Raw genomic sequence first — 288,358 nt, 5'->3', positions numbered from 1 at the left:
GCCCTCAACAGGTCCCGTGCAAAGGGGCACTCCCAGAAAACATGAAAAGCAGTTTCCTCCTGGATGATACAAAAGGGGCAGTGCCTGTGTAGCGCCTGTGTACTTTCAGTCCAGGTGCTATGTTAGATTTAGAGGGGGATGAGAGAGTTATGTTACTCTCATCCAACTAATCCATGTAAATTGGGCCTCTACTCTAGCTGGGCTGAACTGCCGGTTAATTTTGTGTTCCAGAGATGCCTTTCCATCTCTGGGCGACAGGTGGCAGCGGTGCCAGCAGCCAATCAGAGGAGGTTCTCCCTCACAGGGCATGCTGGGGGAGGGTGCGGCACCCACCTTTAGGGTGTGCACACATCACGGGCCCCGGCGATATGGCCTACCAGGCCGGGGCACACGTGCTACGCAGTGTCCTTGGTTCCAGGACCACGATGGCCCAGAGCAACTGAAGTTGTGGCGGGGCCCTAGTCATCCACTGGGTCCCCAAAATTCTGAAGAAGATCCCAAGCGAGTTGGGCTGTTCGATGGGGAGTCAGTCTGAGGTGCTTATCTGTCTGCCCAGCGAAATCATGACTCAGTGGACCCAGTGGACTCCTACTGGTCTCAAGGTGGTGACTGCAAGTTTGCAGGGGTAGCCATTCTTTTAGAGTTGGTTGTCTCACAGTTTAAAGTGGTTGTAAAGGTTTGTTTTTTATTTTCTAAATAAGTTCCTTTGGAGCCGGTTCACACTGCAGCGGCACGACTTCGGGGGCGACTCTGCAAGTCGTCCTGAAGACGACTTCAGAGGCGATTAGCAAAATTACTTCTGTATAGAAGTCAATGCAAATCCCCCCGAGCCGCCCTCGAAGTCGTACAAGAACCTTTTTCTAAGTCGAAGCGACTTACGTCGCTCCTATTAGAACGGTTCTATTGCATAGAATGGGACGCGACGGTCCTCTTCCAGTCAGCTGACCAGCTTAGGAGTCACATGACACAACAATGACGAGAGGGCGGTCATGTGATGCACGCTCTCTGAGGGGAGGGGCTGGGATGCGCGACGCCAGGAGGCCAGGAAGGGAGGACGGAGCGACCCGAGCAGCAGCGGCGTGTCGGCGGTAACACCGCAGCACGAGGGGCTGAGACGCCACAACACTGCTGGATCAAGCCGCCGGATAGTCTGTCATCCGTCCCCGCCCGCGCTCCGCAGAGCCATCGCGGCAACCCCCGCTTCCCCCCCCTGCCGCCGCCGTTAGGAGCCATCAGGAGCCAGCAAGGGAAAACTGTAAGTAGAGAAGGGCTCCGGCAACAGCGTGGAACAGCGCTCACTTCCTGATTCCTCCTGTCTCACTCGCCCGCACCCACGGCATATGAAGAGGACCAGGTAAACAAATGTTAAGACCTTGTGTGTTGCTTAAACTGTCCCAAGCAGAGGCTGGTATGAGCTGGAAGGAGCTGATACATGGATGGGTGTGAGTCAGCAAGCACCCATTTAAAAGTGTGTCAGTATTTTAGCCTATGGTTGTGGTTATGAACTGCCTGCGCTGTGCAATATGAGACTCAGAGAATAATAACAACAGGGGGACATAGTTTTTTGGTCCTCACGGATGAGCCAATACGCTTAACTGCGGGTATTTAAAAAATATCTCCTCGTCCCTCTCAAGTACTCCTGGCCCAAAAAAAAAAAGAAAGAATGGGACGCGACTCGTCAGGCGGCTCTTAAGCTAGTGCATTGTTGGTTCACTAACCTTTTTCGTTCGATTTCCCTTCTAAATGTTTTTATTCTTTGCATCATTGAAAATCCTGCCTGTTTGTGACTTTAATGTAACTATTTGGATATAGAGTAAGAAAACGTCATTGACTGAGCAAGTGACTGTGTCCATGAATCATCACGGCAAAATCATTTGATAATAATGCCCACAGGGCTCAATGAATATAAGATCAGTTCCATAGAGATGGTACAGATAGAAAACTTCATGTTTAACCCCTTCCTTACCGGGCCAAAGTAATATGACGCCGGCAGGAACCCTCCCTCCCTCTGGGTGGACGTCAATAGACGTCCTTTTCTCCCTGCCATCTAGGGGGCGCGCGTGTGTCCGAGGCACCGCTCGTGACCCGCTGCACGTGCCCGGTGGCCGCGATGTCCGCCGGGCACCCTCCTGTCAGAGGTGAGGAGACCGATGTATGTTCCCAGTACAGAGGAACACACATCGGTCTCCTCCCCTTGTGAGTCCACTCAACCCCTTCAGCGCCCCCTAGTGTAACCCCTTCCCTTCCAGTCACATTTACACAGTAATCAGTGCAGATTTATAGCACTAATCGCTGTATAAATGTGAATGGTCCCAAAAACGTGTCAAAAGTGTCCGATATGTCCGCCGCAATGTCACGGTCACAATAAAAATCGATGATCGCCGCTGTTACTAGTAAAAAAAAAAAAAAATGCCACAAATCTGATTTCTTGTTTTTTTTCTCCCTTCTCTTTTATTTATGCTCCCCTCGCCAGAACATCCGGGCTATTTTGTGACAAAGCGCTTTGGCACCACCGACCGGTGGTATATGCGCGCTTCCCAAACAAATAGTAATAAATAAATAAAATAAATCTATCCCCTATTTTGTAGACGCTATAACTTTTGCGCAAACCAATTAATATACGCTTATTGCGTTTTTTTTTTACCAAAAATATGTAGAAGAATACGTTTTGGTCTAAACTGAGGAAACACATTTTTTTTTTTTTTTTATATTTATTAAATCAAAAAGTAAAAAATATATATATATTTTTTAAATTGTTGCTCTTCTTTTGTTTATATTGCAAAAAAGAAAAAACGCAGAGATGACCAATTACCACCAAACGAAAGCTCTATTAGTGGGGGGGGGGGGGGGGGGGGAAGAAACATAAAGATTTAATTTGGGTACAGTGTTGCAGGACCGCGCAATTGTTCTGGGCAGGAAGGGGGTGAAAATACCCTGGCCCAGATTCAGGTAGATCCGAGCAATATTTGCGTGGGCAAAGAGCAAATATTTTTCTCTGCGCCCACGCAAATATTGCGTTTTGCCCGCGATTCACGGAGCAGTTGCTCCGTAAATTGCGCGGGCGATATGCTAAACAGCCGGGCGTAAGGCTGCCTAATGTAAATGATCCCGCCGGGGGCGGGAATCATTTAAATTAGGCGCGCTCCCGCGCCGAGCGAACAGCGCATGCTCCGTCGGGAAACTTTCCCGACGTGCATTGCGGCAAATGACGTCGCCAGGACGTCATTTGCTTCTAAGTGAACGTGAATGGCGTCCAGCGCCATTCACGGTTCACTTACGTAAACAACGTGAAATTTAAATTTCACGAGCGGGAAGCGCAGCTATACTTTAGCATTGGTTGCCCCTGCTATTAGCAGGAGCAGCCTTATGCTAATGTCGCCGTACGGAAACTCCGTACCTTGCGTGCGCAGGGCCCGCGCAACTTTTGTGAATCGGTGGTAGTATGCAATTTGCATACTATACGCCGATCACAATGGCCGCGCCCCCTAGCGGCCAACGCAAGAATGCAGCCTGGGATGTGAAGGCATAAGGAGGCTTATGTCTGTCACATCCTAGGCTGCAGTCGGTGTAACGAGGTTCCTGAATCAGGAGCACTCGTTACACCGGAGCAAGTAAGCCCTTGCGCCGCGCAACCTATGGTTGCGCGGGCGCAAGTGCTTCTTGAATCTGGCCCCCTGTATGGAAGTGATTAATAACATTAGAAGTAACTGTTAAATGTATTTAACAGTTACATGAAATCGGAACTAAACTATTTTAATCAAAAAATAACTATTTTTTAGCATCAGTTATATATGTAAAGGTATATTATATGTAATTGTTTTAAACTTTTTTTTTTTTACATTCTTTCAGTTGCTTCCTGGTTTCTGTTCTAGTCCAAAATGATGTCATACATCCCACGGGTTTTCATAGGAATTTTTTTCTTTCATCTGGAGGAGGGGAGGGGTGATTCCTCAGCTAAGCACACCCTCCTGCCTGCATGTCTGAGCTAAGGGCAGACGGATTCCAGGAAGTAAATGTTACATGCATCATCTGCCCTTACTCAAGAAGGTCGGTCACAGATAGAAATTCTATCTTCACATCCTTTAACTTCAGAAAATGCATCTCCCAAGCCTATTTACCATGGTTATACATAGGTTTTTTCTTGGCCACATCCAAAGGTGAGAACTATTCACTCTGCATGCTCTAAGTATGCTCAACTGATACTTTTAAGCAGAGGCGTCCCTAGGGGGGGGGCCAGAGGGGGCCCTGACCCCCCCAACATCATGCTGTGCCCCACCATGTGCCCCCCCGAGAGGGAGAGCGTCTCCAGTCAGCTCTGCGGGGGATTCCTCCCCCTCCCTCTGCTCGCCGACACTGCATAATGCGAGCGCTCACACAACCAGATATTCTAGCCTAGACCGTGTTTAAGTGTGTGCACTGCAGACTGCAGTACACTGTAATCACTGAACTACATTATCTCCATCCCTTCTCTCCCCCCCATCTGTCTCCCTCCCCCTCTCCTGTTCTTTCAAAACATTCACAATTTACTTTCACTTTTAGTTAGGCAGATAATATACGGTGCAAATTTCTTTCCTGCATCCACAGATTGCAGGAAAAAAACTTGCATGATTCCCCCATCAACAGACAGTGGTGACAGGGGAATATCCCTCCTGCCCAGCAATTATATTATCCCGACAAACAGTGATTATCACCAGTGGCTATACAGCAACCACTAGTGATAATTATAAGAGAATCTGCTCATTAATTGTTCAAATCTCAGCCAGTTTCTGCTGAACCAGCTGAGATTTAAACTGTCTATGGCTGGTTATAGCTCTTAGGCAGCCCATACATTGATTAGCACTGTGGAGTGTCGGCTTCCTGGCGTGATCGGGCATGTGGGATTTCAAACACACCCGAGCCCGTGTCTATTGGTTGTAGACAGTTGAGCTCCCTGCAGGTTGCTTAGCAGCAGTGGACCCTTCTCTGACATGCTGATCGGGATGCAATCCAGGTGATGCTCTTAGTCAAATCCTAGTCATAAATATCAGAGATTTTATTGATCAAAGCCCACACTTTACAGGCATAGAGCCCACATGGCTGCTGATCATACGGTTGATTATATTTATGTGGTTGTACTCTTGATGCTAATAAATACTGTGTTTATTAGATCTGACTGGGAGCATCACCTGGATCACATGCCGATCAGCATGTCAACAGAGAAGATTATACAGAATTACTGCTGCTAGGTGACCAGCTGGGGGCTCAGCTCTCTATAACCAATAGTGCCAGCCTTCCCCTGCATGCACCCATAATGTCACCAGTACTATTTCCTAATAGACTGCCACCGCTGCCAAGGAGACAGATGCCAGACCAGCGCTGTAAATAGCAGGGACATGACAGCTGGGGATCCCCACTGTGGCAGAACACCAGGGACCGTGGCAAGGCAACAATAATAGTTCTCCCACTGCTTTGGACCCTTATATTTTCTTGGTGTGCTGGTGACATATATCTCTTGTTTTCTGCCACCCTGGGGGGCCCCAGTATAGTAGGAAGGGAGCTCACTGCAGAACATGTGAAAGGGCCCATAGTGGGATCGTAGTAAAGGGCCCCAGGATATATATATATATATAATTGCATTTTATAGTTGGCCCCCTTACTTTTGTCCCTGTCCCCCCATGTGCCCCCCCTAAATATGAAAGCTGGAGACGCCACTGCTTTTAAGCTATATTTACACATGCGCTGCTATAAAACACATCCAATAAATAAAAATAAAAAAATAGAATTTATTCATAAATTTAGGCCAATATGTATTCTGCTACATATTTTTGGTAAAAAAAAAAATATCCCTCTTCGCTGGGAGTTCAGCCACTTTCATTGGTATGTCTTCTCATCCCTCCATTTGGTTTAATTTCACACACACACACTCCTTTGTGTAATCCCCTTGTGGGAACACATAGATATTTTGTCACACTATCATTATTATTAATATTTTTATTTCTTAATTCCATGTTTTGACATATATTTTCCAGGAACACTATGCACTCCCTGTGTACACATAGTATTTTGGATCATGCTGTGACCACCGTGTTGTGCTCTGGGCGCTGTTCTCCATCCCTGGAGGGTTCCCCCTTCTCAACCCTGGGGAAGACATCATGCCCATCACCCCCACTTTCCTTGTGGACACCAGACTTGAACTTGAGGCTGTGCAGTAAGTTACTCAATCTGTCCCCACAGAGGATATAGTCTCATTGTCCTCCCTTATTCTAAGGGCATTATCATTAACCCCTATCCATTTTCCTTTTCAGTTTAGTACTTCATAACACTCCTGATGAATGGCTGTAATGCCAAGAAATGCGTTAAGTGACACTAGATGCCAACAATTACTTGCTTTCATTATATATGTTCTTCAATCAATTTATTTTATCATGTACATATACCATGTCTATTTTCCATTTGTATTGCATGCTTTGAGCAGCATATTTAGTGTAAGTCATGTGACTACCTATCTATTGGATACAAAATATCTGATATGAATTCTAGATTGTAATAAATAAATCATGTACTGTAACTTCATTTCTATGTTATTCTTACCCAACATAGCGGTGCCTTATTTAAAGTCCCACAAACTTCTCCTTCCTACCAACCTAATTAGGGATGGAGGCCGCCATGTGTTTTATAGTGTGTGTGTCAGGTCACATCCATTCACTGTATACCCAATAAGCGTACATTGATTGATTTGTACAAAAGTTATTGTGCCTACAAACTATGGTATATATACTTGAATTTTTCTTTATACTAGTAAGGGTGGCCATTAGCAGTTTATAGGGGGACTGCGTTATTGCGGAGAAAAATCTGACACTAACTGACACTTTTGAGACTTTGTGGGAACCAGTGATGTTAATACAGTGATCAGTGATAAAAAATATGCACTGTCACTGTGCTAATGCCACTGGCTGGGAAGGGGTTAAAAATCTAGGGTGATCAAAGGGTTAAATGTTTGCCTAACCAGTGTTTTTGTGTGTAATATGTGGTGCTTTTGCTAAGGGATGCTTTGCAGGAAATAAAAAACAGCACATTCCTGCTGACCAGACAGAGCTCTGTCCTGTCTTCCTCCTCGCCAATCAGTGTGTGCCGGTGGTCATTCATTGGCTGGCACCCACTGATCAGCCTCTGCTGTGACTAATCACAGCACAAGTGGCTTGTCGTCTGTCCTTCCTGGAAGAGCAGAATCGTGATTCTGTGCAGCCCACCCACACTGTAGCAAGAAAGCTACAGTGCTTGATCGGCAAGTGGTATCGGATGGGCTATAAAAAACCCACAGCTCAACAGCATCTTTTTACTGCTCCCTTTTCACGACTGTAAACAAGCTTTGTCTTTTTTCCTCTGTCTATAGTACAAAAGTAGGTAAGAATTTTCAATTAAGTTTTCTAAAATTCCTCAATCTACATAAGTGACCTAAAGTGGATTGTTTTTTTCTGCTTTTATCTGCAGAAGCCCTTTAATATTATTTATTACCCATAAAGCGCCGTCGATTTACACAGTTCTTTTACATTTTACATTTACATCAGGAGCTTACAATCTAAAGCCCCGTACACACAGGCAGAAATTGTTTCCGGGCATGTGTGGACCAGCATGTGTGGTCTTGATCTTCCAATTTTTTGGGGGATAAATACTGGCAAATCGTACCATTTAGTATCATATGAGAAACATTTTCGTTCTTCTCCCTTCGGATATTGTTGGATGAACTGTCATAATCGGCTCTCGAAAGCTGTGTACTAACGATCAGAATATTGTACGATTGCTCAGAAATAGATTTTTGTCATTCAATTTTCTAATTGTGTGTACTAGGCATAACTCACATTCATAAATATATATACTAGTGTCAAATTAGACAGGAGCCAATTAACCTACCAGCATGTCTTTGGAATGTGGGAGGAAACTGGAGTACCCGGAGAGAACTCACACAGACACAGTGAGAACATGCAAACTCCAGGCAGGTAGTTGGGATTCAGAACGACAACCCTAGTGAGTGCTGCTGGGTTTCCATGTATCAGGGCCGCTGATAGGCCAGTACAACTGGCCCAGTTGTACCGGGCCCGGCTGGCAGGGGGGCCCGGGCAGCCTCGACAGAACCAATTAATGTTATAAAAAAAAAAAAAACCTCCACAGCCCTGACCGCTAGACTAGTCACCCCGTCCAACCAGAAACCCCCCCCCCCCCCACTTTGCTTTCTACGTTTTTTTTTTTGGCTCAGTACCTGCCTGCTTGTTCCGTTCGTAGGCGCAAGCAGGTAGGGACTATTTCCTCTATTTCGGGCGCGGAATAGTATATCTTCTCTCCCCCGCGGCCTCTCTTCTGCTCTGCTCAATCTGCAGAATCAAGTCCCGGCCAGCTTGTCCTTCCCTGGCGCCGCGGAGTGATTCTTCTCCCTCCGCGGCGCCAGGGAAGAGAGTGAGAGAAGGTAAAAATCAGCGGCAGTTTCAGAAAGAAAAAAAAAACATTTTTTGTGACACTCCAGGCAGCGAATCCAGGAATCCAGGCAGGCAGACAGCACAGCAGCCAGCACTACTACTACAGTCAAAGAGGAAGTGACTCTGTCCTGGGGCCAGGAATCAGAATAACAGGTATGAATGTACTTGTTTGGGGGGGGGGGGGGATGGGTCAAGATTTTCTGTCTGCAGGCTCACTCTAATTATTATATCAGGCCTGGCTACCCCACTGTAGCTGAAAGTACAAGATCACATAGCAGAAACCCTTAAGAACAAGACAGTCTGATCACTGAGTAGTGGTAGCATTTAAAGTGGAGGTTCACCCAAAAAATACATTTTTAACATTACATTCAGCCGAGTTGTCCTAATGACAATCGGCTGTTTTTTTTTTTTTTTCTCGTACATACCGTATTTCACCGCCGCTTCCGGGTATGTCTTGTGCGGGACTGGGCGTTCCTATCTGATTGACCGGCTTCGGACCGTCGCATACTGCGCGTCACGAGTTGCCGAAAGAAGCCGAACGTCGGTGCACAGGCGCCGTATAGTGCCGCACCGACGTTCAGCTTCTTTCGGCAACTCATGATGCGCTGTATGCGATGGTCGGAAGCCTGTCAATCAGATAGGAACGCCCAGTCCAGCAGAAGACATACCCGGAAGCGGCGGTGAAATACGGTATGTACGGAAAAAAAAAAAACAGCCGATTGTCATTAGGACAACTCGGCTGAATGTAATGTTAAAAAAATTTTTTTGGGTGAACCCCTGCTTTAAGGAAAATGTTTCACTGCAAATACATACCTCCCAACCGTCCCGGATTCCGCGGGACCCTCCCGCAATTCCAAGTGTGTCCCGGGGGCCCGCGGACTAGACTAGAGTCCCGTAAAACAGGGCCCCAGGCGCGACCTTTAGGGGGGGCGACATTCTGTGCCTCCTCCTAATTTTCATTTCCTGTGTCCCCGATCTCACCCGCCATGTTTGGTGTCCGGTGCCCTGTGATTGAGCGTATGGGGGTCATGTGCGGCGTGGGGCTGGCCTGTCTGCGATCGTCTAGAAGTCCCGCCTCCGCACATGACCGCTATACGCCCAATCACAGTGTGACGGGAAATACGGACCATGGTGGCGGGAGACAATCACAGTGAGCCGCCGGAGCTGCGGTCTTTCCCTCCGCCTGTCTCTCTGCTCTGTGTCCCCCGGCGGCAGTGTGTCCCTCGACGGCAGAGGGGCAGGGCGACTCGGTTCTAAGAGATGGGAGCATGGATGATGGAGGTGCAGTCTTACACCATGGAGCGGGCTGCAGGTGGATGGCGCAGGCGGGGAGTCGGGATAGAGGTAAGGAGGACGGATTTGAACCGAGCTGTGGGGAGGGGGGGGTGTGAGTAGTGCAGGAAGTAGGACGCTTACTGTAGGAGTCAGGGGGGTCAGCGTCTGTGTCAGGTGGGGGTTTGGATAATAAAACTTATAACTGGCTGGAGAAAAATAAATATCACTTGTAGACAAATCTGCACTTTGTTTCAAGGCGGGGTCTGGGGAGGGGCCAAGGGTGGGGCCATGGGTGTGGCTGAAGGAGGGATCAGGGGTGGAGCTGAAGGGGCCCCGTCAGGTATGCTGTACAGGGCCCCATGATTTCTATCAGCGGCCCTGCCGTGTATAATATATATTTTTTTATTTAACTGAGATTTCTACTTTTGTGGACTTTAGAAGCTGTTTTTCTGAAGCTCAGCTCCACCAAAATATTTTTTTTACAGAATGAGGAAGGTGTCCCCTTTCAAACGATTTTTCCTCCCTTCCTCCTCTGATAACTGGTGGCAAAGTGATGGAAGACAGGCCTTGTTTACATGAGGTGTACATAACCATACACCCATGGAGGACCATGTTTACCCACATGGGGATGCACAGGTGTTCTTTATAGGTAGTTCCATTGCCACTGCTATCCCAGTCGCTGCTCCCAATGTGGCATCGGTGTGGGCGCACATGCATGTCCTGGATAAATCCTGCATAAACACAGCTCTCTGTGGGTATATGGTTATGTACACCATGTGTGAATGTCGAGCTGCTAGAACCTTTGTGAATTTTTTATTTTTTAAATGCTGCCTGTTTGTTCTGGTCCCTGTTTCCCTTGTTTGTTACCCTGTGTCACCAAAAACTGAGAAATAATCCCCCTCAATGTAAAAATACAAGTCTGGGCTGGAGTTGGGATTTAAATAAGACGCCATTTTCACCTTTTGATGGTTATTAATGGACTGAGTAGCACACTTTATTTCATGTAGCCCTGCCCATAAAAAAAAAAAAAAAAACGCACTTACAGTAAATAAATACTATTTTCTTGAGGGAAAAGGATAACACTAGTGACTGGGTTGCTGGGTGGGAAAATGAGCAGAAACTGACAACATTTCCTTTCTACAAATGTTTAAACCTAAAGATAGGAGCTGGGCTGCTTTGACAGATTGCACAATAGGCTGCTTGTTTTAACAGGTCAGCGCTTCACAAGTTTTGCTCTGACCTCATTTCATGCTTACAGGAAATGTTAGTCATGTGACTCAGGCCTGTTTAATCCAGTTCACCAGGAAAGCTTGTGGAGTGTATGTACACATTGTATGTACAGCACATACAGTACCTTGTGGGTTAGAACTTTATCTCACAGGCGGCTGTTCTGACGCTGTTAAAAGCACGTTTTGTTATTTCGAAATGCCAAGACTCCAGGCACAGTGATTACTTGCACTTGTACATTACGATTAGCAGTGCTTACATGCGTTTACATGTGGCTGCGATTAACTGCGGTGGAACATTCTTGCCACTTCCGATATGCTTCCTCTTGTTTTTCTTTCCTCGTTGCCGCTGCTATCCGCAGGAGACATAGTACACTGCGATTACCTGCGGTTATGTACAGATAGCTGCGCTAAATTCGTCCTGGACGCAGTAAAATGATTTTTTTCTAACCACACAAAACCCCATGTAACGAAGCGGTCGCTAAATGCAGTGTGTGAATGGGGTCATAGGAAAGCATTATGTAAGTTTAGGTGCGGTAGATAACTTAATCTACTGTATCTGCAGCTAAAAGCTGAATTATATCCGCCCGTGTGAAAGGGGCCTTATACTGCCAAACAGGCAAGGTTTGTCTACATTTTCATTATAGGAATTGTCTATTAACATCAGGAGAAAAATACAACAAACACTTTTTATATACTATATTGTCACGAGTCACACACATTGCATAAAAAATGCAGTTATTGTAGAATGGAATATCCCTGCTTTTTTTAAAAGTGGAACTAAAGTTTCACTATGATGCACTGTGAGGAGGCAATGTTTCTTCTGCGATAAAAATATCTACATGTATGCTCACAGCAATCCCCGGATTGCAAATTGAGTTGCGCATTCGCAGATCAGCCTATAGTGGCCAGGCCAGTCCTGTGTGTCGGATGACTAGCTCCTGCACACACGCAGGAGTGACGTCATTGCGCCCTGGTCAATGAAGGCCGAAACCAGATACACAAGAGAATATGCGTTGGGAAGGTGAGTATCCTCCCTTTAGTTCCACTTTAAGAGATTCTTATGTAGCCTGATGAAGATTCAACCACAAGAAGACTAAAGCTGGCCATACACGGAACTAAAAGGGGCATACTTACCTTCCTAGTGGGCTGAATAAAAAAATACGTAATACATTTCCCCAACCACACAGTTACATGTAGATGCGGGAATCCTTCCCACTGTGTCATTGTATTCTGACAGTGGTACTCCCCCGCCATTCAGCAGCACTGATCAAATGGAAATGTTCCAGTAGTTCTTCAACAGATCGCCTTCTCAACAGGAACAGCCAAAGATGGATCATAAGTTGGGCAGTTCCTGCTGAACCACCCGAATTTCAATCCATGTTTGGCTAGCTTAAAAAACTAAATATTTCTACCAACAGACATGAGTTTGACAGGTCGTAGGCTCTAGATTAGGCTTCTCAATATAATATAGAACAATATAATATTTCTGATAGCCTACCCAAAGTAGGGAATAGATAACCACACTTGGTCTGGCCCTGGTACATGGAACCCTCCGTCCCATCCCTGAGGGACGCAATGGCCCGGGATACAGTCCGTTCAAGCGTTGGGGAGTTGGGTAGGATGCCCCATCGGGCAGGGTCCAAGAGCTCTCTCACTCCACAGTAAGCACCCATAGGAGTGGAGTGATTATCTCGGGGACCCGAGCACGGGGACAGACTAGCCGAGACTACTTCATTGACACCAATATCCACAGTGAAATCCTCGGGTAGCACATCAATTTAGGCAGTAGACACGAGGGCCTAGAACTCTTCATCTATCTCTGGTCTATGAAATTAGATATACCTAGAAGAGCCAACTTTACTCTCCACAATACATACCTACTAAGAGTTCTCTGAGTTAAGGAACCATCATGCATAGCGATGTAGTGTTTATTTTTTTTCACTTATCATCTTGGTTTGAGTCCCTCCTCGTCTTACTGTAATTGATAAGTTACACAATGGTCCGATTTTTCCGAATTATTGAGTTATATTCCGAGATATATATATTTATATATATATATATATATATATATATATATATATATACCTTCATAATTTAAGCTTCCTGTATGTGATTTCTTCTTTTCAAGTTTATTACTCTTGCCAGACTATGTTGGCCTGCAAGGGGACACTTTATATGGATTGTTATTGTCATGTATTACTACAAAACTTCAATAAAAATATTGAACAAGAGAATATCCTGTAAAAAAAAAAGAAAAAACGATTTATTAAAAATAAATATAAAAGACAATAAAAATGCACTCACTAGTTAAAATTGGACCAAGGCTTGTCACAAACCCATATAGACCTCCATAGGATCACCGTGAGGCTGCTGAGCTCTGCAGGCATGTGGCTAGTTGAAGCAGAGTTCTTTATGGAACTATAGCTGTCAGGCTTCAGGCTGGAACAGCAGCTTTCAAAAGTAGCAAGATGGCTGAAGCTCCAAACAGCACCTCTCTTGGCTGGGTGATGATGACAGGAAGTGGAGGGGATATGGCTACATGTTTGGGGCCGACAGAAGAGCACCTTTATGAAACCATAGGAGGAGATTTGTCGTTAATTTTTAGATAAAGACTTGTCTTTTGGCCAATCTCCTTCCTATGGTTTGATAAAGGAGTAGTGGGCTCTCCAGAGTCGGAATCAGTGCCTTGTGAGTGGTGACAGCTGGCAGCTGGCACAGAGTCAGGGTTTGTGCCTGGCAGAGTCGACAGGTACAGAGCAGAGTCCCGGTGAGGGAACTTGAAGAACACTGACATTGTATTACTGTATAGTGTATAGACTGATCTGTCCTCAGACTCCTCACATGTGTGATGTCATGATCGTATCGAACACATGGCCTGGATGTAAGGGTCCCCCTCCCCCTAAAATGATCAGCTCTCACCACATCCAAATAATATGTGTGGTTTCCTTGGGATGTAGAAATGGACAAAGACAAAGAGCTGGATGTCCTGGTTTAGGTGAAAGGAAAAAAACACCTTAGGGAAGAAAAGAGGCTTTGGGTTTCAAGACAACTTTGCCTTTCTGTAGAATAAAAAAAAGGTTCTTTATAAGACAAGACCGCTAAAGCTGGCCACAGGCAGTTAATTTTTTTTCTTTCAATCAGCCAGCAGACTAAACAAAAAAGACCTACACAAGTGAGGTGGATGGAGGAATCCTCCATACCAGAATGTTGTATTTTGACAGCGGCATCCATCAAACTGGGAGGGCCACACAAACTGATCGAAGTTCAGCCGTTCCCTCCAGAACTTGCCAAATTTCAATCCATCTATGGCCAGCTTCAGGTGACTGGTGATGGCAATTAGGAAAGTTTTCTGCACTGGTAAAAGCAGATAATGCAATGCTCAAAATCAGTGTAATTCTTTTTCAGGCTTGGGTTCCGATACTCTCTCTCACACCGGTACAGACATAAAAACAAAGAATAGAGCCGAAAACTCCAAACATCCTTGTTGCTTCTTTATTGGTGCATAAAAAAGTGGAAAAAAAACATACAGGGGCTGACGCGTTCTGGCTTACAAGCCTTGGTCACAGCACAATTTTCAAGTTAAAAAAACAGAACAAACAGTATATACTGTTTGCCAAACCACACCTTCCAATTAATTATCTAATTAAAACAGCAATTAAGAGACATCCAAAACAGAAGGTTGACTTCTGCACCATCGCCTATTTGGCCCTGTGAATGGGGCCATAGGCCTATATTCGATATTAGATCAATGTAGTAGACACACTATGCATGCATGCATTTGGCTGTTTTTTTGACAGTGATATTAAAATGTAAATATGTACTGGAAATGCCTTGTAAAGTGCTTAGTAAAACTGCCAAACACTTGTGCACACTGCGGGACCACAGCTCATGCAGTTTAATGAACCTTACAAACAATACATGGGGACTTCTATGGGTGCACCTAGGTAGCCCAGTGCAGGTGAATTTTGCATGAACTTTAAATGGCCATCTACATTTACCCTAAGGGTGGCCATGCACACACTGTTTCCTGGTATACTTACATTGACTATGTGCTTCTAGTAAAGCAACAAGTTTACTTTAATACAGATGTAGCGCCTGGTTACTTTAGGTACCGGTGCTATCTAAATTTAGAGGTAGATCAGAGTGTAGTTAAACTCTGATCCAAATTGTTATGTGAAAAACAGGGTCTCTGTCTCAGCTTTGCTGTGCTGTAGGCTATTCTGTTGCGCTGGGGTGTTCTTCCAACCCCGGTGCTGCAGGTGGCAGCAGTGGAGTCATGGTTTGGGTGCTCTTTCCCAGCAGCCAATCAGGAGGGTTTGACCTTGCTGTGCATGCTGGTGAGGGGTATTTATGAGGCAGACGCCATTGGTTCTGGGTCTTATTCTTTAAGTGTGGCACCCACCTTCACGGTGCCTCAGCGTTATGGCCTACCTGGCCGGGGCGTGCGTGCCACGCGGTATTCCTGGTTCTGGGACCATGTTGGCCCGTAGCATCTGAACAGCGACTGGGCTCCCACCTTTGAGGATCCCAAGCTGTATTGCTGTTCGGTGGGGAGTCTGTCTGAGGAGCGCCATTGAGAGGCTGGCGATCCAAAAGGGCCTGGACAAACCATCGGGGCTCAAGGTAGCCGGACACTGAAGGATTGATCTCCTGTCAGTCAGTACCTGAGCGACAAGTTGAAGGAGATCCAGGCATAATTCATCTAAGAAGGATTGCCTCTGTAACTACAAATCAGAGAGGGCCTGTGGAAGAGGTGTCTCCCTGAAGTTCACCAAGGAGGGTCTGTGGCAGAGACTTTTCCTCAAGTTCACCAAGGATGGTCTGTGGCAGGGACTTTTTCCTACAAATGTTCGAGTGATACTCCAGCTGCCAGGTCAGTGAGAGAGGCCTGTCCGGGTACGCTAAACCCACTCACGCAGGAGTAGCGCAGAGAAGTGTTACGCCTGGGAGCAGGACTGTTCCCTATCATCACGCCTGAATCTGCTGTTCTCCTTTCTTCTTCAACTTTACTTTCCTCACCACAAGTTTATTGTTTTTACCCGGCTGGGTAATAAAGAGCCCAGTAAAGAGCACCTGTTGCGGACATTCCTTTACTTCTACCAAATGCAATACGCATCATTCACCCCTAGGAATTCAGGGGAGCCATAAGGTAATCGTGCCACCCGAAACAACCAGCTGCTCCTCCAGGGGTAGTGCTACACAGATTTCGCCAGAGTCATATACTCAGCTTTTCTCCCACATTACACTTTTAAGCTAGAAACAAATAGTCATGGCATTTGTGGATTTTATTCCCAGTGTATTTCTAGACAATGATGTAGCAGTCACGCTGCATTCCTCTCCTATAAAGATGTACTGTATATCACTCGAGGCAACAAGCAAAGTGAAAAGCAACTTGTGCCAGGATGCAAAGCTGGTGGCCTGTCCTTTGTCTAGCAGATTCAGCCATATGGAGCACCTAGTGAAAAAGACCCCAGAAGAACACTGAATATTTATGTTTGAGTGAATGCTGATCAATCTCTTTTTTTTTATGTAGTTTAGCGGGGTCACACTGTCAGAGTCTAATGACAGGCCATCCCCGCCAGAACTTTGCTCACGCTTGTAAATATGTAAGATACCTTTAAGAAAGTTATGCATTGTGGGACTTCAAGTAGCAGGAGATATGGACTCCATTGACTCTTAGGAGAAAAAAACTACGCTTCCCACAATGCCTTGCATCATTTTAACATGTGACACCTCTGCATAGACTTATGGGGGAGGTTACTTAAGGAAAGGGAGTGGCTGTTTCCGCTCTCGGGACCAGCATCTTCACCTCTGCGGAGTTGCCGAGTACAGCGCAGCCGTGCTGCTAGGCCTGAAGCCTGGGCCTAAATCCACCGGGAGACCAGCCATCCAGAAGGAAGCAAGACTCCAGTATCCAGCCTGTGTTCCCGGAGATCGAATAGGCGATCCAGCTGACAACTAAAACAGTGGAGAATCCTCATCCGGGATCCTTGTGCTGTAGAGCAGTGATTTATCAACGCGCCTTCTGAGGAGAACTCAGGCGGATCGGTCTGTCGGGTGAGAGAGCACATGCTCAGCTTCAAACTCTTCCTTTAGACAGTTAACCTAGTGCCACCCTACAGGCCGGAGACCCTTGTTTGGCCTCCAGCTAATACTCAGAGGCCCCTTAACTTTATAGTCATTATACAGAAGTGACTGACGCTGACGAGCGATCAGTTCACCAACATTGCTGTTCAGGATACTTTGTTTAACTACCTTCGTTCTTTTCATTGTTTACCGTTTACGGATTACAAAACAAACGTGCACCAACCAGCCGCAACGTGGTCTTTAGGTGTCCTGCAGGATCACTCGCTAGAAGGAGTTCGCGAGCATAGACTGCTTGTTTAGTTTAGATGAATGGTACCATTCCTACTTTAGATCTTTCCATTACTGTTATTACTGATTTCCGCAAGGGCCCTTGCGAAATCATATTGTGCTAATGTGTAAAAGTTGCTCATTCATGATTTAAGCTTAAGTTTGTCTTTTTGAGTTCATATAAAGTAAACTCATTCTTTTGATTTAATATACTACTGTGTGGAGTGTATTTTCTCGTCTGGAGGGACCATCCGTAAAGCAGGTAATATTATTATTACATTGTCATCGAATATTGTATACCTGCTATTGTGACCCCAGCCCAGCAGAGGTCACAATATTCCCACCAGACTTCTGATGTGTCAAGGGAGGGTTCGAGCCAGTTAAGTAGGGGTGAGCCAAGCAAAAGAGATAGTAGATCCCAAAACAACCAGTGGCTCCTGAGGGGGTAGCGCTACAGTAGCAACATGTAACTGCATGTGTACTTCAGACAAGTCAGAAAATACACTGTATTGGATTTCGGAAGATCTCCAGTAGATTCAGAAATGGATAATTCTCTCTGTGGCTGTTTTAAACTTCCCAATCTTCCCTTCTATGGTCAGCCTAACTGAATATAGATTTTGCTAAAATAATAAAATTCATGGTAAGAATTTGAATTAAGTGTCATTTCATAAATGTTTAAAGACCAGTTTTGCTCTATTAACAAACAATAGGATGGGATTATCCACCATTGTTTTCCAGTGAATCCTGTTCCAGTGGCCTGGAGAACTTGACTTTTTTCATTTATTTCAGATTTAAATGCCCTTCATAGTCATGATAAGAACCAAGCAATGTGTTGCAGACAATCAAGGTCTCAATTTAGGCCTCATTTGTGTAAGAGAAAAATCTGCCTGGTTCAGCTTTAACTATGAAGTGCTGAGAAGGGGGTCACCTGCCAGCACAAATATTGTATCTTCAGTATCTTCAGTATGTGCAAATGGCAATTATAGATTTACTGTAGTTAAAGCGGAGGTCCAGCCTAAAGAAAAAAAAAATTGCAAAAAAGGCTACAAAAAAATTGAAAAAATAAATAAAATAAAAAATGTTTTTATACTTACCAGAAGTGGCTGTTACTAGGCAGATCTCCTAATCTGCCACTTCCTTGTCCGCAGTCCGTCTTCTTTCTTCTCCTCCACGCGCTGCCTCCTGGGAAATGGGGAGCAGTGTCTTCTGGGACCTTGTGTGTGTCCCAGGAGACACCTGCCCATTCACATAGCGCGGCGCGGCTCGCGCATGCGCAGTAGGGAATCGGGCAGTGAAGCCGCAACGCTTCACTTCCTAATTCCCTCACCGAGGATGGCGGCGGGGCAGCCGAGACCCGAGCGATTGCTCGGCTTCAGCTGCCGACATCGCGGGGCACCCTGGGACAGGTGAGTGTCATTAAAAGTCAGGAGCTACAGTGTTTGTAGCTGTACTTTTAATTTGTATTTATTTTTTAAGCCGGACCTCCGCTTTAACATAATCTTGCATGCAGTTGTTAAATAGAATCCTCACTAAAGCCAGACATACATCGAATCTCGGCCAGTTCCGCAGGGACTGGCCAAGATTTGAACCATCTATGGGCAGGCTGATTGTACCCAAGTCGATCCACCAATCAACTTGGGTACAACAAGCATTTTGTATTTTCACACATGATTATTGCCAGCAGCTAGAGCAGCTGGCAATAATCACTGTGTTCTCCTGACAGGGATGGCTCCCCACCCTTCCCCCACCAGGAGTACACAGTAGCTCCACGGGAGGGATTCTCCCATTAACACTGGCTGTGTTGATTTTGGGAAATGAGCGACTTTCTTTTCTGCAACCCGAGAAAGAAAATCGCATAATTTATGGCTTGCCTAATAAAGTGGCTAAACAGTCCATGATTCTCCACAGACATTCAAGAAACCACCCTGGCTTCTTGGACAAATGTCAAAACTGAATGTAGCGCCCCCTTACTTTTAGTATGGGCACTACGCTAAAGTTAGTGGAGAATGGGAGGATTAGTTTACTCCCATTCATAATTTATTGAAATTTGGGCTGTTGTCAATTCAGAACTGTCCTGTCGGTCAGTCTGCGCTCCAGGGGTGCGTTACCACCCCTGGGCGACAGTTGGTGCTAGAGGGGTTCTGACGGACCCATCTTCCACAGCAGCCAATCAGAGGAGTTTTTTCCTCATTGGGCATGCTGGGGGGGGTATATCTGTGGCGACCGCCATGTTCCGTTCTGTTCTGTGCGGGGCCCGAGTTCCAGGTGCGGTATTCACCTTCAGGGTACGCGCATCCATGGGCCCCGCCACTGTGGTCCACCTGACCGAGGTTGCGCACCATGCAGAGCTTCACCCTGGCCTTGAGAGGGGCCCCAGCGACTTGCTGGGTCCCAGACCTTCATTGAGTGGATCCTAAGCTGAGAGCTGCACGGTGGGGAATGGCTCGGGAAGAACCTAGAGATAGAGGTTGTCCAGGAGGCCTAGACGAACCATCGGGGATCCGGTCATCACATTGCATGACAGGTACACTAAAGCTGTCAATTGGTGACCCTTATTTAAACTAACTGGGAGGATTAGCTCCATTCAATCCTTCATATTCAAAATTGTTGAATCTGTGGCAGAGATCTTGAGTCGGACCTGTGGCAGAGGTCTGTTCCTCCCAGTGATTTGCAAGTGTCGCTCAGGCTGCCAGGCCTGTGATAACCGCCTGTCCGGGGGCACTTTACCCACTCTAGTTGGAGTGGCGATGAGCCGAGCTAAATTATTGCCAAGAGCAGGCTTGCTCTCCTTCATATCCAAGGCCTGATACTACAGTTCTCTCTATGCTCATCAACCTTTCTCTATTGTGTGCCATGTTGATGTTGGCCGTGTTGGGCCTTGGAATAAAGCATTGAAAACGTATTTGATGTCTGGACACTCGCTCTTTACCTACACTCACAGGTGTCACCCCTAGACCAAGAAAGAAGAAAAAAAAGGGTAACTTAATACGCTGATCCCAAATCAAACCAGCGGCTCCTTCGGGGGTAGCGCTACATGAAGAATTGGCTGTCCAGGCTTGAGTCGACCAAGAAGGTGATGGCACTCGATTCTCAGAGAGAAGATCTCGTCACCTGCTTTGCTTTAGAAGGTTCGGACCTCACCTGATCCACATAAAAGATACGATGTGCTAACTGAGATACTTAATTTACATGAGAAATTACTGTTTATACTGCATACAAATTGATTCTATCATACTATATGCGATAATTCATTGCTCTGCATAATTCCTTAGCTTTACACTTATGTAAACTTTTGCACAATTCATTCCTTGTTCAAGCATATGCCTTCCAGAAAACAGAGGTCATGTTCAGACTCATATTTGTGTTTATGCCTATCAAAGCATGCAACTGGTTTACTATGGAAAACATAAAGAGCATTGCAAAACAGTGTTTAAGTGAAGGAGAAGGCAGAGCAATGAATCTTGATGGCAGCACAATGTGGCGTGCCTGCAGGCTTTGCTGCATAGATCAGTGTCATCACCGTCTTATACTATAATTCCAGTTTGGTGTATTGTTTGCTCACTGTAAATAGTAATTAGATACACTTCTTCCCAATGTGGATCAAATTAACTTTGTAAACAGCTAATAGTAAACTAATGATAGCTACTGTAAAAAAATAGCTGACATTTAGGTTACATTCAAATGTCTGACCCTGCAATTTCCAGCAGCAGGAATCTGTGTGCGAATAATTGCATTTTGTGTGCGTCCGCCCACCATCACTGTACTTAGTTGCTGGCTGTGCAAACATTTATGCGATTTGCACAAACCTGTTATTCCAGACATAGGAATTTGCAGGTTCCTGTGCTAATCGTCCGTCTGAATGTAGCATTGGGGTAGCAATAAAGCGATATTAAACGCAAAAGCAAAAATGTATTACAGTATAAATTTGAGTATAAGCCGACCCGAATATAAGCCGAGGCACCTAATTTTACCACAAAAAAATGGGAAAACGTATTGCCGGATTATGTTTGCATAGATGGGGTGGAGTAAGGGGGTGGTGGGAGGTTGTAGTCCCTGATGGCCAACCAGAATAGACCATTGAACACTATAAATTAAGATGGTACCCTGGTCAATATGTTTCTTGGTTACCGGCGTGATGTTTCGAGATATTACTGAGAACTGTTTAGATAGTATATACCAAAGGAAGAAATATATGACAAGATGCACCTGTGCCATCTGGGCTGTTCTTGTGGAGTTCTGACGATTGCTGTGGGAGCTGAGATTTCACTTGCCACCGCCAGTTTAGATTCACTGGTTCCAATATATCCTAAAGAACATTCGTTTAATCCATCCCTGGGCACCACTGATCAGTGGCGTCACTAGGGTTGGTGTCACCCGGTGCGGTAAAACATGGTGTCACCCCCCTCTGTCTAGGCTGCCCAGCACCAAGCAGGCAGCGCACGGACACGGGGCGCACCCCAAACCAGCCCCTGTAAATGATAGTATAGGGCAGTATAGTGGCAGGTTAGGGTAGTATAGAGTGGTATAGTGGCAGGTTGGTGTAGTGGGGTGGCATTGGGCAGGTTGGGGTGGTATAGGGCAAGTTATGGTGGCATAGGGAAGATATTGGGGTGGTACAGGGCAAGTTAGGGTGGCACAGGGCAAGTTGGGGTGGCATGGGAAAGTTTGGGGTGGTACAGGGCAGGCTGTGGTGGCACAGGGCAGGCTGGGTGGTACAGGGCAGGCTGGGGTGGTACAGGGCAGGCTGGGGGGGTACAGGGCAGGCTGGGGTGGTATAGGGCTGTTTGGGGTGGTACAGGGCAGGCTGGGGTGGCACAGAGCAGGCTGGGGTGGTACAGGGCAGTCTGGGATTGCACAAGGCAGGCTGGGCATGTCAGCTAAAAAAAAATAACAAAAAAAAACGGGATGGTGTCACCCCTCTAGCGGGTGTCACCTGGTGCGGACCGCACCCCCCTAGCAACGCCTCTGCCACTGATACTGGATTCTTAACTTGACACAGATTTGAAACTTCTGGAAACTTGCAAAAGAGAGGGCCAAGATAAGGCTGACAACCCAGATAAAAGATTATGGTACCACAGTAATCATTTGAAAGCAGTTAATGCATTTCATGATTTTCAAGGGACCCCTTCAACAAGGCTTGGTGATTTTGGGCTGGAAAGATGGTCTGGGCAAAAACATTTGGGAATCCTTGAGTTAGAGTTTTGAAAATAGCAAAATTCTGCTTTAATTGCTTTTGTAGGAGCAGCCATAACACCTGGGAACCTCCAAAATGCATTGGCTGCTTTTAAAGGATATCAATGCGATAAATAAACATCATATATAGACTGTCAGCAAGAGCTCACACCCCAGATGATGTCCAAAAGGAAGAAACGCGTTGGGTTACGCTCATGGAGTCATTGCAATTCTTTCTGATCCCAACTTGGATTTTTTTGCTTGAATCAAGTGGATGTTTGTTATGCCGCGTACACACGATCGGAATTTCCGATGAAAAAAGTCTGATGTACTTTTTTCATCGGAAATTCCGATCGTGTGTGGGCCCCATCGGACTTTTTTCCATCAGTGTTTAGAAATAGAACATGTTTTATTTTTTTCCGGTGGAAAAAAACCGATAGGAAATTACTATCGTCTGTGTGCAACTCCGACGGTGAAAAAAACCCACGCATGCTCAAAATCAAGTCGACGCATGCTCGAAACCATTGAAATTAATTTTTCTCGGCTCGTCGTAGTGTTTTACGTCACCGCGTTTTGGACGGTCGGAATTTGGTCTGACAGTGTGTATGCAAGACAGCTTGAACGGAATTCCGACAAAAAATTCCACCGCTTTACTCCTGCTTTATAGATTAAATATTGTATGCAGTTTTACACTATGTGTGGCCGTTTATTCTCTATACATATGTTTGGGAGCGGCCTTCCCTATTGACATCTGCCGATTTTGGGAGTCTGTTTGCCTCAAGTGAAACTCCTCCATCCATGTCATGGCCGGGTGACCTCCAACCATCCATCTGATCCTGCTGGATATTTTTGAGGTATACCTCACGAACACTCCTTTGACTTAATACTTATTGGTATATGAACTAACAGCTCAGGTCGGAGCTGCAGTACTAACAATCCAATGTTAGTACAGCGATCTCCCCTGCTGTGCTATTGTGTTCTGACAGGGGGGCAGCCCCCCACCAGTGCACACCGGTCAGCATTCTCAGTCATTGGCTGAGAACACTGACCGAGAGCCGATCGGCAGACCTTTTTCAGTCATAAGACTTCAACAGAAACTGTCTGAATGTCATACACACGGGCTAGCTGTCAGACATACAGGCCGAATGCAGTGGCGGTGCGTCTATAAGGGGCGCACGGGCACCGCCCCCTCTCTATGACAAATAGATTCATGCATTGCATGAATCTATCTATGGTCACAGCTGACACCCCCTATTCAGGTGCCCGGCCTCCTTCAGGATTTTTTTGAATCACCTGATGAGAGCCATAGGCTCTAATAGGCATCAAAAAAGGTGAACGGCGAGCGCTATTGCTGGACGCTCACAGTTCACTCAGCTGTGTGTTAGGAAAGCGAATGAATATTCGCTTTTCTAACACTGAACCGCCTCTCTGCCAATCAGGTGCTCGGGTCTGTTACCTGTCACATGATTGGCTGAACCGACAGGCGCTGTGATTGGAAGCCTATGAGGGAGGGGGGGCGAGAGAAGACATTGAGGAAGACATGGAGGACACTGGACACCTCTCGCCGCCTGCCGCCGTCACCCGCTGCCCACCCGAGACAGGATACATCCTGGGCAGATGGCGGGTGGGGGGCACAGTGTCAGTGATTAATGGGCACAATGGCAGCATTTGAGGCACAGTGGCAGCATTTGGATCACAGTGGCAGCGATTAATGGGCACAGTGGCAGCATTTGGGGCACAGTGGCAGCGATTAATTGTCACAGTGGCAGCATTTAATTGGCACAGTGGCTGCGATTGATGGGCAAAGTGGCTGCGTTTGATGGCACAGTAGCTGCGTTTGATGGCGCAGTGGCTGCGTTTGATGGACAAAGAGACTGAGTTTGATGGGCACAGTGGCTGCGTTTGATTGCACAGTGGTTGCGTTTGATTGGCACAGTGATGCTGCAATTGATGGTTTTTTTTCTGAATTTTTCCGTTTTTTTGCGCCCCCCAAAAATTTGGAGCACCAGCCGCCACTGGCCGAATGTTGCTCGGTTTCTATTGAACCAGACTCAATTCAAGCGTTTCCACTGAAATCCACTTTATTAATAGGTTCTATTACTGATAATTTTAATATACTGTATATGTCTTCTTCAAAGCTGGGCTGTTCGTGCTAAGTGGATTGTAATTTTATCTACTTCTGTACAGTCACACCACAGCCCATCCTGTAAGGTCATGCAAGGGAATAACCTCTGCAGTGTTTACAAGCATACCATATATCTATTGTGTGACAAGACAAGGCATATCCATCCAGATCATTCCAAAACACACAGGTACCGCATGTGCATCATAAGTCAAAGAGCATGAAACTGGTTTGTGAATGTACATAAAACATTTGTAAATATGCAGATCAGGTATAGAAAACTGGAAATCATTATCGGGGTGTTCATTTTTTTGCTTGCATTTTTACGATTTGCTGATTCATAATTGCTTAGAACTCAGAACTTTACGTTTCCCTTTTTTTCAGAAATGGTTAGTTGGGACAATTTTTCTCTTTTGTTCTGTAAAATAAAAATGCACAGAGATGCTTGATAATAACAAGAGCAAAGAAGGCCGTGGCAAAAGTGAAGACTTTGCCTTTGGTGCCTAATCTGACTAAAACCTTTATTTAAATGCTGGCCCGACCAGCGCACCATGTTATATGTCGACAGCGTGGCACGAACAAGCAGAAGGAGGTATATATACGTCCCCTTTAAGAAGCAGAATTGTGGATGCGCGCGCACGCCCACGGCGAGCTCCGTGAGCCCGACCGCGGGTCCCACGGACTCGATTTTCGTGGGCATACCCGCGATCGTCTCACGGAGAGGAAGAATGGGGAGATGTTAGTGTAAACACAACATCTCCCCGTTCTGACTAGTGACACTGTCACTGATCGTGTTTCCTGTCATCGGGAACAGCGATCAGTGACATGTCACGGCAAGCCACGCCCCCTAACAGTTAGAAGCACTCCCCAGGTCACACTTAACCCATTCAGCGCCCCCTACAGGTTAACTCCTTCACTGCCAGTGTAATTTCTACAGTAATCAGTGCATTTTTATAGCACTGATCGCTGTAAAAATTACAATGGTCCCAAAATGGTGTCAAAAGTGTCCGATGTGTCCGCCTTAAAGTGGAGGTTCACCCGGAAATAACATTTTTTACCCTTAGATTCCTGCTCATTTTGTCTAGGGGAATCGGCTAGTTGTTTTAAAATCGAAGCTGTACTTACCGTTGTAGAGAGCGATCTTCTCCGCCGCTTCCGGGTATGGGCTGCGGGACTGGGCGTTCCTATTTTGATTGACAGTCTTCGGACAGGCTTCCGACGGTCGCATCCATCGCGTCACGATTTTCCGAAAGTAGCCGAACGTTGGTGCGCAGGCGCCGTATAGAGCTGCACCGACGTTCGGCTTCTTTCGGCTACTCGTGACACGATGGATGCGACCGTCGGAAGCCTGTCGGAAGACTGTCAATCAAGAAGGAACGCCCAGTCCCGCAGCCCATACCCGGAAGCGGCGGAGAAGATCGCTCTCTACAACGGTAAGTACTGCTCGGATTTTAAAACAACTAGCCGATTCCCCTAGACAAAATGAGCATCAATCTACGGGGTTAAAAAATTTTATGGGTGAACTCCCGCTTTAATGTCGCAGTCACGCTGATTGTGGCCATTACTAGTAAAAAAAATAATAATAAAAATGCCATAAATCTATCCCCTATTTTGTAGACGATATAACTTTTACGCAAACCAATCAATATACGCTTATTGCAATTTCTTTACCAAAAATATGTAGAAAAATATGTATCAGCCTAAACTAAGGAGAAAAAAAAAATATTTATCGATTTTTCGGGGGGATATTTATTATAGCAAAAAGTAAAAAATATTGAATTTTTTTCAAAATTGTCGCTCTATTTTTGTTTATAGTGCAAAAAATAAAAACCGCAGAGGTGATCAAATGCCACCAAAAGAAAGCTCTATTTGTGGGAAAAAGGACGTCAATTTTGTTTGGGAGCCACGTTGCACAACCGCACAATTGTCAGTTAAAGCAAAGCAGTGCCGAATCGCAAAAAGTGGCCTGGTCTTTAACCAGCCGAATGGTCCGGGGCTGTTATTAAACCTTTTGCTGACAATGTAAGGCATACATGCAGCATCAAGAAAAGTGGGTTTTAACAAATGTGTCAATGGTGGCATGAGGTTTGTATGTTGAGAGTGCGCTCACAGCCCACTAATCAAGCTGTCACCAACAGCTCTCGGTCAAGGTTCTAAACCATACAGAAGATACAGAATGCAGAAGCTGCAGCGTTAAGGGAGTAATAAAAGTTACTGTTCAAGCCAAACTCCAGCCTTATTATCAGTCTTGCATGGGTGTATCTGCTTCTCTCTCTGTAGGCTTCTCACAGCGTGCACTAGAAACTGTAGCAAGTCAGACAGATCAGGGGTAGACAGCCTTAAAGGTGGAGATCTACCTGAATAACATGGGAGAAGTCACCGGGACAGTGTTGCCTCCTCATACCTGATTTAAACCTGTAATTGCCATACTACCGTGTTGCAATCGCGTGTAGTAGCGCCTGTGTACTTTCAGTCCAGGTGCTATTTTAAATTTAGAGGGGGATGAGAGAGTTACTTGGCTCTCATCCGGTTAATTTGTGTAAATTGGGCCTCTGTTCTAGCTGGGCTGCGTTGTGATTTCATTCTGTGTTCCAGAGGTGCTTTTCCACCTCGGGGTGACAGATGGCGCCAGAGGGGTCCAGGCAGAGGTGCCTCTCTCCAGCAGCCAATGAGAGGGTTTTTTCCCTCGCGGGGCATGCTGGGGAAGGGTATTTCTTGAGCAGACGCGATTGGGCTGGGGTTCTTGTTCCGGGTGCAGCACCCACCTTCAGGGTGTGCGCACATCACGGCCCCTGGTGATATGGCCTTCCAGGCCGGGGAGCGTGTGCAAAACGGTGTTCTTGGTTCCGGGACCCTACTGGCCCAGAGCAACTGAAGCTATGGCGGGGCCCCAGTGATCTACTGGGTCCCCCAAACTTTGAGAGAAGATCCCAAGCGAGTTGTGCTGTTCGGTGGGGAGTCAGTCTGAGGAGAGCCCAGAGGCAGGCAATCCAACAGGGCCTCGACAATCCACCGGGGATCAAGGTGACCGCACATTGAGAGTTTGTCTGTTGGCAACCTGTCAGTCGGTGACCATTTGAGAGCTACCTGAGGGAGATTCAGGCACTAAATTTACTAAGGAGGATTTACCTCACGATCTACATTTTGCATAAGGGGCCTGTGGCAGAGGTCCCGTACTGACCTTTATTCCTACTAAGTCTGTGGCAAAGACTTATTTTCTCCTTGAGTTTCCGAATGATGCTCCGGGTGCTGGGTTGGTTTGAGAGGCCTGTCCGGGTATACTATGCCCACTCCTGCTGGAGAGGCGACGTAAAGAAAAGTGCCGCTAGAAGCAGGACTGCTTCCGTATTGTTCAAGCCTGAATCTGCTACTCTCCTCCTTTTCACCCATCTTCTTCCTATCCTACCTCAAGTTTACTGTTTTGCCGTGTTGGGTGAAATAAAGCACAAGAAAAGACACCTGCTGCTTGGACATTCCATCATTGCTCTCATCATCATCATTATCATACCCCTAGACGCTGACAGAGGTAACACGCCATCCCTATTCTAACCAGCGGCTCCTGCGGGGGTGAGCGCTACAAGTGTATTGCACAGCAATCATGGGATTAAATCAGGTGGTGAAGAGGCAACATATCACCTCCTCACCCCCTGTCAAACACGGATCGCTTTTCAGAGGAACGTGAATGAACCCTTAGTTCGGTAGCAACACCCTTAAGGCTCGTTCTCACGTAAAGTTGGGGGGGCTAAAACCCTGCGGTTGAGTCATGGTTTTACCACCCACAATCCCTACCTGCCAAAGGTGTACACATGCAGAAGCAGGAATTAAGCCGCCTGTTGCTCTTGGTGGGTGCTACCGCCAGTCAATCTGAACTGATTCACGTAAATGGGGCCACTCTGCAAATGCCCCCCAACTGAATGCTTCTGCGGGGTCCAAGGGGTTAAAGCAGGTGGTGAGAAAGCAACACAACATTGCCTGCTTTAACTCCTTGCTTGCTGTACTGCACAATGATGCAGATCAGCCTCATTTTTGAATTGGTCATGCTTGGCAGTAGGGTTGCCAATTCATCCCTTTAAAACAGAACACATATTAATTACACAGGTTCTGAGGCTAATTTAATGCAGATAAGGCACCAAGCGAGTTTAATTACCTCCTTAATCAGCCACAGAACCTGTGTAATTAATATGTGTTCTGTTTTAAAGGGATGAGTTGGCAACCTTACTTGGCAGGTGCTACACCAACCAAGCATGACAAGACGTATAACTCTTGCTGCTGCTGCTGCAGTTGGGGCGGTCACGTCGTAACTATGGGGTTTTACCACCCCCTAAAATTCAAATGTAAATGAACCTGAGCCCCCTATAACCCTGCTTTCACACTGATGTGCTGCAGTTTACCTGCACCGGGGGTGCAGCGCAGTGCTTATGCGACTTTTCTGGGTTAGCTGCTGTTTGCCATAAACTTATATTATATCCAGCAGGTGTGGTGCACTTTCTGAAAGCACACACAAACTCCTGCATTCAGGAGTGTAGTTGGTATCACTCCACATTAGGACAGGAGCCAGTACCACAGAAGAAGCTCTTGCTTCCTACTACAGATCCAACTTTACAAGTCGTCCTTCTGCATTGCACTCTGTTTGATACTCTGCAGTGGTGGATCAACAAGGCCAGATTGCGATCTACAGGTTGCTGACCCCAGAGACCCTGCCTTTTTTCCTGGCTGGAGGATATCCATGATCATCTAGGTCTTTCCTCTAAAGCCTTATGCCGCGTACACACGACCGATTTTCATGACGTAAAAAATTACTTTTTTTTTATGTCATTAAAAACGATCGTGTGTGGGCTCCAGAGCATTTTTCACGTTGTCGTTTTTCACGTCGTGAAAAATAGTCGTGTGTAGGCTTTAACGACGTGGAAAAAAACGCGCATGCTCAGAAGCAAGTTATGAGATGGGAGCGCCCGTTCTGGTAAAACTAGCCTTCATAATGGAGATAGTACATTTGTCACGCTGTAACAGACAGAAAAGCACGAAGACTGAAAAGCACGAATCGTCTCTCACCAAACTTTTACTAACACAAAATCAGCAAAAGCAGCCCCAAGGGTGGCGCCATCCGAATGGAACTTCCCCTTTATAGTGCCGTTGTACGTGTTGTACGTCACCGCACTTTGCTCGAGCATTTTTTTTTCACAATCGTGTGTAGGCAAGGCAGGCTTATCGGGTTGGAAAAAAATTCGTTTTTTCTAGACCATTAAAAATGGTCGTGTGTACGTGGCATTACTGTCCTTGACCCTCCCCCTTTATTGGTTTTCAGTTGTTTCAATCATGGAGACTCGCATGTGGGTTGCAAATGCAGCCTGCCCCAAAATGCCCACTCCTCTAGACCAGTGTTTCTCAACTCCAGTCCTCAAGGCGCCCCAACAGGTCATGTTTTCAGGCTTTCCATTATTTTGCGCAGGAGTCACTTTGGGCAGAGGGCTTGTGGAACCCAGCTTACTTTGGAGACCTTTGGAAACTCCTTGTCCAGCTCCCCCGGCCCTCCTATGCGTAAGTCATCTGTTGTCTATTAGGGGCACAGGGTGACCGAGAACCCCAGTCGGGTCTGCCTAGCCCTAACCCAACTCATCATACAACCACACTGGACTCAGCATTTCCTTTTACCCCTGTTATCTTGGATTATATATGTGTGTTTTGTGTTGAAAGAATGAAGGGGCTCTTTCACTTGGGACTGTTGTATACTTTTACTAGATCATTTGAGGTGTGGCTGTATCCCATTGTTCTATTGTTTGTTTTTGCCTTGAGAGCAACCTATTCTGGTCCCAAAGGAGCTGCTGGTTTAGATTTGGGCTTGCCGTTACCTTACTGTTCACCATTCTTGTCCTAGGGGTCCTTCTTAAAGAGTTACAAATGTCCACACCCAGGGGCGGACTGACCATTGAGTCACTCGGGCACTGCCCGAGGGCCCCAAGTCACTAGGGGGCCCCATCAGGGTTGCCAGGCTCATTAAAACCAGGGACAGTATGTAAAAATCTATGTTTTTTTTACATCTGTCCCTGATATGTCTGAAACCAACATGCTTCTGATGTGAAAATCCCGAGATTTTAGCTGCCCCCCCCCCCTCTGCACTGCCTCCTGGCGTGGTGGCCATCTGTAAGCCCAGGGGCCCCATAGTCTTCTATTGCCCGGGGGGCCCCATGAGTTGTCAGTCCGCCCCTGTCCACACCAACACTTGGTTTCCTTTTCTTCAAGCGTTTTAATAAACAAGTTCCTTTAGAGGGACAGAGGGTTAGGGAAGATTCAGGTACCTTGCTTTGCGGATTGCGGGTATGATCTTGGATCTAGAGGACAAAATGTTCCACACTGGATTCAGCGACAATGGGATAGGCCTCTCTCACTGACCTAGCAGCCGGTGCGAAGCTCGTTACAAAAGTCTCTGCCACAGACTTGATGAATACCATGAGATAATGTAACTACACACACACTTTGCAAAGTTCCAAATAAATTTCCCAGCTCACGCTGCCAGGATCTTTCAGCCAAACCGGCCGCACTGTGAGGTAAATTGGCCATGATGCGTCCTCTAATTGAATCCTCAATTGTTCGGCTCCTTCCTGCAGAGAAGACAGCACAGGACTATCACTGGACCAGTAGGCCCCAAAACTTTTCGGCCTACTCACAGTAACGAAGCCTCGGGCCAGCAGGCGCCAAGACCAAAAGGTTGCTAATACATCCCTGAGGCCAGGAGGGCCATCAGGTCCAGATCGGAAGAACCCAGACAGAACTGTATCTGCACCTTAAGTACCCCCCCCCCCCAGAATGCATAGTGGCGGGGACCACGCCTCTGGACAAGAAGCACCCAATACACCCAGCCTATTGCAGTACCAACCTTGACCCCCGGTGACAGCGACACCCACAGTCAGGTGGAAGATGCGCAACACAGCCGAGCTGGAACAGAGACCCATAATTTGGCATGAAATTCTGAGCTAAACTACAGCTCAGATAACTAAATTTAAAAATAGCGCCTACTCAACAGGAGCAGGGCACTACACTGGGATGTATGTGTAAGGGGGGAACCAATGCGCAAAACCAGCCTGACTGTGAATAATAAAAATTAAGCTAAAATTTATAAAAGCAGCAGCCCCTACTAAAATAGTGCTCACGCACCAAAAGACAATGTAAATAGGGGGTAAATAGAGGCGCTTGCCAATTAAAATAAATACTAAATACCAAATAACGCACAGCAACGTAAGAATAGTATTGATTGAATCCAATGTATATGTTTCACTCCTGGTTCCAATACCTTCAAAGCATCTAATTGGAGATGAATGAGGTGGAGATAGTGAAAATTAATAATACGAAAATACGGACTAAAAATAATAATTGATAGTCAGCACAATAGTAATAATTCAACGGTATCATAAACAGTGATGACGTGAGCAATAAATAACGTGAAAGAAATCCAAAAGAACACACAGTGTGAAATCTGGGTGATAAATAATGTAAATAGTAACATCAATGATTGTGAATAAAAAATGTTCAGATAAAAATATAATATGAGGAAAGAAATATTTTAAAAAAATGTAGTGATATATATTAGAGTGTTCAAAATCAAACTCTACTTGTGATGAAAAACGGTTCCAAAAAGGAAAAGTGCAAAAAAACTTATAATAAAGTGCCAATCCAATCCAAACTCTTCCAGAAGAGTATTGATGGTGTTTTATAATAAATTAAATAAGTGCTGCAGTCCACCGCACGAAATTCCAGTGTAGTTTAGTGCAGATTATGAAGATAATTCCAGCCTCTCACCTCAAAACAGGTTAAACCAGCCTGTTAGATGCAATAAAGGATTCCAGCAGTGTACACTCTAAGGGTCCCTCCAAAACGTCCACCAAGGGTAAAGCTCCAGACCACTCACATGAAAGTAAATGCAAGCTCCATAGTGTAATAAGTTCAACACAATTTTAATGATGGTAAAAAACAAATATTACACTCACATTTAACAGGGAGCAAAACAGCATGCAGCGAGTGTTTGTGTAACAAGGTAGCAGATCTCCGCTCTCGGCCGCGAGCGGGGATGACGTCACCGACGGCACTTTCCTTCACCTGACGCGTTGCGTAGCAGATCAACGCTACTTAGTCATAGGTATGGAGATGCCGTGGGTGATGGTGACTTAAATAAGAGTGCGGGTGCGCGCTGATCGGCACTTCCGGGTGGATAGTAAACCACAAATACTAAAACAGATAAAAACTTTGGATATAACATCGAATATGCATATAAAAAATGGAGGGTATATCATATATATTATTATGTAGTATCGAAATGACTCCCTCTAGTGGATCGAAATATATTGGACATAGTATTTAAAAACAATAAAGCAAAGTTACTAATGGCTCCCTCCAGTGGGGAAAACAGGAACAAGAATTTTAGTATAAATGATACGAGCAAGACTCAATCAATACTAGACAGGCGGATAATAGCTCCCTCTAATGGACGTTTAACAAAGATAAATACAATAGCAGAAACAATATGTTAAAGCTCCCTCCAGTGGATGATAGAAGAACTGGAATCACATGTAAATTCATATTGAGCCAATTGTTACTCAGTGCTTATCAGATATCTAGTGAAGGCTCCCTCAAGTGAATAATGGGACAACTGAGAGAGGGTCATAATAATGGTCATGTTGAACTGCATCTGACTCTCCTTTACAAGTAAATAAATGTCTGAATGAATAAAAACAAGAAGGATAATAAAATTCAGATAAATATTAATAATCTAAAAAATGTCTATTAAAAATTGGAGATAAAACAGTTCAAATCGAATTCTATATTATGGCCATTGGGGGACAAAGTGCATAGTTCGTGGATCCAGCGAGATTCAGCCTGACTGATTTTCTGCACTCTGTTGTCTCCCCTCCAATGTGGTTTGTATTTTTCAATGCCCCATACTTTCAGGGATGAAGGATCTTTATTGTGAAAGCGCTCATAGTGGCGAGATAAGCTATGCTTAGGAAATCCATTAAGGATATTTTGTGTATGTTCACACAATCTCTTCCACAGAGGCCTTTTTGTTCTACCCACATATTGGATTTGGCACGGGCATTCCAGGAGATACACGACACCTTCCGTTCTACACGAGATGAAGTCTTTGATTTTATATTCTTTCCCTGTGCAACTTGATTTAAAGGTTTCCTTTTTCTTCTTACTTTCTTTGGTGTGTTTACAAGTGAAGCAGGTTTTACATGGATAATAGCCTTTTTCATTAAAAAAGGAAAAACTCTTTTTTTCCGGAGGATCCAGGACATTCTTTGCAATAAGATCTCTCAGAGTTGGAGCCCTCCTATAAGTAAAGAGGGGTTTCTCCGGGAGTACACTTGACAAATGGCGGTCACCCTTCACAACATGCCAGTACTTTCTACAGATGGTTTCTATTTGTTTATGTTGGACACTATAGTCCATTATTAATGGTACCCCCCCAGCAAAGGTGTTGTTTTTGGAACAGTCCTGTATAAGAGAATTTCGGTCCAACGCCATGACATCCAGTATTTTCTTATCGATAAAATCTTGTTGATAACCTTTCTCTACAAATCTTTTCCCAATAAAATCAGCCTGTTTTAAAAATGTCTCATCTTTGGTGCAGTTTCTCCTTAGCCTTAGGAGTTGCCCTTTCGGTATATTTTCCAACCAGGGTGAGTGGTGGCAACTGTCCAAAGGTAAATAGCTATTTCTATCTACAGTTTTAAAATAGGTCTGCGTTATCAGTTTTGTTCCTTCTTTGATGATTTCAAGGTCTAGGAAATTTATTTTCTCGTTGCTGATTTCCCAAGAAAGAACAATGTTCTTCTCGTTTGTGTTAAGATAAAAACCAAAATCAGTAAGCTTTTCCCTGTCACCAGACCAAATAATTAAAATGTCATCGATAAAACGTTTATATAAAAGCAATTCCTTTGGTCTTCTGTTATATAGGACCTCCTCTTCCCACTCAGCCATGTATAAATTTGCAACACTCGGTGCATATTTAGCGCCCATGGCAATACCACGCACCTGTTTAAAATAATCATTCTGATACCAAAAGTAATTGTGATCCAAACTGTATTCAAGACACTGTGTAATAAACTTCTTTTGTGTATCCTTTAGATCACTTAGGCCATTTAAACCCCAGGTGGTTGCTTGTACCGCTTCTTTATGATCAATGATCGTGTACAAGGATGCAACATCGGCTGTGGCCAAGTATACTGAGTCACCATCCAGTACAAGGGTATCTAACAATTGTATCAGGTGTTTTGTGTCACGTAAATAAGATTCAGTCTTCCTTACTAAGGGCTGGAGGAACCAGTCGATGTATTCTCCAATTCTAGATCCAACCGAGTTTATTCCGTTGACTATAGGTCTTCCTGGAGGATTTTCCCTAGATTTGTGGATTTTTGGGAGGGTGTATATAACCGGAATCCTACATCCCACTGGTTGTAAATATTTCCCTTCTTTCTTGGTTAAAAGATCTTTCTTCATTCCTCCTTTAACCAGACTCGCCAAATCATCTTTATATCGAATTATGGGATTTCCAGGAAGTTTAAGGTAGGTCGTGCCATCACTTAACTGTCGTTCAATCTCTTTTTGATATGCTATCTTAGACTGAATGACGATGGCCCCCCCCTTATCTGCTTGTCTTACCACAACATCTTTTCTATCCTCTAGTTTTCTGATTCCATTCTTTATATCACCCGGGTCATATATCTTCTTGATCTTTAGATCTTGCAGGTCTTTAAGAACCAGTCTTCTGAAGGCTTCAATATGGCCTTCATTACTCACTGGTGGGTTAAAAACAGATTTATTTCTTAAATTGCTGTGTAGCACATCATTTTCAGTAGCAATATTTCTCGCAAATCCTTCGCCCGGTTTGTTCAACATGTATTTCTTTATGTGTAAGCTTCTTGCAAATCTATTGATGTCAACGTAAGCGTCAAACTTATTGAAATTTTTCTTTGGGGCAAATTTTAATCCTTTGTCCAAAACCTTTAATTCCTGCTGGGTAAGTTCTACTCCACTAATGTTGATCACACCATCTCCTATTAATCTCTTTTTGTTCTGTTTCTTGCTTCCCGCCCTACATCCTCTCCTCGATTTTCGTTTCTTCCAGACCGATTGTCTGTATTCCTTCGTGGTGATCTTGTTTTTCTCCTGTCCTTGTCCCAATTCCTTTGTGGGTCCTGATTCCTGGGGCCATAGTCCTTCATCTCCCCTGATCGATATTCTGGACTTGTATGCCTCATTCTCTGTACCCCATATTCCAGATGACGCCTCGGGGATTCTTGGCGTCTCTGTTCTAAAAAACGTCTCGGTGAGGCATTTCTAATATCTCTTCCATATGGGACATACTGGTTGGATGTTCTAATAGAGTCCTGTTGTCTCGGGGTTCTACCTCCCCTACCATCATCATCTCTCAAATGGTGGTACTGATTATGTACAGGGATATTGTACATATAATCATAATCTCTTCTTCCTTCCGATTGGTAATAGTAATCATCCCGTCTTTGATTATCGTAAGAATTGTTTCCAGTTTGATGGATCTGGTTTCTCCAAGGAGGAGTTCGTGACCTCCCTCTATTTCCATTATAAGGGTATGGAGGACCAGGTGCATTATACTAAGAAAGAAGGGAAATATTTACAACCAGTGGGATGTAGGATTCCGGTTATATACACCCTCCCAAAAATCCACAAATCTAGGGAAAATCCTCCAGGAAGACCTATAGTCAACGGAATAAACTCGGTTGGATCTAGAATTGGAGAATACATCGACTGGTTCCTCCAGCCCTTAGTAAGGAAGACTGAATCTTATTTACGTGACACAAAACACCTGATACAATTGTTAGATACCCTTGTACTGGATGGTGACTCAGTATACTTGGCCACAGCCGATGTTGCATCCTTGTACACGATCATTGATCATAAAGAAGCGGTACAAGCAACCACCTGGGGTTTAAATGGCCTAAGTGATCTAAAGGATACACAAAAGAAGTTTATTACACAGTGTCTTGAATACAGTTTGGATCACAATTACTTTTGGTATCAGAATGATTATTTTAAACAGGTGCGTGGTATTGCCATGGGCGCTAAATATGCACCGAGTGTTGCAAATTTATACATGGCTGAGTGGGAAGAGGAGGTCCTATATAACAGAAGACCAAAGGAATTGCTTTTATATAAACGTTTTATCGATGACATTTTAATTATTTGGTCTGGTGACAGGGAAAAGCTTACTGATTTTGGTTTTTATCTTAACACAAACGAGAAGAACATTGTTCTTTCTTGGGAAATCAGCAACGAGAAAATAAATTTCCTAGACCTTGAAATCATCAAAGAAGGAACAAAACTGATAACGCAGACCTAGGTAGACCAAGAAATATTGCAGCCACAACTGGCAGAAGAATTGTTCAGTATTCAAAGAAAAACCCACAGGTAACCGCAGGAGAAACACTGCTCTCCAAAAAGACGGCGTGGTTGTCTTTAAGGAGCACAATTCAACGATACTTGAACAAAAAAGAGCTGCATGGTTGAGATGCCAGAAGCAGTGGCGTTGCTAGGGGTGTTCAGGGGGGACAGACCGCACCAGGTGACACCCACCAGAGGGGTGACACCAGGGCTGGTGCTACCATAAGTATGCACTGCGCATCCGTGTGGGGTCAGAGGAGAAGGGAGCCATGGCACTTTTTATCTCCTATCGGAGATGCAGGTGGCCAGTGCCCCATCTCTGCTCTGTCTCGCAGTAATTACCAAGGGCAGATAGCGGGACTACCTGACTTGTCACTAGGAGAGCCATCTTGCTCGGGAGTCGGGTTGCAAGTGCTCAGTGTTCAATCGGTCCTGTCTGTTCTCCCAGCTCCTCCCTCACTTCACCAGCTGTCCAATGTCACACTCCGCCTCCCATTTGTGTCCGCCCAACACCACCCACACTCCAACCCCCTGCATGCAATGCCTGCATTGAGCTGTGATCGGGTTTTGTGAGCAGCTGGGCGGGAGATATGAAACAGTGGCTGCTATAGCTGCATAAGCCACCTAAATGGGAACCAGCCTGAGAGGAGGGAGGCATAATTGGTAAGTGAAACTTTTGCACATAGAACAAAACCCCTGTCTCCCCCCTCCACATTTTCACTGCCCCTCCACCCTTCTGCCTCCATCTCTATATTCTCTCCCCCATTCTCACTTCCTCCTCTACCCCCCCTCTCTCTCCTCTTTTGCTCCACCCTCTCACTCATCCCTTTTCTCTCTCTCTTTATGCCCCCTCTCTCTCTCTTTCTCCCCCCTCTCTCTCTCTTTCTCCTCCCTCTCTCTTGCTCTCCCCTCTCTCTTTCTTCCACTCTTTTTTTCTCCCGACCTCTCTCCCTCCTCTTTCTCCCCACCCATCTCTCTTTCTCCCCCCCATTTCTCTCTCACCCCACTTTCTCTATCTTTGTCTCCCTCTCCCAACTCTTTTCCCCCCCTTTCTCTCTCTCTCTCCCGTATCTCTCTTCTTGTAATATACAGACCAGTGTATATAATGTACAGACTGGTATATAATGTACCGTATGGTGTAAATATAATGTACAGACTGTGCCCTGGCACCATACTGTACATTATATACAGACCAGTGTATATATAACATACAGAGTGGTGTCGGGTGGTGACACCATGTTTTGCCACACCAGGTGACACCAACCCTAGTGACACCACTGGCCAGAAGGAAGCCTTTACTGTGCCAATGCCACAAAAAAGCCAATTAGGCATGTCAAGGTGTTGTTGGGCATATTGTAACCAGGCTTTTTTGTGGAACTTGTGCAGTAAAGGCTTCTTTCTGGCAACTTGACCATGCAGCTCTTTTTTGTTCAAGTATCATTGTATTGTGCTCCTTAAAAACAACCACACCATCTTTTTCCAGAGCAGCTTGTATTTTTTCTGAGGTTACCTGGGGGTTTTTCTTTGTATCCCGAACAGTTCCTGTGGCAGTTGTGGCTGAAATCTTTCTTGAGCTACCTGACCTGGCTTGGTATCAAGAGATTCCCACATGTTCCACTTTTTGTCAGTGATTGAACAGTACTGACTGGCATATTCAAGGCTTTGGATATCTTTTTATATCCTTTTCCATCTTTGTAAAGTTTTATTGCCTTGTTATGCAGGTCTTTTGACTGTTCTTTTCTACCTCCTCGTGGATCAGTGTCTAGCCTGCTTAGTGCATCCATGTGAGAGCTAACAAACTCATTGACTATTTATACACAGACACAAATTGTGATTTAAAAAGCCACAAATGGGAAATTAATCTTTAATTGCCATGTGTACCTGTGTGTGCCACCTTCTGTGTCTGTACCAAGGCCAAACATTCCAGGGTATGTAAACTTTTGATCAGGGCCATTTGGGTAATTTCTGTTATCATTAGGATTTAAAAGGATCCAAAAAACTATCCTTAAATAAAAGACAGTTGTTTGGCATGATCAGTCATATATTGAATATTAATGCCACAATTTCAAAACTTATGCCAGGGTATGCAAACTTTTAAACATAAACTGTATACACATAAATCACTGTGATGTATCTACTTTTTGTCAAATAAAGAATGCTATTCTAGATTGTATTTACCCTTTCAATATTAAAATTGTAAGATCCTGAAAAAGTGTGCTTAAATGTCCAATGATGATTTTAGAACCCAATAAACAATTAAATCAAATCCGTCTCTAGTGTTTTTTTGTTTCATATGTTGCTTCCTATTCATCCACAATCCATCACTTGAAGAAACGTGTGTTTCCTAATAAACAGATCATAGGTCACAATCTGTCACCATGTACAGTGAATCCCACCACCTTTCATTTCATGCATTCCCCTCCAATTATAGACCTGTAAATGATTCAGGTCTAAATGCACTTTCCCTTTAAGGAATCAATCCAAGGTCTCCACTCCAGTGATGCAGATAAAATATCCCTTGTGGTGACATATGAGGCATTAAAATGACAAGGTGTGTTGCCCTTTAAGAGATCGAGTGTCCCCCCTAATTGTTTGCAAGCAAACTCACATAACACAAGGGCCCCTCATAGTGTAGTACATAATGGTATATGTTTATTTTAAATAAAATTGCATTTATAATTAGAGAGGTACAGACAGCGGGGCCATAGCTCCCGCGTCACCTCCGGTTTTGGAACAACCACGGCACCCAGGTCCTCCCTACAGGTGATATCATGGTCATGCGATTTCCTCAGGGGATCCTCAGACTTTTTTCTGCAGATAGTGTTGATGAGGATAAAAAATTGTGATGTCCAAGCAAGCATCAGTGATTTCCAAAGATCCCCTGGCAGAAGGAAGGCAATGATTAACCTGGATGATTCCATGCAGAACTTTTGGGAACTGACTAGCAACTCCTTGTGAGAGAAGCAGTAGAATAGCAGCATGGAGATGTGCCTTTTTTGCAGGAAAGATGGCAAGTTCAAGAGTATGATGCGGGATGGGGGATGAGCCCTGGAAATGACACTCTCGACCCAAATGTCTGAGATTTTTTAGGATCAAATGGCCAAGAAGGCCGATAGCTATCCCTCCAAGGCACCTCTTTACGGAGAAGGTTTCTTTGACCCAAACTTGGCTGGTTTGGAAGTCTGCGCCTTTCCGAAGTGTTCTCCAGGTTTGGGCTTGAAACTTGAACACAGAGGGGACGAAAGGAACTTTTACCAGTCTCAGTGGGCAAAAGACCTACCTGCAGGAGAGCAAGCCTTTAATTTTCTGGGGCATTAGAGTACTTTTACCTCCAGTGATTTCCTTGACATACTTGTCCAAGGAGGTACCAAATGGGTGCTCTCTCTAAGGCAGTGTTTCTCAATTCCAGTCCTCAGGCCCCCCCAACAGGTCAGGTTTTCAGGATTTCCATTATTTTGCACAGGTGATTTGATCAGTTTCACTGCCTTAGTAATCACCACAGCCTTTTCATCTGAGGGAAATCCTGAAAACCTGACCTGTTGGGGGGCCTGAGGACTGGAATTAAGAAACACTGCTCTAAGGGCATCCGCTCAAGTCACTTTCTGTGTTAACATTTGAGTCAGAGGATCCTTTGCATGTAAATAGAATGGCGTCTCAGTCTGGAAATCTGATAACTTGTATCTGCCAAGTCATGTACACAGTAATATAAGGCCACAGGCAAAATCTCCAGGTGGTAGTGAACAATAGGCTCAGTAAAAATTAAGCCAGGGTCTTAAGCCATACGATTAGTCCAACCAGCTAAGTCTGGCAGATGGCCATGGATGCATGGTGGAACTCGCCAGAGAGAAGGTGGTCAAAGTGGTAGTAAACTCTCCTTTTTTATTACCTGCAGGGATGCCTATAATAAAGCTTAGCAGTCAGCGCATGCACTGTGAAGGAATGGCATACCTGTGATGTTCCTTCAGAGCTCCATGCCATAGCCATGACATCATTGAGGCCTGACCATTCAAGTGGCCACAGCCAGCGAACCCGGAAGGAAGACTGGGTGAAAATGGAAGCCCTGTCTGCAGTGACAGCGCACTGCTGGAGGGCTTTGTTTTAAGGCAAGTACTAGCACATTATGGCTTTACCTTGCAGGGAAAGTTTTTTCTTATATCCTGAATGTTTACAACCGCTTTAAAGAGGGCTTCCACCTCTTGAAGATGGGATCATCTTTCACAGGAAACCCTAAAGGTCTTGTGAAGGTGGGGAATTACTGTATTACCAGCACTGTTTATTAAGGAAACCCTCCTCAATAGGGTATTGCTGAGCAAAAGACTTGAGTGACAAAAGATTTTTAGGGTTAGGCCAGTCACCAGACAAGAGTAAGTGAGCAGGTCTGGGCATTTTTAACGAACCAACAATGGAGACCTTAGGTGAGCAGACTTAGGCTGGGTTCACACTACTACACTACTTTTATCCTACTTTGCTCTGCTACATCGGTCCTACATTTATCCTACATTGGTCCTACATCCATCCTACTTTCATGAACAGGATACTACTTTGGTCCGACTTCAATGATATTCAATGGGTTGAAGTAGGATCAATGTAGGACCAAAAGTAGTACAGGGAGCATTTTCAAAGTCGGACCGACTTGTGTAGGACCAGTTAAGACAGCTCTCATAGGGAAACATTGATTTTCACACGTCATGCTACATGAGGCTCCCAATGTAGGACCGTTTGTCGGACAAGTGTGAACCCAGCCTCAGGCTGCTCTAATGTCAATCAAAGTAACCCAATTGAAAAAACCTAATACATGCTAATAAATAACACAGATTGTATACAGTGCCTTGAAAAAGTATTCACACCCCTTGAAATTTTCCACATTTTGTCATGTTACAACCAAAAATATATATGCATTTTATTGGGATTTTTTGTGATAACCCAACACTAAGTGGCACATAATTGTGAAGTGGAAGGAAAATTATAAATGGGTTTCAAAACAATAGACAAGCTTCTTCCAAAGAGGGACGGTCAGAAAAAGTATGAAAACCTCAGATTTAGCTTTTGTGGCATTTTGTAAATTTTTTACTTTAATACAGGAATCCTAAAGCAAATATTTAAAACAAAGAGATACCAGATGGATATAATCTGCTTTGCTGTGGGAGTTTTTCCCATCGCAACACAACAATGAACTGACACCACACATTACTAGGGTTTCTCATTGGTACAATGATTGCCATATACTTTTAAAAATAATATCTTAGCTTCAGTTTGTCACATGTTGACGCATTTAATTTCCTTTACATCAGGAACCTACCTGTAAAAGTGCCACCTTTACAGTTCATTGTAGTCAAAGACTAACTATATGCCAAAAAGCTTATTTTTTTGCCATGATCCCCTTCAACCTGCTCATGAACTCTTGTGAATGATCTCATTTAACATTTTGCAAACATAACAGTTCCCAAAAACTACTTCGTTAATATAGGGAGGAACCGGACACCACCTGCACACTTAGAAGTTCATGTTCCAAACATCTGGTACTTGTTTATTTATTACTGCCAGAACTGACGTATAAAAACATTTTGCTTAAATAAGATATCTGAAAACCACCCTTTCCTGTGAATTTCTTCATCATTTTAAGTACAATATATAAATTTAGTTAATGGCAGTCTGGCAAACGTGCTTTTTAATAACCTGCAAAACATGGATATCCCGGCATTGGGCTGGTTATGAGGGCCTAGTTGCAAAGCTGGAGTTTGAATATGCTTATATTTTGCTTTCCCCAGTCCCCCCCCCCCCATCAATAAAAATGTAAAAAAAAAACATATTTACGTTTTCATTATGTGCCTCATTTTAGACCCAGAGACTTCATCACTACGTACGTCTTGGTGATTCTCTATGCAATGCAGGAATATAGAGACTGGTGGAATTGGCTACTGGGGTGCTTTCTGAAAATATCACAGCCCCATGTCTGAGTACTCCTCACAAGACCCTTCAGACCTGATGAAATCAAAGTGCTGGCTATTGTGAGTAACTAAGTAAATATCAAAATGCCTTGATGGATGAAGTCATCTGGAGGAGCAGGTGATCCTAGGCAGACTGCAATTGCATACAGACCGCCTTAAGTAATGCTCACATGCAGAGGTGTAGCTGAAAGCTATTGGGTCCCAGTGCAAAAGTTGACCTGGGCTTCCCCACTACTATCCGCCTCTTCCACCGTGCAGTTTCCCTCTCAAACTGCACATGCCCACCCCCCAGTCTGTACAAGCCCCCTGCCTCAGTGCCCCCCCCCCCCAGCTGCACACGTTTCCCCCCAGTCTGCACAAGGCACGACCCCCCCTCAGTCTGCACATGTTCCCCCTGATTCTGCTCAAGTCTCTCCCCAGGCTGTACAAGTATCCCTCAGTCTGCACAAATCCCCCTTTTCAGTCTGTACAAGTCCCCCCTCAGTCTGTACAAGCCCTCAGCTGCACCCATTTCCCCCAGACTGCACAAGAACCAACCCCCCCTCAGTCTGCACAAGTCCCCCCCAGTCTGCTCAAGTCTCTCCCCAGGCTGTACAAGTACCCCTCAGTCTGTACAAGTCCAACAAATCCCCCCAGTCTGCAGAAGTCCCCCTCTCAGTCTGTACAAGTCCCCCCCCAGTCTGTACAAGTTCCCAACAAGTTTGCACAAGTTTACCCCAGTCTGCACAAGTCCCCCCAGTCTGTACATCCCCCCTCCCAGTCTCTACAAGTCCCCCTCCTAGTCTGCATAAGTTTACCCCAGTCTGCACAAGTCCCCCCTAGTCTGTACAAATCCCCCCCCCTCCCAGTCTGTACAAGCACCTCTTCTAGTCTGTACAATTTCCCCTCCTCCCTAAATTCACAGCACCTCAGAATCACATCTCTCTCTCTCTCTCACAGGGATGGCAGATTTTGTTTTCTTCTCAGGGCTACAGTGGATGATATCAGCACCCCACCCCCTTACAGAGATGCAGTTTCCCATCCCCAGACTGCTGCCCAAAGCACCAGCAAGACTGAGAAGCAAGTCACACACGATTGTCTGTGACAGAAGCCAGCGATGGGGCAGTGATAGGTGCAACAGCGTTTCAGGCTTTTCTCATCCATGGGTACACTACACACTTTTCCTCCATGGATTATACGCCACTGGAGCCCCCTGGGACATGGGTGGGGTCGCCACTGCGACTATTATGACCCCTATTGCTATGAGATGGTCCAGTGGCTGCAGATCAACAAAAAATGTCCAACATAAGTCAATTGTTAGCTTGACTTCTGTCATGCAGAAACATCCATACATGGTGCTGAACCGGATGAATTTCGTTCCATCTTTGGCCAGCTTAAGAATTAATCTGGAGAAACATTCTCTAGAAGGAAAGTGCAGAGTGAGCAAAATAATGAGCTCATCTGTTTGCTGCGGCTTTTTCACTGTCAACCTACCTGCATTTCTTAACTCCAATAGAGAACATTTAGCTCACCAACCTGGTTGAACAAATCTAAATTTGGCGGGGGAGTTGGTGGATGCATGTGAAATCTTAAAACATTAGTAGCTTTACCAACTGGTGCTAAAAAAGTGTAGATCAAGAACAAAGGACTAGTGTGCATTTAGATTACATAGAAACTTGATGCAAATGTAGCCAGCATAAAGCAGCTAAATCCATTGCAGAATCTGCACATCTAGCACACTGGATTTCATTTCTGTCCTGAGTTAGCACTGAGGTCAGTGAATTAGCACTATCAGGACACAAAACAGGCTGGGCCAAAACTTTTGCAATTTAAATTGGCCATCTTGCTATGAAACATTGGACCTGTTTTTCTTTTATCCTTTATCTTAGCATAAGGAAAATATTTTTTATTGTAATCATTAACCTTTATGACTGTACCATAACCTGCCCAGGTATAGCTAAAGAGGCATTTGTACACATTTGTATAACTTGTCAAGAATAGGAGGAAAGGCTCATAGGTCACTGTGAGCTTTCATTTTGGCTAGCACAGGACTTATTGTACAGTAAATGAGCTGCATAATAATCAAGGGAAATAAGAAAATTCTAGCATGCGTCATAAGTAATTAAATCTGATATTTTGTGCAACGTTGCATTTACACTATTGGAGTTTGAAGAGTTTCACTTTTTTTTTCTAAAAACTACATTTTAAAGTTTTTTTCTTAGAAAACCAACCAAAAGTGATGCTGGTTCTGCTATACACTGCAGTTTGAAGGAAGATGGAACGCTAAATGGCCAGGTCAAAGTCAAGCATAAAATTGCTACTGAGATAATTACCTTTAAGCCCAAGCTGTCGCCAACTATGGGTGGGCTGATGTTTCCTGGTGGCAGATGTGGTATGGGGAAGGATCTGTGTGAGGCACCCCTGCAGCTTGTACAACAGCCTGAAATTTGTGAAGTTGCAGGCAGACCTTCCTGGCCAGAGAAGCACCTTATGAAGATAAAAGTGCATATGTACCTTCCCTCCATCAAGACAATTCAGGTTTCACAGATGACTGGCCATTTCACAAGTTGCAAAAGAGCTATTCTTCAGATTAGAAGCCAGTGAAAGGCCCAAGCTAAATCCAGGGGTGGTGGCTCAGACCATAACAATGAAAGGGGCAGTTAAATAAAAGGACAAGACCAGCTTCTTCCAATGTGAGCTTGTACCCTCCATCTTTTACATATTAGGCACAATTCATACAAATTACTCACTCTTTTTGGGTGTTCTCTATGCCAACAGGCAATTTTTTTTTACAAACTACTAGAATATTTATGGAATAAGGATTTGGCTGAAGCTCGAGGACAACATTTACCTTGTGGCAGATTTAATGCAAGGATTTTATACAGTAATTCTCCCCTCTCAGTGACCATGAAGCTGACCGTTTTAAGGCCCTTTTTACAATGGGCATGGGAGGTATGCTGGCAGTATAGCGGCGCAATTTTTAGCGCTGCTATACCGTATGTTTTTACCGCGATATTCGCTTGCTAGCGGTGCGGTTTTAATTCCCGCTTGCAGCCGAAAAAGGGTTAATACCGACGGCAATGCGCCTCAGCAGAGGTATTACCGCGATTTCCCATTGCTTTTAATGGGAAGAAGAGGTGGTGGAGGAGCGGTAAACATACCTCTCCTTCACCACTTCAAAGATGCGGCTAGCAGGGCTTTTGGAGCGGTCCTGCTAGCTGAAGGCTTTCACACTGAAGACTGCAGGGCAGTCACACGTGTCAGTGTGAAAGGGGCCTTAGTGTAGTAATATGTGGTTAAACTTGAGTAATATACAGTATGTGGAATATGCAAAGTTCAGGCTGAATCTCTGTATTTAATCACTAGGTACAATTACACCTTGAAGAAGTTGTCAAATTCAGGATTAATATACTCAAGGGGCTAGGGCCTACACTTTGGGGGTGCAACAACCAAGATTCATTGGTGTCTTTGTTTCCTGTTTATGAATTAAAGAGACTTGCTAAGAGAAACATGGAGGCTGTTGTTTATAATCTATCTTTTTGGAACTGCTAGTTACTTGTCTGATTTACTGAATTTTTTTTTTTTTGCAATTTGAAATAATGACCTGGGACAAGGGTGCAAGTTGGGAATTTTAGGAGCTGTGAGTGGATGATTTTTCCAGGTCAGTGACCGGGAAAGTACTAAAGCCAGAGACAGCTCGATATATTTATTATTATACAGGATTTATATAGCGCCAACAGTTTGCGCAGCACTTATATTCATTAGATGGAGGTCAGCAACAATGTTCTCCGAATATTTTTCATGACAGGTCTACATTACTAAATTGTAAAATACAAGCTTCTGTATATGTATGCAATTAAAGCCCAAGCAAATGCAAATAAAATATTTTATTGGCTGATCAATTTGGTACATAAATAACAGAATCTGACTTTGGATCATGAGCAATTGCCGAGTTCATGTGCCTTAGTTCACAAAGACACTCCTTCTGATGCATCAGTGCAAGTTGTGGATTTCCTGAGATGAACTGGAAGCTGTTCCACAATGTAAATCGCACAATGGAGGAACCTGTACACAGAGAAATATGTTATTCACTCAAACCGTTAAGCATGAGATTCACATCAAAGTGACTGACATGTTTGATGCACACTCTCATTCTGTATACTCAGAACACAGAATTTGATTTGTGTATGCATTTTAAATCCAGCCTTGAATCCAGATTCACAAGGGACAGAAAGGAAGTCCTGGTCTGCATCACAATTTATGCAGTATTTTTATTGACTTGTAAAGGTTTAAACACATTATTATGAAATACAAATGAATGCATAGTTCGGTATATATACCGTGAATGCATAGTTTGGTATATAGACCATAGTTTGTAGACGTTATAAGTGTCACACAAACCAATTAATATACACTTACTGGGATGTTTTTTTACCAAAGTCATATAGCAAAAATAAATTTTGTCCTAAATTTTAAAAATGTGGTTTTAAAACAAAAGAAACTCAGTCTTTTTTTATTTATGGAGCAAAAAATAAAAAACCCAGTGGTGATAAATATCACCAAAAGAAAGCTCTATTTGTGTGGAAAAATTATGTATATGTCATTTGTGTACATTTGTGGAAAGTAGCACAGTGCTGAATAGCAAAAAATGGCCTGGTCATGACGGGAGTAAAACCTTCCTAAAAGGTCAAGTGGTTAAAATTATATCCAGATCTACATGAATGGAATCCAAATAATATTAAACAGGTTTCTTTTGTTCTAGAACACGTACATTACATATAGAGTATATGTACGATTTTCCTGAATAAAAACCATATTCACAGTTAGAATTTTGTCCGTTGGAGAAAAAATGTCCATCCTGCGCCTTCTCATTTTCTCATGTCTACTTATGTTGACTACAGTCAAAAGCGATCATTGCTTTGACCCTATTAACCATTAGCAAATTCCGAAAACACAACATTTCTAAAGAAATTCTAGTACTACTGTATATGATTAGTAATGAGGGGTAATGGCGCTACCTCTCATAAATTGCTCATCAAATATCAGTGGAAGAGGTGTCTAAACACCAATATAACTCCTCATAAATACCCAACAAAACAGTGAAGCCTCCTGATGGGGCTGAAAATAGAAACAAATGTGATCCTCAGTGTAGTCTGTATATATACCAGTATAAAGACCAGCAAAGTATGTGTGTGTACCACAATAAATAAATAAACCTTGCACAAAGTGAACTCCTTAGGGAGTCTTTAGGGGGGCTGCAACTTTTGTTTGGCTTACCTAAGCGTGGATTTATTACTTTTTCTTACTACTGTATATGGCCAGCTTCAATTTCCAAAAGCCATGATGTTTCAGTCTCTGAAGCTACTGTAAGAGATTTTAATGTGAAAGCTGGCTGGTCGAAACCAGACAACCATAACGATTTGTCTGTGTCTGTCCAACATCATTAGGAATACCAGTGGAAGGCATGCTGGGTTTCTGGCAGGGGCACAGGGATGCTCTAAAATGATTTATTTAAAGACACAGGGATGTCCTACGCAGATTTATTTCAGTAAAGGGTTGTTTTAGTGAAATTTCACTGGGGTCATATTATGTGGTTTTTAGATGTGAATAGTGGATATCAAAGCTCCTTTATAATGACTTGTTGGGGGAAAATGACTATCAGTAGTGATTTATCACTGCAGAAGTGAAGACTACAGATGCACCATTTTTGCAATAGCTGCTGTACAGATGTGTGTGCGAGTAGAACAGGTGGAGACTGTATTTGGCCCAACAGAGCCATCTACACATCCGTAGCAGTGTTCTAACTAGCCGACATAACTTCCTCTCTCTGCATACATCTGCTTGAGGCGATTGTAGCCATATTAGTGCACTTGTTACAAAAAAAAATTGAGTGCCGTTTGTGATACCTTTTTTTTTCATCTACACCAACATCCACATTTTCAGGACACGTTTTTGGGGTGTACCACCTTCTTCAAGGACAAATCATTAGATAACTTGTCATTAAAAAAGTATCACAGACAGTACTCAATTGTTTTTGCAAACATCTGGAGGATTCAATACTAATGTAATACAGCAAAAAAAAGAATACATAGTTTCAGTTTAAATGCAGAAAAAGTCAATTTGTGATATATATTCGTTTAACTACTTACCCTTGTCAGATGAACAAAGAAATGTAAAACACAAAATGGGTACATGTATGAACTGCAAGAACACGCATAAATGTCTGTCTGTAAGCAGGACCACCAGTTGCCTCACAAGCATGTCATCGCAGGACAGTTTTTTTGTGGCCACAAAGCTACCACATTTGCATCCACTGTACCGAAAGTGAAGGCGGCAAGTTCTGGAACTTGTGACAATGAAGGGCAAAAAGATGTGCTTATGAAATGCGTTTTTATGTATGAAAGCTTCCCTTTACTACACACGCAGCAGGGAAGTTCTATTTCCTTTTAACTAAAGGCAACATCTTATACTTTTAATAGCTGCAAACATACAGCGTGTATGCATTATACGCTTGTAAGGAGCACTACACTGTAGTATCAAAGTGCACCTGTGCCTAGGGGATGAACGTTAAAGCATATAGATACAGTGCATCCGGAAAGTATTCACAGCGCTTCACTTTTTCCATATTTTGTTATGTTACATCCTTATTCCAAAATGGATTCAATTATTTTCCCCAAAATTCTAAAAAGCATACTCCATAATGACGACGTGAAAGAAGTTTGTTTGAAATCTTTGCAATTTTATTAAAAATAAAAAAACAAATAAATCACATGTACATAAGTATTCACAGTCTTTGGCATGACACTCAAAATTGAGCTCAGGTGCATCCCGTTTCCACAGATCATCCTTAAGGCCGGGTTCACACTAGTCTGACAAACGCTCCGACATTGGGAGCTCATGTCGCATGACGTGTGAAAATCAATGTTTCCCTATGGGAGCCGTCTAACTGGTCCGACACATGTCGGAGCGACTTTGCAAATGCTCCCTGTACTACTTTTGTCCGACTTTGATCCTACTTCACTCCATTGAATATCATTGAAGTCGGATCAAAGTCGGATTGCAGTCTTGCACGCTCCGACTTTGGCTTTCGACTTGTACTCTGCTGATCTTGACGGGAACTCCAAGCCAAATTTTAACATAAAAAACGGCATGAGTTCCCCCCTCCAAGAGCATACCAGGCCCATGGGTCTGGTGCGGATTTATAGGGGAATCCCCTACGCCCAAAAAAATGGCGTAGGGTTCCCCCCAAAATCCATACCAGACCCGTATCCGAGCAGCAGCCCGGCCGGACAGGAAAGGGGGTGGGGAAGAGCGAGCGCCCCCCACCCCCCTCCTTAACCGTGCCAGGCCGCATGCTCTCAACATGGGGAGTTAGGTGCTCTGGGGCAGGGGGGCGCCCTGCGGCCCCCCCACCCCAAAGCACCCTGCCCCCAGGTTGACGAGGACAGGGCCTCTTCCTGACAACCCTAGTCGTTGGTTGTCGGGGTCTGCGGGCGGGGGGCTTATCGGAATCTGGAAGCCCCCTTTAACAAGGGGGCCCCCAAAAACCGGTCCCCCACCCTAGGTGAATGAGTATGGGGTACATCGTACCCCTACCCATTCACCTGGAGGAAAAGTGTCAAAAAAATTAACACACTACACAGCTTTTTAAAATCATTTATTAGTTAGCTCCGGGGGTCTTCTTCCGTCTTCTCTTCTTCTGCTCTCCACGCTCCCCGGTTCTTCTCCCGCTCTCCAGTGCCTTCTGCCGGGCTGCGCCACCGCTATCTTCTTTGTAGCTCTTTTACTAGCGGCAGCGGCCAGCCCGGGCTCCTCCGTCGCCTTCTTCTCTTCTTGGATGTTGACTCGACGCTCCCTCCCGCTGTAATGCTGGGTGCGCAGCGATTTATATAGGCCTCTTATGACGTCACAGTCCCAGCATGCTCCGTTTTTTGTTGTTAAAATTTGGCGTGCAGTTCCCCCTCAAGATTCATATCAAACACAGTGCCTGGTATTGGCAGGGACCCAAGTCGGATCTCCGTTCATTGAAAGTCGGACATATGTCGGACTTCAAGTCGCAGGGCAAAGTCGGATCCAAATTAGGAAGAGTGTCGTGTCCCACCAGTGTGAACCCGGCCTGAGATGTTTCAACAACTTACCTGTGGTAAATTCAGTTGATTGGGCATGATTTGGAAAGGCACACACCTGTCTATATAAGACCCTACAGTTAACAGTGCATATCAGAGCACAAACCAAGCCACAAAGTCCAAGAAATTGTCTGTAGACTTCTGAGACAGGATTGTATTGAGGAACAGATCTGGGGAAGGGTACAGAAAAATTTCTGAAGCATTGAAGGTTCCAATAAACACAGTAGCCGCCATCATCCGTAAATGGAAGAAGTTTGGAACCACTAGGACACTTCCTAGAGCGGGTTGCCCAGCCAAACTGAGCGATCGGGGAGAAGGGCCTTAGGGAGGAGACCAAGAACCTGAGTCTCCAGTGTTCTCTGTGGAGAGAGGAAAACCTTCCAGAACAACCATCTTTGCAGCACTCCACCAATCAGTCCTGTATGGTAGACTGGCCAAACGGAATCCACTCCTCAGTAAAAGGCACATGACGGTCCCCCTGGAGTTTGTCAAAAGGCACCTGAAGGACCATGAGAAACAAAATTTGCTGGTCTGATGAAATGAAGATTGAACTCTTTGACCGTCATGTCTGGAGGAAACCAGGCACCACTCATCGCCTGGCCAATACCATCCCTACACTGAAGCATGGTGGTGACAGCATCATGCTGTGGGGATGTTTTTCAGCAGCAGGAACTAGAAGACTAGTCAGGATTGAGGGAAAGATGAATGCAGCAATGTACAGATACATCCTTGATGAAAACCTGCTCCAGAGCGATTTGGACCGCAGACAGGGGCGAAGGTTCATCTTCCAACAGGACAACGACCCTAAGGACACAGGAAAGATAACAAGAGTGGTTATGGGACAATCTCTGTGAATGTCCTTGAGTGGCCCAGCCAGAGCCCAGACTTGAACCAGATTGTACATCTCTAGAGAGATCTGAAAATGGCTGTGCGCCGACTTTCCCCATCCAACCTGATGGAGCTTGAGAGGTCCTGCAAAGAATGGGAGAAACGGACGAAAAATAGGTGTGCCAAGCTTGTAACATCATACTCAAAAAGATTTGAGGCTGTAATTGGTGCCAAAAGTGCTTCAACAAAGTATTGAGCAAATGCTATGAATACTTATGTACATGTGGATATATTTATTTGTTTTATTTTTAAGAAATTTACAAAGATTTCAAAACAATCTTCTTTCACGTCATTATGGAGTATGGTTTGTAGAATTTTGAGGAAAATAATGAATTTTATCCATTTTGGAATAAGGCTGTAACATAACAAAATGTGGAAAAAGTGAAGCTCCGTGAATACTTTCCGGATGCACTGTAAAACAAGCCATCACTGACCTCTCTAGCTGCATGTACTTTGAGGTAATCCATCCTGAAGACTCAGACTCTAAAGTCAGTTTGCACTTGACAGCTAACAGCGTTTTTACACATTAGAAGGTTGGCAGGCCATCAGAGAAAATAAGGGGAATGGAGTTGTAATTTCAAGTGCCTCTGTTGTGAATTTAGGGAGGGGGTTTGCACCACAATAGCTAAAGCTTCAGAACTCAATAAAGGTTTGTTTTAAAGCTCCTTAATGCTTAAGAATATGGTATTGCTTTAATATTCTCAACCTAGGCACAGCTGCACTTTAATCTAAATAAAATACATTTATGACTCATTATATATATATCTATATATATCTATAAATATATCTATATATATAAAACTCAACGTGTGTGTGTGTGTGTATGTATGTATGTTCCAGCATCACGTCCAAACGGCTAAAGATATTAACATGAAACTTGGCACACATGTTACTTATATGTCAGAAACAAACATAGGATAGGTGGTTTAACCCTTACCCACCCCCATTTGCCATGGTCGGGGTTTTCCTTTAAAGTCCCATTCAACTCTATGGGAAATACATGTTACTTCATAACTTCCAAACGGCTGTAGATATTTCGATAATACTTGGTCACATGTTACTTATATGTCCACTTAAACTATAGGATAGTTAATTTATCCCTTAACTACCCCCATTTGTGAGGGTCGGGGTTTTTGTTTAAAGTCCCATGCAAATCAATGGGAAATGTATGTTCCCACATAACTTCTGTACGTCTGGAGATATTTCAATAATACCTGGTACACATATTACTTATATGCCAAATAAAAATATATGACAGTTAAATTAACCCTTACCTACACCCTTATATAAAAGATGGGTATATTTATATTACTATGATTTTCCTCCCCAAAAGGTTAAGATAGGAAGACCGGGCAACGCCGGGTATTCAGCTAGTATATATATATATCTCCAGATTTTAGTTTTTGTTTCAGGCATAAAACCTGATTGGCTGCAGTAGGCAATCAGGGATCAATTCAATCCATGCAGCTCTAATTTAACCTGTGTGGCCTTCACTTTAGCATGTGACTGTATAACAAATGGATAGATATACAGTCCATCAGACTCACCTTTATTTAGAGCTTTCAGATGAACTCCGTGTAGTCTCATCAGCTGGCGACAGGTTACTATTCACAGATGGGGCAGACTTTAAATGAAATAAACATCTTATTAAATTATCTGCAAGCAGAGGTGGCTCTAGGCTTTGTGAGGCCTTAGGCAAAACGTAGGCATGAGGCCGTACTTACACCCATAATGGGAAAAATAAATTAAAGCAATAAAAATTAACTGTATGAGGAGGTTACAGCACAGGGGGAAGGGTAAGTGGGCACAGCACAGGGGGCTGGAGGCTACAGTACAAAAGGAGCAGGAGGGCACAGCACAGGGGGATAGTAAGTGGGCACAGTACTGGGGGCAGGAGGGTGCAGTAAAGGAGGGAGCAGGAGGGCACACAACAAGCGGAAAGTGGGCACAGTACAGGGGGCAGGGGGGTACAGTACAGAGGGAGCAGGAGGGCACAGCATAAGGATACAGTACAGGGGGGGGGTGAGCAGGAGGGCACAGGGGGGGGGGTAAGTGTGCATAGTACAGGGGGCAGGAGGGTACAAAACAGGGGGAGCAGGAGGGCATAAGAAAGGATACAAAGTAAGGTTCATTGGCATGTACCATAGGATGAGTACATGGATTGAAAACTGCCTACACGGGCCAGTTCAGATAGTGGTGATAAATGGGAAATACTCGGAATGATCAGGGGTGGGAAGTAGGGTTCTGAGGCTGATTTAATACACATAAGACACCAAGTGAGTTTAATTACCACCTTTATCAGCCACAGGACCTGTGTAATTAATGTGTCCTGGATTAAAGGGATGATGTGGCCAACATAAAAAAACAAAAAGAGTATAGTATACATGCAGAGCGGACATGGACATCCTGTCCACCTGCTCTGCTCATTGTGGCCTGCGACCAGTTACCAAGTCGCTTAAGTAGTCCTCGCTCTTCAAAAGGTTGGGCACCCAGGAAATAAAATAAATAAAATGGCATTGCAACTTTTTATCTCGCACAGTGTTTGCACAACAACTTTTCCCAAAAATGTTTCCATGAATTAAAAAATAACAGCACAGTAAAGTTAGCCCAATTGTATTGTATAATGTGAAAGATGATGTTACGCCAAGTAAATAGATACCCATAATGTCACACTTTAAAATTTTGCACACTCATGGAATTGCGCCAAACTTCGGTACTTAAAAATCTCCATAGGTGGCTCTCAATTTTTTTTTACCGGTCACCAGTTTAGAGTTATAAAGGAGGTCTAGTGCTAGAACTGTTGCACATGCTCCAACACACGCGGCGATACCGCACGTGTGGTTTGAACAGCGTTTAGATATGTAGGCAGGATTTACGTGTGCGTTAGCTTATGAGCGGGAGCTACCGGGGACAGGCATTTAAAAAAAAAAAAACATGCCTTGTAATAGGAATGGTTTGTGACAGGTCCTCTTTATGGAGAGATGCGGGGTCAATAAGACGAATGGGCTTTGTTTACAACCGTGGCCTGGGTGTGACGTCATATTGTCACGACCTGAAATCTCTATGGTCGTCATCTGGCAGCGGACGATTCTTTCTCCGGGTCCCCAATGGTACAGGAGAGCCTGGAGAAGCATCGAATGGTGGGGGAGGGTGTCCCCTCCCATCGCCTGTAAGAACGATCAAGTGGTGGAACTGCCGCTATGATCGTTCTTATGGTGCACAGAATTTCCGGCTGAAAACAAGGATGTAGCTGCAGGCATCATTCAGATATTCCCACTGAAAGTCAAAGACGTCATATGACGTCCTTGGGCTGGAAGTGGTTAAAAAGGGGATTAACTCCAGGGATAAAACAAAAATACTCCCACTCTACAAGACTCTGGTCCGACTGCAATTGTACTCTGTCCAGTTCTGGGCACCAGTCTTCAGGAAGGATGTATTGGAAATGGAGCGAATACAAAGAAGGAAAAAAGCTAATAAAGGGTCTGGAGGATATTAGTTATGAGGAAAGGTTACGAGCACTGAACTTATTCTCTCTGGAGAAAATACACTTGAGAGGAGATTTGATTTAAATTTACAAATACCATACTGGTGACCCCACACTAGGGATAAAACTTTTTTTGTGAAAAGGAGTTTAATAAGAGACGTGGTAACTCATTAAAATTAGAAGAAAATAGGTTTAACCTTAAACTACGTAGAGGGTTCTTTACTGTAAGAGTGGCAAACATAAGAAATTCCCTTCCACAGGTGGTGGTTTCAGCGGAGGGGGCATAGATAGTTTAAAAAAACTATTAGATAAGCACCTGAACGACTGCAACATACAATGATATACAATGTACTGTAATACTGATATATAGTCACACACATAGGATTGACTTGTGTCTTGTTTCAACCTAACCTACTATGCCCCTTACATCAAAGTACTCACTGGGAGGCAGGAGGGACTGCACGGATGGATAGATCAGGCTGCAGAGCTTTCTGGGTTTCATACTTCCTGCCCACACATCCCCTTCTCGTAGGCAGAACACTGTCTGGGAGTGAGGGCAGGGCAGACACAGGAGGAGAGGGCGGGGGGAGGAGGAGTACAAGCAGCTCTCTCTCCTCTCCTGTCTGGCTGTGCGGGCAGCAGGAGGAGGGGGGGGGGGAAGTGTCAGCACTGGCTCTGCTGTGCAGCTCTCCCTGGCTGTGATCTGGAGCTGTCTGTGAGCTCCGATCAGTAGTGCATTTAAGTTTTGTGCTGCCCTAGGCCTGACTAAACTTGTGCACCTCCTAATTTAGATATGACCCACCCCTTCCTGTCAAGGCCACACCCCTTGCTGTTTAAGACCCGCCCTGAAAATTTGGAGTGGGGACACTAGTTCTGAGGGCCTGGGAGGGAGGCAATGGAGTCCCTTAATTTGCATAGATTTGCTCTCACTTCCTGTTTGGCTATGGGGCAGAAAGTGAAGGGAAATCTCTGCAATGGGACAGGGATGGTAAAAAATAAACTGACAGGGGCTATAACACTCCGTTACTCTATCCAAAATGAAAAGAGAAAAGTGTTGCCTATAGTTCTACTTTAAGCACACATTTCTGATAATTTTATGGACTATAAAGATATAACCATGCCAATGGTACAGCAGAAAACATATAGCACAGTCAGTGAGGAAGGTTTGTGGTCCAGGATGAAAGGACAGTCAAAATTAGAAGCACCCCCCCCCCCCACAGTTGCGTAATGTCGGCTGCCCACATACCGGAAGCAGTGCGGGCGCTTTTTGGGGGTGCTAGACTAATTTGCCTCTCTGTCCAGTCCGCCCCAGTGTAGCGCAAGCCGGCGGGGACTCTTTCCGTCCTGCCCCCCTGCAAAGTGCTGCCCGAGGCCTGGGCCTTGTTATCCTAGGCCAGGATTCAGTTTTGGCTCCGATCACCTGGTAAACTGGTCCCACTCGCAACCCGCTGTCTCTTCGTGTAGCAGTGAGTGGACTCGGGACTGTGCTGATGGCAGGTATCCCGGCTCTTTAATTAGGCAAACTAGGCGGCCGTGAGGCCCCTGTGAGTGCGAGCCCTTAAGCGACCGCCTAATTAGAGAGCCGCCTCTGTCTGTGCGATATCCTAAACCACAGTATGAAATATGTTGTTTATGCAGAATTACCTCTTTTACAGTAACGGGCGTGTCAGTATATGACGTAAGCAAATGGCTTTGGAATTCCCCATAGTTATGTCTTAAAGGTCTGTTCAGCCTTGCATGGGAACGGACAATATTCTTTGGTGTTTTTTCTGGTATTCTGCCTTTGTTATGTACTCATAGCAATTATAGTAATTTTGCTAAACATGTTTTGACAGTGAGAGCATAGATAAATTCTAAGCATTACCCTTATCTCTTGTTCTTTTTTTCTCACGCTGCTATCCACAGTTGACACAAAAGACTGCGATTACCTGCGGTTAAGTGCATATAGCTGCGCTAAATCGCACCTGGACGCATTAAATTCTATTTTTTCTATTCGCACCAAACCACATGTAACGAAATCGCAGCTAAACGCTGTGTGTGAATGGGGCCGTAGGAAAGCATTGTGTGCTTTTAGCTGCGATAGAAAACTCGAAAATACGCAGCTAAAAGCATCATTCTATCCGTCTGTGTGAAAGGGGCCTAAATCCTTTACAACCACTTTTAACTACAGGTATGCCTAGATTAAGGCTTACCTGTAGGTGCTTGAAATATCTCCTAAACCTCCACGGTTTAGGAGATATTTACAAAAATTACGGGTGGCGATGACAACGGCGCAAGGAGGCCGTGCCGTGACTGGCGGCTCCCGTGCGTATTCGTGGGAGTGACATCGGGCGCTGTGCTTGGCCGGAGCTGCGATACCCGGAAGTAGCCCCCGGGAGAGATGTCGGACGCCCGAGCGGTGTAAGAGGGCGGCTGCGGGGGGGGGCTTTAATCTGAGGGGAGTATTACATAATGAGCTAGTATGCTATGCATACTAGCACATTATGCCTTTGTCTTGCAGGTGGTGTTTTGTTTTTTTAAAGTGGGTTTACTTCCTCTTTAACATAAATCCTTATAACACAACTCACACATTTTGATAGTTATATATTTGTATAGCAGTCCTACCTTTTCTTCTTTTTTTGCAGACTTCTTCTTTCCACCATCTTTCCACAAAGACTCCAGGGTTACAACGCTTTGGAGGCTCCAGTCATATAGCGCTGTACCGGTATCCTTAAAGAAAGTCAAGCAAACAAGAAAACATATTATAATTGCAATATGCAGTTTAAAAACTGTTGAAGCAAAGATGTATTGACAGGGGGCGGGTGTGGGTCACATTGAGGAACACAATCAACAAACATGACATAAAGTCACATATTCAATTAAAAAACATGCTACCAACAAAAGCTGAACTGCGAGATACATTATATGTCAGATGTTGTATATGTCTAAAGATTTGTAATTGTAATGCTACTTTAATAATATATACACACAGCATTTCTGCCTTAGAGTTAAGGAATACAATGGAGTTACATCCTCACCTTCAAAATGCTGACAGGACAATGAAGATGCAGTGACAAACTGTTAAATTAGAATTCCATTTTTTTTTTGGACTTTAAATAGTTTGTTTTAGCCAAGCTGGCCCATACAAACTACTTGCATTACTAACTGATGTGGCCAATGTGTGCGGTGTACTCAGGGCCGCCATCAGGGGGTACAGGCAGTACACCTATAAAGGGGCTGTGAAGGATGCTTCAGTGTAATTCTCCCTGCTTGTTTAAAACTATTGATATGTTAATGACCCTTCCTCAGCCAGCTCCCTATTTCAAAGAGTTAATTGACTCTCTTGTGTGTATTGTTCTAAATGTTAATTGATAAAGGAATGTGTCTGATCAGGTTAAACATAGCGGAGCCGAACCGGCTAGATACTGATTAGTTCAAAGAGATACCCTTATTTCACAGGATCTGTATTGAAGATCCCCCACTGTGTGAGGGGGGTGGAGATTGTCATTGTAACAGTTGTAACCACATATAAGCTCTGTGTTATACCCATTAAACGCTGTCTTGTTCTAGCAGTAAGCCTGGACTCATGTGTGGCTATTTGGGGCGATTCCATGGACTCCTACTTGTGGAGTATTGGGTGATTTTCGTTATGGGAAGAAGGGACTGTTTGATGGGGATATCATATCAATACCGTCACAGGGGCCCAGGTGGCTTCCCCCTTTTTTTAAATGGATTTTTTTTTTTCGTCAGCACCCAACCCCCCCCCCCCACCTCTAAGGGGCCCAGTAGTCCCCAGGGCCCCAAATAGCATTCCCCTTTTTTTTCTCCGTCAGCACCCAAAGCCCCACTGACCACTAAGGGGCCCGGTGGTCCCCAGGGCCCCGGATGGTATCCCCCTTTTTTTTTTTTCGTCAGTTTGAGCCTCTGTTGGGATTTTACTGCTCATTTCCTGCCCGTGAGCATTTCATTGCTAGAACAGGAAGTAAGTTAGACAGCAACTAAAACCACTGTCCAAAAAAACAACAAAACAAAAAAAAAAGTGTTGTCTTCAATAACACACCAAGGGCTTATTCATACATGCAGCAGTGCTCGCTGCTCCTCTAAAAAGCGATTTGCAGTGGATTTGTTTTCAGGGGCATTCGACAGGTGGTAAGGAGGTGGATATGTTGTCTCCTCACTGCCTAATTTACCCTACCTAATTAAACTTTTGCCGTGGCATGGATATAATCCTGAGCAACTGCATTGCTGTGTTTATATGTTATGTGGTCTCGAAGGGGGGGGGGGGGCAGTAAAACCACAGCTAAAAGTGCCGATTTAGGAACATAAAACAAAGACAATCTCAAGAAAACAAATGTATATAGTGTGCAGGGATAAGTGTGTTAACACCAAATTGGCAACAGACACAAAACAACAAAAAAAAAAAACAGAGCTTATAAAATAAAAGCAGCAATAGTCAATAGTGTACTTGCACTGCTGATTGTACAGCCATAACCAGATGAAATCAAGATCATTGTGACCAACTACTACTAGTTATATACCCTGACCTACATAACAAAATGTCCTTCACAGACATTTGGAGAAGCCATTCTTCTACATCACAGAACAAGGCCAGATGAATGTGACTACGTACTACCAGACCTAGATAAATGGGGGCCTTCATGGACATTTATAGCGGTATTTAAATCATAGATTAGACCAGTGTTTTTCAACTTTTATTAAGTTATGGCACACTTTAAAAAAAAGTATGGACAATCTCGAGGCACTCCATTTTAAAATGTAAAAAACAAAACAAATAGTTTTACATATATTGCAGCAACATCCACACACGTAAGAGGCTCAGTAATAGAAGCGATTTATTCTTTCAAAGCAAATATACTTTTACACACTGACATGGACTAGTATTCCAGCATTGCGGTTTCTCATTTTCTCGCCCCTATGCAGCCAACGTGACCCCAGAGCTGACAAAGAAGAGTGGGGGGGGGGGGTCAAACAAGTCTGCTGTGAAGGTGCCCAATGTCCTCTTTATGAACAAATCAGCGTTTTTTAGAATGCTGGCGGCTGGCCTGAATAGTTTTTTAATCAGATCGTCACCGCATCTGAGCACCAAAAACACTATTTAAAGCGGAGTTCCACCCAAAAGTGGAACATCCGCTTAAACCACTCCTCGTCCCCTTAACATGCCACATTTGGCATGTAATTTTTTTGGGGGGGGGTGGGGGGGGGAAGTGGGGGCTTCAGGAGGAGTGGGACATCCTGTCTCACTTCCTTCTTCCGCCCAGGCGATGCGTCATATCGCCTACGACGGCCCCTCCCTGTAGGTGATCGCCTGGGAGACGTGACAGGTCCCAGGCGATCGCCTGTCCAATCAGGCAGCGCAGCGCCACTCGCACATGCACAGTGAGTGCCAGGCCGTGAAGCCGAAAGCTGTCACGGCCCGGTACCCAGTTAGGATGGAGACGCCGGCGGAGGGGGGGGGGTTGAGGAGCGGAGCTCCGGGCGTCGCTGGACAGTGGAGCAGGTAAGTGTCTGTTCATTAAAAGCCAGCAGCTATGCTTTTTGTAGCTGTTGACTTTTAATAAACATAAAAAGTCTGGAAACTCCTCCCATCCATGTCTCCATGCTTTATTTTGATGGGAAATCACTTTGAAAAAACACCCCACTAGCATTTCTGGACATGGCCACCTTGAGTAAGGGCAAATGTTTCACATGGCATTCACTTCCTAGAATCTGTTTCTGAAGACAACTGGGATGTATGACATGATTTGCCTAGGCAAGATACCAGGAAGTAACTGAATAAATGTAAACAAAAGTTTAAAACACGTAAATATGATAGACTTCCCTATATGTTTACTAATGCTGGCAGCATAAGGATTACAAATAATCAATGTTGATTGGGAAAGTGAAGTTCCACTTTAGACCCCTTTCACACTGAGGAGTTTTTCAGGCGGTACAGCGCTAAAAATAGCACTGCTATACCACCCGAAAAACTCCTGCCCAACCTTCTCAATATGAAAGCCAGAGGGCTGAGGCGATCCGCTGGCAGGAGAGAAAAAAATCTCCTGCAAGCAGCATCTTTGGAGCGGCATGTGTACCGCTCCTTCCCATTTAAAACAATGGGAAACCGCGGTAATACCGCCCGCAATGCGCCTCTGCAGAGGCGCATTGCGGGCGGTATTAACCCTTTATCTACCGATAGCGGGGGTTAATACCGCACCGCTAGCGGCCGAATCCCGCGAAAATTCCGACGGTATAGAGCAGCTATTTTTAGCGGCGCTATACCGCCTCGTCGCCTCCCGCCCCAGTGTGAAAGGGGCCTTAAGGTTGTAAAGTTGCACAATGAAAACCTCTGGCTTTGTGTAACATAAGTGCAGGCTTGGTCGACCTTCTGGCTTGTATGCAACTTTTTAAGCAATTTGGGGTCATTTTGAGGCATTTTGCCAAGGCACCCCTGAAGAACCACAAAGAGGCTGGATTACACAGTTGTCCTGTCTGGAAGAAGTATACAATAATGCATATGAAACTGAAGTGATTTTCCACGGCTTCTTTTTTTTAGAGAGTTTTACGGCAGAAATGAAATAGGCTGCTGTCGCATTAATGTGAATGCAAGGACTCCACTGTCTTTCTTACTAAAAAAGTGGTAGTAAAGCACCTTATATAACAATAAAAAACAATCAATCATTCTACTTTATAACAAGGTTTAACTTTCCAGAAGTACTTCTTATCTTATGTGAGGAATATACAGAAATACCAGAGAAAGCTGATCTTCTAAACCCCCATAATCTGAGGACTTTCAGCTTGGATTTATTGTCACAACAAACCTCATGCGCCCTACCAATCCCAATCCCAAGTGCTGTTATCTCTAAGTACACCTACTCTGCTGGGTGCTCCAGGCTCTGTCATTATACAGAAAGATTGGCACTACAAGACATGCTGTACTATCCATGTATATAGCAATCAATCACTGTTCCCGAGTCTCAAAGAAAATCAAAGTATTATAAAACTCAAAAACAAAAATGCAATATATTGCAGTTTACCAATCCTTAATTCGTTTTGCACTCCTGTGAACCGTTTTCAGTGGAGAGTGGTCTGAAGTCCGCTCTCTGCTGATGTCACAGCCATCATTCGGGGCAGCGTGTCATCACGACTTTCCAAGTCGGGATCCGCCAGTTGCCCTGATTGATGGCAGTCTCAGCGTATGAGCGAGCCGCTGAGACAGCCTCTCCCCGCCCCTCCACTGCTCAGCAATCCAATGAGCCTGGGAAAAGCAGAGAGGAAAAAAGTTGACTGACAGTCAGCCTCTTTCCTCTCGGGGATCTGTGAGAACCGAGCCAGCGGCGATGTTCGGTGCCTCGGTTCTCAGTGTACATACGCCGGGGGACAGGTGGAGCATCGACCTGATGCTCCATCCACCGAGGTAAGTATGAATCAAAAAAACAAAACAAAACCCATACTTCTCTTTTAATGAGCGCGGTTTACAGCAATGTTTTTTTTCTTTTGGGATAAAGGTTTTACATAAATCAATAAAAGCTTACCAGTGTAAGTACCCCATCAGTGTTAAATGATTTTTCTCAACCGTCTAACTGCTACGTTTGCTGGACAGGCTGATCTGTTTAACCACTTCTTTACCGGGCCTATTCTGGCACTCCTCTCCTACGTGCAAAAAATCATAATCTTTTTGCTAGAAAATTACTCAAAACCCCCAAACACTATATATGTTTTTTTTAGCAGACACCCTAGGGCAGTGATGGCGAACCTTTTTAAGCCCGAGTGCCCAAACTGCAACGCAAAATCAACGTATTCATTCCAAAGTGCCAACATATACAGAACTTGATGAGCGTGGGATATGATGTCTGGGGGTGAACATGTGACACATCAGAAATCATTGTGTATTCACTATGTAGTCAGTGTTTTGTACAAGATCTAAAACTAGAACACATTTGACAAAAGTTACATTTTTTGGAAGCTGTCCTAGCATTGTGCAATCAAATTCCAGTATCACTATAATAACTATACATTAATATTCAATACACGCAAGTTGCATGACAGGTGTACTTTAAATTACTAGTTGTTCAGTAGAAGCACTGGCTGAATGATAAACAAATCCTGTTACAGGGGGTGACATGCAACCAGCAACTCTCCAATGCAGCAGAACTTCCCAGTCCCCCCATTCCCTGCTGGCACACATTATGCTCTTTGGTTAAGGCATGTTGAGATCTGTAGTTCTACTCCAGCTGAAGACATACTGGTTGCCCTGCATTGCTGTAGCAGAAGACTACTTAGAAAATCTCTCATTCCTGACCATCTTCATAGACCTCAATGTCCAGGAAACATCCTTCTGAAAGTGAACATTCAAAGACAACTGTAGCAATGCTTTACCAATGGTTCACTCACAATGCCTGTGCAGTTCAATGCACGTCAAATGCAAACTTCCAGCAGCATCTCTACACCTCTAATGCCAGTGATTCTGGACTGTCTGTCATGTGACTCTGGTATCATGAAATACAGGGGGGTGTCAGGGACAAAAACTATATGTATTTACATCTCACACTGTACTGCAGTGATCTCTGCAAAATCTAGCAGGCATTCCCAGCCAGATAAACCTGAATAGCCAACACAAAGCATGAGACATCTGCTGTAACACAGACAGCATATAAACAACATTATTCTGACCATACAATTCCATATTTTGTGGCAATGTTGGGAACAAGAAGAAAAAAAAAGTCCCCAAGGAATAGATTCTATTTGAAGAGGCACAGTAACAGTGTACACAGCTAAACACATTTATTCCCCACACAGCATGTACACTTACTTTAACGATTGCCACAGCACTCCAATGCATCAGCCGACTCAGTCAGTTCCCGGGCATAAGAACGGCCTGTGATTGGGCAGCTTCAGTAGGCACCACCACGGCCCCCCCATTGGCTCAATTCCCACCACATGTTCCGCCTGCCATCCAACCCGGAGCAACCCTTCATCTCGTCCACGCCCCATCCTAGACACAGCCCCCCATTGGCTCAATCCCCACCACATGTTCCGTCTGCCATCCAACCCGGAGCAACCCTTCATCTCGTCCACGCCCATCCTAGACACATCATCCCTGGCTCCAGAGACTTATGGGAGATGTAGTTCTATGTGAAGGGGAGCTGTGGACACGATATACCGAGTCAGTACAGGATTTTCTCACGTGCCCACAGAGAGGGCTCGGCGTGACGGCTGTGGCACGCGTGCCACAGGTTCGCCATCACTGCCCTAGGGAATAAAATGGTGGTCATTGCATCTTTTTATCTCGCACAGTATTTGCGCAATAATTTTTCAAACATGAATTAACCTCTTGACAACCGAGGACGTCCTTGTGCAGTGATATCTGAATGATGCCTGCAGCTACAGAGCGAATCGGTCGGCGCTGGCTGGGAAGCATAGAGATGACTGGTGACCAGATGGTCACCAGTCATCTCTATGACCGTCGGAGGCCCGGAAGTAAACAAAGCCGCAATCGCTGCTGTCGGCCTGAGATCGGTGAATTTTTTTTCACGATCTCATGCTTGTAAGCCTGGAGGAGATATGTGGGTCTTATTGACCCCACATCTCTTCATTAAGAGGACCTGTCACACCTATCCCTGTTACAAGGGATGTTTACATTCCTTGTAATAGGAATAAAAGTGATCAAAAAAAAAAAAAAAATGTTAAAAAAAGGGTAAAAATAAAAAAAATTAAGTAAAATAAAAATACAATTAAAACATTTTTTAAACGCCCCTGTCCCCGGTAGCTCGCGTGCAGAGGCGAACACGCATGCAAGTCCCACCCACATATGTAAACGCCTTTCATGTGAGGTATGGTCGCGTGCGTTAGAGCATGTGCAACAATTCTAGCACTAGACGACCTCTGTAACTCAAAAATAGTAACCTGTAAAAAATGTTAAAGCGTCGCCTATGGAAATTTTTAAGTACCTAAGTTTGGCGCCATTCCATGAGTATGCGCAATTTTAAAGCGTGACATGTTAGGTATCTATTTACTCTGCGTAACATCATCTTTCACATTATACAAAAAAATGTGCCTAACTTTACTGTTTTGTTATTTTTTAATTCATGAAACTGTTTTTTTCCCCCAAAAAAAGGCGTTTGAAAAATTATTGCGCAAATACCGTGCGAGAAAAAAAAGTTGCAATGACTGCCATTTTATTCCCTATAGGGTGTCTGCTAAAAAAAATATATATAATGTTTGGGGGTTCGGATAAATTTTCTAGCAAACAAATTGTGATTTTTACATGAAGGAGAGAAGTGCCAAAATAGGCCCGGTTGTAAAGTGGTTAAAAAATATTAAAACATTAAAGTTAGCCCAATTTTTTTGCATAATGTGAAAGATGAAGTTACGCCGAGTAAATAGATACCCAACATGTCACCCTTCAAAATTGCACACGCTCGTGCAATGGCGCCAAACTTCGGTACTTAAAAATCATTATGGGCGACGCTTCAATTTTTTTTACTGGTTACATGTTCTGAGTTACAGAGGAGGGCTACAATTATTGCACTTGCTCTAACGTTCGCGGCGATACTTCACATGTGTGAACACCGTTTTCATATGTGGGCAGGACTTGCATATGTGTTCGCTTCTGCATGCGAGCACACAGGGACAGGGGCACTTTTAAAAAATAAATGTATTGTTAATTTTACTTTAAACTTTATACTTTGACACTTTAAAAAAATATATATATATAATTTGATCACTTTTATTCCTATTACAAGGAATGTAAACATCCCTTGTAACAGGAATAAGCATGACAGGTCCTCTTTACAGTGATATATGGGGTCAAAAAGACCCCACATCTCACCACTAGGCTGGGAAGCCTGAAATAATAATAATAAAAAAAAAAAAAAACATTCCTGGCGACGTTTTTTTAAATGCAGAGACCGGGTGTGACGACATAACATCGCGCCCGGCCTCCGAAAGATCATAGAGACTCCGGCGACCATCTGGTTCGCCAAAAATCTCTATGGTAGGCAGCCGGGGTCGGTTGATCTGTTCTCCGACTCACCGATCGCACAGGTGAGTCAGTAGAAGCACCGGAGGGCGGCGGGAGGGGGGGATATGTCCCCTCTCGCCACCTGTAAGAACGATCACGTAGCGGAACAGCCGCTATGATCGTTCTTACGGTGCACAGAATCGCCGGCTCTAAAAGATGATATCTGAATGATGCCTGTAGCTTCAGGCATCATTCAGATATCCCGGCTCAAAGTCAAGGACGTCCATCTGGTACGAAGTGGTTAAGGAAGTTGAAAAATACCAGACCTACTGGCAGGATTACCAGGTGAAGTAGAAAAAAAAAAAAAAAAAGGAAATGCAGTCTCCATATCCAAGAATTGTCAAGCTGCAGTGGCGTCACTAGGGTTGGTGTCACCCGGTGTGGTAAAACATGGTGTCACCCCCCCTCTGTCTAGGCTGCCCAGCACCAAGCAGGCAGCGCACGGGCATGGCGCGCACCCCAAACCAGCCCCTGTAAATGATAGTATAGGGCAGTATAGTGGCAGGTTAGGGTAGTATAGAGTGGTATAGTGGCAGGTTGGTGTAGTGGGGTGGTATAGGACAGGTTAAGGTGGTATAGGGCATGTTGGGGTGATATAGGGTAGTTTGGGGTGGTATAGGGCAAGTTAGGGTTGCATAGGGCAGGTTGGGGTGGTATAGGGCAAGTTAGGGTGGTACAGGGCAGGTTGGGGTGGTATAGTGCAAGTTAGGGTGGCATAGGGCAAGTTGGGATGGCATGGGAAAGGTTGGGATGGCATGGGAAAGGTTGGGGTGGCATTGGGCAGGTTGGGGTGGTATAGGGCAAGTTATGGTGGCATAGGGCAGATTGGGGTGGCACAGGGCAAGTTGTGGTGGCATGGGAAAGTTTGGGGTGGTACAGGGCAGGCTGGGGTGGTTCAGGGCAGGCTGTGTGGTACAGGGCAGGCTGGGGTGGTACAGGGCAGGCTGGGGTGGTACAGGGCAGGCTGGGGTGGTATAGGGCTGTTTGGGGTGGTACAGGGCAGGCTGGGGTGGTACAGGGCAGGCTGGGGTGGTACAGGGCAGGCTGGGATTGCACAGGGCAGGCTGGGCATGTCAGCTAAAAAAAAAACAAAAAAAACAAAAAAAAAAAAACAGGATGGTGTCTAGCGGGTGTCACCCGGTGCGGACCGCACCCCCCTCGCAACGCCTCTGGCAAGCTGCAATATATTACATTTTTGTTTTTGGGTTATAATACAAATTATTAGTAATGATGGTGACTAGGGTACTGCCGGTTACACAAAGATATCTGGATTGTACAGCTTTGGCAACACCAGACGTGTATATGTACATTGCAGGAAAAAAAAAATTCATGGTGCTTCCTCTATCAGCAGACCACATAACAGCTGGTGTATTGTCTTGCAGCAATCGTCAAGCCCTGGTTTACTCAGGTCACAAATAGTTGAACTTTGCACAAAATTTGTTTTCTTAGTAAATATGACGCGCTGACACAGAGGATCCAAAAGGTTGGCAATTATGCTGTGCTAATTGCCGCAAACATTTTCAAACGCGTCTATATTGTGTGGGCTGAATTCTACCTCAAATTAAAGCTGACCACACATGATCAGATTTGACATGCATCTCATCTGTTAGAAGAGCAGCTGTGTTGTGTAAGGGCCCATCTGACTGAACATTATCTAAATAGGTTGCTAAAGTAAGCCTTCTGTAATACAATAATGTAGGTAAACCAATAGTAGGTTGAACGTTTAGCTTGTAATATGTGTGGCCAGTTTAAGGCAGGACAGAAACAAAACGGTTAACTATTGTAATATATTAATGCGTATGGTTTTAGCTACCAAACAATGGGGTTGATTTACTAAAGGCAAATATACTGTGCACTGCAAGAGCACCTGCTTCAGAGCTTAAAGCGAGGGTTCACCCTAAAAAAAAATTCTAACATTACATTGAGCTCACATTTCCGACATTGACAGTATGCTGATCTTTTTTTTTTGCCGTACATACCGTTGTATCGTTATCCCCCCCCCCCCCGGCTTCCGGGTAGTGAATCCCGCGGGAGTGGGCATTCCTATGCACAGGCTAAGTGATTGACGTATGACAAAAGCTTCCCCTCCGGCGCATACGGCCGCGTCACGAGTTGCCAAAAGAAGCCGAACGTCGGTGCGCAGGCATAGAGCCGACTCGCAGTCCGGCTTCTTTCGGCAACTCGTGACGCGGCCGTATGCGCCGGAGGGAAGCTTTTGTCATACGTCAATCACTTAGCCTGTGCATAGGAATGCCCGCGGGATTCACTACCCAGGAGCCGGGGGGGGGGGGGGGTAACGATACAACGGTATGTACGGGAAAAATAAAAAAGATCAGCATACTGTCAATGTCGGAAATGTGAGCTCAATGTAATGTTAGAATTTTTTTTTTAGGGTGAACCCTTGCTTTAACCAGTTGGTAACCGCCCTATAGCCAAAATACGGCTACAGAGCGGTTCCTGTACTCTAGGAGGGCGTCAATGTACGTCCTCCCAGAGACTGCGTTGTGCGCGCCCGAGCGGGCGCGCACACGCCAATGGACGCGGCTCCTTACCACGTGATCGCGCGGTCCAATGACGGCGCGATCACATTTGTAAACAAACCCTGCGGCTGGGTCACATGCAGGTCATCTCTCTCCTCTCCTCACACCGTTGTAGCGTGAGAGGAGAGAGATTTTTTCAACCATAGTAAGTGCCAGCAGTGCCCAGCAATCCCCAGCAGTGCCCCATCTTTACCCCAGCAGTGCCATCTGTCCCCCAGGAAGTGCCATCTGTCCCCCAGGCAGTGCCATCTGTGCCCCAGGCAGTGCCATCTGTGCCCCAGGCAGTGCCATCTGTGCCCCACTAGTGCCATCTGTGCCCCACTAGTGCCATCTGTGCCCCACAAGTGCACCACCAGTGCCACCTGTCCTACACCAGTGAACACCAGTGCCACAAAAGTACCACAACACTGCCACATCAGTGCCACAACACTGCCACTTGTGCCCATAAGTGCCACCTGTGCCCATAAGTGCCACCTGTGCCCATAAGTGCCCACAAGTGCCGCCTGTGCCCACGAGTGCCGCCTGTGCCACACCAGTGCCGCCTGTGCTGCCTGTGCCACACCAGTGCCGCCTGTGCCACACCAGTGCCGCCTGTGCCACACCAGTGCCGCCTGTACCAAACCAGTGCCGCACCAGTGTCATCTGAGCCACACCAGTGTCATCTGAGCCACATCAGTGCCGCCTGTGCCCATCAGTGCCACCTGTGCCCATCAGTGCCGCCTGTGCCCATCAGTGCCACCTGTGCCACACCAGTGCCGCCTGAACCAAACCAGTGCCGCCTGTACCAAACCAGTGCCGCACCAGTGTCATCTGAGCCACACCAGTGTCATCTTTGCCACATCAGTGCCACCTGTTCCCATCAGTGCCACCTGTGCCCATCAGTGCCGCCTGTGCCCATGAGTGCCACCTGTGCCACACCAGTGCCGCCTGTACCAAACCAGTGCCGCCTGTACCAAACCAGTGCCGCCTGTACCAAACCAGTGCCGCACCAGTGTCATCTGAGCCACACCAGTGTCATCTGAGCCACATCAGTGCCGCCTGTGCCCATCAGTGCCGCCTGTGCCCATCAGTGCCACCTGTGCCCATCAGTGCTCATCTGCACCCCACCAGTGCTCATCTGCACCCCACCAGTGCTCATCTGCGCCCCACCAGTGCTCATCTGCACCCCACCAGTGCTCATCTGCACCCCACCAGTGCTCATCTGCACCCCACCAGTGCCATCTGTGCCCCACCAGTGCCATCTGTGCCCCACCAGTGCCATCTGTGCCCCACCAGTGCCACACCAGTTCCACCTGCACCACTGCAGTGACGCCTGTGCCCACCAGTGCCGCCTGCTAATCAGTGACCCCAGAGCCACAGCAGTGCAACCAGAGCCACACCAGTGCCACATTTGCCCATCAGTTACACCTGCGCTACTGCAGTGCCACTAGTGCCCACCAGTGTTCTGCAGTCCAGCCTCACTAGCCACCAGTATGGCAAAAAATTTTTTTACCACCGAGCAGGCCTTCCAGAAACTATGGGCGTCTGATGACAGCTGCGAGGAGTCTCTGTCCGATTCCGATTCGGCCTATGAGCCCGTAACAGGAAGCGGGTCTGATACTGATTCAGAGGAGGAACCTGTGCCTGTTAAAAGAAGGCGTTCTGGCGTGGAGCAGCCTACTACTAGTGCAGTGCCGTCCACCTCGCAAGCAGTGCCGTCCACCTCGCGAGCAGTGCCGTCCACCTCGCAAGCAGTGCCGTCCACCTCGCAAGCAGTGCCGTCCACCCCGCAAGCAGTGCCGTCCACCCCGCAAGCAGTGCCGTCCACCCCGCAAGCAGTGCCGTCCACCCCGCAAGCAGTGCCGTCCACCCCGCAAGCAGTGCCGTCCACCCCGCAAGCAGTGCCGTCCACCCCGCAAGCAGTGCCGTCCACCCCGCAAGCAGTGCCGTCCACCCCGCAAGCAGTGCCGTCCACCCCGCAAGCAGTGCCGTCCACCCCGCAAGCAGTGCAACAAAGGTCAGGCACCAGTAGGGTGTCCTCTCTGCCCCAAAGGGATAGGGGCCATGCCAGCCTTCCCTATGGCCTTCAAAACCCCCTGTGGCTGCCTTCGAATTCTGGAGCATCAAGTATCCCCCCTTTCACCGCCCAACCAGGTGTACAGGTGAACACCGATAATTTTGACACGATTGATTTTTTTCATTTAGTTTTTACAGACGAATTATTGTCATCTATTGTGGCCCAGTGCAATCTCTACGCTCAGCAATTTATTCTAAGCAACCCCGATTCCAGCTATGCCCGCCCCTTTCATTGGAGAGACCTGACCGTAGAGGAGTTTAAAATATTCTTAGGCCTGACCTTCAATATGGGTCTCTCAAAAAAAAACAAAGGGTACTCCTATTGATCTACCAAAGCCATCCACCACATGCCCGTCTTCTCATCCCGTATGCCCAGATCCCGATACTTCATGATTCTACGGTTCCTCCACTATAATGACAACACCCAGTGCCCTCCCCGAAATGACCCTGCTTTTGACAAATTATTTAAAATTCGGCCACTTCTAAAAAAAAAATCTGAAAAATTCCCCCAGTTATATACCCCTCAACAAAATATATCAATAGATGAGTCCCTTGTAAAATTCCACGGCAGGCTGGGCATCAAACAATTCATCCCAAGCAAAAGGGCCCGATATGGGGTGAAGATGTACAAACTGTGTGACCGAGACACGGGGTACATCTACTCCTTCATTGTTTACGAAGGGAAGGACTCCCAACTACATCCCCGCGAATGCCCCGAATACATCGGAACAAGTGGAAAAGTCGTCTGGGAGCTCATCTATCCACTACTTGGAAAAGGATACCACCTTTACGTGGACAATTTTTATACCAGCTTGCCCCTGTTTAGAAATCTTTACCGGAGAGACACCCCAGCATGTGGCACAGTGAGAATAAACAGAAAGGGCTTCCCCCAAAAATTGTTGAATCAGAAGCTGAGACGAGGAGAGACGACGTCTTTACGGAACCAGGAGCTATTGGCTGTCAAGTGGAGGGACAGACGAGATGTCCACATGCTCACCACCATCCACAATGACACCTACGTGGAAGTCCCCAAAAGAAGCGGCCCAGTGCAGAAACCATCTTGTGTCTACGACTACAATTTATTTATGGGTGGCGTAGACTTCAATGACCAGATGATTGAACCCTATCTTCCCTCCCGAAAATCCCGTCACTGGTATAAAAAAGTGTCCATTTACTTTTTCAGTTTGGCCTTCTATAACTCTTATGTTATCTACAAAAAAGCAACACAGAATCCCGTTCCATATCTACTCTACCAAGAAGACGTTATCACCGCCCTTTTGTTCCCTGAAATGCCACCAGACATTCTTCGCACTGATTGCGTGAGCAGACTTCACGAACGGCACTTTCCTGACAAAATCCCCCCCCGTCGAACAGGTGCAGCCCGTCAGAAGAAATGCCGGGTGTGCGCCAGAGGAGGAGTCAGAAGAGACACAACAGTTTATTGTCCCGATTGTCCCTCCCAACCAGGCCTCTGTTTAGGTGCATGTTTCCGCCGTTACCACACTATTGAAAATTATTAGGTAAACAAAATTCAAATTCCCTGTCATTTTCCTCCACACCCCTTATGCCACTGCACTCTACATACCTCTGCCTTCTCCGGAACCGACCCTGGACTGTTATACGACCACGATTTTGCCTAATGCTAAAAATACCTCTGCTTTCTCTGGAACTGACCCTGGCTTGTTATACGACCACTCTTTTGCCTAACCCTAAACTGTACCTACATTTGCCTGCTCTGGAATTGACCCTGGACTGTTTGACCACGTTTTTTGCCTGCTCCTTGGATTGATCTTTTACCCTGCTATGCTAGTGGGAACACAGGGGTCTCACACATGTGAGGGGCTCCAGAATTGTTTTTCTGGATGAAAAAACTAATTTTTTAGTTTTCTCATTCCCAGATTAGGGTCTGGTTGCCCGGAGGCTTCAAAGAGATTTGGGTGGGAGAAGCCTCTACCCCTGTCCCCATTCTTTCCTGGCCTTACTACCAGGACCAATGTTTTGGCACTGCTGGCTATGTACCGACTATGAACAATATTGCTGCCTGGACAATTCCATTCATTGTCGCTGACCACGTCCCTGCCTGCTGCCTGGATCAGGGCTCTCCTCCTGTGGACAATTGCACTACTAAAAACACAGGTAATCCTTTTTTTTTGTACCCATTACTCAGCAGAATGTATTTTAGGGTGTAATTCTTGGTATGTACATGCTGTGTTAGAAATATGAAGGGCCTTCAAAAATGTGATAGATTGTAAGGAAATTGGATGTGTAATTTGTGTCCCTACAACACCTGATGGTGCTTCTTGGATGTTGGGTCTCTATGTGGCCAGGCTGTGTAAAAGTCTCACACATGTGGTATCGCCATACTCAGGAGGAGCAGCAGAATATATTTTGGGGTGTAATTTTTGCTATGTACATGCTATGTGTTGGAAATATCCTATAAATGGACAACTTTGTGTAAAAAAAATGCGTTTTCATTTTTTTTCCACATTTTCCAAAAACATCTGCAAAAAAATGAACTGTTCAAAAGACTCATTATGCCTCATAGATTATACGTTGGGGTGTTAGCTTTCCAAAATGGGGTCACTTTGTGGGCGTTTCCATTGTCCTGGTGCTCCAGGGCCTTCAAAAGTGTAATAGGTGGTTGAGAGATTAGATGTGTAATTTATGCTCCTAGAATGCTTGAAGTTGCTACTTCGGTGTTGGGCCTCTGTATGTGGCCACGCTGTGTAAAAGTCTCACACATGTGGTATCGCCATACTCAGGAGGAGCAGCAGAATATATTTTGGGGTGTAATTTTTGCTATGTACATGCTATGTGTTGGAAATATCCTATAAATGGACAACTTTGTGTAAAAAAAATGCGTTTTCATTTTTTTTCCACATTTTCCAAAAACATCTGCAAAAAAATGAACTGCTCAAAAGACTCATTATGCCTCATAGATTATACGTTGGGGTGTTAGCTTTCCAAAATGGGGTCACTTTGTGGGCGTTTCCATTGTCCTGGTGCTCCAGGGCCTTCAAAAGTGTAATAGGTGGTTGAGAGATTAGATGTGCAATTTATGCTCCTAGAATGCTTGAAGTTGCTACTTCGGTGTTGGGCCTCTGTATGTGGCCACGCTGTGTAAAAGTCTCACACATGTGGTATCGCCATACTCAGGAGGAGCAGCAGAATATACATGCCATGTGAGAGAAATAACCTGTTATAATGACAATATTGGTATGAAAAAAAAAAAAAAAAAATCTTAATTTTGCAAAGAATTGTGGGAAAAAATGGCAACTTCAAAAAACTAACTATGACTCTTACTAACTACCTTGGAATGTCTACTTTCCAAAAAGGGGTCATTTGGGGGGTATTTGTACTTTATTGGCTTGTTAGGGTCTCAAGAAATGAGAGAAGCTGTCAGTACTTCAGGTGTGATCAAATTGTTCAATTTTCAGAAATTGGTACCAAAGCTTGTAGACCCTATAACTTTCACCCAGACTAAATAATATCCAAATTTTTTTTTTTTTTTTACCAAAAATATGTAGCAGTATGCATTTTAGGCCAAATGTATGAGGAAAATTACTTTTTTACAAAATGATATGATAGAAATGAAGAAAAATTCATTTTTTTACAAAATTTTCGTTCTTTTTTCATTAATAGCGGGAAAAAAAAAAACGCAGAGGTGATCAAATACCACCAAAAGAAAGCTCTATTTGTGGGAAAAAAAGGACAAAAATTTCATTTGGTTACAGTGTTGTATGACTGAGTTATTGTCATTCAAAACGTGAGAGCACCAAAAGCTGAAAATTGGTCTGGTTATTAAGGGTGTTTAAGTGCCCAGTTGTCAAGTGGTTAATAAATGCGATAAAGCTTCACTTTGCTAAGAATACCCAATCGCGTGCAAGGAAAATAAACAAAAACAGCATTTTTTCTTAAACATGATTGGACGATAGAAATCAGCAGAGCTTCCCCTCAGATCTAGAGCAACTTGCAGTGCACACTATTTGCCTTTAGTATATAATCCTTAACCCCTTGCTGACCGCTGCACGGTGATATACGTCGGCAGAATGGCACGGCTGGGCATATCAACTTACCTGTACATTGCCTTTAAGATGCAGCATTGTGGGCACGCGTGTGCCGTGAGCTCCATGAGTGTGATGGCGGGTCCCGCGTACTCGATGTCCGCCGGGAGTCCCACGGTCGTCTCACGGAGAGGAAGAACGGGGAAATGCTGATGTAAGCGAGCATTTCGCCCTTCTGCCTAGTGACAGGACACTGATCACCACTCCCTGTGATCGGGAGTGGAGATCAGTCTTGTGTCACACGTAGCATCGCCCCCACACAGTTAGAACACATCAATTTTTTTTTTATATATTTTTGGGGGATATTTATTATAGAAAAAAGTAAAAAATATATATATTTTTTTCCAAAATGGTTTCTTTTTTTTATTTATAGCGCCAAAAATTTAAACCGCAGTGGTGATCAAATCCCACCAAAACAAAGCTTTATTTGTGGGGAAAAAAGGAAGTAAATTTTGTTTGGGAGCCATGCCGTGCGACCGCACAATTGTCAGTTAAAGTGACGCAGTGCCGAATCGCTAAAAGTGCTCTGGTCTTTGGGCAGTCAAATGGTCCGGGGCTGAAGTGGTTAATATGTCATTCTGTTCAGTCAGTCTGAGTCCCACACCTCCTCCACACTATCACTCTCTGACTCCAGCCTGCTCATGCAAAAATTAATCAATATCATCAGGTCTGTCTAGTAAACAGAGAGACAACCCAAGAAGCTGCCACGCTGAACCAGTTTGTGTGATGTGGCAGATAAAGCAAGAATAGCTTTACAGAATAAAATATATAACAATTTTCAAGTAAAGTTCACATTCTGTTTATGCATTTCAGTTGTGTATTTTGTGACTTCAGGCTTAACACTGCTGATCAGACCAATTTCCACTAGGAAATTATGTGGGGCCAACTGAGTACACATACAGGTCATTCTCATAAAATTAGCATATTGTGATAAAGTTCATTATTTTCTGTAATGTACTGATAAACATTAGACTTTCATATATTTTAGATTCATTACACACAACTGAAGTAGTTCAAGCTTTTTTATTGTTTTAATATTGATGATTTTGGCATACAGCTCATGAAAACCCAAAATTCCTATCTCAAAAAATTAGCATATCATGAAAAGGTTCTCTAAACGAGCTCTTAACCTAATCATCTGAATCAACTAATTAACTCTAAACACCTGCAAAAAATTCCTGAGGCTTTTAAAAACTCCCAGCCTGGTTCATTACTCCAAACCGCAATCATGGGTAAGACTGCCGACCTGACTGCTGTCCAGAAGGCCATCATTGACACCCTCAAGCAAGAGGGTAAGACACAGAAAGAAATTTCTGAACGAATAGGCTGTTCCCAGAGTGCTGTATCAAGGCACCTCAGTGGGAAGTCTGTGGGAAGGAAAAAGTGTGGCAGAAAACGCTGCACGAGAAGAGGTGACCGGACCCTGAGGAAGATTGTGGAGAAGGACCAATTCCAGACCTTGGGGGACCTGCGGAAGCAGTGGACTGAGTCTGGAGTAGAAACATGCAGAGCCACCGTGTACAGGCGTGTGCAGGAAATGGGCTACAGGTGCCGCATTCCCCAGGTCAAGCCACTTTTGAACCAGAAGGCAGAAGCGCCTGAGCTGGGCTACAGAGAAGCAACACTGGACTGTTGCTCAGTGGTCCAAAGTACTTTTTTTGGATGAAAGCAAATTTTGCATGTCATTCGGTAATCAAGGTGCCAGAGTCTGGAGGAAGACTGGGGAGCGGGAAATGCCAAAATGCCTGAGGTCCAGTGTCAAGTACCCACAGTCAGTGATGGTCTGGGGTGCCATGTCAGCTGCTGGTCTTGGTCCACTGTGTTTTATCAAGGGCAGGGTGAATGCAGCTAGCTATCAGGAGATTTTGGAGCACTTCATGCTTCCATCTGCTGAAAAGCTTTATGGAGATGAAGATTTCCTTTTTCAGCACGACCTGGCACCTGCTCACAGTGCCAAAACCACTGGTAAATGGTTTACTGACCATGGTATTACTGTGCTCAATTGGCCTGCCAACTCTCCTGACCTGAACCCCATAGAGAATCTGTGGGATATTGGGAAGAGAAAGTTGAGAGACGCAAGACCCAACACTCTGGATGAGCTTAAGGCCGCTACCGAAGCATCCTGGGCCTCCATAACACCTCAGCCGTGCCACAGGCTGATTGCCTCCATGCCACGCCACATTGAAGCAGTCATTTCTGCAAGAGGATTCCTGACCAAGTATTGAGTGCATAACTGAACATAATTATTTGAAGGTTGACTTTTTTTTTATTAAAAACACTTTTCTTTTATTGGTCGGATGAAATATGCTAATTTTTTGAGATAGGAATTTTGGGTTTTCATGAGCTGTATGCCAAAATCATCAATATTAAAACAATAAAAAGGCTTGGACTACTTCAGTTGTGTGTAATGAATCTAAAATATATGAAAGTCTAATGTTTATCAGTACATTACAGAAAATAATGAACTTTATCACAATATGCTAATTTTTTGAGAATGACCTGTATATGCCGCGTACAGACGATCGGACATTCTGACAACAAAACCGTGGATTTTTTTCCGTCGGATGTTGGCTCAAACTTGTCTTGCATACACACGACCACACAAATGTTGTCGGCAATTGCGAACGTAAAGGAAAAAAACGGTGATGTATAAACGTACGACAAGCCGAGAAAAATTAAGTTCAATAGCCAGTGCGGCTCTTCTGCTTGATTCCGAGCATGCGTGGAATATTGTGCGTCGGAATTGTGTACGCACGGTCGGAATTTCCGACAAGTTTTGTTGTCGGAAAATTTGAGAACTAGCTCTCAAATTTTTGTTCTATATATTAATTTATTATTATTTCTACTTTATATACCCGGTAAGTAGGTCCACCCATACACATGTGTACCCCCTGCTTGCCGCACAGGACCTTGTCTGGTGGCGCCTGCCTCCCTTGCTTGCAGGGTTTTTAGGTAAGCGGCTGAGCCCTTGTTCCCCAATTTACTTATTGTAGTTTTTAAATGTTTTATCATTGACTGTTTGTTACCTTAATTTTAGACATGCTTCTGATGAAGCGGCTTATAGCCACGAAACTAGTCAAGATGATTGTCGTGACCCTCAACCCACTGTCCTTCTCCCCCTTTGGGGATTACTATATTGGTGTTGTGAATGGTCGTTATTATTTTAATTCTGTCCCCCTTGTTGTGTCTTATTGCTGATGTATTTAATAAAAATGTTTCTTTATATTTGTTATTGTACAGTTTATAATAATTTTACCAGTACCGTGATAGTCCAACTATGGCCCAACCCCCCCCCCCCCCTTTTGGTTCCTTGGTTTGGGGACCTTTGATCCAATTTTTCGATGTTCAAAATCAAATGGATGATGGTACGATTTATTAAAGTGGTCATGTATTTTTTACCTTCAGGAGGCTACATTTCAAATCTCAAATTTTTGTTGTCGGAAATTCCAACAGCAAATGTCCGATGGAGCCTACACACCGTCGGAATTTCCAACAACAAGCTCCCATCAAACATTTGTTGTCGGAAATTCCGAGAGTGTGTACGCGGCATAATAGTAGCAGAGGCCCTCTGATGAATAGCATGTCCCATAGATGGACACTCTATGATGATGGCTTACAGACTAAATAATTTAAGGAGCAAAATTTAACACATCTTTTATTTGCAGTTAGAAATCCCCTTGCCGCTCAAATCTACCGCTTGCCTCCCCAGTTCACAGGTAAATTAGGTGCAAAGCCTCAGAGAGCGTCCCCGCTCAGGAGTCCAAGAAGAGGCCACACACGGATAATGTCACTTCATGAAAGTGTATTCCAAAAACTGGTTTGCTGAAGGTCCCAGCCCATGGCCACTCCCCTCTAACATGTTTTACCTTTGTAGGGCTTAATCATGCAGGCAGGGGTTGCCACAGAGGGGAGATACTTATACAGCAATTAATAAAACAGATTCAACTATTAAATAGACTCAATAATAAGTAAATGGAATCTAGAAAGGAGAACGAGATACATATATTTGTACATAGCATGGTTTTCCCAACTATTTTTAGACTGGCTCCTGCAATAAAGTCCCGTACACACGATCGGACCTTTGTCTGACCAAAATCACATCGGAATTCCGACTGAATTCCATCGGAGTAAAAGAGAACATGTTCTCCATCTAAACTCTGATGGAATTCCTCTGAATTTCCGATGGGGCATATACACAGTCGGAATTTCCGATGGAAAATGTCCGTCTGACTTTTTCCATCGGAAATTCCAATCGTGTGTACGGGGCATTACTTGGCTTTTGTTGAGCCGGCAGGACTCACACCATGTATGGCCAGTTTTAGCCAGAATTAATTTTTGGATCATCTAAATAAACTTCTAGCTCGAGACATCCCCTTTAAAAAAAGTCTGAGCACTCTTTAATTCTAGTACAAACTAGCAATAGTAAACTGACTTTCTATGAAGAGGAGCATGGTCAAAATACAATTAGTATGTTGTCTGTGAGCAGATATAGATACAGAGAGTTCTTCATACTCAGATAAAATCTATTTGATGCTGCTAAAAAGGAAGATGAAATCATTTCAAGTGTACTTTTACAGAATCATGTGGGAAGGCTGACTCTGTGACAATGCAATTATATTTGGGAAAGGAAAACGCAGGTAAGGTTCAGTGTGTGAAAACATATTCTCCTTAATAGTAGTTCAGTATAGCCCATATGTTGACACTCTACGGCGATGGCTTACAGAATACCAAGTTATCTAAGAAGCACAAACTAACAGAAATTTTAGTTTGTTATAATAATTACAAAGTAGTACTGGAAAAATTCAAGATGGCATTCCAAAACATAATATTGTTAGATATCTGCTGTGAAAAGGTGAATTTGCACAGGTTCACTGATTAGACACAAAGGGGGATTCAGAAATCAGGAGAAGAGTGTTCAATGCTGCATCATTCTAATGCCCTTGGATGTATGCAACATATACAGTATCTCACAAAAGTGAGTACACCCCTCACATTTTTGTAAATATTTTATTCTATCTTTTCATGTGACAACACTGAAAAAAATTACACTTTGCTACAATGTAAAGTAGTGCGCATACAGCTTGTATAACAGTGTAAATGTGCTGTAACCTTATAATAACTCAACACACAGCCATTAATGTCTACTGCGACATTGCGACAAACAGATCAAAGACTTTTGACACTTTTTTGGAACCATTGGCATTTATACAGCGATCAGTGCTATAAAAATGCACTGATTACTGTGTAAATGTCACTGTTAGGTAATGGGTTAACACTAGGGGGCGACCAAGGGGTTAATTGTGTGTTCCCTCAGTGTGTTCTAACTGTGGGGGGAAAGGAATGAGTAGGAGAAGAGACATATAGTTTTTACTACTTAGTAGGAACAAACGCTATGGCTCCTCTTCCCTGACAGCACAGAGATTTGTGTGTTTACACACACAAATCCCCATGCTGGCGCTCGTGCACGCAATCGAGCGCGGCTGGCGGCAATCATGCCCGCTGGCCACGCGCATCAGGTCCCCGGCGTGCAGAAGGGCTGGTAAATACTAAGAGTCAGCCCAGCAGGGGCAGTGTGGCGTTCGGGTGGAAGCTGGAGATGGAGTGTTAGACTGTCGTGGCCTTTGAGGGAGTTCCCAGTCTGGGAAAGGGGGGTGACCTACAGGACCCTCTTGAAGACACAAAGAGGTGTCCTGGCCAGCATGCACGGAAGCAAGGAGAGGACAGTGGGAGAACACTGCCAGGAAAGTCTCCAGGAGGAGAAGAAACTGCCAAGAGGGCTTGTGAGTGACACACAGTCAAGAGGACTGGAAGGCACGCCTGAGAGGACTGGGATGAAGCAGTCAGGGATGAAGAGCCAGTCAGAAGGACTGTGGTGGCACAGGCAGGAGAAAGGGGCAGCTGCAGCCGGTAGGGCTGGCAGTGCCTGAACTGGTGGTACATCATAGAGGCCCACGGTCCCTGCCTACAAATGGCATTCATCCAGATTCAGCTGAGACAGTGCTGAATCGGAAAAAGAGATTTTTAATACAGCTTACCTGTAAAATCTTTTTCTTGGAGTACATCACGGGACACAGAGCGGCATTCATTACTATATGGGTTATATGGAGTACCTTCAGGTGATGGACACTGGCAATCTCAAACAGGAAATGCCCCTCCCTATATAACCCCCTCCCATAGGAGGAGTACCTCAGTTTTGTAGCAAGCAGTATGCCTCCCAAAATGGTCCTCAAAAGAGGGGTGGGAGCTCTGTGTCCCGTGATGTACTCCAAGAAAAAGATTTTACAGGTAAGCTGTATTAAAAATCTCTTTTTCTTTATCGTTACATCACGGGACACAGAGCGGCATTCATTACTATATGGGATGTCCCAAAGCAATGCTTACAATGAGGGGAGGGAGAACATCTCCAAGACAAAAGGATTTAATTTAGAGAAATACTCAAATCATAATAAATCCAACTTAGTTGAGAAAAATAATCTTAAATTTTAAATTTAACTCAAAAAGAGGAGCCCCCGGAATCCGAGGGTCTCAAACTGCAGCCTGCAGCACTGCCTGCCCAAAGGCTGTATCAGAATTCCTTCTTACGTCCAACTGGTAGAATTTTGTAAACGTGTGGACAGAAGACCAGGTTGCCGCCTTGCAAACTTGAGCCATAGAGATCTGGTGGTGTGCTGCCCAGGAGGCGCCCATGGCCCTAGTAGAATGAGCCTTTAATGATACTGGAGGAGGCAACCCTTTCAAGCCGTAGGCCTGAGTGATTAATTGCTTAATCCACCTAGAAATGGTGGAATTTGGAGCTGCCTGCCCCTTCTTGGGCCCATCTGGTAATATGAACAGCACATCTGTTTTCCGGATCTTCTTTGTAGCTTTAAGATAGGCCTTCATGGCCCTGACGATATCCAAGGTATGCAGCAACCCTTCCTTTCTGGAAGTAGGTTTAGGGAAGAAGGATGGTAATACCAAATCCTGGTTCAAATGAAAACTGGATATAACCTTCGGTAGGAAGGAAGGATGAGGGCGGAGAACGACCCTGTCCTTATGAAAAATAAGATATGGTTCCTTACAGGATAAGGCCGCCAGTTCCGATACTCTTCTTGCGCAAACTATGGCGACCAAAAATACTAACTTCCTTGTCAGTAAAACCAAAGGAATTTCAGCCAACGGCTCAAACGGTTGTTTCTGTAAACTTGACAGAACAAGGTTTAAATCCCACGGGCAAAGCGGGGATTTAACTGGAGGTTTAATACGTAAGACCCCTTGAAGGAAGGTCTTAACCAGCGAGTGGGTGGCCAGCGGCCGCTGAAACCACACTGACAGAGCAGAAATCTGTCCTTTGATTGTGCTTAATGCCAATCCTTTATCCACTCCTAGCTGGAGAAAACTTAAAACTCTATCAATGGTGAATTTGCGAGGAAGCCATAGCTTGGACTCACACCAGCCTACATAGGCCTTCCAGACCCTGTGATAAATCACCCTAGAGACCGGTTTCCTGGCTCTGATTAGGGTAGAGATTACTTTCTGAGACAGACCTCTACCCCTGAGAATCAGGGATTCAGCTTCCAGGCCGTCAAATTTAGATGCCGTAAGGCAGGGTGGAGGATCGGACCTTGCGATAGCAGGTCTGGCCGTAGAGGAAGAGTCCAAGGGTCTCCCACTACCATCTTTAGGATTAGTGAGTACCATGCCCTTCTGGGCCATGCTGGAGCTACCAGGATGACTGGTATGTGCTCCACCCTGATCCTGCGCAGCAGGCGGGGTAGTAACTGAAGCGGGGGAAACGCATAAAGAAGTTTGAACTGATGCCAAGGGCAAACCAGTGCATCGGTTCCGCAGGCCATCGGATCCCTTGAGCGGGACATGAACCTGTCTAGCTTCTTGTTGAGTCTCGATGCCATGACATCCACGTCCGGCACTCCCCATTTTTGGCAGAGTGCTTGAAAGATTTGTGGATGCAGAGACCATTCCCCCGGCCATAGAGTCTGGCGGCTTAAGAAGTCCGCCTGAAAGTTGTCCACTCCGGGAATGAATATTGCCGATATGCAGGGCACATGAGCCTCTGCCCATAGGAGAATCAAGCTCACCTCTCTCTGAGCGGCTTGACTCCTGGTTCCCCCTTGGTGATTTATGTATGCCACGGCCGTGGCATTGTCTGATTGAATTCTCACCGGGAACCCCTGCAATTTTGACGTCCAAGCCCTGAGGGCTAGTCGAGCAGCTCTGAGCTCCAAGATGTTGATGGGCAACTGCTCCTCTAGCTTTGCCCAAGTACCTTGGCGAGTGCAACCATCCAAAATTGCTCCCCAGCCTGTCAGGCTGGCGTCTGTGGTCACTATCTTCCAAGCCACTGGGCTGAAAGATCTCCCCTTCAGTAGGTTCTGAGGGTCTAACCACCAACACAGACTTTGTCGGACTCTTGATGAGAGCGGCAACGGGATATCCAAGGCCTGTGGCCTTCTGCTTCATGCTGACAGGATGGCTGCCTGCAGGATGCGAGTGTGACTCTGGGCGTATGGTACCGCCTCGAATGTGGCCACCATCTTGCCTAGTAACCTCATACATAGGCGAATAGTCGGTTCCTTTTTGCTTAGAACCAGTAGGATTAATTCCTTGATGGCTTTGACCTTCCTCAGAGGTAGAAACACTCTTTGTTGTTTTGTGTCTAATCTCATGCCGAGATATTCCAACTGCCTTGTGGGCAGGAAAGCTGACTTTTCTCGATTTAGGACCCAGCCGAACTTCTCGAGGTATTGGACCGTGAGGGCCACTGCTCGCTCCAAGCCGGGAGACGAGTGATCTATGACTAGGAGGTCGTCCAGGTATGCTAGGATCGTGACCCCTTGGATCCTTAGTTTGGCTAGGATTGGAGCTAGGACCTTCGTGAACACCCGGGGGGCCGTAGCCAACCCGAAGGGAAGCGCCACGAATTGGAAGTGATGCGAAGCCACCATGAAGCGTAGATATTTTTGACGTGGCTGATAAATTGGAACATGAAGGTAGGCATCCTTTATGTCTATGGACGCCATGAAGTCGTCCTTTTGGAGTGTGGCAGCTGCTGACCGCACGGATTCCATCCGAAATGAGCGGATCTTTAGGTATGCATTTACCATCTTTAGGTCCAAAATTGGCCTGACATCTCCATTGGATTTCGGGATGATGAATAGGTTGGAGTAGAAACCTAGCCCCTGTTCCAGGACTGGTACCTCTACTATTACTTCCTGGGAAAGTAGATGATTTAATGCCGACATTAATGCGGCTCCTTTCTCCGGATCGTTTGGAATCCTCGACTCCTGGAAATGAGGAGGAGGAAACTTTAGGAAATCTAATTTGTAGCCCGTGGCCACGGAAGACCGTACCCACTCGTCGGGAATGCTGGCTTCCCAAACCTCTGAAAAGAGTCGCAGCCTTCCCCCCACCTTCGTGGGTGGGGGCGCCCCTTCATAAGGGCTTGGGGGCTGGTTTTGCTGGTTTGCGAAACCACTGCTTTCTGCCTCTAGCAGCCTGTCCTTGAGACTTGCTGTTGAAGCCGAAGTTTGCTTTCGCAGGAGGCCGTCGATACTGTTTGGCATTAGAGGGCCCCTGCCCAGGGGAGTACTGTCGTTTAAACGCAGGCCCCTGAAACTTCTTCTTAGTTGGCAAGAGAGTACTTTTGCCGTTTGAAATGGTCTGAATGTATTTATCTAGGTCTTCTCCGAAGAGTCGTCCTCCATAGAAGGGAAACCCTACCAGGAGCTTCTTGCATGGGGGCTCGGCCTCCCAGCTCTTTAACCATAAGAGTCTTCTCATATGGATAAGGGATAACGATAAACGTGACGCTTGCTGGATAGAATCCTTAATTGCGTCTACTGTAAAACATATGGCCCTAGGGACATCCGAAAATTCTTCTGCCTGCTGGGCAGGAATAAGTTTAAGCATCTGCTTAATTTGATCCGATAATGCTTGAGCAACTCCAATCGCAGCCACAGCTGGCTGTACTACTGCCCCTGCCGTAGTGAAGGAGTTCTTAAGTAGTGCTTCCAAGCGTTTATCAACTGGATCCTTGAATACCTGTATGTTTTCTACAGGGCATGTTAACGACTTGTTAACACATGAGATGGCTGCGTCCACTGCAGGAGTAGCCCATTTCTTGGAAAATTTATCTTCCATAGGATATAGGGCAGAGAATCTTTTAGGTGGTAAGAAGATTTTATCTGGCTTGTTCCAATCTTGGAACAAAACTCCCTCTAATAGAGGGTGGATCGGAAACACTGCATTGCTTTGAGGCGCCCTCAGTGAGCCCAAAGCTGAAACCGTCGATACCTGGAGATCTGGTACTGGCAAGTTGAATGCATTATGGACCAGCTCCCCTTGGGAGACTGCTCCAGACTCCTCTGTATCCGGATCTTCGATCCCTGAACCTACTTGGTCCTTGTCCAAGAGATCATCCAATTCCCCTGAGGAAAGGACCTCCTCTTCTGAGGGTCCACGCTCGGGCGACGGAGATCTAATCCGTTTACTGCCCTGCATAGCTGTGGCTATCATTTTTCCCATTCTTTTCTCCATCTCTCTTAAAGAGGTGAGTAATACCTCGTCCGTGACCATCTTAGGGTTGGACTGACCCGCGCCAGCTCCAGCCCCAGATCCCGATGGCCCCAAGGCTCCCTGTGGGGAAAGCAGCGGCATAGCTTTGTCCGAGACCTCAGACTCTCTGGGGGAATCCCCACCTCTTGTACCCTCTGACCCGGATGCCATGGTACAATACCGAGGTACACCTGCTACCTATTGGTACTTGGAACTATAAAAGTTAATTGCCCAAACACCTGTTTGGGGGATAAAAAATGCTTCCTCTCCCCTAGATGACTTTTTTTTATTTATTTTTTTCAATCTTTTTTTTTTTTTTTTTTTTTGTTTGTTTCTTGTTTCAAATCCAGGAAAGAAAAATCATTCTGTCCCCCTGAGTAGTATTGCAAGAAAAACTATGAGATGGAAAGAAACAGCCTATTTCTAGGCTTGAAAACAGTCTTCTGAAGACTGCAATATTCTTTTTGGCCACTGTGTGTCCTCGGCGCCCCGTGCTGCCGCTCTGGTCTTTCCTCCCCAGTTCCAATGTATCGAATGCTGTTTGGAACGAAAAGGAAGGGCCGCCCCTTCCTTAAACCACTGACCCGCCCTTCCCCCCTCAGCTAAACGGCGCGAATTGCGCCTATAACACGTGAACGCGCGCGCGCCCGCCGATAGGGGGGGGGGGGTTGGGGGGAAGGGAGCCTCTCTGCTCCAGCTGGAACCACGAGGAGGTCAGCGTTTTGCCTGCTTTGCAGGCTCTGAGGAGGAAGACTGATGGAGCATCGCCTGGAGGCTTGCAGGTAAGCATAGCTCTCTGACACACACATACACTTTATATTACACAGGCCCTACTCAAATGCTTTTCCAACACTACAAGGGAGGTCACTTCTTATGGGGAAAAAATACACATAGAGCCATCCTATCATTAAGATATGTGACTAGTTTGCCAGATGCAGCGCATAACTTTTAGGCATGTCCCCTGTGACCCCCCAGAAAAAACCTGCCAAGAACCAAGTTCCGCAAGTTTTCCCCTCACTTACCTGCTCCATGCCACAGGACTTTGCCAAGCAAGAGGCCCAATCTTCCCCCATCTCCGTGGGGATGTCTAGACCTTCAGGCCCTGGGTTCCTATGAAGGATCCACTGTCCTGGGCCCATATAGCACTCTGGCAACAGAAACATTAGGCACCCAAAGGTTTCTAAGTTCTGGGCCCAGGGTCCAGCTCTCTAAAAAGAAAAGCATTATGGGCTATACCCCAAGGGTTTGGGGTCCGGTTACTGACCACTTTAGCGCTGAGGCCTTTGGACAGAACCGGTTAGCTCACCTAATCCCAAGGATGCGGAGGCAAGCTAAACCATGACCAACACCTAAGACACTGGCGTAAAAAACTGAGGTACTCCTCCTATGGGAGGGGGTTATATAGGGAGGGGCATTTCCTGTTTGAGATTGCCAGTGTCCATCACCTGAAGGTACTCCATATAACCCATATAGTAATGAATGCCGCTCTGTGTCCCGTGATGTAACGATAAAGAAACTGTGCTAGCTGGTCCTGGGAGGAGTTGTTCTGCAAGCAAGTCTGTGATGGAGATAGAAGAGGAAAGTGTGTATACACTAGGTGTATATAGTTCAAGTCCTTAAAGATTTCTACTGAGTGGGCATCCCATATCTACCCTTCCCTATCCAAGTTCAATTCCCCCAATGATGAAAACCTCGAGGGACAGGGATAGCCAACATCCTTCTGTATGCAGTGGGTTATGAGGCATGTGGGTGCAAAGATGGTGAAAGTCATTGGGCGACAGACAAAACTTCTTGGATATAAAAGAGGTTTTATTTCTCTTAACAGTCCTTTTTGTATTTTTGGGGGGGAGAGAGGGTAAGGGCCAGGACACCATTAGATATTTGCAAACTCAATTAGCAGACTCAGAGACTTCAATAGGAGGACAGCCTTGCAGGGAAAGGCCTCCAGCAAGAAGCCACATCTGCACGTGCCGGAATGCTGTCTCCTATGGCAACAGTCTTTAACAGTTTTTTTAGCTTCACTAAAACTGCTCCTTGTAGCTCTTCCATACACTGAGCTCCCAGTCTTTCAATAGACACTCTGATTCACTGCCACTGAATACCTTGAGCTCCACCAATCTTCATGGTGATCTCTTCCTCAAGATCACTCCTGCTTCTCTGCTGGGTCCCTAGCTTGGCACTCTAGATACCTCTCTTCACCCATGCTGGCCCGCTCGGCCCCTAGCTTGACACACAAGGCTGCTCTGCAAGCATCACCTCCGCTGGCTGGGTCCCTGGCCTGATTCCCACTGAAGTTTCCTGATTCTTCACTGTTCCCATCTAGTGAGAATGCTGCTCCAGTACTTGCTTAAGTTACTCACTGTGGTCCCTGGTAATAAGGCAGATAGTCTCTTTCTGGTGACAGCTTCCCCTCTTCTCCTGCCGGCAGAACCGTCACTCTTGGTTCTACTGCAAGCTGCAATCCCAACCCTGTGCTGCTCTCTTGCTTCTGGATAGGCCCTCAGCCAGATGTGCCTGGGATAGGCCCCATCTCCAGCTTAGCAGCCCGGGCAATACAACACACATCCACCTAGTCAGCCATCTAGGTGGCACAGAATCTCAATCACTCCACTCGAATATATAGGTTCTCCCAGAAGGGCATGGGATTCAAGAAAACCCCTGCCCATTGGCTGAGATACCCCACATATCCAATACCACCAAGTACCCAGCCACCTAGTGGCTGAAGAGAAAAGTGCGACAAGACCAAACTTAGGGAGAAATCAATATATCTCTATCAATCAACCAGGATAACTACTCCTCGCAAGTAAATTTGTGAGGAGCTCCCTGCCTAAACTACAGGGTGCTAAATAAAAAACAAAGCTGCAAGAACTGCTTACTGTCTTTGAAGTGAATGGAAAATTTGTGTGCCTGGCTGTATAGGATGGGAGATGACCAAATTTACCAGTGGCAGGGGTAGCGAGATATAAGACTAATCTATCTAGCCTTGTAAAGCAAAAATCGCTATACTTACCTGTTCAGCAGCCGATCCGGTCTCCAGCGACGGATGCTGTGTGCAGGAGAGAACCGACAATGGCTGGGAAATGCCTGCCAGCCGTTGTATGTTACTATGGGGCTTCTGTGGGACTGTACCGGAGCGGCTGCAGAACAGGTAACTACAGCAATTTTTGCTTTACAGAGCTAGATAGATTTGTCTTTCAAAGTGGCATAGAGTAGGATTAGAGTTAGTTTTTTAGCTTTTGCCTAAACTTCCACTTTAAAGGGGTTGTAAAGGTAAACGTTTTTTTACCTTAATGCATCCTATGCATTAACAGGCAGGAGAAAGGGGCAGCTGCAGCCGGTTCGAAAGTCCCGGGCGCGTGCTTGTCATCTTGTTCGGTTCCCAGCCTGGCCGTTGATTGGCTAGGCTGGGCGGATTGATAGCAGCGCAGCAATTGGCTGGCGCTGCTGTCAATCACAGCGGATGGCGCGGGGGGCGGGGCTGAGTGATACAGTCGGCGGCTATGGACGCCACTGTATCACGGGAGCGCGCTCGCAAAAGCTTTCCACCATGCGAGGGAGCTCGCATGAACGTGGAAAGCTTTTGCGAGGAGGAGCCGAGACAGCCGCCGAGGGACCCCAGAAGACAGGATTTGGGGCCACTCTGTGCAAAACGAGCTGCACAGTGGAGGTAAGTATAACATGTTTGTTATTTTCAAAAAAAATCTGCCTTTAGTGTTCCTTTAAGGCTTTAGAAACATTTAACTTTGAGCTACTGTGCAACCCCTTACTGTACAGAAATGTCATGGAATAAAACTAGTTAAACAGCAAAATCATTTAATGACTTTTGAAGGAATACATACAGTAATTGATTTTTGTTGAGCCGGCATGGACACCCACTGTTGGAATTTTGGCCAGCTTTAGCCAGAATGAATATTTAGATCTAAACCAAATTCTAGCTATAGAAAGCAAAGCAATTACTTTCAAACAACACTCAAATTCTGGCACTAACACAGCAATACTAAACCGACGGTCTATTGAGCTTAGAATGGTCAAAAAGGCACTGAACAAATAGCACAGTGTTCCAGCGGATGAGACAATTAGTATTTTGTCTGTGAACAGATATTGGATATAGAGAGCTCTTCATTATAAAATCAGATATAATCCACATAGAGCTGGCAATAAGGAAGACTTGATCATGCCACATCTACATTTACAAAATCATATGGGATGACTCATTATCACTCCATAATATATTATTTATAACACCAGCACCTGCACGTAGCATTAAATAGCAATGGTCAGTACTGTAGCTTATTTTTGCTATAACTGCACAAAAACTGGAGGAATAAAATAAATCCACTTACTGACCTCAAGGAATAACTAGGAGTGACAGAACAATTTCAGATCTGTCCCAGAGTCATCACTGATGCATCACTAATCTAAAGAGAGGGGCTTACACGTGTATCACTTCTCCACAACCTGCATTGTCCCCCAGCACCAAAAACAAAATCAGTATATTTTTAATAGGGCTGTTACCGATTAAAAATTTTGTGTTCGATTATTCAATTTTTTTTTATTAGATTAATCAACTAATTTCGATTCAATTAAACGCACATACAGATCCAACTACTTTTAGCGGATCTTCTTGCAGGCTGATTCCCAGTGCAGCTACCAACCACTGGAAAAATGGATAGCAGGATACAAAAAACACACAAAAGCAGCGCTCGATGGGAATAGCATTACAACTTTTTAGTCTTTAAGTAGGTAACAAAATAAATAATGCACTGGAGATAAAATCGATGTAGCTATATAAACTGTAAAAATAGTGTGAGTAATATCAAAAGGTAGCAAAAGCAGTCATAAAAACATGTAGCCAAGTATGATACTTGTATAAAAATGTGTACAATACCACTGCTGAATCCAGATGAGGAGGGGTTAACATCAGTCCGTCGGCATGTAGATGTCCCGGGAAGGGAACTATCACAACTCCCAGTGGATGGCTATAGAATCCCAGGTTGATAGAGGGAAGTGAGAGGGAAGTATAACAGCCCTTGCATGTGGCAGATAGTAAGGTCCCGCCGGCATGCAGATATGAAGGCACAGCAAAGGAGCCCTTCAGATGGACACGTCAAGCCCCACCGGTGTCCGTGACGTCAAGCCCCACCGGTGTCCGTGACGTCAAGCCCCACCGGTGTCCGTGACGTCAAGCCCCACCGGTGTCCGTGACGTCAAGCCCCACCGGTGTCCGTGACGTCAAGCCCCACCGGTGTCCGTGACGTCAAGCCCCACCGGTGTCCGTGACGTCAAGCCCCACCGGTGTCCGTGATGTCATAAGCCAAGGCTTATTATCAGACAAGAAACAGGCAGTGGTCATCAACCCTGTCCTCAGGGCCCACTAACAGGCCAGGTTTGCAAGATAACTGAAATACATTACAGGTGATATAATTTGCTGCTCAGTGATTGCAGTATTCTAGTCTGCATCTCCCCAAGGTAATACATAAAACCTGGCCTGTTAGTGGGCCGTGAGGACAGGGTTGATGACCACTGACATAGAGGATTAATACTGCTTAATTACATTAGGGGAGTACATTATAGGTATTGGATAGTGTTTTTTTTTTTTACACATAATAGTTTATAATAATTGATACAATAAAGCGTTAGTTCACCTTTACAGGAAAAAATGTAAAAGGTGAGCTAACACTGTACACCCTCCTCACCCACGCTGCCGGCCCTGGCTGTACTTACCCTTGGCAATGCTGAGCTGTCAGGGTCCCTGCAGCCACTTCATCAATCCAGGGAATTTAAAATCATCACTTCTGGGATGGACCAGAACAATTGTGACTGGTCAGCATCGCAACCGTGAACCGCTCTGGTCCATCCCAAATACACTGCACAGAGAACAGGGGAGGCACTGACAGCTCAGAAACACTGAAGGTAAGTACAGCGGGGACTGGGATTAAGGGGGGAGGGCGGAGGCGTAGTTTTTCCTGTAAACATTTTTTCCTGTAAAAGGTGAACTAACATTTTAAAGCACATAAGTTTTAAGTTCTCTGTGCACCTAGACGCGCTCAAAAGGGAGCGCATTCGGCGCAGTACAAATCCCATATCAAATCAAATTCAAATATATAAACTCAGCCCCTGTAATCTCATATAAGCTTTATCATATTAATGTAAATATAAAGATGATTTTAAACTAACTTTTATTAAAGAGGAGTTCCACCAAAAAACGGAACTTCCACTGTCCGGATTCCTCCCCCCTCTGGTGTAACATTTGGCACCTTTCGGGGGGAAGCAGATACCTGTCTAATACAGGTATTTGCTCCCACCTTCGGCGAAAGATCATTGCAGTACCTGCGGCGATATACGCCATGTCCGCGCCCCCCCCCCCCGCTGTCTTTTGGGAGAAACACATGTCCCAGAAGACAGCAGGGACCACTCAGAATGCGCATGTGCAGTAGGGAACCAGGCTGTGAAGCTGTAAGGCTTCACTTCCAGATTCCCTTGGTGAAGATGCCGGCGTCTGCACCCGGGAGCCAAGGGACAGGTCGGTTTTGGGTGAGGACATTGCGGGTGCCCTGGACAAGTAAGTGTCCTTATTTAAAAAATCAGCAGCAGTATTTGTAGCTGCTGACTTTTAATTTTTTTTTTTTCTGACGGAACTCCTCTTTAATATAATACATAGTGAACCTGCCATGAAGGTCCTTGTACAGCAACTTCCTGTTATAGGGGGACCATGCTCTTTCCGTGTCTTCCAATTGTTGTCTTGTGTTGTTACCCTGTCACAAGCTCATTCAGGAGAGAATTTGAGTAGCCATGACAATGCTTATTGCACAAGCAAGTTCTAATCTACTGTTTTCAGAGAAAACCTGAAAAAAAGGATGACCTGTAGCAGTTGCTAGAGTGAATGCATGTAGACGGGAAGCGGCTGGAGGAGAACAACAGGACAGTTGAACTGGTTTGTACTGGATAGACTTGTGTCTATTTTAAACCAAACTATGTATCTATGTAGCACAGAGATGCAACAAAGGATGAAAAATGTGAAAATAGTGCTTAAGTTAAATTTTTACAAAAAAATAAATAACAATTAATGTACAGTGCTTTATCAAACTAAACATAATTTAGAAAGTGTTTACATGCACTGTAAGGGTCAGGACTAAAAAAAAAAAAAAAAACACAACAAAAATATGAATGGAGCACTGAAACAGAAGGCATCTGCTATGCTATCTCTTTAGTTAGCCCATAATGCTCTAGGATGCCTTTATCATGTATTAAATTAACATTTGTAAAAAAAATGGGGAGTTTTACTTACCATAAAAGTGATTTTTGGGACACAATAATTAAGAGACTGTTCGGTTATACTGCCTCCTACAGGAGCATTTGCACACTGGCAAACAAAAAACCCGGTATAACACTCCTACTTCCAGCGTACCACAGAGGATCGGGACCTGTGTCCCTTAAAGTGTAAACCCCGCTATAATAAGGCTTACCTGTAGGTAAAACGAATATCTCCTAAATGTACGCCGTTTAGGAAATATTCACCCTGGATGCAGCCAGTTACATCACCGGTGCATATGCTCTGAAGGTTCGGCATACATTGAGGGAACTTCAGAGCTTCGTTCCGGAACCGAGGGCACCCGCGTGCATGCACAGGAGTGACGTCATTGCAGCTCCGGCCAATTACATAGCCAGAACGTGCAAACCTGGAAGAAAGACCGGGGGAAGATGCCAGCCCTCTCAGCAGTGACAATACAGCACTGGAGGGCTTTGTTCCAAGGTGAGTATTTAAAAAATGGGAGAGTAGCCAGCACTACAGGGGAGGCAATGGCGTATGTGGCTCTTGCTCCCCACAACAGCTCCAATTATACAAGTTTGATGCTCTGGAATCGCAGGTCAGCAAACCCAGACCACAATCAACCAGTCACCTGGCTGCAATCTAAGGGTTGCTGACCCCCCAGTCTACACTATTCATGGCACATTACAGTGGGGGCACCCCAGGTAAAAATTTGTATTAATGTGCATAACGAGGGCCAAGGAAAGATGGAAAAATCTCCAAAAGGCATCAAATTACAGATTAGAAATTCTTATATGTCAAAAAAAGTTAGATTTTATTTTCATCATTTACACTTTCAAAATGACAGAAAACAAAAAAATGGCGTCTGCAAAAGTTTGGGCACCCTGCAGAATTTATAGCATGCACTTCCCACTTTGCAAAGCTGAGACCTGCCAGTGTCATGGATTGTTCTCAATCATCGTCTGGGAAGACCAGGTGATGTCAATCTCAAAGGTTTAAATGCCCAGACTCATCTGACCTTGCCCCAACAATCAGCACCATGGGTTCTTCTAAGCAGTTGTCTAGAAAACTGAAACTGAAAATAGTTGACGCTCACAAAGCTGGAGAAGGCTATAAGAAGATAGCAAAGCGTTTTCAGATGTCAATATCCTCTGTTCGGAATGTAATTAAGAAATGGCAGTCATCAGGAACAGTGGAAGTTAAAGCAAGATCTGGAAGACCAAGAAAAATATCAGACAGAACAGCTTGCAGGATTGTGAGAAAAGCAATTCAAAACCCACGTTTGACTGCATGATCCCTCCAGAAAGATCTGGCAGACACTGGAGTTGTGGTACACTATTCCACTATAAAGAGATACTTGTACAAAAATGGTCTTCATGGAAGAGTCATCAGAAGAAAACCTCTTCTACGTCCTCACCACAAAAATCAGCGTTTGAACTTTGCAAATGAACATATAGACAAGCCTGATGCATTTTGGAAACAAGTTCTGTGGACCGAGGAGGTTAAAATATAACTTTTTGGCCGGAATGAGCAAAGGTACGTTTGAGAAGAAAGGGCACATCATTTAAAGAAAAGAACCTCTGTCCAACTGTTAAGCATGGGGGTGGATCAATCATGCTTTGGGGTTGTATGGCAGCCAGTGGCACAGGGAACATTTTACGAGTAGAAGGAAAAATGGATTCAATAAAATTTCAGCAAATTTTGGATGGTAACTTGATGCCATCTGTGAAAAAGCTGAAGTTAAAGAGATGATGGCTTCTACAAATAGATAATGATCCTAAACACACCTCAAAATCCATGGGGGATTACATCAAGAGGCGTAAACTGAAAGTTTTGCCATGGCCTTCACAATCTCCTGACCTCAACATAATTGAAAATCTATGGATAGACCTTAAAAGAGCAGTGCATGACAGACAGCGCAGAGATCTCAAAGAACTGGAAGACTTTTGTAAGATACAAAGATACCTCAAAGATGGGCAAAGATACCTCAAACAAGAATGGAAAGACTCTTGGCTGGCTACAAAAAGCGTTTACAAGCTGTGATACTTTCCAAAGGGGGCAGTACAAGAAATTTACTCTGCAGGGTGCCCAAACTTTTGCAGACGCCATTTTTGTGTTTTCTGTAATTTTGAAAGTGTAAATGATGGAAATAAAATCTAACTTTTTTTGACATATTATAAGAATGTCTAATCTGTAATTTGATGCCTTTTTGAGATTTTTCTATCTTTCCTTGGCTTCGTTATGCACATTAATACAAATTTTTGATCCCCACTGTATCAACCAGAACCTGTGCCGACTGTCCCCTTAACATTATATTGTCCAGATATCCTATAATGAGGATACCTTGAAAGCATATTAAGGTGAGCACATTGACCAGAACTTTGGTGAACACTCAAGGTTTAGAACATAAGCTGAATAGCAGGATCACAAACTGGCAGTAATGGGGACCCATAGCAAAGAAAACATCCTTGATGTCCACAGAGACAAGAAAGACTTCATGATACAAAGGCTACGATAGATCTGGATCATTCCATATGGAATTTCTAGGCCTGAATGAAAATATTTAGGGTCCTGAAATCCAAGATGGGGCAGATGACCACTTTAGGTTTGGAAACTGAAAATAGGTTGGAGTAGAACCCCTGGACCTGTGCCAAAAAGACTGGAGCTATAACTCTGTGCTGCAGAAGATCCACAAGGGCTGCATGGTGATCTGACAATCTGCGTGGTGATAGAGGCAAGGTGAAATTCATGAACCTAGGAGGGGGATGAGGGCAAATTCTAGTCTGTAGTAGCTCCTTGGAAACCACCTCCCTCAAATGTCTGCAAAGACTAACAAACGTTCACCCATTTTGGAAATGGGGAGTATTCCTTCATGCTAAATAAGACTAATCAGGGGGCTTGAGGGACTTGGATGTCCATGGGTTACATGGAGACTGGGTGCCAGACTTGTGCTTGGCTGTGGAGATTGAGGCCTGGGAGTCCTCTGAGGGGGAATGAGCCTTCCTGGACTGAGCTTTTTTTTTTAGGGCACGCAGAACAGGTTTTTTTTGCATGCTGGTTTTGAAGCCCAACACTTGAGCCAAAGAGTTCTCCTCATGTTCACTGACAGGACGCTCATACAGGAAACAAGATGGAAGACCTCTAAGAGACTGTCCATGCAGTTGTTTCAGGTTGCAGGCATGAGCTTCTGATTCTCCTTAATTAAAAAAATATATAAAATTTAAATAGCCAGCTTGCATATAGCAGTTAGATCTCTACTGATGGCTTTAGCCAATTAGCTAAAGTTTGGCAGAGTAATGGGATGATTAAGGCTTTGTTAAGAAAAAAATAGCTATCAAAAAGGCTAGTCTTTTTGTATCAGAGCAGAGAAAAAGTGTCCATCTTCCTAGGACACTATGAAAAATTAAGGTATTAGGGGAGGAGGAGAGGAAATAGTGAGCTGGTCACTGTTTTTTTAGTTTTACAAAACCTCCTGTAAGCGGAAGGAAAACTCAAATATCTGAATTTCTGCATCCCTCAATCGACAAGAAAAAACGAAAAGAATAACAACTTCTAGGGCTTGTTCACATCAGCATCATGTATTGAGGTAACACATGCACCACTATGAATTGTGTGCTGCAGCGTGCTTCATTCCTGCAGCCTATTCATATTCAAAGGGCCCCCAACACAGATATAATCGCTCTCATTTATTTTTAAACTTAATGGAGTACAGCATACATCATGCAATGTGATGTGCTGCAGTGCATGTAGACAAGTTATCTTGGCATGCTATTCAAAATGATTGGCATCGCAATGCATTGCATCATTCTGTGCCGTTGTGTTTTTAAAGATGGCTAAAATAATATGGTATGATGTAGTTTAGGTATATAAGACTCTGGAAGTGATGATCTGCACCTAACAAAGAGGTTCCACACTGTAAAAGAGCTAAAAAACAAACAAAAATGGCAGCTCTGTGATTGAAGCCTAAAGTAAATTGCATGCACACAGCAATGGAAAGAAAAGTGACAAATGGTTACAAAATTACACTAGGATATAAAATAACCACTGTTGCTGCATGTATTTCAGGTTACAAGAAATATTCAATTACAGTAGTTTCCATTAAATAATAAACAGACATTGACCTAGGTAAACAGAAAATCACAAGTGTACCCATGTAGTTGATTCTGGTAACACAATAATGTGTACTTTTCTCTGAAGCTCCTTTATTGCTCTACACACAATGCACTTTATAAGTACATTGTTCTGAATGTCATGGCGTATTCTGTACCTAGAAATTTATACCATACTAAATACATAGTTCCTGATGCTGTGACAAGATCAGTGTGTTACTGGTAAAATGCCAAAATGGGTTTAGAAAAGGTCAGAAAGTCACAAGAGACATACATCTTTGCCTCTAGTGGTTAAGGAACATATTGCAATAGTATCATGAAACAAAACAACACTAGCCCAATATATAAAATATATACACACATATACATATATATATATATATATATACACACACACACACATATTGTATATACACACACACTCTGAATTATGGTGTAATACCTTTGCAATTGTAGCTGCCTGTTGGGGGTAATAGAGAGAGGCACCAATTCCCATAAATCCCAGAGGATATATTATTTTCTTTATTCTTGAACCTATTGGCAAAAATCAGAGTTATATACACCAAAAAAAATGATTGCAAAGGCAGTTCAGTACAAGGGCCCACTAATATTTCTATTCAACCATCTGATCATATATTGTTATGACCTGTAAGGAGCACTGAGTTTAGAGACACTGGGACTTGATTAGAGAGCTGATAAAAAGAGTCATTAAAGGCAACTCCAAATCCAGCATTCTGCACAGAATTGGTTGGAACAGATTTTAGATCACCAGGATTTTTAGTATTCCAGATATTTTAGCTTTGCACTGTTGGGCACTAAAAAGCAGCTGCTATAGGAAGCGGTTTTATTAAAGCATATTTCAAAATATAAATAGTTGCTCTTGTCCATACTATTTTGAGCTGTCCCTTCCTTTCTGGCTAAGAACTGTCTGACCGCGTAACATATCTGAATGCAATTAAAAAAATAAAATAAAAAAAAACCCCACAGTTTAATGAGTTCCCCTGCTTTACAATCAAGTCAATGTGGAATAAGAACAATTTAATCTGTTTGTGTGACCTCTATGCTGCGCTGGTTGGAGGGGGGGGGGGAGAAGCGTTGTCCGCATGAACGAGCAGAAGCCATCCTATTTATCATCTCACTCTTCAAAGAATGATGGCTTTTTTTTTTTTTTAATAAACAATCATACTCTAGATCACTCAATTCTCGGTCTTCAGCCTGCAGAGAGACGGTGATCGTCAGTCACCGGCTCTCTGCCCCTCCAGCGCTCACTGGAGCACTGGGCTGTGGAGGGGTGAGGAGTGGATGGGTCAGTTTCCAAGCAGCTTGCTGAGTGGCTGAGCCAACTGGCGGTCCAGGCATCTGAGTGGATCATGACTGTAAGGTCGGGATCTTTCCCAAGCCTGGACCGACTGAGTGATGTTCTGTGATCCATAGAAGAAGCATAGCCAAAATAGCTTTAGCTATACTTCTCCTTTGATGTGTCTGTAATGAGGCAGCAATATTGAGTTAGGTAAAAACACAACACGCTTTATCCCATCATGAAGGCAGGCGTGTACAAAAAATTATTTTGGATGTCTAGTTTGGAAGGTTAGAAAATGTCTATATTAAAAGAAGTATGGCCAAAGCTGTTTTGTCAATACTTTGCCTATGAATCACAGGAGTGCAGATCATGCTGCAAGTCTGACTCGTTTTCAGCAGACAACGGGCTTCACCCAGATGCCTGGATCGGAACCACTCAGATGGCTGGCGACCCACTGAGAGCCTGAGCCAGTCCCTCCCACCCACTCCACAGCTCCAGTGAGTGCTGAAGGGGAGAGCAGAGAGCCGCTGATTGACAGTCACGGCTCTCTGCTCAGAGCGGAGGGGGAGAACTGATCGATTGCGGTGTTTCATCACTCAGTCTTCACTGTAGAGGTGGCAGGGGACAGATGCAACGTCGGATCGACCTGCATCCACCTTTGTGAGTATAATTTTTTTTTTTTTACAATCCCAAACTTCTCTTTTATTACCTCCCAAATTCTGTAAAAAAACAATACAATTTCTATAGGTTATATACTGAAATCTAAACAGCTGTTCCTTTAAAAACAAACAAAAACATGGTTTTGTTTATACTGGTATTCTCTTGTAAGAAAGCAACTTAATTTAAAAAAAGAAAAAATGATAAATGCAAAGTTTTTTAAGAGCAAGAAATCAGACATCTACATAAACTTTGTAACCTGGTTTCAGGTGCATCTTCGCCAGTTTCTATTTTAGAGTGAAACAGAAAACAGCGCAGCTTTTGCATTTAGACCTCATGCACACTGGACATTTTTTCAGTTGCTTCTAGGGGTGCGGCTGGCATTTTATGACATGTACATACGGTCGGACTTTTGACCAGGCTAAACTCTGACGGAAAAATAGAGAACCTGCTCTCTATCTGAGTCCATCAGAAATTCAGACGGAAAAAGTCAGATGGGGCATACACACGGTCAGAATATCCGATGAAAAGCTCCCATCTGACTTTTTCCATCGGAAATTCCGACCGTGTGTATGCCGCTTTAGGCTTTTAGGAGAATTTAGTGGCAGGGGGTTTTAGAGCTAGGAAAAAAAAGCACAGCCAGTCTGTCCAGGAGTAGCAGAGTTTGGCCACAAAAAACGCTTGCTGCTACTAAAAGCTGCTAGGCGTGTTTACCATGAATTCATTTTAATGGCCAGAATAAATAATTGTATTTATTGATTAACAAAGAGATATGTTATCAACACCGACAAGCTTCGGTGCAAAGCTCTTCTTTATTGCACGATCACTAAGAAATGCAAAGTTTTAGGATTGCACAGGGAACCTTCTACTGTACAGGCATGTGATGAATGCATTGCTTTTGTTAAAACAGTATTAAACCCCAAAGTAAACATTTATTATATTGCAGCTTACCAATTCTTATGCAACGTACACACGATCGGAATTTCTGATGGAAAACGTCAGATGGACTTTTTCCATCGGAAATTCCAACCGTGTGTATGCCCCTTCGGAGAAATTCCATCGAAATTCCATCGGAGTTTAAATATAGAACATGTTTTATTTTACTCTGATGGAATTCCGTCGTGCTTTTGGCCGGGCATTGGTATTGGTTTTCATTTTTATATATTTTTTCACTTCTTTTCACCTGGTGATCCAGCCAGTAAGTCTGTTGTTTTTCAAAAGAATAAGCTCACTTGCAGATGTAGCAGTTAGAGAGATAAGAAAAAACATTTACCACCCACAGGGGTGCTTAAAATTATCAGCTTTTATTTATGTAAATCCTTTACCTTTAAATTAAGGAATTGTTAAAAACGGTCTCTACATTTTTATTTCTTTTTGACACTTTTTTTTTAGTGAATGGGTAGCGGCACATTGTACAGGGGCTTCCAGATTCCGATAAGCCCCCTGCCCGCAGACCCCCACGACCACCGACCAGGGTTGCGGGGAAGAGGCCCTTGTACCCATCAATATGGGAACAAGGTACTTTGGGGTGGCGGGGCAGAGTCCCTCCTGCTGCAAACCACCCCCTATGTTGAGGGCATGTGGATGTAGCCTGGTATGATTCAGAAGAGGGGGGCGCTCTCCTGGCGTCCTGCTAGGCTAAGGGTCTGGTATAGATTTTTGAAGGGGATCCATTGCTATTTTTTAAATAAATGTTGCTCAATTTTTTATTTTACATTCAGTTGTCAGTGAGGAATCCTGCTGACAGCTGAGTCATCCGTTGTCAAGAACATGGTGGTCTGCTTCCCGGCCTGCTCCTTAACAACCAGCTAATGTTAAAGATGCTAAATTTGCATCTAAACTGCATCTAAATCGCAGCTGAACACCGAGAGGATAGTTTCACTGGACATGTGTGAACCTAGCCCAATACAGGAGGTGTGTTAATGGCCAGATCACCAGGTGAAAACAGAGGGAGAAAAAAACAAAACAAACTAATGCAGCCACCACATCTAATGACTGGTAAGCTGTACTACATTAGATTTTTGTTTTTGGGTTTAATACTGCTTTAATTATGAATAAAATCCTCTTCATTTTGGTGCAGGCCTAATGCCTGTGCCAGTCTTTATTAATTTAATGTTTGCAAAACAGTGTAATTTTCACTCAACTGAACATATACTAACCTCTTGCAAGAAATAAGCCAACAATTCCAGCAAATCCAATTAGACCGAGTCTGGGATAGAATCCGGGTGGTGCATCTCTTAGATTTTCATATGTCACTGCAACAAGATAGTTATATGAAAAGTTCTTTGTTCCTAGTTACAAGAAAAGTCTTTTTGGATGACAAATCCTCATTAAGTAATAATAAAATATAGTAACCAATAGGTAAAGGTATTCTAAGGCTCAGTACACACTGCATTTTATTTTTTTCGCTCAACCCATCGGGCTGAACAAAAAAAAAAACTACAGCTCAGGTCGCAGCTGCTGTACTAACAATCTGATGTTAGTATAGCAATCTCCCCTGTTCTATTGTGTTCTAACAGGGAGATGGCCCCCACCAGAAGACTCTGGGAGCCGGTCGGCAGACCTTTTTCGGTCTTGCCCCTTCGACAGAAGCTGGCGGACGAATGGCTTCCCTGTCTTGCTTGACAAAGTCCTCATTCTAAAAGGAATCCTTCAATTAAATAAGGCCTTCATTGTTAACGTGTCATTAAAGAAGTATACTCCAGGCTTTCTGTCACTAGCTGAAAAATCACTGACCTGAAACATGCATGTGCATATAAGTTGCGAGGACACCTGATATGTACATGATTTTTCAAATTCAGCGATTATCTAAGTCAGGGATATGCAATTAGCGGACCTCCAGCTGTTGCAAAACTACAACTCCCATCCTGCCTCTGCCTTTGGGTGTCATTCTTGTGGCTGTCAGAGTCTTGCTATGCCTCATAAGACTTGTAGTTCTGCAACAGCTGGAGGTTCGCTAATTGCATATCCCGGATCTAAAGTAATAAAGGATCAGAATCCTGGAGCTACCACTTATACCCAAATGTCAGCAATGGCAGCTCCCATATTTCTATCCTGACAGATTCTCATAAAAAATAATCATGTTGGCATACAGTGTGTATATGTATATATATATATATATATATATATATATATATATATATATATATATATATATATATATATATATATACATATATATATACACACATATATATATATATATATATATATATATATATATATATATATATATATATATATATATATATATATATATATATATATATATAGTTAGTATGTTTAATACAGTTACTTGGAATGTGGTCTAATGGCACGCAGTCCCAACTACATACTGACCTTGCAATCACACTTTCTATTCTAAAGCTACTGCAAGTAATGAAAACACCACTACTGGTGATATCAAACTTTAGATGGAAATGCTGATAAAAAGCTGCTATTACTCTATAGACTTTCAACTGCTTAGATTTGCTTGCATTTGCTGGCCTCTTTACCTTTGGCCAACTTCCTTGATTTTGTCAGCATGTTAATAGTAGTAGTGATATGAACATAAAATTAAGATAAAAGTCCAGCCCTTTTCAAAATATAACAATACTTAAGTACTTAAACAAACAATGAAATAAAATATACCGTCTTAACTGAGACTTTAAAAAAAAAAAAAAAAAAGCGTAGCCAGAAATATGTGTCTTGCAGTCCATCAAAACAATCCAGTGCAAAACAAATAGTGCAGTCCAAAGCCGTAAAGGGCAATTTAGAAACATGCAAATGTGTTATAGAGCTTCACAAGTGTTCTTCTTACAGTGGTTGTAAACCCTTATGCCTTATTTCCATCGGATATTCCGATCGTGTGTTTTTTCATCGGATATTCCGATGAATTCCGTCGGAGTTTAGATATAAAACACATTCTATTTTACTACGATGGAACTCCGATGTGATTTGGCCGGGCAAAAGCCTGATCGTGTGTACGCTGCATTACAGACCACTTTTACCTACAGGTAAGCCTAGATTAAGGCTTACCTGTAGGTGCAAGAAATATCTCCTAAACCTACATGGCTTAGGAGATATTTGCAAAAAAGACAGGCAACGATGTCTTACGGCGCATACGCCGTAGACAACGGCGTAAGCGCATTGAGCGTGCCGTTTCTAACGGCGATCATGCCGTGACTAGCGGCTCCTGTTCGCATACGCGGGAGTGACGTCATTGCGGCTCCGGCCAGTCACAGCGCCGGAGCCACGATACCCCAAAGTCACTCTGGGAGAGATGGCGACGGAGGAGGGGGAACGAGGGCCACTGCGGGGGCTTTGATCTCAAGTAAGTAATTCATAATGAGCTAGTATGCTATGCATACTAGCTCAATATGCCTTTGTCTTGCAGGGTGCATTTTTATTTTTTTCCCCAGAGGGTTTACTTCCTCTTTAACAGACTCTTCTTGTGCCAAAAACAAGTATTTTAGGCCCCTTTCACACTACTGCGACTTCAAAGTCACACGATTTTACCACAATTTGCAGCAGCGATTTTAGGACATTCCGCAAATTGCGGTAAAATCGTGTGACTTTGAATTCGCAGTAGTGTGAAAGGGGCCTAAAATACCTGTAAATGGCATCAAAGTCGGAGCAAAGTAGTGCAGGGACTACATTGAAGTCGGAACGACTTGAAGTCGTACTAATATGAATGGTTGTCATTGGAAATCATAGGGGAACGACTTATCATGCTACTTTGCAGTCCCAAATTGTGGGACAAGTTGCACAAGTGTGAAAGGGGCCTTTTCCGTGGATTTCTGTCCGAAGGGCGTTGGCCGTGAACTTGGTATGCATACACACGGCAGGACTTTTTCAGCCAACTTTCACCAAATCATGTGGTTTTTCAGCGCTTTACCGCCACCCTTTGGGCAACTTCTGCTATTGTTGGCTGATCTTTAGCATTGGTTCTGAGCATGCGGGCTTGTATTTGGGACTTAAGTCCGATGGACTTGTGTACACACGATGGGATTAGCCGATGTAGGACATTTGTTGCCGGAAAGTTTGTCTGTTTTCACAGTGAACATTTGTTCGATGAAAAAGCGAAAACATTTGTCCGATGGAGTGTACACACGGTCGGATTTTCCAATCAAACAGGTCCGTCGGACATTTGTGTATGAGGCTTTAGTCGTGCAGACAGTTATTTCTGTGTTTTTTTTTCTTTGTATTGCTTTTTAGTTCCCATTAGCCCACCTCATGATAACCTGCATTACAACATGTTACAGAGAACTATAAAACATAATTTGGAAAATTATATAAAAAAAAAAAAAAAAAAAGAGAATATAAAAAGCAGAGAATTTAAATACTTTTTGAATGCTCCACAGCAGTCTCCACCTTAGGCTTGGTCTTTGTGTATACATCCTACAAAAGATGATAAATATGATATATTAATTTAAAGATTAGTAGACATCACATACATTTGTATAGTCCTGCACTACTGTAAGTCATGGTTGAAAATGCCCGACAATAACATTTTCTTTTAGTTAAAAAAACAAAAAAACACACTTTCTGCACTTCTTTTCCTGTGCTCCGTGTTGGCATAAATAAGTTAACAGCCATACTCTCTCACGTATTCTGCTCAGGTCTGTTAAAACAGTGTTTCTCAAACTTCCTTCAGTTGCGGCACCTTTTAAAATTTTGCACAACTAAAAGTTTTACATAACACAGCAACATCCACCCTTGTAGGAAACCCAATGTCAGAGATGATTTATTCTAACAAAGCAAATACGCCTTTACACATGGATACTGACTGGTGTTTCAGTGCTTCTCAAAAAGGATGTTGTGGAGGCACCTGATGATGTCATTGGTTGTTAGGACGCCAGCGGCTCGAAGGTTGTAATGGTCTACAACAGTGGTCTCCAAACTTTCTAAACAAAGGGACGGTTTATTGTCCTTCAGACTTTAGGGGGGCCGGACTGTGGCCAGCAGGAGTGGAAATCTTCCTTGCATCAGTGGGAGCAAACATTGCCACATTTGGTATAGGGTAGAGGAATAGTGCCCCACCATTTGGAGGCCCGTTGTTGGTGTCAATGAGAGAAATGGTGCCCCATTATCAGTTGGCAGAATAGTGTCTCGTATCAGTGGGAGAATAGTGCCTCAAGGGCCCAGATAATGGCAAGCAAAGAGCTGCATTCGGCCCCCGGGCCGCAGTTTGGCGACCCCTGGTCTACAATGAAAACCTGTAGCTTTGTGTAACCAAAAGGCAGGCTTCATCTACCCGCTAGCTTGTATACGATTTTTGGTAAACTTTTATGCATTTTGCCAAGGCACCCCTAAAGACACCCTGGTTGAAAAAGGCTGTGTGAGATTATGGCAATATGGTAAAGGTTTGTTCTTTGCTCTCCTTTCTTTCCTCATTATGTTCTGCAGGCAGGAAAGAAAGCGGCATGTAAGCTCCCACTAAAGCAACTCAAAGCTCACACAAGGCTGAGGACCATCTCCCTAACCCCATGCAACAGTTCCAGGTCTAGCACCAGCAATGTCACATGAGAAAAACAGGAAATCTGATGTTGCTCCATACCGAGAGCACTATGTATTTTCTTCACTGTTAGGCTAAACAGAGTTATGGGCTTCTGGGGAAAGGGGCATTAAGATGAACCTGATTTATTGCCCTAAATGTGTAAAAAGGTTTGCTTAAAGACATCATGCACTGTTTAAATATCCCTCTAAGAACCGTCAAGTTATTTTTATTGTATTACCAGTTCATCTCCCTATTTAATTTCTAAATAATATAAATAGTCGACACAACACTTTGAGCTCTGTGTTGCCCTTGTGAAAATGCAGGAAAGTTACTCACAACTCTAAAGCTAAATTGGTACCCTTAATTCTTATGCCGCGTACACACGATTGGAATTACGACAAGAAAAGTTCGATGTGAGCTTTTGGTCGGAAATTCTGACCATGTGTAGGCCCCATCGGACATTTTCTGTCGAAATTTCTGACAGCAAAAATTTGAGAGCTGGTTCTCAATTTTTCCAACGGGAAAGGTTATTGTCGGAAATTCCGATCGTCTGTATGCAAATACGACGCTCAAAAATCCTACACATGTTCGGAATCAATTCGACACATGCTCGGAATCATTGAACATTTTTCTCGGCTCGTGGTAGTGTTGTAAGTCACCGCGTTCTTGGCGAGTTGAGGGATAATTAGGAACAATTCGAGCTAGTCGAGCCGGTGTGTAATACTAGTGATATAACACTTTGTACGCATTCTCAAGGATGAGGACATTTTTGGAGCATTTGGATACAGCCAAAGTCATATTCCACCAGTCCTAAGGATCCAACTCCATCCCCACTTCGCTTTCCCACTGTTGCTTATAGTGTCGCACAATAGGTTGCTTAGTAGAGATTATCGAGAAGTAAATCAGGGAAATGGGACCTTGTGACAGGGGGTGTGAACGACAGAGACTTTCAAAGGGTGTCCAGCTACATGGAGTTAATTAGGAGCGATAAAGACTGGAGACAAAGTGAAGAAGTTGTAGATAGTGATAACGTTCATGCAGAGGTATCTCATAAGAAGATGGAAGAGTTTCAAAGGCCAAGATCCTGGTGGGTGTGAGAAAAGAGTGTACATTAGTGAAGCCATGCTCAGGCCGGGAGGGAACAGAGGGCATTGACGCAACTGAAGCAACTGTAATAAAGGCAAATGGGGGGGAAATCAAGTCAGCTAAAAATATAACTGAGTGCCAAAGTCGAAGGGTATGGAGTAAGGCCCCTTTCACACAGGGCGGATCAGTAATGATCCACCCCGTGAACCTCCGCTTGCTCAGCGGGGATCGCTCCGTTGATCCCCGCTGAGCCGGCGGATGACAGAGCGGTCACCGCACACTGTACAGGGACCGCCCTGTCTTTTCTCTGCTCTCCCCTATGGGGGGATCGGATGAACACGGACCGTCTGTAGGTTTTTCCTCCGTCACACTTTGGCAGATCGGAGCGGGTCGGATGTCAGCGGGCATGTCACCGCTGACATCCGCGGCTCCATAGAGGAGCACGGAGCGCCCGTTCAGGTCCGCCTAAAAAACTGGCAGGCGGACCATGTGAAAGAGCCCTAAGGCAAGACCCAAAGTGGTAGAATTTCAATATATAAAAGGTCAATACTGACTTTGATTCCCAAAAATAATTGCATGATCAATACCTGCTCCTGGTGACATCATACAACAATGTATGTTTAATATGGTCTATATGGAACATCAGCAGAACTTACACAGGAAAACATCTATTAGATGTACATTTTTTTTTTATCATCCAACAACCCATTTTTGCACCTTTGCATGTAATCTTGTTGTGCACATAGGCCAGACATCTATCCATCATATAGCTCTACTGCAAGCAAAGCTATATTTAAAGTAGCTGTAAACCCTTACATACTGTATATCCAATGAAGTGACTGTCCTCAGGTGATACACAGAGATTAAACAAATTCTTCTACATAAGGTTGTACCTGTTTATCTGCAGTGTTCTCTACATCCGTTTAAAATCCAGAATTTATAAAGCCTGTCTGAGCTGTCAGAAAACGGGGACGGGGAGCTTAAATTACACTTTGTAGAGCTCAGTGAGCTGTAAGAGCTGATTGGAGGGAAGGGACACCCCCCTTCACACTGCACACATGAACAGAGCCGAGGCTGTCAATCAGCTGGAGGTTCCTCTGCTGTCACCTTTTTTTTCTTGGTGTCAGGAAAACTTGTCAGAAGTGACTCATGCTGATAGCAGAAAAATGGAGCAACAGACAGAAATGACACTTTGTGCTCTTAACTGAGTCAAATACACACTATAGAAACATATGTTCTTATTTCACGTCTGGGGTTTACAACCACTTTAAATAATTATATACCCAAATCATACAAGTGGTCATATTACCCCCAAAAAGAAATTTGATTGTATATAAAACCAATTTAATTTCACAATCCCTAAACCTCACGTGAAATGGGATTACAGCATGTGCTCATGATGTCTGGCAGTACATTTTAATTACCAGGTAATATAACATTTATCAGACTTTTAAACAGGCATGGCAATCTGTAACCTGTGCCAACATCTGCACTATGAAACATGAGTAATAAAGGACTAATTGTGCAACATTTTTTTTCCACCATAAAGGGCCCTTTCACGACCCCTGAAGAACACAGGCTTCTCATGAATAGAAACAGAGCAAAATATATAGCCAACCTCTAAAATGTTATGTATTTTAACAAGCATTATAATAAATAACCTTGCTTGGCGAATTATATCACACAATATAATTAGAATGTTTTACCTTAAGATTATCGATTTACAGATCTCAAAATAGAATACCCATAAATACAGAATCAGCTATTTTTGATACTAAGAATCTGGGTGCAGCTTCTTTTCCATTCAGGAGCTGGGAGCATCTGACACCAGTGCTGGATGGAATAGGTGTATTGTCAAAAAGGTAGGTATGGATAGGGGGTTATCTTTATGTTCGGGTCCTTTCACACGTGCTGTTCGATCAGGTCCGCCTGTCAGTTTTTCAGGTGGGCCTGAAAGGACGCTTCATTCACCTCCATGGGGCAGCGGATGTCAGCAGTGACAAGTCCGCTGACACCTGCCGCTATCCGATACGATCCAGTCTACCAAATCCTGACGGATGGTGGTACTATTTTTAATTTGTCTGGTGGATCGAATGAAAATGGACAGGCGGTTAGGACAGGTTAAGGGCGAAGTCACACATGTCCCCAGTCAAATACCAGAGCAGCTGAAGCGATTCAGCGCTCTGGTCGCTCTGCATTGCCTGCTGGCTATGGGGCAGTGTGGTGCACAATTCAGTGTCAGTCATGTCAAGGCTGGTGATTTGGATGTGATCGGCAATATGTTGCAAGTGAAATATACAGTCCCGATCTCTGCACTCAGAACACAGGGCAACCTCAGCCCTTGACTGTATTTGAGTGTGTACATTGTGAGCCTCTCACTCCTAGCACAGTAATTATGAAGTATTTTGTGAGTACAAGAACTGCAGACTGTGTACAGTGTATAGCATATGTAGGTTAAAAACTGTATTAAACCCCAAAGATAATATATTGAAACTTACTAATCCTTAGATATAGTGGCTGCATTTGTTTCTTTTTTAGTCTGTTTCCCTCTGTTTTAACCTTGTGATCTAAGCATTTAACACTGTGGGGATAGGGGTGTTAGACGGACTAGCAGATTTTGATACAGATTTTGATACACTAGCAAATTGAAGCCAAACTCCAGATGATCTTTTATAATCAGTTACAGCAAACAGGTTTTTCCTTTTGGAATAAAGGTTTTCCAAAATTTAAAGCGGTTGTAAAGAAAAACATTTTTTTTTTTTTAAATAACAAACATGTTATACTTACCTTGACTGTGCAGTTCGTTTTGCACAGAGTGGCCCCGGTGCACATCTTCTGGGGTCCCTCGGCGGCTGTCTCTGGTCCTCTCCGCAAGAACCCCACACATTCATGTGAGAGAGCTTGCATGGTGTGGAGTCCTTGCGGGCGCGCTCCCGTGATACAGCGAGCGGTTATAGCCACTCACTGTATCACTCTGCCCCGTCCCCCGGTGCGCCGTGTCATTGTATGTCATATACTGTAGCTGACGCAAGTATGCTGGATGGGATGGTACATAGATGTTTTTTAGGGTGAACCTCCGCTTTAAAAAGTACGTACGAGTTAGGTGTGCTAAGTCCTCCGCTTTCCGATTCCGTCTATAATAAAAAGTTATATTCTTCTATTACTGCAGTTTCCATTTTGCTTGTAGGCATGAGAAGTCCACAAGCAGCCACTTCCTTGCTGCGGTGAATGCTGATGTCCCAGCATTCACCGCTCGATCCCGCGCATGCTCACTCGTAACGGCGAGCAGGGACGTCAACTTCCGGGTTGCCATCACAATGGGCGGCGTCGTTATCAAAAGTTACCGCCCTGTTGTGATGTAAACACAACCACAGCCACATGCCAAAGCATAGCTCAGTACGGAAGATAACTGCTGCAGCTGTGAAGGTACCGACAATCCTCTCCTTCACAATTTCTTATGTTAAAGATGTAAACCCGAAAATTTGTATTTATTTTTTTGATGTCACAATGTACAGTATAAGATTTCCTATCATCTGTGCCCAGTCTTGCCACACAGTGTTAATCCAGCTCTGAGCAATCCTCTTATTGTTCAGTGAAATAAAACGGACTTACAGAGAAAAACCTTAGTCCGTTCCTCCCCCTTGCTGTGAGTGACGGGTTATTTACATATCTCATGCACTAGCTTCAGACAGGCATTATTTTTTAATTCCCACCCCCACTCCTTTTCTGAAGACATGTGGTTACTTTTCTGGATTTTGAATGGATGTTAGTGATCATAGCAGAATTTAGTGTAAGAAACACACAGGAAAAAATGCATGTTAACAAGGGGAGTGTAGAGGAGGGCGGGGAGTCTACTGACATCACGACTCCACCCACCGAGCTCCAGACCACAGATCCACCCACAGAATCTGCAGTTTTTCAGTTCTTAGGCTGCATTCACACCTGAGCGTTTTGTCGCCTGGAGCGGGACGCTCAAAGACGCTAGAGGGGAAAAATAACATTATTCCCTATGGAGATGGTTCACATCTCCAACGCAAAACGCCGAAAGCCTGAATTTCAAACAAGTCCCGGACCCTTTTTTGACGCGCGAATCGGGCGGCTTGGGCGTTTTACATTGATGCCAATGTCCTGTACAAAACCGCGGGGAAAAACGCCGCAATTTGTCGCGGCAAATCGCCTACGCCTAGGTGTGAATGCAGCCTTATAACTGACAGAGGGGAGACATTTGACAGGTAAGGATACATGCAGGAGGCGTGTATATCCTTATGGATCAGCACTATGGCAGTAGTTTATAAAGGGTGAGAGTGGGTTTACATCCACTTAAATGTTTTAAAATATATTTAAATGTATGCACTATGATTTGAAAAGATAAGAAATTCCGTTCCGAAATCCCACGATACTGCTTATGACAGAAGCTCCGAGGGCACAGTGCAAGTACGAGAAGTGACGCACTACCCGCAGAATACCCGCAGCTTGTGCAGACAGGAAGCGATGTCTAAACAAAAGTACTGTACAGTTTGAAAAACAAAATAAAGTTCAGTTTTAACTTGTGTTACAGGCAGCAGTATGAATGAGCCAACCCTATAAATAACTGGGATGACTGTGGAGTGTGGTTGGATATGCTAGATAATTACTATAGCTATAAACAGGATCATACCCATTTATTCCTATGGTCACTACGGCCCCTTTAATCTAAAGCAAAAACAAACTTTTTTTTTACTTTTTGCAAGTTCAAGTTATTCATTAAAACACTGGAACTCTGAGGCGACACAAATATTGATTTAGGCAAGAGAAAAAAAAAGACAGGAAGAACTAGTCTGAAAAGAGTGAAGGCTATGTAACCATGGCAAAAGGTGCTTACCATCTGATGGACGTAATCCTTTCTAAATTACAATCGCTTCTGCATACACGCCAAGTCATAACATGTCCTACTTTACCAAAGCACTTCTCCTGATGAGAAGCAATACATCAAGCGACTGGACTGTGTTACGTATCCAAATGCCCTACTAAGTCATTTATCATAGAAAATACAGTAAAAATGACATAAAGGAACCTGCAAACATGAAGGTGGTTTTCTGCAGCTATTCTACACACTAAACCATCTAGATGGATTCTATTTTATGTAATATGGATGTTGCATCACACACTTTCAGACGAGGGAACATCACACGTCATCTCCATGATATACGAGGCAGTGTTCTGTCATCCAGCATGGGAGAAATGAGCAAGGCTGACAACACTGCCTGTGATTTCAGTGCACTACAGGAAGTTAGAAGTATACTGAATTTCCTGCAAATAACCGTTTATTTTCCTTCGCTTGCAGCATTTTGCAGGAAGACAAAACAAGGCAAAATGTGCATATATTGCAGAAATGTACAGACTATATGTATTGATTTTTTCCAGGCATACACTTCATACAAAACAGACAGACAAAGAGAGAGATCATGGAAAACAACTTTTAAATGAGAAGTACAGCCACAGACTGCAATTTAAACCCTCAAAAGTTGCATGAACGTCACACCTGAATGTTATACATGCGACAGTTCTGCAACAGTTGTCCATTATCATTGGTCAAAGCCAAGTCGCACCCACCCAAAGTTGCATAGAAGTGGATGTAGCCTTAAAGTGGATGTAAACCCAAATTTTTATTTATTTTTGTATAAGATTTCCAATAATCTGTGCCCAGTCTTGCCACAAAGAGTTAATCCAGCTCTGAGCAATCCTCTTTTCTTTTTTCAGTGAGATAAATGGACAAAAAGGAGAAAACTTTTGTCCAGTCTTCCCCCTTGCTGTGAATGACTGGTTATTTACATATTAATGCACTAGCCTGGAGACAGGCATTATTTTTTCTTTTTTCCCACCCACACTCCTTTTCTGGAGTCATTGGTTTTATATTGGTTTTCTTTGTTGACTCGTGATTACCCTCATGCAACTTATCACTGACTTCCAATAAGTTTAAACTACTTACACCTGCCTGCTTCATTCAAAGTCCCAAACCTTAGTCATCCTGTTTGTTTCGCTAGTGACATCAATACAGTGATAATACTGTACACACTTTTTTTTAGCACCTGCCTCCTGGACCGGGCCTTTTGGCTGGGACCAGAGGAATTTTTTATTCCTGGCCGGAAGGGCCTGGTCATTGTACAACACAATGACCACTTTTTTCACTCTCCTCTTCACTGTCACTTTCCCCCACTTTATTTAATTCATTAGCCTATGTTTGTCACGTTTTTGTCTTTTTTTGTTTGTGCATGTTATTTGTTCACTGTGTGATTAGTAGGGTGCCGGTCCTCGGGCCAGCCCTGAACGTCTTGGGAGTGGGTGGACATGGCCTTCTGGCTTAGTCCGCCTGCTCTCATGGGGTCTCCCTTCGGGGGAGCCCCACCTAGTACTGGGAGGGTTCTGTTTCGGCAGACTCTCCAAGGAAGTTGGGTCTGTGTCGGCTTCGGTTGCTCGGACCACAGTACCTCAGTCCCCGTCTGGAGCATAACGCCCCGGGGGATCAGGGTTTGGGTCCTTTTTCACAGGAGGACCAATTGACGTTGCACCCGTCTGCACGTTTTTGTGAACACTCTTTATGTGTGTGCACATTTTTTCTGCACCGGGTGAAGTTTTTTGGGTGTGTTACACACGCCATAGGCTTTTAAAAAGAAAAAAAAAAAAAATACTGTACACCGACACCCTACTAATGACACTGGGTGGGAAGGGGTTACCATCTAGGGGTAATCAAGGGGTTAACTGTGTGCTGCTTTTACTTTACTATCTGGATGTTTTTTCTCCCTGCTTTTCAGAGAAAAGAAACAGCCAGATCATTGTCCCTATGGACACAGAGTTCTGTGTGTGTATACACAGAACTCTGTGTGTGATTGGACACAGCCGATTAGCTAATTTCAGCCAAAATCACAGGCTATATTCTGCTGCCAAATTCTTTCACAATATTTTTATTGAATAAAGCTAAACTCACAAAACAGTGAACGGACGCCAAGGTCAGTGGCCGAAAGTGGTTTGAGAATGATAACATATATATCACAATTAAGTAGGCCTTTTATATGGTATAGCGAATAACTACAAACATAGGCAATAGGTAAGCAGGTGAGGATACCCCGTTACCTTAATGGCCTATAGGAAAATAACGAGCCATGCAATTCCCGACGGTCAAAAAACATCTGCTGCTAAATTCATGCGGTGTCCAATCACAGCACGGGTTGGCAGGGGTCGTGCACTTGTGAAAGAGAGGCCTGACGTATGTGCCTGCGCCTGTCGCCCGCTTGCATTATATTTACTGTGATCAGTTGGCAGGTTGGTAAATGACAATCTTTCCTCATAGAGGAGGTCCTCCAACCCCCTCCTGCGCGATAGGTGTAGGTGTACGTCGGCTCGCGCAGTTGCGGGCGAGAGCCACTGGCGCGCACTTGCGCCTGCTGCAGAAGCGTGCTCGCGGGTCGAGCGGACTCTAAGTCTGCCGGCAAACCGCGATTGCCTAGTACAGAGGCAGAACACTTTGTAAACAAGGCAAATCCCTGTTCTGACAGGAGACATGACAGAGATCTACTGTTCCAAGAGATCGGGAAAAGTGATCTCTGTCATGTCCTTGCAGCCCACCCCCCCTACAGTTAGAATACACCTAGGGAACACAGTTAAATGATTGATGGTCCCCTAGTGTTAACCCTTTTCCTGACAGTGTCATTTTTACATTAGTGCACTTTTTAGCACTGATCAATGTAATAATGTCACTGGTCTCCAAAAAAGTGTAATTTGGGGTCAGATTTGTCTGCCACAATGTTGCAGTCCCGCTAAAAAATAAAAATAGCAGATCGTCGCCATTACCAGTAAAAACAATAAAAAATAAATAAAAGTTCATAAATCTATCTGTAGACGCAATAACTTTTGCTTAAAGCGGGGGTTCACCCGTACATAATACTTTTTCCCCTTAGATGGATGCTCGTTTTGTCTAGGGGAATCGGCTAGTTGTTTTAAAATATGAGCTGTACTTACCGTTTACGAGATGCATCTTCTCCGCCGCTTCCGGGTATGGGCTGCGGGACTGGGCGTTCCTATTTTGATTGACAGTCTTCCGAGAGGCTTCCGACGGTCGCATCCATCGCGTCACGATTTTCCGAAAGAAGCCGAACGTCGGTGCGCAGGCGCAGTATAGAGCCGCACCGACGTTCGGCTTCTTTCGGCTACTAGTGACGCGATGGATGCGACCGTCGGAAGCCTCTCGGAAGACTGTCAATCAAGAAGGAACGCCCGCTCCCGAAGACCCATACCCGGAAGCGACGGAGAAGATGCATCTCGAAAACGGTAAGTACGGCTCATATTTTAAAACAACTAGCCGATTCCCCTAGACAAAACGAGCATCCATCTAAGGGGAAAATTGTTTTATGGGTGAACTCCCGCTTTAAACCAATCAATATACGCCTATTGGGATTTTTTTTTTTTTTACCAAAAACATGTAGGAGAATCCATAATCGGCTTAGACTGATGAATACATTCTTTTTTTTTGGATACGTATTATAGCAAAAAATACATTTTTTTCTTTCAAAATTGTCACGCTTTGTTTGTTTATAGCACGAAAAATAAAAACTGCAGAGGTGATTAAATGCCACCAAAACAAATCTCTATTTGTGGGGAAAAAAAGGACATCAATTTAGTTTGGGTACAGCGTCGCACGACCGCGCAATTTTTATATAAAGCGACGCAGTGCCGTATCGCAAAAAATGGCACGTCGTTAAGGGGCTAAATCCTTCTGGGGCTGAAATGGTTAAATAGGTTGCCCTTCGCTGAACTCTATTTCTAAAAGACATTCTTTCTACCGATTGGTGACCAAAACTGAACTGCATACTCATGATGAGACAGAACCAGTGTTAACTGCTTTCTGTGAGCATAAACCTGTTTTCTTTGCATGCTGGGATTTAAATACTCCATGCTTTCTCTGTAACTGAGAATAAGGTAAACAAAGTCTTTGTTATGAAATAGTACTCCACGTGGCTGTTAATGTTTGACATCGCAACCGCTGTTTGGATATATACAGACCTTGACTTATAAAAGAAGAAAACATTTAAAATACCTGACACCAGCTAGTATACGGTGCTGCAGACTGTCTGAGCCATGAAATTCCCTCTTCCAGTTCAGTCTGCTTCTCTTCAACAAATCTGGCTTCTTGCACTGGGCTGGAATACAGCGTAAGCTGCACATTTTTAAGACACAAGATAAATAGAAATGACAAAAAGCACAGTAGCATAAAGGAAAAAAAGATATTGTTTTTTTTAGCACTATTCAAAATATGGAGACGTTCAAGAGAAACCTTTAAAAAAAAGGATTTTTGTACTCACCGTAAAATCCATTTCTCTGAGTTCATAGACGGACACAGCCTTCATTGACCTTAGGGTTATGCTTCTTCCTGGTAGGAAGAAGCATAACCCTAAGGTCAATGAAGGCTGTGTCCGTCTATGAACGAAAGAGAAAGATCATTTAGATCTACTTGCATCTTACTTTGCAAAGAATACCCAATCACATGCAAGGGGGGGAAAAAAACACAGCATTTTGCGGTTATATCGATACTGCTTTTTTATTTTTATTTTAAATCGGCGAGTACAGATTCTTTTGGTTGCGTACTCGCTGATACCGGTTACCAATACCTTTGCGGTGCGATTTGAGCCCATACAAAATGAATGGGCTTAAATTTCACTGCAAAGAATCGCTTGCGATTTGAACAGGAATTGCCTGTCTGAATCGCATGAGGTTTCCCACACCACTCCGGTGTGAACCCAGGCTGAAGTCACTATGACAAGCCTGGGTTCACACAGGAGCAATGCTGAAAACCGCATACAATTCGGACAGGAATCGCACCGCTTTCCTGTTCACATTTTATTTGATTTCTTGCAGTTTGATTTGAGCCCATTCATTTTGTATGGGCTCAAATCGCACCGCAAAAGGTACCAGTTTCGGGAATCGGAGCATTTTCAGAGTACGAGTACTTGTGAAAAAAACTTAGTATCAGCACCGATACCAATATTGGTGCAACCCCAGCTTGCACATGATTGGATGATTGGAAATCAGCAGAACTAACCTCGGGTGGCAAATTCCCTTGCAACACATGGATCCGTTTATTTTGATCAGCCAGTGGGCCGATCGGAAAAAAAAATGAACAAATTCTCCCATCCACATAAGATGGATGGAGGAATCATCCCCGCTGTATCATTGTATTCTGACAGCAGGGACTCCTCCTCCACTGTCAGAAAACAGAAAACATTGATCAGCAATGCTGCTAATTGGCAGCAGCGCTAAACGAAGAAACTGTTCTAGACAAGTCTATCAATAGATTGACTTTTCTGGAACGGACTTGCCATAGATGGATTGAAATTCAATCGTTACTTGCTGAACCAGCTGAATTTCGATCCATCTATGCTAGACTTGATTGTAGCCGTATTAGTGCAATTGTGACAGAGAAAATGGAGTACTGTCCGTGATACTTTAGTTTTATATACATATATACACAGTCTCCCATGTACATTTTCTTTTAGCTCCTTAGTGATTCAAAAGTGCAGAAGGGGTGTTAAAACGCCTAGATCTGACCATACAAACGTGTTCCCTTTTCACAGCAGAGCGGACATCAAAGCCATATTATTGCATTTTCATTGACGGCTTCTCAGGGGACTCATTAAACACTTATATGACTAATGTTTGACTTTCTCCACTGAACTCCTTTCTTTACTCAGCAAAACTGTCCAGAGCCCAGGCTTCCTAATATCAAGCCCTAGTAGGATACAGCAGGGAAGAGTTAAGGCTTCTGCAAGGTTGTTATTGCTGTCAGTGTCCTTGTTAGGGAGATCACCCATTACTTCCTATCAGAACAGGAAGTAAAGGGCAAGCTCTCAAATTTCAAATAGAAGGATAATAATAATAATAATAAAACGCTATCCAAAAAAGAAACTTGGCTATGGGGTTTGAAGCTGAACTCCAGGTATGGTCTATATTGCATGCTTACATTCATCCAACTTTGAGCAATTGAACCCTGGTGAAAATAAAAGAATCACTGTACTAGCTGGTACCACTACGGTGTGATCTTCTGGGTCTTGCTTGGGTTCCATGTGAACAGCTGTCTCACTCTGCACTGATCACAGGGGGTCACTTGCTCAGCTGTAAAAACACAACAGAGGGCTGACCAACCCAGCGCATTATCTCCAAAACCATTTATTCAAAAGAAGGTAAATAAATCTACTCACAGATGTTCAGACTGATAAAGTGTATCAGAATTAAGCAATCGATAGGGAGGACCTCAGGAAAGATACAAATGCTTACGAGATATGGAGGCCGTGCCCTTTGGATCTTTGCTGAGGTCCTCCTTAGCCTAATAACAGCAAGCGGAGTTGACAAACCGATTGCTTGATTCTGATACGCTTTGTCAGTCTGAACATCTGTAAGTAGACTTATTTACATTCTTTTGAATAAAAGGTTTTGGAGACAATGTGCTAGGCTGGTGCGTCCTTCGTTCTTGTGTTTTTACAGTTGGTTTTAGGCATCCCCAGTCTAGAGGGCAAAAGGTTTAGTATCAGACCGCCACACACTTGCACAGGAGGTGTTATGTTTTACCCTTTCGTGACTAAGAGCCGGTTCACACTGGGGCGACACGACAGGCGGCTCAGCCGCCTGACGTGTTGCGTCCCATGCAATGCTATGGAACCGTTCTAATAGGAGCAACGCAAGTCACTCCGACTTAGAAAAAAGGTTCCTGTAGTATGTCGGGGGCGGCTCGGGGCGATCTGCATTGACTTCTATACAGAAGTCGTTTTGCGAATCGCCTCTCAAGTCGTCCTCAGGACGACTTGCAGAGTCGCCCCCGAAGTCGTGCCGCCTATGTGTGAACCGACTCTAAGGCCCCGTACACACGAGAGGATCTATCCGCTGGAATTTATCCGCGGATCACTTTCAGCGGATAGATCCGCTGGTGTGTACAACCCAGCGGATATTTATCCGTGGATATTTTTCGGGCCGATGGTTTTCCAGCGGATCAAAATTTCTTAGCATGCTAAGAAATCGATCCGCTGGAATCCAGTCCAGCGGATTGATCCGATGGTCTGTACAGACTCACCGGATCAATCCGTCCGAATCCATCCCTCGCATGCGTCGTAATGATTCGACGCATGCGTGGAAGTCCTTATATTACAGCGCCGCGCATGTCGCCGCGTCATCGCGGCGACATGTCACCGTGGAGGGAATTCCGCGCGGATTTTGATCTCATGGTTAGTACAACCATGAGATCAAAATCCGCCAGAGGATTTATCCGCGGAAAGGTCCTCCGGACCGTTTCCGCGGATAAATCCTCTCGTGTGTACTAGGCATAAGGCTATTTCTGACATTTGGAGTTTACAAAATAAAATCTGTATTTTTAGCTAGAAAATTACTTAGAACCCCTAAACATTTTTTAGCAGAGAATCTAGAGAATAAAATGGCGACTGTTGCAATATTTTATGTCACGCGGTATTTGTGCAGCGGTGTTTTAAACACAACTTTTTGGGCAAAATACATTTTCATGAATTAAAAAAAAAAATTTGTATAATGTGAAAGATGATGTTACGCTGAGTAAATATATACCAAACATGTCACACTTTATAATTGCACGCACTCGTGGAATGGCGACAAACTACGGTACCTAAAAATCTCCATAGGCGATGCTTTAATTTTTTTTTACGGTTACCAGGTTAGAGGTCTACGGCTAGAATTATTGCTCTCGCTCTGACGATCGCGGCGATACCTCACATGTGTGATTTGAACACCGTTTACATATATGGCCGCGACTTCCTTATGCGTTTTCTTTGCCCCCGGGGACGGGTATTTTTTTTTCTTATTTATTTTAATATAAAAAAAAAAAAAATTTGATCACTTTTATTGCTGTCACAAGGAATGTAAACATCCCTTATGACAGTAATAGGTGGTGACAGGTACTCTTTATGAAGGAATCGGGGGTCTAAAAGACCCCCAATCCCTCCTTTGCACTTCAAAGTATTCAGATCGCCAAAAACTGCGATTATGAACACTGTGTATTTTTTTTTAAACAGCGCCATTGGCAGCCGAGTAAACCGGAGGTGACGTTGCTTCTGTGTTTCCATTGAAGAGACTGGATCGAAGCCGTTCGCAGCTTCATTTCAGTCTCTCTCTAGACACTGGAGGCGACGGATCGTAGATCGGGTCTCCCAGTGGGACGGGAGGCCCTGTAAGAGCGGTGGGAGGGGGGGGGGATGTAGCATCGGTTGTTATCCCTGGAAAGCCAATCACCAGCTCTAAAAAATGATATTGGGATGATGCCTGCAGCCGCAGGCATCATCCTGGTATAACCCCCGAAAGTCGAGGCTGCATATGTGCGTATACTCGGCGGCAAGGGGTTAATGGGTCATTTGCTCAGCACCGCCACCATTCATTTAACGCCTTATTATTTTTTAAGGAATACAAGGCATTCTCTGATTGGACGTGGTGGAGATTGTGATGTCGGCATCCCACCTCTTCACCTTGTCCATTCAGAGAACAGCTGTGGTCAGTGTGCATGGGCAGCAGCTTGCACATAACCTGAACAATCCCTGGAAGATCATGGCTTACATTATATTATAATAGTGGCTAACTAACACAGTGATTGGCAGCATCCAAATTGGCCCCATCCGGTATAAATAATACATACTTACATTATGCCAAACTGGGGCCATTTTCAGTATGCAATACAAATAATTATATGGAGTTCAGATTTAACAGAATTAAACAAATATTCCCACATCAGCTCAGAGGATAGGCAGCGCACCTCAATTAAAAATCTATTGACATGTTTATGTGGTCCAGTCATATGACAGGACAAGGTACATGAGCTGTCATAGGATTATAACAATCAACATTAATATTGGATGTTGAAATGAATCAAGGAACATCCAATTGGATCCTGATTATGCCGACTATTCTTATTTTAGTTGTTTTTGCATTTTCACTGACTGAAAAGCAAACAAATGCCCATGTACACAAGTCCTAAAACAAGCTCTTGGCAGTACAACGATATTGTATTTACAAATGATGCCAACATCAATGCCTTGAAAGATGTCCATGCTTACCTCTTCCACTTTTAGGACTGTTTTAGGAGAAGTATTTTTTTCACTTTCTGCGTGCACACGAAAAGCCACAAAACCCAGACTGGCGGGGAAAGCTACGAATTTCACTGCCTGTGAAAAAAAGAGCTTCATCAGTACAAGCATATGAAAAAACAACTGTGTAATAGCTACAAAGATACCATTGTCCTCACCATACCACCCAACTTTCGGAGATGGAAATGAGGGACATCCATTACCAAAAAGTATGTAGGTATAGGACACACCCACTGCCACGCCTCCCTTAAAGGAGAATTGTACAAAAAAATGGTCTACTCTAAACCCAGAAGTCTTTTTTTACCACTACTATTCCTTTATATTGGCTTTTGACATATACAAATGCAGCAATTTAGAGATTAGATGAAAGGTTTAGCACTGACAAATAAATAGTGCTTTTTCTATACAAATATATAGATCAGACCAAAATGAGGGACAAATGAGGAGGAAAAAGGGACTTTGTTGCAAATCAGGGAAGTCCCTTGAAGTCAGGGACAGTTGGGAGCTATGTCCTTATATATGTCCATGGGCAGTAGGGCTTTCTGTGTGCTACCAGTACACTGGCCAAGCTGTCAGACAGTTCTCAGTCTCTGCCAGTGATCAGGAGGTGACCACGCTCAGTCACAGGGGTCGGGCGATCCTTCTCTCCTCCTGGGCGAAAAGACATTCCCTTTTAGCACCAGAGCTCATGGGTAACGCTAAACTGATGACCTGTAGGGGCTTTTATAATCATCACTTATGGAAAATATAGGGAATGGACGATGTTTCACAGGTACATGCGATTTTAATGCTTGATATGTTGGGTATCAATTTACTTGGTGCAACTTCATCCTTTATACGATACAAAAAAATGGGTAAACTATTGTGTTTGTGTGCCCTGTTAACTTTTAAGTGTTTTTTTTACTGAAATTTTGCAGTTTATAAACAGTTGTGCACATCGGAAGCCTCCCACCCCTCCGGTGTCACATTTGGCAGATACCTGTCTCTGTCTAAGACAGGTATTTGCACCCACTTCCGGGAGTCCACTCTGCGGGGACCTGCGGGTAGTGCATCACTATCCCCCCCTCCTTGTGTTCTGGGAAACACATGGCTCCCAGAACACAGCGGGGACCAGTGAGCAAGGCGCAGTGCGACTCGCGCATGCGCCGTTGGGAACCGGGCAATGCTTCACTTCCTGGTTCCCTCACCGATGATGGCGGTGGGGGCAGCAGAGTGACGAGCGATTGCTCGTCTTCTGTTGCCGACGTCGCTGGACTCCAGGACAGGTAAGTGTCCTAATATTAAAAGTCAGCAGCTGAAGTATTTGTAGCTGCTGGCTTTTAATATTTTTTTACGGCGGAGCTCCGCTTTAAGTAGATATCAGAACTAAAAATTTTAACCATTTCAATACCAGACACTTTCGCCCCTTCCTGTCCAGGACAATTTTCAGCTTTCAGCGATGTCACATTTTGAATGACAATTGTGCGATCATGCAACACTGTACCCAAACAAAATTTTTATCATTTTCTTACCACAAATAGAGCTTTATTTTTGTGGTATTTGATCACTGCTGGGGTTTTATTTTTTGGTAAACAAACTAAAAAAGACCAACATTTGCCCTCTTGGGTGCGAGGCCGAGACAACCACCGGAAACAGAGAGCCAGATAAAGATGGATGTCCATGATCGCGAGCCCCCCCCCCCTTTCCCCCCCCCCCCCCACCCCCGCTCTTCCAACTACCCCTCTATTTTCACCTCGCTGGTCTGCTTACTTGAGCAGTTCCCGCAATCTTTCTTCTTTTTTCCTAACTCATTTCGCTCTTGGAAAACGGAAAAGGAATGGGAGGCTGAGCCACGGTTGCATACTGTAATGTTTAGGCTATACCACTTGAATTTATATGCATGTACGCTGATTACAGCTGTTGTTTCGTTGTTGATGTGGTTCATGTGGACCAGCCTCGTATGATGTGTAAATAAAAAATTAAAAAAAAAAAAAAAAAAAGACCAACATTTAAAAAAATAAATAAAAAATTGTTTTATTTTCTGCCATAAAAAAGTTTTTCCCCTTCACTGACGGACATTGATGAGTTGGCACTGATATGTAGAATTCATGGGCACTGATATGTAGAATTCATGGGCACTGATATGTAGAATTCATGGGCACTGATATGTAGAATTCATGGGAACTGATAGACACCAATAGGCGGCACTGATGGGCACTGACAGGTGGCTGTGATAGGCAATGACCGGCGGCTGTGATGGGCAGCACTGATGATGGGGTACTGATTAGTTACTGACAGGTGTTACTACTGGGCACTGATTGGCACTGTAATGGGCACTGATTGGCACTGTGGTGGGCACTGGCAGACTATTATAGCTTTATTATTGCTGGGCACTGATTGGTAGCTGATTGGCAGATCTGAGGGGGCTGTGCTGATAATCAGCACAGACCCCCCCCTCTGACAGCGAGAGCCGCTGATCAACTTCCTGGTTAATGCGATGACCAGCTGTGATTGGTCACAGCTGATCACATGGTAAGAAGCCTCTGACACAGGCTCCTTATCACGATCAGAGATGCGGCGTGTCCCACGGGCACACACCAGCATGTTATCCTGCTGGACATCATATGATGCCCAGTCAGGATAACAGAACCACTTTGCGGCCATCAATCTGCTATAGGCCAGGCGGAAAGTGGTTAACCATGTAAACCAAAAATTTGACTCAAGTGGTTAGGTGGATGTGAAGAACTGATGTAAAAACTGATGAATAACTGATCCTTAATGGTCACTTTGTATTTATCTGTTCAGTAAATTTAGTCCAGGTTCACACTGTAGTGAACACAGACATCGCAATGTGCTTCGAACCTGCACTGCGGTGCCGATCACATGCAACAGTTGTATGGCTGAACTCGCATTGGATTCGCACAAAAAAAGATGCAGGGACTTTTTTCCCCCCGCACTGGAATCGGATCGGATCTGTGAACTGATCTGGGGGTGTCATTAACATTGTATTGACACCCACAGAGGTTCGCAGACGGCAGTGTGAACTCCCCACGGGAGAGATGAGATGCGGGAACCGGCGCTGGTTCCCAAATCGCTACAGTGTGAACATGGGCTTAAATACAACAATAAACAATTCAACCTGTTTAGAACAAATGAATATCAGATCATCAATATAACAAAAATGTAATTCGATGAATGGAGGAAATAGGTTGCCAACCCCAAAGAGAAGTGTACATTCACACCATCATATACATATTGGCCAGTGAGGGGGAAAAATGTACCCTGGGAAACCAATTTGTCAACAAGTTACTTTTATACACAGAATAATAAAAAGAGGAATTGGTTGTAGTTTACTGGTAACTATAATTGTGGCAACAGTAGGTGTCCTTGTTGTTTGCACATACTGAGAGGTGAGAGAATTTGTTATATTTAGAGATCTAATATAAAAACACATATGTTTGGTTTAGGACAGAGCTCTCACATATTGGCTGGACCATATATACAGGAAAGTTTCTGACCATTAGAAACCATGAATAAAACACTTTAAAGGGGTTGTAAAGGTTTGTTTTTTTATTTTCTAAATAGGTTCCTTTAACTGCTTGCCGACCAGCCGCCGCAGTTATACAGCGGCAGGTCGGCTCTGCTGGGCGAGAGCACGTAGCTATACGTCACCTCGTCGAGCAGCCAATAGGGGCGCGTTCATTAAAATGTATGAACATCGATTTGTCATTTCCCCATGTCAGTCAACCCCCCCTTCAGTTAGAACACACCCAGGGAACATGATTAACCCCTTCCTCGCCCCCTAGTGTTAACCCCTTCACTGCCAGTGGCATTTTTACAGTAATCAATGCATTTTTATAGCACTGATCGCTATAAAAATGCCAATGGTCCCAAAAATGTGTCAAAAGTGTCCGAAGTGTTCCACCATAATGTCGCAGTACCGATAAAAATCGCTGATCGCCGCCATTACTAGTAAAAAAAAAAAAGATATTAAGAAAAATGCCATAAAACTATCCCCTATTTTGTAAACGCTATATTTTTTGCGCAAACCAATCAAGCGCTTATTGCGATTTTGTTTTACGAAAAATATGTAGACGAATACGTATCGGCCTAAACTGAGGGAAAAAAACGTTTTTTTTATATATTTTTGGGGGATATTTATTATAGCAAAAAGTAAAAAATATTCATAACTTGCTTCTGAGCATGCGTGTTTTTCCCCCCAGCATTAAAGCGTACACACGACCATTTTTCACAACAAGAAAAACGACAAAAAGAATAGAGCATGTTCTAAATTTTTAATGCCCATTTTTCTCGACGAGAAAAATGCTCTGGAGCCTACACACAACCGTTTTTAAAGACCAATTCAAAAAAATGCCATTTTTCTCGTCATGAAAAACGGTCATGTGTACGCGGCTTGAGTCTGTTGGGATATGTCTCTACCAACTATGCACATCTAGACTTTGCAATATTTGCTCACTCACTGCAGAACTGCTTAAGTTCAGTTAAATTTGATGGTGACTGTTTGTGGACTGCAGTCTTCAAGTAATTCCACAGATTTTCAATGGAGTTTAAAGGGGCTGTAAAGGTTCGTGTTTTATTTTCTAAATAGGTTCCTTTAAGCTAGTGCATTGTTGGTTCACTTACCTTTTCCTTAGATTTCCCTTCTAAATGTTTTTTTTCTTTGTTTTCTTTGTCTGAATTTCTCACTTCCTGTTCCTCCTCAGTAATGTGTTCAGTAAGCTGTTCTAAATGACTTTCCACCGCTCGGATGATGGTGGAAAGCTTACTGAGGAGAAACAGGAAGTGAGAAATTCAAACAAAGAAAAAAAACATTTAGAAGGGAAATCGAAGCAAAAGGTAAGTGAACCAACAATGCACTAGCTTAAAGGAACCAATTTAGAAAATAAAAGACAAATCTTTACAACCCCTTTAAGTCTAGACTCTGACTAGGCCATGCAAAAACATTCACCTTTTTTCTCCTTCAACCACTGTGCGGTAATTTTTGCTGTGTGCTTCCTTCTCCGCCAAGTTCAGTCTGGCAAACAGGATGTAAACTGTCTAGTGACGGCTCACATTCCTTTCAGTCTATGCAGTGCTTACTGCATTAGTACTACCTTCTAAAAAGCCTGGCAAACGCAGGGGTAACAGCTGTTCTCCTCCCTCTCACTCTAGGCTGGGTAAGGAGGCAAAACTGGGCAGAGGCTGCCAGAGCAGCAAACTGCTGCTAAACTCTCCTGAACTGTATGCCATGTCTGGCACAGACACAGCACAGAAAACAGTGCCCTTTTTGTTAATTAGGAATAGCATATGCTTGGCTTTTTAAGTTTGGAAGGGGTGCAAGCTTTATGCTTGCGACACGCTTTGTTAATTCCGCACATTGAATCTTTTCCTCCTAGTCAGGGGAGAATAATGTAACAAAAAAAGAAAAAAAGATAAAATTGCTTGATCTAGGCTAGTGTCATGGTCAAAGTTCACAGACAGGGTAAAGGGTCACTCTTGTTTCTTGGCCTTGCTACGAGTACAAACACTTATGTGATATTGCTGCAAACATCAGGGGTAGGGGATTTCAATTTTAGGTAATTTTTTTGGCTGGTGGGTCTTGGTAATGGCAAGAAATTTACAGCTAAAAAAAAAAAAAAAAAAAAGAGAATGATTTACTATTTTGGCACACTTTTTATTTGATAATAAAGCAGAATCAGGAAACATCCATTACCATGCATCAACAAATGAAGATCCAATTGGTTTTTGGAACAAAAAAAAAAAAAGGTACACCTGGATACACAAAGTAGTTGATATGTCCAGTTTTACCAACACACAGGACCGCCATCAGGGGGGGTACAGGCAGTACACCTGTAAGGGGCCCGGATGGCACTCCCCCCTTTTTTTTTGCTTGTCAGCACCCAAAGCCCCCGACCTCTAAGGGGCCCGGTGGTCCCCAGGGGCCCAGATGGCATCCCCCTTTTCTTTCCGTCAGCACCCAAAGCCCCCCGACCTCTAAGGGGCCCGTTTTCTTTTTGTTCGTCAGCTCCCAAAGCCCCCCGAACGTAATTCTCAATTATAGCTTCTCAATTCACGGAAGCCCCCACATTCTCAATTCGTGGTGCCACCCCCCCGCTTTTTAACTTGCGTCACCCCCCGCTTCTAACTTCTAAACTTGCAACACTTCTACCCGCTTCTCAATTTGCGGCAGCAGCGCCCCCCCCGTTTTCTGCTCCAGGGGGCCCATGCCCAAAAATTCCTGACGGTGGCCCTGCCAACACATACCAAAGTTGCAAAACTGGATTTAGTTGTTAAGATCTGTTTTACCTTCTGCCATGAAAAGGTAAAAATGAGCCATGCAGGTTTCTTTCATGTGACTGTTTACTCGACACACGTTATCTTGTCCCATAACACACCAATCTGTTTAGGTGTGAACATGCCCTAACTGTACATGTACTAAAACTGAATCAATCAAGTCAGGGAATAAGGCAGTAATTAGTATTGTACATGATGACTGTTCATTTGAAAGTTCTACCCCTCAAATTTAGCCAAACCTGTTGGGCAGACTCTCCATCTGTGGCCAGACAAGGATCTCAACTAGGGCCGAAACAACTATTAGATTATGAAATTAATTGATTACCATTTTCATATTCGATTAATCGGCCAGTAACGTAATGGGGTTAAAAAAAAACTAAAATTGGCCTTTTATAGTACAAAAAGAGAAAATCGCTACTGTAAATATTACTTTCACTGTCCCACAGAAAAAAAAATGAACCCCTTACAGTAGCAATTATTTGCTCTTTTTGTACTAATTTTAGTTTTTTTAACCCCCATTATGTTACTAAACATCTCAGGCCCGGGGTCACACCTTTGTGTTTTTTGGTGCTTTTTGCAGAAACACTACAGGTCATTTACATGGTTTCCTATGGGACACGTTCACATCCAGGATTTTTTTCAGCTGCTGCGTATTTGGAAAGGGCGAGGACTTTTTTTTAATGCAAAATGGTGCCATTTTGTTTTTTCGGTTCAATATACTTCAATGGAGAAGCTGCAGAAAAGCATGTAATGTGTTTTTGGGGCAATTTGTGTTTTTTAATCTGCCCAACAACAAATTGGGCAAAAAAAAAAAAAAATGCAAATCACCGCAAAATTATTATTTTTTTTTTTTTTTTTTAACGTCATTAACCGATTAATCAAAACAATAAATCGGCCAACTAATCGATTATGAAAATAATCGTTCGTTGCAGCCCTAATCTCAACACTCATAAAGCAGCCTTCCTCAACCGTTTTACCTATGAGTATTTTTTAGGTGTCAGAACCCCAGCTAAAACACATTTATTGTAAAAAGAAAAAAAATGTATCTCGCGCCAAATGTGCAATTAAACAAAGAATTAAACTAAATATGAGCGGCACCTCAAAAAAACAGTGGATACCACTGCTGCAAAGTGGATTAAAAAAAACGGGTGAGTGCTCTAATAGCTATTAAATGAAAATAATAACTATAATCAAAAATAAATTAATAAATAAATGAACAGCAAGTGAAACACCAGCCTATCTAATCTAACCTAAATATCTAAAAAAAACACGTTAACATCTAGTCCCCATCGTGACAGGTGCCAGCCCTGAACGTCTTGGGAGTGGGTGGACATGGTCTTCTGGCTTAGTCTGCCTGCTCTCATGGGGTCTCCCTTCGGGGGAGCCCCACCTAGTACTGGGAGGGTTCTGTTTCGGCAGTCCCTCCGAGGAAGTTAGGTCCGTGTCGGCTTCGGTTGCTCGGACCACAGTACCTCAGTCCCCGTCTGGAGCCTAACGCCCCGGGGGATCAGGGTTTTTGGGTCCCTTCTTCACAGGAGGACCACTTGACGTTGCACCCGTCTGCACGTTTTTGTGAACACTCTTTATGTGTGTGCACATTTTTTCTGCACCGGGTGGAGTTTTTTGGGTGTGTTCACACGCCATAGGCTTTTCAAAAGAAAAAAAAAGGGTCAACTACTTGTGGTAAGCTGCCACCTTTTGAGCGCTTTTGTGGGTGTCCTTATTAGAGTCGGTGAAGGTGGACCATTAACAGCTTTTATCACTGGATATTATTTCACTGGATGTTCGTGGCAATTGTGGTGGATATTGCAGTACACTACAGTTCTATGGACCCATAGCAGCACATGAATCTATTGAATTTATGTTATTGTGATTATTTATGGAATATTGTTATTATATTCATTTATTTATTACTTAATGATCACCAATTATCAAGTTTATCTATTAGGCACCTGTCACGATGGGGACTAGATGTTAACGTGTTTTTTTTTAGATATTTAGGTTATATTAGGTAGGCTGGTGTTTCACTTGCTGTTCATTTATTTATTAATCTATTTTTGATTATAGTGATTATTTTACTTAATAGCACACTCACCCGTTTTTTTTAAAACACATTTATTGGAGGTTAGTGTGAAGAATAGAAGATCAATCAGCCACAGCTCAAAGAAACCCTATGAAATTCTGGAGGAATCCCAACGTTCATTGGAAACCTTTAAGAATTGCTGACCTAAAACCAGGCCTCCGAAGGCCAAACACTGAACAGGAGCTATATTCAGCATACACAAAGAAAAGTATGTTTGGCAAAATGAACAATACTCATTTCAATGCTATATACAGTATGTCACCTCCAATTCTGGAGCATTATTTTGAGTTGAACTTGAACTTTTTGTAGAAGAGAAGAAATGTTTTGTTTGGAGAAAGCAGCAGTTAAGAAAATATATTTGTTCCACGGCATACTGCTGGATATCTCAGTGCCGGGCCGGAGCAGTGCCAAGGCAACTTCCTAAAATCCATTCCTCTGCTTAAAGCTGTAGAGAATATCTCACCACTCGGTAATGAAAACACTCTGGATTATTGAAGGAGACCAAACAAATATATATATTGGGGTTTTGTAACTCAGTGGTAGTGCCAAAACAGTGAGTTTACTCCACAATAGAAATAGTTTTCAGGGCTATTCCTGCCCACTTGTAAATAATGTCAAAAGTTCCAACAGGCATGTCTTCTCCCCATCAATGAAAAAAAAACATAAAATTCAGCCTCCTGGCTCTTCTTGGCAGCTCTCCTGCACTGAGTAGTACCTCTTGGTCAGGGGTCAAGTCCTGGGGAAAAAAGTGTGGGAACTCCCACCCAAGATCCTCTCCCCCACCAAAAAAAAAAATTATACGCTCATATGCATAATTACTAAACCGCATGTTTTTTTTTCGATCCACTGTACCTTAGTATATTTATGTTACTGGCCGCTTCCTGTATATGGATTCATCGAGTAGTGTGCGGGTATTCCGTCACTTCCTCGATGCCGCAATGTCTCCTGGGAGCTTTTGTCATTGTTCCCAGGAGACATTGCGGAGGTCGGCCGCGAGTTATCGCGGGATTTAGAAAGAAGGAAGACTCGAGCTGGGCCGCTTAGTGAAGGATTGGCTCGGGCGGCTCGGCTGCTCTAGTCCTGCAAAGGGAACTAAGTTCCTATTGTGAAAAAGTGCAGGAACTCCGTTTCCACGCGTTCCCGCAGGACTTGAGCCCTGCTCTTGGTCCTCCTGACCTTCAAACACGTCCCAGTGTTCGTAGAGATGCTGCACCTCAGCTTTACATCTTTCCCTGCAGCTTCCCAGCTGCTCTGTCTTTCATGGACTCTCCCTCAGGCTTGGGCCTTGGTCTGTCCTGACCTGGACGGTATGGTGCACACCAGCACCTCTGACTGCTCTTCCCTTCACACACTGGACCCCTCGGCAGGGTGGGGCCCTGAGCTCTAACTATGGTTCTCATATAAAAACGTCTTACATAATCTGGCGTAAACCACCATCTTAACCACTAGACTACCGTTACCGGCTAGTAAAACAGCCAATTAAACTGATCTAACAGACCCCTGATTTCTCCAGAGAAAGTTCCTGTCATGGCCCATGCCATCACAAGGGATGTTTCTCAGCGCTTTCAATAGCAATAAACTTGATAGAAAAAGCAAAAAGACAGTGTAAAAAAATGTAAATAAAAAAAAAAATGATAAAGAAAAAAAATATTAAAGTGCCCCCATGCCACCTCATTTCTTTTAAATAAAAAAATAACAAACATTCTTTTGCACAGAGCAGCCCCAATCCTCTTCTTCTGGGGTGCCCCACCGGCGCTCAGGCCCTCTCTTTTTCATCGGGTGCCCCCACAGAAAACCTCTCTCCATGGGGGCTCCTGAGTCCCGCTGCTGCGTCCATTGATACAGACAGCAGGACTCGACCCCACCCACTGCTTCCGTGTCACTGGATTTGATTGACAGCAGCAGGAGCCAATGGCTCCCTCTGCTATCAATCTGTTCAATGAGAGAGACAGTAGTTAAAGCCGCTGCGCTCGTGCACATTGCTGAATCGGGTTTAGGTAAGACAGAAGATTTTTCACCTTAAAGCGGGAGTTCACCCATTTGTAAAAAAAAAAAATTTCTCCCCTTAGCTTCCTGCTCGTTCGGTCTAGGGGAATCGGCTATTTGTATTAAAATATGAGCAGTACTTATCCGTTTTCGAGCTGCATCTTCTTCCGTCGCTTCCGGGTATGGGTCTTCGGGAGCGGGCGTTCCTTCTTGATTGACAGGCTTCCGACGGTCGCATCCATCGCGTCACTCGTAGCCGAAAGAAGCCGAACATCGGTGCGGCTCTATACTGCGCCTGCGCACCGACGTTCGGCTTCTTTCGGAAAATCGTGACGCGATGGATGCGACCGTCGGAAGCCTCTCGGAAGCCTGTCAATCAAGAAGGAACGCCCATTCCCGAAGCCCATACCCGGAAGCGACGGAGAGGATGCATCTCGTAAACGGGTAAGTACTGCACATATTTTAAAATAAATAGCCGATTCCCCTAGTAAAAACGAGCAGGAATCTAAGGGGGAAAAGTGCCCTCTAAGGGTGAACCCCCGCTTTAATGCATGGAATGCATGCATAGAAGGTGAAAAACCTTGAGGCTTTACAAGCACTTTAACTTTAAACTAGTAACCTGGAAAGGCTTTTAAAGTGTTGTCTATGGATAATTTAATGTATCATAGTTTGTCGTGATTCCACGGGCAAGCACAATTTTATAGAGTGACATATGGTATCTAATTACCATATATACTTGAGTATAAACCAACCCCAATTTAAGCCGAGGCACCTAATTTTACCACAAAAAAACTGTGAAAACGTATTGACTCGAGTATAAGCCTAGGGTGTCCATCTGCATGCCTAACTGTGTCCATGCCTCATTGTGCTCATGACTAGACTAACGTTTAACATGGGAGTCTATGAAAGGGGTGTCTGGATTTGAAAAAGCCTTAGGTCCCCCAGACAACAAATTTTGCACACGTGTAGAGGAGAAATGGGGCTACATGTGTGCCAAGTTCCGGGTCCAGGGGACCTACGACCAGCCGGTACAGGGTCCCCAAAGTCACCAGAATAATGACCGTTTATAACATGGGAGTCTATGGAAGGGGTGTCCGGCTTTGAAAAATCGATGCTTCCCAGCCTTAGGTCCCCCAGACAACAAACTTTGCACACTTGTAGAGGAAGAGTGGAGCTACATGTGTTTGTGGGGTCCGGGGGACCTACAGTCGGCCGGTACCAGGTCCCCAAAGTCTGGGAGATCAGGCGCAAAAAGGTGACTCGAGTATAAGCCGAGGGGGGCATTTTCAGCACAAAACAATGTGCTGAAAAACTCGGCTTATACTCGAGAATATACGGTACTCAGGCGTAACATCATCTTTTATATTGTATCAAAAATTGGTTTGCATGAACTAAAATTCATGTGTATTTTTTCCTGAAAATTTGCATCTGACAACTGCACACATTTTGTGTAAATATCGTGCAAACAAAGACCATTTTATTCTCCAGGGTCTTTGCTTTCAGAAAACAAATAATGCTTGGGGGTTTTAAGTGATTTTCTAGTTTTCTAGAAATAGGTTGGGCAGCAATTGGCTTATGGCCCTGTAATCGATTTTTCATTAAATACTTTCTTAGGGCCAGTTCACACCACCATTTCTGCGTTTCAGGACCATTTCTGTGTGACCATTTGTCTCCTTTTTTTTAAAAAAAATTTTTTGATGCGTTCCTGTTCGTTTTAATGATTTCCAGTGCATTTTTACCCCCTTTTTTCTCTTCATCGCAGGCATAATGAACTAGTATGCATCACATACTAGTTCATTATGAAATACCACCATAGAACGAAGCTGTTGCAGCGGTCCCCGCACACTGCTGAGACGGCTGACAGTTACTTCCGGGTTCGCAGGCTCCAGTGCTGTGATTGGCCAGAGGAATAATGACGTCACTCCTGTGAGAGCCGCCAATCACGGCATGGATTCGGAAGGAACGGCACACCCGTGGGCGTTCCTTTCAGAGCGCATGTGTAAAGTCCTTTTAGCAAATGAAAACGCACAGCAAACCTAGTAAAGTGCTGAGCTCTGCCACACTATAAGCTTTTTTCATTTTAGGCTTTGACAACGTTCTATAATGCTATCCAGAGGTTGGTCACTGGGTACGCTGGGTGACTTAGAAAAGCTAGGTTTTAGACAAAATGACAGAGCTCAGAAGCATTGCACAAAATGAATACTCTTTTAGTCAAAATAATACGGTTACAGCTGGTATGTGCTACATCAAATTCTTAGATAGGACACAGGCAGTAGAATAAATCAACACGAGTAAAAACATTCTGAACCTCAAGGTTACTGTCTAGCCACAAACTGTAAAATAGCTGGTATCATGTTATGGGTATGCAATGTCTTTAAATACCTTCCCATCTGTGTCTGACGGGATTACAGAGTAGACTAGTTTTATAGCCATGTATGAAGTTTGAATTTATCAATGCTTTTTAAAATGAGTGACTTCCTAAAAAACGACTTTTTACTTTATAAAACATTCTGCCAACAGTTTTTCAGATGACCATGTCGGTGGATTACCTATTGGCAAAAACACCAAAAACTGTGACCTCATACTTTGGGTTATTGCAGTGTTTACCTTATAATAATATTTTATTATTTTCACTTTTTTAAATTGCTTGCTCTTTCACATTGCTCTTTTATTAAAAACTAAGTTTAATTTCACAAAAAAATAGCTTATTCAGTCAAGGGGCTCCAGTCGGTAAATAAAAACTGAGCTCTGAGAAATGTTAATTAGAGCTGGTCATACGTGGCTCAATAAAAAAAGAAAAAAGCTGAGCCAATTTCCCATTCCAGACATTCAGGCTCGGTTCACACAGCCACTACTTGGGATCCAACTTGTGAGACCTCAAGTCGCGTGACATGTGAGATCCTGTGTTAGTCAATGAGAGATGTCTTGATTAACACTTCTGAAGTCTCTCCGACTTTAGAAAAGGTTCTTGTACTACTTTAAGGTGACTTCTATTCTATACTTTGATCAAAGCAGTACTCAAGTCGCCTGGCAAAGTCGCACTGTAGGTCGCAGCAGTGTGAACCGAGCCTTAAAGGGGTTGTAAATCCTCGTATTTTTTCACCTTAACCACTTAAGCCCCGGACCATTATGCAGCTAAAGGACCAGGGCCCTTTTTGCGATTCGGCACTGCGTCGCTTTAACTGACAATTGCGCGGTTGTGCAAAGTGGCTCCCAAACAAATGTCCTTTTTCTTTCCCCACATATAGAGCTTTCTTTTGGTGGTATTTGATCACCTCTGCGGTTTTTATTTTTTGCGCTATAAAACAGAAATAGAGCGACAATTTTGAAAAAAAAAAAATCGATATTTTTTACTTTTTGCTATAATAAATATCCCCCAAAAATATATATATAAAAAAAAAAATGTTCCTCAGTTTAGGCCGATACGTATTCTTCTACATATTTTTGGTAGAAAAAAAATAAATCGCAATAAGCGTTTATGGATTGGTTTGCGCAAAAGTTATAGCGTCTACAAAATAGGGGATAGTTTTATGGCATTTTTATTAATATTTTCTTTTTACTACTAATAGTGGTGATCAGCGATTTTTATCGTTACTGCGACATTATATCGGACACTTTTGACACATTTTTGGGACCATTGTAATTTTTACAGTGATCAGTGCTATAAAAATGCACGGATTACTGTGAAAATGACCATGGCAGTGAAGGGGTTAACCACTAGGGGGCACTGTAGAGGTTAAATGTGCCCTAGTGTGTGATTCTTACTGTAGGGGGGCGTGTGAAGTCACTGATCGTTGTTCGCTATGACAGGGAACAGACGATCACTGACAAGCCACTAGGAAGAACGGGGAAAGGTTTGTTTACACTTACCTCTCCCCGTTCTTCAGCTCTGTGACCCGATCGCGGGACACCGGCAGGGATCGGGTCCGTGGGTCCCGCAGCTTCAGACAGGGGCGCGAGCGCGCCGCCGACCCAGCCGTGCCATTTTGTCGACGTATATCGTCGTGCGGCGGTCCACAAGTGGTTAATGCATCCTATGCTTTAAGGTGAAAAAACACCTGGCAGTGACCGGCCCCCCAGTCCCCCCCCCATTTTACTCACCTGAGCCCTGGAACTTCACCCGCGCTCTTCCTCTTCCAAGGGTTCTCAGCTCTTGATTGGATAGATTGATAGCAGCGTAGCCATTGGCTCCCGCTACTGTCAATCAAATCCAATGACGCGGGCAGGGGAGGACGCTGAATGATGGACTCTGGAGCACTCCCGTAAGTTAACCCCCCCCCCCCCCCCAGGAGAGCGCTTCTCCTAGGGGTTTATCTGATGAGAGGAGGAGCCGCAGAGGGACCCCAGAAGTCGGTGTTCCGGACCACTCTGTGCAAAACGAACTGCACAGTGGAGACAAGTATGATACGTTTGTTTTTTTTTTTTTTAAGCTTGAGGCTTTACAATAGCTTTACGGACGGTGGGGAAATCCTCCCCACTGTGTCACTGTATTCTGACAGTGGGATGCCCCTGCCATCAGAATACAATGTTTAATGCTAGAGCTGATTGGCTGCATGCACTGGTTAAAGCTAAATTCTCCAGCAGAACCGTTCATGAAAAATTAATCGATTTGACGTGGGTATGAGCGGGAGCATTGATCCAAATGCACATTGTTTGTGTTCTAATCCATGCAAATGCTCCTCAGGGGTGTGGAAAGTTTTTACAAAACTACTTGTCCAAGAGACTTAGCCCTGGTTCATGACTTTTCATGTGACTTTGAACTTTCAGGTCGCATGACAATTAGCCCTGGTTCACACTGCTGTGATTTGACATGTAAAATCGTCAGCATTTGCCGGCAATGACACCGTCCTAAATGGTGCGACCCCGCACGGATTTTTAAAAAGTAGTTTCTGTACCGATGTCTCTGTAATCAGGACTGCAAGCGGGAGTCAAATCGTTCGAGTGAGTCCATTGTAATTAAGGGGCTTAAAGTGGAGTTCCGGCCACAATTTCACTTTTTAAATATAAATACCCCTGTAATACACAAGCTTAATGTATTCTAGTAAAGTTGGCCTGTAAACTAAGGTCCGTTTTGTTAGGTTGTTACAGCATTTAGACACTTTATAAAATAGAAATTGACTGGGGCCATCTTAAGTGTGTGCATCATGAAGCCAGACTGTATGACTTCCTGGATTTCAGCCTTGCAGATCTCGCACATGCTCAGTGCTGCACAAGCAGTGTAATAGGTTTCAGATCAGGTTTCAGCACCTGTACTGTCCAAGTCACATGATTCTTCGAGACTGGGGAGTGCACAGACTCCTGGAAAGTTACACCCACTACATTCCCAGGAGTCTGTGCGGTGTAGGTTAGGAAGCTTAAGCACCTAGGTGCAGGAAGAGGGAAGATTAACTATTCTGCCTAGCAACAACACTTTGAAGGCATCTAAAAAAAAAAAATGTTTTCTTAAAGGACTAATGACATTTTTTTAAAACTACTGATGTAATGTTATATTTATGGGTGGAACTCCACTTTAATGCGTGAACTGTGCCTCATTAACTGCAATGCAATTTAAAAATACACTTTTAGAATTTTAATGCAAAAAAACAAAATACATAACCCAATTTGGTAAAACATAAATAATGATGTTACACTGAATAAAAAGATACCAAATATGTTGCGCTCTAAAATTGCACGTGTCTTGGTGGGACGGGTCACCTCCCACTGATTGTAAAAGTGATCCAGTGGCTAGTTATCTGCTCAAATTGCTTTTACAAGAGAGCACACCTTCGGGTCTAAACCCTTCTACTTGCCAGCAGCAGGGTTAAATGTAAAAAATACTTCTTGCCCGGCGACCGGACCTGCATGTCCCAGGCATCGGGCGACAGAAAATCCCTGTTCCTGTCTGCAAGTCATATTCTGACATGCGACTGTGTCTGTGCAGCTACTGCATGTGCATCCACTTACATAGGCTGCCCTGAGGTGAATGCAGACATAACAAAATGTGTCTCAGCATGGGGATCGGGTCTCAGCGCCCATCTGAATGAGCCCTACGCCCAACTGTTGCAGAACAGACAGCAGTAAGGACCAGATCACACCACAGAAACGCAGTCCAGATATGCTTCAGATTGTTTCCTGCATGTGCGTTTGTGATGCTTTTTGTTAAAGTGGAGGTTCCCCCTAAAAAAAAATTCTAACAATACATTGAGAAGACTGATTACACTGCGGGTATGCGTTTTTTTTTTTTTTTTTTTCCGTACATACCTCGATATCGCCGTTTTATCCCTCGGCTTCTGGGTATGATTCGAGTGGGGCTGGGCGTTCCTAGTTGATTGACGTTCCTCCGACCGACGCATACTTGACATCACGACTTTCCGAAAGAAGCCGAACGTCGCTGCACAGGCGCCGTATAGAGCCGACTCTATACGGCGTCTGCGCAATGACGTTCGGCTTCTGTCGGAAAGTCGTGACGCGCAGTATGCGCCGGTCGGAGGAACGTCAATCAACTAGGTCCAGCAAGAATTATACCCGGAAGCAGGGATGAAACGACGATAACGAGGTATGTACGGAAAAAAAAAACCCAGCATACCCGCAGTGTAATCAGTCTTCTCAATGTATTGTTAGAATTTTTTTTTTAGGGGGAACCTCTACTTTAAATTTTGGTGCATCTTTCTGCGTTTGCAACAAGTTTCGGTGCAATTTTCTCCTAATTTTTTTTTTTTTTTCCCCTAAAGTTTCCTGTTTTATCTATTTTTGCTGTAATGCTATCCAGTGTGTTTTGTCACGTTCCAGTGCAGTTCAAAGCAGCATGTTCTACTTTTGTTGACTGTTCTGGAACACACTGCAATCGTGTGAACTTTGCCAATAAAATTCAGATGATCTACTGTTCATGCATTTTTGGTGAAGAACAAAATAATAATATACTGCATGTGGTGTGAACCAGCCCTAAATACTACTGAAAATATTCAAGAGTATTTACATTCAGAGGAGACATATCTTCCGTATGTAAAGACTATGTGGATGTAGTGTTTAGTACAGGTCTAATCCCTATAGTAAACAATGTTTTGACTACAGACTATCCAAAATAAAGGAAATTAAAGTCCTGATGTTATTAGTCTTTCTTTTTTCCATCTTGGCTTAAAAAGGAGGTTTATTCAGCTTCTGCATGCAGTTCTTCCCAGACTTTACAATCTTTCCACTCCGGAAAATGAAGGAGTTCCATTTCACATTGCGCTGTGCCAAGAAAGATTACTCCCGGACTTGGCTGCCGCTGGAATTAATATACCAAGAATGTCCAGAGACCTGTTCCTGAGTGGGTGTTCTTAGCAACCGCACTAAATCGTAGACAGCAATGAAAGGAACCAGTTTTCCTTTGTGCATGCTTTGTGGCGCACCAGAAAATGCTGGCTAGCAACCAACACATCAAAGGCTCTTGTTTCCATCACAGATGCACACAATCACACTAAAAGACGGGGCTTTACTTGGATTTCACGAATATATTATTTAACTGCTGCTTTGTCTGTTTAAAAACAGATCAATTGTTCCCTGTCTCAATGTTCTAATGCAGGGATATGCAATTAGCGGACCTCCAGCTGTTGCAGAACTACAATTCCCATGAGGCATAGCAAGACTCTGACAGCTACAAGCATGACACCCAGAGGCATGATGGGACTTGTAGTTTTGCAACAGCTGGAGGTCCGCTTATTGCATATCCCTGTTCCAATGGTTAGTGGGGTCAAATGGACAACTGTAGCAACTATGGATGGAAACTTTCTTAAACTAATGAAATTCCTAAACCTCGTACACATAAATCGGATTATCCAACAAGAATTGTGTGATGACAGGCTGTTGTCGGAAAATCCGACCGTTTGTACGATCTGACAATAGTTGTTGGATTCTCCGGACAAATGTGGGATAGCATGCTTTAAAATTGTCCGCCAACAATTGTGTGTTGTTGGATTATCCGATTGTGTGTACACAAGTCCGTCGGACAAAACTCCAAAGTACAAACACATGCTCAGAAGCAATGCTCACCATAACACCACATTAGCAGAAGTTGCCCAAAGGGTGGCGCTAAAGAGCTGAAAAAAACATTGTTTTGTGTTTGTTGGCCGACAATTCTTTGCCATTTGTATGCAACACAAGATCAACGCCCTTTGGACAAAAGTCCAACGCTTTGTCCGATGATAATTCGATCGTGTGTATGAGGCTTAAGGCTTAGTTCACACTTGCAAAAACAAATACTTAAAACGCGAACCAAAACTCCTATAGCATTAAGGTTGCATCCACACCTGAGGGTTTTCAGCTTTTAAAACGCCCCAAAAAATTCCTGAAAATCGGCCAAAAATCCCATTAATTTCAATGGTACCTGTTCACATTTGAAAGTTTTGTCACCTAAAGCAAAACGCCTGAAAAACGCCTTAAGCTCAAAAAAGAACACGGGGGGGGGGTGTGTCCGAATGTGAAGCAGAACAGACGTGTGGTGGCAGAGCTCCGCTTCTGTGTTATCCTATTACCTATCCTGTAGCGGTGGTTGGCATTGGTGGCTTTACCTAAGGGTGTCCGAAGGGTCCCGCACTGCTCCTCCTTTGTTCCTGTCCTCCTAGATGGCTCCAGGACGGCAAAAATACAGCAAACACATGGCGTCTTAGGCCCGCTCCCCCCCCAGTTGGCGGCCATCTTGCCCCCTCCTCTCCATCCTGTGTCGGAGCAAGCACACAGAAAGGCTTCCACAAGCATGGGAGACGCTGCGCCCTCCACGGCAAAACCACCATAAAAAAGAACATGAGCTTCTTTGGGGCACATTACAGGCGTTTTCCATTGGTGACCTGTACAAAATCGCAACAAAAACACGGCAAAAGATGCAGTAAAAACGCACGACTTTGAAACGCTCAGGTGTGAATGCAGCCTTCAAGATCAATTCACCTTTGTAAAAAAAAATACTAAAAACACAAACAAAAACACCTATAGCATTAAAAGATAAGTTCACCTTTGTAAAAAAATAAAAATAAAAATGCATTGTAGTGTAAGCTGCCTGCTAGTACCTTGTATGGGTAAGCAGTTACACACTGCCAAGAAAACTCAATGACCTACCTAAAGCAATCAACAGCACCCTAGTCAGCTGCAAAGGCGGTCAGTACTTGTAGTTCAGTCATTAACAGAACTCTAAATGAATGACGCCACAAACAAAATAAAAAATGACACCAAGTTAGGGGAGAAGATTCTCGGTTTACTGTCACTAGAGGCAACAGGTTGGGGGAATGGCTGCAGCAGTGTGAACATGTTCTCAAAGGAAATGCGAATTTTGGACGTGTTTACCACATGTTAAAATTTGTTTTGATATTAAGGGGGAAGTGTTTTTTTTTTTTACACCTCGCTGATATTTGATAAGCGCTTGTTAAAGGCACCATAAAAAATGCTGTATATGCGACAGGCAGATTTACGTCAAGTTACCATAGACTTAAAGGGGTTGTAAAGGTTTGTCTTTTATTTTCTAAATAGGTTCCTTTAAGCTAGTGCATTGTTGGTTCACTTACCTTTTCCTTCCATTTCCCTTCTAAATGTTTTTTTTTTCTTTGTTTGAATTTCTCACTTCCTGTTTCTCCTCAGTAAGCTTTCCACCATCATCCGAGCGGTGGATAGTCAGCCTGAACAGCTTACTGAGGAGGAACAGGAAGTGAGAAATTCAGACATTTAGAAGGGAAATTGAAGGAAAAGGTAAGTGAACCAACAATGCACTAGCTTAAAGGAACCTATTTAGAAACAAAAAAGAAAAAAACCTTTACAATCCCTTTAAATGGAAGAAGTTGACAAACTCCAACTCCTCCCAAACTCACGTGTAGCTTTGTTTTTGCGGCACAGTGACACAGAGAATAACGCTGGAAACCGCATTGGGCGGTACACATCTGCCATAATGTTGATTTGCAGCAGAACTCCCAGGACCACCAAAAGTTCCTTGTGATCCCTGGACCAGTGTACACTATAAAATGACACACTGATGATACTATTTACATCACCCTCTTTCATATTTCTATTTTAAAAGAAACAAAAAAAAAAAAAGAGAGACTGTACTGCTCAGCGTTTATCTTCACAGCAATACAATGAATGCGTGAACAATACAATCCTTAATCAGGAAATTCACATAAAACAATTATTTTCATCATACCGGGTTCTTGTGAGAGATTTAATCATCCCTAAATAGGAAGAAGGATTTCCTATGTGTATCCTGTTAAAGTTAAAAGACTGACATAGTAAACCTGGGTATATAAAACAATGGGAAGGCAGTGCAGTTTCCTTGCCAGCGTCTAACTGTACAACTAACTGTATACACAGTACGCCATTGTCTAAGGCAGTGGTCTCCAAACTGCGGCCCAGGGGCCAGATGTGGCCCTTTGCTTGCCTTTATCTGGCCCTTGGGGCACTATTTCACCAACTGACACCAATCATGGGGCACCATTTCCCCTACCAACACCAACAATGGGGTACTATTTCTCCCATTGATACCAATGATGGGGTACTGTTTCTCCCATTGACACCAACAATGGGGTACTATTTCTCCCATTGATACCAATGATGGGGTACCATTTCTCCCATTGATACCAACAATGGGGTACTATTTCTCCCATTGATACCAATGATGGGGTACTATTTCTCCAATTAACACCAACGATGGGGTACTATTTCTCCCATTGATACCAATGATGGAATACTACTTCTCCAATTAACACCAACGATGGGGTACTATTTCTCCCATTGATACCAATGATGGGGTACTATTTCTCCCATTGACACCAACAATGGGGTACTATTTCTCCCATTGACACCAACAATGGAGTACTATTTCTCCCATTGAAACCAACAATGGAGTACTATTTCTCCCATTGAAACCAATGATGGGGTACTATTTCTCCCATTGATACAAATGATGGGGTACTATTTCTCCCATTGACACCAACAATGGGGTACTATTTCTCCCATTAAAACAAATGATTGGGCATTTTCTACTCCCACTGGCCACAGTCCGGCCCACCTAAAGCCCGAAGGGTGGTAAACTGGCCCTTTGCTTATAAAGTTTGGAGACCCCTGGTCTAAGGTAACGCAAAATGTGTCTCTGTCCCAAATAATCAACAATCTTCGTGTTTTTGAAAGAAGATAATTGGACTAGCTCATCTGCAAGTGTTGGAATATTAATCGTGAGGCTTGAACATTTTACATAATTCCATCCTGATCTTTGCTAATAAGGAAACTGCCACATGTGACCGCTAGACAAGTACAGACAGTAGACGGGATACATTGTGCTTTAGTAAACTTAGGGTCAGTTCACACCACATGCAGTCCAGTGCGTTTTTTTCTGCATCAAAAGGGCATTGGAAAGTAGATTATATGGTTTTCAAAGGCATAGTTCACACCAGTGCTTGCAGTTCCAAAAAACTGGACTGTACTGGAACGCTGTAAAACGCACTAAAAAACACACTGGAACACACATGTCTCTGTTGAAGGTTAAGAAAAAAAAGAGGAGGGCGATGCACTGGAACGCATCAAAAATGCACATGTAGAAAAGCATCTGGAACGCATCCACGCTGCGTTTCTTTGGTGTGAACCGGCCCTGTCATTCAGTCATGGCTTGGTTAGACAGTCAGCCTGGGGGCGGTAAAAGCAGGTGGGTTGAATGGAGATATCTTTGGAGGTGTCTAGAATGCTATGGCTTTGGCCCTCGATTTCATAAATGGGTCAGACTGCTCTATCAGGCCCCAATGGCCAGGGAGGTGGCGAATGGCTGGCCGTCTCCGGTGTTTGGTCTCAGTAGAGGCACGAGACAAGGATGCCCGCTCTCCCCACTACTCTACGCCTTGGCTGCAGGACCTCTGGTCATGTCCATTCGCATGAACCCAGAGATACAGGGATTGCAGATGGGGCCCTTAACGGAAAAAATTAGCATTACGCGGATGATACGCTGTTATACCTTGCGGATTCGGGCCCCTCTCTCCAAACGGCACTCCAGACGATTGAGAGAATCGTCGGGAATTTTTCCGGACTCAAGATCAACTGGGGGAAGTCACAGATTCCCCCGATTGATAGTTTCCCGCCGTCAGAGTCCCAAAAGGATCTTCCCCTTCAAAAAGTCGACACTATTCGGTACTTAGGAATACACATATCCAGAAGCCCGGCTGACTATATTGCCCTTAATATAGAACCATTGTTCTCGTTGGTCAGAGGCAAGATACGAGTTTTGGCACGTCTTCCCCTCGGCGTGTGGGGTCGCATTAATTTGATCAAAATGGTCCTTCTCCCCAAGATCTTATATGTTTTGTGGCACTCCCCGGTATACTTACCCGTAAAGTACTTTAAGTCACTGGAGGCCCTCCTCAAGCCCCTTGTCTGGGGCACCGGCAGGCACAAACTTGCTTGGCAGGCACTCAAAAATCCAACTGATTTGGGGGGTACAGAACTACCAGATTTTAACCTCTATTACATTGCATCCCAACTATCCCAATTGTTTCACATTGACAAAACAGATGGCACACGTTTTAGACTCCTACTTTGTCCCCGGGGGGCCCGGTGCACTGGAGACCCGCTTTATGCTATATCAGCGGGTTCCAGGAGTGCTGAGTCGTGTGGAGGTGTGAAATCCTTGTTGTTTCACTATAGGCGCATTTGGGACCTTGCTTCTCTCAGGTTGGGAATACCTCAGACTACACACCCCTGTGGCACATCAAGGATCTACCTGAATTCCTTCTTGTCCAAGGTCATGAGCTATGGGCCACACAGGGTGTTTATTACCTACATCACCTATTCTCAAATGGAAACCTTAAAACTTACCAAACACTTAAAGAGGAATTTTCACTGCACAATCATATGCATTTCAGATTTTTGCAAGTAAGACACGCGGTCCAGGCGCAGTTCCCACACACCCTTCCACAACCCACCCCACACCCCATTGTGGCAATAGCTAAAAGTACTGATCCACGTGGATTGATATCCGAGTTTTATCGCATGCTCACATCCCCTACTTCCACTAAGCTAGCATTTACCCTGAAACCCCCAATGGGAGAGGGAGGTGGGGCCTCTGGAGGATGAGGAGTGGGAGGAGGCGCTGGAGACATGCAAGGCGGTATCCCCCAGACTTTCAGATCGACTGTCTCAGATTTATATCACTCATAGGTCATACCTGAACCCCATCCGTGTGGCTAGATACAAGCGCAACCAATCCGCCCTATGTCCGACGTGTGGTCAGGAAACGGGATCATTCTTTCATCTTCTCTGGGCTTGTTTGAAAATTCAAGTTCTCTGGAGACAAATTTTAACTTTCCTTCATGATGTCATGGGCTCTCCCCTAGCTCTTGACCCAAAACAATGCATTCTCTGGATATTTCCCGAGGGCATGGACTAATATACCAAGATATTACTACACGGAACGTATTTCTCATTTAGGAAAGTTATTGACAGAAGATGGATGAGATCTGTACCTCCTAGCTTCTTGGAGTGGTGGGCGGAAGTGAATGGGTCCTTACCTTTCAAAAAAATTTATATATGTAAATAGAGGCGGCCCAGCCAAGTATGGTAAAATCTGGGACCGCTGGTTGAGGGAGGTTGAGACCTGTAGTTGATGATGGATTGGCCCTAGGTCGCCGGGGTGCAGGCCCCTCGGGGAATACGCCCTCTTTTCTACCTTCCACTTTGTATACTTATAGCCCCACCTGAGTTGTATGACTATTCACACTATGCTGTAACTATTGTAAATGTATGGATCGATGCCCTGATTGTCCCCTTCTTTATGACCCAAATGTATGTGACTGATACGTTAACTCTGTAAGTACCCTTTTTTACTCAATAAAAAACCTTTGTTCAATGAAAAAAAAAAAAAGCAGGTGGGTTGAGCTGCGGTTTTACTGCCTCCCACCAACCGCATGAACAAGGACATGCAGTTGCTCAGGACTGTACACTTGCCATGGTGCTTTGTTCCAAAAATTAAACCGTTTTCGCATTTGGTGGGCAGTATCGCTGCCAAACACGGCAAATTCAAGGTATTGGGTTTTTTGAGGGCTAAAACTGGCGGTGAGGAGGCTACAAAATGCTTCCCAACCCTCCGTTAGCCCCGTACACACGATCAAAAATTCCACCAGCAAAAGTCTGATGTGAGCTTTTGAACGGAAATTCCGACCGTGTGTATACTCCATCGGACTTTTGCTGTCAGAATTTCCACCAACAAAAGATTGAGAGCTGGTTCTCAAATTTTCCGCCGGAAAAAAATTCTATTGGAAAATCCAATTGTCTGTAGCAATTCCGCCGACGCACAATATTACAATGCATGCTCGGAAGCATTGAACTTAATTTTCTCGGCTCGTCGTAGTGTTGTACATCACGGCATTCTTGACGGACGAAAGTTCAGAGAACTTTTGTGTGACTGTGTGTATGCAAGCCAAGCTTGAGCGGAATTCTGTCAGAATAACCATCCAAGGTTTTTCTGAAGGACCCCCCCACCCCAATGCTGCCAACTCCCTCAAGCTGCTGTGGGGGATGTTTCAGGATAGAGAATGAGGGATTAGGCCAGTAAATATGTCATTAATTGACCTCTTCCTTTTTTTAATGAACAGTCCGTGAACAGTACTGACAACTAAAGCATAGTAAACTGTTTACTATGCTTCTGAACGAACAAGAAGTCGCTCAGCACAGAGCACTTCACATTTATTCACTGTCCAGTGCAGCTGAGGCTACAGAGAAAGCAACTGGGAAGCTCTGTCCTTAATCACTTTCTCTCTCTTAAGCATGAGACATCAGGGGTCTGTTGACACCCCTGATATTTTACCAAAGCCCCCAACAGGGCCCCTAAAAATTGTAACTGACACCGTCCACTGCTCCGAATATCTGGTCTGTCTGTCCCCGCTCAGTCCCGCAACCCGACTCAGTACTTCCACGGTTCAATCTGTCAGCAGATTTCGTCCACCTACTCCCACAGCTGCAATGAGCGGCGATCCCCATAACCCAGTGAATGACCTTGTCCAGTGCCAGGATCTCAGCTTACTTCCCCTGTGTGAGGGGGAGGGACGGCCACTCTAGAGGTGACATCCACCGGGGAAGAGGAGTTGACAGAAGAGGAATGTGGCACTGGCCATGCTTGGCCCCTAACTGGCAGAGCGCCCTAGGCGGCTGCCTAGTGGTAGCACTGACCCTGCAGAGAAGCAAAGCAAAAAAGGTATGTACTGTTGGGTATCGAGGTATTAAAGGAAACCTATAACCTTGCCCTGATGTCAAAACTTTTAAATGCATCTATAACCAAGGCTCCACCTTGCTAATACATCATTTAGCAAAATGTATAGATCTGTATATGCATTTCATAAAGAACAAATAAATTAGATCTTAATTCAAATTTCAAATTTAGTTGGATTGTATAATGTATCCTGTAACTACTCTTTACAACTTGTTTATTTCTGTATGTGGATAACGTTTCCCTAAAAACAACGCAACCCCTGACCAACAAAAGGCTGTAGGATATTGGGTAAAATGCATGAAAAAATGCATGTTAACTGATGTCAATTTACCTAAATACACATTTATGCATGTCAAATCTGGGCGTTTTTATAAGTTTTTATGCACATACAGTGAAAAAGCCCCATTATAAAAATACAACTAGCAATATAAGATCACGTGGAGTGATTAAAGTCTGAGCAGCCAATTTACTTCACTAAGCAAGCTCATTGTGAATCTGAGAACATTGCTTACCACTGCAGGAATTTGACATAAAAAATCCCAGCTGGCTCCGTATGGTCACTGAAAACTTTGTTTTAGTCTCTTATAAGGCTTAGATTCCTCAGAGTGTAAGGAGGAGCAACTGTTCTATGTTGCAATCCAGTTTTCAAGTCCAATGGAGCAATAAGGTTACGTTATGATGCAGAACTGTTGTAAAGTGAACCTATCAGGGTTTGGAAGCTTTTGCAAGAAAATCTGTTGCTAAAATGCACCTGTACCCAGACTTGGAGTGAAGTAATGTATCCGCAAAGATCTCAACAGTGGTGTGTTATGGTTTTAACAGTTTGGAAACTCCTGCTGTGTTTTTATATTAACCACTTTAGCCCGGACCATATTGCTGGTCAAAGACCAGGCCACTTTTTGTGATTCGGCACTGCGTCGCTTTAAAGCGGGGGTTCACCCTAAAATTTACTTTTTGTCTGAACTATCTGTAGCCTTAATAAAGACTTGTAGCGTTGTCATTTTTTTTTTTTTGTGTACACTTACCTGTCTTCAGCCGCACTTCCGGGTTTTCTTCCTTGCAGGGAGTGGGCGTGTCGCTCCTTTTTTACCCGACGGGGAGCTATGCATAGATGATTGACGTGCGCGTCATCGCCTTCCGAAAATATCAGACGGGGGACTCGGCTCTTTAGGGCGCTTTACGGCGCCTGCTGTGTAGAGCCTACTGCGCAGGCGCCGTAAAGTGCCGAGTCCCACTTGGATATTTTCGGAAGGCAATGACGCGCACGTCAATCATCTATGCAGAGCTTAGGAACGCCTACTCCCCGGGGGAGCGAGAACCCGGAAGCCGGGTAAAAACGACAGAAAAAAGTACAGACGGAAAAAAAAAAAAAATCCAGCATACTGTTGATGTCAGCAGTATGCTGGATATAACAGTCTAAATTTTTTTTAGGGTGAACCCCCGCTTTAACTGACAATTGCGCGGTCATGAGACGTGGCTCCCAAACAAAAATGGCATCCTTTTTTTCCCACAAGTAGAGCTTTCTTTTGGTGGTATTTGATCACCTCTGCGGTTTTTAGTTTTTGAGCTATAAACAAAAATAGAGCGTCAATTTAAAAAAAAAAAAGAATATTTTTTGCTGTAATAAATATCCCCCAAAAATATATAAAAACTATTTCGCAATAAGCATAATCGCAATAAGCGTTTATTGATTGGTGTGCACAAAAGTTATAGCATTTACAAAATAGGGGATAGTTTTATGGCATTTTTATTAATATATTTTTTTTACTAGTAATGGCAGCGATCAGCGATTTTTAATCGGTACTGCGACATTATTGCGGACACTTCGGACACATTTTTGGGACCATTGGCATTTTTATAGCGATTAGTGGGGGTTAACACTAGGGGGCGAGGAAGGGGTTAAGTATGTTCCCTGGGTGTGTTCTAACTGACGGGTGGGGGTGGGACTGACTTGGGGAAATGACTGTTCGCTGTTCATACATTGTATGAACAGACAATCAGGCATTTCTCCCCCTGACAGGACCGGGAGCTGTGTGTTTACACACAGCTCCCGGTTCTCGCTCTGTAACGAGCAATCGCGGGTGCCTGGCTGTGATGTCGCCCGCCGGGCACGCGCGTCAGGGGCGAGCGGGTGGCACACGTGCCCCCCCCTATTGGCTGCTCAGCGAGATGACGTATAGCTACGTGATTTTGCCCAGCAGAGCCGACCCGCCGACATAAAACTACAGCGGCTGGTCGGCAAGCGGTTAAAATACTAACTGTCGGATAAGATTCTGTACTTCACATGAAATACAGTAGATGAGCGTTCTGTGCCTCTGTTGTAAACTTTGAATATGATTTTCTCCATAATGCCTATAGCTACAGAGGTGATTAATTACTTGTTTTAAAGTGCCTTTACTGTTTGTCCACAATAGGAAAATAATTTAGTGTGCATAGTCAGGGCACATAATCACTTTAAAGAGATTCTAAAGGTTCTATTAAAAAAAAAAAAATAATAATAACATACATGTTATACTTACCTGCTCTGTGCAATGGTTTTGCACACAGCAGCCACAATCCTCTTCTGTTTGGGTCCCTGCAAATCAAGGGAGTTCCTTGGGAACCCCCAGGTCACCATGACTAGTGTCCCCATTGGACATTTTCCCCTCTATTACTTTTCTGGGGACAACCCACATTTTTGGTCTTCCTTTTACTTTCACTGATAATGATAAACAGGACAAGTAGAAAGGGAGAATCTTCCTATTGTGGGCACAGACAGCAATAAACACTGACAAGTGTTCTAATTCAGGGCTCGACAAATCCCGGGCGCCAGGTCGCCATGGCGACTAGAAATAGGGTCCTGGCAACTTGGCTTGGAAGGGGGGGCACCATCTGGTGGTGAGCCGTTGGTATTACAAGTTATTACCACCAGATGTGTAAGCTGGCGCCATCTGGTGGTGGCCGTTGGTATTACAAGTTAAGCATTACAAGTTAAACAGCAATTCTAATGTAATTTTTCACTATTTTCACTGCCATCTTCTTCCCTCCAATTAGAACCCCCAAACATTATATATATTTTTTATCCTAACACCCTAGAGAATAAAATGGCGATCATTGCAATACTTTGTCACGCCGTATTTGCGCAGCGGTCTTGCAAGCGCACTTTTTTGGGGAAAAAATTACACTTTTTTTAAATTAAAAAATAAGACAACAGTAAAGTTATCCCCATTGTTTTTAATATTATGAAAGATAATGTTACGCCGAGTAAATTGATACCCAACATGTCACGCTTCAAAATTGCGTCCGCTCGTGGAATGCCGACAAACTTTTACCCTTTAAAATCTTCATAGGCGACGTTTAAAAAAATCTACAGGTTGCATGTTTTGAGTTACAGAGGAGATCTAGGGCTAGAATTATTGCTCTCGCTCTACCAATCGCGGCGATACCTCACATGTGTGGTCTGAACACCGTTTACATATGCGGGCGCTGCTCACGTATGTCTTCGCTTCTGCGCGCAAGCTCGTCGGGACGGGGCGCGTTTTCTGGCTCCTAACTTTTTTAGCTGGCTCCTAGATTCCAAGCAAATTTGTCAACCCCTGTTCTAATCCCTCTCTACTCTATACAAAAACAATTGTTGCCTCTAGTTATACTTTAATGCATAGAATTATTAAAAGGTAAAAAACCTTCTGCCTTTAGAACCACTTAAAGTACATAGGTAATTAGGTGCCTACAAATGCCCCTTTCATACTTGAAATTCCTTTCTTGTGCATCAGACAATCCCCTTCAGTCTCGGGCACACACTACAGCTTTGTTTTCTTGGAGCTCCACTCATCCACAAGCTAATGAAAATGCTCTATGACTAGAGGTTCACACTACCGCTGCTACATATATTAAAGTGGTAGTAAAGCCTGTCTGGCGTTTTTTACCTATAGGTAAGCCTATAATAAGGTTTGCCTATAGGTAAAATGAAAATTGCCTAAACGCGACGGTTTATGAGATATTCAACCTGGATGAAGCCAGTTACATCACCAGCGCATGTGCTCTGAAGGTCTGGCATACCTTGCCAGGATCTTCAGAGCTTAATGCCAGAACTGAGGGCTCCAGCGTGAATGCGCCTGAGTGAGGTCATTGTGTCTCCAGCCAATCACATAGCTGTAGCACGTGAAAATGGAAAAAAAAACAGAGGAAGGAAGATGTCTGCCCTCTCATCAGTGACAGTGCGCTGAAAGGCTTTGTTCCAAGGTAAGTAATTCATGTGCCATTATGCGATACATACTAGCAGCTCTGCTGCGCAGGATTATGAATCTAGTATGTGATCCTGCACTTCTGGATCTGGGGCGCGCATGCCGCCACCGCCCTGTGCTTCCGCTGTGATTAGACACAACGGGAGCTGATTGCCAGGTACCGTGGGCTCGAAGTCCACTGGGACCTGCCAATGCTTCGGTACACAGGCAGAACGGCGGTCTGCTTATGTATACAAGGAAGATTGTCGTCCTGTCACAAGGCATGGATCCTGTGTCTCTGCTAGGTAGGGGCACCAATCCATGCATTCTCCTAGTACAAGCACCTCCTCCACAGTAGTAAAGCACTGGTCAGGCACACATTTAACCCTTTGATCGCACCTGATGTTAACCCCTTCCCCATATTTTTTAGCACTGATACCTGTATTAGTGTTACTGGTCCCCAAAAACTGTAAAAAGCGTTGGTTAGTGTCCCGACTGTCCGCTGCAATATCGCAGTCCTGCTAGAAGTTGCTGATCGCTGCCATTACTAGTAATAAAAATATCCCATAGTTTGTAGACGCTATAACTTATGCGCAAACCAATCAATATATGCTTTATTGGGATTTTTTAACAAAAAATGTAGCACAATACATATTGGCCTAAATTGATGAAGAAAATATAAAAATAATAATAAAAAAAAAAATATATATTGTATATGGTTTATAGCAGAAAAAAAAATTCTCAAAAATGTCTGTCTTTTTTTGTTTATAGCTTAAAAAATTAAAAAACTGCAGAGGTCATCAAATACCATCAAAAGAAAAAAAGATTACATACATTTTGTTTAGGTACAGCATTGCAGGACTGCGCAACTGTCAGTTAAAGTAACCCAGTGCCATATTGCAAAAAAAGGGCCTGTTCATGAAGGGGGATGCATTTTCCGGAAGTCAAGTGGTTAATGTGTCTTTTGGTGCATGTTTAAGAAGGGGGGGGGGACAACAACAATGCAACAAAAATGCATTTTTCATGAGCTCCTAGAAGTCTAAGTGGACAAAAACACACCAAAAGAAGTGCATGCACCTTTATAAAAATTGCACTGACTCATGTTATAATGATGAGAGTGGGCACCATAGAGAAAATTTTGATTTTTATTGTGATGCATTGCAGTGCAACAGCAAATGCATAACAAAAAAAAAATCACACTAGAGTAAACAAGGGCTAAATGTCAGCTCTAGCGTTGTTACTGTTGATGACCTCCAAATCAAGAGAGGTTTCAGCCTTGTCCCAGTGTGTGCTGGAGATTGAAGGGGAACAGAAAAGGAATTTGACATGCAATACATAATGCTTCTTGGAGGTTCATTTTAGGGTAAACAAAACAATATAAGTTAACAAGTCTTGAAAGTTTGAATGAAATGAAAGTAGAACTATAGGCAAAACTTTTTATTTCATTTTGGATAGAGTAAGAAAGAGTTATAACCCCTGTCAGATTTTTTATTTTGCCATCTGTGTCCTATTTCAGAGATTTTCCTCGACTTCGTGTCCCATAGCCAAACAGGAAGTGAGAGGAAATCCATGCCAATTAAGGGAATCCCAAGGTCACCAGGACTAGTGTCCCCATTGCCTTGTATTACTTTCAATGATAATGGTAAACAAGACAAATATAAAGGGTGAATCTCCATATTGGGGGCACAAACAGCAATAAAAACTGACAGGTGTTCTAATCCTTCTCCACTCTATCCAAAATTGGAGGAAAAAAAAAAGTTTTGCCTTTATACACAAAAGAAAAGTTTTAATAAAAGTTACATTTTAATTTGGGAATAAATGCCCACAATATTTTTTTAAATGATAATTCCATCTGGCTTTCTATAGCAGTGCCACAACTCTTCAAAACTATCTAAAGGATAAAAATCAAAGAAACAATCAACAATAAAGTGCTGGTGCTTATGCCGAAATATTCAGCGTGAAGGTGGTGCAGAGAAGGAATTCCAATATCCTTTTGAAGTTTTAATGAGGGTGTCCCCTTACCTTACTGCTGTAAGGTAACAGTATGTATATTATAGCCAACAATGTTCCAGTCGTTTCAGAATGTAGTGTGTCCCAGTCAGGGTTTGACAAATTTGCTTGGAATCTAGGAGCCAGCTAAAAAAGTTAGGAGCCAGAAAACGCGCCCTGTCCCGATAAGCTCGCGCGCAGAAGCGAACACATACCTGAGTAGTGCCTGCATATGTAAACGGTATTCAAACCACACATGTGAGGTATCGCCGCGATCGTTAGAGCGAGAGCAATAATTCTAGCCCTAGACCTCCTCTGTAACTCAAAACATGCAACCTGTAGAATCTTTTAAACGTCGCCTATGGAGATTTTAAAGGGTAAAAGTTTGACAGCATTCCACGAGCGGAAGCAATTTTGAAGCATGACATGTTGGGTATCAATTTACTCGGCATAACATTATCTTTTACAATATAAAAAAAAAATTGTGATAACTTTACTGTTGTCTTATTTTTTTAATAAAAAAAAAGTGTATTTTTCCCCAAAAAAAGTGCGCTTGTAAGACCGCTGCGCAAATACGGTGTGACAGAAAGTATTGCAACGATCGCCATTTTATTCTCTAGGGTGTTAGAATAAAAAAATATATATAATGTTTGGGGTTCTAATTAGAGGGAAGGAGATGGCAGTGAAAACAGTGAAAAAACACTTTAAGAACTGCTGTTTTACTTGTAATGCCAACGGCCACCACCAAATAGCGCCAGGTCACAGAAGTAAGCTTGGGCCTTCACAAGGCTGCAGAGCCGCAGTCTCAATTACCGGCCATCGTGGGGGCGCACAAAGACACAGGATCCTGTGCCTCTGTGTGCCCCCACCTCCCCCGCCGCGCGATCGCGGTGGGCCCGCGACGGCCGGTAATTGAGGCCGTGGCCTTGTAGGCCGCAAAGCCGCGGCCTCAATTACCGGCGGACTCCAGGTCACAATTTCTTGTCGCAATTGCGACCGGGTGCCCGGATTTTGTCGAGCCCTGGTCCCAGTGAACTGTAATCTTTCTCTGTGGATAAAGTCCCCCTCAGGAGTCACGTCCAATGGACAACAATGACCCTCACCCAGGGAGATAAAAAGCGCCAATAGTGCAGTATCGTTTAAATGTTTTTAATAAAAAAGTCATACATTATGATACTCACATGGATGCAATAAAAACAGGCATAAAAACAAGTGGCGAGTTCGCAAGCGTCACCTCCGGTACCTCTTAGTGGACTCTGGACTCTTACGCGTATTCGTCACGACACGTGACTTCTTTTATTAAAAACGTTTAAACGATACTGCACTATTGACGCTTTTTACCCCCTCCCCCCCACCTCCCCGGGTGAGGGTCATTGTTGTCCATTGGACGTGACTCCTGAGGGGGACTTTATCCACAGAGAAAGATTACAGTTCACTGGGACACACTACATTCTAAAACTATAAGGTAAGGGGACACCCTCACTAAAACTTCAAAAGGATATTGGAATTCCTTCTCTGCACCACCTTCACGCTGAATATTTCGGCATAAGCACCAGCACTTTATTGTTGTTTGTTCCTTTGATATTTTGATCTTTTAAACAGCATTTTTTTTGCCGTTTCTGCATGGACATGATGCGATTTCTTATTATCACTCATGTGTGTTGCTTTAGGTTTGCTACTATATAGCAGTGCATGCTTCATTATCACTGAGCACTCTTAGGTAAATTCACGTAGGGGCGCCTAACTTTAGGGCGGCCTAGCCTAGCCTTTTTAGGCTACACCGCCGTAAATTAGTTAGGCTAGTAGTGATTCACAAACCACTTACCTGCTAATCTACGGCGGTGTAGCCTAAAACGAGCGGGCGTAAGGGCGCCTAATTCAAATGACTTGGAGGGGGGCGTGTTGTATGGAAATGAGGCTTGACCTCACGTTTTTTGACACTGCGCATGCGCCGGGTGACTACATTTCCCAGTGTGCATTGCGGCTAAGTAGGCCGTACGGGCCTATTGATTTCGACGTGTACGTAAACGACGTAAATCCCGATTCCCGGACGACTTGCGCAAACGACGTAAAAAAAAAAAAAAATCAAACCTCGCGGCGGGAACAGCGGCCATACTTAACATTGTTATTCCACCTCATGTGTGGAATAACTTTAGGCGGCCTATCCCTTACGGAAACGACGTAATGTGACGGTGTAGGCCTGGCGTACGTTCGTGAATCGGTGTATCCCCTCATTTACATAATCTACGCCGGCCGCAATGGAAGCGCCATCTAGCGGACAACAGAAACATTGCAAGCTAAGATAGAACGGTGCAAGCTGGCCTATCTTAGCTTTGTTTAAGTGTATCTCTGTTTGAGAATACACTTAAACAAACGCCGGCGTAGATTCAGAGTTAGGTCGGCTTATCTACTGATAAGCCGGCCTAACTCTTTGTGAATCTACCTATCTGTATTTTTGATTGGATGTCATTTGTATCACCAATATCAGCGATTAAAGGGGTGGTTCCCCCTAAAACACATTTCTAACAATAGATTCGTAAGACCCCTTACACTGCGGGTAGGCTGGCTTTTTTTTTTTTTTTTTCGTACATACCGAGATCTCGGCGTTTCGTCCCTTGTCGGTGGGCGTTCCTAGTTGATTGACGTTCCTCGGACGGGCGCATACGTGACGTCACGACTTTCCGAAAGAAGCCGAACGTCGCTGCGCATGCGCCGTATAGAGCCGACTCTATACGGCGCCTGCGCAATGACGTTCGGCTTCTGTCGGAAAGTCGTGACGTCACTTATGCGCCCGTCCGAGGAACGTCAATCAACTAGGAACGCCCACCGCCAAGGGACGAGACGGCGAGATCTCGGTATGTACAAAAAAAAAAAAAAAAAGCCAGCCTACCCGCAGTGTAACGGGTCTTACGAATCTATTGTTAGAAATTTGTTTTAGGGGGAACCACCGCTTTAATATTTTTGGATGTTCACATATCAGTTATAGAAACTGTCTTTTCTTTCATTCATCTACCCCATCACACAGCGCAGCACTATTTATTTATTTTAACAATTTTGGGTTTGATACACCTTCAGTGTTGCAGCAGTATTCCCTTTCTATCTTTCTCTTCCCCTCCCCCCTTTTTTTTTTTTCCTCCCCCCTCCTAACCCCCTTCCCTCCTCTTTGGTAATATCCTATCTACTATCTGAAGGATAAAGTCTACCTAATTGTAAAAGTGGCCGATTTCAGAATGAAATAAATATTCTTATAAAGTACTCTGGCGCCCTCTGGTGAGCGTACAATAAAATGTCACTGAACAGGCAGCCTTATTGCCACAAATGGTTTCTACTGATATAAGCAACAATTCTATAAACACAGATAACCCAACCAAGGCCCCATGCACGCTGCTGCTCCTAAACCGATGATTTGGACCATTTTAGCTGAATGCACCGCAATAAAAGCCTATGTGTCCATGCACACAGGTTTTCAGAGGAGTTTAGAGGCAGCTTTCAATCATGGGCATTAGAGCTGCACGATTAATCGTTAGGCCCCTTTCACATTGAGGCGTTTTTCATGTGGTACAGCGCTAAAAATAGCGCTGCTATACCGCATGAAAAAATCATGCCCTGCAGTGTGAAAGCCCGAAGGCTTTCACACTGAAGCGGTGCGCTAGCAGGACCGCTCCAAAAGTCCTGCTAGCCGCATCTTTGGAGCGGTATAGGAGCGGGGTGTTTACCGCGCCTATACCGCGCCTTTCCATTGAAATCAATGGGATTAGAGAGGCGCATTGCGGGCGGTATTAACCCTTTATCGGCCGCTAGCGGGGGTTAAAACCGCACAGCTAGCGGCCGAATATCGCAGTAAATACGACGGTATAGCGGCGCTAAAAATAGCGTGGCTATACCGTCACCGCACCTCCACTGCCCAATGTGAAAGGGGCCTTAAGAATCAAAATTGCAATCTTTTTCCATCCCGATCTTCAAAACAGCAAGTCACCATCTTTCTAACAAGTGCAGAGAGCTCTCACAGCTGGAAAAACAAAATCCAGGCAGTCTGCCAAGTTTTATTACAACATGGGAATGAGTGGAAACAAAGTATTTTTCATTCTTTTATCAAAGGAAAGAACTCTGGACGTGTAGATGAAGGAAGTTTAAAAACCAAACCTTTTCTTACATTTGTTGCTTACAAGTAAAAATCATTATTTTCTGCTAGAAAATTACTTGGAACACCCAAACATGACATATATATCTATATATATTATATTTTTTTTAAGCAGAGACCCTAGAGAATAAAGTGGTGGTTGCAATATTTTATGTCACACCGTATTTGCGGAATTTAAACAAAAAAATACACTTTAATGATAAAAAAAAAACGATACAGTAAAGTAAACAGTAAAAATTATGAGTCTCATTTTCTGGCATTCCTCTCCTACATGTAAAAATCTTTTTTTGCTAGAAAATTACTCAGAACTCCCAAACATTTTGGGAAAAAAAAATATTTAATGAATAAAAAAAAAAGGCTTCCGACGGTCGCATACATCGCGTCACGATTTTCCGAAAGTAGCCGAACATCGGTGCGCAGGCGCCGTATAGAGCCGCACCGACGTTCGGCTTCTTTCGGCTACTCGTGACGCGCTGTATGCGACCGTCGGAAGCCTGTCGGAAGCCTGTCAATCAAATAGGAACGCCCAGTCCCGAAGACCATACCCGGAAGCGGCGGAGAAGATCGCTCTCTAAAACGGTAAGTATGGCTTTGATTTAAAAAAAAAAACACCCGATTCCCCTTGACAAAATGAGCCTCAATCTAATGTTAAAAAAAAAGTTTCGGGTGAACTCCCGCTTTAAGCCGAGAGTGCATGTGATCAGCTCAGGGCCAATCAGCACTGTCCAAACAGAGGGTCAGGGGCGAATGAAAACTCTAGCTTTAACCAGTGCCCAGCTGGACACTAATAGAAGATACAAGACTGCTCTAACTGCTAATGAGAAGAGGTATTTATCAGTTTATATTTACTATAATAATTGCATTTCCATGTTCTGTATACTGTGGGAGACTAGATATAGTGAATGCAGGTTCTGGGTTTATTAAAACTTTAACTATTGATAGAAATCCACTTCCCCATATGCGTTATATATATATCACATGGGTTGTTGACTATAGATTATTCCTATTGGCAGAGATCAACCAGAAAAAAAATGATTGAAGCGTGTATGTCCACTATTAAAGTGATTGTTATTTTTAATTAAAAAAAACAAGACTTTAAAAACATGTTACAATTACCTGCCCTGTGCGGTGGTTTTGCACAGAACAGCCCAGATCCTCCTCTTCTTGGGTCGCTCTTGGCACCTTCCTCCTGTTGGGCGCCCCCACAGCACGCAGCTTGCTCTCGGGGCATCCAAGCTGAGTCACGGAGCTGCGGCCTGGCCCAACCCCCTTTCTATTTTTTTTCGTATTTATATATTTTTATTTCATATCAATAGAAGGCAGAAATATCCAAGAAACAAAACCAGGTGAGAAACAAATACATAGTCACATCTATATATAAATATATACACATCTATCTTCACATATTATAAAATACCCTCAAATTAACGTAATGCTCTGTCTTATTTCACCATATGCATATTCACCTATATTTACCTTTATCTCTCTTTCACCCTATACCTTAATCTTAGAGGCAAGGGATATCTGTCAGATGCTCCTCTATTCCTCCTTCTCCCTTTCCTTCCTCCCCACCCCTTTATAATAAAAAAAAAAATCCTGGATCCGCGTGCAGATCGAGGAGTTCATTGCCAACACAATTATACGTTTACGCTGGATTGGCGTAAAGGTCCTGTCCAGGTCTCTTTCCTATTTCTATTCTCATTGGCTGACTGACTTTGATTGACAGCAGGAGCCAATAGTGCTGCGCTGCTGTTTCAGTCAATGAGGGGGAGGGAGGGGAGTCCCGGATGGCAGAGACATTCCTACAACATAACTGCTGCACACAGAAGGCTTTTTATCTTAAAGGGGTTGTAACCCCTCAAGGTCTTTCAGCTTAACACATTCTATGCATTAAGGTGAACAACCTCATGTGATGCAGCAGCCCCCTAGAGCCCCCCTTTTACTTACCTGAACCCGATCGTTCCAGCAATGGGAAAAGGCACACCAGCTCAAGCTGGTGTCTTGGGTCCTGATCGGATAGATTCATAGCGGCGCAGCTTCCGCTGCTGTCAATCAAATCCAATGACTCTGGAGCCGGGGGAGGGACCGAGTCCTGCTGTCTGTGTCAATGGACGCAGCAGCAGGACATGGGTGTCCTGAGGGAGAGCAGCTCTCCAACAGGGCACTCAAAAAGAGGAGGAGCCAGGAGTGCCGCTGAGGGACCCCAGAAAAGGAGGATCGGGCCACTATGTGCAAAGCCAACTGCACAGAGGAGGCAAGTATGACTTTTTTTTTTTAAACAAACCTTTACATATCCTTTAATGCATTAAGATAAAAAAAAACTGACTTTACAATCACCTTAAGCCTCATTTACACAAGCAGCCAGAGGGGGGTAAAATCAGGTGGTTGAGCCGTGGTTTTTCAATCATGCAGCTGCTCAGAGCTGTACACATGCCAGGGACATGATGCTTTCCTCTTCAGCAAACTTAAAAAGCATGTCTCTTTCAGTGGGTGAAACTGCTGCCAGACATGTTGAAGTGCATTGGGCCGCACCACAACCACATATAATGGACACGGTTGTGGCATGGGATTTTCGGGGTTAAAACAAGCTGTGAGGAGGGACGTATTTCGGCCTTGGGCCTCACACACCTCACAGGCCTTCACCCAGCTCTTCTAAAAGCCTTTCCTCCTGGCAGGAGAAAAGTAGTGTAAAGAAAAAAAAAGCAACTCAACCGCACTTTGCAAACATGTTTAGAATTGTCAGACGTTTGGGTGTTCATTTATTCCAAATAAAATAATGGGGTGGGCGGCCCCTTATCGCGTGATCAGCTGTCAGCCAATGACAGCTGATCACATGATGTAAACGGCAGATCGGTAATAGCTTTGTTTTTTTCCCCTTTACGCCGTCAGCGTGAGGGGAAAAAAAGTTGATCACCGACATCGGCCCCTCACACAGATGGCTGCGGCTGCCCCTGCTGTGCCCACCATCAGTACCCACCAGTGCCTCATCTCCGGTGCCACTGATCAGTGCTGCCTATCAGTGATCATCAGTGCCACCCATCAATGCCCTTCAGTGCTGCCCATTAGTACAAACCATCAGTGCTGCCTCATCAGCGCACATCAATGAAGGAGAAAAATTACCTGGTTTCAAAATTGTATAACAAACTATGAAAGTTTTTTTTTTTTTTGTTTTTTTTTTAATTGTCAGTCTTCTTATTTATTTTTTGATAAAAAAACAGAGATTAAAGGAACACTAAAGATAAAAAAAAATAACAAACATGTTATACTTACCTCCACTGTGTAGCTCGTTTTGCACAGAGTGGCCCCTCGGCGGCATGGTGGTAAGTTCCTGCGGGCGCGCTCCAGTGATATAGCCGCTCACTGTATCACTCGGCACACGGCGCGCCACGTCATTGGATGTGATTGACAGCAGCGCGAGCCAATGGCTGCGCTGCTTTCAATTAACCAATGAATGAGCCGAGAAGCCGGCCGAGAAGCCTGCGTGTTCACGGCGTGGGACTTTCGAGGGGTCAGGCAAGTAAACGGGGGGCTCGGGGCACTAATCCACAGATGTTTTTTCACCTTAATGCATAGAATGCATTAAGGTGAAAAAACTTTTTACCTTTACACCCCTTTAAATACCACCATAAGAAAGCTCTATTTGTGCAAAGAAAAATAAAAAAATTATAAAAATGTAATCTGGGTACAGTGTTACATGACTGCGTAATGGTCATTCCAAGTGTGAGAGCGCTGAAAGCTGAAAATTGGTCTGGGCAGGAAGGGGTTTTTAGTGCAAGTGGTTAAAAAGACACGTAGCCATTCACTGAATTGGGAAGAGAAGAGGGTTAACCTGCCATAATCTGCGTAGAGGGTTCTTCTTTAAGGCACTTTTACACTAAGGCACTGGCCATGTTAGCGGTAAAGCACCGCTAGTTTTAGCAGCACTTTTCGGCCGCTAGTGGGGTACTTTTAACCCCCGCTAGCAGCCAAAAAAGGGTTAAAAGCACCTGCAAAGCACCGCTGCTGAAGCTTTGGCAGCGCTGGCCATTGATTTCAATTGCAGGGGCGGTTTAGGATCGCTAAATACAGCGCCCCCGCACCGCCCAAAAGATGCTGCTTGCAGGACTTTTTCCCCATCCTGCAAGCGCACCGCCCCAGTGCGAAAGCACAATCAGATGTGCACCTTAAAGATCACAACATACAGGTATGTACAATGTACTATTGACATACACACCACAGGATAGACGGTGTCTTTTCCCAACCCTACGACTATATAACTTGGCAGAATATTAATTAATTCTGGCCATTGAAAAGAATGAATGCTCAAGCGCTAAATGCGCCTTGCAATTAGGCGAGTCAGGCGTTCTTTTCCGCTGAAACACTTGCTCTCCTTTAGTGATGTTTTTTTGTAAACGCCGATAATTGCATGGATGCATAAGCTAACACCAAGGGGCGTTTAGAAGCAGAAATAAAAGCGTAAAACTCTCTTAGGCTACCTTCACACTTACTAAAAGCGCAACAACACACACAAATGTGTGTTTTGCCATACGTATATCAGAAACGCACTGCAGTCGCAGGTCACGCTTGCGGTGCCATTATTAACGGCACCCCAATCGTGGGTTACAGACATGTTTCACCATATATTTGTTGCGTGACAAAATGCGAAATGAATAAACGAACAACACAGAGTGACCGAAAAGGTTCTGAAGCGTTTGTTGCGCATAGGGCAGCCAATTAAAATGAATGAGCTGCCTTAGGCACGATGTGCGTTAACGTGTGAAAACGCACAAGGGAAAGCGTGGTCCCCGCGCTCAGGTGTGACTGGGGCCTTTGCTGTCCAATATACAGGAGGCGTAGGACTTCTCTCAGCCAATACCAGCCGTCTTCTCAGCTTTAGTGACTGAGACAACACAGTGGTCTGCAGCACTCCATTAGAACATATAGAATGTTTTGCAGCCAATGAAATGCTTTATTAGTGAGAGGTACATCTCCTCAGAGCAGCACCTGGAAGTTCCCTTCTGGTACATTCAGGTCACACTGACCCACGTGAGGAGAATTTAGGCCTGTGCCCTCTCCTCACACAGCCTCCCGCCCGGTATTACATACAGAACCAGCAGCACTCGGCATGCCGTGCACACACCCTCCTCTATTCCACACTTTCATTCCTCACCTTGAACATGACAGCGGAGGTGAGACCGGGCTGCGAGAGGAAACTAGGCCGTGCTCACCTTGGCAACAACAAAGCCCTAGCAACGCGTCCTCCCAGAAACGCTACACTACGGAGACACACATGGGACAAATCTCAGAGGCGCTTCTACGGTGAGAACTACGGAGCCTCGGGTGAGCTGATGTGGGAATGAAGGCAAAAGTGTAAAACAGACAGGCTATGGTGGAGGCAGGAGGATACCAGGATAAGCAGTCATTTCTAAACTGGGAGACGGGATTGCGATCTCTGGCCGGGAGGTTACCATGGTAACTGCGGACGCGAGATTTTTTTATAAACTAAGATAAATCCTGGTAATCATCAGATCAGGGACATACATTGGATAGATAATAGGAAGTCTAATCACAGCAGGATTATTGTGCTAATGGAAAAAGAGAGATGATTCGGAAGGTCTATGTACAATAATTCGACCAAAACGATGTCACATAAAGACCTGCCTAACTATCCGATCAATCTGTAACAAATCAGCAGGGTCGGTGCTACCACTAGGCAAACTAGACGGCCACCTAGGGCGCACTGCTTGCTGCTGGTTAGTTTTCGGTGCTGTATTATAAATACCTCTGTAATAAATGTTATAACCTCTAGTGGGCGCTGCTGGGATAAAGCGTGCACATCTAAGGGGATGCCTCTGCTGCATGTTACTCAGACAGCCGCTCTGTTGTGTCATTATCAGTGGTGGCTTGTGCTCAATTGTTTTTTGGAGGGCTCAAACAATCAGTGAAAAAAAAAACATCAAACGCAGCCACTGTGCCCATCTAACGCAGCCACTGTGCCCATCAAACGCAGCCACTGTGCCCATCAAACGCAGCCACTGTGCCCATCAAACGCAGCCACTGTACAATCAATTGCCGCCACTTTGTCCATCAAACGCAGCCACTGTGCCCATCAAACGCAACCACTGTACCCATAAATTGCCACCACTGTGCCATCAAACGCAGCTACTGTACCCATCAATTGCTGCCAGTGTGCCCATCAATTGCCACTACTGTGCCCATCAATTGCTGCCAGTGTGCCCATGAATTGCCGCTACTGTGCCCATCAAATGCTGCCAGTGTGCATCTCCCGCCCGCCCAGCACTTACCTGTCTCGATGGGGCAGCGGGTCACGGAGGCGATGTCCTCTATGCTCCTCAATGTCTTCTCCTGTCCTCTGCTACAATTGGACGCCTGATAGGCATCCAATCACAACGCCTGTCGTTTCAGCCAATCAGGTGACAGGTAACAGACCCGAGCACCCGATTGGCTGAGATATTCATTCGCTTTTCTAACACAGCGCTGAGTGAACTGCGAGCGCGCAGCATGGCGCCCGCTGTTCACCTTTGTGGATGCCTATTAGAGCCTATGGCTCTAATAAGGTGCTTCCAGAAAATACCCTGCCGCTGTAATTCAGGCGCCCAAAAAGAGGCCGGGCACCTGAATGGGCGACCATAGATAGATTCATGCAATGCTCTATGGTGATAGACAGGTGGCAGATGAGAGGGGGTGGCACCCGTGCGCCCTTTATGGACGCACCGCCACTGATCATTATTGAGGCGCAGCACTGGAGGACATGTCCTGATGGAACGGATGCAAACATCCCCTGCGCGCTTCTATGATCAGTGCTCTCTACTGCAGCCGCATGCTTCCTCTAGCGCCGGCTCCTGATGCTCGGGCAAAGGGGGTGGATTCAGGGGTGGAGCCAAGGAGGGGCAGCAAAATGAGGTTTTGCCTGTGGTGTCAAAAATTCTTGCACCAGCCCTGCCAATCAGGCAGTCCATTGTGTTACATACATGGTGGTAGCTCTAAGGGACAGTTCACACCAGATGCAGTTCCGTGTGCTTTTTTTCTGCACAAAATGCATGCACAGTGTTTTCCATGTATTCCAATGGCTCTAGTTCTCACCACGCAGTCAGTTTCCGATGCAGAAACTGACCGAAAACTGACTGCATGGTGTAAACTAGAGCCATTGGAATACATGGAAAACACCGTGCATGCATTTTTAGTGCAGAAAAAAAGCACACGGAACTGCATCTGGTGTGAACTGGCCCTTAAAGCGGAAAATTACTCATAACAACTTGATAAAAAATAATGGCCCAGATTCAAGAAGCAATTGCGCCCGTGTAACCATAAGTTACACGGCGCAATTGCTTACCTGCTCTGGTGTAACGAGTGCTCCTGATTCAGGAACCTCGTTACACCGACTGCAGCCTAAAATCTGCGCGGCATAAGGCACTTATGCCTCGCAGATTTTAGGCTGCATTCTTGTGCTTGCCGCTAGGGGGCGCTCCCATTCGATCAGCGTGTAGTATGCAAATTGCATACTACCAACTGATTCACAAACTTGCGCGGCCCCCGTGCAAGCCAGGTACGGAGTTTCCGTACGGCAACTTTAGCGCAAGGCTGCCCTTTCTAATAGCAGGGGCAGCCAATGCTAAAGTATAGCCGGCCTTCCCGCGCCGTGAAATTTGAATTTCACGGCGTTTGCGTAAGTGCTTCGTGAATGGCGCTGGACGCCATTCACGTTCACTTTGAAGCAAATTACGTCCTTGCGACGTCATTTGCCGCAATGCACGTCGGGAAAGTTTCCCGACGGAGCATGCGCTGTACGCTCGGCGCGGGAGCGCGCCTAATTTAAATGATTCCCGCCGCCGGCGGGATCATTTAACTTGCGCGCGCTTACGCCGGGCAAATTTGCCGGCGCGCCCTCGCAGTTGACGGAGCTACTGCTCCGTGAATCGAGGGCAGCGCAAAATATTTGCGGGGGCGCAGGGCAAAATCGTTGCCCTGCTCCCCCGCAAATATCGCGCAAGCTATGCTGAATCTGGGCCATTGTTCTTTAGAAAGGAACATACATTCCACAATAATAATTATACTTCCAAAATTAGTGTTCTGTAAATTGTCTCCAGCATTGCTCCTCTTTCTTCTTGCTGATGGCTGCCATTTTGCTGAAGCTCACTGTCTCCAGCATTGCTCCTCTTTCTTCTTGCTGATGGCTGCCATTTTGCTGAAGTCCAGAGCCCCTGAACAGCACTAAATCATAAAGCGGAACTAAACCCACTGATTTAACAGTTTAAAAAAAATAGTTACATTCCTAGAATGCCAATATTGCTTACTGTCACATTTGCTTGTGTCCTCCTCTAAACTGTCAAACCATCAAATGGTTGGTGTCATAACTAATCACATGTGCAGCATAATTGCAGTTGCAGATCAAACAGAAGCAGCTTACTGGGCTGTAAAGGATAGGAGGGTTTAATTCAAGGCCTCTACAAACTCAGCTGTGCCTAAAAATGGAGAGCAACTGTGCATGTGCAGAGCAGGATGAGACAGTATATTACTGCATAAATACATTTTTTATGTTTTACATAGTTATACCTGCAAAATGGGCCAGCGTGAAGTAATCTAGCAGGATTTAATTTTCTGACTAAAGTTGGTGGTATTTTTATATTTTTTTTGGCATAAAAACGAAAAAAAAAAAAAAACTGAACATTTTGGAAAAAAGCTTTTATTCGTTTCTGTTATAAGTTTTTGCAAACAAATAATCTTTCTTCATAAATGCAGGCCAAAATGTCCTCTGCTACATTTCTATGGTAAAAATAAACCAAATATGTGTATTTTTTTTTTTGGACCACACTAGCGCGGTGGGTTTTAGCAGTGCTTTTAACCCCTGATGGCGGCCGCAGAATTGGTTAAAAGTGCTCATTCATTCCATTGAGCAGGGGCAGTGTAGGAGCGCTGTATACGCTATAGGAGATGGCTGGAGACTGCAAACATGCTATAGTAGATGGTCAGACACTGAAAACACGCACCAAGAGATGGTGAAAGACAGCAAACATGCTACAGGAGATGGTCGGAGACTGCAAACATGCTACAGGAGATGGCCAGAGACAGCAAACATGCTACAGGAGATGGTCAGAGACTGCATACATGCTACAAGAGATGGTGAAAGACAGCAAACATGCTACAGGAGATGGTCAGAGACTGCATACATGCTACAAGAGATGGTGAAAGACAGCAAACATGCTACAGGAGATGGTCAGAGACTGCAAACATGCTACATGAGATGGTCAGAGACTGCAAACATGCTACAGGAGATGGTCAGAGATTGCAAACTTGTTACAAGAGATGGTTGGAGACTGCATACATGCTATATGAGATGGTGAAAGACAGCAAACATGCTACAGGAGATGGTCAGAGACTGCAAACATGCTACAAGAGATGGTGAAAGACAGCAAACACATGCTGCAGGAGATGGTCAGACACTGAAAGCATGCTACAGGAGATGGTCAGAGTCCACCAACACTCTCCAGGAGATGGTCAAAGACCAGGAACATGCTACAGAAAAAAATGTGAATGAATGTGGACACATTACAATAAACTGCTAAAGCTCACTGCCATTAATGTCCCTTTTACAAATCAGCACCAGTTCCAGATGCAATCCATTGTGTTTTTGATGCAGTCCAGTGCATTTCCCCCCCCTCTATTTCCTTAACCTTAAATAATGACACGTGTGTTCCAGTGCGTTTAGGCGTGTTTTTGATGAGTTTTACAGTGTTCCAGTACCGTCCAGTGCAGGAAAAATGCAGCATGTTTTACTTGTTTTTCTGGAACTGCAAGCACTGGTATGAACTATGCCATTGAAAACCATATACAGTGGAACCTCGGATTGCGAGTAGCGCGGTTAACAAGCGTTTCGCAAGACGAGCACTGTATTTAAAAAAATCCTATCTCGGTTTGCGAGTGTTGTCTCACAAAATGAGCAAGATTCAGGCCAAAGCGGAGTGCAGTACCGCATTTGGTCTAAGGTGATCGGCGCCGTTCAGAAATGCAGGGAAAGGCCCGAGGACAGCTCGGGCTCAGAAACTGAGTCTTTCCGAGGTTTGCCGAGGACAGCCGAGCTGTCCCTGGGCCTTTCCGTGCGTTTCCGAGGCTCTCTAGCACCCCCCACCTCTGGCCACATGCAGTATTGCATGCCATTGAAGTCAATGCAGAACAAATTATTTTAGTTTCCGTTGACTTCAATGGGGAAACTCGCTTTGATATGCAAGTACTTTGGATTACGAGCATTCTCCTGGAACAGATTATGCTTGTAATCCAAGGTTTCACTGTAACTCACTTTCCATGTGTTTTTGATGCAGACAAAAAATGCACTGGACTGCATGGGGTGTGAAGAACTGGCCCTAAAAACAGTACAGCCCCTAAAAATTTATTGGAACAACCCTTGATGTGTGTGTGAGGTACCAGCCCCAGGACTTCTTTGTGATTGCTAGTGTAAGAGAGCGGCCACTGTGACTGATCGATTGGATGTTTCTCAAGCATCTTTTTGCATGGTATACATTCTGAATACATGTATTGTATGTTATTTTCTCAACTGACATTTCAGTGTTTTTACTTTTTTTTTTTTTTTAGAGTCATGAATTTATTTGGTATGTCAGGAACATCCATCTCTATCAGTCTTCCTACAAGTGCCTCTATAGAATCGCTACCAGCAACAAGAAATTATGACAAAACGAATCAATCAAAGATAACAATTATGTAAGTGTTAATTAATGGCATGCAACAGTACATTAACCACTTAACTACTTGGAGCCCGGCCATAGGCCACATTTCAAGATGTGTGTTCCAATCTACTGACCCTGCACTTGGTGTTCTGTATTCTTGAACACTGCATTATTTACTCCTGACCTCTTTGTTACATACTACTGATCCCTGCACTGTACATCACATATTACTTCCCCCTGAACTCTGTGTTGCTCCTGACCGCTGCACTCTGCATTATATACTACTGATCCCTGCACTCTGTATTATATACTACTGATCCCTGCACTCTGCATTATTTACTCCTGACCTGGGGGAGGGCAATGGCGCTTGTTAATTACTAAAAATAACAAATAACTAAATAAACTTCTAAAATACTGCTGTAGTCACAATCCAAATGTTGAAAAAATAGAGCCAGAATAATATGTGTCACTCCTGATCACTGTCACCCACCATCAATCAACAGGATGAAAAAGGAGGGTGATGTTGTTGTAGATATGAACCATTGTGTGGTATAAAGTATATCACCAATTAAGTGATGATAAATAAATTAACGTAAAAAAGTGTTAAATAATATGATGTAATCCATAAAAATTAGAATAAATAAATATGAGACATGCAAATAATTAAATGAAAGAATAAGAATATGAATAAAAAACATGAGTCTCTGTGCACAATCCACACTCCAAAATATGTGCAAAAATAAAATGGATATCAATCCAGTGTCCAAAAATAGTCACAGTAAAGTGCTTCAATCGACAGTACTTTTCAAAAGTGCATATATGTTCCAATAAAAGTGCTTGACTTCACAATAGGTCCCACAGTGCATAACATGCAAAGCAAGTGATCCGTTTGCCCAAGCCTCTCACCTCAAGAAGGCTTATAAAAAGCCTGTAGATCTCCAAATACTGCTGGTTTAATAGCAAATTTGGCCTGTGATAGGAAGCTCCCGGTCAGCCCGTTTAGTCCTTGTCACACTAATCCCTCTGGTCAGTGATCCACAGATCCCTAGGCTCCAGCTCCAGCAATAAGTACACATGTGGGATGGCTCTCAATCAAACAAATAAGAACTCCATAGTGTAAAACTGATAAAACGATTTAATATAAAAAAGAAGATACACTTACAAAACGATCGTATTCAGACAGCATGTAGCGTATAGTTTACAATGTCTCTGCTCTCGGCCGCGAGCAAAGATGACGTCACCATCGGCTCTTCCTCCTTTTGCAGACGCCATTTTTTTGTTTTCTGTAATTTTGAAAGTGTAAACGAGGGAAATAAAATCTAACTTTTTTTGACATATTATAAGAATGTCTAATCTGTAATTTGATGCCTTTTGGAGATTTTTCCATCTTTCCTTGGCTTCGTTATGCACATTAATACAAATTTTTACCTAGGGGTGCCCAAACTTTCGATCCCCACTGTACATAGATCACTCAGAGGGGAATGTTTTTTTTTCTCAACAAAAGTGGAGTTATTCTTTAAAGTGGGCTATCTAGAGAAACAAAGCTAATTTATTTACTCCACCCACTTCATTGTTATCCCTGTTAGATGTGACCAGTGTCGAGGCATTGGACATGTGGCCTTTGCCAAATTGTAATTATTGAAAAAAGTTGGCCAGTCAACAACAGTGGTCCTTCAACAGGAATTTTGAATTTTTTACCAGAGATCACGCAATGCGCTAAACTGGTTCTAATGCCTTTACCAGTCCAGCTCATAATGGGGTGTAATGCTAAAGAGTCTGTATAATTTTTTTTTTTTACACAAGATCCAAGAAAAATATTCATCCAGGATTTACACTTTTTTATTTTTATTGTACCTAGGATGGAAGTGGGAGTTGCAGCCATCTGTATTCAGAGAGCGTGGAGATGTCACCACAATAGAAAACTTTTTAGGCTACTTAAACATGCCATCCGAGCAGCTGTAAGTAGGCATTATATGACTAATTATTTTTCATGACACTGACACTTTATTTTGGAGTATGAATTACTACAATTACTGTAAATGGTTATCTATTAGGAGTATACCTATAAACTAACTATTATGGAGCAGAAGATGTGTCTGAAGGTGAAACTTCTAGTAAGCATTTTAAGTGCTAGGCCTTTAAATGCTGGCATGCTATTTGCTCTTTAATAAGCTTAAAGCGGAGCTCCACCCTGAAGTGGAACTTCTGCTCATTGGATTCCTCCCCCCTCCAGGGCCACAATTGGCACCTTTCGGGGGGGGGGGGGGGACACAGGATACCTGTCTAAGACAGGTATCCTTTCCCACCTCCGGGAGTCCAGCAGCGTCCGTGACGTCACCGTGGGGCTCCCTCCTCCTCCTCCCCTGGCCGCAGGCTAATAGGAGAGAGGCGCAGGGCCGAAAGGCTTCACTGCTGGGTTCCCTTACCCTCAATGGCGACTGCAGCACCCGACAGCTGATGGGAAACATCAGCTGCGGTGCCGACATCGAGGGACACCAGGACAGGTAAGTCTCCATTTATTAAAAGCCAGCAGCTGCAGTATGTGTAGCTGGCTGGCTTTTTAATTTTTTTTTTGCCTGGAACACCCCTTTAATACAAAGGTGTTCGGAATAGGGGATCTTTTCATAATTTGAAGAATTATTTACAAAGATTACATAAAACGCGTGTTTGTTTTATTACAGTAAGCTCTCCTACCCGGACGCACATTTCCAAATACTGTAGGAGAAAATACTTGGGGTTGATGCTAATTTGCATGACAAAAGGCATCAAGATTAGGGGGTTTATTTATAAAAAAAAAATGTACAAAGCTATTTGTCCTGTGAAACTGCATGTAGATGCATTAAGTGTGCATGGGGGCAAACATGAATGTTCATATGCTATTTTCCCTCCAGGTCAAATGTTTTTCATGCATAGTGAATCAGCAAAATGCTTCATTATAAACACTAGTTGGAGCTAAAGATGATAGTACAAAGTATTCATTTCTTGTGCTCATCAGCTCCATCTGTTGGTCATAATGTGGTATTTTCCTGATACCCTCTGTTCTGTATAAAAGATAAACATCCAATCTGGAGAGAAAGTAGCCTAATAACATTTGTTTTTACCGCTATTTGCAAAACAGAACAAATGTAAATACATCTTCACAGGACAAATAGCTCTTTGATTTATTTATTTTACATGCATCCAAAAGTGTGTCTAAAAAGCATGGTGTTTCCTTTATTAACCTTTCGACTTTTCATGTACCTAAGGTGAATAAAAAGTTAAAGGCAAGTAGAATGCTTAGCGGGGTTTGACTGACCGTTGCTGCTTCTGCTGCTACCTAGTACACTAATGAAAGTCAGCTTCATCGGATATCCGACAAAAAAATCCATCGGATTTGATTCCATCAGAAATCCAATCATGTGTACACGGCTTTAGGAAAAACAAAATATTGTTTAGTTATAAAACATTAAGATATATTTGCATTTCACAACTTTTAGGGCTCAAACACACAGGCAAATATAAAATGCTTGTATATACACATGATCTCAGTGGCAAAAAAATCCTGCAATAAAAAACGCATATAATGGTCATTAAAATGCTTCTGTTTACATGCTATCAGACCCGTAAATATCTGTAAAATTGTTCCTTAATTCCTCTAGCTCAGTTTTCAATCGCAGCATGTGTTTACATACATGCAGGCATAAATTATGCAGAATTATTGACTGTGAGTCCTACTTTGATTTTACGCAGCTGAATGCATGGTAAGATTACATGGCGCATATGATTATAACAAAAACAATAGCGTTTTCAGATATGCAAAAAAAACTTTACGTTGTACACTAATTTGCATAAGCCCTTCTAAACGCCCAGCCAGAAAAAAACACTAGTAGTGATGGAGTGAAAAGCAGCATACTTTCCCTTTGGGTAAAAAAAAAAAACTGCATGCCATAAACATTTATAAAGCATAAATTAAATAGAAATATTCACTGCGTTTCAAGACAATATAAATCCTAAACTAATACAGTGCCTTGAAAATGTATTCATACCCCTTGAACATTTCTACATTTTGTCAGGTTACAACCAAAAATGTCAATGTATTTTATGTGATAGACCAACACAAAGTGGCACATAATTGGAAGTGGAAGTGGAAGGAAAATTATAAATGTTTTTCAAAATTGTTTACAAATAAATATCTGAAAAGTGTGGATTTGTATTCAGCACCCCTGAGTCAATACTTTGTAGAACCTCCTGTCACTGCAATTACAGCTGCAAGTCTTTTTGGGGATGTCTACCAGCTTTGCACATCTAGAGAGTGACATTTTTGCCCATTCTTCTTTGCAATAGTTCAAGCTCTGTCAGATTGGGTGGAGAGTGTCTGTGAACAGCAATTTTCAAGTCTTGCCACAGATTCTCACTTGGATTTAGGTCTGGACTTTGACTGGGCCATTATAACACATGACTATGCTTTGTTCTAAACCATTCCATTGTAGCTCTGGCTACAATCCAATGTAAGTACAGTGATCCTGAGCCCCAGTCTCAAATCTTTTGCAGGCTCTAACAGGGTTTTTTCTAAGATTGCCCTGTATTTGTCTCCATCAATCTTCCCATCAACTCTGACCAGCTTCCCTGCCCTTGCTGAAGAAAAGCATTCCCACAATATGATACTGCCACCACCATTTATCACAGTGGGGATAGTGTGTTCAGGGTGATGTGCAGTGTTAGTTTTCCACCACAAATAGCATTTTGCTTTTAGGCCAAAAAGTCAAATTTTGGTCTCATCTGACCAGAGCACCTTCTTCTACATGTTTGCTGTGTCCCCCACATGGCTTCTCACAAGCTGCACCAGGAACTTTTTTTATAGATAAATAAAAATATACCATAGTTTGTAGACGCTGTAACTTTTGCACAAACCAATCAATATACACGTATTGGGATTTTTTTTACAAACATTTGTAGCAGAATACATACAGTATCTCACAAAAGTGAGTACACCCCTCACATTTTTGTAAATGTTTTATTATATCTTTTCATGTGACAACACTGAAGAAATTACACTTTGCTACAATGTATAGTAGGGAGTGTACAGCTTGTATAACAGTGTAAACTTACTGACCCCTCAAAATAACTCAAAACACAGCCATTAATGTCTAAACCGCTGGCAACAAAAGTGAGTAGACCCCTAAATGAAAATGTCTACATTGGGCCCAACGTCTCAATATTTTGTGTGGCCACCATTATTTTCCAGCACTGCCTTAACCCTCTTGGGCATGGAGTTTACCAGAGCTTTACAGGTTGCCACTGGAGTCCTCTTCCACTCCTCCATGACGACATCACGGAGCTGGTGGATATTAGAGACCTTGCGCTCCTCCACCTTCCGTTTGAGGATGCCCAACAGATGCTCAGTAGGGTTTAGGTCTGGAGACATGCTTGGCTAGTCCATCACCTTTAACCTCAGCTTCTTTAGCAAGGCAATGTTCGTCTTGAAGGTGTGTTTGGGGTTTTTCATGTTGGAATTCTGCCCTGTGGCCCAGTCTCTGAATGGAGGGGGTCATGCTCTGCTTCAGTATGTCTCAAAACATGTTGGCATTCATGGTTCCCTCAATGAACTTTAGCTCCCCAGTGTTGGCAGCACTCATGCAGCCCCAGACCATGACACTCCCACCACCATGCTTGACTGTAGGCAAGACACACTTGTCTTTGTACTCCTCACCTGTTTTCCGCCACACACGCTTGACACCACCTGATCAAAATAAGTTTATCTTGGTCTCATGTGACCACAGGACATGGTTCCAGTAATCCATGTCCTTAGTCTGCTTGTCTTCAGGAAACAGTTTGCGGGCTTTCTTGTGCATCATCTTTAGAAGAGGCTTCCTATTGGGATGACAGCCATGCAGACCAATTTGATGCAGTGTGCGGCATATGGTCTGAGTATTGACAGGCTGGCCCCCCACCCCTTCAATCTCTGTTCTCTGTGAAACCTGTTCTGTTAAACCCCTGTATGGTTTTGCCCACCATGCTGCAGCTCAGTTTCAGGGTCTTGGCAACATTTTTATAGCCTAGGCCATCTTTATGTAGAGTAACAATTTTTTCAGATCCTCAGAGAGTTCTTTGCCATGAGGTGCCATGTTGAACTTCCAGTGACCAGTATGAGAGCGATCACACCAAATTTAACACACCTGCTCCCCATTCACACCTGAGATTTTGTTACACTAATGAGTCACATGATGCCGGGGAGGGAAAATGGCTAATTGGGCCCAAATTGAAAATTTTCACTTAACGGTGTACTCACTTTTGTTGCCATCCTGATCAAGTGATCCCTCCTCCGACATTGTCCTGGTCAGCTCCTCTTCATAATGCACTTGCGTAACACAGTCCCATTCATTTCTTATTAGTAATGGGCCGTACACCCGGGCAGAATATCGGACTGTATGGGCCGGTTCAATAGAAACTAACCGACATTCAGCCCGTGTGTACAGCAGATGGGCCAACAAAGGGGCATGACCGGAAAAAGTCTGCCGATTGGTATCCGCTCGCCAGTGTGTCCTGGCAGGGGGGCATCAGAACACAAATAGCTCAGCTGGGAGAATACTGTACTTACATCAGATAGTTAGTACAGTATCTCCTCCTGAGCTCATCATTTTTTTGCTCAGCCCACTGTGTGAACAAAAATAAGACTGATAGTTCCAGGCTTAAACAGAATCCTAGGGACCACTGAAAGCTGCCTTGAGTACAGATTACCCATATAAATCAATGGGGCTGGGGACATTTATTAAAGGCCATTTTAAGATGAAACTAAACCCTTGTATCATTTACAGCCAAGGTAGCTGCCATGTTGGCTTCTGTCTGATCTGTAGTTGCCATATTGTTGCACATGTCATCAGCTACATCAGCCATTTGATGGCTTGACAGCTTGGTTGAGTGCAAACATAAGCACACTAGTAACTGTAACAGTTAACATTACACTTGAAGTATTCTTTTAATGATTGGCTAGGATGAATATTACTTTGTTAGATAATTAAACAATTTTTTTGTTTGACAAGTTCTGCTTGACTGTGTATAGATTATGGTTACTTTTGTAAATATCACTCTATTTTTCCGCTTTACTTTCTTTCAATTAGTAAATCTGTCTCAGTAAATTTATTTAACACCTTTTTTATTTTTGAACATGTATATTCCTTGATAATTACATAGTTACATAGTTAGGTTGAAAAAAGTCCATCCAGTTCAACCATAAAAAAAAAAAATATCGTACAATCCCATATACTTAATTCTATACCCACAGTTTATCCAGAGGAAGGCAAAAAAAAAACAGCAGAGCATGATCCACTTTGCTACAGTAGGGGAAAAAAATTCCTTCCCGAGAGGCAATCGGATTTTCCCTGGATCAACTTTGCCTATAAATGTTAGTACCCAGTTATATTATGTACATTTAGGAAAGTATCCAGACCTTTCTTAAAGCAATCTACTGAGCTGGCCAGAACCACCTTTTGGATGGAGTCTGTTCCACATTTTCACAGCTCTTACTGTGAAGAAACCTTTCTGTATTTGGAGGTGAAATCTTTTTTCCTTGTCTTTTGTGTTGACCGTAAAGTGAATAACTCAACACCAAGTTCACTATATGGACCCCTTATATATTTGTACATGTGGATTATACCTCCCCTTATTCTCCTCTTCTCAAGAGTGAATAAATTCAGTTCCTCCAGTGGTTCTTAACCTTGTTGGAGGCACCAGTTTCATATGCGCATTCACCGAACCCTTCTTAATTGGAAAAATAAAATATGATTTTGCGTGTGATGGGCACAGTGGCTGCCTGTGATGGGCACAGTGGCTGCGTTTGATAGGCACAGTGGCTGTGTGTGATGGGCACAGTGGCTGCGTGTGATGGGCACAGTGGCTGCGTGTGATGGGCACAGTGGCGACAATTGATGGCACAGAGGCTGCATGTGATGGCATAGTGAGGCTGCAATTTATATATATATATATTTTTGCTAGTCAGAGAAGGCTCATTTAAAATAACACAAAAACTTTTTTTTTATCTGCCATTTTATATTAATAAAGTGCTGGTGACCACACCTCAGTCTGCCTCCTCCCCTCCCCCCCCAATCCAGCCATTTAATTATATGCTCTTAACAGGTTCTACTTATTCTTAAACAAGTTCAGTAGTCTTTTTTAGCACACTGTCTGCTAGGTTCAAATTCCACTAGTCAGGCAGGCTCCTCGAGACTAGTCCTTGCCTCTCTAGCTCGTCACAGGCAGCGCAGACACACAGCTCTCTGCGCAACGCTCTGAGTCCCCCCCTTCCGGCTGTTAGTGGAGTGATGTCACGCCGCTGGAAGGGACCAAGAGACTCCTTCATAGGGGTAGTAAACAGGCTGCAGCAGACAGAAAAGGGAGCCGGGAGGTGACGTCCCGGATGCAGGAGTGCCCTTCTTTGCACTTTCTCCAGTTCCCCAATTTCCTTTTTATAAACTGGGGCCCAAAACTGAACTGCATATTCCAGATGAGGTCTTACTAATGATTTGTACAGGGGCAAAATGATATCTCTCTCTCTGGAGTCTATACCTCTCTTAATACAAGAAAGGACTTTGCTCACTTTGGAAACCGTAGCTTGGCATTGCATGCCATTATTGAGCTTATGATCTACCAAAACCCCCAGATCCTTCCCCACTACGGATTCCCCCAGTTGTACTCCCCCTAGTATGTATGATGCATGCATATTCTTATGCCCCAAGTGCCTTACAACAAACACTCTGTAGTGCTACAACTATGAAATGGGAACATGAGCTGTTGGTGGGCTTGACGGTAGGTTTGAGAAACATTATTGCATATGAGGCCAGGTTCACACTGGTCCGACAAACGTTCCGACATTGGGAGCTCATGTCGCATTATGTGTGAAAATCAATGTTTCCCTATGAGAGCCGTCTTAACACAAGTCAGTCCGACTTTGAAAATGCTCCCTGTACTACTTTGGTCCGACATTGATCCTAATTCAGCCCATTGAATATCTTTAAAGTCGGATCAAAGTAGGAACCTTGTCCTTACCATCCGACGTGATTACAGCAGCAGTAAAATAACTTTATCTCACTCTGGGATTGTTTTGATCACAAAGTCGGATCAAAGTAGTATCCAGTTCATGAAAGTTGGATGGATGTAGGACCAATGTAGGATCAATGTAGGACTGGCAGAGCAAAGTAGGATAAAAGTCGTACTACTGTCGTGTAGTATAGTGTGAACCCAGCCTGACGGAGGAGTTTTTTCTTGAACTATTTTTGCAGGAAAAATGTGCCACATATGGAATCCTGAAGAAGGTCAGTCCACTGGAAGCAGAACTGCTGAAGGATCCAGGAATGCAGTGTAAAGTAAGATTCAGGTAAAGGTTGGTCTGTGACATTTAGCAGTACACTCGAGGGACAGATTTTATGATCAGAATGTATTCCTAATTCACATTTTCTTTTACAGATTTGCAGGCTTTGAGTTCCCACCATTCATTGTCTTTAAGATTTTTCACCGCTCAGGCAATCATAACAGCCGATACATCAGTGGAAAACGAGTGATTAGTCCTTCAAGTGAGGTGATCTATATATGAATTTTATTCAACGCACACCCATTGTGAAGTGTAATCATTACAATGAATATACAGTTTATATACTGTATGTACATTTCTTAGTACTACTATATAAAAATAACAATTCTTGTGGAGTAGGGAACATTTATAATCTGTGTCAAGATTTTATTGCTGTCTGTGCCCCTATGAAGCATTTCCCCACAATTCCTACCCAAGGGACAGTTGTCAGACAGAACAGGAAGAGAAGAAAAAACTTGTGCGCACACACAGGAAGTAGTGCTTAAATGTTCATGATGTACAGTTTAAAAAAATGTATAGTAATACTGCATCAATATGTCAATCATTTGCTCTGATTACTGTTTTGTAGGCTGCAGTGGATGCATGTAAGCTGATGGGGCATCGAACATACTATGACCAAGTGATTTATGATCAGCTTGAACATCAGACATACAAAGTAACAGATGCTGTGGATGTGGCCACTTTTAAAGATTACATGCAAGTAAGCAAACAAATAAATCACAGTGTCTATAATTACTTTATTTAAAGATTATTTGAAACATTTAGTAAAAATCCATCTTTGAAGCCCATAAAAACAGTAATGAAAACCTCTGCTGATCAGTTTAGATGTATGCTTGCTCCAGTTTAGCAAAGTTTTACTTAAAGCGGGGGTTCACCCGTACATAACAATTTTTTCCCTTAGCCTCATGCTCATTTTGTCTAGGGGAATCGGCTAGTTGTTTTAAAATATGAGCTGTACTTACCGTTTACGAGATGCATCTTCTCCGCCGCTTCCGGGTATGGGCTGCGGGACTGGGCGTTCCTATTTTGATTGACAGTCTTCCGAGAGGCTTCCGACGGTCGCATCCATCGCGTCACGATTTTCCGAAAGAAGCCGAACGTCGGTGCGCAGGCGCAGTATAGAGCCGCACCGACGTTCGGCTTCTTTCGGCTACTAGTGACGCGATGGATGCGACCGTCGGAAGCCTCTCGGAAGACTGTCAATCAAGAAGGAACGCCCGCTCCCGAAGACCTATACCCGGAAGCGACGGAGAAGATGCATCTCGAAAACGGTAAGTACAGCTCATATTTTAAAACAACTAGCCGATTCCCCTAGACAAAATTAACATCCATCTAAGGGGATTCTTTGAAAAAAATGTTTTATGGGTGAACTCCCGCTTTAAGTCCAGCATGGGAGATTGGGCAGGGCCAGAGGCATTGCTAGGGGGGTGCGGGCCGCACCGGGTGACACCCGCTAGAGGGGTGACACCATCCCGTTTTTTTTTTAGCTGACATGCCCAGCCTGCCCTGTAACACCCCAGCCTGCTCTGTGCCACCCCAGCCTGCCCTGTACCACCCCAGCCTGCCCTGTACCACCCCAGCCTGCCCTGTATCACCCAGCCTGCCCTGTATCACCCCAGCCTGCCCTGTACCACCCCAAACAGCCCTATACCACCCCAGCCTGCCCTGTACCCCCCCAAACAGCCCTGTACCACCCCAGTCTGCCCTGTACCACCCCAGTCTGCCCTGTACCACCCAGCCTGCCCTGTGCCACCACAGCCTGCCCTGTACCACCCCAGCCTACCCTGTACCACCCCAAACTATCCCATGCCACCCCAACTTGCCCTGTGCCACCCTAACTTGCCCTGTACCACCCCAATCTTCCCTATGCCACCATAACTTGCCCTATACCACCCCAACCTGCCCAATGCCACCCTAACTTGCCCTGTACCACCCCAACCTTTCCCATGCCATCCCAACTTGCCCTATGCCACCCTAACTTGCACTATACCACCCCAACCTGCCCTGTACCACCCTAACTTGCCCTATACCACCCCTACCTGCCCTATGCAACCCTAACTTGCCCTATACCACCCCAAACTACCCTATATCACCCCAACATGCCCTATACCACCTTAACCTGTCCTATACCACCCCACTACACCAACCTGCCACTATACCACTCTATACTACCCTAACCTGCCACTATACTGCCCTATACTATAATTTACAGGGGCTGGTTTGGGGTGCGCCCCGTGCCCGTGCGCTGCCTGCTTGGTGCTGGGCAGCCTACACAGAGGGGGGGTGACACCATGTTTTACTGCTCCGGGTGACACCAACCCTAGTGACGCCACTGGGCAGGGCTGATACAGGAAGTAAAAAATTCACTGGATTTCTAGCAGGAGCAACAGGTATTTTACTGTTCCTACAGTGTTTATAAAGAAACAAAACATGGGGTAATGTACACGAATTGCAAAGATGTATTGAATGCTTTTTTTCCCCCAAGACATACACTTTAACCACTTGATTACTGGCCACTTTGACCCCCTTCCTGCCCAGGCCAATTTTCAGCTTTCAGTGCTGTCGCACTTTGAATGACAATTGCGTGGTCATGCAACACTGTACTCATATGAAATTTGTATCATTTCGTGCTGTACCCGTCATTTGGCTATAGCAAGATTGGCAAGTGGTGCCCAGACTAGCGCTAATGGTATACGGCAGGGACGTGCAATCAGGGGAAGCAGGTGAGGCAGGGCCATGAACATTAAAAAAAAATCTAGCTTTGAAGGTCGTGTCTCTATGACCTCAGGTCGCCGAGCTCCCAAATTTGGGGGTTGTGTAGCCTAAGTGCTACCCCACCACCGTTGGGGCTCCTATGGTTCTAGGGATATGGGGCTTCTTGCGCAGCCTGTCAAAAACTAAATACACTTTAAATACAAGATTACACACTCTGTTTGCAGCAGACTGAGAGGTTAAGCTCACAGTGCCTCTCCTCACTTCTTGTCAGAGGCACTGAGCTCAATAAACAGCTTGGAGTTTTGGACCAATGGTAAAGTAACATTGGTCCCAGCTGTCCAATAAAAATGCTGCAGTTGAGGCATGCCTCTCACTGCAGTGTCATAGACGGTGCATGTGTCTAAAAGATAAATGCTCCCTTCCAGCCCAGCCCTTATAACTACAAGGAAAAAACATGTGTTTATGTGTATAAGATTTACCCACAATCCCATGTTTTTTCTCACACAGTTAAGAGGGAGAATGAGAATCTGCTGCCTGCTGAAAAGGTACTGTTATATTCAAGCTAATTCATATATTTATATGCAATATGTTATAACATATGCAGCGCCTGTGTACTTTATGGTACCGGTGCTAGTTAAATTTAAGGGTAGATCAGAGTGTAGTTACACTCTGATCCAAATTGTTAAGTGCAAAACAGGGTCTCTGTCTCAGCTTGGCTGTGTTGTAGGCTTATTCTGCTGTACTGGGGTGTTCTTCCAGCCCCGGGGCTGCAGGTGGCAGCAGTGAAGTCGAGGTTTGGGTGCTTTTTCCCAGCAGCCAATCAGGAGGGTTTGACCTTGATGTGCATGCTGGGAGGGGTATTTATGAGGCAGACGCCATTAGTTCTGGGTCTTCTTCGTCCAGTGTGGAACCCACCTTTAGGGTGACCACATCACGGCGCCCCAGCGTTATAGCCTACCTGGCTGGGGCATGAGTGCCACCCAGTGTTCATGGTTACGGGACCATGCTGGCCTGGAGCATCTGAACAGCGACGGGGACCCGGTGAGTGACTGGGTTTCCACCTTTGAGGATCCCAAGCTGTACTGCTGTTCGGTGGGGAGTCTGTCTGAGGAGCGCCATTGAGAGGCTGGCGGTCCAAAAGGGCCTGGACAAACCATCGGGGATCGAGGTAGCCGGACACTGAGGGATTGATCACCTGTCAGTCGGTACCTGGGCGACAAGTTGAAGGAGATCCAGGCGTAACTCATTCAAGGAGGAATATTTTCAAGAATTCAATCCAGAGAGGACCTGTGGCAGAGGTGTCTTTCTGAGGCTCACTGAGGAGGGTCTGTGGCAGAGAATTTTTCCTCAAGTTCAAGTTCACCAAGGAGGGTCTGTGGCAGAGAATTTTTCCTCAAGTTCACCAAGGAGGGTCTGTGGCAGAGACTTTGTCCTACAATTGTTCCAGTGATACTCCGGCTGCCAGGTCAGTGAGAGAGGCCTGTCCGGGTACACTAGACCCACTAGTGTACCGGGAGTGGCGCAGAGAAGTGTTACGCTTGGGAGCAGGACTGTTCCCTATCATCACGCCTTAATCTGCTATTCTCCCTTCTTCTTCAACTTTACTTTCCTCACCACAAGTTTACTGTTTTTACCCGGCTGGGTAATAAAAAGCACAGCAAAGAGCACCTCTCGTGGACATTCCTTTACTTCTACTATATGCAATACGCATCATTCACCCCTAGGAATTTGGAGGAGCCATGAGGTAATGTGCCACCCAAAAATCCAGCAGCTCCTCCGTGGGTAATGCTACACATAATCATTTATTATTGATCTGTTTACTGTGAAATTACTGGTTTGAAGTTATAACTTCAAACTTCAATAATTTGTCCATTAAGCCACCTGCTTGAGTACAGATTTAGAAAATTTAGTAAATGACCTTGAAAACAATATATAATAATTATTTGTATATTACTTATGGTAATTAACCCCTTGCCACCCAGGCTAATTCTGAAAACTTCTCTCCTACATGTAAAAATCATATTTTTTTTGCTCCCAAACATTATATATGTTGCTTTAGCAGACACTCTATGGCAACTTTTTATGTCACACGGTATGTGCGCAGCAATTTTTTTTTTTACATTTTCATGAATACAAAAAAAACAACACGTAATGTTAGCCTGATTGTTTTGTATAATGTGAAAGATGATGTTACGCCGAGTAAATAGATACCTAACATGTCACACTTTAACCACTTACGGACAGCCCGTGGTCATTATACCCCGGGTCTTTGATGCGGAATATCGTTGTTATGGCAGCAGCTAGCTGCCATAACCCCGGTATCCACTACTTCAGCGGGCGATACGCTTTCAGATAAAAGTGGTCTCAGCGGCGGATTCGCAGATGACTTTTATCGGTGGCGGGAGAGGGCCCCCCTCCCGCCATGCTCCGGTGCCCTCCGCCGCTTACCCGAACTACCGGCAGTGGCAGAGGCGATCAGGTCCTTTCCCCTGCTTGGCATGGAGCTGGGTGAAGGGAAGATTGCCACCACCCGGCTCCATACCATTGCAGGGCGGAAGCAACGTCAAAACGTCACTTCCGCCCACAGCATTTAAAAAATAATTCCAAACAAATTTTTTTTTTATTTTCTTTTAAATTGCATTTCAGTGTAAATATGAGATCTGAGGTCTTTTTGACCTGTCATGCTTTTTTTCTATTACACGGGATGTTTACATTCCTTGTAGTAGGAATAAAAGTGACACAATTGTATTTATTTTTTAAATTTAAATGCACCCCGTCCCGACGAGCTCACTCACGGAAGCAAACGCATACATGGGTAGCGCCTGCATATGAAAACGGTGTTCAAAGCACACATATGAGGTATCACTGCAATCGTTAGAGCGAGAGCAATAATTCTAGCCCTGGACCTTCTCTGTAACCCAAAACATCCAACCTGTAGAATTTCTTTAGATTTTTAAGGGTAAAAGTTTGTCGCCATTCCACGAGCGGGCACAATTTTGAAGCTTGACATGTTGGGAATCAATTTACTCGGCGTAACATCTTCTTTCACAATAAAAAAAAAATTGCGCTAACTTTATTGTTGTCTTATTTTTTTTATTCAAAAAAGTGTATTATTTCCAAAAAAAGTGCGCTTCTAAGACCGCTGCGCAAGTACGGTGTAAAATAAAGTATTGCGACACCCGCCATTTTATTCTCTAGTGTGTTTCTAAGTAATTTTCTATAAAAAAAAAAATATTTTACAGGTTATATGTTTAGAGTTACAGAGGAGCTCTAGTGCCAGAATTATTGCTCTTGCTCTAACGATTGGGGCGTATGTATCCTGTGTGTATCTGGCTCTGATACTAGCCAGAGCCTCGCCAGCCACTGACCTCACCGCACGTACCTGGTATACGGGTAGAGACTCTGAGAGACATTGGTATTGATGGTAAGCCTAGCATTGACACAAATATAATATATCTGTACTTGTTTTCTAGCAGAGATGTAACAGTACAGTAAACCTAAAGGACCAAGCAGCTTTAATAGCAATACCATATACCATGAAGCAGTCTGACCCCAAGCTCTGTGCAATACTCTGGGAGAGGCAGTTAGTTACCAGAAATTAGAAAAAGAAAATGTAAAATTCCTGGTGATTATAAAATCTTAACTGATTGCAGGTCTGCAAAATGGCTTGTGAAGAAATGATGTAAATAACAAGATGGAATGATATTTCAAATTACTGACATATTTAATTTATGCTTTTAGTACATAAGCCACCTCGATGAGATGCCAGCACACCTTGGAGGCCGGGATAATTGCTGGAGAAGATTGTCACTGAAAAACATGCCTCGAACAACAATTATGTATGACATAGTAAATTATGCAGAGTCTGGGACCATTTCAGACAGACTTAAAGATGAAATTAAGTTGCTTCTTCAGATCCCCAGAACTGAGGACATACAGCAGAGACAGATCAGTGCGATCACACAATACAGGTTGTCACAATTTTTCAATGTAATATTTTTCAAAAGTATAAGGGCCAGATTACACCAGATGCAGTTCGGTGCAGTGAAGGCCCTGTACACACGGCCGGGAATCCCGTCAGGAAAAAAACGTTGGTTTTCCTGACGGGATTCCTGGCAAGCTTGTCTTGCAAAGCCGTACATACAGACGGCCATTCAAAAGAACCGCCGTTCTTTTAAATGGCAAGAACGCAGTGAGATCATCAGCTACGACGAGCCGGCGCTCGTCACATTCGATGCCGTCGCCGCCATCTTGCTACACCCCACAGTAAACTTGTATGCTACCACGCATGCGTCAAACTCTTATCGAGCATGTGCAGGTTTACCTGGGACAGGTAAGAATACAGACGACCGGTTTTCTCGGCGGGAAACACTCTGCCGGGAATCCCGACAGGAAAATACAGAGCAGGGTTCTCTATTTTCCCGTCTGTATTCTCGGCTGTTTTCCTGATTAAAAAACTGCTAGGGAGCATACACACGACCGGGATTCCCAGCCAAATACTCTCCTGGCAGTTTTCCTGCCGGGAAAACCGGTCGTGTGTACGAGGCTAAACTGACTGCACTGGTGTGAACTAGAGCCATTGGAATACATGGAAAACACTATGCATGCATTTTTTAATGCAGAAAAAATGCACACGGAACTGAACGGAACTGCATCTGGTGTGAACTAGCACTTAAAGTGTAACTAAATACACAACTTTTATTTTTGGACAGAATGGAGAAGGACTAGAACACCTGTCAATTTTTATTGCGGTCTTTGCTTCCATTAACGAGATTCACCCTCTCTATTTGTCCTGTTCACCATTATCATTGAAAGTGAAAGTAAAAGAAAATCTTTTACAAGAATTTTCTCTCACTTCCAGTTTGGCTTTGCAAGTGAATGGAAATATTCGCAATGGGACATAGATGGCAAAAAAAAAAAAAACTGACAGGGATTATAACCCTCTCTTTCTCTATCCCCCCCCCCCCCCCACAAAAAAAGGTTTTGCCTATAGTTCTACTTTAATTTACAGTCTGTATCAAGTATTACAGATTTGTAGCTAGGTCGGGTTCACACTGATACAGAGGGTGTATGTGCGGCTTTTGTTTGTTTTACCCACAATCCCGTAGACTTCAATCAGGTTGCATGTTTTTGCCGCATTTTTTTTAATGCAAAAGTTCTTTGTAGTGCATCTTTGGTGCACCTTCGGAAAACACAGCAAAAATGTGTGACCTAATAGAAGTCTATGGGATCGCGAGACTCATGCAAACCGCGCAACATACAACCGAGCTGCAGCCAAATAGCAGCACACCAGTGTGAACCTGGCCTTCGAGAATGCAGCTAGTAAATTCTATGTAATGCCTTTTCATAGTTTGCTCCTCCACTATATTTAACAAACAAAACAGTCAAAATGATTAGTATCAGATTAAAAAATTATGTCACCATACTGGACTTTTAATTTGAAACACTTGCAGAAATAGATAATAATAATATCTACTTACAATCGGCAACAAAAATGTTTTTATTTATTTAATGTATGGAGATCTGTAAATTTTGTAGGGTTCCCCTGCATTTCAAGAAGTGTCAGATCTTGTGTGTGTACACTGTCAGCTTCCAGTATCATGAGACAACACTGACCTGGGAGCCGGTGTTCTCTTGATGCGCAGGACGGAGCCGCACTCCAGCTGATTTACCGATCAGCTGGAGTGATGTGGCCATGGCGCATGTGCACATCACAGGAGGCATTTTTCGATGGGAGAGAGAATGTCACAGACACTATTCAAAGCTATTCACAGAGGGGAGGGGGACACCGTAGTTGTTACATTATGCCTCGCTGTTGCAGGGCGGCTTGTATCTGTGTTGAAGGGCAGGTTTTGTCTGTGTTGCAATCCGCCCTTGGACACAGGCAACAGGCGCCGATCAAGACATTAAAGCCGCCGTGCAACACTGACAAAAGGCGACATTGAGCATACTGAAACCCCGCCCCGCAAGAGCAAGGCACAATATGAGAACTACGGTGTCCCTCCGCTCTGTGAATAGCCTTTAATAGTGTCCGTGACATTCTCTTTCCCGACGAAAAATGCCTCCTCTGATGTGCACATGCGTCATGGTCACTCCAGCTTATCACCAAATCAGCTGGAGTGCGGCTCAATCCTGTGCATGCGTGGACACTTCGACGGAGGGCACATTTCGATAGAACACCAGCAGCAAAAAGAGTTGGTCATCAAATGTAATGCTATTGAATGAATGAACATTAAAAAAGCCCTGTTGCCAGCTCCCCTGTGTGCAAGTCCATGAACACATGGTCTGATGAGTTGGTGTGGAGGGACCCAAGTGATTTGCACAATGCCCTGATCTCAACATTATTGAACACCTTTGGGATGAGTTGGAATGCTAACTTCAAACCAGGCATTCCTCTCGAACATTGAGCCTTGACCTCACAAATGCTAGTTTTCTGTGCTAGTTATGGACATAAATTTCCACAGAAATGCTCCAAATTCGTGTAGAAAGGCTTCTCAAAAGAATGGAGACTGTTAGATCTAAAAAAGGTAATGATTGGCAAATCCATATTAATTTCCATGTTTAATGGATGTCCAACACGCTCATTAAAGTGGATGTAAACCCTCACATATACCCAGTGAAGTGAACAGCCTCAGATGATACACAGGGATGAAACAAATTTCCCACATACGTTTTACGTGTATATCTGCAGTCTTTAGCTTTCTATATTATTTAGAAAGTGAACATCTTGTTAGAATTTTAACTTCCCCTTTCAGAAGCGGGAGGGGAGTCTGCGCATACACTGTGTGACAGCTGATTGGAGGAAAGGTACACACCTTCTCCACATAGGCAAAGGGACGAAGAAACTTGCAGAGCTGTGCTGGGAATAGACAAACTCTCTGCTAATCTATTTATAGCAATCTCCCCAACACAAATTTTCAGCTACCTTTATCTCCCGTGTCGGAGAACTTGTCAGAAGTTCTCATGCTGATAACAGAGGAACAGAGCAGCAAAAAAAGACACAAGACTTAGGGCTTTGGAAAGAGATAAGTAAACACCGCAGATACAGTGCCTTGCAAAAGTATTCACCCCCCGGCTTTTTACCTATTTTGTTACCTTACAGCCTTAAGTTTAATGTTTTTATCATCTGAATTATATGTGATGGATCAGAACACAATAGTCTAAGTTGGTGAAGTAAAATTAGAAAAATATATACAAAAACTGTTTTTCAGAAAAAAAAAAATGATAATTGGCATGTGCGTATGTATTCACCCCCTTTGTTATGAAGCCCATCAAAAGCTCTGGTGCAACCAATTACCTTCAGAAGTCACATAGTTAGTGAAATGATGTCCACCTGTGTGCAATCTATGTGTCACATGATCTGTCATTATATACACACACCTTTTTAAAAAAAAAACAGAGGCTGCAACACCTAAGCAAGAGGCACCACTAACCAAACACTGCCATGAAGACCTAGGAACTCTCCAAACAAGTAAGGGACAATGTTGTTGAGAAGTACAAGTCAGGGTTAGGTTATAAAAAAAATATCCAAATCTTTGATGATCCCTTGAAGCACCATCAAATTTATCATTACCAAATGGAACATGGCACAACAGTGAACCTGCCAAGAGACGGCCGCACACCAAAACACACGGACTGGGCAAGGATGGCATTAATCAGAGAGGCAGCACAGAGACCTAAGGTAAGCCTGGAGTGGCTGCAGAATTCCACAGAAGAGCCTGGAGTATCTGTACATAGGATGACCATAATCCGTACACTCCATAGAGTTGGGTTTTATGAAAGAGTGGCCAGAAGAAAGCCATTACCTTCAGCCAAAAACAAAATGGCACGTTTTGAGTTTTGCAAAAAGGCATGTGGAAGACTCCCAAAATGTATGGAGGAAGGTGCTCTGGTCTGATGAGACTAAAAGAGATCAAAGAAAACGCTATGTCTGGCGCAAACCCAACACATCGCATCACCCAAAGAACACAATCCCCACAGTGAAACGTGGTGGCAGCATTATGCTGTGGGAAAGTTTTTCAGCAGTCAGGACTGGGAAACTGGTCAGAGTTGAGAGAAAGATGGATGGTGCTAAATACAGGGATATTCTTGAGCAAAACCTGTATCACTTTCTGAGTGATTTGAGGCTAGGACAGAGGTTCACATTCCAGCAGGACAATGACCCCAAACACACTGCTAAAGCAACACTTGAGTGGTTTAAGAGGAAATATGTAAATGTGTTGGTATGGCCTAGTCAAAGCCCAGACCTCAATCCAATAGAAAATTTGTGGTCAGACTTAAAGATTGCTATTCACAAGTACAAACCATCCAACTTGAAGGAGCTGGAGCAGTATTACAAGGAGGAATGGGCAAAAACCCCAGTAGTAAGATGTGGCAAGCTCATAGAGACTTATCCAAAGCAACTTCCAGTTGTGATAGCCGCAAAAGGTGGCTCTACAAAGTATTGACTTTAGGGGGGTGAATAGTTATGCACATTGACTTTTTCTGTTATCATGTCCTATTTGTTGTTGTTTGCTTCACAATAAAAATAAAAGCATCTTTAAAGTTGTGGGCATGTTCTGTAAATTAAATTATGCAAATCCTCAAACAATCCATGTTAATTCCAGGTTGTGAGGCAACAAAACACGGAAAATGCCAAAGGGGGTGAAAACTTTTGCAAGGCATTGTATATGTGCCCAGGTCGAATTTCATGAATCGGATTAACATCCACTTTAAGGTTTAATAGTCAGGTGTTTAGAAATGTTTGAACATAAAGTATTTATTTATCTTATGAATGATTTACTGACCAGCTAAACTGCTGTATGCTGTAGATCCCCGGCGCCACCTCCATCATCGGCAATCTCCGCTTACCTCTCATCTCACTACTCTGTGGCCCCCAGAAATACATCGCGGAGATCACATAAGGCTCGGCTAAAAGTTCAAAAGATGAAACGAGTTTATGGCCTAGGAAATGAGGGACAGGTAAAAAAAAATTCATTTTTATATAAGTAGCATCAAATATGATTTGGAAATTTTAAAGTGATTGGACATCTCAATTAAATGTTTTATCTTAAGCTGTAACCAAACTCACATAAATTCTCAAGCAGAGAATTTAAAGTGGAACTACGTATAAGCACCACAAACTAAAAATGCTATTTAAGTTATTGTTAATATTCAAAGCAAACTCCCCCATGCAACTATGTCTTCAAGCTTTCTTTTGCTAAGAAATCACTTTGAAACAACCACCCCTAGCATTTCTGGCCATGGCAATATTTAAGTTTATTTTGCAAAGCAAATATACAAAAATCAAATACTTTTGACAGGGTACATTCTCTGTACTGCGACGCAGCGCATAAATACACTACATATCAATACAGTTGCAAGCATACTATTAAATTACATTCATTCAACCCATTCTGCGGTATGATGCCTGATGTGTTGCGCAGAGTTGTGAAAACCCCGAAACATCACATCGTGCATGACGCCGCATTACCCTGAAAACAGTAGTTCAAAAAAACGTGTCAAGAAATGTCAATGTCAGGGGGAAGGGGAAATCTTCAGACGTCCTCTTCCTCCTTAAAGTCCCTCAAGGTATAGTCTCTCAGCAGACTGAGGGTCAGTCTGCGACAGTCCTCAATGGACATCCTCTGCCGGTGGTGTACGCGGCGGTTCCTGGCGTACCATAAAGCGTCTTTAAAGCAACACAGCACCCGCCAGGCACTGTCAATGTCCTCCTGTGAATGAGTTCCACAGAAGAGTCCGTTTAACACACCAAAGTGTGTAATAGCAGTCTGTGGTACAAAGTCTTTAAGTTCAGGTTCCAAGGCCGTCAACAGGCCCTGTGCAAAGGGGCACTCCCAGAAAACATGATGAGATGTTTCCTCCTGGATGATGCAAAAGGGGCAGTGCGTGTATCTGCCCAGGTGTCTGGCATGCAAGAATGTCCTGAGCAGCAATCCCCCTTGGATTGCCATCCATGCCTGATCTTTGTGCCTGTTGATGAGTCTCTTTGAAGAAACATTCCTCCAAACCACTTTGCAAGTGGCTGAAGGGAGGCCTGGAATCGACTCCAAGATGTCCGATGCTCTGATCAACTTGTAGATAGTTTTTGGCTTCCACAAGTCAGGCTTAACTCCATGCAGCCCCAGCTCCTTGATGAACTTGAAAGTATCCAAGTAATACCATGGAGGGTCCCAGTTGTAGGGGACGGAACTGTCCCATTTGTCCCATCCAAGAGACCTCCAAAGAGGCAGGAGGAAAAAACGGGACATGGAGTTACCGCCAGAGTCCACAGTTCTGTCAACCAAAGTCCTGCGGATGCAGTTACAGGCAAAGAACACCCTCAGTAATGTGGCGATGTCAGGCACGCCCTTACCGCCCTTGAGAGGTTCCTTGAACATAACAGTCCGCTTTACTCTGTCCATTTTGGAGCCCCAGATGAAGTGAAACACCGCCCTGGTGATGACCTTGCAGGTGTTGTCCCGGGGGGGCCAGGCCTGGGCGAGGTACTGCAACACAGGGAGAATCTCGCTGCGGAGTACCAGTGTTTTCCCTTCGATGGTAAGTACTCTGTTGCTCCAAAGTCCAAACTTCTGTCTCATCTTAGCCAGTCTTTCCTCCCAGGACTTCAGGGCTGCGCCCTCCGCTCCAAACCAGACTCCAAGAATTTTGATGAAATCCGCTTTGAGGCTGAACGGTATGGGTGCAGAAGAAGGCAGGAACCACTTTCCGAAGAGCATGACTTCCGACTTCCCGCAGTTGACTTTTGCCCCCGAAGCTTGGCCGAAGTCCTCGCACGTCTGGACGAGTGTGTCGATGGAGCGCTGGTCGGCACAGAACACCGTCACGTCATCCATGTAGAGCGAGCACTTGACCTCCCGTCTTTCCGGTCCTGGTGCGGTAATCCCTCTGATCTCTGGGTTCCGTCTGATGCTTTGGGCGAATAGCTCTATACAGCAAACAAAAAGCAGAGGTGAGAGAGGGCAGCCTTGTCTGACCCCCGAGAGAACCTCGAAGGGGTCAGTTTTCCAACCATTTACCAGCACCAAACTACAAATGTCTTTATACATTACATTCACATACGAACAAAACAGTTCCCCAAGACCAAGCCTGCGCAGGGTTCTGCACATGAACTCATGGGAGACACGGTCAAAGGCCTTCTCCTGGTCAAGACTGACCAGGGCCGCGTGCACACGGCGGTCCTGGATGTACTGGACCGTGTCCCTGACAAGCCCGAGGCTGTCTGCAATCCTTCTGCCAGGAATGCCACAAGTTTGATCCGGGTGGATGATCTGTCCGATGACAGATTTCAGCCTGTTGGCCAAAACCTTGGCAAGGATTTTGTAGTCCACGTTCAAAAGAGAGATCGGACGCCAATGTTTCAGGTCCGATCTCTCCCCTTTGCGCTTATACAAAATCGTGATCATCCCCTCTCTCAGTGAAGGAGGCATTCTGCCCTCCACCACCATCTCCTCGTACAGCTCGAGCAGGTCCGGGCCCACGAGGTCCCACAGGGCTACATAGAGCTCAACTGGGAGACCATCGCAGCCCGGGGTCCTGCCCCGCCTAAAGGATTTAGCGGCAGAGTGCAGCTCCTCCAACACCAGGGGGGCGTTGACGATCGATGAACCTGCAGGATCAATTTGGTTAGTGATACCTGACAGGAACCTGTCGGCTGCCTCCGAGTCCGTTTCTTTCGGGGAGTAGAGGTTGGTGTAGTAGTCTTCAACTACTTGCATTACAGCCTCCTTCCCCTTCTGGAGAGTTCCGGTCTCGTCACGCAGTTCAGACAAGGGAGTGTGTCCTGAATGGAGTTTCCTGAAAAAGAAAGAGTTACACTTCTCACCTTTCTCAAGATTCTCCACCTTGGCACGGAAGACAATGTGCCTGGATTCTTCCTCAAAGTACCCTTTCAGGCTCTTCTTGGTGTCCTCCAGGTCCTGCCTAACGTCCCAGCCGCAGTGGTGAAGGTCCTGCAGGGACTGCAACTCACGTTGCAGTCTCCTGAGTTCCTTCTTCCTTGCACACACTTGCTGTCGTCCCCTTGCCTGAAAGAAGCTGCGCAGCTTAACTTTCACAACCTCCCACCAATCACTTACCATTCCGAAGAATCTCTTTTCCTCCGTCCAAGAGGCATAGGCCTCCCGGAGTTCCCCCATCAATTCCTCATTTTCCAGCAGGGTGGTATTCAGCTTCCAGGAACCTGGTCCGTGAGCAAAGCTCTCGCCCAGTTCACCCCGAAAGTGAATGGCCCTGTGGTCAGAGAAAAAGCAGGGGATCATGAAGAACTCACGATGCTTGACTGCTCTTGAAGTGAGCACGAAGTCAATCCTGGAACGCACAGATCCATCGGGTCGGCACCATGAATAATTCACGGTACCTTGCCCTATGGATCCCACGGCGTCCCGTAAGGATGCCTCCGAGATCATCTCCTTGAGCAGTTTAGAAGTAGCATCAAGTTTTGCGTATATGCTAGAACTGCGGCCATCCTCCTCTATCGGACAGTTAAAATCACCGCCGATCACTACTGCTCTGGTGGTGACAAGTTGCATCCGCAGGGTCTGGAAAAGTTCCAGGCGCGCATTCGTATCTGGGGGGGCGTACACGTTGATGAGCCTAATTGGCTCTCCCGCCCACGAGCCATCTATGACCAAAAGACGGCCACAGACAAGCTCATGGATGGAGTCAACCGTGAAGCGTCCCCCCCTGATAAGAATGGCTACCCCTGCATTCCTGCAATTGCCACCCCCGGACCAGTAGGAGGGACCGAGGGTCCACTGAGAGGTCAGATGACTGTACCTTCTCAAAGGAGGAAGACCGCACTCCTGGAGCATGTAAACATCACTCTGATGAGTTGAAAGAAAAGTCAGCGCCGTTCGCATTCTAGAGGTATCCTTGATACTCCTCACATTAATGGAAAAGATTGAGATCTCAGCCATAATGAAAAAGGGGTATGAGGTCTAGTTAGCAAGGGGCCGAACTTACCTCCCCGAAGGGGGCGGGTGGCTCCTCCATCTCCACAGCTGCCTGTTCTGGGTACTGGGTTATGCCCAGTTCCTCCAGGACTTCCTCAACTGTCTCAGTGAAGTTGGCGGTGGGGATAGGCACATAGTCGGCCATATTCTCCTCCTCGCCTTCCTCACCTGCAGACTCCAGGTCCTCCACTACTTGCCCTGGTCCAGCGCTTTCGTGCTGGACCCCGTTGGGCCGTTTGGTGGAGGTGGCGGGTTGTTCTGCCAATGGGCTCACAGGCTTCCGTTTCCGGCCTCCTGTTTGGCCACTGGCAGGGGTGGAAGGGGGGGAGGGCGGGGAAGTCCTCCATGGAGGACAGGTCTGGGGTGGGCGGTGGGGCAGGAAGGGTCTCCTCTGAGCCAGAGGGGGTGGGTGGGGGTGGGACAGAGGAGGGGACAGAGGAGGGGACGTGGACAGGGACGGGGACAGGGGCAAGGACAAGGACAGGGGCAGGGGCAGGGGCTGGGGCAGGGGTATACTTACCTGTGGCCTTCCGAGGCTCTTTTGGTTTGCTTTCGGTCGGCTTCTTCCCAGAGCTGGAGGCTGGTTTACCCTGGATCAGGGCTCCAGCATAGGTCCGGGTCCTTTGGGGGCAGTGCCTGAAGGTGTGCTCTGGCAATCCGCAGAGGTTGCAGGCTTTGGGCCTAGGACAGTCCTTGGTCTCGTGGCCTGTAACCCGACAGATCTTGCAAGCAAGTTCTGTACACTCCTTTCCCATGTGTCCGGGACGGCCACATCTGTTGCAGTTGTAGGGTATCCCGGAGTAGAAAAGGTGTCCTGCAGATGATCCTAGCGAGAAGCACGCCTGCAGGTGCTGTAAGTCCCCCGAACGGTCTTTCCTGAGCTTGCATAGCACAGACCACTTCCCAATCCAGAAGCCGTTGACATCAAGGATTCGGACTGGGTCCTTTACCACGGTGCAAAACCTCTGTAGGTAGGTGGTTATGTCTCTGCTTTGGGTATGGGGATTCCGCATGGCAACCGTCACCCACTTCTCGTCCTGTGTTATAGGGCAGTTCGCAACGAACTTCCGAAAAGGGGATTCAGGGCCACTGGTCTTCACCATCTCCCAGTATCGTCTGCAGACTTGGAAAGACCCGAAAGTGATGTAGAAGATCCCTCTTGCGAAGGACTGCACCGAAAGCGTCTCCGCTTTGCTGAAGCCCTGCTCCAGGATCATCTTCTTTCCGAAGATCTCCGAGGTCATGTCAGGGACTCTTCCGTTCACCTCTTTCAGCTGCAGCACGACCGTCTGCTTCATCCAGGGCTCCAAGGTTGGCAGCCCGTCTGCAGGAAATTTCGGCTTCGCTGGTCTCGGTTGGCTGGCGCCGGCCGGGATGGAGGTGGAGGTTGAGGCGGAGACATTCTCGGGGACCTCGGAGGAAGTGGCTGGGGCAGGGTTCTTCCTCATCATCTCTTCGGTCTCCTTCGTCTCATCAGTCACTTTTTCAGTCTTCTTCTGGCTTTTCCCCATCTTCGAGAAGTCTGGAAGTCGCTTCGGGAGTTCTTCGGCGGCTTCCTTCCTTGTTCCTCGACGTCTTCGCTCTTAGCCTTTACAAAGGCTCTCGCATCTACTTCCCGAAGGTAGTAATGCGGATCTCTTCATCTCGATTTGTTCGTTCTGAAGAGAAACCAGAGTGTAAACTTTTTTCTGGCCATGGCCATCTTGAGTAAGGGCAGGTGATTTCGTGTAGCATTTACTTCCTGGAATCCATTTGCCCTAAGCTCGGGCGTGCAGACAGGAGGGTGAGCTTATGGGAGGAAACTCATCCTCCCCTCTTGAAGACTCCTGGGATGTATGACACTGTTTGCCTGGGCCAGAAACCATGAAGTAACTGAACAAATATATATGTGTAAAACAAATATGATATACGTTCTTATCTATTTACTATGCTAGCAGCATAAGGATTAAAATAAGTAAATGTTGATTGAAAGAGTTCCACTTTAACTCTCTTTACTTTCTGGTTGGTAGAGTCAATGTGTTGCAATAGAAATCTTAAAGTGGAAGTTTAGGCAAAAGATAACGAACTCTAATCCTACTCTATGCCACATTTTAAGTCTAATCTATCTAGTCCTGTAAAGCAAAAATCGCTGTACTTACCTGTTCCGAAGCCGCTATGGTCCAGTCCCACACTGAGCTTTCAGCGGTGGCTTTACAGTGTAGGCGTGTGAGGATAGGCAACTGACACCCATGGTAATTTTATGGGTGACGTCACTTCCCAGCATTTGTTGGTTCTCTCCAGCACACAGCATCCGCCGCTGGAGACAGTGATTTTTGCTTTACAGGGCTAGATAGATTAGACTTAGAATGTGACATAGAATAGGATTAGAGTTTGTTAGTTTTTGCCTAAACTTTCACTTTAAGTGCTTTGGGTAGGTATGGAAGGAATTACCCTTACAATTTTCAGGCAGCCTTTAGGCCTCTTATGCCTCGTACACAAGACCGTTTTTTCCATCGGAAAACCTGCGATGAGAGCTTTTGGCCGGGAATCCTGGCTGTGTGTATGCTTCATCGCAGTTTTTCCGACGGGAAAACTGCCGGACAAAAAAAGAGAGCAGGATCTATTTTTTCCCATCAGGAAAAAATCCTGGCGGGGAAACTGTTCATCTGTATGCTTTTCCGATGGGGAAAAAAAACTGCATGCTCGGAAACAATTCGAAGCAAGCTCGGAAGCATAAAACTTCATTTTGTCAGCTCGTCGTAGTCTTTTACTTTACCGCGTTCTTGGCAGTCAAAAGTTCACCGGAGTTTATGTGACCGTGTGTATGCAAGGCCAACAGGCCCACAAGAAACACACGTGTTTAACAATCTGAACATAATACTTTGCTAACTAGCTTGAAGCAACTTGTGGCCACAGCTCACATTAACTGAGGCCTGAACATCCACATGGTACAACTTGGAAAATGTGTGAACACCGCAACAGTTGACAGCCTTGTAAATCTCCAATATAGATGCTTGATGCTAAAAAACCTGAGAGACGCCAACAGCCCTAGTGGAATGGGCTCTGATGGGAAAGGGAGGAACCTTTTACTTAAGGGCATAGGCCCTGGAAGTGAGTTGTCTGATCAACCTGGCTATAGTGGCATGGGAAGCAAGGTCCCCTCTAAATGGACCACCACGTAAAACAAAAATAGACTCTGTCTTGAAAAAGGGGGCTGTGGTTGTTAAGTTGCAGGGGAAGAGATGCGAGGAACAGGAGAGCCGCCCGGATGATCAGAGCGCGGGGAACACAGTGATAACAGCTTTCAATTCAATTGCTGTATGTTCCCGCTGCTCACCGTCACATACAGCCCTGCCTCCTGGCTGGGGAACTTTGATAGACAGATCACCCATCCTGGGACTAAACGGGTAATCTGTCTATCAAAGTTCCTGGCCAGGATGCGGGGCTGTATGTGACAGCGAGTGCGGGGAACATACAGCAATTGAAATGAAAGCTGTTATCACTGTGTTGCCCACGCTCTCATCATCCGGGTGGCTCTCCTCTCTCTTCCCCTCCGCGATCGCTGGGAGAAGGACTCCCATTCAACCCCGCCTACCGCCTGTGCTCGCCCCCTCACTCCTCAAATTCCACTTGCAAAATGCGAGCAGGCAAATGGATATTTTGAGGGCTGTAATACACCGTTAGTAATATTTTTTTTCCGATGTGGATTTAGTGACACTATCATAGTGAACACCCTCAATAGGAACTGTAAAGTGTTTATTGAGAACTGAAATGATAGCACCCACTACTGAAATAGTCCATTTCTTTTTAAAAATCCTTTTTCATAGACTGGATCTCAGTAAAAGGCTTAGGAGGAGCATAAACCTTTTCTGGGTTGACCCAGTCCTCATAAATTGCAAAATCTATGTGTGTTTATGGGAAAAGTATTTTTAGACTTCAGCAGTTTCTTAGTACCCATAGTGGCCTGTTTTGACTGTGTAAAATCAGGTGGCGTTAATGACTTCAGCTCCGGCAGTATTTGCCCCCTTCCTGACCAGGCCATTTTTGCGATATGGCACTGCGTAGCTTTAACTGACAATTGCGTGGTTGTGCGATATTGTACCCTTACAAAATGTATGTCCCTTTTCCCCCACAAATAGAGCTTTCTTTTGGTGGTATTTGATCATCTCTGTAGTTTTTCTTTTTTTGCGCTATAAACAAAAAAATTTAGACAATTTAGAAAAAGACACAATATGTTGTACTTTTTGCTATAATAAATACCCCCCCCCCCCCCCCAAAAAAAACAATGTGTACATCAGTTTAGGCCGATATGTATTGTTCTACATATTTTTGGTAAAAAAATCACAATAAGTGTATATTGATTGGTTTTGGTTTACGCAAAAGTTATCATCTACAAAATAGGGGATAGATTTATGGAATTTTTATTATTATTTTTATTTTTTACTAGTAATGACGGTAATCTGCAAATTGTTATTGGGACTGTGACATTGTGGCGGACAAATCGGACACTTTTGAATTTTTTTTGGGACCATGGACATTTATACAGTGATCAGTGCTATAAATAGCCACTGATTACTGTGTAAATGTCACTGGCAGGGAAGGGATTAACACTAGGGGGCGATCAAGGGGTTAAATATGTTCCCTAGATGTGTTCTAACTGTGGGGGGAATGTGGCTGACTAGAGGAGGAGAGAGATCATTGTTCCTACTTGGTAGGAACACACGATCTGCCTCCTCTCTCCTGACAGAACCAGGATCTTTTTTTTTTGCTCTGTCATGAGTGATCGTGAGTGCCCAGCTGTCATCGTGCCCACCGGGTACACGCATCGGCTCTGGGGACACACTGCGGGCGCGCATGTGCGTCTGCTACAGCGTCTTAAAGAGCAGACGTACAGCAACGACAGCTTACTCAGCAGTGCTAACCTGCCACAGTATAACTGCGGCAGCTAGTCGGGAAGGGGTTATGCAAAGACTTGTGCACACCACATGAGTTAGTGTGTCCACAGTGGAAAGCGTAAGCAGTGAAACCACAGCTAGAAACATCATCTGCTGCTATATCAATGTCCTCAATACTTTCCTTCATAATATGTTCAAGTAAATTGGTTCTATTAACACAGTGGGAAACAAACAACTGTAAAAATAATCTTCAATGTGCTTGATCTGAATGTTGATGTTGCATAGGTTGGTATGGTTTCTTGAAATATTTAATTTAAGGTTTACGTTTAAAACTTCAAATATATATAGTACTGTGCAAAAGTTTTAGGCAGGTGTGAAAAATTGCCGTAAAGTAAGAATGCTTTAAAAAATATATATTATAATTGTTTATTTTTAGCAATTTACAAAATGAAATGTGAGTAAACAGAAAAAGAATCAGAAAAATCCAAATCAAATCAATATTTGGTGTGACTACCCTTTGGCTTCAAACCAGCATCATTTTCTCTAGGTACACAGTGCTTGTGCATGCAGTTTTTGAAGGAACTCGACAGGTAAGTTATTCCAAACATCTTGGTGAACTAGCCACAGATCTTCTGTGGATGTAGGCTGCCTCAAATACTTCGGTTTCTTTTTTAAATCCCAGTTAGACTTGATGATGTTGAGATCAGAGCTATGTGGGGGGCCAAACCATCACTTCCAGAACTCCTTTTTCTTCTCAGCATTGAGGACACTATCGATTGGGCAACATTGAGGACCGTAGTAGACACATGGTCAGCCAATGAAACCTAATGCAGCAGATGAACCACATTATGCTTATTTCCCTTCGATATCGGAAGATGTCCAGCAGTGCCATCAGTACAGAACTGGGACCCAGGTACATCATCTACTGCCTGGAGAAGTCTGGCCAGAAGTGGTCCTCCTGAAAGAGTTTTGGCCAACAAGCCATACATTCAAATGTGGAAACAAGGCTAAGTGACTCAGCTATGCACAAATACATAAGAATTGGGGTGCACATAATGGCAGCAAATGCTCTGGACTGACGAGTTAACATTTGAAATAGTTGGCTGTACTAGGAGGCAGTTTGTTCACCAAAGGGCTGAAGGGCGTTACAATAATGAGTGTCTGCAGGCAACAGTAAATCATGGTGGAGGTTCCTTGCAAGTTTGGGGCTGCATTTGTGCAAATGGAGTTTAGTCAGGATCAATAGTGTCCCCAATACTGAAAAATAGAGGTGAATACATATCCATTATACCATACCTCCAGGGAGTGTAAATGGCCCCAAAATTATTCTGCAACAGGACTACCATAAACATACATCCAATGTCATTAGGAACTATAAAGAGTCATATAAGTGATGGTTTGGCCCCCTCAGAGCCCTGATCTCCACATCAGTGAATCTGCCTGGGATAATATTAAGAGACAGAAGGATTTGAGGCAACCTACATCCACAGAAGATCTGTGGTTAGTTCTTCGAGATGTTTGGAACAACCTACCGAGTTTTTTTAAAAGCTGTGTGCACCTAGCGGAATTGATGCTAATTTGAGAGCAAAGGGTAGTCGCACTAAATATTAATTTGATTTGGATTTCTCTTCTGTTCATTTACTTTCCATTTTGTTAATTGATAAAAATAAACTATTAGCACTTCTATTTCTGAAAGCAGTCTTATTTACAGCATTTTTTTTCACACCTGCCTAAAAATTCTGCAAAGTACTATGCATTTGCTGAAAAAGCAATTGATGATGTTGCAGTCCCTACTGTTTTTATGAAACACCAAGAAAATCGTTGGAATCGCAGTGGTAGTCAGCAGTGTTAAATCTCGATGACATAAAGGAAGTCTTTGTTGGAACAAGCAGGTAAGAAGAGTAAAGTATGTTCTGTAGCACAGAAAATTGCATCTAATACATATTTGTAAGTTCTATAGGTTTAGCACTAAAATAATTATGTTAACTGCACAATGGATTAAACTGAAAGTAACAGCAGCTCTAATTCTTTAGGATCTCACAGATACTGGAGATGTCACTCAGAGACGGTTTCTTGGTAAACAGAATACCCTCAACCAAGCAGTGTTTTCTGATGATGACTGGGAGGAAGAAGCAGAAAAGCTTTATGCTTGGAGTCAAGGCTTGTCACTGGAAGAACCAGCAATGGCATCTCCACTACACTTTTAATGGCCCTAATATGACTTATTCACTACTCACAATAACATTAATGCCACGTACACCCGACAGTTATTCATGTCATGCAAAAAAACAAAGTTTTTCTCGACGTGATTTGTCATGATTCCTCTCAAGCCTGCCTTGCATACACACGTTTGTAAAAAAAAAAATACTTGAGCAAAGCGCGGTGACGTACAACGGCACTATAAAGGGGAAGTTCCATTTGAATGGCGCCACCCTTTGGGCTGCTTTTGCCAATTTTCCCCATCTCATAGCTTTTTTTTCCCCCTTGTTAAAGCGTACACACGACCATTTTTCACAACGTGAAAAACTATGAGAAAAAATAGAGCAGGTTCCAAAAAAAAAAATTGGCAATTTTTCTCGTCTAAAAAAATGCTCTGGGGCATACACACAGCTTTTTTTCACGACCAATTAAAAAAATTTCATTTTCTCGTAATAAAAAACGGTCGTGTGTACGCGGCATTACACTTATCTACAGCTGGGCTACATTGTCATATTTATTTTCTGGTCAGTTTCATGACATGTGCAGTTCTAGATTTGTATAAGGTGTGAAAACAGCTGGGATATTTTGTTGAAGGTGTTCTCAAGCAATGTAAAAAGCCCTCTCACTGGCGATTCAGCTGTCTAGCGTCCAAAAACTGCAATATCTACTTTGGGTGGCATAACCCAGTAACTACCTTTTTTGTACAGTTTGTAACTGCCATATCTTTAAAATTTTCTCTCAATGAAATAAACCTATGACATTTTCATAACTAGGTATCATAATCCAGTATTTTCCATTAAACTGTATCGTTCTCTTTCAACAAAGGGATACCACAGCGGTGGGGGAAACAGGATTTGGTCAGGAATCACACGCATTCCTGTTCAGATCACATGCGATTCTTTGCAGTGCGATTTGAGCCCATTCATTTTGTATGGGCTCTAACACTGCAAAAAGTATCACTTTCAGGTATCGGAGCATTTGCACGAGTACGAGTACTCATGCAAATGCTTAGGCTACTTTCACATTGAGGCGTCAGGCAGTAAAGCACCGCTATTTTTAGCCCTCAGGCTTTCACACTGGGGTGAAAGGAGAGGCTCTTTCAGGGTGCTTTGCGGGTGCTATTTTTAGCACTTTAGCGCCTGCAAAGAGCCTCAGTGTGAAAGTAGCCTAAGTACCGATAAGGCACCCTTTACAATTCCACACAATCTCAAAAGCACCCCAATCCAAAATTTTAAAAACAAAATTAATAGTTTTACATTGAGTAGCAACACCCATATGCGCAGGACACCCAACATTAGCGGTGAGGTCATTGGCTGTTAGGACACTGGCGACTAGACGGTTGTAATGGTGCACAATGAAAACCTGTGGCTTTATGTAACTAATAGGCAGGCTTGATTCACCTGCTGGCTTGTATACAATTTTTGGACAGTTTCTAGGCATTTTGCTAAGGCCCCCCTAAAGACTCCACACCCTTGTGTTTACCATAAATCCTTACCTTTGTGAACTGTTTTTTTTGTTTTTTTTTTTAAACAAAAACGTTTTTATTTATGGAAAACAAAAACAAAGAAAAATCACCAGGCAATGGTAATACATAAAGCAGTAATAACAGTAGCAGTGAGTACAAAAGATCTCATACATATAACACAATGAGATGATTATCCATGAAAAAATACCTTCTCGAGTAAACAATAAACAAGTGGTTCAAAGCGTAGAATGCAAATCAGAAGTCAATTGGGCAGTAATACTTGAGAGTACCATGATCCCCCGCTACATGGAGTATGGAGATCAGGAACCAGACAAGCAACAGTTAGGGGGTGGAGGAGGTGAAGATGGGTTCCCATACCAGTGCAAAAGTGAAGACCCCCACTGCTGCACCAAGCAGCGCAAGACAGAGGGGGAGGGGTGGGGGGATAAAGACAGGCCACACAGTGCCCAATACAGGGAGAGTCGTGGCCAGAGCTGTACCCTAGAAGGTCCCCACATGGCTCCCATATCAGTCAACCGCAATACTGAAGAAGGACAACCAGACACTCCACCCTCCTAAGCCAATACCAGTTGCTCCTCATGCACCCATGCCGCCCGGACCTTATCAAACTTCCCCCGGGCAATTACGACCCAGATAGGTGAGTTTATACAGAGGAAGGGCCGCATTAATTAAAGCTTTCCACTGCTGTACTGAGGGGGGAGAGGACTCCTTCCACCGTATCAAGATTGCCTTCCTAGCATAAAAGGCTGCATAAAAAATAAAGAGTTTCTTGGAGTGAGTACCATTCAGTGTATCAACTATCTCCAAAAGCAATGGCAAAGGGTCACAGGGCAGACTTAACTTACTGACAGATCTAATGACAGTCACTACCCCCTGCCAGAAAGATTGTATCACAGGACAGGACCAGACAATAAGAAAAAAAGATCCCTCCTCCTCACCACATTGGGGGCAGATGGGATATATTTTAGCCAGGCGATGGGGGGAGAAATAAGCGCTATGTAGAAATTTGACCTGAGTAAACCTATGCCTGGCAGAAACCACCAGGGAGAGGTACTGCTGAATACCCTCCTCCCATCCATCATCAGCCAGCGTCGGGATATCCGCCTGCCAGACCGAAAAAAGCTGAGAGACCTTGGAGGTGTCCAAACCCACCAAAAGAGAGTACAGGGCAGAAAAGGGCTTAGTCTCATCCGCCACACCCAGTAGGCATTCAACCCCTGTAGTCTCCAACACCAATAGTCCAGGGAACTGGGACCTGAAAGCATGGCGCAGCTGGAGGTACCTAAAAAACATCTGGTTCGGCAGTCCCCTCCTCTGCTTCAACTCATCAAAGGTAAGGAGTTCGCCCGACGAAACTATATCCGTAAGCGTCTTAACCTCAAATCGGGCCCACAAAACAGGATCGGGGATAGAGTGGAAGTGCGCCAGCCGTGGGTTCCCCCACAACGGAGTATGCAGAGACCAGCCATTGGGCTTCTGAACCTTGGTCCAGACAACCTCCCAGACCCTCAGGATAGTCCTCATCGAGGGTGTGATGTTAGGGTTAGATCTAGGTCCCCAGTGCATAAGATTACGCAGCTCAGAATAGGATCCGAGCAGCGCAGCTTCCAGAGTGGACGCCGGGTTAGCTGGCTCCTCCGATACCCACCACCGGAGTGTAACAAGGACCGCAGCCCAGTAGTATTTCTGGAAACAGGGCAAGGCCAATCCGCCCAGAGTGACCGGCAGCTGCAGGGTGGACCTGGCAATTCTAGGGGTACCACCATTCCAGATAAAGGAGGTAAGTAGACTATCCAGTTTCCTAAAAATCGCATTTGGAATAGGTACCGGGGGTCTGTCTAAAAATGTACAAAAATTTCTCCAGGACGGTCATTTTGACCAGGTTAACCCGACCGACCGGGGTAAGGGATAGTGTCTTCCAAGCAGCACACCTCTGAGTCAGGAGGGAGAAGACCGGAGTCAGGTTAAGGGGAATGAACTGCTTCAGGTCCCTGTGGATCTCCACTCCCAGACACAGGAACTGTGAAATCCGTCGCAGGGGGGTATCCACACAGATCGAAGCCTCCGAGGGGTGCAGTGCGAAAATGACAGACTTCCCCCAGTTAACACATACGCCAGAAAATCTGCCGAACGTATTAATAAGTGCCAGGGTCGCCCCGAGAGAGTCAGAGGTGTTACACAAGTATAGCAGAGTGTCATCCGCATAAAGAGAAATCTTTTCTTGAACTGGGCCTATAGGGATACCGCAAACCGCCGAAGAAGAACGGAGGAGAATTGCCACAGGCTCAATAGCCAAAGCAAAAAGGGCAGCCCTGCCTAGTACCCTTGTGGAGGCGAAAGGGTGGGGAAAGAATCGACCCCGTGCAGAACCTAGCAGTGGGCGACCTGTACAGGGCCTGCACCCATGATATAAACCTGGGTCCAAAGCCAAACCGCCGCAGGACCTCCCACAGTTAATTCCACTTCACTGAATCGAATGCCTTTTCAGCATCTAGGGAGGCCACTGCGTCGGACTCGGCCAGGGAACCCTGTGCACCCAACACCGTATATAACCTAGGGAGGTTTATATCTGTGCCCCTACCGGGCATGAAGCTGGTCTGGTCTTCATGCACCAAAGTAAGGATGACGGTATTAAGTAGTCTAGCCAGAACTTTAGTGAGGACTTTAGCATCCGCATTTAGGAGAGAAATGGGCCTGTAGGAGGCACAGAGTTCGGGGTCCTTACCCGGCTTGGGGATCACCACAATGACAGCCTCAGCCATGGAGGGAGGGAGGCTGCCATCTCTCAGGGTTGCGACAATCATAGCATGGAGCCTGGGTGTCAGCAGCTCCCCGCATTGCTTATAGAATTCCGGGGAAGACCAACCACTCCCAGAGTTTTCCCCACCTGCAGGTCCTCCAGAGCTTGCTGCACCTCCTCAAGAGTTATTCCGCTATCTAAGCAAACACGAGCCTCATCACTAAGGGTCGGGAAGGCCAACTGCCCCAAAAAGGAACCCAAGTCCTCCCCTGTGTAAGCCACTCTGGACAAGTACAGAGCCTCATAGTAGGAGGCAAAGAATGCGTTAATGGCCACCAGATCCACCTCTATCAATCCATTAGCATTCTGGATGCGAGCAATAGTAGCAATAGGTTGCTGCTCCTTGGCCAACCAGGCCAAGAGACGTCCCGTTTTTTTCCCCCTGCTCGAAGATGCGATGTGTCTGGGCTAATTGCTGTTTCCCTGCCCTAGCCACACGAAGGAGCATAACCTCACGATAGGCCGCCTGCATATCCAAGTATGTGACCGGATTTTGGGTAATGACATACTGAGATTCCAGATCCCGAGCTTTGGCCTCAGCCTCCTCCAGACAGATCGTAGCATCACGCCTCGACCGAGAGATAGAGGACTGGTAACACCCCCGAGTGTATGCCTTGAAGGCATCCCACCTATTACCCATAGCCGTGGATCCCGCATTAGTCACCCAGAACTCAGAGATGCATCGAGAGATCTCCGATGTAATCGTCTCATCGGAGATCCAGTAGCAAGAAAGTCGCCACAGTCTCTCTGACGGAGGTGTCTGGGCCCTCAGACCAAAGAGCATGGGGGCATGGTCCGAAATACCCCTAGGGAGTATTTGTACCTCTCAAAACAGTGAAAGCAACCCCCCACTGACATAAACCAAATATATCCTGGACATCGCCCGAAAGGAGGGGGAATGGCACGTGTAAGCCCTAACACTCGAAAACTTCCACCGCCATATGTCCGTGAGACCATACAGGGAAGCCCAACGTTGCAGGGGAGAGTCATTGCTAGTATCAGAGGTCAACCTATCCAAAGACGGGTTCGGGACCATATTAAAATCACCTGCAATGATGAGATTGTAGGGTACGTGGCGAGAAGAGGAATCAAGGACTTCAGGAGAGATATTGTGGCCGGTGGCGGTATATAAATGCCCAGAATTATAATTTCCACGGTGTCCACCACGGCATGCAGTAGCACATATTTACCATCAGGGTCAACTCTAACATCCAGAAGGGTATAGGATAGAGACTTATGGACAAGTATGCTGACCCCCCTAGCATAGCTAGAATATGTGGCATGGTAGGAGTGACCCACCCATTGCTTCCTCAAACCAAGGACCTTACGTCCCACCAAGTGAGTCTCTCGGAGGAGACATATATGGGGAGAATAATTCTTAAGGTAGGCCATTACCAGGGATCTCTTTATCTTGTCATTTAACCCACAGACATTCCACAAGAGTATCTTAATGGGAGCCATAGGAATATCGTCATAATAGGACTGCTAAGAGGGTAGTAGTGGAGCCAAAGTAGGGGAGGGTACCCAACCGGCTGCATGGAAACAATCTCCACAATAGGGTTGGACACCCGGCCCATGCTTCCAGTGCAGGTCAAAACAGGTGACCAAGGCATCTCACTGCAAACATTAGTCTGGCATAAAAAAACGGTAACAAAAGGAATGAAGTATATAAAAACAAAAGAACAGAGCAGTTGGGGGCGTGACCGGACGTAGGTGTGCAGAGTGAGAGAGGCATGTGAGAGGTGGTGAGAAGATGTGTGTCTCCCACGTACTGCCCATTAGGATTATGCAGCCTAAATCTCATGCCTAAAATGCCTAAGCACCAAGATCCTAAAACCTCAGTTTGATCCAGCCATAAGCCAAAAGCCTGCTACCAGTATTAAAGATTTTTTTTTTCCCTCTCTACCCGGACGGAGAAGAAATAAGTACGGCTCTACCTTGCACTATCCTGCATTATCCTGGGAGCGCTGGTTCTTCGGTGCGGGGTGGTGCTGTGGTGTCCCTGTATCCCTGTGTCCCGCAGCGGTATCTCCAGAGTATCGGGGGTCTCCGTGAAGGTCTGGCCGCGGACTGGTCTCTGGGGGTATGGGACCCGTGGATTGGAGGTCTGTGGTCAGCTGACGGGAAACACGTGACCTGCCCAGTGAAGCCCGCGTTTAAACTTACGGCGGGAGGTGTCGGCTCCAGCGGCTATCGGAGGCCTTTGCTGGGCGCTTTTCTATCGCACCCTGCACCCCCTAAGTGAAGGGAGGAGAGTGGGGGAACAGTGTGGGACGAGAGGACTCTTGCGCTGTCCCTATGTAAACGGGGTCGCCATCGTAAACTGAAATAAATGAATGGTGAAGCTGAGGGGAACTCTCAGAGGTCGCAGTGAGTACTACACTACACTATACAACATATTTACTGTGTGTGGAGTTGTATAGCAGCAAAAATTATCTGATCAATTGAGATAACTATGAACTTGTACTCTGCACTCTATTCCTCCCTATGCCTGCAATTCAAGTAGAATAGGAGGGTGCGAATAATCTATGAACTATGACAGTATGTGTACTGTGAATGGGACTGTGCACTGGTAATCAGTCAAGCAACTCTATAATTGATTGAATTTTTTTTTTGCACTAACCGGTATAACAGTCGCATACCAACAATATATCTGCACTTCGCACTTTATTCCTGCACCCCTGTATTTTTTTCCCCTTACAGCACAGGGAAGTGTGGGAGAAGGAGCCACTCCCCCCTGAGGGGAAAGAAAGAAAGGCGCTGGCTGGCTACTGGATAGGTTGTTTTTTTCTTTAGTATTTTTTTTTTCTTTTTTTTCTTAAGCATTTTCTACTTTTTTCTAATTTTTTCTCCTCGCCAGCACATTGAGTGCTGAGTGTTCAGTAAGCGCTACTTCCCCACGTCTGTGTAACTTCCTGTGACTACCAAAAAAAAAAAAAGTAGTCATGTCAGGCCCACAATCATTACGCTCTGCCAAGGACAAGGATAAGGAAAAAGATAAAAGCGGCCAGTTAGTGCAGTAGCTAAACTACATACAACAGACCATACCCCAGTCAAAGGGGGGGGCACTAATCCAGACTAAAATAACTGATAGGAAAAGCTAAGGACCATCGGTAGTGCCTGGTAAAAGTGTCATTAATAAAAACATACCCACAGCGGAGAAAGGGTCCGAGCCAGGCTTAGTACTACTCCCCACGGTGGAAGGGGACCCTACATTAAAGGACGTACTTTCGGTGGTCAATGTATGTAAACAGACTTTGGGGGAGCTGTGCGACCAGATGAAGGGTGTTAAAAAAGAGCTGGGTCTTGTGCGACAAGAGCTTCAAAAGACAAATGAACGGATAACTGAGGCAGAGGGTAGAATATCTCAAATAGAAGATGGCCTGTATCCAGTAAAACAAGAGGTTAAAACAATGAAAGAACAAATGAGCAAGTTTGAGGAAAAGCTGGATGAAATGGAAAATAGGAACCGCAGGGACAATGTGGGACTGGTGGGACTACCGGAAAAAAGTGAAGGGATTAATCCAATAGAGTTCTTGGAAAGCTGGTTCTCAAAGTTATTTGGAAGAGAATCTTTTTCACCACAGTTCTCAATAGAAAGAGCGCATGGAGTCCCTGCTAAACCTCCTCCATCAGGGGGGCGCCCAAGATCAATATTAATGAAATTTTTGAATTTCAAGGACAAAGTAATGTTACTCAGAAGAAGCAGAGAGATGGGGAACATTATGTGGGAGGGATCGAAGGTTTCACTGTATCCGGACTTCTCACCTCTCCTACAGAATCGGAGGGCCAGCTTTATTGAAATCAAGCGTAAAATGCAAAAGTTTAAACTAATATACACCTTACTATATCCAGCGCGTTTGCGAGTGGTAGCACCAGATGGAACTTTCTTTTTTGAATCCGCAGAGGATGCGATGATATGGTTGGAAGATAAAAAAGACCAGCTTGTATTAAAATGACGGAACATTTAGCTTAAAGAAATAGATATGGGGAATCTAAGGAATAACAAGCACTTTAATAGGATTGGACAATGGGAGACCCATATAGTATAGGGGACACAGAATGAGAATGGATTGTATCACAAAGAGATCTAGAGTGAGGATAGTATGGGGGGGGGGGGGGGGAGGAGGGTGGAGGGGGTGGTGTGGGAGGGGGGGAGAGTATGGATGAACTGGTCACAACAAAATCCCACAGGGATTACCTAGGGGGTGTGGGGAGGAAAGAGGAGCAGGGAGGGAGATTAGAAGGGAGGGGGAGTATTTAAGGGGGATACATGTGGGAAAACAGAAGGGTTTGACTACACTAAGAGGAAAATATGCACATACACAAATGACACAAATATTGGTAAAAGGTAAATTAACTCAGACAATAGACCCAACAGGAGTATATACAGATGTCACATAAAATAATGATAGAGCACATAGATAACCGAAATAGGGAAAAATTAATAGCACATTCGGGGAAAGAGACAGTAAATAGACATGTATGTATGGGTATAATGTGGATGTGTATATATATGAACAGGTGTATATAGATAAAGGAGTATGAGTATACTAAGGGCACTAAGTGGTGTAAGAGGGAACTACCCCATTTTCTAAAGGCTATAAGATGCATATATAAATCATGGTGCATAGATTGTTTAATGATATAAATTAATGAATAGAATAATGCAGACAAGATCTAGGATGTTATGTACAATTAACCATTTTTTTCTATGGGTAAGCAGGTAGATACAATTTTATCCTGGAATGTTAGGGGTTTGCACGATTCTAGAAAAAGGTCTGCTTTATTTTCTTTTTTTTTGCAACAAAATCCTACAATTATATGCTTACAGGAATCCCATCTCACCCTCGATACTACCCAATTGTTAAGTATGACTAAATACCCTGTGCAATATCATTCGGTCCATACTAGATACTCTAGGGGGGTTAGTATATTGTTCTCTACGCATACCCGGGGATCGCCGGGTGTTAATCAGGCTAAAAGCAATGTGCCAGATCCCTGTCCTGGAAATTGAATAATCTAAAAATAAAAGTGTGCGGGGGAGCCCCAGGCAGGACACGGCCTGGTGGCATCCTATGGGCCCTTTCCACAACAAAATGCGGAGAGAACTGAGCCTGCGGCAGCAGAGTGCGCAGTAGAGTTTCCTTGAATGCCGTCGGGTCTTGCCCCTCAGCTCCCTCTGGCAGACCCACCACCCGAAGGTTATTCCTTCGGCTGCGGTTCTCGCTGTCCTTCTCCCTCGACTCGAGGGCTTTCACTCCCACCTGAAGGGTATGGATGGAGGCACGGTGATCACGGATGGAGTCCTCCAAATCGCCCACCCGTCGCTCTGCCTCTCCCATCGCCCCAAGTCCAGCTGCAAGGTGTCTATCTTTCCCGTGAGGGTGGTCTGGCACCCCTGTATAGCCAGCATGAGGGCTAGGAAGCGGTCCTCCTCTGATGCTCCCGCAGGAGAAGGCGCCGTTTGAGATGCCATGTGCATGCGGCCTATAGGGCTCTGCTGCTGCTTCAGCTGGGCAAACGCTTTAGGTGTAGAGCCGCCTCTCCTTCCAGATCCGGACTTGCCTCTACGCATACCCGGGGAGCGCCGGGTGTCAACCAGGGTAAAAGCGAAGGTAGATCGCCTAAATTAACGGGTAACACAGGCCCGATAGAGCTGAGCTCCCCTCAGACACGTCCGTCTAGATCGCCAGCTTGGCCACACCCCCCCTTTGTGAACTGTTTACCAGCCACAGAAGACTATATCATATTTTAACAAAAATCTTCTACATGGTCTCCATGCAGAGGCCCCCATCATGGCACTTAACCACATTGCGGTTTGCAAGTTGTTTACCGTGATTATGGCTGAAGATACAGTCGGCGGCTGGCTTTCTCATCAAAACATTCCAAGCAGCTCATGAGCCGCTGGAATGCTTTCCGAAGTCTCCTCCCGCGGCTTGCTGGTGTTTCTCAGGTTTACCATTTCCACCGGTTCACCCAAGAAACGTTTCAGGAGTGCAGCCGGCTGCTCTTATAGGTGATCAAAGAGTTTACTCCTTAATCAACTCAATGTCCTTGGGGGACCAGAGCGAAGTCATGACGTCAGAGCAACGTTAATTCCAGTCCAGCCTGAAATAATTTTTTTTTCTAAAGCAAAATATATAAAAATATTTTTTTTTGGATCTTTTGCTTTTAAAAGGTGCAGAAGAGATTTGGGGTCTTGACCCCAGATCTCTCCATAAAGAGCACCTGTCATGATGTTTTCTATTACAAGGGATGTTTACATTCCTTGGAATAGGAATAAAAGTGATCAAAAAAATTAAATAATTAAAAGGGGACAGTGTAAAAAAAAAAAGAAAGTAAAGTCCCTCCATCTCTCCATGCTTGTGCGCAGAAGCGAATGCATACATAAGCATACCCCAGATCTCTCCATAAAGAGGACCTGTCATCCTTTTTTATATTACAAGGAATGTTTAAATTCTTTGGAATAGGAATAAAAGTGATCACATTTTTATTTTTTTAAAGGGACAGTGTAAAAATAAAATAAATAAAAAATAAATATAAAGTGCCTCCATGCTTGTGCGCAGAAGCAAATGTATACGTAAGTCACACAGGCATATGTAATAGGTGTTCGCACCACTCATGTGAGTTATCACCACGAACATTTGAGCAAGAGCAATAATTCTAGTGCTAGACCTCCTCTGTAACTCTAAACAGGTAACCTGTTAAGGTGTTTAAAGCATCGCCTATGGAGGTTTTTAAGTATCGTAGTTTGTCACCATTCTATGAGCATGCGCAATTTTAAAGCGTGACATATTAGGTATCCATTTACTGGCTGTAACATCATCTTTCCTGACAGACTCCATGGCAGCCTATATGTGGGTCAACCCCGCCTCCTTTTTAATGCTATACGACCCCATTCCCATAAGTTTACAGCTAGAGACTGCAATCCTTTTTTGTCCTCCTCTATGGACCTACAATGTATGCACTTAAGTTTTCTCTCATGGCATCCAGTCTGGATGAATATGCTCTGAGGGGGCTGGAGTCGGGCATACCAATCAAGCGGTGCAAGCCAAGGGCCCAGCCACGGGCGGGGGAATGGCTTCAGGCACGGATACCCCAGTGGTGGTGGGGGGGGGCTGCCTGCATATGCCCAAGATGGGACATCTAGCATGGTGCAGTTGGCTGGCAAGGTCTGGTTTCGGCAATGTCCTCCCCATGGCAGCTGCTTATGTTTTTCTTTCTTACTTCTTTTTATTAAAGAAGTGTATTTGTTTCCAAAACAATTGCGTTTGTGAAACCACTGTGCAAATACCGTGTGACATAAAAATTGTAGCAATCAAAATTTTATTCCCTAGGGTCTCTGCTAAAAAAAAAAAACAATTATAATGCTTGGGGGTTCTACGTGATTTTCTAGCAAAAAATACTGATTTAAACTTGTGAACAAAGTGCCAAAAAAAGCCTGGTCGGCAACTGGTTAAAGGGGTTGTAAAGGTTCGTCTTTTATTTTCTAAATTCGCTCCTTTAAGCTAGTGCATTGTTGGTTCACTTACCTTTTCCTTCGATTTCCCTTCTAAATGTTTTTTTTCTTTGTTTGAATGTCTAACTTCCTGTTTCGCCTCAGTAAGCTTTCCACCATCATCCGAGCGGCGGAAAGTCATTTAGAACAGCTTACTGAACACCTTACTGTGGAGGAACAGGAAGTAAGAAATTCAGACAAAGAAAAAAAACATTTAGAAGGGAAATTGAATGAAAAGGTAAGTGAACCAACAATGCACTAGCTTAAAGGAACCTATTTAGAAAATAAAAAACGAACCTTTACAACCCCTTTAACATCGCAATATGGCCCTTCTAATACCGTGTTTCTCCAAAAATAAGCACGGGTCTTATATTAATTTTGGCAACAAAAGACACAGTAGGGCTTATTTTTGGGGTAGGTCTTACCATGTAATGTGCTATCTTCTCTCCAAGCCCTGCCTGTCAGGAATCCTCAGCGTGAACTGAGTTAAATTGCTTGTAAAATCCTATAATCGACTCTATTACAGTAGCATATAATGTATAATGCGTGTGTTTCTGTAATATAATTGTGCCAAATACCTTCATTATGGCGCAGTTCTCCGATTCTGTGACCCGCCGGAGCGCTCTTCCCCACAATTATATTACAGAAACACACATTGTACATTATATACTACTGTAATAGAGTGTATTATAGGATGTTACAAACATTTTAAAACTAGGGCTTATTTTTGGGGTAGGGCTTATATTGCAGCCATCCTGCAAAATAACGCTAGGTCCTATTTTCGGGGAAACACGTTAGTACAGAGAACTGTGAAAACTGCAATGGCACAGTTTTACCATTAGATGATAATGAAGGTCAAATCTGTAAATCTGTAAATGCTGTCGAAGCTTATTTAAAAAAAAAAAAGGCAAGTGACTATTGTGTGCTTGAATATTAAAAATTTTATTTACAACTTTTTATACACAACTGTACATCATTTATATTAAAACAATATTAAGATATACACTTTCATGTTAAAAGTTTAAAACAGTTATAAAAAAGATGTACTTATTATAATCAAGTTCTATTAATTAACCCCAGGGGATAGTCACTGAACTGGAAAACGAATTGAAAATATCTCACAACATGGCTTAGCGGCTTAGTTGGAGGTTTAAAACTGCTTAAAAAATGCATGTAGCTGTTATTAATCAATATGCTGCAAAATATTGGTACACATTATTTCCAACACCTTGGAATAAAACATCAACTTGAAATGCAGTTTCCCTTTCACCTGTAGCTGCCATTTTTTTCCTCTTGGAATAAGCATTTAGCAATATAGATCTTAGTGTAATCCCCCCCTCTTATAGGATGTGTATGCATTAATTATCTCTACCATATTAATCCACAAGACAAACAGATACGGAGTAAGCCTCCAACTCATACATTATCAGGAAATTTCTGAGTTGAGAGTATTATAGTTACGGAAAGGCAATGCTGGATAATAGATATTCAGATGAAAATGAACACTATACAGTATGCACTTACATACATTTTTGTTTAATTAGAGATTATGGATGGTAATACATAGGTTATTAGTATCTAATAGATAATATACTTTAAATATGTGCATGCTATGACTGTGTTGTTTGTTCTAGAATTGATCAGCATCATGTTCCTAAACCTGGAAAAAAAAACATGACTATATTAAGGTTTAAATTGTTTTTCTCATTTATTTTCACTGGAATGTCCCCTTAAAGCAATGGAGTTAGTGACCGACTGACAATGCATTTTTCCATTTTTTTATTTTGTATTTAATTCATGTTAACCTATGTCACACAATGAGGTGGCTGTTATACAGATGAACACGATTAGTACCGATATTAGAAAATCTGTCCTATGGTTATTACTTACCTGAGAATCAGCTCCCACCTTTCAGTAAATGAATCGTTCAAATGTTAGCGCTAGTGTTCCTCAGCCAAGGATGTTAAGGTAAGCACTGACCTTGAAGCATAAGGCTGCATTCACACCTGAGCGTTTTCAGCTTGTAAAACGCTCATCTCAAAAGTCCCAAAACGGCCAACAAGGAAAATTTAGGCAGATTACAGGCATTTTACTTCTTTTTTTTCCATTGGTGACCTTTGAACCTCAAAACGCCTGTCCAAAAACGCTGCAAAAACGCCCCACAAAAAAAATGCCTGAAAACAATAAGCTCAGGTGTGATACACTCAGCCTGAAAGTTTCCAGAGTTAAACAAGCATTGGAAATAAGTTAGTTAATATAAAGCAATGAGAGAAATATGGGGCCATTGCAGAGTTCTTTTGAAAATGTTAGTGACGATCATGCATCTGCATGCTTCAATGTTTTTTAGTCACTACCCAGGAAAAAATATGCATAGAGACTTTTACCTGATTTCTACTTTGCATACTTAAAGCAGAGCTCCACCCAAAAGAATCACGCTTTTCTGCCTCCTCCCCCCTTCGCTGCCACATTTGGCACCTTTTGAGGGGTAGGGGGGAGCGGGTACCTGGTTTTGAGCCAGAAGTTCAGCCCCCACCTCCTTCCCCCACAGCTAGCCCTTCACAGAGCATATCGCAACTCAGGCAGGCGCAGTAGGGAACCGGCTGTGAAGCCGCAAGGCTTCACTGCTGGTGTCCCTTAGTGGAGATGGCGGCGGCAGCACCCGATTCAAAAAAATCTACTCAGGTGAAGACACCGCTGGATACCTGAACAGCTAAGTTTCCTAATATTAAAAGTCAGCAGCTACAGTATTTGTAGTTGCTGACATTACATTTTTCATACACAAAGCAAATTTCTTTCCTGCAACCATACAATGTTAAAAGGGCAATCCCTCCCACCAAGCCATTGTATTCTCCCGGTAGGGGAAGCCATCCTCACCCGGAGAAAACAGTGATTATTGCCGGTAGCTATAGCAGCCACTAGCAATAATTGCATGTAAAATCCAGCAGGCTGGTTGTACTCAAGTTGATCAATTGACCAACTTGGTACATTCAGCCTGCCCATACATGGTTTGAATCTTGGACGGTTTCTGTTGAAGTGCCCGAGATTCAAACCGTCTATGGCCAGCCTTAGTTAACTTAATCTAATCATTATTGTGAAGGTGGTACCAGTGTGGCTATAAATGCTGGGGTATGTTGCTGACACTCAGAGCTCAGGAAGATGCTTGAATAAGTAGTTAAATGTCTTCAACATTACAAAACAAATCACGTTAAATGTGACAAACTACTACTTGCTATAACAGTGGTTGTTAACATGACATGCTACAAGTGTTGTAGGAGACTTTAAAAATACTCTAAAAGTCAGTAAAAGACCAGGGATATCTAAAAATGGCTAGCAGAGATCCTGCTATTACAACACAATACTCCCACTCAGATTACTGGGGTCCAAGTACTGCACAGGTACCAAAGGCTGCATGTTGTCATCAGGCCTCAAATCAGCTGTCTCACAGTGTATGGCAAGAATCCACGCCCACAGGTAAATCAGTAAGAGAAAATTCTAAACAGGACGTGCACTTTATAAACAGTATATAAAGCTGAAGACAGCAGATATACATGTAAAACTTATGTGGGAGGATTTGTTTCATCCCTGTGTATCATCTGAGGCTGTTCGCTTCACTGGGTATATATGAGGGTTTACATCCACTTTAACCTCAACTCTAATCTCACTTGAACATTTAGACTTATTCCTTGCCACTAACCTTACCCCAATATTTAGCCCTTAATGAAAACCAAAAAAGTGTTCAACTTGCCAAGCATATAAAACTAACTGTATACATGGGCATGAGGAAAAACAAAAATAGAAATATGGGCATAAAAGATGGTTTTGTTCACTGGGATAGTTATAAACCACTTATCATTCAGAGAAGTATCAGCACAATCTAGGGTTGATCTTGAGAGGCCAAAAAAAAATAAGAAATACATTTTGACCAATACATTTTTCTTTTGAACAGCAAACGATTGCATGTTCCAAGGTAATGTATCAGGAAACCTGGATGGGTCATATTCTATTATGAGCAATAAAACAAATAAAAAAAAAAAAAAAAAAAAAAAACTTAAGACTCCAACTAAGTTTCTGGAATATGTGATGAGTGGCAAGATATGAGCAGTGCATTATGTAATTGCACAATATGGTCTATGCAAATTTATCTGGCAAGTAGTTAATCCAATTTGAAGTTAGTTCTTATGAACAGATGCATTATGCTATCAAATGCAATTACTAAAAAAATTGTCTGTGAAGGCACACAAATCTTCAGTCAACGTAAGGTTGGAACTACTGTAATAGAAGGAAAGCTATTGATACATTGGAGATGTCCAATCAAACTTATCACCAGTTAGTAACTGTCAGCAGGTTAACCAATTCTCGACCGGCTCACGCAGATATACTGCGGCAGAATGGCTCTCCTGGCGAAATCCTGTATCTATACGGCATTGCCCGGGAGAGCCACCAGAGGGCGTGTGCACGCCCGCTGCCCAGTGGGGAACCCTATGTGTGTGGCCGGTGGGCGCCATCGCCATCGTAAACACACAAATCCCTGTGCTGTCAGAGGACAGAAGACAGATCGTGTGTTTCTACAAAGTAGAAACAGCAATCTGTCATCTCGCCTAGTCACTCCTCACACAGTTAGAACACACACTTAACCCCTTGATCACCCCCTAGTGATAACCCCTTCCCTGCCAGTGACATTCATATAGTAATCAGTGTATAATAGTCGTTAACAGGAAATCATATCACAGCAGCATAAAAATAAAATGGAGGATGATGAGAGAAATAGAAGAATGCATACTTATATAGATATTTTTTTTTAACCAAAGTTTAGACTCCCTTTAAGCAAATGAGATTCATCTACCTGTACTGGCTTACATCTAGCAGAAATATTCAGATTTATAAAGATGCTTAGTCAATATTACAGACTGCAATTACCCGCAAATGAGGCTATAAAGAAAACCTGAGAACCTACAAGCGTGTCACCAAGAAAAATGACTGGATTTACCAGTTCAACATAGAAAGGTTAACAGAGTTTTTTTGCAATGGTTTACAAAAAAATTCAGACCTTGGGCATTTTTTGTGTGTAATTTTCAGGGGGGAAAAATATAAATTTTGTAATACATGCACATTTCCCCATATTTTGTCTCAAAAAATGCTGCCAGTATAGAAAAGTGGCTGATAACCCTGACAGAAATTCAGTGAGCTCCTTAGTCTCTGTAGTGAATTGACAATTTCTACCTCTTCTGCAATGTAATCCCAAGCACCTCCTCCTTATGTTACGGAAATGTAGTCCAGCAGGAAAAACCCAGGCAAGGCAAAATTTCAGTGAAGCACAGCCAGATTCACTACAGGAAGTTCGGAGCTCACTCGACTTCTGGCAATTTCTTTTCTTTTCTTGCAGAATTGTAAATGAGACAAAACATGGGTAAACATGGGTAAATGTCCACGTACTGCAGAAATGTACTGAACTTTTATTTTATTTTTTATAGATATGTTGTAAGAAGAAGGAATGAATGTATTGCCAAATAATTTGCCAATTAATATGAAAAATACTGGATGGATCTGAAATTTGACCCTTCATTAGGACCCCCATAGTATTCAAGATAAAAAAAATTAAAAACACTAAGTTGAATGTTTTTTAAGCCTAATTATTTATTCTCACTTTAGGGAAAATAAACATTTCCTTGACCCCACTAGGCAGGAATTCCCAGTACAGTCACTCCACAAACAATCTATTCTTGGCTGACATGAACTTTTAAATAACCAGTTATTTAGATTAAAGGCCAATTCCTCACATGAGATATACAGTACATATAAAATTGGAACGACAGCAGCAATAATAATAATGGAGTTCATGGCTCTAATCTTCCCATGCCTTACAGCTGGAAAAATTTCAATGTAGAACTAATTAAAAACAATCTAACATGCAAATTCCCATAATGATGGCTGTAGCACAAGTATGGACCTGAGAACTCATGTCCATACTTCTGCTGAGACCATACCTAAAACTGAGTACACGCTATTCGTTTTTCTTTTGTTCAACCAGTGGGCTGAATGAAAGAAACAAACAAACAAAAAAAAAATTCCTGCATTCACACAAGCAAGGTAGATGCAGAAATCCTTCCCACTGTGCTACTGTATTTTGACAGCGAGGACTTTTCCACTGTCAAAATACACTGATCAGCCCGCTAATCGAAGTTGGTTTTCCAGCAGGACTCTTTGACAGAAGCCGATCGGTTTCTGTTGAACAGGGGGGACCAAACACAGACAAAATGTGGCCAGTTCCTGCTGAACCGGCCACATTTAGATCCATGTATACCTGGGTAATAAGTCTGAGCTATAAAAAATGCTTATTTAATCTTCCAACACTGCTCTAAAATTGAAATTTACACTTGTCAGGACATATTTTCCAATACTTAATAGGCAAATGCTTGCTCCATGTCCGAGACTCAACAAGTATTGAAGGAAGGCTGAAGCTGGCCATACATGTAGTGATTTTGGACGAGCAGGCTGAAGTGCAAGGGTGGCCTTGCTGACACCCTCCTACTCAACATCCATAGATCTGAAAATTGAAGGAGGTGGTTGGAAAATTGTTGAACATTAGCTGAATCCAATCAGATGCAGTCACTGTTTGAGTATTCTGATAGAGATTCCTCCATCCCCGTAAAAAGTCAGCTTTTGGATGACAACTCTGAAGCCCACAGCTTCAGAAACAAGTCAGAATGATCCCATATTCCCATGGGTACCTTTAAAGTCACACAAGGATAAAAAGGTGGAAGAGATTTATGTTTCTTAATGTGAATATTTTTATTACACACTTACACAATATATAGAGTAATTAAAAAAAAAAAAAAAAAAAAGGCGGAATGTTATCCTAATAAAGGGCAAAATATTGATAATAGGCAGAGGGCCATTTAATACAAAACCACAACAAAAAAATGCTAAGATCAGTCAAATAAATATAAGAATCTATAAATAAGTGTAGTTACAATGTTTTTCACAACTGACCTGAATGTGCTGTATTTGTATTAGTCTATGTACTTGGGTATTTATTTTTTTCTGCATTTACTGTGCACTGAAGTAAAGAACTAATATAGTCCATGCATTAGTTTAAAGGGTAATCTCACCTTTACAGTAAATCTGTAAGGTGAACTAACATTAGATCCCCTCCTCTTTCCCCCCCTGGTCCTGTTGTGCCAGTGTCTCCCACGATCCCTGGCCGTTAGGCACCAGGACACCCTTCACCTGTCTGGTTATTTGAAATCCTCCTGGCTTTCTCTCCTCTCCTTCAGCACCGACAGAATCGGCTAGATGGATTCTGATTTGTCAACGCCCTCCATGTGATGGTGCTGACCAATTCGAATGCCTCCTATCTGTACACACTGAGAGGTAGGGAAATGAGATTAAGCTGCAGGGATTTCAAATCCCCAGACTGGTGAAGTAGCGTCCCGTTGTCTGATAGCGGGGAATCGTGGGACTCTGACACAATGGGACCGGGGGGTGGAAAGGGGGTCCAATGTAAGTTCACCTTACAGATTTTAACTTTAAAGTTATCAGACTACCAATAAAGAACATATTTTCAATAAATAACAAACCCCAAATCGGTGATGAAGCTATAGCTACATTTCATTCGATTTAAAAAATATATAAAAGTCTGCTCAAAATTGGTTGCGGTTTTGAAAAATTATTTGATGAGGAAATGAATGATACAGACCACTTGTCCTATACCTGGCCCTCAAAAGTCACAACATCTCATACATTTATTGCTCGTTCATGCGCACAGCAGCCCTTGGCATTTAGTCATGGTGTGAATGCTGCACCACTGTGCTTCAACTGCATTCACTTAAATGGGTCGCAATTGGCTGTTAAATTTTTGCTTGCGTGATCGAATATCCTTCTTTAGGTGGGCGCTCGAGACTCAACCACCTGGTTTTACTGCAAGTTAGACACCTGTTTGAATGATGGGGTTGCCGCCTCATCCCTTTAAACCTGAACACATATGAATTACACAGGTTCCTTTGCCGATTAAAGCAATTAAACTCACTTAGTGCCTTATCTGCAATAAATTTGCCTCATAACCTGTGTATGTTCGGGTTTAATGGGATGAGGTGGCATCCCTAGTGAACGAGCCCTTCGAGAACAGGTGAAAAATGTGGTTTAGAGGTCAAAACTATCTGCCATAAAGAAAACACAGGAGTTCAGCTAGATGTGAGAATTTAATCACTTTTAAACATGGCTTAAAGTGGAGTTCCACCCATAAATATAACATTACATCAGTAGTTTTAAAAAAATGTCATTAGTCCTTTAAGAATTTTTTTTTTTTTTTTAGATGCCTTCATTGTGTTGTTGCTAGGCAGAATAGTTAATCTTCCCTCTTCCTGCACCTAGGTGCTTAAGCTTCCTAACCTACACCGCACAGACTCCTGGGAATGTAGTGGGTGTAACTTTCCAGGAGTCTGTGCACTCCCCAGTCTCGAAGAATCATGTGACTTGGACAGCACAGGTGCTGAAACCTGATCTGAAACCTATTACACTGCTTGTGCAGCACTGAGCATGTGCGAGATCTGCAGGGCTGAAATCCAGGAAGTCATACAGTCTGGCTTCATGATGCCCACACTTAAGATGGCCCCAGTCAATTTCTATTTTATAAAGTGTTTAAATGCTGTAACAACCTAACAAAACGGACCTTAGTTTACAGACTAACTTTACTAGAATACATTAAAGGAGTTCTCTGACCTAAAAGTTTTAACCCCCGCTGTGCCCGGGCTGTAAAATAATAGAAAATAAACTGTCACTTACCTGCCTACGATCCCCCGTTGTTCCGATATCGCCGTCCCGTTCTCCGGTCCCGGTCTCTTCCGCTTCCTGTGTGTCGGTGACTCATAGTGCGCTCAGCCTATCAGTGGCCGCGACGGGACATTGCTGCGGCCGCTGATAGGCTGAGCGCACTATGAGTCACCAACACACAGGAAGCGGAAGGGGCCCGGGACCGGAGAACGGGACGGCGATATCGGAACAACGGGGGATCGTAGGCAGGTAAGTGACAGTTTATTTTCTATTTTTTTACAGCCCGGGCACAGCGGGGGTTAAAACTTTTAGGTCAGAGAACTCCTTTAAGCTTGTGTATTACAGGGGTATTTATATTTAAAAAGTGAAATTGTGGCCGGAACTCCGCTTTAACCTCTAGGCAACAACTTACCCAAAACGAATGTAGTAAAATTGAGTCCTTTGACAACAAGGGGTTAAATCTTACACACCTCAATACAATCTTATATATAGTTAAACTAAGCTAGACGGGTATTAAAGATTTCAAGTAAAAGCCGGCACCAATACGCCTACATCTTTTCTCACATAAGCCTTTTAAGCACCCAGGATGTTCAGTATACAAACAGTGGCTTCAACCTCTAACGCAGTGGTTCTCAACTCTGGTCCTCAGGACCCACTAACAGGCCAGATTTCAAGTATTACCTTGGAGAGATGCAGACTAGAATACTGAAATCACTGAGCAGCAAATGATATAACCTATGATGTTTTTCAGTTATCTTGCAAACCTGGCCTGTTACTGGGTCCTGAGGACAGGAGTTGAGAACAACTGTTCTAAAGTCAGAACTCTGGCCTGCTCCCCATCCCATAATGAAATCTGGAGAGAAACATGCAATGCTGAGGGCAAGCTAGATCTCAGACTGGACCTGGAATTACAATAGTGAGTTTGGTGCCTGTTTATATGTTAGGTTTAGCACATGTCAAATATGACAGTTTTACTATAATCCCTAACACATTACCCAGGAGGAGTGGTTTCTCTTTGCAAACTATTGATATAGTGCAGTCAAATTAATTACATTCTCGCCAACATTTCTTTGCTGGAGTAATAATAGCTTGCTACTACTTGCTACCAGCTTTGATGGCTCTCAGAAACAGCTATTCATAAATATGCAATGAGTACTAGACTCATTGCAGCAGGAACCTGATTGTTTGGTATAGATTACACATACATTTTTATTTTATAAAAACGTTTAAGACGTGAGTCAATTTGTTCAATAACCAATGAATTGTGGTTTACAGCTATATACCATGCTAGCTAGAGAACAACTTATTTTCAGACTCCCAATTCGTTATTAAACAAAGTTGAATACTGTATGTTATACCTTAAAAAAAAAAACTATGTGGCCTAAAAATGAAAACAACCAACCAAAATGCAACTTTTTAGCTATGACTGCAGCAACCAATTGGTTTGGATTGTCATAACTCTTTACTGATTTAGCTAAAGTGAACTGGAATCTGACCATGATGGAATTACTGCATTGCAATTATCACTGCCTTCCGAAGACAAACATGCTGCATTATTAAGCCAGAAGTCTTTCTATATTTCCTCCATGGCTTTGGATTCATGTAACCAGTGATATAGCAACACCCTGGGGATGGCACTAGTGAGGATAGAGCTGATCTTCTCTGCAGCACCAAGCATATAATACAAGAACTGTTGCACCTGCACTGCCAAACTCTAATCGCAGAACCCCATCACCATCTAATTTCAGTTTTATTACTATTTCTGGGCTGGCCTCTTCTTTTTCAAGTGATTGTATTCTTGCTATTTTAAAATTGATCTTGTTGTGGGGAGCATGAAATGCAGACAAAGCAATTAGTAAGGGGCGAAAAGGCTCACAAATGTGAAAGCCCTCATTGCTGTAGGAAATGGTAGTGATCTATAGAAGTTTCATGTACCATGTCTCTAGTCTTAAACCTAGTACACACAATCAGATTAAAAGTACAGCTTTCAAAGCGATTGTATGATAATCTGATCCTTAGTACACAGCTTTCGAGAACTGATCACGACAGTTCATCTGAAATTATCCAAAAGGGACAAACTCAAAATGTTTGCTTGTATGCAGGGGTCAAGTCCTGGGGAAAAAAGTGTGGGAACTCCCACCCAAGATCCACTCCCCCACCAAAAGAAAACATTATACTCTTAGATGCATAATTACTAAACCACATGTTTTTTTTCCGATCCACTGTACCTTAGTAATCCTTTGTTACTGGCCGCTTCCTGTATATGGATTCATCCGGTAGTGTGCGGGTATTCCGTCACTTCCTCGATGCCGCAATGTCTCCTGGGAGCATTTGTCATTGTTCCTGTAAGCAAGTTCTTTCTAAATCCCACGATAACTCGCAGCAGACCTCCGCAATGTCTCCTGGGAACGATGACAAAAGCTCCCAGGAGACATTGCGGTATCGAGGAAGTGATAGAATACCCGCACACTACCCTATGAATCCATATACAGAAAGCAGCCAGTAACATAAAGGATTACTAAGGTTCGCCTGCCCCTGACAGTGACTCGAGCTGGGCATCGCCGCTTAGTGAAGGACTAGCTTGGGCGGCTCGGCCGCTATAGTCCTGCAAAGGGAACTGCGTTCCTGCTGTGAAAAAAGTGCAGGAACTCCGTTCCCGCAGGACTTGAGCCCTGCTTGTATGATACCAGATCGTACAATTAGTACAGCATTCGACCGAAAAACTAAAAACAAAGAGCAAGAACATGTATGGTCGGAAAGGAAAGAACACATGACAACACATTACATCACTTCCAAAGTTATATTTTGTCGTATGAGAGTTGAGTAACCTCTTCATTTTTGATACGAGACCATCGTGCAAAAAAAAAAACCGACAATCATTTGTCTAATATTCTCATTGTGTGTATGAGGCTTTAGTCTCCTGCATCATTCAAAGGGCTAACCACACCGATAACATATCTGCACTGCAAAACAAAATCTGTTATTTTGAAAATGTGGAGCAATTATTCAGGACTGGTGATCGACAGCTTTTGTGGCCTTTTTTTAAATCCATGATCAGAAGAAACAAATGGATATGTTTCATTATTTTCCCAAGGATAAGTTATTTGGTTGGCTTTAGATCCATTTACAGCACAACATATTGCACTTAAAGTGGTTTTAAAGGCTGCAGGTTTTTTACCTTCATGCATTATGTGCATGAAGGTAAAAAACCTTCTGGGTGAACCTCCCTCCCCCAATCCTTACCTCAGCCCCCTACAATCCAGCGATGTTCACGGTAGCCTCAGCAGTATGGGGACTCTCCCTCATTGGCTGAGCGAGCAGTCAGTGACCATTGGCTCCCACTGCTGTCAATCACAGCCAGTTAGCCAATGAGGAGAGAGCGGGGAGCGTGGCTGAGCCACAGGTATATGTATCTAATTGACGCACTAAAACAGTGGCTCAGGAGCGAGCATGCAGTGATGCCCCCAGGGCAAGCGGCTTTCTCTGGGGGGCACTGCTCAATGAGGAGGAGCTAGGAGCACAGGCAGGGGACCCAAATGAAGAGGACCGGAGCTGCTCTGTGCAGTGATTTTGCACAGAGCAGTTAAGTAGAACATGTTAAAAATAAAAACACACAAGCTTTAGTATCACTTTAAATACACACATTTTGTGCATAAAGACGCACTGCAATAAGCAGCCTGTTAATTTTTTACGGCTGTCAGAACAAAAAAAAATGCTGCAACACACAAAGCTATCAGATTTGTGCATTGTGATGTTCTGTAGTGCAATGTACAGTATATATGCATTAGTGTGGGGTTAATGATGAATACCAGCACATGTGTACCATGTCATGCCATGATGTGGTGTAAACCAGCCCTTAATAACCAAGAGCTCTTGGGAAGGGTGTCGCAAACCAGTGTCAAATGCAGGCAGATTGCACTTACAAACTTGCTGCATTAAGCTGTTGACACAAGCCCTAAGCTCCTGAAAAATGCAAGCTACGGCACTATATGTGGCTATATAAGGAAAGCCTAATATAGCCTATTGTATTATATTATTATATGTAATCATGCTCAGCGAATTGGAGATGTCTATCGATTCAGTAACATCCCAACAATTGACCTCCTTGTAGGCTTCATGCATATAGATATAGGAAAACATGCTAGTTTGGCTTTAGAGAATTCTCAGCAGCACTGCTGTGGAGTATCCAGCCATGAAATCTAGAAATGTAGATAGAACAATTACATTTTGGGGTTTGGTGGCCTTTCTTTTATTTTCATGATAAAAATAGACAAAATTGAGTACTTTCCGTGATAATTTTTTTTATTTATTTGCACTAACATCATTTTTCTTGGACGAGCTTTTGGGTGTGTCCCCTTCTTCAAATAAAATAAGTATCATAGACAGTACTCAATTTTCTCTGTCACAATTCCACCAATACGGCTACAATCACCTCAAGCATGATAAAAAACAAAACTTAACTGGCAATGCTGATTTTACATTCATACATATTATAGCTTGTCAACTTCTTGATGTGTATCTGCCCCCCAAAAAACAAACCTTAAACATGAAAAAAAGTAGCCAGTGGAAGCTATGTTCCAAGGTCCCATGCAGTGGGGCTGTCCCCGTCTTGCAAGGGTTTATTGCTTATTTAGGTCTAGGGGGCTGCTAATGGCAGCTTTACGTACCCAATCCTCTGCTGCCACAGGCTACCTCCAGACTTGAAAGATCAAACCCCACAGCCTCTTTCCCCTTCTCATGATCCAGTGGCTGTAGATCCTTGGATGTCATCAAGTCTAATGCAGGCGTAGCCATGCATTGGACGTGAGGATGTTGAGGGACAGTCCACTGACAGAGCATAGAAGTAGAAAAGAACACTGGCTGCTGTGGGAGCAAAGGATCAGTTAAGTAAAACTTATTTTGGTGACCTCCTAGACCTAAAGGTGCAGAGGCTGCTGTACTGCAAGGATTCATTTTTCCTTTCCGCAGAGATAAGCTTTAAAAGTATGCAATGTAAATACTTTAATATGAACTGGTATGAGCCTGTAGAATAGGGCTAAAGTGTGAGAGAAAGAAGCAGGACAAGGGCCAAACCATTCAATGTGCCAAGAAGCAAGCTGATAGGAGACATCAGAATGACAGAAGTGCTCATCATTGTGCCAAATCCCCCCTTCATCGTGTAGTCACAGGCCAGGAAGACTCAGTAAGTCGATTACATCAGGGTTCGACAAAATCGGGGCGCCTGGTCGCAATTGCGACAAGAAATAGCGACCTGACGCCCAGGGAAACTTAGGCCTGCAGAAGGCCGCAAAGCCATGGCCTCAATTACCAGCCGTGGCGCCCCGACGCGATCGCACGGAGACACAAGATACCCCATCCTGTGTCTCCGTGCACCCCCACCTCCCCTGGCCGGTAATTGAGGCCACAGCTTTGCGGCCTTCTGTAGGCCTAAGCTTCCTTCTGTGATCTGGCGCCAGCTTGTGGTGGCCGTTGGCTTGACAAGTAAACCAGCAATTCTAATGTGTGTTCACTGCTATTTCCTTCCCTCTAATTAGAGCCCCCAAACATTATATATATATTTTATTCTAACACCCTAGAGCAGGGATATGCAATTAGCGGACCTCCAGCTGTTGCAGAACTACAATTCCCATGAGGCATAGCAAGACTCTGACAGCCACAAGCATGGCAGCCAGAGGCAGAGGCATGATGGGACTTGTAGTTTTGCAACAGCTGGAGGTCCGCTAATTGCATATCCCTGCCCTAGAGAATAAAATGTCGTTGCAATACTTTCTGTCACACCGTATTTTGCGCAGCGGTCTTACAATCGCACTTTTTTTGGGGGAAAAATACACTTTTTTTCATTAAAAAAATACGACAACAGTAAAGTTAGCCCAATTTGTTTTATATTGTGAAAGATAATGTTACGCCGAGTAAATTGATACCCAACATGTCACTCTTCAAAATTGCGTCCGCTCGTGGAATGGCGACAAACTTTTACCCTTTAACTGCTTGCCGACCAGCCGCCGATTGGCTCTGCTGGGAGAGATCACGTAGCTATACGTTACCTCGCCAAGCAGCCAATAGGGGCGCGCGCGCCCCCTCTCGCCCCTGACACGCGTGCCTGGCAGCCGCGATCACTCGTTACAGAGCGAGAACAGGGATCTGTGTGTGTAAACACACAGCTCCCGGTCCTGTCAGGGGGAGAAATGCCTGACCGTCTGTTCATACAATGTATGAACAGCGATCAGCCATTTCCCCTAGTCAGTCCTACCCCCCTTCAGTTAGAACACACCCAGGGAACATACTTAACCCTTTCCTCGCCCCCTAACCAATCAATAAATGCTTATTGTGATTTTTTTTAATGAAAAATATGTAGACGAATACGTATCGGCCTAAACTGAGGAAAAAAATATTTTTTTATGTTTTTGGGGGATATTTATTATAGCAAAAAGTCAAAAAAATATAATTTTTTTTCAAAATTGTCGCTCTATTTTTGTTTATAGCGCAAAAACGAAAAACCGCAGAGGTGATCAAATACCACCAAAAGAGATCTCTATTTGTGGGGAAAAAAAGACGCCAATTTTGTTTGGGAGCCACGTCGCACGACTGCACAATTGTCAGTTAAAGCGACGCAGTGCCGAATCGCAAAAAGTGGCCTGGTCTTTGACCAGCAATATGGTCCGGGTGTTAAGTGGTTAAAATCTCTATAGGCAACGTTAAAAAAATTCTACAGGTTGCATGTTTTGAGTTACAGAGTAGGTCTAGGGCTGGAGTTATTGCTCCCGCTCTACCAATTGCGGCGATACCTCACATGTGTGGTTTGAATACCGTTTACATACGCGGGCGCTACTCATGTATGCGTTTGCTTCTGCGCGCAAGCTCGGCAGGATGGGGCCAGTTTTCTGGCTCCTAACTTTTTTAGCTGGTTGCTAGATTCCAAGCAAATTTGTCAAACCCTGGATTACATAATGTTGGTCAGACCAAGGACACCCATGGGCAGAAGCAAAAATAGGACTGCGAGGAAGGATCTTGGGCCCGAAGATGCAGCAAAAAAAAATAATTCATCTTTTAATGGACCTTTTTTTAGCTTTTGTTATTTTGCTTGGAGTTCTGCATTTAAGAGTTGGTAAAACGGTTCTTCCATTGAAAACATTTGAAAAGTTTCACATTCCTTAGGTGTCTGCTGTTAAACAAGGACTACCTGGCTCCTGAGACTTGTGCACTGTATCAACGAAGAAGCAAACTTGGACCCAGACGTTCTAACATTACCAGGGTTTTCCTTGCAAACCTGTCAGAATAGAAATATGAAAGCTCCAACTTGCTATGGAAGCGATTCTGTACTGATAAAATAGGCAGGCTGCCACCGTTGAGAAATAGCAATTTTCTGGCCACTAACTTTGATATAGTCACAGCCAAAAAACAATATGCAGTTTAGCAGTTCTGATTTTCTTGTTATTTCACTAGCTGCATATTCCAGGTCAGCAACTAAGAACCTTTAGAGGTCAGAGATAATACACTAAAAATTATTTTTGCATGGCTATCAAGTGGCAAGCTCTGTATTTTTCCCAAGTACACAAATGCAGCTCTAGGACAGTTATGTTTATCCCTTGCTTCCACTACTGAGTCATTGAGCCAGACCAGGGGTCTCCAGACTATGGAAACAATACAAACAAAAAAAAAAACACACATCTATCCATCAGCATACATGTGCTTCCACTGAGGAGACTTTAAAATTTAAAGAGTCAGGGTCTGCAGTACACAGGGAGTTTTGACGGGGCCTGCAAATGCGTGCAACTAAACCCCTGTTTTTAACGCACTGTTAGACAGGTGAATTTAGTTGGTTGCTGATTGGTTGGTAAGTTGAGCTTGGAAATTCTGTGTTTTTTTACATTGGTCTCCAGACTATGGCCCTTCAGTTGTTTAGGAACTACAATTCCCATCATGCCTAGTCGTGTCTGTAAGCCTAGGTTCACTTTGATGTGATTTGACATGTCAAATCATTGGCTATTGCCGGCAACAGCACCATCCGCATAGGTGCAATGCCGACCCGATTCCCAAAAGTAGTTTCTGTACTACTTTTGGTGACTTTGGGTGCAATTTCAATAGACATCTGTGCAAGAACCTGCACAGAGGTCTCCGAAATCGCCTCCAAAGTCAGACTGACACACAGGTATGAAATTATGTGAGTTAAGCTGAACTAGCACAATTTCAATCCCGCTGTCAGTGTGAACTAATGTAGACTAATTGTCAGAGTTTACAATGCCTCATGAGATGTGTAGTTCAGCAACAGCTGGCGGGCCGTAGTTTGAAGATCCCTGAACCAGACCAAGCACAGATTACCTTAAAAAGCTCAAATTATGTTAAAAAGAATATTAAGTATACACAGAGTCTGAAATTAAAGTTATGACTAAAATCTGAGCACCCCCGTAAAAATGCAAAACTCAATGTGTTCTCAAATTTTAAAGCCATCCCATGCATTTTTTGACATTTAACCAAAACCAGATAGCTTTAGTTATTGCCTCCCCCCCCCCCCCCCAGACACAAAACTTATCGGGTTCTTCCATTTCAGGCTGAATGAGGGAAAATTTGTTGTATGGCTAGTTTAAAGCAATAGTTTCTGCCATTTCTGCTGTGATTGAGGGCAGATTCTACATGAGACTGGACACAGGGCTACTCATGTAGAGATAGCCAACCAATGCCTCCGACTCCGACAAATGGCAGATAGCTGAAAAGATTGGGGCCCTACCACGTTGATCATACATAGAAACACATATTATGATCTTGACTTCCGGTATGCTTTACTAAACACAAACCTTTTAAATTGTTTTTTTAATTATTTAAAATATATTAATTTTTATTAATTTGTGTTTTTAATAGTTTTTATTTATTATTAATATTGTCCCTGTAATTGCAAGCACACATTTGGTAAAGTTAATGGCAATATCTATTGTGAAAGCAGTATATACATTATTTTAAAGTATTACTAAAGTCAAAACTCTGAGGCGTTAGTACAGTCAGGTTTTTATTGCCATCTCTGTTGCAGTTGGGGAGATTCACTTTCTACAACACCTATGTCACTGGGAATTACAGTGAGGGTAAAGCCAAAATTCTGAGTTGCCACCACAACAGGAATAGAGAGGACATCTTGTAAGGTGGACATTTGCTCCTGTGACATCTGTCTAAACTTGACCATACACTTTCTTTGAATTTCTTCGGGGCCATGGAAAAATTCTCTCAGCAGGTGGCCCCATCAGCTGTTTCCTACCCGATATCCCTAATAATAATAAATAATGATGATCGAAGAATCTGGGCAGAAAAAAAAAAACAGGAAAAAGCAGCTGCATATAATTGGATATACATCAAGAGATTCATCCAACTGTGCTGTATAGCAAGGATAAATGCATCTAAAAAATTTTTTTTTCCCATTTTCAGTGTATGACCAGTGTCAGAGTAGATTTCCCTCACATTGGAAAGATATCCCCTCTCTTCCTGTTATGTCTAAAAGACAAGAAGAAAATTCCCCAATAAGACACAGATTGCTATAAAAAAAAAATAAAAAAAAATAATATTTAAATTAGATAGTGGTCCATCTAAATTGAAAGATATAATTTAACTTGCAATAAAAATGTGAACGTTACAGTTTCCAGTCAGGTGCATTAAGCACAAGGTAAACATAGGTTTGGGTACTGTACTGGCCATCACAGTAAGTATAATCTTTAAAATTACTCACTGCAAGTGCACAAAAATACAGTTCAGTCAGCAGTATGCACATACAGGGGACGAGGTACTAAAAAGGAAAATAGACTGTTCAGTTTGGAAGAGAAATTGCATTTTAAAATTGTTTTTCCCCCCCAGAGATTAGTGAATGAATTGAAAATCTGCCAACTACCATTATTCAATCATATGCAAGCAAACATTATTATTATATATATTATATTTTTTTATATTCCTCCACATGATTGGGTATTCTTTGCAAAGTGAAATTTCACCACATTCACCATGCTCTGGGGAAAAACTCCACTGCAAAATACAACCTAACATATAAAGTGAACTGCCTATTCTTTTTAGTAAATCAACTCCATTGACTTGAGAGAACAATAAAGCAGCTTTTGGAAGAAAGTAGGCAGTTTTTTTTTTTTAACAAAAAAGGATTCTGGTGCAAGGCTACAATTTTAGATGAAGGTGAGAAATTCATTTTTTTCTAATATGGAGAATGGTAGTAAACAATGGCTAGATGCAACTGACCACATAAAAGAACACTAGGGCAGTTTCCAAAAAAAAAAAAACCTTCTCAGGGAAAAAGGCATTTAACAGTCATAGACAGGCTTCGGCCTCATTTACACCAGTTTTTCTACATGCATTGTGCAAGGGCACAAAAAATAAATAAAAAACACAATTGTTCCCTATGTCACACGTTTTTTTTTTTTCTGCGCAGGAATCTGATCTGCGTATGTAGTTTTCTGTGCAGAAAAAAAAATGACATGACATCAACACTGTGGTGTGAACATGGCACATAACTGACGCAGGTGAAAACCCACCGAAATGTGCATAAAAAAAAAAAAATAGGTCTCTGCAAGTGAATTCTGCATGGTCTTCCCATCTGTTTTCAAGCACGTATGGTGTAAACGAGCCCTTACAATAGAAACACACATATTAGGAACTATGTGTGGTAGTAGCAGGAAAAGACACAGGGCGACACCTAGCCATCGCCAATGGGCAAAGGCAGACACAAATGATTCTGCTTGTGTTATTTAGAAGATCAGTTAGTTTGCATATAAGCAGCCACCATAGTTTATCAAGTCAAAACTTCTATTAGGTTATATTTAAAAGGTAGAAAGAGCTTTGTAAATTGAAACTATTAAAACAACTTTTACACTGTAATTCTTCTTTAAATGTTTGCAATGTGCTCTAAAAGGCTTATTTGGAAATTAGTAAAATTCTGAGGCTTTCTACAAGGTCATAGCAAACGTCTACAGGTTCTTGTGCTATGCCCAAGTCAAACTTATCTGACTGCCATGTGTTTGGTTTACCCGTTCTGGTGGGGTTTAAATACCTGACGTAATCCTTACAGACTGAAACTACTAAGGTTTTGGCAGCAATAAGGAACAATAGAGGTAGCAGGAGGCCTGAGTCGTGTATATTGTTCAAGACAGATTTGCTGAGCATTTCCAGAAGATCAGTCACTTATTTCCTCCTATACCCTTTATGCAGTGCTCTATGGTCAGAACATGGAAGCTTTGCTTGCTCCTCTGTCCAGGAAGGTAGCATAAAAAAACCATGCATGCATTTTCATTGGAGAACTGATAGTATATTGCTCATGAAAAGTTATCCACTTCACCTCCCCAGAACTAGCATGGACAATATTTAACATTGCATATTCAAAGTTTTCAGATATATTTCACAATAAGCCTTTCTTGAACAGATAATGTTACTTTTCCATGTCACTGGAAAGTGTTGAAATCATGAAAAAAAAAAAAATACAGATATGCAATTAGGACATTTTACAAAATAAATAAAAAGGTAAAAAAAAAAAAAAAAAATTATATATAAAATCTTGCACACAACAATTCATCACACTAACATACCAAGTTGGCATGACTCGAACCAGACCCATTGATAGTTTTAGGCATTTTCTGATTGCTCCCTGCTTCACCTTTAACAAATACCATCATACACTAAAACAGCAGATAAAATTGTGAACTCCTTTAGGACTAAGGGAAGGGGGGAAGAAAAATGTGTGTTTATTTATTTAGCTGCTGTTCAAGTGCAACGCTTCACGTGCTCTAAAACATATTCTGGAAAATGTAGACTGCATACTTGTAGGCCATCCAATTTGCAAGGCATTCTGGGATACTCATCTTCTTTCCATTTGTTCTCTTCCGGATCAAATGTTAAGATAGAGTCACTATAATGGCCATTGTAACATAGCCCACCGAGTACCATTATTTGTTTGTCGAGTACAGCCACACCATGACCACTCCTTCCAATAGGCATAGATGCTAGAATGGTCCACTGGTCTGCTTCTGGATCATACACCTCAGTAGAAGGACATCCCTGTGATTCAAAAGAAGCCCTTAGTATGACACAAACACCCCCAAATACATAGAGTTTTCCATTGTAAGAGATCATTTTGTGAAAACATCTGGCATAGTTCATTTTACATTTGTTTTCCCAACAGTTGGTGTGTACTTGTGTTCTTCGGGTTCTTTGTTCCACTGTGCCTTCTTTACTAGGGTCAAAAACACAGACTTGCTTAGATGTTGAAGAGGATGTAATTCCACCAGTGATGAACAGCTTATTGTTAAGAACTGTACCTTCATGGCCATACTTGTTTACTGGATAAGGGTCCACAAATTCCCATTTGTTTTCTACTATATCATAACGTTCTGTTGAGTAAAAGGTTTCATCACGCGTCCTACCAGCAACTGCATAAATATATCGCCCTATAACACCCACTGCGAACTCCGACCGAGGTACAGACATATCAGCCATCCGGACCCAGCTGTTTTGCCTTGGGTCATACCTAAACACTTTGGATGACGCATGAAATTCTCCATCTGGACCCAGTTCCTCTCCTCCAAGCAAAAAGACAAAGTTGTTAACAATAGCAAGACAGTCGGGTCTAAGAGGTACCAAAGGACCTTCAAGTTCCCACCACACTCGTGGTTTGTGCAGCAGAAGAATTTTGCTGTTGACCATGCTGTGTCCAATCATGCCTCTGAATACTGCCGTTTGAGGTTTTGCTGAACGAATATGATTGGATTTCATATCCATCAAAGGTTGCTCGCTTACATTGTGAAAGTAATTTAGTGCCAACTCCACTTCCTGCCTTAGCTGACGTGAATATCTGTAAAACTCAGAAGTTTTTACCTGTAAAATAAATAAAAAAACAATATAAAAAGTTGATGGGCACAATTAATTCTATCACAAAGTCCAAACACTACTTAGTTTTACCTTGCAGAACTGAAATGTAAGTCTAACTTCATATTGGTAACCATTTTAGAAACAAGGCAATAGAAAGTACTAGTACTAAAGTCTTTCCAAATTACCAAGGGTGATATACCCAGCTTCTAAGTATCTTTCTACCGGAATCTGTATCTATATGAGATGTGATAAAAGCTCTGACTCAATACCAGATCTACATTACAAAGTGATATGTACGCAAGCACAATAGCCGCCGCCACCCCCACAAAAAAATATATTACACATACATTATATATATATATATATATATATATATATATATATATATTGTACTTATATTATACACACACCATTTAGTTCTTCACACTTGTGACTGGGAGGCAGTAAATCCAGGTTTTTTAACTCCCCCATAAGCTGTGGGGGGGGGGGGGATACCTGCAACCACACTAGTGTAAAGGTTTAAGGAGGTCAAACTGGCAGTGAGGAGGCAACAGAACTCCTTCCTCACCATCAGTCAAATGTCTGGTGAGGACCGATCAATGGGATCACTCTTCAGAGGTCAACACAAAAGGTGTAAAGGAGGCCTTACTCTGCTATGATGGACTAAGAGTATCTGTAAAACAAACTAGACAAAAAATTTGGTAGAAATAGTTTCTGAACTTGTCCACTTGCTATGTCCAATTGCTACCGTTTGAGCATTAATCTATATACCTTCCTGGCTTATCTCAATGGATGAAAGCCTGTTTGGCTATAAATTAGGGAGTTTGACAATTAGTAGATATTCAAAGAAACAAACCACATGTGTCCAGCAGCTCAGTAATGATGAATGCAATAGTCAGATGTATGCATTATTTTTCTATTGTTCTTTAACGTTATATAATGCTTTATTTTCACAGGTTCAAATTTTGGTTGTGTATTTTTGTATTAAACTATTACTTTCTTGCATCAGGTTTTCTGTTATACCACTTTAAGACTGGGCCTATTTTTCAAACTTGTTTACAAGTTAAAATTATTTATTTAATTTGCTAGAAAATTACTTAGAACCCCCAAACTAAATAAATATTATATATATATATATATATATATATATTCCCCCCTAACACCCTAGAGAATAAAATGGCTGTCGTTGTAATACTTTGTCACACCGTATTTGCGTAGCGGTCTTCCAAGTGCAAAAAAAAATAAATAAAAAAAAGGGGAAAAAGTACACTTGTTTTAATATATAAAAAAATAAGACAACAGTAAAGTTATCACAATTGTTTTTTTATATGGTCAAGATGATGTTACGCCAAGTAAATGGATACCCAACATGTCAGGTTTCATAATTTGCACCCCTCGTGGAATGGTGACAAACTATCCTTAAAAATCTCCAAATGCAACGTTTAAAATAAAAAAAATTATACAGGTTGCATGTTTTGAGTTACAGAGGAGGTCTGGGGCTAAAATTATTGCTCTCGCTCCAAAGATTGTGGCGATACCTCACATGTGTGGTTTGAACAATGTTTTCATATGCGGGTACTACTCACGTATGCATTCTCTTCTGCGTGTGAGCTCGACAGGACAGGGCGCATTAAAAATCGTGTCACTTTATTCCTATTACAAGGGATGTAAACATCCCTTGTAATAGGAAAAAAAAAAAAAGCATGACAGGACCTCTTAAATACGAGACCTGGGGTCAAAAAGACCTCAGATCTCATATTTACACTAAAATGCAATAAAAAAATAAAAAAGTCCCTTTAAGAGCTTTGGGCGGAGGTGACGTTTCAACATCACTTCTGTGATGTCAGCTGACAGCAGTGTTAATTCTTACATAAAATTTTCGATTTAGTTTTAGTTATACTTTTTGGACTAAAATGTCATTTTAGTTTTAGTCGTACTGTAGTTGACTAAAATCTCCAGATCATTATAGTCAACTAAAATCTAATGGATTTAGTTAAATTTTAATGCATTATTTCTTTAGAACTGTCAAACATATACTCCTGGAGTAAATATCAAATAACATGTTTATTATTTATGATATTAAAGTGGAGGTTCACCCAAAAAGTTAATTTTTAACCTTAGATTGAGGCTCATTTTGTCAAGGGGAATCGGGTAGTTTTTTTAAATCGAAGCCGTACTTACCGTTTTAGAGAGCGATCTTCTCCGCCGCTCCCAGGTATGGCCTGGGCGTTCCTATTTGATTGACAGACTTCCGACAGGCCTCCGACGGTCGCATCTATCGCGTCACGATTTTCCGAAAGTGGCCGACCATCGGTGCGCAGGCGCCGTATAGAGCCGCACCGACGCTCGGCTTCTTTCGGCTACTCGTGACGCGATGTATGCGACCATCATAAGCCTGTCAATCAAATAGGAACGCCCAGTCCCGAAGACCATACCCGGAAGCGGTGGAGAAGATCGCCCTCTAAAACGGTAAGTACTGCTTCGATTTTAAAAAAACTACCTGATTCCCCGAGACAAAATGAGCCTCAATCTAAGGTTAAAAATTTTCGGGTGAACTCCGGCTTTAAGGATTAAACATGGACTACAGACACAGATTTAGCCTTTGTGATATAAATTATATTACGTTATAGTCTTGACTAAAATGCCATTTTAGTTTTAGTCATCTGAATTGTTTGAGTCATATTTTAGTTGACTAAAAGCGCTGCGCAAACTGTTGGCGCTATATAAATCCTGTATAATAATAATAATAAAATAGTATTGATTTAGTCTACGAAATGAACACTGGCTAACAGCAAGCTTTAGCCTTCTATAAGCTCACCTGGAGTCACAGGAGAGAAACAGCTCAGTCCTGTGACCCAGAAACAGTAGCATGACCAAAAAAAGCTCTGGCCCTTCAAAAATTTCAAGGAGCCAAAGAACATGTTCTCAAAGTTCAAAGATGGGTTTGTGCGTTTTCCTTCACCAGAGTGCATGTTACTGCAGTACCATGCGATAGAGTTGCAGTGCGTTTTTAAAAGTACTGCTTACTTGCACTATTTTTGGTGTGATCCAGTGCAATTTCAACCCGATCAAAGAAATGGGAAGAGAAAAAAATGCATCTCGCTGAATTGCAGAGCACGTTCCTGTGTGATTCTGGTGTGACCCAAAGCCAGTCTTTCCCCAAAAACCCAGGTATTGCCTCACTGGGTAACCCTATCTTGTGCCTTGCACACCACACAGTAGGTGAGGACATGCAGTCAATCACAGCCCACACATCAAAGACCTCTGCTCTTCCTGTAACAACTGACTTACAAAAGGTTTACATTTTCAGATCAGTGAGCAATTTATGTCTGCTTTGTCTGTACACTTTCAGGAATAGAGGAGGGCGTTTTAAAACTAATAGAGCAAATTATGAAGACCTCACATAGCCAGTGACTCCCGCTGCTCTCATGGAAGTCTCAAAGGAGGAGGGAGAAGAGCTGCTCCATACAGGGCAGCACTGGATCGAGCTTAGGTAAATATTTAGGAGGGGAAGTTACTATTGAAAAGGTTTACCTTAAAACAGAAAATGCATAAAAAAGGGATTGTAAAGACAGAAGTTATTTTTTTTAATCTTTATGCATTAAGATCAAAAGCCTTTTGTGTGCAGCAGACCCCACTCATACTTACCTGGGCCCCATCTCTGTCAAATATCCATGAGTCCCTCAACCGCCAGGACTCTCCCTCCTGATTGGCTGAAACACAGCAGCGGCGCCATTGTCTGCTGCTGCTGTGAAAGTCAGTCAGTTAGCCAATCAGGAGAGAAAGGAGGCAGGGCCGAAATGCAGCTCTGCATCTGAATGGGCTCAGGTGCCCCCATAGCAAGCTGCTTGCTGTTGGAGCACTCGACAGGAGGGAGGGGCCAGGAGCAGCAAAGAGGGACCCGGGAGGAGGAGGATCCAGGCTGCTCTGTGCAAAACCAACTGCACAGAGCAGGCAAGTATAACTTTATTTTTAAAACAAACGTTAACCTTTGCAACCACTTTAAGTCCTTAGATATTACTTTAGGCTGGCCCCTTTTACAGGTTATAGCTGTAAAACATTACAAATAAAAAAGTGTCCATACTATTTATAATCCAGTAATGCAGTCTCACTCTGCTCTGCCCATACTCAGTTGCTCTCTATTCTCAGCACTGTGGCTAAAAGATAGAGATACTGGAGACCAATCAGCTGACGGCATTGAAATTTAAGGTTACTGAAGGGGGAAGTAATCAACAGGAATAACGCAGACTATGCAGATGGAACAAAGATTAGAGGGAGTGAAAAAAAAAAATGGAGAGGCGACAGGACAAACTGCTTCCTGGGAGACATAAAATAGTTAAACTTATAAAGAGTGATATTGTCACCTCTATCATTTGCAGACTGAATTTCAGCACTGTAATGCTTCTATCAGCCTTCCCCCTCTAGTTGAGCCAATACATATAAATCAAGGCTGGAAACGCACAAACTTTAAAGCGAAGGTTCACCCAAATAACATCTATATCAGACCAACTTCTTTATACGTCTAACATGTACAGTCCGCATTTTTCCTTACGCTGTACATACCGTATAATCTATATTTGCTATCTGGCTTCCGGGTACTTCTCCCCGCGGGAGTAGGCGTTTCTATGCTGAGGAGGAATGTCCTCATGATTGACGTCCTTTCAGAAAAAGTTCCCTCCGGTGGATAAGGCCCCGGACCCCGTATTGCGTAGGCGAGTCACGGCGTTTCCGAAAAAAGCCGAACATGAAGAAGCTCTATACGGCGCCTAGTCTGTGCGCAGGTGCCGTATAGTCGACTCGCAGCTCTGCATGTTCGGCTTCTTTCGGAAAGGCCGTGACTCGCCTACACAATACGGGGGGCGGGGCCTTATCCGCCGGGGGGAACTTTTTCTGAAAGGATGTCAATCATCTGGGCGACCTCCCAGAGGACATTCCTCCTCAGCATAGAAATGCCTACTCCCGCGGGGAGAAGTACCCGGAAGCCAGATTGCAAATATAGATTATACGGGATGTACAGCGTAAAAAAAAAAAAAAAAAAAGCGGACTGTACATGTTAGAAGTATAAAGAAGTTGGTCTGATATAGATGTTATTTGGGTGAACCTCCGCTTTAAATTAAAGAAAGTGACAATGTTTTTTGAAAACATGGGAGAGAGAATTCAATTAAGAGGTGACTGCTCTGGCTTCAAACAAAAAGACAGGAGCAATGCTGGAGGCAATTTACACCACAAAATAATTTTGGCATCATAATTAATAATATAGAATGTATGTTTTTTGTTAAACAACATTAAATTGTTATCAAACTGTTATGGGTAAAACACCAACTTTAATGTGACCCTCAACTTTTCCCAAGACAAAGCAACAGCTTCCCTTTAGCATCAGGAGGGTAAAGGGGCACATATTTCACCTCAACTTACTCCAAGTATGAAAGGCATCAAAGCGCTCTCGTGCCTGCCTTCTCGCAAATCAGAGTTTCAAAATGGCCAAAATCACCAGACACTAATGTTTCATGTTGGAGGCGAGGAGATGGCACTTCTGAAGTTCTAGCCCAGATGTAAACAGGGCAACAGGGACAATGCATGGCAACAAATTCTCTTGCCTTACCCACTCTAAAAGTGAATCTATTATTTTGCAATGAATGGTCTCTCTTAATGTATTATATAGAGCAGTGATGGCGAACCTTGGCACCCCAGATGTTTTGGAACTACATTTCCCATGATGCTCAACTACACTGCAGAGTGCATGAGCATCATGGGAAATGTAGTTCAAACACATCTGGGGTGCCAAGGTTCGCCATCACTGATATAGAGTATAAAATTAACAAAGCACATTCAATCACACTCCTGTTCTATCTGTAAGGAGTTCTATCGAAAAGCTAAATTATCCCAAGACCAAAGTATAACAGCTCAGATTTTAGGTGTGTAATTAACCACTTCAGCCCCTGCGACATACCAGTACATCGCCAGGTTGAAGTGGTTATACGGGGATGATGTCTGCAGCTACGGGTATCAACCAAGCTGGCAATGGGCTTTAATGTAAAAGCAATTTTAGTGGCCAATTAGCTGCTGAATTGCTTTTACAGGTGGCGGAAGGCCCCCCCCCCCCCCGCCCACCTACTCTCTGCATTACCGGGCTCTCCCATTCTGCTGGCTGGCTATAGAGAGATAACCGAGGACTTGAACATCCCCGATCACCTATATGGTCTAAGAAACCAATAGTATTTTGTCACTTCGGGTTACCGACCTGTGAATCTTGGTTTGATCTGATGCTTTTAAGGTCAGGAAGAGAAATAAATAAAAAAATATATATATTATATAGGAAAGGAGAATGCACACTCCAGTCCCACACACATATGTAAACAGAGATGACACCACACATAAGAGGAATTACTGCGAACGTTACAGCAAGAGCAATAATTCTTGCACCAGACCTCCTGTTTAAATCTAAAGTGGTATCTTGTAAAGCAAGGATATGCAATTAGCGGCCCTCCAGCTGTTGCAGAACTACATGTCCCATGGGGCATAGCAAGCCTCCGACAGCCACAAGCATGATGGGACTTGTAGTTTTACAACAGCTGGAGGTCCACTAATTGCATATCCCTGCTGTAAAGGTTTTTAGACCATCACCTATGGATAAATGTATGTACCGTAGTTTGTTGACATTCCACGAGCATGCACAATTTTAAAGCGTGACATATTTGGTATCCATTTACTCTGTGTAACAATTTTATATTTTACCAAAAAACTGGGTATTAGATTGCTTTTTTGTCCACTAAGATTCACCAAATGTATTTTTTCCCAAGAAATTGGTGTTTGAAAAACTGCTGTGCAAATACCACGTGACATAAAAAATTGCAACAGCCAGCATTTTATTCTCTAGGGCCCCTGCTTAAAAAATAATGTATAATGTTCGGGAGCTCCAAGTAATTTTCTAGCAGAAAAAAAAAAAAAAAAGAGACTTGTAAGACATTTGTGAGAAGTGTCAGAATTGGCCAGGGGCTGAAGTGGTTAACCCCCGCTGAGCAGTCCATATAAAAAAAAAAAGAAAAACCACACCATTCAATATGTGAAAATAAAATAAAACACAAAAGAAAAGGTTTGCTACAGGCCCCATTAATCCTCAAAAATTGCAATAGTTTGATCTGTAATGGTTTATTTTGCAATACTGAAAATGTAACAAAATAAAAAGATGATAAAATGGTCACAAATTCATCCAGGATAAAAGTGGTGGTTCTCTACACCTTCTATTCACTTCTTCCATATCTTTGGTTTGCAATCTAAAATGTGTATATATTTCCGATGCCCTAGCTAATTTATGAGTCCTGTCTAGGGGTTTCAAACTCACCAACCTTCTCACAGACATGGGATGGGGTCATCAAACAAAACCTGATGTTCTGAATGATGCTATCTGTGTGTCTCCAACGTCTCCTATCATGTCGTAACCAGGCCTGAACAGCTTCATAGAGCTCAATCTCAGGAAACCGGCTCAGACGGTCATTGTCCAAGTAGCTCTTGAGCTTTTCAAAGCTAAGGTAGGAGAGGAAGTCAGGTCTAGCCATAAGGGGAACAAAGTTTTCCAGCAGAAAGGTATCGAGTTTTTCCCTCACGCCTTCTACATCCACACTGAAATCATCTAAAAGCCTCATGATCTCTGCACAGTTGTCCAGGCAAATTTTTGCCATGAGGAAAGAACAGCAAAATTTCACTACTTCTGTCAGCTGCACATACATAGCGGCCTGCAGAATTTCATGGACGGTAGCCATACTGAGGTCAATGGTCCCATAGTACATAAACTGAATGACATGACTGAAGCCTGTGGCTGTCAATCCCTTTAGGTAGATTTTGTCCTGGTCACGTTCTCTCATATCTGCGGTGAACATGATGCGGAAGTAGTCACTCTGTGTGGCCAGTAGAGCTTTGTGGGCTTGGAACGGGTGATCTTCTATTACTAGAGTGACATCGACCAATAAGCCTTCTTCATATAGTGCCCTGAAGCCAGCAGAGACACTGCTATCATGGATTGACGAAGTATACCCTTCCACGTCCCCAGCCATGAATTACCTTGGGAGGAAAAAAAAAAAAAAATTATTAGTATGCGGACAGGTTTTATAAACAATAATTCATATGAAAAAATAAAAAATAAAGCTTGCTTGACATTGGAGTAAAAATACAAAAACCTACAGATAAACAATATGATAAACATAATGTAATACAATAAAAAGAGGAACTAAATAGCCAGTTCACACAAAAAAATATGAAAACTCTAAATCAATCTACAGCTATTTAAACTAAAGCTGCCATAAGGGAAATACAGGAGCTTCTATCGCTTTCCTGAAAACCTGTAGTTGCCTTGCCATTTATTAAGCTGACTCATCATCTTCAAAACAATTTAAAAATAACTGATCAAGGATGCAGATCAGAAAAAAATAAAACATTTAATAAGAAAAAACATAAGTCTGTATCTGCAAGACTTACAACTGAAACCGTAGGGTCAGCATAACAGCCAGGCAACTAGCATTTTCAGAAGACGAAATCAGCAAAGGCTTCCCCCATATTTTACATAGGCCAATTGTTTTTCCTACCTCTAATGCCCATGTAGCCATGCACACATAAGAGTTAAGCAGCATTTACAGTAGAGGCAGGAAAAAAAAAAAAAAAAAAATAAAAAAAAAAAAAAAAACCACTGCCAGTGCATCCAGGAGTTCGCAGCGGTTAGGCAGAAAAATGCTTGACAAGTGTAAACATGGCTAAATGTGTGTTAACACTAGGCGTGTCAAGAGCTTGAGCATAAATACATTTTAATGACCAAAATAAGTTACTATTCTGGCCAATTAAATAAACTAATGCCCAAGTGCCAAAACATGGCTGCCAGGATGAAATGTGTCTAGGAGAGATTGGCAAATGTCCTGTGTGCATGAAGCCCAAGGCTGGGTTCACACCTATGCGAATTGGATTAGAATTTCCTTGCATCCAATTTGCATATCAGGAGATTGTTACTGGCCATCTATGGAGCCGGTTCACACATCTCCGCAGCGGCTCCGGTGCGAATTACACAGTAGTCCTGTGTGTCTTTTGATCCTTTTCAGGTCCAAATTCAGGATGAAATCAGACCTGAAACGGTGAATAGAGATGACTCCTGCTGTAACCTGCTGTGTGTTATAGCCTAAAAGTAAAAGCTTCTACTAGCATATACCTATATATACTTAGGCCAAGTTCATACATCTGGTTACATGCTGCCATGGGATTGCAGCGGCAAAAATGACAAAGGTGAACAGCAGCAGCCGCTCAGCCTATTAAACTGGTTAGCTGCGGTTATGGATGGATGACCAAACCTGGACATAGCCAAGGCCCCAACCACAGGTAACCAGGTAACCTCTGTGTGTGTGTGGCTACATACGAGAAGTGGTGGTTGCTGTCAGCCTGACAATTTAAGTAGGTTGAGCAGCCACTGCTATTCGCATGCCCTGGTCCACCGATTCTTGCAACCAGTCCAGCAACTGTGTGTAACTGGCCGTATTATATAAAATATACTCATGTAGCAAAAATAATGGTTAGCATTTTTAGGGCTCTTGCACACGACAGAAAAAAAAAAAATGTATGCAAGATGCATTGTTGTCTATGGAACGATGCACACAGCTGCGTAGAGATCAGCGATACAGTGATGAGCACAAAGCCATGAAATAAAAAATTAACAATGTTTAAGCACAGTAATTTACACAAACACATGTGTATAATCAAGTATATGCACATATAAAGCAACACTGGTAACTAGCAAAAGATGAAGAATTCTATGCTTGTAATCAGAGTCTTCGAGTAAAGAATGTGATAATCCTAATAACCAAGGCCTGAGGTGTGCCTTTGACCTGCTGGTCGGTATGCCTGAGAAGAGGGCAAAAAGACACATATTTAGGTGAAGAAGCGTAGGTAATCGACCACCAAGTATAGCAGCGCGCGCCCAAATGGCAACAGTGTTTATAACCAGTAAGTATCTGCTATGACAGGAGAACACACTGACTCATGCCCTGTGGTAAAAGGAAGCCCCTGTTAAAGATGCGAAGCAGCCCAGAACCCAACTAAACGCCCCGAGAAAGATTGGTTCGAGCCTGCTGCCCGAGACAACCCAGACATGAGCCTGAAGTGCTTGTGATAAGAGGATACGTGGTGGCAATTGGAGCCAGGGCTGGCCCGAGGAGCCCCTGCAATAAATGGCCGAGCGGACCGAAATACTACAACCGGGCCCAGTGACGTAGCCCCGTGAAGAATCCTTCAACCTACCCATACTTGGAATGGTCCAGTGAGAGGGTGAGTTGCAAAAAAATTTTACAAACTGGCAGGAGTCTGAAGTGTTGGATACCTGATGGATATGTTGATGGAGCAGGTGGAAAAGGCCAATGCGCTAAGGCAACAATCATCGTTAAAACATGGAACCATGCCGGACCCACAGAACACCGTTCTTACCTGATGGACTAGGTTGGCAGGTTACCGGCAGAAGCACAACCCGATCGTGAGTCCTGCATGCACGAATAGACTTACCTTATCGACGGCAGGACTGATGGAATTGAGTGCAAGGGTAGTTGATATTGGTAGTCGATACAACCCACCCCGCACCAACTGCACAAGTACTGAATCGCCAGACCACGGACAAGTACCTGAAGAAAAAAGTCTTGCAGAAAAGAGCAGCCCAAAGTACCAAAACTATTGGAACTTGCTACCAGGTACCTAGGAGGCCCGGCCCCCTACCTACAGCATGAAGGTAAAGAAACCAGCTCAATCACCCCTGGAAATGCTGCCTCCAGTAACTTGATTGGTAATGAAAGCATGACTGTCTGCTGAAGCCAAAACACATTGACAAAACCTGATGATGCAGTGATGAGCCCCGTGAGCAGGCCTGAAAATACCTCCAGCAGGGTCGTCAGAGGATCAGGACTGGGAGATTCCACCACCGCCCCTGACAAGGAACACGCTAGGCTCAGTCCTATAATCAGAAGACCTTATAGACGGGACATAGCGGGATGCTGACATAGCCAACAGAAACGGAAGAACAGGAGCTGGGGGTGCGCTGACACCCTGCCTCTGAGTGCATGAGCTTCAATTACCTCCATCCTGATTTGCAACCATACCAGGTCTCGGAGAGCCTGCTCGGCCCACATGAACCTGCATACCAGAATATGCCTAGGACCTGTACCATGCTGGTAGACGAGAGTAGCTGGGACAAATTGGAAACAAACCGAAGCAAACTGCCGTTCCCTGAGCCAAACTCCGCCGAGTACTGAAGTATGGACCGACTCCTAGATGACGGGGTGCTACCCTGCACTGAACCCTCACGTGGTAAAAGGGATGCACGTGAACTGGTCGTGACAGAGACGTGCCGCAAGCCCAAGCTAAGAAAACACAAACCAGAAAAGACAGACAACGGACATGAAACAACAACGCCCCTCTATGCCTACCTATGTATGAGAATATTAGCAGAGATGTCAAGACCGCTGTGCGTGATTGAACCCGATGACAGCCCCCCCCCCCCCCACCAAGTGTGAGTGGCAAGTGAGCCCGAGTTACCTGCAGCGCAGAGACAGGCAATTGAACTGAACACTCAAGGCTAGTGTACCCACGGACAGTGGTGGGTGATCGTATAGGTGTAACGAATGAACGTGCATTGTATGACGTATTGTATACAGGCGAGAAGATTGTGGCCAACAATCATTAAAAACGAAACCTCAGCCCGTAAGAATCTGTAGACGTGACAGATCCTGAGATGTGAGCACTAGCTAATCAACCCAGGTGCAACATGGACAAAGTACAATGAGACATGGTAACCACAAAGAACACACCGCCATGACAAACAAACACTATGACAGAAAAACGTGGGGGCAGCAACGCTACGACATAAATCGTGGGGGCCGCAGAAATGCCGAGACTGAAACGCTATGGCAAAATGTGATGACAGAAAACCTGGGGCAGAAATGGTATGAGAGAAACGCTGAGGCAAAATACAATCACAGAAACCTGGGGCAAAAATGGTATGAGAGAAACGCTGAGCCTGAAACGCTGAGGCAAAATACAATCACAGAAACCTGGGGCAGAAATGGTATGAGAGAAACGCTATGACAGAAATCGTGTGGGCCGAAACGCTATGACAGAAAACCTGGGGCAGAAACGCTGGGACTGAACGCTATGGCCAAACACAATGACAAAAAACCTGGGGCAGAAATTGTATGTATGAGAAAAAACGCTGAGCCTGACACGCTGAGGTAGAAATACTACAGAAAACCTGGGGGCAGAAACGCTATGACAGAAAACCTGGGGGCAGAAACGCTATGACAGAAAACCTGGGGCAACATACGACGACAGAAATCTGGGGCAGAAATGGTATGAGAGAAACGCTAAGCCTGAAACACTGAGGCAGAAATGTCATGACAGAACCCTGGGGCCGCAATGGCATGAGAGAAACGCTGAGGCAGAAATACAATGACAGTAATCCTGGGGCAGAAACGTTATGAGAGAAACGCTATAACAGAATGCTGAGACTAAAAAGCAATGACAGAAACCTGGGGCAGAAATGCTATAAGATAAACGCTGCGCCAGAAACACAGAGGCAGAAATGCAAAGACAGAATTTCTGGCAGACAGAAACGCTGAGACTGAACCACTGAGGCAGACTGCAAATGCAAAGACAGAAACCTGGGGCAGCGGCGGACATAGCGCAGTGCGGTGATCTTTCCCTGGAAGTGGGAGCAGATACCTGGATTTGACAGGTATCTTGTTCCGCGGGAATTCTATTTCTGGGTGGAACTCCACTAAAGCGGAGCTCCACCCTAAAGTGGAACTCCCGCTGATCGGAACCCTCCCCCCCCCTCCGGTGTCACATTTGACACCTTTCAGGGGGGTGCAGATACAGGTATTTGCACCCACTTCCGGCCACACAGTCTCGGGCAGACTGTGGGCATGACGTCACCTCCCGTCCGCCCCCCGTTGTGTTCTAGGAACACTCAGCTCCCAGTACACAGTGGGAGCCAATCGGCAGGCGTAGCGGGCAGTGAAGCCGGAGCGCTTCACTTCCTGGTTCCCTCACCGAGGATGGCGGGGGGCAGCAGACTTTCTTCTCCTGGTCCATGCAGGTGCTCACGCTGGTAGCACGAGGGGGGGGGCGTCCATCTATCCAGCCACTTTTCCTGGGCATGTTTGGGTCTTGTGGGGGGGCATCCACCCACGCATCACGGGCCATACTGGCGGTGAGGGGGGGTGGTTCACCTCTCTGCTGCAGTGGGTCGCGTCCACCCGCATCTCCAGGGGTCATGCTGGCAGCATGGGGGGGCACCCATGAGTCACGCTGGCAGTATTTCCTTGCTTAGTCTGTGTTGTCATAGCGTTCATGCTCCAGGGGTTTCTGTCCTGGCATTCTGTCATAGCATTCATGTCTGCCCCAGGTTTGCTGTCGTTGCTTTTGCCTCAGCGTTTCAGGCTCAACGTTCTGCCCCAGGGTTTCTGCCATAGCCTCTCAGTCTCAGCGTTTCTGTCATGCGTTTCTGTCATTGCATTTCTGTCATAGCCTTTCAGTCTCAGTGTTTCTGTCATGCATTTCTGTCATAGCCTTTCAGTCTCAGTGTTTCTGTCATGCGTTTCTGCCCAAGGTTTGCTGTCATTGCATTTTTAGTCTAATAGCTGGATTCACGTAGATGAGCCCAACGTTAGGCAGGCGTAGCGTATCTCATATACGCTACGCCGCCATAAGTTAGAGAGGCAAGTGCTGTATTCACAAAGCACTTGCGTCCTAAGTTATGGCGGCGTAGCGTAAATGTGCCGGCCTAAGCTCGCCTAATTCAAATTGTGAAGAGCTGGGCGTGTTTTATGCTAATGAATCATGACCCGACGTGATTGCCGTTTTTAACGAACGGCGCATGTGTGCAAGGTGCCTAAAAGATCATCTGAACTTGCCACATATCCTCAGCTTTTCAGCAAAGATACTAACTGCACTGGTTGACATCCCCATAACACTAGACCAGTAATGGTCCACTCTTTTTATATGGGAGGCCTCAAGTGCGGCCCACGACATCATGAAAGGGCCGCACCTATAATTCAGTGACTAGTCATAGGGACAGCAGAAACACAACATAATAAAGTCAGGGAGCAAAAAAAAAATTAGAAGGTTTTGAGGCATCACCGCAGAGTAGTTCTGTGGATACTAGAATGATGTATAAATATGCCACTGACTAGAGATAATATTGAAAAACTTTTATCCTGGACTTTATAGACACTGAGGTACACAACATTAAAGATAAAAAAACACTGTGTATTACAAATTGAATATAAAAAAAAAAAAAAAAAAAGGAAGGGGAAGAAGAACCAGACAAACACTAGTTAAAAAACGTAGCAAAATAGAAAATGCCCATGGGCGAATACACTGCACAACCCATACACCAAGGAGTAAAGCGCTGACAAGTCTTGCCGATGTCCTTTATGGAGGAGGCACCAAATAATTGTTCTGTCAGTGTACAGTAGCTCAGCTCAAAATACTTTGCAATGTGTTTGTTTGGTTGTTCTGTTTTAATCAATTTGTAAGGAACATTATATTTGTTATCTTTAATATTGTGTACCGCAGTGCCTGTAAAGTCCAGTATCAAATGTTTCCAATATTATCTCAAAGTCAGGGAGCAGATCTACTAAAAGATGTGCCATGTCCGCAGCCCCTGTCAGCCAGTCACCTGCGTGCCATGTCCGCAGCCCCTGTCAGCCAGTCACCTGCGTGCCATGTCCGCAGCCCCTGTCAGCCAGTCACCTGCGTGCCATGTCCGCAGCCCCTGTCAGCCAGTCACCTGCGTGCCATGTCCGCAGCCCCTGTCAGCCAGTCACCTGCGTGCCATGTCCGCAGCCCCTGTCAGCCAGTCACCTGCGTGCCATGTCCGCAGCAGCCCCTGTCAGCCAGTCACCTGCGTGCCATGTCCGCAGCAGCCCCTGTCAGCCAGTCACCTGCGTGCCATGTCCGCAGCAGCCCCTGTCAGCCAGTCACCTGCGTGCCATGTCCGCAGCAGCCCCTGTCAGCCAGTCACCTGCGTGCCATGTCCGCAGCAGCCCCTGTCAGCCAGTCACCTGCGTGCCATGTCCGCAGCAGCCCCTGTCAGCCAGTCACCTGCGTGCCATGTCCGCAGCAGCCCCTGTCAGCCAGTCACCTGCGTGCCATGTCCGCAGCAGCCCCTGTCAGCCAGTCACCTGCGTGCCATGTCCGCAGCAGCCCCTGTCAGCCAGTCACCTGCGTGCCATGTCCGCAGCAGCCCCTGTCAGCCAGTCACCTGCGTGCCATGTCCGCAGCAGCCCCTGTCAGCCAGTCACCTGCGTGCCATGTCCGCAGCAGCCCCTGTCAGCCAGTCACCTGCGTGCCATGTCCGCAGCAGCCCCTGTCAGCCAGTCACCTGCGTGCCATGTCCGCAGCAGCCCCTGTCAGCCAGTCACCTGCGTGCCATGTCCGCAGCAGCCCCTGTCAGCCAGTCACCTGCGTGCCATGTCCGCAGCAGCCCCTGTCAGCCAGTCACCTGCGTGCCATGTCCGCAGCAGCCCCTGTCAGCCAGTCACCTGCGTGCCATGTCCGCAGCAGCCCCTGTCAGCCAGTCACCTGCGTGCCATGTCCGCAGCAGCCCCTGTCAGCCAGTCACCTGCGTGCCATGTCCGCAGCAGCCCCTGTCAGCCAGTCACCTGCGTGCCATGTCCGCAGCAGCCCCTGTCAGCCAGTCACCTGCGTGCCATGTCCGCAGCCCCTGTCAGCCAGTCACCTGCGTGCCATGTCCGCAGCCCCTGTCAGCCAGTCACCTGCGTGCCATGTCCGCAGCCCCTGTCAGCCAGTCACCTGCGTGCCATGTCCGCAGCCCCTGTCAGCCAGTCACCTGCGTGCCATGTCCGCAGCCCCTGTCAGCCAGTCACCTGCGTGCCATGTCCGCAGCCCCTGTCAGCCAGTCACCTGCGTGCCATGTCCGCAGCCCCTGTCAGCCAGTCACCTGCGTGCCATGTCCGCAGCCCCTGTCAGCCAGTCACCTGCGTGCCATGTCCGTAGCCCCTGTCAGCCAGTCACCTGTGCCATGTCCGCAGCACCTGGCCCGCCCATCTCCTGTGCCATGTCTGCAAACCCTGGCCGCCCATCTCCTGGGCCATGGCTGCAGCCTCTGTCCGTCTCCTGCGCCATGTCCGAGACTGAGGGCATGATTCAAGAAATGGTCAGAGACTGTGGCTATAATAGATAGGGTTAGAGGCTGCAGACACGATACAAGAGACTGACATTGGGGGCATATTACATGAGACTAGAAATTACAGGACAATAGGGAAAGAGATCCATGTCTGCAGGGGCCCAGATGAGCACAGGATGGGCACTAGACTAGGCACGGTTACCTGACAGAACAGGAAAGCACATTAGTCCAGACTTCCCGATGACAACACACAGCCTGCCATCCTCCTACAACTCCCAGCATGCTCTGCCCGGGATGGACTGCCATTGTAGACCAGCTCTGGGTACACCCAGGTATCACTATCTGCGGGAACATGGGGAAGGTAAACGGGAGAAGTGCACAGGAAGGGGGGGGGGGGGGCGCTACAACACATACAAGGTATCCCATACTCACCTAACAGCAGACACACTGAGGGGATCGCTCCTACACCGAGTCCCGGGTAGAACATCCGGACTTATAGTCTACACATCACCACATCTGCTCTCTGCATATCCACACATCCCTCGCCACGCTACTTCAACGCCTTCCGTGATCTAATTACCGCTCAGATACCCACAGCGTTCACACCAACAACCAACCTCTATGGGCCACAGCCGGAAAGCGAGTCACCAGTCCGACAAGCCTGATTGGCTGCTCCACCCAAGAGCCTTACAGGATTGGCGAACACGTTTGCTTCCCGGTCCTCCCTTTCCGCCGCTGCCTTCCATTCCATACGTACGTTCCAGTGCCCTTAACAAACATGGTTGCCGCAGCGGACTAGTCATGCTGAGGATTTTGTGGAGGCTCTCTGCCTTCACCAAGAATGGAAACACTAAAGCCCATAATATTAATCATCATAATTCATATTATTACTATTAATATTTTAATAATTATTATTAATATTTATACAGCACGTTTTTAATTATTAGGACGTCTGCATACATTCATTTGATGACACCTGTTGAAAAATGAATATTAAAACATTCTCTCCCCCCCCCCCCTTTTAAGTGGTGGTAAAAAATATACCTTTAACTAAAAGCACATTTTAATTTAGTAGTTAGCACACCTATTAAAGTGGTTGTAAAGGTACAATTTTTTTTTTCTAAATAGCTTCCTTTACCTTAGTGCAGTCCTCCTTCACTTACCTCATCCTTCCATTTTGCTTTTAAATGTCCTTATTTCTTCAGAGAAATCCTCACTTCCTGTTCTTCTGTCTGTAACTCCACACCGTAATGCAAGGCTTTCTCCCTGGTGTGGAGTGTCATGCTCGCCCTCTCCCTTGGACTACAGGAGAGTCAGGACGCCCACTAACACACAGCTCCTTTCTTTATCTGCAACGTAGAGAGCGTCCTGACTCTCCTGTAGTCCAAGGGAGGGGTCGACCACGAAACACCCAACACCAGGGAGAAAGTGTTGCATTACTGTGTGTAGTTACAGACAGAAGAACAGGAAGTGAGGATTTCTCAGAAGAAATAAGGACATTTAAAAGCAAAATGGAAGGATGAGGTAAGTGAAGGAGGACTGCACTAAGGTAAAGGAAGCTATTTAGGAAAAAAAAATTGTACCTTTACAACCCTTTTAATCTATCAGTGCCAACAGTACCACATATATACGCGGCCTCTCAGTGGGTGGGCTTTAACGCCAAGCAGCCTCATGTATGTGAACCTTTGTAAATGACTTACCGTCCTCAGAGAGCGCTCCCACCATAGTAGACAGTGGGGTTCTCTAAGCTCCCCACCTGGAGTACATATGTTTTAGACTCATTGCTGCTACTTAATTTCTTCATCAATTTAGGCCAATATGTATTCTGCTATATCTTTTTGGTAAACAAAAAATCTCAATTTGTGTATATTGATTGGTTTGCGCAAAAGTTATTTAGCCGGATTCAGGTAGAGAGGCGTATATTTGAGCGGGCGTAGCGCAGCTCATATGCGCTACGCCGACGTAACATAGAGAGGCAAGGCCAGTATTCACAAAGCACTTGCTCAGTAAGTTACAGCGGCGTAGCGTAAATGGGCCGGCGTAAGCCCGCCTAATTCAAAGTAGGCAGGTAGTGGGCGTGTTGTATTGAAATGAATCGGGACTCCATGTAAATGAAGCGCCGAACGAACGGCGCATGCGCGGGCATGCTCAGAATCACGTCAAATTTACTCCCTAAGATACGCCGGCTCAATTCATAAGACGTGAACGTAACCTACGCCCAGCCCCATTCACGTACGACTTACGTAAACGACGTAAAATCCGATGGCAGTTCCGACGTCCATACCCTAACATGACTTAGACCAACTATTTGGTGGTTTAACTTTACGCCGGACGTACGCCTTACGTAAACGGCGTAGCTTACTGCGACAGGCGCAAGTACGTTCGTGAATCGGCATATCTAGGTCATTTACATATTCGACGCGTAAATCAATGGAAGCGCCCCTAGCGGCCAGCGTAAATATGAGACTTACGTCGGTCGGATGGAGCCGAAATTCAGGTGTATCTCCTTTGCAGAATCAAGCGCATAGATACAACGGCGCATCCGTGGACTTACGCGGCGTATCATTAGATACGTCGGCGTAAGTCTTTGTGAATCCGGGCCATTGCGTCTACAAACGATGAGATATTTTTTGGGTAATTTTTATTTATTTATATATTTTGCTAGTAATGTTTTAGCGAGACTATGACATTGTGGACAAATCGGACACCTAACTGGCACTTTTTTTGGGGACCAGTTACACTAATACAGTGATCAGGGCTAAAAATATCCACTGTTACTGTACTAATGACAGTGGCAAGGAAGGGGTTAACATTAGGGGCGAACAAAGGGTTAAGTGTGTCCCTAGGGAGTGCTTTCTAACTGTGTGGGGGGTGGTTTGACTGGGCAAAGAAAGAGATCCGTGTTCCTGCTTAGTAGAAACACAAGATCTCTCTTTTTCCCTCTGACAGAACAACGATCTGCCTTGCTTACATAGACAAATCGCCATTCTGCCTGAATGATCACGGGTGACATCTTGGCCGCTGGACCCGTTGATTGGCCCCCCCAATCAGTGCTCGCCCTTCAGGGCTACTGAACGGAACGACGTACAAGTACGTTGTTTCATGCAGCCAGGCCACCTTGCCGCAGTAAATGTGCAGAAGGCGGTCCAGTATTGGTTAACCACTTGCCGACCGACTAACGCCTATATATGTCAGCAGAATGGCACGGGCAGGACAAGCAACGTACCTGTACGTTGCTTTGAACTTGCCACCTAGCAAGCGTGCATGTCCGGTGGTGCTCGCCCGCCGCGAGCCTCGGCAGTGTGCCTGCCAGTCCCGCAAACTCGATGTTCGCCGGCGGCCCGCGATAGCCTTGTGGAGAGGCAGAACGGGGAGATGCTTATGTAAACAAGGCATTTCCCTGTTCTGCCTAGTGACAGGACACTGATCTACTGCTCCATGTCATTGGGAGCAGTGATCACTGTCTTGTCACTTGTAGCCCAGCTCCCCCACAGTTCGAATCACTCCCTTCCCTGCCAGTGTCATTTACATAGTAATCAGTGCGTTTTTATAGCATTGATGGCTGTATAAATGACAATGGTTTCAAAATAGTGTCAAAAGTGTAAGACACAGCCCTATTCGCGTACGACTTACGTAAAAAGATACGCTTTTTCCGGCGTCCATACCTTGCATGGGCTGCGCCACCTAGAGACCAGCTTTAACTTTACGCCGGCGTATGTGTTACGTAAACGGCGTAACTAATTGCGACGGGCGTACGTACGTTCGTGAATCGGCGTATCTTGCTCATTTACATATTCAACGCGGAAATCAACGGAAGCGCCACCTAGCGGCCAGCGTAAATATGCACCCCAAGATACGACGGTGTAGGAGACTTACGCCGCTCGTATCTTGGCCAAATCTATGCGTAACTGATTCTATGAATCAGGCGCATAGATACGACGGCGGCCATTCGGACTTACGACGGCGTATCTGGAGATACGCCGTCGTAAGTCTTTAAGAATCTGGGCCTTTCACTCTCTACTACTGTCAAACCCCCTATGCCTTCCATCTCTTCCTTCATTCCCAAACACTTACTCACCTTCTTACATTCATACCACAACTCTTTCTCTATTCCACCCAAACCAAACTTTTCCATTCCTCTTTCTATACGCACATAATACCACGGAGATTTGAAGCATACAGGTCTTTTTAAATCCACTTCACACCATCCAAACCTCCTTAATACACTGCCACCAGTATATCTTATCATACATCCAGCCAAATTTTCCTTACTACAAGATTTCACACACATCCCTACATACCTGATGAACAAAAATCTTTCCACGCATACCATTCCTTTTCCACCATTCATCTTATTCTTCATTACCTTCTCTCTTTTCAGTTTCTCAGCCTTTGAAGACCAGAAAAATTGGAACACAATCCTCACTACCCTCCTCATTATCCTGTCCTGCGCCGGAAAAACTTGATACAAAAACAGTAAAATAGGTAAGATCACTGACTTAAAGAGGAGTTCCACCCAAATTTGGAACTTCCTCTTAACCCACTCCTCTCCCCCTTACATGCCACATTTGGCATGTAATTTTTTTGGGGGGGGAGTGGGGGCTTCAGCAAGAGTGGGACTTCCTGTCCCACTTCCTCCTTCCTGTAGGCGACTAAGCTTAATCGCCTTCAGGAAGGGGCTGCTGTAGGCGATCGCCTAGGACACGTCACAGGTCCTAGGCGATCTCCTGGCCAATTACACGGCGCGGCGCCAGGCCGCGCTGCTCGCGCATGCGCAGTGCCGCTCGCGCATGCGCAGTGGGTGCCCGGCCGTGAAGCCGAAAGCTGTCACGGCCGGGTGCCCACACTGAGAATGAAGACGCCGGCCGGGGAGGGGGGAGAGGAGCGGAGCCGCGGCCGGCGCGTCGCTGGAGCAGGTAAGTGTCTGTTTATTAAAAGCCAGCAGCTACACTTTTTGTTGCTGCTGACTTTTAATAACTTTTAATAAACATACAAATGGCTGGAACTCCCCTTTAATAATTACAATTTCCCCTTCTATAGATAACATCCTTAAAGACCAAAAATGTATCTTACTTTGAATCTTGGTTACCACATCCTCCCAACTTTCTCTCCTATACAAGTCACTCTCAAACTTCACACCCAACACTCTCACACTCCCTCTACAAACTTTCCAAACGCTCTGTACATCCACATCCCACTCCCCAAAAAACTTACATTCACTCTTATCCATGTTAATTTTAAAACCGCTCCCCATTCAAAAAATATCAATCAACAATCTCACTCTTCTCAAACTTTCTACATCCTTGCAAATCACATCATCCATAAAGCCTATTACTTTCAGACTTCTACCACCACTTCCTGGAACCATTAAACCACGCACTCTTTTATCTTTCATCATCATTCTCATCAAAGGTTCAATGACACATACCCTGTTTCCCCAAAAATAAGACCTACCCTGAAAATAAGACCTAGTGCTATTTTCCAGGAAGGCTGCAATATAAGCCCTACCCCGAAAATAAGCCCTAGTTAAAAATGCTTGTAAATTTCTATAATCCACTATATTACAGTAGTTTATAATGTACAATGTGTGTGTTTCTGTAATATAATTGCGGGGAAGAGAGATGGGGCGGGTAACGGAAGTGCAGAGCGGCCCTTATAACAAATGTATTTGGCACAATTATATTACAGAAACGCACACATTGTACATTACATACTACTGTAATAGAGTGGATTATAGGATTGTACAAGCATTTTAACTCAGTTTACACTGGGGATTCCTGACAGGCAGGGAGGGAGAGGGGGGAGAGAAGACATCACATTACATGGTAAGATCTACCCTGAAAATAAGCCCTACTGTGTCTTTTGCTGGCATAATTAATATAAGACCCAGGCTTATTTTCGGGGAAACACGGGTATAAATAGCACAGGGAAAAAGGGCACCCCTGCCTAACTCCAAATTTCACTTTAACTTCTTCTGTCAACCACCCATTCACCTGAATCTTATGCCGCGTACACACCATCACTTTATGTGATGAAAAAAAACGACATTTTCTGTGAAGTAAAAAAGAACGTTTTTGAAACTTCAATTTTCAAAGACGAAGTTGCCTACACACCATCGTTTTTCTCACAATGATCTTGCAAAGCGAGGTTACGTCCACCACATTTTTCCATTGAAGCTCGCTTCATAACTAGCTTCTGGGCATGCGCGGGTGTAAAAACGTCGTTTTAAACGTCGTTTTTTGCTACACACGGTCAATTTCTGTGAAGTAAAAAACTACGTTTTGAAAAACGACACATAAAATTGAAGCATGCTTCAATTTTTTTTTGTCGTTTTTCACAAGACATAAAACGACGTTTTCCCCACACACGGTTATTTAAAGTGACGTTTTTAAAAATATCGTTTTTTTCATCACATAAAGTGATGGTGTGTACGCGGCATTACTCTCGATATCCGTATATAAACATTTCACCCATCCGATCATTCTTTCAGGCACACCCATACTTTCTAAAACTTTAAACATAAAACCATGCGCTACATGATCATACGCCTTTTCAAAATCTACTGTCAAAACAGCTGCTCTCTGCTTTCTTTCTTTACAGTCCCACAACACATCTCTCAAACATACCAAACGTTCAGAAATCATTCTACCCAGTACCGCTCACACTTGCTCTTCACCAACCATTTTATCAATCACTCCACGCATTCTATTTGCTATGACTTTGGCAATAAGTTTATAATCGACATTAAGAAGTGAGATCGGCCTCCAATTTTTAAGATCTCCTTTCTCTCCCTTCTTATACAACAAAACAATCAAACTCTCAGACATACATTTAGGTAACCTTCCCTCTTTTAATACAGCTTGACATACTTCATGCACATACACACCAATCATTTCCCAAAAAAACGTATAATATTCTGCAGGCAAACCATCCAAACCAAGTGTTTTCCCCCTTTTAATTTCTTTCAACCCAATCTCTAACTCATTCAAGTTATCCTCACTCAATCCAATCTTGTCCTCTTTTTCCAGACACACCTCTATTTGTTGCAACACATCCTCTTCCACTCTCATATCCCTTATTTTTTCAGAAAATAGATTGTCATAAAATTTCCACACTTCATTCTTTACCTTATCATTTCCACTTACATTACAACCATTCTCATCCAAAACACTCAACAGTTAACTCTTACTTCCATAAACTTTTTTTTTAAAAGATTCCCACTTACATCACAACCATTCTCATCCAAAACACTCAACAGTTAACCCTTACTTCCATAAACTTTTTTTGTACATTTTTCATCATTTTATTTTATGACTGCTCTGGCCTGAGCTAAAATTGCTTTACCCTTTGATTTAATAAATTGATTCACTTTTTTTTTTCGCTTCTACAATCTCATTACTTACATTCTCACCCCATGTTCTCATTTCTTCTAGATGCGTCAATCTTTTCTGCCACCATTCATACTCTTCACGTTCCCCTTTCACTCTTTCACACCCTTTTTTAATAAAAAAACTTTTTGTATTCTCTTTCACCCATTCCCACCATTCTATCACACTCCCAAAATCCAATCTTCTCTTCTTCCTTCTCTCAAACATCCTCACATACTCTTCTCTTACTCTTTCATCCTCGAACAACTCTACATTAATTTTCCAAACACCCTTTCCATGCGTTTTGTCCTACTTCATACTCACGATACATTCAATACGTCCATGATCCGTGAACAGTGCACAATGAACATTAAAAGAGATAGGCTTAAGATTTCTGGAGAGGAAACAAAAATCAATCTGTGAGCAGACTTTACGGCTTTCACAAAAATAAGTAAAACCTTTTCCTTTTCCCACATCCTCCAAACCTAGATCCACACATAGTTCTTTCAGAACTTTTCCGGATCTATCCCCACCACCGCCCACACCACCACCACCCCCTCCAACCCCACTCCCACCATTCCCACTCCCACCAACCCCACCACCCCTCCCATCACCCTCCCCCACAACACAGTTGAAAACCCCTAATACCAACAAAGGCTCTCTTCCGCCTAAAAATAATTTACATTTTTCAAAAAGTTCAATGTGCTCGCTTTTTTTGTAGAGGCATAAACATTTATCACCCTAAAAATAAAACCATCAAACTCAACTTTAACTAATAGAGCTCTTCCTCTTTCAATATGAGTACCATGCAAAATTTCAAACCTCTACCCCTTAAATAAAATTCCCACATTTCTCTTACTACCCGCCGAACAGATTGCGGGGCCATGTGACCATACATCCTCTGGAGGCTCCTCTTGTAGGTTGCATTCTTGGACGCATATAACATCACTTGGTACCAAGGACAGGTATTTCAGCACAGCAGCCCTTCTAGGTCACAAACAGATACTCCTGATGTTAAGAGAGGACACCTTCAACATTTTATACTAAAGAAAGTAAAGGAAAACAGTCAACATCGGGTTAAAAAAATCAAGTATCATTTTTAGCCATTTTTCCTCTTGCTTTAGGCAGTTTGCTTTTCTTGGACTTAAGCCCCATACACACTATCAGTTTTCCTGCAGGTTTTTCTCTTCAGATTTACCAAAACCATGTAGTGCAAGGGCCTGCCTGATTGCATACGAATTGAAACTCTAAGGCCGCGTACACGCGGTCGGTCCAAACCGATGAAAACGGCCTGAAGTCCAGTTTCATCGGTCCAAACCGACCGTGTGTACGGCCCATCGGTCTGTTGTCCTTCGGACAAAAATTATAGAACTTGCTTTAAAATCAAACCGATGGACAGCTGACCATCGGTCAAAACCGATGATTAGTACACAAAAGCATCGGTTCAAAACCCGCACATGCTCAGAATCAAGTCGACGCATGCTTGGAAGCATTGAACTTCGTTTTTTTCAGCACGTCGTGTGTTTTACATCACCGCGTTCTGACCCGATCGGGTTTTGAACTGATGGTTTGTACGCACATCAGACCATCGGTCTGCTTCAGCGGTGAACCGATGAAAACGGTCCGTCGGACCATTCTCATCAGATGGATCGACCGTGTGGACGGGGCCTTAAGGTTTGACCTCATATTAGATGGTTTTGGTAAACCTGAAGAGAAAAACCTGCAGGAAAACTGATAGTGTGTATGGGACTTTACTCTCATCCTTCACCCCTGCCATAACTTTTTGTTCTTTATGATACCCTGCCACAGACCGTTTGATCTCCACTTTACCAGAACTCACAACAGCTCCCGCCTCTGCAACAGCGTCATCAGGATTTGGAGTTTCCGGGACCTCCCCACTTACTGAGGCATTAGTCTTCATCTCAGCTGGAGCGTTTTTTGGAACCTCCCCTACCACGGATCATCAGTCACCACTGCAGCTGATGTTGCTGCTGGGACCTTCCCACTGGCAGGATCACCAGTTCCAGTTGCCCACTATGCTATACATTTGCCACCACTTACAGCCTCCGCGTAAGATGGTGCCCTTTGTTTCGCATAAGCTGCTGCCCTTTCCCCAGGAGTCTGGTAACCCTGTGGGCACTCCTTGGCAAGGTGCTGGTCACTAAAACAATAGTGGCATTTTTTCCCCACTGAACACTCTGCAGTCTTGTGCCCAGACTTGTAGCAGTACCGGCATACCTGCCCTGGGTACCATAATACACCACGGTTGGGACCGATGGAGAAGGCTTGTGGTGAGTGCTCAACACAACCAACTCCGTAAGAAGGACCTGACCCTGATCCCCCGGGGCGTTAGGCTCCACACAGGGACTGAGGTACTCAAGTGGTCCGAGCAGCCAAAGCCGACACGGACCCCATTCCTTGGAAGGTCTGTCGAAACAGAACCCTCCCAGTACTAGGTGGGGCTCCCCCGAAGGGAGACCCCATGAGAGCAGGCGAACTAAGCCAGAAGGCCATGTCCATCCACTGCCAAGACGTTCAGGGCTGGCCTGAGGACCGGCACCCTACTGATCACACTGTGACAAACCTGCAAACAAAAAAAGACATAAAGTGACACACACGGGGATAAATAAAAAGAAAGTGGGGGAGAAGAAAGATGAGGGAGAGTGAAAGTGACCATCGTGCAATAATTCCTCTGGTCCTAGCCAAAAGCCCCGGCCCTAGAGGCAGGTGGGAAAAAAGTGTATATGGTGACGTGACCTAGGTGCCAAACTCAAAGTGCCCTCTCAAACACTTGTGAAAGTATGGCACCCCTGGACTGCCACTCCAGGGGCACATCACCATAGGCTTTTCAACCGAACCCCGACCCACAGCCCAGACCAGCAGCACCCATCCTAGCCAGGAAGGTAGGATCTCTGAGAGATTGGGGAGAGCCCACGCCAACAGGCTACTCCCACTACTCCCATCCCTCCCTCCTAATCACGTTCGGGAAATACTAACCGCTCTCCCGGAGGAAAGGAGAAGCTAGTGTTCTCTCCCGAACAACTGACCGGGGCAGGCACCACAGAATCCAGGCCAGAAGGCCAGGGATCCCAGCCCTTCAGCTTCGACCACATGTTTCTCCGTCCAAATCAGAAGGCTTTCACCTCCACGCCAGCAGGTTCTGCATCTGCCACCGCAATCCTTTTCCACCTCGCCGTGTACTAAGGACGGTTAGCATAGCGCCCCCCTACTGGCAACTAATAAGAACAGATACTACACTTGATCTTAGCCAAAAGGCAGAGAAGCGATGTCAGCCAATGGTCAATGCAGACTCTGCTGAGACTCGGATGGATAAATTGGAGTACCTGGGCTTGATAATAGATGCAACCATGTCCGGAATCTTCCTACCCTGGGAGAGAACTTATGTCCCTCCACTCACATGCTCAGACCCATCATTCCTCCTTGGACCTGATAGTAGCCTCTTTAGCGTCAGTACTGTATACCTAGTTTTACACCAGACCATTGCAACTCAACATTCTGGCTGCTTAGGACAAACAGATTTGGTCCTCCCATGTAAATAACCATAAATATTTATATATAAAGAATAATAATTTCCAGCTGAACACAAGGATCATTCAAAAAAACCTCAAAGGTAATAAATAACAAATTCAGTGTAGCGCAACAATAGGTAAAAGTCCAAAATGAGAGAAGATCCTCATCTGTGTATAGAGTGCCAAATGACAGACGAGACAGTGATGAGGATGAATACAGCCCATCCACCACAGACAATCCTAGCCTCTCACCTCAAACACTCAACTTGAAAAGGTCATACAGCATGTATCCCACACCATGGGGCATCGACTTCTAAGCAATCCAGCAGCGATATGGATCAGTCACACCACAGGGTATACGTGTAAACATAAAACGTGATCTATTGCTCTCCTTTTTTAATTTTTTTATTACGATAAAAACATAAAAAACTTGCATATTACATATATATATATTTTTTTCTATTGAAAAGCCTATGGCGTGCAAAACACACCCAAAAACTCCACCCGGTGCAGAAAAAATGTGCACACACATAAAGAGTGAATCACAAAAACGTGCAACGGTTGCTGCGTCAAACGGTCCTCCGCAAGAAAGACCTGACCCTGATCCTCCGGGGCTGTCATGGATCTGCCACTTAAGGGTTAATGGTGCAGACTGATTTCAGTGATTAACAGCAGGCTGCCCTATTTAAACACTTCAGCAGCACAGGGTCTTTGCTGCCTGATCTGCAGTTCTGACCTGGATCCTATCTGAGACCTGTTTGCTATCTGAAACCTGATTTGAACACTGAACTTGGCTTGTTTTGACTACTCTACCTGAAACCTGATTTGAACACTGAACCTGGCTTGTCTGACTCCTCTCATCTCTCCTATTCTGACCCGGCTCCGTTTGACCATCCGCCTGCTTGACTTCACTGCTGCCAGATCCACCTGCTTGTTTACCATTCTTCAGTCATCTTTCTGCACGATCCCCTGTTATGACCCGGCTTGTTTGACCCTGCTTTCCCGGTATACCTGAACTATTACTAACTTGTGCCGCTGTAGTCGCAGCTTCTGTGCGGGTCGCTGACCCATCCTACCTGAACTGTTACCAACTTGTGCCGCTGTAGTCGCAGCTTCTGTGCGGGTCGCTGACCCATCCTCCGCTGTACGTTCAGCATCTACTTGCCAGAGGTATTCGTCCACCTGCTTCTACACATCACCACCCGGCACTCCTACCCCTCTGTGCTCCGAGCCCGCTGTCCCATATCCAGTGGCTCGCGAACCAGAGTCGTAAGAGAGGCTACCCTGCATCAGACTCTGGAAACCAGGTATGTAACAGTATCAGGCAGCCATGACAGAGTCTGCAGGTGTAGTTCCGGCCATGGAAGAGGTGTGTAAACATCTAGCTTCCCTTACCCAAGCCGTGAAAAATCTGCAAGATGGCTATCTAAGGTTGGAGGGACAAGTTCAGAACTTAACAGCATCTGGGGACGCAACTTCAGCATCTGCTGCTAGACCATCTACATCTTCATCCGCTTCTGGTCCGTCAGTAGTGATGTTACCGCCCGAACCCAGGGTTCCCATGCCCGAACGATTTTCTGGAGATCGAACCAAATTCCGGGACTTTCGCAACTCCTGTCAGTTGTATTTCGCCTTGCAACCTCGCACATTTTCTTTGGAAGCTACCAAAGTAGGATTTGTTGTTTCTTTGCTTCAAGGGGAACCTTTGAATTGGGCACATCGATTACTGGAGGAGAACAGTGTCCAAACCAAGACTTTGCCGTTCTTTTTCCAGGCCATGGCGCAACTTTATGACGACCCTTTAGAGAACTGCCACAGCTGAAGCGGCTCTACTCGCTCTCCAACAGGGGCGAAGGGCCGTAGAGGACTATGTTACAGATTTCCGCCGCTGGAGTGCGGACACTCAGTGGAATAGCGCAGCCTTGCGCCATCAATTTCGTTTAGGTTTGTCCGAAGCTTTAAAAGACGAATTGGCCCGTATTGGGGTACCTGACACCCTGGATGACCTGATCGATAAAGCTGTGCAGATTGACCGACGATTAAGGGAGCGCCGAGCAGAACGATCTTCTCAGCCAAGTCGCCCAGTCTGGGTCACTACCCGAGCGCCTTTGCCTCCTTCTCGTTATCAGCCACCAACTTCTTCTAACTCTACTGGCTCTTCCTTGGACACTCCTGAACCCATGCAGTTAGGCGTGATGCCAGAAGAGCGCATTCGCCGCCGCCAGCTGAACTTATGCCTGTATTGTGGTAAGGCCGGCCACTACGTTCACAATTGCCCTGTTAAACTACGTAAGTCCCGATCATCAGTTCCTGGTAACATTTCTGCTATCTCTACCAATACCAACCTTCTCGATATCTCCCTTTTGTTACAGCTTCCAGGAAAGACCGTGTCGGTCAAAGCCATCGTTGATTCAGGTGCGTGCAGCTGCTTTATTGACTCCTCATTTGCCGATATGCACAACATCCCTGTCCGCTTAAAGAACTTTACACTTTCAGTTTTTTTGGCTGATGGCTCACATATCAAATCCGGGCAAGTCACTCAGGAAACCTTTCCTTTACCTGCCATCACTGCCTCCAATCATAAGGAACTTTTGATTTTGGACGTTATCTCGTCTCCTTTGTTCCCGGTTATCCTGGGAATACCTTGGCTTAAAGCACATAATCCTCAGATCGACTGGATATCCAAAGAAATCTTGTTTTCATCCCCCTACTGTCAAGTACACTGTCTACCTGGACGCCCTGATCCATCTTCTGCCCTACTTTGTTTGAATACCGATCCAAGTCTGCTACAATCCGTCCCTAAACCCTACCACCAATTCCTGGATGTCTTCAGCAAGAAGGGAGCTGACTCCCTTCCACCTCATCGGCCATATGATTGTCCGATCGACCTCCTTCCTGGGGCTGAGATTCCCTTCGGACGAATTTTTCCACTCTCCGAAAAAGAACAGGACGCATTAAAGATCTACCTGGATGAAAATCTGGAAAAGGGATTTATCCGCCCGTCCACTTCACCAGCAGGTGCCGGAATATTTTTTGTTACAAAGAAAGATCAATCTCTCCGTCCCTGCATTGACTACCGGGAACTCAACAATGTTACAGTGAAAAACCGTTACCCCTTACCCCTAATACCGGAACTTTTCCAAAAGCTAAGGTTTGCCGTCATTTTCACGAAATTAGACCTGAGGGGAGCGTATAACCTAATACGTATCAAAGACGGACATGAATGGAAGACAGCATTTCGTACCCGTTATGGCCACTACGAGTACTTGGTCATGCCCTTCGGGTTATGCAATGCGCCTGCTACATTCCAACATTTTGTTAATGACGTGTTCAGAGATTTCTTGGACATTTTCGTTATTGTTTATTTAGATGACATATTAATTTTCTCTCGTTCCTTAGAAGAACACCGAGGACATTTCTGTAAAGTTTTGGATCGTCTTCGCCAGCACAGTTTGTATGCGAAAGCAGAAAAATGCGAGTTCGAGCAGCAAACCATTCAATTTTTAGGCTTGGTAATTTCTCCAACAGGAATTGAGATGGATCAAAAGAAGGTATCTGCAATCTTAGACTGGCCAACACCTCTAGATAAGAAAGGGGTACAACGCTTCATAGGATTCGCGAATTTTTATAGAAAATTTATTAAAGGTTTTTCTGCTATTGTCGCCCCCATCACACAACTCACAAAACAGAACCTTCGCTTCCGTTGGAACCCTGAAGCCCAGAAGGCCTTCGACACTCTAAAAAGACTTTTTACTTCAGCTCCAATTCTCAGACACCCCAATCCAGCGTTACCCTTCCTCCTCGAAGTAGATGCCTCTGAAGTTGCCGTTGGGGCCGTCCTCTCCCAACGTTTAGGAGATAAAGATCTAATACATCCAATAGGATTCTTTTCTCGAAAGCTTTCCCCCACAGAAAAGAACTACGACGTGGGAGATCGGGAATTACTAGCCATTAAGACCGCCTTAGAGGAATGGAGATATTTGCTAGAAGGCGCCGCTCATCCTGTTCTGATCTATACGGATCACAAAAATTTGGAATACTTAAAAACTGCCAGACGCCTTAAACCTCGACAAGCTCGTTGGGCTCTTTTCTTTTCTCGTTTTTGTTTTCACATTACTTACCGGCCAGGATCTAAAAACGTGAAACCGGATGCATTATCTCGAATGCACGACAATCCGAAGGATGCATCCACACCTGATACCATTTTACCGGACAACAACTTCCTACTGTTACATACCGACCTACTCTCTATGATCAGAAGGGCCTCTTCCGATTCCTCTAAACCCTCTAATATCTCACTAACCTCTAGAGACGGACTATTTTGGAGAGGAAGTCAGGTTTTTGTACCAGAAGATATCAGAGTCGAGGTCTTGAAACTTTGCCATGATCATCCATTAGCAGGCCACTTTGGAGTTAATAAAACTCTTGAATTAATACGATGCACATTCTGGTGGCCCAATCTGGAGGACTTCTGTAGGTCATACATCAATTCTTGTCCTATATGCAACCGAAATAAAACACCCCGAAAACAAGCTTGGGGTTTACTAAAACCGTTACCAGTACCCAACCGACCATGGGAAATGATCGCAATGGATTTCATTGTTGAACTTCCTCGTTCCGAGGGATGTACGGCGATCTTTGTTGTTGTGGATCGTTTCACCAAAATGGCCCATTTCTTGCCCCTGAAAAACACGCCTTCTGCAGCGGAGACGGCCCGCGTGTTTATCAAGGAGATTATCAGATTGCATGGAGTACCTTCTAATATCGTCTCTGACAGAGGGGTTCAGTTTACTTCCCGATTCTGGAGAGCTCTCTGCGAAACACTACAAATTCAACTGTCCTTGTCCTCTGCCTATCATCCTCAGTCCAATGGACAAACGGAAAGGACGAATCAAACATTAGAGCAATATATTAGATGTTTCACAACCTTCTCCCAAGACGATTGGGTCTCCCTGCTACCTTTGGCAGAATTTGCATACAACAATGCCAATCATTCAGCTACTGGGCAATCTCCTTTCTTTGCTAATTATGGGTTCAATTTAACATTTTTGCCAGATTTCTTTTCAGAGTCATCAGTTCCAGCCGTACAAAGTACTATGGACTTTCTCAGACGCAACAATCAACTTTTGCACGACGCAATTACCAAGGCTCAGGCGGACAGCAAAAGAGAAGGGGTGACTTGGATCTAAAACCGGACGATCAGGTATGGCTATCTTCAAATAACCTCAGATTACCTTGTCCATCTAAAAAGCTAGCACCTAAGTTTTTGGGTCCTTTTCCAGTCAAAAGAAAAATTAATGTAGCCTCTTATGAACTGTTTTTGCCTGACACCCTAAAGATACATCCTGTGTTTCACGTCTCTTTGCTCAAGCCTGCAGTTGCCGATCCTTTTCCCAACAGAGGGTCTAAACCTCCAGAACCCATTCATGTGGACGGATGGGAAGAATACGTGGTAGAAGCCATATTGGACTGTCGGAAGCGACAAGGCCAGAATCAGTTCCTAGTCAAATGGAAGGGGTACGGCCCAGAGGATAATTCTTGGGAGCCAGAAGGTAATATACATGCCAAGAGGTTGTTGCATGCTTTTTTCCTTGCTCATCCTGACAAAGAAGCCCGACTGGGCATCCGGAGGCTGCCCCTTGGGGGGGGGGGCAATGTCATGGATCTGCCACTTAAGGGTTAATGGTGCAGACTGATTTCAGTGATTAACAGCAGGCTTCCCTATTTAAACACTTCAGCAGCACAGGGTCTTTGCTGCCTGATCTGCAGTTCTGACCTGGATCCTATCTGAGACCTGTTTGCTATCTGAAACCTGATTTGAACACTGAACTTGGCTTGTTTTGACTACTCTACCTGAAACCTGATTTGAACACTGAACCTGGCTTGTCTGACTCCTCTCATCTCTCCTATTCTGACCCGGCTCCGTTTGACCATCCGCCTGCTTGACTTCACTGCTGCCAGATCCACCTGCTTGTTTACCGACCATTCTTCAGTCATCTTTCTGCACGATCACCTGTTATGACCCGGCTTGTTTGACCCTGCTTTCCCGGTATACCTGAACTATTACTAACTTGTGCCGCTGTAGTCGCAGCTTCTGTGCGGGTCGCTGACCCATCCTACCTGAACTGTTACCAACTTGTGCCGCTGTAGTCGCAGCTTCTGTGCGGGTCGCTGACCCATCCTCCGCTGTACGTTCAGCATCTACTTGCCAGAGGTATTCGTCCACCTGCTTCTACACATCACCACCCGGCACTCCTACCCCTCTGTGCTCCGAGCCCGCTGTCCCATATCCAGTGGCTCGCGAACCAGAGTCGTAAGAGAGGCTACCCTGCATCAGACTCTGGAAACCAGGTACGTAACAGGGGCCTTAGGCTCCAGACGGGGACTGAGGTACGCAAGTGGTCCGATCATCCGAAGCCGACACGGACCCCATTCCTTGGGTGGTCTGCCAAAACAGAACCCTCCCAGTACTAGATGGGGCTCCCCTGAATGGAGACGCCATGAGAGCAGGCAAACTAAGCCAGAAGGTCATGTCCACCCACTCCCAAGACGTTCAGGGCTGGCCCGAGGACCGGCACCCTACTAATCACACACAGTGACAAATAACGTGCACCAAACAAAAAAAGACATAAAGTGACAAACACGGGGGAAAATAAATAAAAAAGTGGGGGAGAAGACAGATAAGGGAGAGTGAAAAAGTGACCATCGTGCAATACGATGGCCGGCCCTCGCATACTACTTACTGTATATATATTTTTTTCTATTGAAAAGCCGGTGGCGTGCAAAACACAACCTTAAAAACTTCACCCGGTGCAGGAAAAAATGTGCACACACGCTGCTTTTTACGGGAAAAAAAGTCCCCGACCCTTTCCTAAAAAAAAACAGAGACACAAAAAAGCATTGATGTGAACATGTTCCATAGGAACCCATGTTAAAAAAATTCCCAGCTTTTCTGCAAAATGCACCAAAAAACGCATTAGTGTGAATCGAGCCTCAGAGAATGCATACATGTGGGTGGTGACACAGAGGGGTGACAGAGAGAGACAGAGGGAGGTGACAAGAGAGGTGACAGAGAGAGAAAGAAGGAGGTGACAGAGAGTGACAGAGGGAGGTGACAGAGAGAGGTGACAGAGAGTGACAGAGAGAGAGAGGGGGTGACAGAGTGACAAAAAGAGGTGACAGAGAGTGACAGAGGGAGGTGACAGAGGGGGGTGAGAGAGAGAGACAGAGGGGGGTGAGAAAGACAGAGGGGCGACATAGAGGGGTGATGGGGGATGAGAGAGAGAGAGGGGGTCAGAGAGAGAGACCCCTAGCTCTGTCTGTAGTCCCTCTATTGCCCCTATGTCCCAGTGGTATTTGTAATGCTCAATATGGTACCGTGCATGCCAGTAGGATGTCCATGATGGACAGCAGCTGGCAAGACCCATTTTCATTCTGGGTGAGGACAGGAGGTGCTCTGTTCCTTCCATGGGATCTATGATGTGACATGGAGCGGTCCCTGGCTGCTTGCATTTCCTGCCTGTCCCTCAGGCCTGGGAGCGGTGAGGAAGTTTTAAGTGGAGTTCCACCCATATATTTTATTTTTTTACCAAAAATAAATAAAAATTATACTCACCAGAAAGCGCTGTTGCTATGCAGAAGTATCTCTTCTGCCTCTTCCTCCACCACAGTCCTCTTCTTCTTCATCCTGCGTCGCGGTGTCTTATGGAGAATGGGGCGCGCTGCCTTCTGGGAACTGTGTGTAACCCAGGAGGCAGCCGCCCATTCACAAAGCGCCGTGCGAGTCGCGCATGCGCAGTAGGAAACGGGCAGTGAAGCTGCAAGGCTTCACTGCCTGTTTCCCTTGGTCAGGATGGAGGCGCCAGGACCGAGCGATTGCCATCGGGGGCCCATCATCGCTGGCGCTTGGGACAGGTAAGTGAGATGAAAGAAAAATCCTGGATCGATGCACTCCTCAAAAAACGATGTCTTTATTCAAAACATGAAAAAACAACAAAAATTCTAATGGAAAAAACAGCCAAAATTCATGCAATCAACCAAGAAGTGGATTAGGAAAAAAGAGCCGACATGTTTCACATCCTGTGAAATCATGGTAATTGAGCACAGCCAGCACCCTCTTGGTTTGTTGGGACGGAAGCAATGGGGATTGATTGTTTTTAGAGCGGTATACTTTTCTTCACTAGGACAGGTAAGTGTCCTTATTAAAAGTCAGCAGCTACACATTGCGAGTGGAATCCCGCTTTAAGGAGTCCAGGGGTTTCAGGCTCTGGGAGGCGCTGTGTCTGCTGTTCCCTGCTCTCCTTTCATGTGGCCTCTGTCTCCTGGGCCGCTCGTACTATGTAGACTGGATGATGTCATCCTGCCCCACCCCTTGAGGCCTTTGCTGTCCCGCTCCTCGCACCAGCTGTCACTGGCTAAAATGTGTACCGGTGCAAGCAGGGCTGGCGCTAGGATAAAGACCGAGTGGGGAACCCCTGATCCGATCCCTGACTCCAAGGGGGAGGGGGGGCAAGCACCTACCTGCAGACGCCCATGGTCCTGTTTTTATTATAAAGTTTGTGCTGTGAACAAGGCTTATCAGCCATGATGTGTGAGCCCGTTTATGTATTTTTACTTGAAATGAGAAAACCTTTAGGGTTGGGATTGTGTAGGCAACAAAAAATATATTCAAAAAGTATAAAAAATAATACATAAGAATAGAAAAAGTACAAAATTTCATTACAATACAATATGATACCATAGAGAAAATTAAATAATTACAGACATATGAGTAAAAAGCCATCTATCCTTTCGGTGATACATTTAATGTTTCACAATTTTTTTAAAGATATTTGGTTTATTTATTTATTTTTTGAAATGGTGTAATTTTTCTTCCCAGCATATCTGTTGTGGATTATCAACAGTATTCATCTGAGGCACCATCTAAGTTATCGGTATATGGAAGCATCTCATTACATATCAAGTAAGTGGGGAACTGTTTTCAGCTTGTGTCCATAATTGGACACACACCTTTTTCACCACTATCTATTATCTAGGTGGCTCATTTTTGCAACATATTCCTTCCCAGATTCAGCTTTAAACGCCATTTTTTTGGACCCCTTTTGGTTTCAGTCTCCGATGAGACAGAATAATAGAGGGCGCTAGACCACTCAGTGATATGTTACTCGATCATAAGTGAAGTGATCCTTAAAAAATCTAATACATATAAGTACAAATATAAATAGAAAAAATAAATATAATGAAATAAATATGATTTAAACATCAAAGTGTCTCTGTGTCATAAGATAATCAATGACATCAAGTCCCAATATTGTATCAAGTGATGTGTCACAAAATAAGTGATAAATCTTAATTTGCTGTATCTTGCTTTAAGTGAAAAAGGAAAATGCCACCACCATAATCCAGTCTTCTTTAACACCCAAAACTGTGTTGATGAGAAAAGGATGCGCTTACCAGAAAATATGGACTACTTTATTTAAAAAGTTACTGATGTGAGCTTATGCAGGATTGTGCCTGCATACACAACCGACAGGAAAAAGATCATAGCCTCATCACCAGGGATTCCAATTGGGATATGCAAAGAAAACCAATGGAGAAGCCAATAGTGTAATACTGATTTAATAAAAACTATTTTTAAAACAGGACAGAAAAATCGAAAAGCCATGGTTTGTGGGTCGTCCGGTCTCAATGCTACCGCCTTAGCACAGCCTCGCGTTCCCTGCTGACAGCTCCACGAGCGGGGGGGGGGGGGGGTCACGTCACGTGACCGGGTACCGCCTCTGACGTACGTTTTGTTGTATTGAACGTCTTCAGGGGGCCCCTGTCAGGGAGAGAAATGCTAATCTTATGTTCATACAATGTATGAACAGAAGATCAGTCATTTGCCCATGTCAGTCCACCCCCCCTACAGTTAGAACACACCCAGGGAACATACTTAACCCCTTCACTGCCAGTGGCATTTTTATAGTAATCCAATGCATTTTTATAGCACTGATCGCTATAAAAATGCCAATGGTCCCAAAAATGTCTGAAGTTTCCACCATAATGTCGCAGTACCGAAAAAAAATCGCTGATCGCCGCCATTACTAGTAAAACAATGTATTAATGTAGCGCTACCCCCGGAGGAGCCGCTGGTTAGATTTGGGATCGGCATAGTTGTGCTACCTCTGTGATGTGTCTAGGGGTAATGACAATGATGAGAGCAATGACGGAATGTCCAAACAATTAGTTGACGTTTTCTGTGCCTTTATTTTGGTTCAAACATGACCAACAGTCAACTTGAGGTAGATAGAATAGGTTGGTGAAAAGGAGAGAACTTTGCAGATTCAGGCTATGGATAGAAGAAGCAGTCCTGCCTCCAATGATTAATCTTGCCTCGTCGCCACTCCAGCAGGAGTGGGTGTAGTGCCCCTGGACAGGTCCCTCTCACAGGCCTGGCAGCCAGGGTGTCACTCGGAACCGCTGGGAAGGAACAAGTCTCTGCCACCGACTTGGCTCTAGTAAGCTTTAGACTTTTGTAGTGAGACCTCTGCCACAAGCCCAGTACTTGTGAACATGGACGATAGAGCAAATCCTCCCAGTAAACACAGTTTTGCCTGAATCCTCCTCAGGTAGACTTGATAGCTTGGGGTCACCGACTGACAGTTTGCAGCATACAACCTGTCAGTGTCCGGTCACCCAGATCCCAGATGGATGGTCAAAGCCCTATTGGATCACCTGCCTCCGGGTTCTCCTCAGACCGACTCCCCCGAACAGCACAACTCGCTTGGGATCTTCTTAATAAAGGTAGGGGACCCAGTAAGTCACTAGGGCCCCTTTGCAGCATCAGTTGCTCCGGGCCATAAGGGCCCAGAGTCAGAAACTCTGCGTAGCACGTGCGCCCCGGCCTGGTAGGCCATAACGCCGGGGGCCCGTGATGTGCGCACACCCTAAAGGTGGGTGCCGCACCTGGAACCAGGAACCCGCAAAGAACCCCCGGAGAACGGCGTCTGCCACAGAAATACCCCCCCCCCCAGCATGCCCCGCGAGGGAAACACTCCTCCGATTGGCTGCTGGGCAAAAGGTCGCCTCTGCCTGGACCTTTCTGGTGCCACCTGTCATCCAGAGATGGAACTACATCTCCGGAGCACAGAATGACCCAGGGAACAGTTCAGGGCTGGCAACAGACAAATTTAGATAAATCAACATGGATGAAAGCAAGTAACTCTCTCATCCCACTAAATTTGACATAGCACCTGTACTGAAAAGTACACAGGCGCTACATTAATAAAAATGCCATAAAAATACCCCCTATTTTGTAAACGCTATAACTTTTGCACAAACCAATCAATAAACGCTTATTGTGATTTTTTTTTAACGAAAAATATGTAGAAGAATACGTATCGGCCTAAACTGAGGATCTTTTTTTTTTATATATATTTTTGGGGGATATTTGTTATAGCAAAAAGTAAAAAATATTATTTTTTTTCAAAATTGTCGCTCTATTTTTGTTTACAGCGCAAAAACTAAAAACCGCAGAGGTGATCAAATACCACCAAAAGAAAGCTCTATTTGTGGGGAAAAAAGGACGCCAATTTTGTTTGGGAGCCACGCCGCACGACCGTGCAATTGTCAGTTAAAGCGACGCAGTGCCGAATCGCAAAAAGTGATCTGGTCTTTGACCAGCAATATGGTCCGGGGGTTAAGTGGTTAATATAGGCTTACCTGTAGCATAAAGTTGTTAAAATAGATTAACAACCACGCAGTGCTGTATCGCAAAAAATGGCCTGGTCATGAAGAACGGTAAATCTTCTGGAGATCTAGGGGTAGATTAACATAGAATGGCGTATGTTTGTGCGGGCGTAACTTATCCTATTTACGTTACGCCTCCGCAACTTTTACAGGCAAGTGCCGTATTCTCAAAAAAAAGTTGCGTCGGCGTAGCGTAAATAGGCCGGCGTAAGCCCGCCTAATTCAAATTGTGAAGAGGTGGACGTGTGTTATGTAAATTATCCATGACCCGACGTGATTGACTGAATTTCCCAGTGTGCATTGCTCCAAAGTACGCCGCAAGGACGTCATTTTTTTCGACATGAGCGTAAATGACGTCCAGCCCCATTCACGGACGATTTACGCAAACAACGTAAAAAATTCAAAATTCGACGCGGGAACGACGGCCATACTTAAAGCGGATGTGCCATGGGGAAAAAATATTAAAAGCCAGCAGCTACAAATACTGCAGCTGCTGACTTTTAATATTAGGACACTTACCTGTCCTGGAGTCCAGCGCTGATCGCAGCAGAGCACGAGCGATCGCTCGTCTCTCTGCTGCTTTCCCCGCCATCCACGCTGAGGGAACCAGGAAGTGAAGCGCTGCGGCTTCACTGCCCGGTTCCCTAAGGCGCATGCGCGAGTCGCGCTGCGCCCGCCGATTGGCTCACACGCTGTGTGCTGGGAGCCGAGTGTTCCCAGCACACAACGGGCGACAGACGGGAAGTCAGAAAAACCCGTCTTTTGCCCGTAGCGTGTGGCCGGAAGTGGGTGCAAATACCTGTCTTTAGACAGGTATCTGCACCCCCCTCCCCCCTGAAAGGTGTCAAATGTGACACCGGAGGGGGGGAGGGTTCCGATCAGCGGGACTCCACTTTAGGGTGGAGAACCGCTTTAACATTGGTACGCCACACTTACGCCACCATATAGCAGGGGTAACTTTACGCCGGGAAAAGCCTAACGCAAACGGCGTATCTGTACTGCGTCGGCCGGGAGTACGTTCGTGAATTCGCGTATCTAGCTGATTTACATATTTCAAAGCGTAAATCAGCGTACACACCCCTAGCGGCCAGCGTAAATATGAAGTTACGATCCGACGGCGTAAGAGACTTACGCCAGTCGGATCTAAGGGAAATCTATGCGTAACTGATTCTAAGAATCAGGCGCATAGATACGACTGGCCAGACTCAGAGATACGACGGCGTATCTGGAGATACGCCGTCGTATCTCTTTTGAGAATCTGGCCCCAAGTGTATACAGACAGTGGGTAATAGACAGACTGGTAGGTAGTATACAGACCATACCTCCCAACTTTTTGAGATGGGAATGAAGGACACCTATCAGCAAAAGTATGCAGGCATAGGACACCCCCCTTGCCACGCCCCCTTAAAGGAAAATTGGTTAAACCCACAAGTGCTTTTTTTTTTACCACTAATATTCCTTTATATTGTCTTTTGGAATTTACAAATGCAGCAATTTAGAAACCAGATGAAAGGTTTAGCGCTGGGAAAAACTTTTTGATAGCTAAAAAGTGCATTTTATATACATCTATATAGATCAGACCAAAATGAGGGACAAATGTGGAGGACAGAGGGACAGTTGGGCGCTATGTACAGACTGGTGGGTAATATATAGACTGGGGGGGGGGAATAGAGTGGTGGCTAATATGTAGACAGGGGGAGGGGTTTGTTGTAGTAACAGGTCACGTGGTTCATTGGGGTGGAGGAGTGTGTAGAGTTAACCCGCGCCCCGCCCCCTCCCCGATATCCTCAGCTCCTCCCCCTGCTCTGAAGCTGTACGTACGTGTCTTTTCTCTCCCGCCGCACAGAAGGATGGAGATCCGGTGCCGTTCTCTCGCTTTCCTGCTCGCCGTCTTCCTCGTCCAAACAGCCGCTGAAGAGAAGGAGCAGCCCCGGGCCGGCCGGGCTCACCAGGATGGCGAGTGTCACTTCTACGCTGGGGGGCAGGTGTACCCCGGGGAGGCCACCCGTGTGCCCGTTTCCGACCACTCCCTGCATCTGAGCAAGGCGAAAAGTGAGTGAGACCCCTGAAAACTCGACGGGGAGCTCCGGCCTGCGCCGCGGTACCCGTCCCCACCCCCTAGTGCGGTGCTTGGCAATTCCCATTGACGGTCAATCCCCAACATCTGTCATCCTCCGCTCTGTTCTCTCTACAGAGAGCACGCTGTCACCTGGACTGGGGGGGAGAGAGAGAGCGCACACTCACCTGGACTGGGGGGAGAGAGAGAGCGCACACTCACCTGGACTGGGGGGAGAGAGAGAGCGCACACTCACCTGGACTGGGGGGAGAGAGAGAGCGCACACTCACCTGGACTGGGGGGAGAGAGAGAGCGCACACTCACCTGGACTGGGGGGAGAGAGAGAGCGCACACTCACCTGGACTGGGGGGAGAGAGAGAGCGCACACTCACCTGGACTGGGGGGAGAGAGAGAGCGCACACTCACCTGGACTGGGGGGAGAGAGAGAGCGCACACTCACCTGGACTGGGGGGAGAGAGAGAGCGCACACTCACCTGGACTGGGGGGGAGAGAGAGAGCACACTCACCTGGACTGGGGGGGAGAGAGAGCGCACACTCACCTGGACTGGGGGGGAGAGAGAGCGCACACTCACCTGGACTGGGGGGGAGAGAGAGCGCACACTCCCCTGGACTGGGGTGGGGGGCGGAGACATAGAATGTTGTCACCTGGACTGGGGGGAGAGCGAGAGCACACTCACCTGGGGTGGGGGGGCAGAGACATAGAATGCTGTCACCTGGACTGGGGGGGGGGGGGGCGGAGAGAGAATGCTGTCACCTGGACTGGGGGGGGGGAGAGAGAATGCTGTCACCTGGACTGGGGGGGGGCGGAGAGAGAATGCTGTCACCTGGACTGGGGGGGGGCGGAGAGAGAATGCTGTCACCTGGACTGGGGGGGGGGGGGGGGCGGAGAGAGAATGCTGTCACCTGGACTGGGGGGGGGGCGGAGAGAGAATGCTGTCACCTGGACTGGGGGGGGGGGGCGGAGAGAGAATGCTGTCACCTGGACTGGGGGGGGGGGGCGGAGAGAGAATGCTGTCACCTGGACTGGGGGGGGGGGCGGAGAGAGAATGCTGTCACCTGGACTGGGGGGGGGGGGGCGGAGAGAGAATGCTGTCACCTGGACTGGGGGGGGGGGGGGGGGAGAGAATGCTGTCACCTGGACTGGGGGGGGGGGGCGGAGAGAGAATGCTGTCACCTGGACTGGGGGGGGCGGAGAGAGAATGCTGTCACCTGGACTGGGGGGGGGCGGAGAGAGAATGCTGTCACCTGGACTGGGGGGGGGCGGAGAGAGAATGCTGTCACCTGGACTGGGGGGGGCGGGGAGAGAGAATGCTGTCACCTGGACTGGGGGGGGGGGGGGAGAGAGAATGCTGTCACCTGGACTGGGGGGGGGGGGGGGAGAGAGAATGCTGTCACCTGGGCGGGGGGGGGGGGGAGAGAGAATGCTGTCACCTGGACTGGGGGGGGGGGGGAGAGAGAATGCTGTCACCTGGACTGGGGGGAGGGCGGAGAGAGAATGCTGTCACCTGGACTGGGGGGGGGGGGGCGGAGAGAGAATGCTGTCACCTGGACTGGGGGGGGGGCGGAGAGAGAATGTTGTCACTGGGGGGGGGCGGAGAGAGAATGTTGTCACTGGGGGGGGGGGGGGGGGCGGAGAGAGAATGTTGTCACTGGGGGGGGGGGGGCGGAGAGAGAATGTTGTCACTGGGGGGGGGGGGCGGAGAGAGAATGTTGTCACTGGGGGGGGGGGGGGGGCGGAGAGAGAGCCCCAACACGTGTGTGTGATATATATATATATATTTTTAGCAGCGACCCCAGGGAATAAAATGGTGATCGTTGCAATATTTTATAACTGTTGCCGCGTGCCCGTGGCGATCAGTGGTGCAGTGTCAGTCTGACACACCGATCTCCGATGGAGGCCCTTTACCACATGATCAGCCGTGTCCAATCTTGGCCGATCACGACATAAACGTGAAGAGCCGTTGATCGGATGCAACGGATGGTGGCTCGAGTCTTCCAGTGGGACAGGAGGCCCAGGAAGAGTGGCGGGGGGGGGGGGAGGGGATAACTGACACATCGTTTATCACTAAAGAGCCAACCGCCCACTCTAAAAAAAAAAAAACAAAAAAAAAACGGAATCGCCCTGATAACCCCCAGTCGGCGTGAAGGGGGTTTATTGGTCAGCATTTTAATTCTATAGTATTGTTTTGATACGGCAATCTGTATATCCGACTGAAATAAGGGAGGAAACTCCAGTTTACTATGTGTTCTTTTTAAATCTTTCTTCTATCCAGTTTCCAAACCTGCTCCATACTGGGAAGGAACAGCTGTGATAAATGGAGAATTTAAAGAGTTGAAGCTCACAGATTACAAGGGAAAATACTTGGTGTTCTTCTTCTATCCTCTGGACTTGTAAGTATATCTCCACATATGTAGCTGGAGTGGCTTTTTTCTTTATTTTGGACATTGTATAAAAACACTGTAGCAGGTATTTGGCTGTAAACTTTACATTCATAGTAACACGTGGGTTAAGAATATACACATCACATAGATATCCCATGCCTTGACTATTAGGAGTTGATTTACTAAAACTGGAGCACTCAAAATCTGGTGCAGCTGTGCATGGTAGCCAGTCAGCATCTTATTTCAGCTTTTTCAATTTTAAGCTTTGACAATAAAAACCTGCAAGCTGATTTCTATGCAGAGCTGCACCAGATTTTCCGCATTTCAGTTTTAGTAAATACCCCCCTGTGAGTGGCTCCACCCACCTAAAACGGGAAACGCATCATCCACTATCAAATAAAAAGAGCAGTCACCCAGTATGTTTCCTCTGGCCTAGCAGGAATATCTAAATTGTTTTAGGTTTTCCCTCAGGCCTTTGTGGTATTTGCAGGGGCCTCCCTGTATATGCTTTCCCATGATTCCAGGACAGTGGCTTGGAGAAGTCGGATATCTAGTGTTTTTCTAGGCTACTTTTGTAAGTATCCTAGCTGTAGGACCTTCCCTCCCATAACCTTGGTTTTCCCCAAGATCCCTTCTCCACTGGAGGAGAAGCAGTTATCCCTGTGGGTACCAAGGCTCTAGTGGAGCCCTCCCTTACTCACATTTTGTTAAGCTCCATGTTGTCGGTTGCTGGCTGAGCTCCTGATGTTTGCTGCTGATTGATATGGATGGATTGTGGCCACTGGCTTCCCCAAAGTCTTTGGAGGGCGAACTGCATGCCTGGAGCAGGCCACCTCTGGGATCAGTGAAGCTGACGCAATTCCGTTCATTTCCGTGTGCTTTTTTCCTGAGCTTAAAATGCACGCACAGTGTTTTCCATGTATTCCAATGGCTCTAGTTCACACCAGTGCAGTCGGTTCCTGGTGGAAACTTACTGGTGCCGAAAAAACAGAACTGCATCTGGTTCACACAATAGAAACGCAGTCCGAATGCGTTCCCAATGCTTTTCAGCCTGAGTTTTTGATTGCGTTCCAGTGTGTTTTTGGTGCAATCCAGTGCATTTTTCCCCTCTTTTCTTAACCTAAAAGACCAGTTCACACCAGATGCAGTTATTTGTATTGGTGCAGAAAAAAAGCATCTGGTGTGAACTGGCCTTTTAGGGTAAGAAAAGAGGGGGAAAAATGCAATGGACTGGAACATATGAAAAACACTCATGCTGAAAAGCATTGGGAACGCATTAGGACTGTGTTTCTATTGTGTGAACCAGATGCAGTTCTGTTTTTTCTGCACCAGTCAGTTCCAGTCAGTTTCTGCACTGGAAACCGACCAGAAACTGACTGCACTGATGTGAACTAGAGCCATTGGAATACATCAAACACTGTGCATGCATTTTTAGTGCAGAAAAAAGCACACAGAATTGTGTCTGGTGTGAACTAGCACTAAATAATGACATGTGCGTTTTATGTGTTTTACAGTGTTCCAATACAGTCTTGGAAAAATCCTCAGATGTTTTTTTCACCTTTAATGCATAGAATGCATTATGGTGAGAAAACGTGTACCTTTACAACCGCTTTTAAGTACACATATTTCTTTATTGGGATGTCTAAAGTTTTTGTTAGGGTTTTTTTATATATCATTTTTTTTTCTTTCGTCCTCAATGTGGTGCACAAAATCAAAACGTCAAAGTGAACTAATAAAGTGCATGTTAACGTACACAAGTGCACTAGGGTGTGTCAAATGGTCCCCTCCTTTAGAAAGGTAGACCTAGGGGTGCAGGACTCCTGAATGTGGGGGGAGGCACACAAGTCCACCTTGCCAAATGTCCTTTTTGGAACCTTACTCCTTATGATCAGCTGAAGCTAAACAAGTACTGGGTGGCAGGCTATTACAAAGGGGAGGAAGGAACCTGCTGGCCACACATCCTCCCCTTAGATTTAAGGGCAGGTCCAAAGACACACACCCTACAATCCTGAAAAAGTGCCAGTTTGCAAGACTGCGGCAAAATTGCCCCAATCTTGGCCAAAAGGCTGTGATAAGTGCTCTTCCTTAGTGGGGTCTCGCACCTAGGGTTGCCAACTCATGCCTTTAAAACAGAACACATATTAATTACACAGGTTCTGTGGCTGATTAAGGAGGTAATTAAACTCACTTGGTGCCTTAATTGCATTAAATTAGCCTCAGAACCTGTGTAATATGTGTTCTGTTTTAGGCTGGGTTCACACTACTACACTACTTTCATCCTACTTTGCTCTGCTACATTGGTCCTACATTTATCCTACATTGGTCCTACATCCATCCTACTTTCATGAACCGGATACTACTTTGGTCCGACTTCAATGATATTCAATGGGCCTGAAGTAGGATCAATGTAGGACCAAAAGTAGTACAGGGAGCATTTTCAAAGTCGGACCGACTTGTGTAGGACGCTACAAGACGTTCTCATAGAGAAACATTGAACACAAAGCAAAGTAGGATTAAAGTAGTGTAGTAGTGTGAACCCAGCCTTAGGCTGGGTTCACACTACTACATAGGGGTGCAACGGATCGTCACCGATCCGTGATCCGAACGGGTCACCCCGTTCGGATCGGCACACCCCGCGATCCGCGGAGCGCTCCGGAGCCTCGGCCGTAGGAAAGTCCCCGGCTTCGGCCTAGCTCCGGAGCGGCGGCCCTCTTGCTCCTCCCCCGTGTGCTTGTCAGAGCCCAGAGCACAGCGTGACACGCCTCCACGCCTCAGCGCGCAAATGGTGCGGACTACAGCGCAGGATCATCCACCGGCAGCTACATGAAAGGTGGGGCTGAGAGGATCATTGAGGCGGGCGGTGTATATAGTTAGAGATGTGAGCAATCTGCTATGGGCAATGGTGACCTTCCCCAGTGTGCTGCGAGTGTCTCTCTACTGAGAATAAGCCTGAGAGGGGACACTGCGATCACCCGCCAACCAAGGAGCTCAGAGTGACGGGGGGGGGCGGCAGATCACCTGGAACTGTGTGTCCATCAACCCTGACATCTGGGAGCATCCCTGCAGAGGAGATCAATGTGTCATCTGTACGAGCATATACCCAACCCCCCCCCCCTTTCTATGCAAGAAACCCCCCCCCTCCCTGTGCAATTGAGGATGGATATGCCCCCTGCTTTTTTCCCTGTGTGCACTGTACTAATCACAGTAATGATAGTGATTAGGGGGCAAGTGGACATCTTTTATTACACCCAACAGAGTTTTAGATATAGTTATTTTCATCACAAAACGGAGCTTATACGCTTAAATACAGTATTTGTAAATCCGACGGACTGTTTAAATGTTAAATTTAATGTGACAGAACACCTCAGATTTTCACATTAGCAATAAACAGTCCGTCGGATTTCCAAACACTGTATTTAAGCATATAAGCTCCGTTTTGTGTTAAGAATAACTGTGAAATCTAAAACTCTGGTGGGTGTAACAAGATTTGTGTTTTTTTTTTTTTTGCTGATCCGAAAATGATCCGATCCGTGACTCCTGATCCGAGGATCGATCCGATCCGTGAGTTTTTTGATCCGTTGCACCCCTACTACTACACTACTTTCATCCTACTTTGCTCTGCTACATCGGTCCTACATTTATCCTACATTGGTCCTACATCCATCCTACTTTCATGAACTGGATACTACTTTGGTCCGACTTCAATGATATTCAATGGGTTGAAGTAGGATCAATGTAGGACCAAAAGTAGTACAGGGAGCATTTTCAAAGTCGGACCGACTTGTGTAGGACCAGTTAAGACAGCTCTCATAGGGAAACATTGATTTTCACACGTCATGCTTCATGAGGCTCCCAATGTAGGACAAGTGTGAACCCAGCCTTAAAGGGATGAGTTGGCAACCCTACTCGCACCTATGATACTCAAAGCGCCCCTGGGAAGCTGCTCTCTGGGGGCACTTGACACTACAGGCTCTTTGCCTTCCCAGCCCCTGGCCAGACCAGGTAGCAGTGCTCAAATTGCGAGACTGTGTGATCTCTGCTTGCCTTCTGCTTTTTCATTTACATGAAGGTAAAAATTGCATATGCAATTGCGATACAAGTCATTTTGTAACTGAATGTTAAAAATTCCCTTTCCTTTTAAATCTGCAGCCCTGTAAATTTATGTAAAATACAATATGGCTACCTGGAGATGTTTTATACACGGTGTGTACAGTACGCCCCCAGAAATATTGTTGCTTGTGTGATTGGCTCATTGATTTTCCTAGAAGTCTGCACTAAGATACAAGTTTGCTATCGGGCGTTCCTTGCAACAAAACTGTAATTTTTTGGTAAGATTCTCCCAAAAGGAAATGTCTAAGTGCTAGTTCACACCAGACGCAGTTCCGTGTGATTTTTTTATTTTTTTTTCTACACAAAATGCATGCAGTGTTTTCCATGTATTCCAATGGCTCCAGTTCATGCCATGCAGTCAGTTTCTGTACCGGAAACTGACTGCATGGTGTGAACTAGAGCCATCGAAATACATGGAAAACACTGTGCATGCATTTTTAGTGCAGAAAAAAAGTGCGCAAAACTGAACGGAACCGCATCTGGTGTGAACTGGCTCTAAGAGCCCTTTCACACTGGTGTGTTTTTGCGGCGTTTTTGACGCGTTTTCACGGTAAAAATAGCGATATTAAAACGCTCCAAAACCGCCCCTCTCCATTGAAATGAATTGAACATGCGGTAAAATAGCGGTGTTTTACCGCTATTTTAATGCTCCGCTATAGGCGTTTCCAGTGTGAAAGGGCTCTAAAAGAATGCCGACCCTGCAATTTTCCCTCATTGGAGCCCTACAGGTGCAACAGCTGGTTGATAATTATGAAACCACTCCCATTAAATTCACCCTGCACGTGGGCAGAAAGAGAAACAGGGGTTTCTTCAGAATAACAAAAGGTAGGAATCTGCAACAGTTAAACATTTTTGTAATTTATATAGCTCACCCAGAGGGGATTTTTTTTTTTTTTTTTTTTCCTCAACAAAAGTGAAGTTGCTCTTTAAAGCCCAACTCCAGACAACTTAAAAATCTTTCAGTGGGGTTGTACCTTGCATGTGTTAATTGCTTGTTTTTGGTCTAGTGGAAGAAAAGAGCATTTACTTTTGTCTCCTCCCCACAGCAAGTCTGGTCCCTGTGGCTTTTTCTCCCTCATGCTCCATTGGTCTAGGGACCTGATGTCATTAAGACCAAAGTAGAGTACATTGCCCTATATTGTAAATGCTTGATACCAAGGGACAGCTCACCACCAGAGATGGATGGTGGTGTTAATCTGCTGGGGGAGCAGAAGATTGGATGAGTAAATCTGTTGTATTGCAGATTACCATCTTAGATTTGATAGCTGCATTTATTTTCTTATCTGCAGATCCAGCCATTAAGTAAATTTTTTTCAAAACGACAAGCTCTCCAGCAGACTGTATCAGTTACAAAGATGAAACAAACCAGTTACCACTGATGGAAGTGCTTATAATAATCGGCTTTTATTTATGTATTACTGTTATCTCAAGAGAGAGAACCTGTTTGCTGAAACTGCTTATAAAGTAATGGCTGTAGTTCAGTTACAAATTGTTAGTGCATCTAAATCTACAAGTACATCTAACTCCCCTCTACTACATGACTTGACAACGCTGCTGTCCAAAGGTGCCCCCTGTGCTCCTCCATCCAGATTGGGGGCACTCAAAGGGGGGGTATGTTGCTGGCTAGATCGGGTGAAAACACTGGGGTGGGAAGCCAAAGAAAGAACTGCTGTAGCCAGCACATCAAATGATTAGTAAGCTGCAATATATAGTTTTTCAGTTTTGGGTTTAATACCACTTTTATTTTTCGCATAACTAATCTGCCTGGCTTTACAATTTCCTTGTATAAAAAATAAATTGGCGTTTAGATTTATATGCTCCCCAAAAGAAGCAGCCAACAAGATGCAAAGCCTACCATAAATAACAATCCATAATGTGCAGCTCTGTCGACCTATGTGAAATATAATGGCAGAATCTGTGAGACCATCTAAATGTGACCTGTACCTTTTTGTGGACATTCAACACTGTGTGTGTGTGTGTGTGTGTGTGTGTGTGTGTGTGTGTGTGTGTGTGTGTGTTTTTTTGTTTGTTTCTATATTTGGAATAATAGATGGTTTTATTATATTTCACATATGTTGCTAATGCTGGCTTTACAATTAAAATGTCAAAAAAGCATGACCTATAAACATAAAGGCCTGGGAGAAAACAGAAAAACTAGTTCTGCGACATAGACAGATTTTGCTTAACAATAGGAGGGGCTATTGTACAATCTGTGCCTAGTTGCTGTATACACGGCGCACACACAGTCCTTGTATGCACAAAATACGCATTACTGTGCTACAACTGGCAAACTTCAGGACAAAGGATTGTTTAAGGTTTCCTTTACATACGCTTCTTTGCACACAAACAGATTTCTTTGTCCATATGAACCTTTTTAAAGTGGTTGTAAACCTCAGACATGAAACATGAAAGCCTGTCCCTCTTCATTGTGTATTTATCTTGCATAAAATCATTAAGTGTCATTTCTGTCTGCTGCTTTGTTCCTTTATCGGCATAAATCACTTCTAACAATTTTTCCTGACAACATAAGGACAAGTGACAGAAGAGACGAGACCTCCGGCAGATTTACGACCTTGGCTCTGTTCCTGTGTGCTTTTGTGAAGTTGTGTACCCCTTCCCTCAAATCGGCTGTCAGAGCTTTCCTCACTATGCTCTGCAGAGTAACTTCAGCTCTCCTCCCCCCTTGTGTATCAACTCTGACGGGCTTAACAATTCATCAATTTCGAAGGATGTAGAGAAGAGGACTACCGATAAACAAATCCTCCTGCATAAGTTGTATTTGTTTAATTTGTGTACCCCCCCCCCCCCCCTGAGGTCAGTCACTTCACTGGGTATATGTAAGGGTTTACCACAACCACTTTAAAGAAGAACTTCATTAAAACCAGCAGGGTGGTGAGACCATAACCACCTTGTTCAGGACGTTGTAACATAACGTATAGAGTGCAGGGGTCAGGACAAGCCCCCCTTGCATCTGTCCTGGGTCCCCTGTCATGCCAGTCCCTTTCTTACAGGGCGGGAGGTGGAGCAGGTTTAGAGAAGGAAGCTCCTTTGAATGGTGGAGCCTGGGCAAGCAAGTCATTGGTTGCCAGGACACCAAGTGGTCTTGGCAAACAACCTTGGTGGCAGGAGTCGGGACTTGTGAGTATAAACTGGTTTAGAGTCCTGGAGATAAGAAAGGGAAGTCTGGCAAAGTATTTTCAGTTTTCCTCATCGACACAGTTTTTTTTTTTTTTTTTTTTTTTTTTTCTCTGGCAACCTTGCTTCTGATCAATGTGGCTTTAAGATGCATTATAATCGGTAACTGGTTTAAGTTTGTCCTTCTGAAATGGTAATGATTTATGCTGTGTTCTAACTTTTTTTTTTTCTCCCCCTATGTGCAGCACATTTGTATGTCCTACAGAAATTATTGCTTTTGGAGACCGTATAGAAGAATTCAGATCAATAAATACAGAAGTTGTAGCTTGCTCGGTGGACTCTCAATTCACCCACTTGGCATGGTCTGTACCTTGGTTAAAGTGTGTGTGTGTGTGTGTGTGTGTGTGTGTGTATATACACATTTATTTCAGCTGTGTAAGAGAAATGGCAGGGTTTGTCAGTAGGGCACAGCAGCAAATTGCAGTTTTTAGTTTTTTTTTTTTTTGGGGTGTGGGATACAAGTGGACCACTCATGTAGATAAACATTTTCATGACTACTAGAAGCACGATTTAAAAACAAACATGGAATCGACAGTCAAATCCTGTCTTGTAGATAGGTGGCTGGAGGATCTACAAGTCATAACAAGGAAGTTAAACATGCATGTGTATCAAGTACATATGACATTTTTAGATTTACGAAACATTAAACATGCATTGAAGTTGAAGTGAATATTTATCTTAAGCGGGTCTTTCATCATTTATTTATAAAAATGGAAACGGGCACTACACATCACAGCAACAGAACCTAGGACAGCTGATGCGTTTCACACTAACTTCAGTGTTTACTCATAGCTGATTTTTCATAAAATGAACCTCTAATGCATATATCCACCCTATCCAGACATGTGATCAAAAACAGGTGAAATTGAAAATGCAATTAAGGACTGCCAAAGCACTCCAATCAGGACTGATAAAAACCTGCTGTAGTGGAGGTCATGAAGACCTTCTATTTTATAGAACAGGTTGCAGGTGATTGAAATGTATTAAAAAGAATAGACTAAGGTTATTAATAATGAAAACGCAATGCAAAAATACCTTGCCACTCGGGCAAGGATGAGCTAGCGTTTTTTTTTGTTTTTTTTTTTTATTACAGGGCACTTATACACCTTCCTGCCCAGACCAATTTTCAGCTTTCAGCGCTGTCGCACTTTGAATGACAATTGCGCGGTCATACTACACTGTACCCAAACAAAATTGTTATTTTGTTCCCACAAATAGAGCTTTCTTTTGGTGGTATTTGATCACCTCTGGGATTTTTATTTTCTGCTAAACAATTACAAAGACCGAAAATGTACAATTTTTTTAATTTATTTTTTGTTTCATTTACAAAACGTTGTAAATGTTTTTCGGCATTGATGGATGGGCACTGTAATGTATGTCACTGGATGCCAATCAGTGCCAAACAACAATCCCTGGTGGTCCAGTGTGGGCATCCTCGGGGGTGGGGGGCTGCGCTAATAATCGATCAGCACAGACCCCCATCTGTCAGAGGAGCAGCCGATCGACTCTCCTCTACTCGCATCTGACAGACGCAAGTAAGGAAAAGCCAATCGCCGGCTTTTCCTGTTTACATTGTGATTGGACACAGCTGATCACGTGGTAAAAGGGTCTCCGTCAGACTCTTTACCTAGATCTGTGTTGTGGGGTGTCAGGCTGACACACTGCAACAACTATCGCCGTGATGCACGCCCCCGGGGGCGAGGAGCAGCTCAATATCCTAAAGACTTCATATGACGTCCAGTCAGGATATTTAACACTTTGCTGCCGTAATTTTGCTATATGGCAGGCGACAAGTGGTTAAACTGAGCTCATCCTTACCCTTGCGAAGCTTGGTGGGGCAAAAAAAAGTGATAAAAGCAAATTGCAAGTGGGGGCCATATAAAACCGGGCCAGACGTTGGATGATGGTTTCTTATGAGCATTCCAGTGATGACTTGCGTTGGTTTACCTGTGCGGAATGATTCCCATTACAGGCCTTTCATAGTGCTATTGTATTTCTTTGCATCTCATCAATTTGCCACAAGGTGCAGGAAAAGTCTATTTTTATGGATTATCCCTTTCTTTTTTTTTTTTTTTTTTTTTTTTTTTTTTTTGGATTAACACACCACGAAAACAAGGAGGACTTGGTCCAATGAAAATTCCTCTGCTTTCTGACCTAACTCATCAGATCTCAAAAGATTATGGTGTATACCTGGAGGACCAAGGTCACACTCTAAGGTTTGTAGATAAACCAGCATGGGCAGTAAAGGAACTCTAGAAAAATACAGAAAAAATAAGTATTGGCTTATTTCGAAGCTAGTGTCACACTATCCTGCATGGTAAAATGCATTGCATGCACTGCTTTTGATTGTTAAGTTTGTTTATTTTCAATTTTGTGTCACGTTGTGATTTATGTGTGCCATTGCACAACAGCACTTTCGCTTCTCGGCCTTTTGGCTAAGATCAAGTGTAGTATCTGTTTTTATCAGTTGCCAGTAGGTGGTGCTCTGCTGACTGTCCTGAGTACACGGCGAGGTGGTGGTCGGCAGATGCTAAGCCTGCTGGCGTGAAGGCGGAGGCCTTCTGATTTGGACGGAGAGGCATGTGGTCGAAGCTGGAGGACTGGGCACCTGGCCAAGTTGGCCTCACCCTACTATAGGGGGGGAGGGGGGGGTCTGAGTGGCTAGTACCTCCCGAGTATAATTGGGTAAGGGGCGTAAGGGCACCCTCCCTGAGCCTCCGGAACTCCCGATCCTTTCTGGTGGGGAGGGGGCTGTGACTGTCTGGGCTGTGGGCCAGGGTCCGTTAAAAAGCCTATGGTGATGTGCCCCTGGAGTGGCAGTCCAGGGGTGCCGTAATTGCACTTGTGTTTTACAGGCACATTTGCTTTTTGGCACCTTGGTCACGCCACCATACTTTAACACCTGCCTCTAGGGCCAGGCCTTTTGGTCAGGACCAGAGAATTTTTGATTTCGGGCCGGCCATTGTACCGTACAATGGTCACTTTTTCACTCTCCTCATCTTTCTCCCCCCACCTTCTTCCTTTTTTTTTTTTTTTTTTTTGCACGTTATTTGTTCACTGTGCGACTAGTAGGGTGCGGGTCCTCGGGCCAGCCCTGAACGTCTTGGGAGTGGGTGGACATGGCCTTCTGGCTTAGTTTACCTGCTCTCATGAGGTCTCCCTCCGGGGGAGCCCCACCTAGTACTGGGAGGGGTCTTTTTTTCGGCAGTCCCTCCAAGGAAGTTGGGTCCGTGTCTGCTTCGGCTGCTCGAAATTACAAAAAGAAAAATACCGCGCTATCTAGTAAAAAATAATAATGGAGCAGCTAACACAGCAAAAGAGATCAAAAATTGCTAGAAAAAACATATGTGGAAAAGTGTAGCGCTAACAAAGAGTAAATTGTGATAAGACAATCTGTAATATATTATGCAACACCACATGTGAACTAATGGTATTGGTGAAAATTAAAGTCCATAATTCCTTGACTGGATGAATGAATTAAAATCCAAACAATATCAGAAATATGTTGAAAAATGTTCAATGACTGAATAAATAAAATCCAACGGTGAGAAGTAAAGAATCCACCACCACTTATGACAAGGGGCTTACTGGATGGATTGGACCCTGAAAGGCATATACCCACTAGGCCAATCAAGCTTTGTTAAAGATACACTGGAGAGGGTACACCATAAGCGTCTTGCGATTCGGTATTATTGATAAAGACCTCAGGCAGACCATTTCAGAGTGGTTCCAATCAAACAGTGATATACAGCAAATCGCAAGGAGGGCATGTCAATTGTTCAACCGATGAGTATGGAAAAGAAGTAGGGCGCACATAGCATAATTCCATAAAAAAAACAAAATGTATTTAAAAGAATAACTCACATTTTGCAATGATAAAACAAGCTCATAAAAATAGGGTAGCGGGAACAACATCAGTCCATCACAATGAGAGATGCAGTGGGTGGGGCTGAGATTCCTCTGCTGATGTCAGTCTGGGGAGAGGAGGAGAGCTGGCTGGTCATGTGATCACAATCTCATCTCTTAAATTAGGTATTTACAGCATTTATCCATTTAGGTGTTACAGGGGCCAAATGACACAGGAAAAGCACTGTCATAACATGCTTTAAAGCGGTAGTTCACCCTCAGTGTCAACATTGTACCATAAAATCAGGCATTGTAGCGCGAGCTACAGTATGCCTGTCTCGAATTTTTTATCCCCGTACTCAGTGTACTGGTACATTATAGATTCCGACTCCCGCGGGGAATGGGCGTGCCTATGGAGAGGGAGGATGATTGACGGCCGGCTCTGGCACGTCACGCTCCCCGAAGACAGCCGGAGTAGGTCTCGGCTCTTCACGGTGCCTGCGCACAGGCTATGCGCAGGCGCCGTGAAGAGCCAAGCCTATTTCCGGAGAAGCGTGACGCGCCAGAGCCGGCCGTCAATCACCTTCCGTCTGGATTGGAACGCCCATTCCCCGTGGGCAGTCGGAATCGTCTATGTACGATTACACAGTGAGTACGGGGATAAACAATTTGAGACAGGCATACTGTAGCTTGCGCTACAATGCCTGATTTTATGCTAGAAGAGAATTTTTTTTTTTTCTTGTTTACAGGGTGAACCCCCGCTTTAAAGGCGCAGGATCCATTTATTTATTTTTGGGGTTAAGTTTAAGGTGGAAAAACAATGGGGGTTTACAACCCCTCTTAAAGTGAATGTAAACAAGCACTTTGTAAAACAACCCATTCAGTTTAAAATAGAAGTGAAAGGCAAAACATGTTTGTATAGATATATAAAAAAAACATTTGTGCCATTTTTGTGTGACCAGCTTCCCTCTTTTCAGCTGCATAAGATCTGGGGGGGGGGGGGGGGAGAAGTATCGTCAGAACACTGAGCAGCAGCTGTGCAGCTGTGTCATGTCTAATCATTGGAGAGTACAGGGTTCCCGGCATACATAGAGAACTCGCGACGGTGTGGTCAGTTTTTAATAGGAAAGCAAGAACGAACACCAGGGATGCAACATAGAACAGGACATTTTCTCATACAAGTACATGGTACAGCATGCACATATCAGTGATATGAAGTGTTGGGGCAACAAAAGCTTTAAAGCATTGAGGTGATGGGAT

At 44.4% G+C, this 288,358-nt stretch overlaps 4 protein-coding genes and 2 pseudogenes across 10 annotated transcripts in view; 3 read left to right on the top strand and 3 right to left on the bottom strand.

Annotated features, from left to right (window-relative positions):
- Positions 1-46,813: 46,813 nt before the first annotated feature.
- On the bottom strand, positions 46,814-161,774 carry APOO (apolipoprotein O). Of its 2 annotated transcripts, none has more exons than XM_040338263.1 (9): positions 161,684-161,774; positions 120,647-120,754; positions 115,624-115,743; positions 104,314-104,368; positions 101,149-101,244; positions 97,475-97,566; positions 58,046-58,150; positions 53,505-53,581; positions 46,814-47,008 (listed from the first exon to the last, which is right to left on the bottom strand). In XM_040338263.1, exons 1-8 carry the CDS (start codon positions 161,690-161,692, stop codon positions 53,507-53,509), a joined length of 660 nt encoding a protein of 219 aa, XP_040194197.1. In that variant the 5' UTR covers positions 161,693-161,774; the 3' UTR covers positions 46,814-47,008; positions 53,505-53,506. The 2 variants fall into 2 exon arrangements, with proteins under 2 accessions (XP_040194197.1, XP_040194198.1); XM_040338264.1 differs by lacking the exon at positions 46,814-47,008 and adding an exon at positions 52,925-52,944.
- C2HXorf58 (chromosome 2 CXorf58 homolog) lies at positions 161,526-199,402 on the top strand. Of its 4 annotated transcripts, none has more exons than XM_040338259.1 (9): positions 161,526-161,832; positions 167,122-167,247; positions 169,072-169,171; positions 176,468-176,562; positions 176,652-176,763; positions 177,125-177,256; positions 183,013-183,242; positions 188,082-188,232; positions 199,132-199,402. In XM_040338259.1, the coding sequence occupies exons 1-9, from the start codon at positions 161,639-161,641 to the stop codon at positions 199,303-199,305; spliced, it is 1,314 nt and encodes a 437-aa protein (XP_040194193.1). In that variant the 5' UTR covers positions 161,526-161,638; the 3' UTR covers positions 199,306-199,402. The 4 variants fall into 4 exon arrangements, with proteins under 4 accessions (XP_040194193.1, XP_040194194.1, XP_040194195.1 ...); XM_040338260.1 differs by having other exon boundaries at positions 161,526-161,853; positions 167,148-167,247; XM_040338262.1 differs by having other exon boundaries at positions 161,764-161,853.
- A 30,898-nt stretch (positions 199,403-230,300) lies between these two features.
- Positions 230,301-249,594, bottom strand: KLHL15 (kelch like family member 15). 2 transcript variants are annotated; one of them, XM_040338256.1, is made up of 3 exons: positions 249,294-249,594; positions 240,043-240,754; positions 230,301-232,702 (listed from the first exon to the last, which is right to left on the bottom strand). In XM_040338256.1, the coding sequence occupies exons 2-3, from the start codon at positions 240,745-240,747 to the stop codon at positions 231,593-231,595; spliced, it is 1,815 nt and encodes a 604-aa protein (XP_040194190.1). In that variant the 5' UTR covers positions 240,748-240,754; positions 249,294-249,594; the 3' UTR covers positions 230,301-231,592. The 2 variants fall into 2 exon arrangements, with proteins under 2 accessions (XP_040194190.1, XP_040194192.1); XM_040338258.1 differs by having other exon boundaries at positions 249,479-249,594.
- A 9,786-nt stretch (positions 249,595-259,380) lies between these two features.
- On the bottom strand, positions 259,381-259,516 carry LOC120929959 (annotated as a pseudogene).
- Positions 259,517-273,277: 13,761 nt separating this feature from the next.
- The window catches only part of PRDX4 (peroxiredoxin 4), a 19,957-nt gene continuing 4,876 nt past the window's right edge, over positions 273,278-288,358 (top strand). The window contains exons 1-4 of one of the 2 annotated variants that reach the window (XM_040338255.1): positions 273,278-273,540; positions 275,839-275,956; positions 283,438-283,554; positions 285,346-285,468. In XM_040338255.1, coding sequence (XP_040194189.1) covers positions 273,339-273,540; positions 275,839-275,956; positions 283,438-283,554; positions 285,346-285,468 — 560 coding nt within the window. In that variant the 5' untranslated portion in view covers positions 273,278-273,338. The remainder of the gene's footprint in view (positions 273,541-275,838; positions 275,957-283,437; positions 283,555-285,345; positions 285,469-288,358) is intronic. The other variant, XM_040338254.1, reaches the window with a different exon arrangement.
- Positions 285,668-285,792, top strand: LOC120929993 (annotated as a pseudogene).

This window comes from Rana temporaria, chromosome 2, assembly GCF_905171775.1.
Source record: "Rana temporaria chromosome 2, aRanTem1.1, whole genome shotgun sequence".
Taxonomy (NCBI): Eukaryota; Metazoa; Chordata; class Amphibia; order Anura; family Ranidae; genus Rana; species Rana temporaria.
The sequence above is the reverse complement of the archived record's forward strand: the minus strand, read 5'-3'. Positions and strand labels throughout refer to the sequence as shown.

Bases quoted from the DNA above. Each gene is read 5' to 3' on its own strand.
- C2HXorf58 (XM_040338259.1), top strand. From the start codon at position 161,639: ATGCCGTGCACACACCCTCCTCTATTCCACACTTTCATTCCTCACCTT. The intron at 161,833-167,121 runs GTGAGAACTACG...TTTTTTTTTTAG, and splicing joins ATCTCAGAGGCGCTTCTACG to AGTCATGAATTTATTTGGTA. The intron at 176,563-176,651 runs GTAAAGGTTGGT...TTTCTTTTACAG, and splicing joins CAGTGTAAAGTAAGATTCAG to ATTTGCAGGCTTTGAGTTCC.
- APOO (XM_040338263.1), bottom strand. The intron at 101,245-104,313 runs GTATTTAAATTC...ATCTTGTTGCAG, and splicing joins TGCTGTGGAGCATTCAAAAA to TGACATATGAAAATCTAAGA. The intron at 97,567-101,148 runs GTTAGTATATGT...TTTTGCCAATAG, and splicing joins TGGCTTATTTCTTGCAAGAG to GTTCAAGAATAAAGAAAATA.
- KLHL15 (XM_040338256.1), bottom strand. From the start codon at position 240,747: ATGGCTGGGGACGTGGAAGGGTATACTTCGTCAATCCATGATAGCAGT. The intron at 232,703-240,042 runs GTTGGTGAGTTT...TTTATTTTACAG, and splicing joins CATCCCATGTCTGTGAGAAG to GTAAAAACTTCTGAGTTTTA.